General features: G+C 39.8%; 9 protein-coding genes and 1 long non-coding RNA gene across 14 annotated transcripts in view; 6 read left to right on the top strand and 4 right to left on the bottom strand.

Moving 5' to 3' along the window:
* Nucleotides 1–14,165, top strand: part of dennd1a (DENN/MADD domain containing 1A) — a 40,402-nt gene extending 26,237 nt beyond the window's left edge. The window contains exons 17-22 of the mRNA XM_082541109.1: nucleotides 2,141–2,212; nucleotides 2,563–2,619; nucleotides 2,820–2,972; nucleotides 5,819–5,883; nucleotides 10,288–10,537; nucleotides 10,947–14,165. Coding sequence (XP_082397235.1) covers nucleotides 2,141–2,212; nucleotides 2,563–2,619; nucleotides 2,820–2,972; nucleotides 5,819–5,883; nucleotides 10,288–10,537; nucleotides 10,947–11,978 — 1,629 coding nt within the window. The 3' untranslated portion in view covers nucleotides 11,979–14,165. The remainder of the gene's footprint in view (nucleotides 1–2,140; nucleotides 2,213–2,562; nucleotides 2,620–2,819; nucleotides 2,973–5,818; nucleotides 5,884–10,287; nucleotides 10,538–10,946) is intronic.
* Nucleotides 14,166–19,865: 5,700 nt separating this feature from the next.
* On the bottom strand, nucleotides 19,866–79,321 carry crb2a (crumbs cell polarity complex component 2a). Its single transcript, XM_082541108.1, has 13 exons — nucleotides 79,114–79,321; nucleotides 58,677–59,369; nucleotides 56,485–56,680; nucleotides 53,666–53,805; nucleotides 53,205–53,375; nucleotides 52,910–53,023; nucleotides 51,313–52,266; nucleotides 45,186–45,748; nucleotides 30,995–31,160; nucleotides 26,329–27,199; nucleotides 25,463–25,579; nucleotides 25,139–25,265; nucleotides 19,866–24,885 (listed from the first exon to the last, which is right to left on the bottom strand). Exons 1-13 carry the CDS (start codon nucleotides 79,178–79,180, stop codon nucleotides 24,664–24,666), a joined length of 4,401 nt encoding a protein of 1,466 aa, XP_082397234.1. The 5' UTR covers nucleotides 79,181–79,321; the 3' UTR covers nucleotides 19,866–24,663.
* Nucleotides 79,322–91,658: 12,337 nt separating this feature from the next.
* fbxw2 (F-box and WD repeat domain containing 2) lies at nucleotides 91,659–106,916 on the bottom strand. The gene is made up of 8 exons (XM_082541121.1): nucleotides 106,416–106,916; nucleotides 105,396–105,688; nucleotides 104,125–104,347; nucleotides 101,272–101,466; nucleotides 96,426–96,559; nucleotides 96,193–96,279; nucleotides 95,907–96,076; nucleotides 91,659–93,599 (listed from the first exon to the last, which is right to left on the bottom strand). Exons 2-8 carry the CDS (start codon nucleotides 105,660–105,662, stop codon nucleotides 93,311–93,313), a joined length of 1,365 nt encoding a protein of 454 aa, XP_082397247.1. The 5' UTR covers nucleotides 105,663–105,688; nucleotides 106,416–106,916; the 3' UTR covers nucleotides 91,659–93,310.
* Nucleotides 106,917–127,452: 20,536 nt separating this feature from the next.
* Nucleotides 127,453–222,569, bottom strand: LOC309711089 (ras-specific guanine nucleotide-releasing factor RalGPS1-like). Its single transcript, XM_082541118.1, has 21 exons — nucleotides 222,487–222,569; nucleotides 222,187–222,386; nucleotides 207,996–208,135; nucleotides 199,791–199,895; nucleotides 191,096–191,146; nucleotides 186,476–186,559; nucleotides 182,728–182,817; nucleotides 179,037–179,129; nucleotides 175,098–175,224; nucleotides 153,512–153,649; nucleotides 150,770–150,863; nucleotides 144,935–145,002; nucleotides 138,754–138,880; nucleotides 137,214–137,365; nucleotides 137,072–137,120; nucleotides 136,516–136,596; nucleotides 135,985–136,090; nucleotides 135,174–135,266; nucleotides 132,246–132,351; nucleotides 132,045–132,136; nucleotides 127,453–129,761 (listed from the first exon to the last, which is right to left on the bottom strand). The coding sequence occupies exons 3-21, from the start codon at nucleotides 208,050–208,052 to the stop codon at nucleotides 129,732–129,734; spliced, it is 1,743 nt and encodes a 580-aa protein (XP_082397244.1). The 5' UTR covers nucleotides 208,053–208,135; nucleotides 222,187–222,386; nucleotides 222,487–222,569; the 3' UTR covers nucleotides 127,453–129,731.
* On the top strand, nucleotides 157,632–174,682 carry LOC309711090 (angiopoietin-related protein 2-like). 2 transcript variants are annotated; one of them, XM_082541119.1, is made up of 5 exons: nucleotides 157,632–157,887; nucleotides 161,362–162,279; nucleotides 167,092–167,285; nucleotides 170,227–170,497; nucleotides 174,234–174,682. In XM_082541119.1, exons 2-5 carry the CDS (start codon nucleotides 161,397–161,399, stop codon nucleotides 174,431–174,433), a joined length of 1,548 nt encoding a protein of 515 aa, XP_082397245.1. In that variant the 5' UTR covers nucleotides 157,632–157,887; nucleotides 161,362–161,396; the 3' UTR covers nucleotides 174,434–174,682. The 2 variants fall into 2 exon arrangements, with proteins under 2 accessions (XP_082397245.1, XP_082397246.1); XM_082541120.1 differs by having other exon boundaries at nucleotides 157,632–158,004.
* Nucleotides 216,186–219,293, top strand: LOC309711519. 2 transcript variants are annotated; one of them, XR_014277993.1, is made up of 5 exons: nucleotides 216,187–216,221; nucleotides 216,343–216,959; nucleotides 217,336–217,488; nucleotides 217,850–217,939; nucleotides 218,516–219,293. It is a non-coding gene; the product is annotated as an uncharacterized lncRNA (long non-coding RNA). The 2 variants fall into 2 exon arrangements; XR_014277992.1 differs by having other exon boundaries at nucleotides 216,186–216,959.
* Nucleotides 222,570–225,970: 3,401 nt separating the features above from the next.
* Nucleotides 225,971–238,620, top strand: grk5 (G protein-coupled receptor kinase 5). The gene is made up of 16 exons (XM_082540739.1): nucleotides 225,971–226,191; nucleotides 226,796–226,876; nucleotides 226,971–227,083; nucleotides 228,193–228,270; nucleotides 228,415–228,512; nucleotides 229,280–229,372; nucleotides 229,521–229,584; nucleotides 229,931–230,071; nucleotides 232,492–232,682; nucleotides 232,760–232,797; nucleotides 233,290–233,379; nucleotides 235,409–235,617; nucleotides 235,900–236,037; nucleotides 236,367–236,504; nucleotides 236,584–236,715; nucleotides 236,798–238,620. The coding sequence occupies exons 1-16, from the start codon at nucleotides 226,137–226,139 to the stop codon at nucleotides 236,951–236,953; spliced, it is 1,815 nt and encodes a 604-aa protein (XP_082396865.1). The 5' UTR covers nucleotides 225,971–226,136; the 3' UTR covers nucleotides 236,954–238,620.
* Nucleotides 238,621–238,727: 107 nt separating this feature from the next.
* ash2l (ash2 like, histone lysine methyltransferase complex subunit) lies at nucleotides 238,728–258,742 on the bottom strand. Of its 2 annotated transcripts, XM_082540741.1 has the most exons (17): nucleotides 258,636–258,742; nucleotides 257,603–257,660; nucleotides 257,376–257,521; nucleotides 257,192–257,280; nucleotides 256,992–257,086; nucleotides 256,153–256,248; nucleotides 255,108–255,203; nucleotides 254,941–255,016; nucleotides 253,256–253,273; nucleotides 247,559–247,658; nucleotides 245,658–245,875; nucleotides 244,725–244,892; nucleotides 240,938–241,131; nucleotides 239,767–239,859; nucleotides 239,575–239,673; nucleotides 239,428–239,487; nucleotides 238,728–239,342 (listed from the first exon to the last, which is right to left on the bottom strand). In XM_082540741.1, exons 1-17 carry the CDS (start codon nucleotides 258,692–258,694, stop codon nucleotides 239,235–239,237), a joined length of 1,773 nt encoding a protein of 590 aa, XP_082396867.1. In that variant the 5' UTR covers nucleotides 258,695–258,742; the 3' UTR covers nucleotides 238,728–239,234. The 2 variants fall into 2 exon arrangements, with proteins under 2 accessions (XP_082396867.1, XP_082396868.1); XM_082540742.1 differs by lacking the exon at nucleotides 253,256–253,273.
* Nucleotides 258,743–267,853: 9,111 nt separating this feature from the next.
* On the top strand, nucleotides 267,854–269,386 carry pnx (posterior neuron-specific homeobox; the record flags this gene model as incomplete). The annotated part of the gene is made up of 2 exons (XM_082542215.1): nucleotides 267,854–268,840; nucleotides 268,932–269,386. Exons 1-2 carry the CDS (start codon nucleotides 268,720–268,722, stop codon nucleotides 269,384–269,386), a joined length of 576 nt encoding a protein of 191 aa, XP_082398341.1. The 5' UTR covers nucleotides 267,854–268,719.
* A 15,310-nt stretch (nucleotides 269,387–284,696) lies between these two features.
* Nucleotides 284,697–288,358, top strand: part of aebp1a (AE binding protein 1a) — a 25,305-nt gene continuing 21,643 nt past the window's right edge. Inside the window, exon 1 of one of the 2 annotated variants that reach the window (XM_082540733.1) lies at nucleotides 284,697–285,381. In XM_082540733.1, the coding sequence (XP_082396859.1) occupies nucleotides 285,135–285,381 (247 nt within the window). In that variant the 5' untranslated portion in view covers nucleotides 284,697–285,134. The remainder of the gene's footprint in view (nucleotides 285,382–288,358) is intronic. The other variant, XM_082540732.1, reaches the window with a different exon arrangement.

The following is a 288,358-nucleotide window of genomic DNA, read 5'->3' as shown; positions in this document are numbered from 1 at the left end:
ACGTGTGAAAAACACTATATATATCCCATGATTCAATAACTTGCATAGCCACTTTTAGCAGTAACTTGAAATAATTGTTTTCTGTATAAATTTTTCAGCCTCTCTCTTTTGGAATTTGTGCCCATTTCTTTGTGCAACATTCCAGGTTTTATTTACACAGAGTGCTTTAGTCAGGTTGAGGCCTGGACTTTGACTAGTGCAGCAACTTCATTCTTTCCTTTTACAGTCATGCCGTTGTAGATTTGGTGGTGTACTTGGGATCATTGTCATATTGGATAACCAAGTTTTCAAGTCAGTTCACTTTTATTTATATAGCATCAATTCACGACACCAGTGGCCTCAAGGTGTTTTATATTATAAGGCAAAGACCCTACAATAATACAGAGAAAACTGAGAGAAACTCAACAATTAGAACCCTCCCCCTCGAGCAAGCACTTTGGTGACAGTGGGAAAGAAAAACTCCCCTTTAACAGGAAGAGATCTTCAGCAGAACCAGGCTCAGGGAGGGGTGGCCATCTGCCAAGACCACTTGGGGGTGAGATGATGAAGACAGGACAGAGACATGCTGTGGAAGAGAGGTGGAGATTAATAATACTTAATGATTAAATGCGGATGTGTATAAACACATCGTGTTGTCTGATTCTGCAAATAGACAATGTTATGTTGCATTCACTCCTTTATTCGACTCACTTTGTTCTATGTGTTTCAGTGCTTTATATAATTGTAGGTGCTAATATATAAAAATAAAAATACAACAGGTATAATAAGTATTGAACACATCACCAATTTTCTAAATAAATATATTTCTAAAGATGCTGTTGGCATAAAATTCTCACCAGATGTTGGTAGCTATCCATTCAATCCACACATGCAAAGAAATCAAATCATAGATTATTACACAATGTCCATAAATTGTGTAATAATACGAAATAACGCAGGGAAAAAGAACCAAGCAGGTGACGAAAGGGAGGTGAAAACAAAATCATGACACCAGCTGAAATTCATCAGTAGTTAAAAACCTGCCACTTAGTGCAAAATAATATCAGCTGTTTTTGTCCTAACTGATGGGTTATAAAAAAAGATGTCTCATTACCAAGGTGTCACACAAGAAACATCTCATATGAGAACAAAATTGAATGTTTTTGCCATAATACACACCATATTTTGAAGTCAAAAGGTTGATGATGGATGTGGGAACATCATGGCATGGGACTGTTTTTCATTATGGCACACTTCATATAATTTAAGGAAGGATAAATTAAACAAATGACTGGTTCATTCTTGATTAAAAATCAGCTGCATATACCAAGATAACGAAATACCAATATACCAATACCATATACCAAGATGAAATTAAGGTGGACGTTTCAGCAAGACAATGGTCCCAAACACAGCCAAGGAAATTCTCAGTTGGTTTCAGAGAAAGAAAACAAGGCTGCTAGAATGGCCCAACCAATTACCTGACCAATTGAAAATCTATGGAAAGAACGAAAGAAAGAAAGAAAATTGGTGACGTTTCAATAGTTATTTCATATCACCAGTTATTTCCATGAGTAACATTTTTAAGAGGCTTTAACAGGTTTCTTGTATGTGGGGTATCACATAATGCAGAATGACACTGATAACACTCTGAATAAAAGATTAAAAATTGTTGCAAACTGGGAAAGACACCATTTCCCTTGTTTTTTCCATGTTGGTTAAATCACTGCTAACAAAATGGTAAATGGATTAGTACCTATATAGCACTTTTCTACTCTATTTGAGGAGTCAAAGTGCTTTCTTACCATAAGACTCATTCACCCGTACTTTCATATAAGCAAATTATTTTCTGTTCCTAAGTACTTTTAACCTAACATTCATACACTCAAGTGTGCATCAGGGGAATCTGATTTTTTGATATCTTGCCCAAGGATACTTCAACATGCAGACCACAGGTGCCTGGGATTGAACCATTGACCTTCAGATTAGTAGACACCCGCCTCTCCTTTTTGAGACAGAAACTTTGATGGGCTAATGTTAATTTAATGTTTCAACTGGTTTTAAGGATTTTGATTGGAGTTTGAGAACTTTGATGATACTGGTTCAACTAAAAATTAATCGTAATATATATAAATATATAACAATTTTGTTTGTTTTGCAGAAAGGTGGTGGAGCCATCTTCAACACAGTGAAGACCAAAGCAAACCCAGCTATGAAGACAGTTTATAAATTTGTGAGCACTTTAGTGACTTTTGAAATTTCTTCCATGTATCAGCTGTTAATATTAATCCCCTGTGTTACAATATGAGCTAACATGGTGATCAACCATATCAGCAACAAACCTTGTGTGTTACAAAGCTATATTGTTTCAAGGTTTAATTAACAGAGCTCCTCTGAAAAGTATAAAGGATCTGTGAGCATGAGGTGTCGACGTGGGTGATACTCTGCACCTTTATTCTTATTTACGTAGTTTCACTGTGTAGATGAGACTTGCCTCAACTTTCCTTTGAAATGTAAGAATCATAAGAAGATGTAAATACATTCACAATGGCAATGACCTATGTGTGCTTATGTGCTCAACAGGCCAAGGACCATGCAAAAATGAGGATCAGAGAAGTCAAGAGTCGGTTGAAGCAAAAGGTATTGATTTGTTTTCCTGCTCTGAATCATTTGGGAGTTTTAATCATGAATTATAATGATGGCTTCCCTAATCTGTCATTTTTGACCCTATGGCCTTCCAGCCACAGCATGCAGCCTCTGTCCTTCTTTTCCTTCTCTGCCATCACTACTTTCACCTTTGTTAACTTTTCTTTTTCCTGTGTCCCCCCCCACCACTGCAGGAGCAAGCAGAGAATGGACTCTCCACTGAGGGGTCAGCAGTGACTGATGATGACAGCACAGCAGGATTTTCCACCTCCACTGGTGCAGCTAGAAGCAACAGGTCACTGCAAAACTGGGAAGACAGTCGGCCAGTCACTATGCACTTGGGACAGGTGGGCAAAAAGGATGTGACAATGTAAAAACGCTAAAAACGTTTCATATGAAACACTTATGTCATAGCACACCTGAAATGCTATGTCAAAGGGGGATTTAAATGTGGTGTGTTAAAATAGCATTATTCTGTTTGTAGCATTATGTTTGATTGCATCTCCCAGTACAAAAATATGAGACTGATATTGTATATTGTAATTATTTAAATTTGGAAAAAAAAGATTAAAATGTGCTCGCAAAGCACTATCTATATATTTACGTTCCAGAGTAGATAAGCTGACGTGTGTAATTATTTTTTTAAACTATATACAATCATGGGCTGTATTATTAGGTACACCTGTACAGCTATTCATTGCAAATATCTAAGAAACAGCTTATGGGTGGGAAAGTGGTTCATTTACAAATTGGAAGGTTGTTTGAATGATGGAATCAGGGATCTACTAAGGATTGCCTCTGATGGATCCATTAGTCTGAGTCTGTATGTGAATGTTTGAAATCACTTGGGCACAGGAAAAAAAAAGTCCTGTGAAGTATGGAGTTGTATAGAAGAGAGGGCAATGGACTAACCAGATTGATTAACTCAAAGTGAAAGGAAGTCTGAAGAGCAGAGAAGAAGTGTACTGGTCCCAGTTTTCAAGAATTCAGTTCAGTTTCAGTTTTATTTATATAGGGCAAAATCACAACAGCAGTTGCCTTAAGGTGCTTTACATTGTACGTTAAAGACCCTACAATAATACAGAGAAAAAACAGAAAATCCCAATAATCAGATGACCCCCCTGTGAGCAAGAACTTTGGTCAGTGAGGAAAAAATGTAAAGGGAGAAAGGTAGGACAAGGACACATTGTGGAAGATAGCCAGAGATTAATAGTAACTAATATTAAATACAGAGTGGTATATAAATACACAGTGACTGGAAAACATGACATAAAACAGAACAAAGGTAATGGGCGGAGCTGTAGTAACTATAGAGTGGAAAAGATAATGAGCTATGAGCTAAAGCTATTGGAAAGAGTTGTTCCGCGAAACAGCGAGGCCGCGAAAGGTGAACCGCGTTATAGCGAGGGACCACTGTATATATGCACACACATACATACATATATATATATACACACATACACAGTGGCTTGCAAAAGTATTCGGCCCCCTTGAACTTTTCCACATTTTGTCACATTACAGCCACAAACATGAATCAATTTTAATTGGAATTCCACGTGAAAGACAAATACAAAGTGGTGTACACGTGAGAAGTGGAACGAAAATCATACATAATTCCAAACATTTTTTACAAATAAATAACTGAAAAGTGGGGTGTGCGTATTTACTCAGCCCCCTGAGTCAATACTTTGTAGAACCACCTTTTGCTGCAATTACAGCTGCCAGTCTTTTAGGGTCTGTCTCTACCAGCTTTGCACATCTAGCGACTGAAATTCTTGCCCATTCTTCTTTGCAAATCAGCTCCAGCTCAGTCAGATTAGATGGACAGCGTTTGTGAACAGCAGTTTTCAGATCTTGCCACAGATTCTCGATTGGATTTAGACACCAGACAGGTCAGGGATAAAGGTATTGAGAAATTTAAAGCAGGCTTAGGCTACAAAAAGATTTCCCAAGCCTTGAACATCCCACGGAGCACTGTTCAAGCGATCATTCAGAAATGGAAGGAGTATGGCACAACTGTAAACCTACCAAGACAAGGCCGTCCACCTAAACTCACAGGCCGAACAAGGAGAGCGCTGATCAGAAATGCAGCCAAGAGGCCCATGGTGACTCTGGACAAGCTGCAGAGATCTACAGCTCAGGTGGAGGAATCTGTCCATAGGACAACTATTAGTCGTGCACTGCACAAAGTTGGCCTTTATGGAAGAGTGGCAAGAAGAAAGCCATTGTTAACAGAAAACCATAAGAAGTCCCGTTTGCAGTTTGCCACAAGCCATGTGGGGGACACAGCAAACATGTGGATGAAGGTGCTCTGGTCAGATGAGACCAAAATGCAAAACGCTATGTGTGGCGGAAAACTAACACTGCACATCACTCTGAACACACCACTGTCAAATATGGTGTGGCAGCATCATGCTCTGGGGGTGCTTCTCTTCAGCAGGGACAGGGAAGCTGGTCAGAGTTGATGGGGAAAATAGATGGAGCCAAATACAGGGCAATCTTGGAAGAAAACCTCTTGGAGTCTGCAAAAGACTTGAGACTGGGGCGTAGGTTCACCTTCCAGCAGGACAACGACCCTAAACATAAAGCCAGGGCAACAATGGAATGGTTTAAAACAAAACATATCCATGTGTTAGAACGGCCCAGTCAAAGTCCAGATCTAAATCCAATCGAGAATCTGTGGCAAGATCTGAAAACTGCTGTTCACAAACGCTGTCCATCTAATCTGACTGAGCTGGAGCTGTTTTGCAAAGAAGAATGGGCAAAGATTTCAGTCTCTAGATGTGCAAAGCTGGTAGAGACAGACCCTAAAAGACTGGCAGCTGTAATTGCAGCAAAAGGTGGTTCTACAAAGTATTGACTCAGGGGGCTGAATAATTATGCACACCCCACTTTTCAGTTATTTATTTGTAAAAAATGTTTGGAATCATGTAGGATTTTCGTTACACTTCTCATGTACACTACTTTGTATTGGTCTTTCACGTGGAATTCCAATAAAATTGATTCATGTTTGTGGCTGTAATGTGACAAAATGTGGAAAAGTTCAAGGGGGCCAAATACTTTTGCAAGCCACTGTATATATACACAATATATGTATAACAATCTATATCTATCTTTCTTTAGATAGTGGTACATTATTTGTATTTCTGACATTAAAATTTCTCCTTTCTCTCCTATTTCGTCATGTCCACAGGCTCGGCCACCAGTGCTGTTGAAAAGACCAAGCAGCAATCTGAGTCTGGAAAGCAGCATTGACCAGTAAGCATACTTTATTTATAAACAGCAAATTCCACTGTTTTTGAGTTTGTTCAGTCAAGAGATAAGGTTAATGTTCCCTTGTTGGAAAAGGCAGTGGATAAATTGTGGGCCTAAAGGATTCAAAAAACATGGGGGTTTCTTTAACCTTGTTAATATCTACAATCAACATACCTGGACACTTCTAAGTTCATCATATTAAAATGGGTCTCCATATATAATCCACATATAAACTGATAATATAATCTCAGCATCCACCTGCCACGACCGGTGGGGGTAAATGGAGATAGACGAGACAAAAGACATGCTGTGAAAGAGAGCCAGACATTAATAATAACTCATAACTAAGGGTGGGTTCAAGGCCTCCTGATCCAACCCTAACTATAAGCTTTGTCAAAACAGAAAAGTCTTAAATCTAATGTTAAAAGTAGAGAGTGTCTGTGTCCCTAATCCAAGCTGGGAGCTGGTTCCACAGAAGAAGGACCTGCAACCGGAAGGCTCTCCCTCCAATTCTACTTTTAAATATCCTAAGAGCCACAGGTAAACCTTCAGCCTGAGAACGAAGTGCTCTATTGGGATAATAGGGTACCATGAGGACTTTAAGTTAACAGGATATTTCTAATTTTAGAGAGATTACACAAATTGAAGAAAGCAGTCCTACATATTTGTCTAACATGGCGCATTGAACAACATATCCTGGTCAAAAGTGACTCGACTAAGAGTATAATTGGAATGTTTGTTTGGTACCACTGAAAGATATTGATGATGGTGAAACAGTTGTTCTGTACTGCTGTACTGAGTTAGACACAAATCAGACTCCCTTCAATTGCCTCTTGGTGCATCACTCACAATTCAGACAAATCAATACATTTTGTGATGGGCGTTGGTGCAGCCCTTTAGCCCCTATGTCTGAAATAAACTGTTTTAAACCACCTTTCTTCTGATTGGCTACACTGTGTAAACAGATATTTTGAACATTAGGTGGAAGGGACTTCTGTGATGCCTATATAAGTACATCCCCCCTTTTTGACATCATAAAGATGGAGCAATAGGACAGAAGCTGTGTGCACCATTACAGGAACAAGATTTGCATCATTGGAAATGAGAAAAAATTAAGGATTTACTTGAAGGAGTGCCAAAAATTTGGATTATTTTCTTTTTCAACAAACTCTTTGCCCATTCAAATCAATAATCAACTAGAAAACTTCTAATTCTTCTAATTTCTCTTCTTAATGTGCCTCTTGCTTTCTGCCCCCTGTGTAATGAACTGTGTATTTTCTGTTGTCTTTCCTCTTGTCACTGTAGCCCTGTCCGTCCTACTCGTCACTACACAGTCTTTCTGTCTGAGGATTCGTCTGGAGATGAGCTCCAATACGACAATGAGTCCATCTCTGGGTTTCCTGACAGCTTTTTCTTCTCGGTCCCTTTTGAGTGGTCGCCTCTGTATGCATTTCCCTGATTGACTTTGCACTGTTTGGTTCATCAACAAGCCTTTCTTATTCCTTTTCTCTTTCAGTAATTGTGGGCATGTCTGTGCATAGCTACTTTTAAAGCTGTACATTTGGATAGGTTCTTGGATAGGGACATTTGTACAATTAGTACGATTAGGGAAACAAAACGATGTTATGTTGTTGGTACGGGCTTATGAAACCTGGGATCTAAAGTAAGTTCAACATACCCAGGATATCTTTCAATTATTGGGGTGGAAAATTGGTGACAAGGATAAGTGGTCATATGTTGTTGAGGGTTGTTATCAACTCAAGGGTGAAAGGGGTGGTGTGGGAAGCATCTGACCAATCACAAATGGGTGTTCCACAGATCATATGACTTCTCTTCCATAGAAAATTATCCCTGTGAGTGCAACCTACTCCAGAGATGTTATCTAATGGTGGTTAAATATCTCTAAAGAAATGAAATGTATACCAGTAAAATGCATTACGGTTGTAAAAAACAAACAAACAAAAAAACCTGTAAGTATACAGATCTTCAGACTTGGGAGAAAGTCAGGGTAACAATATGGAAACTTCACAAACAAATTTCCCAACCAACTAGGAAAATAAATCCAAGAGCTTCTTAATCTAAGGTGACGATGCTGTGCTTATCACTGTACAGTGATAAGCACAGCTCTTCTTTTACTTCTATGTTAACATGTCTTTTTAGTACTGTAGATGCTTTTTTTTAGTACTATTATACTCCGTTGATCCATCTATCCATCCATCCAATTTGTAATGATTACCTGGATCAGCTGTTTAACCAGAGATGGCCTGACCTTCCTCTCCCCAATCCTCTACTCCAGGCTTTTTAGAGACAGTGAAGTGTTCAAAGCCATGCAAGTTTAAGCATCCAGGGACCAAAACAGGTTAAAATGAAAAAGCAGAAACGAAAAAAACAGCAGACCCCTATTGTTCCAGCCACAGATCAGTTGGTGGGCCTATGGTAGGACTGGCCTATGTGACTCATTCAGGCTGAGCCTGGGCAGGCTCCATAGGTTAAGGCACCAGGTGCTCTCAAGTGAGCCCCTCCCCTATGCCTGACTCTAGGGTGGGGTCCCCATAATTATGGTCTGGGTCAGGGGTCTGCAACCTTTAACACCCAAAGAGCCATTTGGACCCGGTTTCCACGCAAAAGAAAACACTGGGAGCCGCAAATACTTTTTGACATCTAAAATGAAGATAACACTGTATATATTGTTTTTTACCTTTATGCTTTGTGTGAACAACTAAGGTGTGTTGCTTATGAAATCCATGAAGTGCTACAGAGAAAATTACATTTTATTAATGTAATTAACACATTTTGAACTCTTAAAGCAATATAACAAAAGGAAAGACACCCAGCTGAACTAAAAGAATCCAGCAAACAAAAACTGTGAGCCGCCACCCTTATATCGCCTTTGGGATTTTGGAGCCTTGACCTGACTTTTAAAAAATAATTGGAAAAAAAAGCACTATGCTGCTAAAAGATGAAAAATAGAGATTTGCAAAATTCTGCCTAAATATGTATTTTACCTGGTTAATGTGTGTGGAGGGCGTGGTCTGCAGCGCCGCTGCAGGGGAGGCGGACGCACCTGAGCGGGACCCGCAATCACGCCACGCCGCCTTTACGTCTGTGCTATCTATGCTGTTGTTGGTATGTGTCGGGCTGTGAGCTGCAAAGCTACAGCCGGCTGTATGCGTACAGCAACCGTGTGTGAAAAGTGGTCAATAAAGAGATGCTGAAAAGCGTGTTCATGGAGACATCGTCGGGTCTGCCGTGGTATGTTTACAATGGGACTTCTGCTCCTGAACCTCTGCGCACAGCGTCTGCAGATCTGGGCTGTACGAAGTCACTTTCATCTTTACGCAGGACTGTAAGCTGTCATCTGTGAGGCATGAGTGGTGTTTGTTTTTAACATAGTTCACGGTGGCGAATAGCTGCTGACATAATGTGGATCCGAAGATCCATAACTGGCCTACCTGGGGTTGAAAGTCTCGATAAATGCACGGCGTTTCGGCGAGCATACCGGCTTCCGCCAGTGTGACGCTTATTTTGAGCGATGAAAAAATAATAGAGTACAATTTTTTTTTATATTTCAATATCACAATAATCTTCCAATTTAGAACTACAAGTTAAAAATGAACTAACATAAAGAAAATACACTTCAGCTAAATACTTCTAATTTATTTTCCCAAACCACGCGGAGCCGCACTAAAAGGACTAAAGAGCCGCGGGTTGCCGACCCCTGGTCTGAGTAATATTTATGGATTTCGTTGTTATAGGGGTTTATTATAGGGTTTGTTTGTTTTTTAAATCACACTTAGTCTGGCCCCTTACCCAGTACTAATTTGCCTTGGGAGCCTTGACTAGGGGCAAATTGCCCCTGACAACATGGCTCCTGGGATCCCTCCAAAACAATGAGGTGGCCATTCATGGAGGGGCAATTTAAGAGTGGTGGCTGTGATAGAGGTAGAGCAGTGCATCTACTGAAATAAACAAAAAAAATTTGTATATGATTAATTTCTGTTAATATCTGATTTGTACCATGATTCTTTGAACCAGTATGATGAAGTTCTCCAACTCTGCCTGTCTAAGTCAAAAACATTGAAGGGCAAATGTTCCAAACTTAAATTATTTTAAAGTCATTGGCTGAAAAGGTAGAGCAGGTCATCTACTGATTTGGAGGTCTGTTGTTTTATCCCAGACTCCTGCTTGTATGCATGTCGAAGTATCCTTTGACAAGATATGTGTTCATCGGCGTGTGAATCTTGCATAGAAAGCACTTAGATATAGAAAAAATGCTTGTATGAATGTGTATGTGAATGGTGAATGAGAAATGCTGTCATAAGCGCTAGAAAAATAGAGTAGAAAAGTGCATATAACATCCATTGTGAGGAAGAATTTATAATAACAGGTTTATCTCTTTTCCTGCAGGCCACAGCCGTACCACACACTAAAAGAGGTTGAGTTGATAGAAAGTCATGATACTGGTTTTGGGCCACCAGAAAGTCATACTGCCCCCCCTAGCCCAGTCAATGAGAAGTTCTCCAATCTCAACTTGCTTGGTGACTTTTTTGGGTGCCTGGACGAACCTGAGAGCCAACCAGTTGCCTTGGCTAAGAGTCTCGAGGATCTGAGGACTTCTAAAGACTCCGATGAGTTGCAGCCCAAGTTTACCTACCAGGTGAGATTTCTGTTCCAGACACTACCTGAATAGTTTGTATTATAATTAATTTTATTATATAAGATTAGTTTTTTTCTAAATTAAATCCAGATATTCCAGACTGTATGTATGGCAGTGTATGTATGTATGTATGTATGTATATATATATGTGTGTGTGTGTGTGTGTGTGTGTGTGTGTGTGTGTGTGTGTGTGTGTGTGTGTGTGTGTGTGTGTGTGTGTGTGTGTGTGTGTGTGTATGTATGTAAGTAAATCTCATCTCAAAAACTCATAATGGCTCATGGCATAATATATGTATATATATTACACCATGTGAGTTAAGAAGCAGTAGTACTGTAGGATTTACTGAGCTAAATTGTGAAGAAAAACAACTCAAGTGGTTCTTTAAATTCTGATCTCTTGTGCTTGCAGCGGCTGGACGTAAACGTTGGTGACAATTCACGAACATTTCCAGGGCTCAAGCTCTCCAACTCTTACAACAAGCTGTGGAGTACAGGTCATGAAAAAATGCCTTTGCCTGGTCCCTCTACCTGTAATAGACCTCCATCTGTCCAACTTCCTGTGTACACAGGAACCCAATCCCCAGGGCTTGATAGCTCCAGCACGTGCCCTGAGCCTTTGGACCTTTCCTCTCTAGGTAATATCACTATTCCTCGTCCCCAGGGAAGGAAGACACCTGAGCTTGGTTCTGTCTTGACACCTCCCACAGCCCAGTCATGCTCCAAACCAGCAGGAACTGGTGAAGGAAGGACTATATCAGGGGGAGAAGAGTTTAGACAAGCTCTGAGCATGTCCACAGATGGAGATTTGCTGAAGACCCCTAAGAGTACTAAGGAAGGTATAGATCTCATAAGCCTTTTAGATCCTCTAAAGAACTCAGCACAGACCAGCTCCACTGCACCAACTGATGGGACAGATAGTAGTATCTCATCTTCCTACAAGCTAGTACTACAACCTGGATCCTACCCACAGGGCTTGCCCTCTTTCCCAAAATATCCAAACCTATCACTAAACCCTTTCACCCAGTCTTTGCAAAACCCTTCCCTTCAAATGCATTACTCACCAATTATAAGTGGAAACCCCTTTAATACAGTCTCCAGACCTCCGCCAGGCCCTTATATGCCTGCTCCAACGCAGCAGCAGTCATTTACAACACTACCGGGGCTTTACAGACAGCATTCGCCAGGCAGTTCCACTGCCCCACCCAGCTATTCACTGCTCCAATCAGCATTCCCGTCATCAGTCACCTCTCTGCCTCACTCCTCTGCCAGCAATCACACTTTTTCCACACCTATAAATGCACTGGGAAAGCCACTTAATGTTGAACAGGACAGTCAGAAGCCTCAGGATCCTTTTGGGGACCTGTTGTCCTTGGCCAGACCAGCTTCATCCCAAAAACAGAAGGTGGAGGACCTCCGGAGGAAATGGGAAACATTTGACTAAAATCTTTATATGTGCATAGAGATTATTTTATGTCACTTCTACCACTGCTCTATCCAGGACCTTGGGTTGCTTTTAATAGTGGAATAATCTGATTTAGTCTGTTATACTTGTCTAGCTCAAAAAAATACAGATTAAATGAAGATTAAAGACTGCTGAAAAATGCCATGTCAGAGTTCTAATAGAGTTGTCCTGATTGCCTAAGTGGAAAAACAAAGAGCAGGTACATTTTGTATGCTATCTGCAACCAGGCTGATGAGTGTGTAGGCGCTCCCAGTTTTTCCGTCGTAGAATATAGGTCAGAACTTATTTTTTTGAGGCAGGATTCTAAATTCCGAAGTAATAAATACAAGATACAATAAATAAAACGCACATTAATCAGCTGCACCATTAAAAACCACCTTCCTTGTGCTGGGTACATTAGTCATTCTGTTGTCATGTCATGAGTCTATCTGTGTAGATGCATTAGAAATGAAGTGATTTTCAAACCAGTTACTTTTTTTTGTAGTTCAAAGCCTCTAACACTGAACTACAGAAGTCAACATGACAACAGTTCTTACGCAGGTGTTCTAATTCTTTGAACATGCTGAGGTCCTCTTTATTCCAAGTATCCATGATTGTGTTCATAAGCAAGTATAATACAGACCGTTTTTTTGTTTTAATTCTTCTTTGGTGTAGTAGTCTTCAGGGCACAAGAGGAACTGTGAGTATACTGTTTTTGGTCAAATGCATGAATGTGAAATTGCAAAAGCGATTTTAAAAAAAATTAAAGGTCCCTAGAGTATTAGTTGTTTAGACAATAGCTCTGTGTTATCCTCAAAAAATAAACTAAAACAAGCAGGAAAATGGTTTGTTCAGAGGAAATGCAAATTGATGTTGGTTTGTAAATACCCAGCTGTAGCCATCATTTCAGAGTTGATGGAAGAAAAATAAAAGGTCTTTGTACCTATAAAGTCCTCTGTGGAGCTTCTCAGTAGGTTATTACCTTTTAGTGGGCTCCAGAGCAGTTTGCTCCAAAAGCACCGATTAACTGCAACAGAAGGTCCTGATATAGAAGGCAAAAATGGTCACATGATGACACCCTCACCCTCTGATTGATGACCAGTGACAAACTCTTTCTATTAAACAGATTGGGAAACGTGGATGCATTTCTACAAATTGTGTTACGTCATGTGTGATTTTCCTGGGGAAAATGCCTTTCTGTAAAGGCATTTACCAAAACATTTGCTTGTACATTTCATTGCGCAGCTCTCTTGTGGGTCATTTGTCTTCAGTGCCATCCCATTATCTGTGTATAAACTTTAAGAATAGCACCCATTATTTCCTGAAAGCGCATAAATGTCACAATAGCACACGTTTTCATGAAGTCAGCTTCTATGATTAGCTCACATTATTATTTTTAGCTAGTCTGCTATAGCAAAAGAACATCCTAATCGAATTAAGTGGCTGTCACTACAAAATATAGTGCACCTCACATGTGCATAGTTCTTCTATTGATGTTTTAGTAGCTTTGTACACAATGAATTTTTTGCTTGGGTGTGTTTTGTTTTGGGGGTTTTTTTGTTTTGTTTGTTGCTTTCATGATAAATTCTGTTTAATGCTTTTCTCTCTGACCTGAAAAAAATGTGTTGTCAATAATTTTTTTAAGACCGTCTACAAGCATAAGATTACATTACATTTCCTGGAATATTTTAAAGTTGTTTGTCTGCTAAATATATGAATACTTTAAAACCCCTTGTTGTATAGTATTGTTTTGCTGGATCTTTTGGACAAGCCTTTGCTGATATATTTTCCTTTTTTTGGTTTTTGCAACTGTGATTAGCTAATGAGGCTGCTTAAACATTGTGATGTAAGAGGAATAATAATAGCTTCTCACACTTTGGCCATCAGTTTCTAAATTATCTGCTCTGACCTCTCTACCATTACACAATTGTGTCAGTGTCTTTCTCAGCTTTTTACTGCGTTCCAGATATTTTTGATGCGTTCATGTGTGGTGAATACCAAAAAAAATTAACAGCTTGAAAGTGCTGTGCAGATCAGCTGTAGCTGCTGTCTTGTGTGCCTATTTGTAAAGACAACACTATATTTGTTCTAAGAATGACTAAAGACTGCTGAATAGTATCCTACTGCATTTGCATATAATTTAAATCTACAAATATCAGTTTCATTAAAATTACATATTTCACAATGTTTTGTGTCAACCACACTGTCTGTGTGTGTTTCTTTTTAACCTTATATATATATATATATATATATATATATATATATATATATATATATATATATATATATATATATATATATATATATATATATATATATATATATATATATATATATATATATAATATATATATATAAAAAACACCCAGCGCGCCCCTGCGGGCGGTTTATCCTTCAAGCTCGGGTCCTCTACCAGAGGCCTGGGAGCTTGAGGGTCCTGCGCAGTATCTTAGCTGTTCCCAGGACTGCGCTCTTCTGGACAGAGATCTCCGATGTTATTCCCGGGATCTGCTGGAGCCACTCGCCTAGCTTGGGAGTCACCGCACCTAGTGCTCCGATTACCACGGGGACCACCGTTACCTTCACCCTCCACATCCTCTCGAGCTCTTCTCTGAGCCCTTGGTATTTCTCCAGCTTCTCGTGTTCCTTCTTCCTGATATTGCTGTCATTCGGAACCGCTACATCGATCACTACGGCCGTCTTCTTCTGTCTGTCTACCACCACTATGTCCGGTTGGTTAGCCACCACCATTTTGTCCGTCTGTATCTGGAAGTCCCACAGGATCTTAGCTCGGTCATTCTCCACCACCCTTGGGGGCATCTCCCATTTTGACCTCGGGACTTCTAGGTTATACTCGGCACAGATGTTCCTGTACACTATGCCGGCCACTTGGTTATGGCGTTCCATGTATGCCTTGCCTGCTAGCATCTTGCACCCTGCTGTTATGTGTTGGATTGTCTCTGGGGCATCTTTACACAGCCTGCACCTGGGGTCTTGCCTGGTGTGATAGACCCCAGCCTCTATGGATCTTGTACTCAGAGCTTGTTCTTGTGCTGCCATGATTAGTGCCTCTGTGCTGTCTTTCAGTCCAGCTTTGTCCAGCCACTGGTAGGATTTCTGGATATCAGCCACCTCCTCTATCTGCCGGTGGTACATACCGTGCAGGGGCCTGTCCTTCCATGATGGTTCCTCGTCTCCCTCCTCTTTCTTGGGTTTCTGCTGCCTGAGGTATTCACTGAGCACTCGGTCAGTTGGGGCCATCTTCCCAATGTATTCTTGGATGTTCCTTGTCTCATCCTGGACTGTGGTGCTGACACTCACCAGTCCCCGGCCCCCTTCCTTCCGCTTAGCGTACAGCCTCAGGGTGCTGGACTTGGGGTGAAACCCTCCATGCATGGTAAGGAGCTTTCTTGTCTTTATGTCAGTGGCTTCTATCTCCTCCTTTGGCCAGCCTATTACCCCAGCAGGGTACCTGATCACGGGCAGGGCGTACGTGTTGATGGCCCGGATCTTGTTCTTACCATTCAGCTGACTCCTCAGGACTTGCCTGACCCTCTGCAGGTACTTGGTGGTTGCAGCCTTTCTAGCGGCCTCTTCATGGTTCCCATTTGCCTGTGGGATCCCCAGGTACTTGTAACTGTCCTCTATGTCTGCAATGTTGCCTTCTGGTAGTTCAATCCCCTCAGTTCTGACTACCTTCCCTCTCTTTGTTACCATCCGACTACACTTCTCCAGTCCGAACGACATTCCAATGTCATTGCTGTATAGCCTGGTAGTGTGGATCAGTGAATCGATGTCTCGTTCACTCTTGGCATACAGCTTGATGTCATCCATGTACAGGAGGTGGCTGACAACTGCTCCGTTCCGTAGTCGGTATCCGTAGCCAGTCTTGTTAATGATCTCACTGAGGGGGTTCAGGCCTATGCAGAACAGCAGTGGGGACAGAGCATCTCCTTGGTAGATCCCGCACTTGATGGTAACTTGTGCTATGGGCTTGGAGTTGGCCTCTAGTGTTGTACGCCACATCCCCATTGAGTTCCTGATGAAGGCTCTTAGGGTCCCATTGATCTTGTACAATTCTAGGCATTCCAGTATCCAGCTGTGGGGCATTGAGTCATAGGCCTTCTTGTAATCAATCCAGGCAGTGCACAGGTTGGTCAGTCTGGTCTTGCAGTCTCGGCTGATTGTTCTGTCTACCAGTAGCTGGTGTTTTGCACCTCTGGTATTCTTGCCAATTCCTTTCTGTGTCCCGCTCATGTATTGACCCATGTGCCTGTTCATCTTAGCCGATATGATGCCTGACAGGAGCTTCCATGTAGTACTGAGGCAGGTTATTGGTCGGTAGTTGGAGGGGACCGGTCCCTTCTTGGGGTCCTTGGGGATCAGGACCGTCCGGCCTTCAGTTAGCCATTCCGGGTGTCTCTCGTTAACTAGCAGCTGGTTCATTTGTGCTGCCAGACGCTCGTGGAGTGCAGTCAGCTTCTTCAGCCAGTAGGCGTGAACCATGTCGGGCCCTGGTGCTGTCCAACTCTTCATACTGGAGACCCTTTCTTGGATATCTGCCACTGTGATGGTTACTGGACCCTGTTCAGGGAGGTCGCTGTGGTCTGCCCTCAGATCCACTAGCCACTGAGCATTGCCGTTATGGGTTGCATCCTTCTCCCATATGCTCTTCCAGTATTGCTCCGTCTCTGTATGTGTATATATATATATATATATATATATATATATATATATATATATATATATACTTTAACTTAGGTTTTTTTTTTTTTCAATCTGATGTTGCCATTAGATGTTTCTATGTGGTTAAAGCTGGATTTTGTTAGCTTGAACTGGTGTGATGTGGTGACCTTTATTTCTTTTTTTGAACTGCTACTAAACATACAACATAAGTGAAAAATATTTGAAAAACACAGGTTTAACGACCATCAAAAAATGTAATGCTCCAAGAGACTGGGCCAAATTGAACCCCCTAAATGTATAACACCATTACACTGTGGTCTGGTTTATGCCATGGCTGTGTAAATTGAGGACAGCTGTGGCATTAACCACAGCTGTCCTAAAGCTACAGTACTTGTAATTACCAAAATCACTTTAGTCAAAATGATACTTTCATGCTTAGCAACAATTGTATATAAATTTTCAAAAAATGCTGAAATAATAGTAAAGCAACTTATTATTTTTGGATTAATATACTAAATTACAATTATTAATTAATGGATTAATGGTAGAATGGTATGCTTGATTAATATCTGTTTTCACAGACATGTCCAGTCTGCCTGCAAATCTAGGTATAAAATGTACATTTAGTTCAGTGAATTCAGTTAAAGTGTAACAAAGTAGTTGTGTTAACTAGGCCATGTGAAAATCACACAGTGGATGAGATGCTGAGATGCATGAAGGTTAATCTTATGCACAAAGATCACCAACCTTCTGCAGGGTCAATAGCAACATGCCTCCATGTTCAACATACCAGTATTAAGCAATTGAGCATAATTTAGCTGGTATAACCACATATTAAGTATGGAAACTGATACATATTTATGTTCAATATGTTAGGTTATATTTTGATCTCATGTTTACCACATATAAATCATGGTTCTGTGTTTAACAGTTATAACACATATCTTCCTACATTCCTCCAGATGGACACAAAACTGCCAAGATTGTAGCTGGCTCACGTGCACACACGCCACCAGAAAACTCAGACATTAGAGACATTCTACTACTCAAACTACATTTCCCATTTATATATTGATGAAATTTATATTTTGATTTCTCTTTGATTAAATATAAAAATACTTTATCACTAGGAAATAGAGAAAAACTCTTGTTTTCGTCCCCTGGCCCTTTCTATCAGCTTAATCAATTCTCCCGCGGCACTGACTGCCCACACATACAAATCCACTCCTGCAGCAGTCTCATTGGCCTATTTTCCAGCTGGTTATTTCAGTCCATTTAAAACATACCTCCCGTCCATCAGATGTGTGGAGGTCACGTGGTACCTTCCAGAGGACTCCGAGAGCTTGACAACTGTTGGACAAAAGGCTCAATCTATACCCTGTCAGGTGTCTGGCTTGGCAAAGGAGTTGAGGTAAGCTGAATTTCTGACTTCAGTGCAGCAGATCTGGCTTTTCTGGCTTGCATGCATGTCACAGTCCTGGGTTGGTGACCTAGTGTTTTGTGTTATTATTAAGCTTTGATTTCATCATGGTTTATCATTATTAGTCTTTTGTTTTATGGTTCTGTATTTCTAGCTTTCTAGTTCTTCTTTGTTTTGTGATTTCTAGTTCTTGTGTTTTGTTCCTGTGCCCCTCATTTTTAGTGTAGGTTCTGTCTTTATCTTTATTTTCTTGTTCAGTTGTCATTGTTCAGTAGACATGAGTCATTCAGTCTCATGTCGCAGTTTGTTATTCCTGTCCCTGTGCTCCGTGTTCCCTCTGTTCAGTGGCATGTCCGTGCCTCTGTACCTGTCGTGTATTTCCTGTTTTAATTTGTTAGTCCTTGTCCTGTGCATGTTTTTTTCTCCAGCAATAAAGCCACCCTTAGTTAATCATTCAGTCTCCAAGTCCTGCATTTGGGTCATACATCCTGCCTGCCACAGCGTGCCATGACATTGCACCAGCCACTTTATCTCTCCAATAATTCCATACCTGACCTGGAGATGCTCCTGTGTGAGACAATACCAGCTACTGCTTTCCTCTCGCTGTGCGAGTGATGATTGTTGGGTCCTGCTCATTCCCTTTAGTACTATGGAGGATTCAGGTGTCTCCTCAAAATCTTCTCTCTGTATTTCCTTCTTTTCATCAAGTTGAGCTGTTCTTAACCCCTAAGTCTTAACCCCTGATCCTATTAGTCTTACCCAGTAGATAATGCAGGGTTCTGGAGCTGATGCAGGCCAGGAGACTCGCCTTGTGCTAACTACGAAATCATCCAGATTAGAAAATCTCACCTATAATGTGCAAGTGGGGTGGTAAAATGCAGCTGAAGCGAGAGTACTGACAAGGAAAGAGAGAGCATATTTTGCCCATACTTGCTTTTCTTCATACACTACCTGTTAAATTCAGAATGGAATTTAAAATCCTCTCCTCTCGTACATGGTCTTGAATAATCAGGCCACATCTTATTTTAAACTGAACTAAATTAAATTGGGCAGCACTGTGGTACAATATAAAGTGGCCTTCTGAAATGACCTTAAGAGCCAGAAGGTTCTGTGTTCGACTCCACCATTTGGCTGGGCCCTTTCTGTGTGGAAGGTGCATATTTTCTCCGTGCCTGTGTGGGTTCTCTCCGGGTACTCCGACTTCCTCACAAAGACATGCAGTTATTGGTTAGGTTAACTGGTGATTGTAAATTGGCCATAGGTAAGTGTGAATGGTTGTCTGTCTCTCTGTGTTAGCCCTACAACAGACTGCTGTCTTGTTCAGGGTATACCCTGCTTCTCACCCTATAGCAGCTGTGGCCAACTTCCCCATAACCCTGAATTGGATAAGCAGAATAGAATGGAATTGAACTGAATTAAAATTAAAGTTTATAATTACACCAGTCATGCTTTTTTGTCATGTAAAAGCTGGCATCATCAATTTCTTAGCAGTCTTGTCAAGGCTTGCTGTGTGGCTGGCAGAATTTAACCCAACTGGACTCCGAAACAGTTTTACTGCAGAGCATACAAAGTAAACACAACATAAGCCAGTTACAGATCATCCTGGAAAGGATCCTCTGTAGCCATGTGAAGAGGGACACACAGCTTGAGGGAGAACACAACAAAGGGCAAGGGAAGACTACCCCCTGAGCATCTACCAAGGTGGTTGCTGGCTATAGCTCTACCCCCTGTGCTACAACTAACTACCCCAATAACCATCCTGCCCTGTCCATTCATGTCCATCCAGAATTTTTTATTTACCTTTACTCTGTAGCATGCAAGAATGGATGCAACACTCTTGGTTTGAAGCAACCATTGAAAGAACCTTCTGGTTCTTCATAAAGAACACCTTCTGTGTGATAAGTTTGCTTGTAGTGATGATGAGGATAATTTGCATGAAAATCTTCCAAAAAGACAAAAAACAAACTAAAAACCAGCAACAAACAACTTAAACATAAAAAATCACAAAGAAAGAACAATACAGTATCCACATCTGAACCAAAGAGTAAAACAGTGAAATGTGGATTATTAAATATTAGGTCTCTCTCCTCCAAGTCTCTGTTAGTACATGACTTAATAATTGATCAACAAATTGATTTATTCTGCCTTACAGAAAGCTGGTTGCAGCAGGATGATTATGTTAGTTTAAATGAATCAACACCCCCGAGTCATTCTAACTATCAGAAACCTCAAAGCACAGGCTGAGGGGGCGGTTTGGCAGCAATTTTTCACACCAGCCTATTAATCAACCAAAGACCAAGACAGACTTTTACTTTTTCGAAAAATTCAAAACCAGTGTTATTTGCTTTGATCTATTGTCCGTCGGGCCTTACACTGAGTTTCTGTCTGATTTCTCAGACTTCTTATATGATTTAGTGCTCAGTTTAGATAAAATAATTATTGTGGGTGATTTTAACATTCATGTAGATGCTAAAAATGACAGCCTCAACATGGCATTTAATCTGTTAGTAGACTCAATTGGCTTCTCTCAAAATCTAAAAGAACCCACCCACCACTTTAATCACACTTTAGATCTTGATCTAACATATGGTATAGAAACTGAACATTTAACAGTGTTTCCTGAAAACCTTCTCTTGTCTGATCATTTCCTGATAACACTTAAATTTACACTAATTGATTACACAGCAGTGGGGAGTAGATTTCATCACAGTAAATGTCTTTCTGAAAGCGCTGTAACTAAGTTTAAGAATATAATCCACCCACTGTTATCATCTTCAATGCCCTGTACCAACACAGAGCAGAGCAGCTATCTGAACGCTACTCCAACAGAAGTCGATTATCTTGTTAATAATTTTACCTCCTCACTACGTACGACTCTGGATACTGTAGCTCCAGTGAAAACTAAGGCCTCAAATAAGAAGTACCTGACTCCGCGGTATAATTCTCAAACACGTAGCCTAAAGCAGATAACTCGTAATCTGGAGAGGAAATGGTGTGTCATAAATTTAGAAGATCATCATTTAGCCTGGAGAAATAGTTTGCTGCTTTATAAGTAAGCCCTCCGCAAAACCAGAACATCTTACTATTCATCACTGATTGAAGAAAATAAGAATAACCCCCGGTTTCTCTTCAGCACTGTAGCCAGGCTGACAAAAAGTCAGTGCACTCTTGAGCCAACCATCCCTTTAACGTTAACTAGTAATGACTTCATGAACTTCTTCACAAATAAAATTTTAACCATTAGAGAAAAAATGACTCATAATTGTCTCACAGATGTAATATTATCCACAGCTACTTTCAGTACCATTGATATTTATTTAGTCTTTTTTTTTCCAATTGATCTTTCTGAGTTAACTTCAATAATTACTTCCTCCAAACTATGTCTTTTAGACACCATTCCTACAAGACTGTTCAAAGAAGTCCTGCCATTAATTAATGCTTCAGTCATGATCAACCTATCTCTAAAAATCGGCTATGTACCACAGGCCTTCAAGCTGGCTGTAGTTAAAACGTTACTTAAAAAGCCAGCTAATTATAGGCCAATCTCCTACCTTTTTTTATATCAAAAATCCTTGAAAGAGTAGTTGTCAAACAGCTCAGTGCTAGGACCAATTCTGTTTACATTATGCATGCTTCCCTTAGGCATTATCATTAGAAGGCATAGCATACACTTTTATTGCTATGCGGATGATACCGAAGGTTATCTATCCATGAAGACAGATAACACACAACAATTAGTTAAACTGCAGGACTGTCTTAAAGTCATAAAGACCTGGATCACCTCTAATTTTCTGCTTCTTAAATCTGATAAAATTGAGGTTATTTTACTCGGCCCTGAAAATCTTAGAAATATGGTATCTAACCAGATTGTCAAAGGAGCTTGCAAAGAAAAGCGTCTGGACTTCTTTAAGTTGCTTGAAGACGTTTCACCTCTCATCCGAGAAGCTTCTTCAGTTCTAAGGTCAAATGGTGGAGAGTCCAAGATATAAACCTAGTGGGAGTATCCCCCCACAGAGGGACAAAAGGACCCCCTGATGATCCTCTAATCGCCTGAGCCAAGGTGTGAAACTGGGTGTGGGTCCCAATCAGCCAGAGTTTCGGGTGTGTTCATTGTGAAACCTGGCCCCACCTTATCATGCGAATTCCTGAGGTCAGATGGCCCAGGATGTGAGTGGGCGTTAAGGCGTCTGGGAAGGGATCTCAAAACTGGATTATAGATGGCAGAGAGTTGGTGTCGTAAACCACCGCCTCTGTTCAAAGATGGTCGCTCACAGTGGACATAGATGGCTTCTTTCACTCCTCTTTCAAACCATCTGTCCTCTCTGTCCAAAATGTGAACATTGGCATCCTCGAAAGAGTGTCCTTTATCCTTAAGATGAAGATAGACTGCTGAGTCTTGTCCTGTGGAGGTGGCTCTTCTGTGTTGTGCCATGCGCTTGTGAAGTGGCTGTTTGGTCTCTCCAATGTAGAGGTCTGGGCATTCCTCGCTGCACTGTACAGCATACACCACATCGTCTTCTAGTAACACAAACGTCTTCAAGTAACTTAAAAAAGTCCAGACGCTTTTCTTTGCAAGCTCCTTTGACTACGATGACCTGGATGACTGAGAACCTTCACAGACCTATCTAACCAGATTCTTACTCTGGATGGCATTACCTTGGCCTCCAGTAACACTGTGAGGAACCTTGGAGTGATTTTTGACCAGGACATGTCCTTCAATGCACATATTAAACAAATATGTAGGACTGCTTTCTTCTATTTGTGCAATATCTTTAAAATTAGAAATATCCTGTCTCAGAGTGATGCTGGAAAACTAGTTCATGCATTTATTACTTTCAGGCTGGACTACTGTAATTCATTTTTATCAGGATGTCCTAAAAATTCCCAGAAAAGCCTTCAGTTAATCCAAAATGCTGCAGCAAGAGTACTGACAGGGACTAGAAAGAGAGAGCATATTTCTCCTGTTTTGGCTTCCCTTCATTGGCTTCCTGTTAAATCCAGAATAATCAGGCCCCATCATACCTTAATGACCTTGTAGTACCATATCACCCTATTAGAGCACTTCACTCTCGCTCTGCAGGCCTACTTGTTGATCCTAGAGTATTTAAAATAGAATGGGAGGGAGAGCCTTCAGTTTTCAGGCCCTCCCATATGGAAAAGAAATAGAAAAAACTTATAAAAGACTTGCATAAGATGTGGCCTGCTTCATATAGTGAATCATATAACATCATATACTTTCTCATTACTTTCATATATTGTTTTAGTAAGTATCCAAAACATACAAGTTTCATTTATATAATTTTTTATGGGATCTTATATCTGTTTTATTCTTGTATGCTTTTCATACAAGTTTCACATAAGACAGATACAAACTTTATAAGATTTATATATATCTTTTCCATATGGGCTTCTTCTATGGAACCAGCTTCTATCTTGGATTCGGAAGACAGACACTATCTTTACTTTTAAGATTAGGCTTAAAACTTTCCCTTTTTGCTAAAGCATACAGTTAGGGCTGGACCAGCTGATCCTGAATCCTGACTTAGTTATGATGCAATAGGTGTAGGCTGCTGGGGGATTCCCATGTTGCATTGAGTATTTCTTCTTCACTCACCTTCCTCACTCACTATGAGTTAATAGACCATAGCTTCATATATGAAATACTTTTTAAGATATACCAAATGATCACATTTTCTCAAATTTGTATGCAAATCAGAGACAGTTGAGCAGAACCCTTGGTTGATTTGAGACCGAATGACCCTAATATCAAAAATGGGATGTTGTTTTTGTTTGTTTGTTTGCTTTTTTGAAAAAAACAAACAAAAAAAAAGAAGAAAAAAACCTTGACAGAAAGAAAATCTGAGCACAAGAGACAATGAAAATCTAGACTAGAATTAAAAATAACAGCAAACAATTTAACTTTATCTCTACTGTCTAAATTCTTTATAACAAGCATTCTTCCTGGCCAAGCAGTAAAAACCTCTAATTGGCCTTTATTACATTTATAGATTTAATTAATGTGCATACAAGTGGACACAAATGTAAATAAATGTAATCTTTTACAAGAAAAAGCATTTCTAAAAATTGCTACAAAGTCCCATATTACCAGGAAAACTGAAAAATAAGTCATGTTGCCAAACATGTCTATCAGAAAAGAAAGAACAGTAAAGAGTTTTCTCAGAGCCATACTGTCTCCACTGGAGCAGCACCACTGGTGTGCCATGAACCTGTTGGACATTTTCCAAAGGTGACCATGTAGTGGAGAGCTTATTTGTCCTCTGTTTAGCAGTTTTGAGCATAAAAAACTGGCATGATTTCTGATAAGAGGGGGTCATCAGAGGATAAATTGATGGCTATGAGTTCCTGAAGTTCATAGGGCTTATTTCCTCAGATGATGAAATATGCACAATTTACATTGTCAATATATTTTTGTAGCACAGGTCTATAAGGAGGGGGCTATAACATCAGATGAGCCTGGACATTCAGAGGATCTAACAGTTTGACAGTGACAGCCCTGTGCACCTCCCCACAGCATCGGATCACCTCTAGCTCCCTTTATCGATTTGTGTTCCTGTCAGATCAGATAAGCCTCTCCTCCGGTGGTACTTTGAGCATGCTGTCCATCTCTAGCCGGGCTCCAGCTAGTTCCTGAGCACTGGGGCTATAAGCGCCCTCTGACTGGCGCTTCTTCCTTGCTGTGAGCACTACAAAGGTCAAGCCAATAATCATTAGGAGAATGCACAGGCAGAGCAACGGGATCACAATTAGCAGCCAGGGGATTCCCTGTATACGGGCTTCTTTCTGCAGAGACAAAAAGTGTAGAGGTTTGGTCTTACTGATGGATGTTTCCATTACATAGTTTGATTTTCAGTCATTTCAAAATTAGAAAGATGTGAATCTAAATCAAGTTTATACTGCTGTTGTGAAACTTCATGTAAAATATGAAAAGTAATTTAGTTTGGGAAACACATATAATATATCATTCGTTAAATGTTGCAACTAAGTTATTGATCTCGTCTATCTAGCTCTGAAGAAGAAATTGAAGCGAACATACGTTACTGTCACAGACTGGACCACTGTAACCGGGCGGGCATTCACATACAAACATGTTAAAGCGATCCAAACAGGAACCTCCATTTCTACAGGGGTTAGACCCACACTCATTGATCTCCATTTCACATCTGCAAGACAAAAATTACCTGAATTACCAGAAATTACCTGAAGTCAACATTAACTGTTACATTAACAACTCTGAAGCTAAGTCATATTTATGGTTATATATTTATATATATCCCCTCTACCATGATATACATACACACATGTGGTATTACTTAAATTTAGTAACAGTTAGAGTAAAATGACTCAGATGTGAGCTTACCTGGTGCCTGTGAAACCTGGCATGCATGTACAGTTAGCCCCCCACAGTCCATCATTGCAGACACCATCGTTTGCACACATAACATCTTTACCACACTGTATAGGAGGATAGACCCACCTGGAAGAAATAGTGTTTATCTTGGCAAGATGTGCAGGAATTCTTAAGTGCATGTGTAGTGTGTGCTAAATCTACAATGTTATTGTCTTTTCAAACTAATAAACAAAAAATTGTAAACAAAGACAGAAAAACAATAACGCTTCCTTGCATTTTTTTTCAATTGTGAAGACAAATATGGTTTAAAATAGGGCAGATTAGTTGTGCTCTTAACTCACTCAGCACAAGCTGCTGGCAGCATGCATATCTTACATACACCATAGGAACAAAAGTATTGGGCAAAACATTTGAATCTTTCAATTTGAATGTTTTCAGTATCATGGCCACATGTATAATATCAAGCACCTAGTCATACAATCTGCCTTTACAAATATTCGTGAAAGAATGGGTCATTCTAAAGAGCTCACTGAATTTGAGCATAGTATTGTAATAGGATGCCAGTGCTGCAACAACTCATTTCAGGAAATTTCTTCAAGATCAGTGATCCATAATCACTCATAACTACTAATATTGCAAAGTGGTTTTAATTCAGCCATAAAGTGGATGACCATATAAAACAGAGTAGGATTGGCATTAACATCAGCAAAAAACATCAGTCTGCAGGGAGTTTTATGGAATGAATTTCTATGGCCGAGCAATTCCTCTAGGGGTAATGCACAGGTGGCCCAATACTTTTGTGTAGTTTGGCTTCACTACAGCAGTTCACCTTTAACTACAGGGAATAAACAAATGATCAATTAGTGAGAACTCACTGGCAGTGTGGGCCCCTGTACTCCTTAGGGCATATGCAGGTGTACATGTTGGGTCCATCCTGACAGGTTCCTCCATGTTCACAATTATGATGCTCACACTCATCAATATCTTCATCACAGAGAGTGCCAGCATATCCCAGGTGGCAATTGCACTGAAAACCAGCCAAGTAGTCCTTACAGCTTCCATGAACACAGGGCTGAGATGCACAGTCATCAGTGTCCATCTCACACTGGTCTCCCTCCCAACCAGAGTTGCAGATACATCCAAATTTATTAAAGAGGTCTTCACACGTGCCTCCGTTTAGACATGGATCTGAATCACAAACAGGGGTACCAGTGCAGCCCAAATAAATCTTTGGTTTTCCAATTAAATGAAACTGAGAAGGTTGTGGGGCCTTATAATCATCCACAAAAGGAAGGTAAACTCCTCCGAGCCTCACTGCACCCATGCAACCATTGAAGCTCTCTGCAAGGGCTAGTAACGCCCCCTTCTGATTGAGAAAGCGAATACTACCTGTGCGCTCTGGCACACTGTTAGCATCTGTGATTCCATCCACAGTGATGATCCAGGGGGAGGCTTTGCGGTCCTTTTCAGTCATGGAAATGTTCACGCGGTGCCAGCTCCCGTCTGCAACCTGACGGACGCCTGTAAAGGTCAGAGGCTCAAAGCTGTTGCTTAGCTGGATCTCCACCCGGACTGATGAGTCCAACAGACCCACCATTAGGAGATCAGAGCCCCAGGAGGCCCTCAGGAGCACAGCATTTTCTGACCGGGTCCTCAACTCCATGTATATGTTAGTGACAGGCTCAACCAGGGAGCCTCCAGAACTGTACTGCACAGCGTTGTTCTCAAATGTGGCATTATAAACACCTAGGAGTCAAAATGAACAAAATGAACAATTTTTCCTTATTATTTCAAAATATGGATGTCATGTAGAAGATATTTAATGGGAAATTCCAAATTGCCTGTAGATTTGAAAGTGAGAGTGAATGGTTGTCTGTGTTTATGTGTTTGCCCTGCGACAGACTGGTGACCTGTCCAGGGTGAACCCTCCCTCTCGCCCTAAGACAGCTGGGATAGGCTACAGCCCCCCCACCCCCACCCCAATATATTGAAAAAAAAAAACAGTTTAGGAGTGATTTTTTGGATGTGCCACTGCTCTCTGTTGAGTGTGGGAGAAACGTGCTTGCACATAGACACATGGACTGAGATGGACCTTATATGTTTACCTCCCTAACTCACCTCCAGTAACATTACAGGTTGTGTGAACACTGTGCAAACTACCCAGAGAGTGTTCTTCCTGTATCTGAGCTAGTTACCCTGGACACTGATCTTCTTTTGCCCAGGCTTACTGCTGAAGATCTTCTCCCTGTGGCTGAATCAGTTAGCCCTGAGTCTGGTGATATACTGACCTCTGCAACACTTGATTCAGAGGGTAAGCTCCTCCTAAACCATTCCTCTTAGCTTTATTTTTTTAGCCAGTACCATTGATCCATATGTGCATTTGCTAATAGTAAATCATCTTTAATTCTTAATCAAAAAATATAATCAAAGTATAAGTCTAATCGATATGTTGAATTACAAATGTAGTTTGAGTAATGACAATGATTCTAATGTCTGAATTTTGTGTGTGTGGACATGATCCAGCTTTCATCGTGGCAGATTAATGCCTTTGTGTGTCTGAGACTGGCTGCAGGAATGTGAAAGATAGGAAATGTGTGTCTGACACATCATTATACATAATTCTGAACATAGAGTCATAATTAAATGTGATATTGCTGATAGTTAATCATACTTAACTACTTAATACTGATCAGAATATAATCAGGTATAAGATTAAGCAGTAAAATGAATACAAAAATATAATCTATGAAATTAATAACAGGCCTCTCACTTAGGTTTTGTGTAGAGTGGCCTTTTTATTCCGTCATAGCCTTCGAGGCTGCATGTGTATGTGTGCACAAGAAGGATTGGGAGACTTTAACATATATGATTTAAAAAATAAATTATGCTGAGCATATTGTAAATCACAAACACAAGTGTTTTCAAGATAAAAAGTGTGATTGAGCTAATGAAAAATCTAGTTGAAGTTAAATAGCATAAACTAAATGAAACATGAGGGAAAGTATATTGACATGTGATGGAATTAATGATAAATCTTGTTAAAATACAACACAGAAAATAAAAAAAAATGTAATGAAGGGATTTCAATTGTGTTTTAAATCATTTTGAAGTAAGAAAGAGAGAAGGAAAAAGGATGATAAGGTGTGGCAATAAATTGGCAACAACAGTGATAGGATGTCACAATGTGTGAAGCAAGAGGTAATCTCAGAAGACATGATATCCAAAAAAGATTTTTTCTTAGATGATTATATTTTCATAGGCAAGTATTAGTTAGCTTTTTATTCGCACTTTGAGAACTATAGTCATATAGGAAAACATATTGCAGTATTTGTGACTTATATGGCTTTTTCATATAAGTACTGAAAGTAATAGACAATTTTTATTGTCTTCTCACTGAAAGTGTTTCATAATCAGAAAACCTTGATTTTTATAACTGGGGGAAAAGTAATTGTGAAGAACTGTTTTTGTTTTACTGTTGTATTTTATCAAATGACTTCAGTTTAACGAGTTATTACACAAAGAAGACCTACAGGCAAGATCATTTTATTAAATCCACTTTGAAGCACTTTGGGCTGTTCCTTAACCGATTCAGTGTTAAGTGTGAAATGTCAAAAAATAATGAAATACAATGTATTGCCAAAAGTATCCACTCGCCGATCTAAATAATTGGAAAGTAAAGTGTCGGACACACACCACTACACAGTGTAGAACCACTCGACTCTGGAGTCTATCTGGCAATCCAATGGGCGAGGCTGGGTATGGTGGTTGCCAAGAGAACAGTACTTGTCTGACTGCACAGGGCTGAGTGTAAAGTTTGGTGGAGAGGGATTATGGTGTGGGGTTGTTTTTCAGGAGTTAGGCTCAGCCCCTTAGTATCAATGAAAAAACTCTTAATGATTCATGATACCAGGATATTTTGGACAATTTCATGCTCCCAACTTTGTGGGAACAGTTTGGGAACAGTCTGTTCCTGTTCCAACATGGCCGCACACCAATGCACAAAGCAAGGTCCATAAAGACATGAAGACCTTGACTGGCCTACACAGAGTACTGACCACAACTCGACAGAACCCCTTGGGATTAATTAGAGCAGAGACTACAAAGCCGGGCCTTCTCGTCCAACATGAGTGTCTGACCTCACAAATGTGCTTCTCAAAGAATGGTCAAAAATTCCTATAAACACACTCCTAAACATTAAGGAAAGCCTTCCCAAAAGAGTTGAAGCTGTTGTAACTGCAACAGGTGGGATAGCATTATATTTAATGTCACTTGAGATGTCACTCAAATTTCATATAGGTAGATAAACAAATACTTTTGGTAATATAGTGTATCTAAGAATCTGGTTTCGGATTTTGTGCTAAAACAGTTACTATTATTACTATTTATTATTTTGCAATAATATTTTATCTTTTTTGTTAATTATCTGTTGGACAAATAAACTAATTATATTTATTCTTTACTTTCAGCCCTTGGTTTTTGTGTGCCTAGGGAAACAAGAGAATCTGCCTGGGTGGTAGGCAGTGTTGGTCAAGTTACTTGAAAAAAGTAATCAGTAACTAATTACTGATTACTTCCCCCCAAAAGTAATCCCGTTACTTTACTGATTACTTATTTTCAAAAGTAATTAATTACTTAGTTACTTAGTTACTTTTTAAAAACACGATTTACAACCTGAATAGGTGATAAAGCGATAGATCTTTCAGCCCAATTCTACTTTTTCTGCATAATCCATCATACAAAATGTAATCAAATGGAAAAGTCTCTTTTTTTTAACTTGTTTTATCAGTTTTAATCTTTTAACTCTATGCATCAAGCAAAAATTTAATTATATGCAACATTCTCTGACTTGAATAAATTAGTTTAACATTTAAACCTATTTTCTACACATTCCAGCACATAAAATAAAATATTTTTTGTGTTTGCACTCACTCTTTCAAATAGATGCAAGTAAAACGCAGCAGAAAAAAAATAAAGTCAAAGACTCAGCGGTCTTGTTGCTCTATTTTCACCTGTAAAGCAGGACTAGGGGTAGGCGGAGGTTTACCTTGGTGCAGGTGTGCCGCGGTCAGTTGTGCATTACGTCGTTGCGCACTCGGTGCTTGCTTGGAAGTTTAGGGGTTTTTTTCGCTGTAAAAAGAAGTTTTCTTCCCACGCACGATGGACGCTAATGTTTTTGTCACTTTTTATGGAATCAAACTCAAAGTAAGGTCAGTACTTCCACGCTTTAAATGCTGCACGCTCATACTCTCTCCCACAATCGATATGTGATCCATTGTTGATCTGCACACAGCTGTTGTCACTGTCGTGAGACATTCTCGCAAAGAAATCACGGTTTTAGTAACGCAGTAACGCAGCGTTCCTACGGGAAGTAACGGTAATCTAATTACCGTTTTTGCAATAGTAATCCCTTACTTTACTCGTTACTTGAAAAAAGTAATCAGATTACAGTAACGCGTTACTGCCCATCTCTGGTGGTAGGCGAACAGAAATATATATTTTTTGCTCCATGGCATAATAGGAGTTGAAGTTTTATAAACTTACATTCATATCCATCAGGTAGATCCACACAATGGCCACCATTGACACATGGGTGGCTGACACACCACACACGTTCTTTGCAGGTCTTCCCAGTGTATTCCTCAGAACAAGAACATGTAAAATCGTTGAATGTGATGGTACACCATCCTCCATTTTGGCAAGGCTTCATCTATAAAAGGAAGCATGCAGATTACATTTTTGTAGAACAATGAACTGATATGGAAATAATCAATTACATTTTATTATTTGATTAAAATAATTTTATTTATATAGTGCAAAATCACACCAACATTTGGTTTGATTAATTACGGCCCTACAATAATACAGAGAAAAGACAGAAAATTTAAACAATAAGATGACCTCCTATAAACAAGGGCCTTGGTGACAGTGGGAAAGAAAAACTCCCTTTTAGCAGGAAAAACCTCTGGCAGAACCAGGCTTAGGGAGGGGCAGTGATCTGCTGTGACTGGTTGGGAGTAAAGGGAAGAAAACAGGACAAAGGCAGTGGAAGAGAGACAGAGATTAATAATAACTAATAATTAAATGCAGAGTTGTGTAAAAACACAAGGGGTGAGAGAAGGAGAAACACTTCAGCCCCAGCTAGGCCTATTGCAATGTAACTAAGGGAGGATTTGGGGTTACCTGATCCAGCCCTAACTATATGTTTTATCAAAAAAAAAAAAAGCCGAATTTTAAAAGCAGAGAGGGTATCTGTCTCCTGAATCCAAACTGGAAGCTGCCTCCACAGAAGAGTGGCCTGAAAGCTGGAGATCTGCCTCCCTCTACTTTTACATACCTCAGGAACCACAAGAAAACCAGCAGTCTAAGAGTGAAGTGGTCTTTTTGGGTGATATGTTACTTGGATGTCTTTAAGATAGGATATTTTATTATTATTGTAATACTCTGATAAATATCAGTGGTATTTATTTTGTTTTCATGAGAATAAGTCGAAGAGAAAATAACAGTTCATGGTGAGGTTAAGAGTGGTATAGATATGTGATATAAATGTTTGTATTAAAATGCATAAATAGTGTGTGAAAAAATCAGTTACGTTAAAAAAAACCATAATTTCATGGAATGTGAATGTCTGTTAAAAGAGAAGAAGTGTAACTTGTTTTGTATGCTACGTCACGAGAGGTCATGACTTGCAGATGACTTCCGGGGGAAAGAGACTCGCGAGGAAGAGAGGAGAAGAAAAGGAGAATTACTAAAATGGCATAGACGAAGCATGGACTTCGGGACTGCTTATGTCACCAAAGTTGTTCGGCAACAACATATCACCCGTCTGCGGACTTCCCGGTAATCATTCGGAGCGTTTGAGCCGGGCTTCCCGTATCTTTTGTGCTTGGCTAAGCACGAGGCACGTTTGGCTACGTTGGCTAGCTGGAGCTAGGCTAACGCCACGGTCCTGGCTAACGGAGATTCCGCCGGAGGAAGAGACGGAGTTTGAGAGTTGTCTCGGGAGAGAGTCGCTAACCGTGGATGATTTGCTGCTATCTAAGGAACCGGAGATTCGTTGCTCGCTGCCGCGAGTGGAGACGGTTGCTACCACAACGAGCGAGTTATTCATCGGAGGAGGTGGAGACATCACGGATACTCGGAGGTATTGTTGTTATTATTAAGAGCTCCAACTAAAGCGCGCCAACAACAAAAATAAACTAAGAGTGCACTCTGGGGAAAGAATAACATTGGACAGGTTAAGGGAAAAAATACTAAAATCTATCTCCCGGGGGGTTTATTGTATGTTTTGTATATGTGTTTTTTTCATGAAGAAAAAAAAGGGTTGGATGTGAATTTCCTGCAATTGTTTAATACATTTTCTAACCCTGAGATCCTGTGTTGGGTTTATTGCATGGTGTCTTATCATTTGAGTATTCACATGTATTAGCCTTAATCGGTTAAGTGTATTTCCTTAGCCTCCGCTTGTCTGTGTAGACACGAGAATCATATGAACCTTAGACTGATATTTATTTTTCGAGATGTATCTTTTATCACAGAATGTTTAAGTAGAGTCAAGACTGCACCCGAGGGCATAAGGGGGGAGTCTTGTCACACGAGCCGGTGGTAAAAGTGTTACATTTTTGGGGGCTCGTCCGGGATTGTATGTAATTTTGTTATGACTGACCTGGTTTTCCGTCATTCACCAAAGAGAGGGAACTAATTTTTTTTGAGATTGCTAAGGAAATTATTTTTATTGTCAAGTGTGGTTACATTTATTGTGAGATCTCTTACTGTTTGAGCTAAAAAAAAAGAAAAAAAAAAAGAAAAATGGAAGCAGTTGAAATTGAAGCTTGGTGCAAAAGGAAGCAGTTAGCTTATGGACATGCAGTTGTTTTGAGTGATGTGGACCCCGATGTCACAGATGCAGTTCTGCTATCGGCCTTGAGCCAGGTCAAAGTATTTGGAAAATCCGAGATAGTTGACCGTTGTCTTGATGTAGCTTCTAAGACACAGTTGGTACTGATCAAGACTTCAACTGACTTAAAAAATCAAACCGTACCGGATGTTGTTGGACTTCCTGGGGAGGCGGGTCCATGGCCAGCTCATGTGCTCACTGCTCCTGCAGAAAATGATGAGTTTCAATCTAAGCTAATGTCATTCCTGAATGCGGAAGGTAAAACTCTTACTGACGTTGGTGGCTTACTTCAGCCTTCACCCCTTGATGTGAACACGGCTTTGATACATGCTATCAGTTCCTTAGTGGATAAATGTAACACCACATCTGTTGATTCTCAGAGCTATCGTAAGCTGCGCATGTTCTCTGGTGTGAAACCTACGCCCAATGGGGAGGAAGAGTATGATGCCTGGGCAGAACAGACAACACATCTGCTAGATGAGTGGCAGTGCAGTGACAACATAAAGAAACAGCGAATAGTGGAAAGTCTGAAAGGTCCAGCTGCAGACATTGTAAGGTTCTTGAGAGTCCAGCAGCCCACTGCAACTTCATATGACTACATGCAGGTTTTGGAGACGGCTTTTGGAACAACTGAGAGTGCGTCCGATCTTCTGGTGAAGTTCAGACATACCTACCAAAATGTGGGCGAAAAGTTGTCTACTTACTTGTTGAGGTTGGATAAACTGCTGCACTGTATTTTCAGAAAAGGAGGCGTGGCACTGTCTGACATGAATCGATTACGGATGGAGCAGGTTGTGAGGGGAGCACTGCAACAAGACATGATTGCACTTCGTCTTCGTATGACTCACAAGCTGCGAGAACCCCCTTCTTTCAGTGAGTTGCTAAAAGAAGTAAGGGAGGAAGAGGACATGCTCCAAAGCAGAAACGATAGTAAGAACCCAGTAATGTCACAGTCTGTAACTCCTATTTCTAAGTCGGCACCTGAACAAGAAGTTGATCCTGAAGTGGCAAAGCTGAAAAAAGAGTTAAGTGTCATGAAAGCTGAGATGCTTAGTCTTAAAGCTGCTACGGTTGCATCACATCCAGACACCCAGATTTCACAACCAGAAGTCCCTGCCAAGCCACCTTATAAAAGAAATGCTACCCCACAAAGGTCTGGCTATCAAGAGGATAAACCTGGAATATTTTGCTACAGATGTGGGGAGGATGGACATTTTAAGAGAGAATGTGAAGGTGAAGAAAACCTACTCAAAGTCAACAAGCGCCTCATTAAACTGACAAAGAAATCGGGAAACTACCGCGGGGTCCAGTAGAGGAACGGCCTGGCATCCCGGTGGTTGTAAAACGTTCCACCAAGTGCAGCACCTTAGAGGGAAAAGTGAAAGACACTGTACCTGCAGGCTTAGTGGGCCCTAGCTCTGTAGTGTCGGTACAGATTGAAGGCATCTACTCTAAAGCCATACTCGATTCTGGTTCTCAGGTAACCCTGCTGTACAGATCCTTCTACGACAGATATTTGACACACCTGCCATTGACGTCTATCGACACGTTGGCGATATGGGGTCTCAGTTCCGCCGAGTACCCTTATGATGGCTATTTGTCACTTAGGCTGGAGTTTTTGGAAGCAGATGTAGGTGTGAGTGAGACCATTGATGCACTTGTGTTGGTATGTCCCGACCCAGTTGTGAGAGGTGAAGTTTCCCTGCTTGTTGGCACCAACACACCCACTGTGAGGCGATTGCTTAGCCACTGCAGGGAAAAGGGAGGAGAAAACTTTGTGAGATCCATGCACATTCACCCAGTCTTCAGAAAAGTTTTCAGTGAGATCTCAGTGTTACCACCTGATGCTGACAGTAACCAGAGGGGAACGGTGTGGTTCACCCAAGCCAAACCTGTCACCATACGGCCTGGGGGAGTCGCCCAAGTGGCTGGGGCACCAAAGTTTCATGGAGTGCTGGGCACTCAGACAATCCTTGTAGACTCACCTGATGACCCTGCGAATGAGTCACGGTTTCCCGATGGACTCCTGGTGAGACCAGAGTTGCAGACCTCCACTGGTGTGACGGCCAAAAGAATTACTGTTCTAGTTAGAAACATGTCAGCACGGGAAATTACCTTGACCAGAGGGACACCAATAGCTCATCTGTTTCCAGTCGACGTTGTGTCATCTCTACCTGGGAGAGAAGAGTCTGAAGTCGAGTTCGCTGGGAAGCTGAGCCCCTTTTCTTTCAACTTTGGAGACTCACCAGTTCCTAAGGAGTGGAAGGAAAGGTTGGTGACAGAAATGATGGAGCGGAGTGAAGTTTTCTCTCTGCATGAGTTTGATGTCGGATGCAGTAAGAGCACCCAGCACACTATCAAAACCACAGAGGACAAACCATTTCGGGAGAGGTCTCGTCGGTTGCCGCCTGCTGACGTGGAAGCATTGAGACAGCATCTAGCGCAGCTAAAAACTGCTGGTGTTATTACAGAGTCACGCAGTCCTTATGCCTCACCCATTGTGGTCGTGAGAAAGAAGAATGGGAAAATAAGGATGTGTGTGGATTTTCGGACCCTAAACCGCCGCACCACTCCCGACCAATACACAGTGCCAAGAATTGAAGATGCTTTGGCATGTCTCAGTGGAAGCAAGTGGTTCAGTGTGCTTGACCTTCGGAGTGGATACTATCAAGTGCCCATGGCAGACTCCGACAAGGAAAAGACAGCTTTCATTTGCCCGGCTGGATTCTTCCAATTTGAAAGAATGCCACAGGGAGTGACAGGGGCTCCCGCTACATTTCAGCGGGTAATGGAACAAACTGTTGGAGACATGAACTTGCTTGAGGTGTTGGTCTATCTCGACGATCTCATTGTGTTTGGAGCCACGCTTGAGGAGCATGAGATCCGGTTGCTGAAGGTGCTTGACCGTCTAAAGGACGAAGGACTGAAGCTGTCACTGGATAAATGTCAGTTTTGTCAGCCATCGGTGACTTACGTTGGGCACATCATATCTCAAGACGGGGTGTCTACTGATCCAAAGAAGACTGAAGCTGTAACCGCATGGCCAAGACCCAACACTGTGACTGCATTACGATCGTTTCTTGGATTCTGTGGGTACTACCGGCGTTTCGTGAAAGATTACTCCAAGGTAGCTCACCCATTGAACCAACTGTTGTCTGGTTACCCTTCAACTGCAAAGAAGAAAGTAAAGGACAGACAGGATGGTCCGTACCTTAACCCCGCAGAGCCCTTTGGTGGTCGCTGGAGCGGAGAATGTGAGGCAGCCTTTGAGGAGCTGAAGCGACGACTTACCCAAGCTCCTGTGTTGGCCTTTGCCGATCCTCAGCTACCTTATGTGCTACATGTAGACGCTAGCCGGGAGGGGCTAGGAGGAGTGCTGTACCAGGATCAAGGTGAAGGATTGAGACCTGTGGCTTTCGTCAGTCGGAGTTTGACTCCTTCAGAAAAGAATTATCCAGCCCATAAATTGGAATTTTTGGCGCTGAAGTGGGCGGTAGTGGACAGACTGCATGACTATCTGTACGGGACCAAGTTCGAGGTGAGGACAGACAACAACCCTCTGACATATGTGCTAACGTCTGCCAAGCTAGACGCGACGGGTCACCGTTGGCTTGCTGCCCTGTCTACATATGACTTTAGTCTCAAGTACAGAGCAGGAGTCCAAAACATTGACGCTGACGCTCTCTCTCGCCGGCCACAATCGGGGTCGATATCCAAATCAGAGTGGGACGACGTTCCTGCAGCAGGAGTGAGAGCCTTGTGTCAAATGTCTGGGGTGATGAAACATAAAAACCCACGATCCGGAAGAGCCATTGACTCTTTTGGCACTTCTCCACAAGCTATCCCACAAGCTTATTGCAATCTGGCTTCTTTGAGTGTTAAGAATATGCCTTTTGTGAGTCTTGCTGAGTTGTCGACCGCTCAACGGGAAGACCCCGGCATAGGACAAGTGTGGACAGCTCTGAGTAATGGGAATAGTAACCAAGTTGACAAGACCAAGCAACCAACTTGCTCTTTGCTGTTGAGAGAGTGGGACAGGTTAAAGATGCAGAAAGGAGTGATGTATCGCATTGTAACTCCTCCAGGAAAATCACGCTGTTCTCAGTTGGTACTACCAGAAAAGTATAGAGTCCCTGTACTGAAATCACTGCACGATGACTCAGGTCATTTGGGCCTCGACAAGACATACGGCTTGGTAAGAAACCGGTTCTACTGGCCTCGGATGAAGTCAGAGATTGAAGAGTATTGCAAGTCTTGTGAGAGGTGTATAAAAAGAAAGACTCTACCCAAGAGAGCTGCACCTTTGTCGCATTTGCAAAGTGAGGGACCGTTCGACCTTGTTTGTATGGACTTTTTGTCCATAGAGCCTGATTCGAGCAGCACAGAAAATGTTCTGGTCATTACCGATCACTACACTCGTTATGCTCAAGCTTTTCCAACAAGAGACCAGAGAGCCTCTACGGTTGCAAAGGTGTTGCTGGAGAAGTATTTCGTTCATTACGGACTGCCACGGAGGATGCACAGTGATCAGGGCAGAGATTTTGAAAGTCGTCTTGTTCATGAAGTGTTGAGTTCGCTTGGAGTTGAAAAGTCAAGAACGACGCCCTATCATCCTCAAGGAGACCCTCAACCCGAGAGATTTAATAGGACGTTGTTGGACATGTTGGGGACCCTGGAACCGAACAGAAAGAAAAAATGGAGTCAGCACGTCGTTCATTTGGTTCATGCTTATAATTGCACTCCAAATGAAGCTACAGGTTTCTCTCCTTATTTCCTTATGTTTGGGCGTGAAGCTAGGTTACCTGTGGATTTGTGTTTCGAGACTTCTAGTGATGGCACACCACAGAAAACTTACCTCAAGTACGTTTCTGACCTGAGGAAGGAGTTAAAGGCTGCCTATGAACTAGCAGAGTCCGTCGCGGCCAAACAGAATGAGAACAATAAGCAGCGGTATGACAAAAGAATCAGGTTCGCACAGTTGTTACCTGGAGACAGAGTCTTGCTACGAAACCTCGGGTTACAGGGGAAGCATAAACTGGCCGATCGCTGGGCGTCAAAACCATATGTTGTGGAAAGCAAGATGCCAAACCTACCAGTGTTCCGGTTGAAACCTGAAGATGGTGATGGACCAATCAAGATCCTCCATCGAAATCATTTACTGCCTCTTGGGGAGAGGATATGTCTAGACTCTGCATCCCATACGGATCTCACCCCTACAAGGAGAGTCTTGCGACGGAGGAAACAGAAAGAATGCACAGACAAGCCTGGAAAGGAAAAGACACTATCGCAGAGAACGGCAGATAAAGACTCTGAAAGGGAAGGAGTCACGCCCAGTGATAAAGATGAGAAAGAGTACACTGACTCCGAAGATGAGGATTTTGGACTTTGGTGTGATCTGACTGTTGAACCTCTCAGGTGCAACATGGATAGTGATACTCTGGAACCGTTCAGTCTGGATTTGGGTATTTCCTTAAGTGACGTAGCTGAACAACCAAAAACAGTTGGGCTGGGAGTAACACAGGAATGTGTAGAGGAACCTGAGACGGACAGTGTAAATGAATCTGAGTCTGTTGAGATCACCGAAGCCGAATCACCTGATACTTGCGAGAATCCTGAGGAGACAGGGAAAGACAAAGTACTGCCTGAAGACATTCTCTTGCAAGAAGAGGACACTGAATTTAACTCTGAGACTAATCTTGATGTTGACATTAAGGCCAGACCTCAGCGGTTGAAGAGGGCTCCTTTGAGGTTAACTTATGATGAACCAGGTCATCCCAGTGTGGTAGCCGCCACAACAGTGAAATATGTCTCTTGTTTTTATAAATGGATAGGCACACCCATCTTTGCTTAGTTGTGTGTTTTACTCACCTGTTGTGCCATAATGGTTTATGTTTTCAAGGTACAAAGTCATGAGGGCATGCTTTTCTTTGGTGGGGGGAGAGTGTAATACTCTGATAAATATCAGTGGTATTTATTTTGTTTTCATGAGAATAAGTCGAAGAGAAAATAACAGTTCATGGTGAGGTTAAGAGTGGTATAGATATGTGATATAAATGTTTGTATTAAAATGCATAAATAGTGTGTGAAAAAATCAGTTACGTTAAAAAAAACCATAATTTCATGGAATGTGAATGTCTGTTAAAAGAGAAGAAGTGTAACTTGTTTTGTATGCTACGTCACGAGAGGTCATGACTTGCAGATGACTTCCGGGGGAAAGAGACTCGCGAGGAAGAGAGGAGAAGAAAAGGAGAATTACTAAAATGGCATAGACGAAGCATGGACTTCGGGACTGCTTATGTCACCAAAGTTGTTCGGCAACAACATATCACCCGTCTGCGGACTTCCCGGTAATCATTCGGAGCGTTTGAGCCGGGCTTCCCGTATCTTTTGTGCTTGGCTAAGCACGAGGCACGTTTGGCTACGTTGGCTAGCTGGAGCTAGGCTAACGCCACGGTCCTGGCTAACGGAGATTCCGCCGGAGGAAGAGACGGAGTTTGAGAGTTGTCTCGGGAGAGAGTCGCTAACCGTGGATGATTTGCTGCTATCTAAGGAACCGGAGATTCGTTGCTCGCTGCCGCGAGTGGAGACGGTTGCTACCACAACGAGCGAGTTATTCATCGGAGGAGGTGGAGACATCACGGATACTCGGAGGTATTGTTGTTATTATTAAGAGCTCCAACTAAAGCGCGCCAACAACAAAAATAAACTAAGAGTGCACTCTGGGGAAAGAATAACATTGGACAGGTTAAGGGAAAAAATACTAAAATCTATCTCCCGGGGGGTTTATTGTATGTTTTGTATATGTGTTTTTTTCATGAAGAAAAAAAAGGGTTGGATGTGAATTTCCTGCAATTGTTTAATACATTTTCTAACCCTGAGATCCTGTGTTGGGTTTATTGCATGGTGTCTTATCATTTGAGTATTCACATGTATTAGCCTTAATCGGTTAAGTGTATTTCCTTAGCCTCCGCTTGTCTGTGTAGACACGAGAATCATATGAACCTTAGACTGATATTTATTTTTCGAGATGTATCTTTTATCACAGAATGTTTAAGTAGAGTCAAGACTGCACCCGAGGGCATAAGGGGGGAGTCTTGTCACACGAGCCGGTGGTAAAAGTGTTACATTATTATTATCTGATTATTCAAGACCTTGTAAGTGAGCAGAGTGTCACAGGCTGGGTGAGCTGCGGAAAAATTCCACTGGGTTCCTGATTCACCTGTGTCCACATTACTTAAGAACTGCGTTGACGTCTCTTCACCATCAGTTTGTCAACTAATCCATGTTGGTAACAGGCTCTCACACTCTCTCACTGCTATTGTTTCTAGTCCTTGCACTTCCCTTGTTATCTTGTGCTGCAGTTTTCTGGTCACATCTCAGCTCCGTTCTTCAGCTTCGCTCACTCCTCGGATTCCCAGTCATACTCATTGTTACTGGGAAAACTTCCTGCTCAACACCCGCCTGCCCTCCTGCCACCATTGCTCACAGGATTTCTTGGAACCCAGGGTAGTCATTTCTCTCTGTTCAGCTCACCTGGAATTTCACCTCCTCCTCTTAAAGTACCTCTGACTCCACCTGCAGCACAAGCTATTCCCTCTTTTAAGATCCACATTCACCTGGAGAAGTTCTCATTCACTCATTCATTCACTCTAACCTCCTTTTCCCTTTCCGTTCAGTGCAATAACTTGTATTACCTGCCACGACTCAGTCCTCCTCACTAGTCCTCCCAGGCCCAAACCCCTCATCCATCAAAGTTAAATGTTGTGTTCACTTTAAGTTTGCTACTTTTCTATGCCAAGTTATTATTCTGTTTGTTGCAAAGATAATAAAGTCTATTAAAACTACTTCAGCTGACTCCGCACTTGGTTCTGCACTTCGGTCCAGCTTCATGTTGCGGGAATTGCCGTCTTGTGTGTGACTGGGTGCAGTAAGGAGTGTATGTGATGTGTGTGTGAGCATGCGCATGAAGGAAACGCGGGGGAGCGAAAGAGAGAAAAATGGAGAGAGTGTGTCATGGGTAGAGAGGGCGACCGGGAGCAGCGTTCTAACGGGCTACAGGCTATGCAGTGTGTTTTCGAAGTGTGCAGTACTGTTATTAAAGCCTCATCTCTTCAGTACTCTCCGGGCCCTCGGCTGATTTCTGTCTGCCTCACTACTCCACAAAAGTGAAGGGAGTTAACCCCGAAGGAGGACAAACTTCGGCTCTGGAGGAAGCATCTCCCCTCGTGTCTCCCGACCACGGTCAGGGGACTGACGGCGAGGAATGGTTAACATTCAGTACAGGCCTTTGGCCCCCTTTGACACAGAGGGATTTAAAATTTGATTCTGGATTTAACAGGGAGCCAATGATGTGAAGCCAGTATGTGTGAAATATGCTCTTTCTTTCTAGTCCCTGTCAGTACTTTTGCTGCAGCAATTTTGGTTCAAATGGAGGCTTTTCATGGAGTTTTGGGGAAATCCTGAAAATAATGAATTACAGTAGTCCAGAAGTAATAAAGTAATATTACTAGTAGTAATAAATGCATGGAAAAGCTTTTCAACATCACTCGGAGAAATTTTAGGTCAATTTTAAGACTTTCCTGCAGTTTAAACTAATTGGTGTGTGTTATCTGTCTTCATGGTTAGATAAAGTTGGGTGTCATCGACATAGCAATGGAAACGTATGCTATCCCTTCTAATGATACTGCCGAAGGGAAGCATGTATAATGTAAGAACAACTGGTCCTAGCACAGAACCCTGTGGAACTCCATAATTGACCTTAGTGTGTGAAGAAGACTCTCTAAGCCTCTAAAAGGATTTACAAATGAACAAATTTGTCACGGTTCTGGGTCCGTCGGACCCAGTAGTTTGAGTTTTATTATGTTTTGGTTTTAGTTTGCATCAGGGATTGTTTTCTTGTTCTCTTGTAGTGTTGATTATGATGATGTTTATTATTTGAGTTTCATGTTTCTGTGGTGTTTAGGATTTGTTCTTCAGTTGTGTCTGCTTAGTATTTGTCTAGCTCCATGTGCCATTTTCTGTCTGTCTCTCTATGTCGAGTTTGTGTCTTAGTGTGATGGTTGCTTGTTCCTGTTTTATTGTGATGGTCTGCGTCTCATGTGAGTGTGTTCAGTTTTACCTTTGTCTCGTCTTGTTGATTATTCCCAGCTGTGTCCACCACCTGTGTGTAATTCCCCTGTGATTCTCTGTGTATTTAAGTCATGTCTGCCGTCATTGTAGTTGCTGGTCCGTCTGTGTATTCCACCCTGCGTCATCTGTGTGTTTCCCTGCTGTCAACCGCTAAGTGTTTCTGCTCATGTTCAGGTTCGTGTTCTGTAGTTAGTTTGTTCCCAGTCTAGTTAGTCATAGCTCCCTTTGCCGTTTGTATTTACTTTCATGCTCAATAAACCACCTTCACACCTTCACGACTGCCTGCGTTTGGATCCTCCTTCATTGCCTCCACACGGCTCACCTCACTCGCCGTGACAAAATTGGAATCTATTACATAGACATGATTCAAATCACTGCAGTGCAGTGCTTTAATACCTACAGCATGCTCTTATTGCTGTAATAAAATATTTTGGTCAACAGTATGGAACGCTGAGGTCTTGCAGGACAAGCACGGAGAAGGTTAAAAATGATCCTTCATTTTTAACCTTCACTAACACTATTTCAGGACAGTGATGAGCTCTAAAACATGACTAAAACTCTTTAAATAAAACATTTCTCTGTAGCTGTTTTGTAATTCTTTCAAGAATTTTAGAGATAAAAAGAAGTTAGATTGGCTTGCAGATATCCAGTTTATACATGTAAATGGATAGTCCTCTTCACACAGCTACTTTCTTCAGTCACTTTTTTTTCAATCTCTGTGTTTATACACCTCTCTGCATTTAATTATTAGTTATTATTCATTTCTCCCTCTCTTCCACAGTGTCAGTGTCCTGTCTTCCTCCCCTAACCCAGCTAGACGTTGCAAATTGCTGCCCCCCTCTGAGCATGGTTCTGCTCGAGGTTTCTTCCTGTTAAAAAGGAGTTTTTCCTTGCTTGCTCCAAGGGGGTCATATCATTGTTGTAATTTTCTGTTTTCTCTATATTATTGTAGTTTTTTTTTTTTTAAACTAAAGTGTAAAGTACCTTGAAACTTGTGATTTGGCGAAATATAAACAATTTAATTAAATTGAATGCTAAGCTTATTTATGGAGTTCCACAGAATTAGGCGCTATGACATTATACATGCTTCCGTTAGCAGTGTCATTAGAAGGCATAGCATGTATTTTCAATACTATGCGAATGATACCGAAGATTATCTATCCATGAAGCCAGATAACATACCATACAGTTTAACAAGTAGTTAAACTGCAGGAATGTCTTAAAGGTTTAAAGACCTAAATTCAGATAAAAATAACCTCAAATTTTCTGGTTCTAAACTCAGGTTATTGTATTCACCCCTAGAAATCTTAGGAATATGATGTCTAACTAGTTGTCTACTCTGTATGGCATTACCTTGACATCCAGTAACCCTGTGAAGAATCCTGAAGTCATTTTTGGCCAGGATATGTCCAATGCGTATATTAAACAAATATGCAGGACTGCTTTCCTTTTATTTGTGCAATATCTTGAAAATGAGAAACATCAACCAAGGCAGCCCTACAACATCCAGTGCCTTTGGGAACTCAGGGCGAACCTCATGCATCCCAGCCTGAAGGCCTGGCAGAGAGAGCCTTGTTCAGCTTGCAGGTCCTTCTTCTGGGAACCAGCTTCCAGCTTGGATTGGGGAGACAGACACCCTCTCTACTTTTAAGATTAGGCTTAAAACTTTCCTTTTTAATAAAGCAAATATTTAGGGCTGGATTAGATGACCCTGAATTTTCCCTTAGTTACACTGCAATTGGTCAAGGCTGCAGGAAGCTGTTTTCATGCCATATGTCAGAACAAAATCCAGTGTGATTAAAATAATGTGTGGTTTCTTTTACATTTTGAGAGAAGCCAGTTGAGTCTAATAATTGATAATTGACTTAATGCTGTGTTGAGTCTGTCATTTTCAGTATCTACACAGATCTTAAAATCAATAATTACATAACATAATAACAATAATTATTTCATATCACATGAGCACTAAATCAGGGGTGTTGATTCATATAAACTAACGTAATCATCTTACTGTAACCAGTTTTCTGTAAGGCAGAATAAATCAAAGAAAGGTTTGTTGGTCGATTAATAATTGATGTACTAAGAGAGACCTAATCTTTAATAATAATGGGGTTTCGGGGGGATAACAGGAAGTGATGAGCTACAGAGAGAATTGCAAGACTGCAACTCTGCTTTCTCGTCCTGATTCTGCATAGACACGTTTTTGAGGGTTTAATAAATTTGGCCAGATTTCTAGAAATGAAAGCTGCTCCATCCAAAGTGGAATAGTGGGATGGATGCTGTCTCTTCTAACAAGACCAGGTTTTCCCCAGACGTTTCCCAATCATCTACCAACATGAAGTGAGAGCCGCCCAGAACTGTTGGCTTCGGACTAGTATCAAAATGGTCTGTGTTTCATTTATAACACTTTCCCCTTTGGGTCATATTTTAACAAAGTGGGTACCATTTTGGCCTAAATATCACCTCATTAGTTTAGAGAATGGTTTAAGGAAAAGTGTAACCTGTCTTTTTATAATAGCAGTTTACTGATGTCCATTAAATACATCATAAGCAGACAGTTAAGTTACTTTTTCAAAAAGACAATAGTTACACACTCACTGAGAACTACACATCCAAACAACATGAAGGTGAACAACATACCTAAAGGTATTTTTCACAAGAACACAAAGACACAAAAGAATATAAAAAGATTTAGGAGGTTTGTCCTACCTTGCAGGTATTGTCACTGACACATCCCTTCTTTACATTCTCAGAATAGGTTAATGAATAAATGTCCACTTTATTCAAGGTGTTCCAACCATCCACATCCAAATGCACGGAGTCTAAACGAAGATCCTGAAGGCAACCTTTGAAACGTCCCCCCCAGGTATCAGAGGGCCATTCCTTTGGAAGTCCTCCCACATAGGCCTGATCTCCACTGTTAACACTAACTTCAGGGATCTCTCCCATTCTGTAGCGAATTCCCGCATGCTCAAAGATGACCTGTCTGTGTTGCACTTCCACCTGCAGAAGCTGCTTCTCACCATTAGTCACAAATATTGGAGCTGTAAGTGGAGCACTACTTGGCAGAGAGCTAACAAAAACCCTCCCCATGCCCAGGTAAACTGAGAAGTAGGCCTCCTCTGTGGGCCTCCTCAGCTGGAAAAGCAACCCATCTGGCTTTAAAGAGCGCAGGATGAAAGACACACTGAAGCTGCTCCCGTGGCTTTTAACAATATCATATCCACTGGAACTCACTGTGTCTTCATGGTTGTAGGTCCACCAAGAAAATTCTGTCAGGGAACAATAATTGAACTACATTAAAAACATCATGTACACCTCTGCAACAATGCCCCAGGGTGTTCCATTAATAACGTCCAGTTATATTTTATGTTTAGCACACATCTAAGTTAAAATGTTCTGTAAAAAACATGTACACCTGGATGTCTGTAGTAAAAGTAGTAAAGTAGTAATATGCTACTAAGAGGTCTTTAGGATAGGGTCTGATTGTTTACTTTGTATGTGAAGAGAAGGAATTTAAATTCAATTGTTTATTTAAGAGGAAGCCAATGAATAGCAGCCAGTATAGGAGAAATAGGACATCTTTCTAGTCCTTGTATTCTTATGGTGACATTTCAGGGAGAGTTGAGCTAAACCTAAACCTCCAAGTTGTTTGTTGGACTTCTGTACTAATCACAGTTTGTCCATAACAAACACCATGGGGAGCATGGTGGATAGGTCTGGTGTAACCAAACATAGAGTGAGGGTACATTGAGAGTGTCTGACAGAAGCCCCATGAGATTTTTGAATCACACCACCAACACAACTTTATGATGGAGAATAGAGAGATTGAGCCTGAATGGCTTGTGTTAAATGCCGAGACAGCAGTACAAAGCTGTGGCCTGTCGTGGCAGTAATCCCCTGAACAAATGATGGACACCAGAGGTGGGAGGGACCTATCAAGCGGAAGTAGGAATCAAGTGTGGTGAGTTTGTGGGTCTCCAGAGTTGGAGGCGAGTTCTGCAGATGATCAGATAACATTTACTCTTTCAAAAAATGTTGAGATAAAAGGAAGATTGGAGATTGGCCTATAATTAGCTGAGACAACTGGGTTAAGCAATGGCTTTTTAAGTAATGGTTTAATTACCTCCACTCGAAGGCTATAGTATGTTGCCCATTTATAAACAGATTAATCATGGCAAACATTTAATAGACACATTGATGACTTTGAAGAAGATATTACTGAAGTTAGCTCAGAAAGTTTAAACGGAAAGAAAAAGTCTAAATAAACATCAGTAGTATTGAAAGTAAATGTACGTAATGATACATCTAATTCAATTCAATCCAATTTTATTTATAGGGCACCAAATCACAACAACAGTCGCCTCAAGCCACTTTATATTCTAGAATAAAACATACAGAGAGAAACCTAACAATCATATGACCCCCTATTAGCAACCACTTTGGCGACAGTGGGAAGGAAAAACTCCCTTTTAACAGGAAGAAACCTCTAGCAGAACCAGACTCAGGGAGGGGCGGCCATCTGCTGCGACCGGTTGGGGTGAGAGAAGGAAGAAAAGACAAAATACATGCTGTGGAAGAGTGCCAGAGATTAATAACAAGTATAGTTCAATGCAGAGAGGTCTATTAACACATAGTGAGCGAAAAAGGTGACTGAAGAAGAAATACTCAATGCATCGTGGGAATCCCCGGCAGCCTATGCACATAACTAAGGGACGATTCAGGGTCATCTGATCCAGACCTAAGTATATGCTATAGCAAAAAGAAAAGTTTTAAGCCTAATCGTAAAAGTAGAGATAGTGTCTGTCTCCCGAATCCAAAGTGGAAGCTGGTTCCACAGAAGAGGGGCCTGAAAACTGAAGTCTCTCCCTCCCGTTCTACTTTTAAATATTCTAGGATCAACAAGTAAGCCCGCAGTTTGAGAGTGAAGTGCTCTAATGGGGTGATATAGTACTACAAGGTCATTAAGATATGTGAGGAGCAGGATTTTGACTTCAATTCTGGATTTAACAGGAAGCCAATGAAGGGAAGCCAAAACAGGAGAAATATGCTCTCTCTTTCTTAGAGTTCATTTAAAAATTCTCATGTTTGTGTTTAAATGTTTAAATGGTCTTGCCCCAACTTACCTCTCTGAGCTTCTGCATCCTTACTCACCCCCCAGGTCTCTCAGGTCAGCTGACAAGCTGCTCCTGGAGGTACCCAGGTCCAAGAGAAAGCTCAGAGGGGACAGGGCCTTCTCTATTGCTGCTCCTAATCTGTGGAACAATCTTTCCCAGCACATTAGAGAGGCCCCTTCACTGTCCACTTTTAAAACACGTCTTAAAACCCATTTTTACTCTTTGGTTTATGACACAGTCTGACCCTGATTTTATTGTTTTAATCTAATGTGCTGATTTTATTGTTTTAAATGTGTTGTTTTTTTTGTTTTTTTTATATATATGTTTTACTTATCTTATATTATTATTACTATTTTTCTCATTTTTTTAACATGCTCAATGTATCATGTTTGGCATGTCAAGTGTACAGCACTTTGTGTTCAGCTGGTGGCTGATCTGAAAGCGCTATATAAATAAATTGCTTGCTTGCTTGCTTGCTCTTTCTAGTCCCTATCAGTACTCTTGCTGCAGCATTTTGGATTACGTGAAAGCTTTTCATGGAGTTTTTAGGACATCCTGAATGAAATGAATTACAGTAGTCCAGCCTAGAAGTAATAAATGCATTAACTAGTTTTTTTAGTGTCACTCAGAGACAGGATGTTTCTAATTTTAGAGATATTGTGCAAATGGAAAAAAGCAGTCCTACATATTTGTTTAATTGAAGGACATATCTTGGTCAATAAAATGACTCCAAGGTTCCCCAAAGTGTTACTGGAGGCCAAGCTAATGCCATCCAGAGTAAGCATCTGGTTAGATACCATATTTCTGAGATTTTTAGCGCCGAATACAATAACCTCAGTTTTATTTGAATTAAGAGGCAGGAAATTAAAGCCTGTAGTTTAACTGATTGGTGTGTATTATCTGGCTCCATGGATCGATGTTGGGTATTATCTGCATAGTGGTGAAAATGTATGTTATGCGTAATAAATGGCCCTAGCACAGAACCCTGTGGAATTCCATAATTAACCTTAGTGTGTGAAGAGGACTCAATTTACATGAACAAATTGGAGCCTATTAGAAAGATATGATACAAACCAAAGACCTTATAATTTCTGATGAATTCATCTCGCTGTTGTTGGGATTACCCCCTCCTGAGCAGCTCCCCAGCTTGGTCCTACTATCCATCCCTGCTAGTCTTGATTCATTGCCAGGCAGCCTCCACAATTTTTTGGGATTCTAGTGCCCTTTTTTCTTTTGGGTGGTTCATGTTTTGGGGGTTTAATAAATTTGGCCAGATTTCTTGAAACAAGAAGGTGGGATATATGCCATCTTTTCTAACAAGACCAGAGTTTCCCCAGAAGGTTTCCCAATTATCAGTAAAGCCCACATCATATTTTGGACACCACTCCAAGAGCCAGGAATTCGATGAGAATGTCACTACTGGTCCGATTGGGGAGGGGACCAGAAAAGAAGAGTCTGACAATATATTGTATTATTTAATTTAGTTCAGTTAATTACTGTTCTTACTGTCTTGGAGCAACTGTAACCACGTAATTTCCTCAGGGATGAATAAAGTCTGATTCTAAATGTTTTGGCAAAGTTACACAACAAATAAAGATTCATTTTAAATGTCTCTGATTGATTTAACAGGATTTCATTATTATGGGAATTACTGTTTCATGAAATTTCCGTTTATCCTTAGCTAACAGTTTCAGCGTTTTTTCAGTGCCCCCTGCTCTGGCCCCTGGACAACAATTAGCAATGGTTGCTGGTGTCTCTAGTCTCTAGTACTTTCTTAAAACTGAATTGCCAATAACCAAAATTTTTTCCTTGGTGGGTGTGCACGAGTTCTGTTTAGGGCTGCAGCTCCAGAGAAAGAGAAATGCTGTCTATGACCCACAGAACAACATCCACAGTCAAGCACAGAGTTACATTATGCTTCAGGGCTATTTTTCTGGTAAGGGTAAGGATCTGATGAGGATGATTTTACCACAGTGAGAGGACAATAGTTGGGGCCATGTATCATGAAATCTTGCATAAGAAACTCCTTTCCTCAGCCAGAACACGGAATGGATTGTGAATTGGTCTTCCAGCATGATAATGATCACTTACCATTAAGGCAATAATGCAGTGGCTAAATAAGAAGCATATTAACCTCTTAAGCCCCAACGTCCCCTGATACGGGGGCAAAAGGCAGGAGATCAGTTAGGCTTGGGGCTTAAGAGGTTAAGGAATGGAGTGACCTAGAAATTCTTTAAACCTTAAACCTATAGAAAATCTGTGATGGGAGCAAAAGCTTCAAGTTGCCTTCAAGTAGAGTTTCTGTAAAGGGGAGTAGACCAAAAAGGTTTTCTCCACCAAGTACTTGGTCATGCTTTGCTTGTGATTCAAATACGTATTTCACTCAATAATGTCTGCTGAATGTGTTTTTTCTTGATATTTTCTTTCTTGATATTGGTTGATATTTTGACTCTCTCCGTGAAAATAAAAGGCCCATAAAAATTTGAGACTGTTCTTTATAAGTGAGGAAACTTAAAAATTCAGTAGGGAATCAAATAATTATTATTCATTAACATTTTGATGGATGCCAATTGGAATGTTATTATTATTTAAATGTAATATAGAAATAAAGTGCCCAACAATAATTATTTTGTCTATTTTGGTCAAAAGATGATAAGTGTCTATACATGTCGCCACTGGTTACATTTCAGCATTACATTTATAGATCTGTCATTGATTCGACTGGATATCACTTGAATATCACTCCAGTAATTCTTCCCCAGCTGTTTTAAATTGGTTTCAACATCTCCTGCTGGAGCCCATGCAGCTGGAAGAGCTAGAGTGTACTTTAGCTTCGTATTTTTGAGTATGGCGTACATAGATATGCTTAAATTAAGTATTTTAAGGAGAAATGACACAGGGAAAAAGTATTGAACACACAAAGAAAGTTGGGTACAAAAAGGCATGGAAAGTCATGACATCAGCTGAAATCTATTGCTATTAAATCTATTACTAATCTAATTACTATCAGTAAGTAGAACCTCTCACCAACAAAAGCTTTTGTACCAAGTGTTTCAGTAATTTTAAAAATTTCAGTTAGCATGTTTAATATTTTTCCCTGTGTTGTTTCTCTCACATACACTATGTATATATACCTTTTACATTCATATCTCTTTGAAACTGAAATCAAATGTGAATCTCAGGCCAGCAAAATTAGCATTTAAAAAATAAAATGGAGACTGATACTTTTCAAAGGAAAACCATATAATCAATATAAAGTGATGTCTGTCTGTGTGTGGTTTACAAAGAGCTGGTCTACTTGTCAGCTGGTCTAATTTCCTTTGAATTCACATTCCTTCTTCAGTAATATGAATTTGAGTTCCTTTAAACTGACTTTTATTTGCTTATTATTTTAGCTGGACTATCTCAGGTTTTAGTTTTAGTTTTAATCATTATTGTCTGTGAAGGTTCTCAGTCATCCAGATCATCGTAGTCTAAGGAAATTTAATCATTATTCTTTACATAATCATTATTATTCTTTATAAAATCAATGAATTTGATTTCTTTTTTTTTTAGAAGGTAAAGCAAAGTAATAGGTAAGAGGAATGTATAAATCCCTTCAATTACCCCCCCAGTGGTTCCCCATATATATTATTACAGGCTTTAGTTTCTGGGAAATTGGGATTACAACATATAACAAGCTTGACAAGGAAAGATTTGCCTGTGGTAAACATTTTTACCTTCAGAACAGTTTTCACCGTGGAAGGGACGGTAGCAGTCACACTGGTAACTGGTCCACAGGTCCACACACCGTCCATGGCCATTGCAGGGTTCAGTATTACACCATTCAGTCTTAGTACATCCCAGTTCATAGCCTTGGTCCTCTGGAAGTGTTTGTGGTAGAATAGGCTTAGAGTCAATCATCAGGTCTTCCATACACCCAATGAATCCTGCACCACTTTTAGAGTACTCTAAAAGGTCCTCTGGTGCTCCGCCTATATAAATATGAGTAAAGGCTTCAGAGAGCTCGAAAGGTGGTTCACCTGCACCACTATCTATAACTGTGCATCCATCATTGTCACAGTCAGGACCTTTCAGATTTAAGACTAGACCTTCCTGAGCCATAAACACGTGAGCGTCCCTCCATTTTCCATCACTAACCAAGCCAGGAAATATTACATCCAACTCCGATTCCTCAGAAGAGGCTTTTGCATGAAGACTACCATTCACAATCTCTAGAAAGAGGTGGTTGTCCACATCCCCTCTGAAGAAGACCAACATATTAGATATAGTTGTCCGGAAGCGAAGCTGTATCCCGAGACCTTTGTGAACATGGTGGTCAACTTCCCGGCGAATTCTTTCTTCTACAACAACTTGAATGTGAATAAATCCAGGAGTGGAGAAGGAGAAAGTTGTTCTGGTGGAGCATTTCTCATCTAGGAATCCATGAGGGCACAAGCATGTGTGACCATGTTCTCCATCCTCTAGCCATGGATGGCAGGTGGCTCCATTCTGACATTTATGGTCAACGCAACCAAGGAGTTTCAAATTACAGTGATGACCTCCCCAAGGAAGGTCACCTGCAGCTGCCTCAGGACAGTGACAGGTGTAGGTGGCCCTGCCATCTTCACACCAGCCACCGTTCTGGCAGGGCTGGCTCTCACATTCATCAATGTTCACTTCACACAACTCACCTGGAAGGAGAAAATTGGTGGTTAGATATGGTGGAGGTAGATGACCACCTGATACTGTGCTGTATTAGAAAAAACAGAGATGGTAAATGGACTGGTATATAGCGCTTTTCTGTTTTATCTGAAGACCCAAAACGCATTACACAACTTGTACATTCACCCATTCACACCAGCACTTTCTTTCTAAGTGCTTCCTATCTAACATTCACACACATTCATACATGCATTGGAGAGCAGCATGGGTTCAGTATCTTGACCAAGGGTACTTCTGGTAACCCACAAAGTGACCTAGATGAGTAGTTTTGCTGTCCAGACTTATATAAACAGGTTTAAAAAAAATGAATAATAAAGATTAATTGTAAAAATAGAAAGTTGTGTAAAGGTCACACACAGGAGTATATTCCTCATCTTCAAGGTGAAAATCCCAGGAGACAAAGACTTTTTTTCATTTGTTTGTTTTTAACAGAATTGAAATCCAATGTTGCTTAATTGTGTGCATGTATTACTAATTTATTTTTATAAGAGAGAATGGTCACCTTTTGTTTAATTCACTATAAACTAGGAAACACAGACACACTAATACAGAATTTAAATTTTGAGTGTGACAGGGAATTCTGTCTCTGTATTACAAGATTATAAGACCCACCTAAAAATCCAGCAGGACATGTGCAGGTATATCCATTGATCTTGTCTTTACAAATGCCTCCATTTTGACAGGGTTCAGATTCACACTCATCAATGTTGACAGAGCAGTTCTCTCCTGTTATACCAAACAAAATATAACATTATCAGTAGTTTTAATATCTATCTATCTATCTATCTATCTATCTATCTATCTATCTATCTATCTATCTATCTATCTATCTATCTATCTATCTATCTATCTATCTATACGATAGATAGATAATTCTTTGTTCACTGATTCCTTTACTTTTATTGACCTGCAAATCCCGACCGACACTGGCAAATATATCCAGCTGCATCTGCAAAGCTCAGCTCCCAGTCTAGCTCCCAGTGAGATGCATCAGAGCGTTCAAAACACTCCCCATTGTTCTCACAGGGCTGATCAGCACACTCATCTATATCAGCTTCACAGTTTGGTCCTTCATAACCTAGAGAGAAAAAAAGGTGTGCGTCACACACTGAAAATATTTAAAAAACAAACACACACAAAAAAAACATGACTCTGATTTAGTGAAGTGCAACTCTGATTTCTTCTGTAGGCAATTCCAGTATCTCATTGTGGTTTGGTTAAAAAACACACAAAAACAACAACAACAACAACAACAACAACAACAGATGGGGGTGTTATTAGAGAGAATCGTGAACATCAGAGGCATTCACAGTTTGTACTCTTGTGTCTGGGACAGAAATGTTTGGATTGGAGCTTGTAGATCAGTACCTTGCCAGCAAAGACAGGTGTATTCTTTGACTCCTTCTTGACAAGTACCACCATGCTGGCAGGGATCAGACATACATTCAGGAATATCTATCTCACAGTGATTGCCCTCATATCCTGTATCAGAGCAGTCACATGCATAGCTGTAAAAGACACAAGGATATCAACATTTAGAGAGCGTGGAACAAAGAAACAAAAAAAAAAGTTGTTATGTATAAACACATATTTGATAGTGAATTATATAGGCAGATTGACGGCATTTTTGTCTTAAGAGAATAACAATATTATTGAGCTTATAGAGCTAAGTGGAAGTTAATGACATAAAAAAGTAATTTGAGGTCATGGAAATTCATTATCTGATCTGAAGCAACTTAAGCAGAAATTATTAAAGTTTTAACTGTGTTACATTTAAGATGCATTACATTTAGTTACATCACATAAGTATTGTAATGTTTATAGCTAACTTGCAATAGATGAATGCTGAATATCTTTGACAGCTATAATGTAACAATTTCTATCGTGAGGTAGCCCAGCATTTAAAATAAATATATAAAATAAGCATATGAGCATGGTGAATGTGGTTAAAAGGGTATTCTATACATTAGTGCAGTAGCTATGATAATAGAAACAATGATAATGACATTACTAACATGACAAAATTAAATGAGCCTTACAAGGACTAAAATGATAAATACTGCACATTGGAAGCCCAGAGTTTTACATCATTTTATAATGTAAGCCCGCAATCTGAGGCAAAATGCTCTCATGGGGTGATACGGTAGTATAAACTCATAAAGATAAGAGGGGTCTGATTATTGAAGACCTTATATTTGAGGATCAGGATTGTAAGTTTGATTCTGGATTTGACAGGGAGCCAATGAAGAGTAGCCAATATAGGAGGAATATACTCTCTCTTTCTAGTCCCTGATATACACACTGAAGGACATATCCTGGTCAAAAACAACTCCAAGATTCCTCACAGTGTTACTGGAGGCCAAGCAAATACCATCCACAGTAAGCATCTGGTTAGATACCATATTCTAAGATTTTAGCGCTGAATACAATAACCTCAATTTTATTTGAATTAAGAGGCAGGAAATTAGAGCCTGTAGTTTAACTGATTGGTGTGTATTATCTGGCTTCATGGATCGATAAAGTTGGGTATTATCTGCATAGCAGTGAAAATGTATGTTATGCATTTTAAATGATACTGCCTAAGGGAAGCATGTATAAATGGTCCACAGAACCCTGTGGAATTCCATAATTAACCTTAGTGTGTAAAGAGGACTCTCCATTTACATGAACAAATTGGAGTCTATTAGAGAGATATGATTCAAACCACTGCAGCACAGCAGCTTACAAGACCTACTGTATACTCAAATAGCTGCCATAAAATATTACAGCCAACAGTATCGAACTGAGCACTGACGCTTAGCAGGAGAAGCCTGAGATTCAATTCAATTCAATTTTATTTTATTTTATTTTATTCATATAGCACCAAATTACAACAACAGCTGTCTCAAGGCGCTTTATATTGTAAGGTAGACCCTACAATAATACATACAGGGAAAACCCCAACAATCATATGACCCCCTATGAGCAAGCACTTTGGTGACAGTGGGAAGGAAAAACTCCCTTTTAACAGGAAGAAACCTCTGGCAGAACCAGGCTCAGGGAGGGGCGGCCATCTGCTGCGACCGGTTAGGGTGAGAGAAGGAAGACAGGATAAAAGACATGCTGTGGAAGAGAGCCACACAGATGAGTCCACTGTCAGAGGCAACTAGTACTGTTTCTGTACTGTGATGAGCTCTGAAACCTGAATGAAACTCTTCAGCTCTTCTTAGATGTGTTCACTATGTTCATTATCCATTTTGGATAATCCATAACACTGGATAGAGATCATACAAAGCCAGGCTGCATCAGGCTATCCACAGACCACCCATTCCCAGTTTACTCCTCATTAGTTTGTGTGGCTTTCACCACACAAACCTGAAGTCTGTTTTACCAAAACAAAAAACAACACAAAAACATCCACATGGGAACATGGAATGGAAAAACACTGGACCAGGTCTACACTGAAGTCTACCCAGCCCCCATCTCAGAGAGTCATGGACTAGGTTTTTTTTTTGATTCCCTCCCCTCTAGCAGGCTCGGGGTCAATAAAGCACACACAGAAAGACTGAAAAAGAGCTTCTTTCCAAGGGCTGTGAAAGCTCTGATTGAAGATTGAGCTGGACTGGCAAATTGCACCTTACACCCAACACGTCAAATTCATTGGACATTCACATGAGCCATAATTTGTCTGATATTTATTATTATTTTTCTTTTCATAATTGCACTATTGAACTCAAACTACTTAGTAATAGTCAATTTAGTACCTCCTATTTCTTGTTTTCTTTTTATATCATTTATTCTATATGCTGCTTTGAAAAAGACTGCCATCAAAGAGTTTTGCTGAACAAAATTGCACAATGGCAATAAAGAGCCTATCTAAAATAAGGTACAAGGATTTTTTTTAAATATGTTAAGTTATTATGATTATTATGTCTATTTTTCATGTTCAAAAAAGCACACATTATAGTATATGATATTACTGCTTTCCACATGTTTAAACTGTATGTTGTGTATTAACAGCCTCCTGCACAAATCAAACTCTTGCACAAATCATTAGTGTTGACTGAGAGAATTAGTGTGACTACTCGACTACTGCCTTTAGTGGGTGTGATCAGCTCCTTAAAACAGTAACCTGGTAGCTTTCTAGTATCTGTCTTTAGTATTTCATGGTCTATGCTATTGTGACAGCTACAGATGGACTGGCCTACCTGTTAATCATATCATGACAGACTGCACTGTTCTGACAGGGCATACTGGCACACTCATCAACATCAACTTCACAGTGGATGCCACCAAATCCAGGTAGACACTCACAAGAGTACATTCCTATGAGGTCATGACAATCGGCTCCGTTGCGACAGGGATTTGACTCACATTCATCTATTTCAGTCTCACAGTTGACTCCTGGAAGAGAAGGGGGGAGTCAAGCAAAGGAGATAAATCAAAGCGATGAAAGAATAATAAGTTGTCATGTCAAGAAAACAAAGCACAATCAACTACCCATTGAGATCAGCGACCATCAACATTAGTGTGCCTATTCTCGTCTTCAGATACCCTTGATGATTAAAAGCTTCTGGTAAAATCCTTAAACAAACTAATTGAATGAGAGATGAATCTAACCTAAATGCTTAAAATACTCTCTGTGCGGCTGTGCCCAGTTTATCAACGACAAACAAAACAATAGAATTAGCAGAAGCAGAAATGCTTCTATGATGTGAGCGAGCACCGGTCTTCCTACTGATGCATTCTTAGTGAAAATGAGTGTGTGATATGAAACAAAAATTTATGTGTGGACTAAGCAAATAATCAAATCAACCAGTTTCTGTTCAGACCAAAATTAGTGGTAACATATACTGTTGAAATACATATTTTGGAAGTTTATTTGTCAGCGCATTAACAATGTGGAGGTTCTTTCATTTTTCCACTTTTTCACAATACATTTTGTAATTAAAAAGGCAATCCCCGTGGTCCATTGATTTAAGGTAGCACCTTGCTGCAGTTATGTACAAAACATAAAGACTCTTTAGCTTCTGCACAACTGAAGAGTTAATATATTTATAAAGACCCTGAAAACTTTCTGTGAAATTGGGAGCAAATATACAATGAACCAGTGCAAAAATCTCAGAAGAAATTTGGAAAGCAGGTTAACTTCCTACTTCTAAATTCAAATAACCCTGAGATTTTTGTACTCAGTCCTAAAAATCTTGGTTAAACATACCGGTAGTATTTAACCAGATACTTACTCTGGATGACATTACCTTGGCCTCCAGTAACACTCTTGGAGTTGTATTGGACCAGGATATGTCTTTTAATGCACATATTAAACAAATATGTAGGACTGCTTTCTTCCACTTGCACAATATCTCTAAAATTAGAAATGTTGTGACTCAGAGTGATACTGAAAAAGTAGTTCATGCATTTATCACTTCATGTCTGGAATGAAGCCTTGAGTTGCCTTGAGTTGATTAGACTCGATGGAGAGCATATTCCTCCCAAACTGGCTTTGCTTCATTGGATCCCAGTTAAATCCAGAATCAAATTCAAAATCCTCCTCATCACATACAAGGTCTTAAATAATCAGGCCCCATCATCTCAGACTGCTGGCTGTTGGCTTTTTACTTCCACCTGTCACCAACTGCTTGTTCATCTGTTTTTTGTTTGTTTGTTTTTATTTATTTATTTTTTACTGTTGTTGCTTTCTCTGTATTATTACTACTATGGAAGTCTTGCCTATGTGAGACTTTGGTTCACATTGCCTAAAAGTGGTAGGAATACAAAGTAAATGACATCCCTACCTGTAGCTGGAAGCACATAATACATTTCAGTTTGATGAATAATTTCTAAAAATGAACATCTGTTTTATGTGAGAGAGCACTCCTTGGGAACTCCTACCGTAGATGTTGCCTCTGCCTATACTTGGATTAACTTTGGTTAAGGTGGGCTCATGAATTTAAGTCTGTTTGGTGATTATATTTTAACAATTCCATATCTCAGTTTGCTGAGTGCATTTTCAGATATTCTGGTCATATTCTTTGTTACAAATTGCCTGCTCATTTGAGAGCCATTACAACTCTGTGTACGTTCAAAAACATGCTCAAAACCTTTCATGCATACACTTAATTGCTACTGTTTTGTTTTGTGGTGCTTTGTTGTTTTGCTGTTTTCATTGCATCAAGGCACTGTAAACCTTTGCAGGTTCTTATGTCTTTATTTTCTCTGTTAACCACATTGAGTTTTCATATCATGAAATGAAAATAAATTGCCATTTAAATAAATTGTAATTGGCCTTAGCCACTTTAGTATTAGTATAGTTTTAGGCCTTTTTAGAAATATATGCCTATAACGTAATATGGACACAGTTTTCCTCTTTGATGTGTGTGTATGCAACTTTTGAATGTACCTTTAAAGCCCATCAGGCACTCACACTTATAGTGGTCCTTCTCATTAATGCAAGTGGCGTTGTTCTCACAGGGTCTTGAAGCACACTCATTGATATCAATTTCACAGTTATAGCCCTGAAAACCTGGGACACAGAAGCAGTGAAATTCTCCCACTCCATCTATACAGATGGCACCATTCTGACAGGGCTCTGATGAACACTCATTTATATCTTCCTCACAGGTCTTTCCCTCAAACCCAGGTGCACAATGGCATTCGAACCCTTCAGGTTGTAATAAACACGTTCCATTGTTCTTGCAGGGTTCATCAATGCAGTCGGTTACAGGTGTCCTGCAGTCTCGTCCTCCATACCCAGATGGACACCTGCAGAAGTAGCCATTCAGTTGGTCTACACACAGAGAACGAGGCTCGAAACAAGGATTGCTCTGACACTCATCCACCTCCTCTGTGCAGTTATCTCCTGTCAGTCCATCTGGACAGATGCAGTGGTACTCTGTGGTGCCAGGAACACTACTGCAGTCCTCGCACGGAGCAAAAGAGCAGGCGTCATAGAGTTCATCACAGTTTTTGCCCATGTACCTCACCCCATCTCTGGCACAAATACAGGCATAATCATCCATTGTGTCCACACAGGTAGCACCATTTTGGCAGGGTGCAGACAAGCATCTGTCTGCTGTGGCTGTGCAGAATGTTCCTGTGAGAAAAAAAGGAAATACATTGAGTTAATGTCTCTGTTTAAACATTTAATATGTCTTCTATGTTCTATTGCAGCGGTCCCCAACCTTTTTTGCGCCACGGACCAGTTTATGCCCGACAATATTTTCATGGACCGGCCTTTAAGGTGTCGCGGATAAATACAACAAAATAAAACTAGTACCGGTACCGAAAAAAAGAAAATTTATTCATAACACACGTGAAAAGACCAAGGAAAACCGAGTAAACGATAAAAACGATAACAAAATAACGCTGAAAACCGATAAAAACCCTGAAAACTATACATTTCACACCTGAGCCTCAACTCTCGCAGCCCGGTACCAAACGACTCACGGACCGGTACCGGTCCGAGGCCCGGGGGTTGGAGACCTCTGTTCTATTGGGTATAAAACATGGATTTATGAGATTTGAAAGTCATTGTATTCTCTTTTACATTTTACATAGCTTCCCAACTTCATTGGGATTGGGTTTATTTCCAGGCTGGCTGTGTAGAGCAGATCATTTTCTAGGTTTCTGTGTTAAAGGTTGGTGGGTCGATCCCTCGCTGCTCCAGTCTACATGTGAAAGGACTGAACAAAATACTGAACCCCAAGTTGCTCCGGATGTGTTCATTGGAGCATGAATATTAGTAAAGAAGAAGTGAGTGAAAAAGAAGAGGAAGAATATGCTGTATCTAATTGCTAAAAAGACTCTCAATATCTTTTACTTCATTCCAGGCTAATATATCCGATTTTATTATCCTATTAGAATACTGATGCATTAGTATTTAGTATTTTAGTACTTATTTGTGTTTTTTCATCCATCATAATAGATAGAAACTTGGACAGCCTTTATAAAATCTGTCAGATTGTCTCTTTTCAGTTTAAACCTTTCCGAGCATACATATAGCTCCGTGGTCAAATCACTCCCTTACCTAGTCCCTTTCATTCAGCATATTACTGCCACCTCCTCTGTATTCTCAAAGTCTTGTTACAAAGATGACCTATACAAAGATGAGTAACTGGAGTGTGTGGCAGACATGACAGCTCTCGATCAGAGCGTAGGAGAAAAACTATATGTTTGTCCACTGTACAGATTTCCTGCAATGTACAGTGTTACGTTTTGTTAAGTCTTGGTTTTTTTGATAAACTCCTCATAATTTACTGGTGTTTTTGTTTTTGTTTTTTTGTTTTTTTGTTTAAATTTTATGATGACAAAGTTGTTCTTGAGCTGGTCTTTAAATGTGTAAATCTTGATTAAAATTCCTTTTTGCTTTTAAGTTCAAATACCCCCTACCACTCCACATCAGTCAAGACCTTGTGTTTCTCTGCATGTTTAGTCTCAAAATGGCAATTTTAATTGTAATCTAGACAGACTTGACAATTTTTACAAAGTCACAAGCAAAGGAAGATCAAAAAATGGCCCATGTCTAAACAAGGATGGTTTATTCATCAAAATTATTAAATTAAATAACTTTTTTTGTTTTTTTTGTAAAAAAAAAACATGTTCACAGGAGCAGAACGGTAGCCCAATATCACAAAGAATCGTCACATGATATCAAACAGAAGCTGTCAAATCAGTTCTCTTGAGCAGGCAATCATGATGAAGCAGTTCGTTTTGATTCAGGCTGGTCTTAATATTTCTGGCCACCAGATGCCACCAAAGAGGGCTGTGTTGAAAAGCTTCAAGTAGCACCTCTACTAGTAGATCCTTCTTCAATACAATCTTCAGTAAGTTTCATTTGGCCATTGACCATAACTAATGGGAACTAAAACCTACACTGGAAAAACAGTGTAACTGCCAATTTAAGGCAGATATGCAGTATCTAAATATCAGTCCATATTTCACATTTGTGGGTATCTAGGGAAAATGGCTGGGCAAGTACAGTGAATTCTTTCAATACATATTAATGTGTGCCCTCATCAGCCAGTGCTACTAGGTCTCAGTAGAATCAGTTCACATTCCTTTTAAATAGGCCACTCTCAACACACTATCCAAAATACCCCAGTCTACCTCCCGGTCCCCAGTTCTTTGATCAGTGTTATGGCTCCAAATTCTCACTGGAGTGGAAGATATTAAAAGTGACTGAGTTGCAGAGGAGAGGAATGTGGGAGCAGAGTGACAGTGTAAAAGAAAAGAGAGATAAATAATAAAAGTAAAGAAACATGGTTATGATTACAAATTGTCTGCATTTTTTCTGTTACAAAATTCTGTTACAAAATAGAAAGCAATCAAGCCAAAAGATTATACGTGTTATTCTTTCTTTTTGCTCTTATATGCAGTTTATGTTCCCAGTTTTCATCATAGTGAAAAGTGGCATACACAAGTTGCAATTGCGTATAAATTTATTAGACCACCACCCAATGTAATGTTTATGCCACAGGTACCCTAAGCTAACAATACTGGTAATTAACAAAATCATTTTTGGTTATTCAACATTAATTTGTGATTTATCAAACATTTAAAATTTGTTTTATGTCTAAAACATGGAAGTGTGACAAATGTGCAAAAATATAAGAAATAAGGATCAATGACTGTAAATATACTATGCCACAAATCTTAACTTCCATCATTATAAAATCATAGACCACAAAACCTCAACCTGGGATTACATCACCTACAGTGCTGTTTTGTTTTCTTCTTTACACCAAGTCAAATCATACTGTGAACTTTTTAGAACTAGAGCATTTAGTCTGCACATCTTTATTTTTTAAAAGCCTACTGAGTTCTCTATTCTATATCTGTGTCTGACTTCTTGTCTTCCATAACTGCTCTGTGCAAAGCTTGAGATTTAGAATCTCAAATGCTGTTATCTTCAGTGACAGCAGGTGTAGCAAAGTTAGAAAGTGATGCAGTCAGATCAGGTAAATTTTTAAAGTCCAAGGAACAGATTAAACATGTACAAAGGAGAATTGTAGATTTATACAAGTTGGAGAGGTCTCTTGGAGGCATTCCTGAACAACCACAAATTCCAAGTTCAAACATCACATAAATCAGTTCAAATAGTTTTTCTGGATGTATGACTTTGAGATAGGTCTGGGGAAGGATGAGGAGAAAATGGTTTGGAAATTCAAGAATAACCTAGGAACCACCAAGCTCAAGCCTACCGTGAATTGGAAACCGCCAGAACACCAGTATCACTGACACTGTGCCCAGTGAAGCAAGTTTTACATCACTGTGGACTAACTGAAATCATAGTAGAACAGTGATATCAAATGATTGCTCACAGCCAGAGACACTACCTTTAAATAAGAAGACATCTCAGCTTATGGGACTACCAGAGCAGACTTGAGAAAAGCTAAAAGAAATTAAATAAAAATAAAAATAACTACATGCTAGGATTGGAGAGGACTTTTGTAGTACTGGCAGCAGACAGCAGATGTGGCAGGGCACTCAGTCCATCACAGATCATACCAATAAAATGTAACATGTACAAACCAACAACTTTGTCAGCATCCTAGATTACCTTAACTTACCTTAATTGTACAATTTGATAGCTGCAATAGCCCAATATTTCGGGTCCTCTTTTCTATTGACTCATCAGGAATGATGGTTTCTCCATTGAATCAACAGAAGGAGTAGCTTCTCCTAATGGTGTACATGGATACCCACTACAGTCCTGTGCTGACCAACTGGCAGAGGTACTCACACATCTTTATCTGGAAATCTTGAGAGATGAAGACAAAACTGCCCACCATTCCTCGTCTCGTGTATGTAAAAAAAACAACAACCCCCCCCAAAAAAAGTTCTTACCCCAACCTTTTCAAAATGCGTTAAATGACTGATACCCACTCTCATCAAGGAATCCATCCCAGCTGATCTAGATCAAAACCAGATTGTCTACTGAGCAAAAAGATCAACTAAAGAGTCTGTGTGGCTCTTACACACAGCCCTTACTCATAGAGACAAACACAACATTTAAGTCAAACTTAAGACAAACTTCTCAAACTAGTGCCCCCTCAATATGTAACTGTATATTATATTTTCTCATCAACCACCCTCAAAATGTTAAGATAGGGACAAGCACACCATCTTCACTTTGAGCACTGAAGTTCCCCAAAGCTGTGTGCTGAGCCCCTTCCTGTATTGTCTGTATGCACATGACTGTATAACCATCTGTGTATGTTGTTACGTTTCGGTGTTGTCAGTGTTTTGTTTTTTGCGTGACTGTCATGTATTTCCTGCTTTACTTTGAAAGTCTGTGTCATCTTAGTGTGTTCAGTTTACGTTTCCTTGTCTCGTCAGGTCTAATTTGCCCCAGCTGTGTTTCCCTCCTGTGGTCCATTCCCTGATTGCTCCTTCTATGTATTTAAGCCTTGTGTTTCAGTATGTCATGGTCGCGATCTCCCCCCGTGTTGTAAATAAATAGTTTGTTGTAAATAGCTGTAAATGGGTTTTGTCAATACTTTCGTTTTGAGACACTTCCGTTTTGGGAATTTGGTGGAGAGCCTTAGTGGGGGTTTTTTTTGTCGTGTGTTTTTTCCTTATTTTTATTTTCCTGCGTTGCACGCCGGTTGCCTAGGCTGGGGTGTAACAATGTGTACCAATCTAAAGACAGTTTTAACATGCAATATCCTTATATCTGATCTTATTGTTTATGTATGTATATACAGTGGGGTAAAAAAGTATTTAGTCAGCCACCGATTGTGCAAGTTCCCCCACTTAAAATGATGACAGAGGTCAGTAATTTGCACCAGAGGTACACTTCAACTGTGAGAGACAGAATGTGAAAAAAAATCCATGAATTCACATGGTAGGATTTGTAAAGAATTTATTCGTAAATTAGGGTGGAAAATAAGTATTTGGTCACCTCAAGCAAGGAAAATCTCTGGCTCTCACAGACCTGTAACGTCTTCTGTAAGAAGCTTTTCTGTCCCCCACTCGTTACCTGTATGAATGGCACCTGTTTGAACTCATCATCTGTATAAAAGACACCTGTCCACAGCCTCAAACAGTCAGACTCCAAACTCCGCCATGGCCAAGACCAAAGAGCTTTCGAAGGACACCAGGAAAAGTATTGTAGACCTGCACCAGACTGGGAAGAGTGAATCTACAATAGGCAAGCAGCTTGGTGTGAAAAAATCAACTGTGGGAGCAATCATCAGAAAATGGAAGACATACAAGACCACTGATAATCTCCCTCGATCTGGGGCTCCACGCAAGATCTCATCCCGTGGGGTCAAAATGATCATGAGAACGGTGAGCAAAGATCCCAGAACCACACGGGGGGACCTGGTGAATGACCTGCAGAGAGCTGGGACCAAAGTAACAAAGGTCACCATCAGTAACACACTACAACGGCAGGGAATCAAATCCCGCAGTGCCAGACGTGTTCCGCTGCTGAAGCCAGTGCATGTCCAGGCCCGTCTGAAGTTTGCCAGAGAGCACATGGATGATACAGCAGAGGATTGGGAGAATGTCATGTGGTCAGATGAAACCAAAGTAGAACTTTTTGGTATAAACTCAACTCGTCGTGTTTGGAGGAAGACGAATACTGAGTTGCATCCCAAGAACACCATACCTACTGTGAAGCATGGGGGTGGAAACATCATGCTATGGGGCTGTTTTTCTGCCAAGGGGACAGGACGACTGATCCGTGTTAAGGACAGAATGAATGGGGCCATGTATCGTGAGATTTTGAGCCAAAACCTCCTTCCATCAGTGAGAACTTTGAAGATGAAACGAGGCTGGGTCTTCCAACATGACAATGATCCAAAACACACCGCCCGGGCAACAAAGGAGTGGCTCCGTAAGAAGCATTTGAAAGTCCTGGAGTGGCCTAGCCAGTCTCCAGACCTCAACCCTATAGAAAATCTGTGGCGGGAGTTGAAAGTCCGTGTTGCTCGGCGACAGCCCCAAAACATCACTGCTCTCGAGAAGATCTGCATGGAGGAATGGGCCAAAATACCAGCTACTGTGTGTGCAAACCTGGTAAAGACCTATGGTAAACGTTTGACCTCTGTTATTGCCAACAAAGGTTATGTTACAAAGTATTGAGTTGTATTTTTGTTATTGACCAAATACTTATTTTCCACCCTAATTTACGAATAAATTCTTTACAAATCCTACCATGTGGATTCATGGATTTTTTTTTCACATTCTGTCTCTCACAGTTGAAGTGTACCTCTGGTGCAAATTACTGACCTCTGTCATCATTTTAGGTGGGGGAACTTGCGCAATCGGTGGCTGACTAAATACTTTTTTGCCCCACTGTATAGATGGGCCAGATATTAATAATAACTAACGATTAAGATATAATAACTTCCATCATTAGCTGAAGGCTCTGCCTCCCATTCTACGTTTTAAATACTCTATGAGATTGCTTATTTAGCTAACTTCATCTTATTAGCAAATGTTCTCCAGGCTATGTTGATGATACTCTTTAGCTTTAATCTGTATGCTATTGTTGATTTCAGAATTATGTTGTTTATATTTTGTAAGTTCAGTTAATTGATGGCCTAACAGAGATTTAGAAGAGAGACACCTAATGTTTAAAAATCCACATTTCACTGTTTGACTCTTTGGTGCAGTTTTAGATACTACATTGTTCTTTTTTAAAATTGGTTTTGCTGAATTTCGAATGTTTTTTTGGTGGTCTGGGGGCAGACAGTCTCTTACAGGATGGAGTTTTGGGGAGATAAGGGGAGGAAAGGAGCTGCAAAGGGGTGTGTAAGATTAAAACTCTTACACTCAGCCAGCCAGCAATGTATAGAGTCTGACATTGTTTTGGAAAAGTTATACAGCAGTAATTTTAGTGTCCTCCAATTCATGTTACCTGTTGTCAGTACTGTTGACATGAATTACAGTTTTAAGGTATTTACATTAATCCTTAGCCAGCAGTTTCAGGTTTCACTCAATGTTGGACAGTTCACTAGACAAATAATGGACACTATGGTTGCTGTTGTTTTACATGTCTCAAAAAAGTTTATCCAATAACTGCAGCATGTTCCTTGGCAGGTGTGTCGCTGAGTGGGGAAAAACAATTATAGACATGAATGGGTTGGTGGTCCCAAGAAATTTCTAGAAATAGTAGATCAAATGGAAGATTAAAGTAACTAAATATATTAATAATATCTTAATTAAGTATAACACAATTCGTGACACCGTTAAGACAAAAATCAGATGCTTTGGCACTCAAATCGACATTAAAGTGAACATACTACCACAACTGCTCTATCTTTTTCAGTCTATTCACCATACAATCTCTGACACACAATTTAAATTCTGCAATAAAGGTATTTTGAGATTTTTATGTGCAAAAGACAGAGGGTCCATTATATCCAGGCAGAAGGGAGGATTAGGCTTTCCTAATTCAACGTGGTATATTTATGCAATATTAAAATATTGACATAGCCCTTGATCATAATTCAAACCAAGATCTAATGATAGTGGATTCAGATAGTAGTGGGACAAGGGCATTACAGCAGTCTGCACGTTAAGTCATAGAGGATACTTTTAAAGGTTTGCAGAGCTACAGGAATGTGGACTGGAGTACAAGGTTTTCTTCAGATACTTACAAATGAGTAAATACTATGCTAAAAAGATCAAACTACCGATATCCAGGCAGGTTAATGTATTAACTGACATTTTGACTTACAAGAAGAAGATTATAAAAATAATATTTATCAGAATTTGAGGAAACAAGATGGAGCCATGTTGGAGGTAGTGTGGAAGTTTGGACACCAATCACTCGCACATATTTTCGTCATGCCCCCCCAAAAATCTAATATCAATCTGATACTGTGGAAAAAAACTGCAATACGAGCTCCCCAATACTATTGAGGTCTTTTATTTGTGTCTTGAGAATGGACTTTAGACACATCCATCCATCCATTCAGCCATATCATGGGGATGATGATCTAAGAAGAGAGATCGTAACTCCCAAACCCAGACAGAGCTAAAAAATTCATATTTTTAAATTGATTTTTTAGAATTAAATTATAATTTTAATAATTAAAATGATTTTGAACTCTGACTAATTATTCCTATTATTTAATGCATTATTACCCTTCTTCTACAATTAATTAGTATGTTGTAATTTGTCTTATTTACAGAATAACCATGCAAAAAAAGTAACTCCTCAAGTGTGGCCTCAAGGCTGGCATTATCCACAGTCACTCTGTTAAAGTAGAAGGGTGTTACCATTTCCAGTTCTGGTTAAGGTGCCTTCTGCCCTCAATCCAAACATTAGACACTAACTGCATTTGATCTTTCCAGATTACAGTGACTCCAGAGGAGTGTTAGCCACCTGTAGGCTGGATGTGCTCCAGGATGCTGTAAGGATTCAAGATTAGCTTCAAGTCTTCTTGATGTAAGATGGAGTATAGGATAAACATAGTAATTAAGTGACATAGACATGTTGCAATAAATCTTATCAAATTACACATCGTAGGGGGACATCGCCCTTTCACTGACTCCCCCAACCCACTTGCACACAAACTCTTGCCCACAAACACTCGGATTGTGTTGGACATTGCTGTTTATATAAGATTGTATTGTGTTGTATATAAGACTTTTATTTTATTTTTATCTTTTTATCTTTATGTTGTTTAGTGTACCCTGCGGGTCGTGGGACCATTGCACTTTCAAATTCCTGTGTATGATCTGTAAATATGGTTTTTAATAATAAAGCTGACTTTGACTTTGACATGAACAGTAAGTATTTTAAAAAATGTATTGCATTATCTTTTCTCTGTACCACTACATCAAGGAGAGGTGAAATAGCCAATAATACTAAATGTCTGTCTTTTTTAAAAATTTGTATCTCATACAGTGCATATGTATTTTGGTATATTTGAATATAATATAGCAACGCTTCTATATCCTTTTGTTTCTTATGCAGAAAAATTGCTGTGATGTAGTCCCTACTAACAAATAAAGAAGCAGTTGGATAAATATAGAAATAAATAAGTAGCTACATTAAAAGCTACTTTTAGCTGCTCCTATCACAGATTGTCACAGCTGGTAGCTCTACTTATTTGATTTGGGAGATTTATTACGCCTGGATATCCATTCTGAAAGAAAGTCCAAAGGATTTGCATCTCTTCCCAGGCTCATGGCTATATTAAGCAGCATAGCTATTTGACGCTTAATATAAGGACTTTGCTAAGTCCTTAGTTAACGGGTAATAAAATTTATAAATATTTACAATATGGTTTATTTTTAAATAAGTGAACAGAGAGTGTTGAATTTTAGAATTAGAAACAGATTTAGAATTCATTTGTAGGATATTCTTGAAGGGAAACTTCTAATTTAACAATATTAATAAGTTCAACTAATTTACTTAGTATTTCATTATTAAACATTTACTTATCCATTGTGTGTTGCTTTATAGGATAACATATAAACACACAAAACATTTAACATATGTTTATTTTTTCAGTTCTTATTAACATATTAATTTTTATTAAGCACCTTATAAAGACTTAAAAGGGCTTTTTAATTTAACACGTATTATAGTGTTATTACATGTTGCGCCTGAAAAGGTTGAACAATTGGAAGGTTGGTCATTTGAATCTTTGGCTATTCCATAACTAAAATAACCTTGGGGAAGACTGAAAACAGAGTAATCAAAGTCTGAATGTGTGTGTGTGACCATTAGATAGAAAGCACTTAGATACGCGAAGCTTGTATGAATTTATGTGTGAATGGGACATGTTGTACAAAGTACTTTGAGTGCTTAAGTACAGTAGAAAAATTACTGTATAAGAAAGCACCCATTTACCTTTCCCTGGCCTTTTCAGTTTATTTTTTATTCGTTTTTATTAGTTGACTCTGTGTTGTTTTATGTTGTTTTTTAATATGGGGCTGTTTTAATTGTCATTTTATGTATTATGTGTTTTATTTTTTGCTGTTTTGTTTTATTCTATTGTTCTTAACTAATTTACTGTACAGCACTCTGATCCTGTGCTGGCTATTTTAAAGTGCTTTATAAATAAAGTTGGATTGGATTACTAACCTTTTCATATTTTACACATTTTCTCACTCATTTGATGTATACCTGAGATTAATTAGACAGCGTTACTGTCCCTCTCTTTCACCAGAAGGCCTCCAGAGCCTTTCCATGTTGTAATCCCTCTGGCCTCTTTGGGTCAATCCCCTTGCTCTTGTAATCTCCAGGTGGCGAAGAGCTTATAGCTTACAGCTTCAACCTCTAGCTTGTTTCCACTCAAGTAACCTACCAAAGTTGAGATTTGCCACCATAGGTTGTGTTACAATTGCAGTAAAACAAAGAAACGATCCATAATGTTTCATACTAATTTAGAAAACCAGTAGCACTTTACAATACAGCTCATTAGTAATATGGTAATAGTTGGAGCGGACCTTTCTACTCTCCCAGAGTACTCAAAGCACTCCATACAACATTCACTTTCCTCTAAACTAAACTGAGTGCTTCCTAGCTACATTCACGCTGAAATGGATGTATTGGAGAGCAACTTGGGGTCAGTATCTTGCCCAAGGATACTTGGCATACTGACTGGAGGAGCTAGGGATCGAACACCAACCTTTTGATCAGTAGGTGACCTGCTCTACCTGCTGAGCTAGTCACCCTTTTGGTCTGACGTGTCACAGATGCATGAGTGCGGGCTTAGTGGTTGCTAGGAGAACGACACGTCTGACTGCATTGTGCCAAGAGAAGTTTTTTTTTAATTTTTTCTAACCGGTTCTGTTCGGCAGTTTTAGTCAGCAGAATCATGGTCTGAATGCTTTTTTGCCCCAAACAGATTTTCTTTTGCCAAGATGAGCTCTGTAGAGGCTCCTCTTGTCACTCTTTTTATTTTATTTTATTATCTGAGTGGAGCCGCTGCTGAAAAGAGGTGAGGGCCATTTTGATGAAAGAGAAGAGATAATAACATAAAGATAAAAGGACGTGGAACAGAAAAAGAAAATGAGACAGAAAGAGAGAAAAAGGGCGTGGAGAAGTGAAAAGTTGCTGCATCTTTAACAAAACAGAGGTGGTTACACAAACAGACATACATATCGTTAGCTTCATAGCATAAGTGCCTAAGTCATTGACTTAGTCAAATGACTTAGGCAATTATGCTATGAAGCTAACGATATGTGTATGTGTGTGTGAGTGTGTGTGTGAGTGAGAGAAAAAGAATATGAGTGTCTCTGTATGAGCGCTTGTCATAAAAAGTACTTGATAATGAGAGTGAGAGACTCCAACAATGCCCCCCGGGAGCCAGAGGTGGACAGAGAAATACCAAGGAGACCCAGGCTGTCGCAGCACGGTGGCACGGTGGTTAGCACTGTTGCCACACAGCAAGAAGGTCCTGAGTTCAATTCCAACATCACGCTGGGGTCTTTCTGTGTGGAGTTTGCATGTTCTCCCCGTGTTTGCGTGGGTTCTCTCCAGGTACTCTGGCTTCCTCCCACCGTCCAAAGACATGCAACTTGTGGGGATAGGTTAATTGGATAATCCAAATTGTCACTAGGTGTGAATGGTTGTCTGTCCCTATGTGTTGGCTCTGCGACAGACTGGCAACCTGTCCAGGGTGTACCCTGCCTTTCGCCCTATGACAGCTGGGATAGGCTCCAGCGACCCTAAAAGGATAAGCGAATGGATGGATGGATGGACCCAGGCTGTCCACAATGACCAGTGGCGAGCAGCAGGGAGAAGAACACACCAAAACTAGCAATGACCTTGATACGCAGTGAGCCTAGCACCAAACCACTAGCCAACTGAGGCCCCAGATATAGTACAGGAAATGGGTGCAGGAAGTCTTGCCTCCTCCCCATCTGGCTTGTCAGTAGAGATAGGAATTGCAATTTGGATTCCATTACTGATATTTGATTCCTTATCAATTCTCCCATTGGTTCTTATTGAATTCCCATTGGCTCCGCTTTGAAAGTCACCACCATGGGCAAGCAGCATATCAAGGATATCACATTAATTGCATTAAAGCAAATTAATTGTATAGTGTGTGGTCAAATGTTTATGTATATTGTCATCAATGTTGAGGTTGTTACTCAAACAAAGCATTGTATTACACATATTACACAGAAAACGTTTTCTAAAAGTAATGCAGGGGATTGCACTCCTTGCTGTCACCACTGGTCGCCACTGCCCCTCTCCTCCCCTTGGGATTTGACAGGGCATTTTGGCATGGTTGCTGGCCTGCACCCTTAGGGTTTGTATTTTGAAGTGCCTTGGGATTCTTCGTTGTTTGGTGGGGACTCCACGAGGTTCTGGGGTCTGTGGCCATGTCCTCGACTTTTGCTTGGGGAGCTGGCCTCAACTGCATGCTGCCTCTGATCCCAGCTTTTGGAGCTGTGTCCAGTGCCCATTTCTCTGCTTTCTTCTTATCTTTCACGAATCTGGCCTTTAAGTGCTCTAGCATGTTATCCACTAGACATATGAATAATAAAATAATGTAAATAAATAAAACAAAAACATTAGCAAAAGGAACTTAGAGAGAGGTCCTTCTCTTGGCAAAGCAAATATGTCTGTCACTAGAAAGCATTCAGATCCTAATTCTGCTTGTTACAACTGCTGGACACATTTAAAAAAAAGAAAAAGTAATGCAGTGCGTTACTTAATTATTCCCAGGCGAAGGTCATTCGTTACAGTGCTTACTACAAACGTTTCTCTGTAAAATGGACTGTCTCATAATTACCATTTAACTACATAAACCTATAGGCCACAGTCCCACACACCAGCACAATCCCTATTCTAATATGATCACACCTATGATCTTTCTCTTTGATTTATGTATCAACACAAAGCTGATAGCAAAAACCAAAGTCTGTCCTGGACACAGTTTAATCTTTACCATTGTCCTGTTAAGGTTCTCAGTCATCCAGGTCATCGTAGTCTAAGGAGCTTGGAAAGAAAAGCGTCTGGACTTCTTACTTAAAGAAGTCCAGACGCTTTTCTTTCCAAGCGCCTTGGTCTTTACCATTGTTCTCTTGTCCTTTTGTACAATAAAAATAAAAGTAATGTCCATGCTGTGGATGCTACTATTTTTCTCTTTACGGACATGCACTATAATCAACTGACTGTAGCACAAAGCGGAATTAATAAGCAGAATTGGCAGCCAAGCAGGCTAATAATTCCAAGGAATTGAACCAGTTTTCTACTAAATTTCCATCCCTACTTGTCAGACTTAAAGGTGACCCTTTGGGTGCATACAAGACATTTTGGAAAATTTCATATTTCCAGTTTTTTGGGAATAGCTTGACACATCCTATTCAAACAGGACTGTGCACCAGCGTGCAAAGTAAGGTCCATAAGGACATGGATGAGCGAGTTTGGTGTGAAAGCACTTGGCTGGCCTGGACAGAGTCTTGATCTCAACCGATAGAACATGTTTGGGATGAATTCGAGCAGAGGCTTTTATCCAGTATTGGTGTCTGACCTCTTAATTGTGTTTTTGGAATAATGGTTGAAAATTCCAATTAATAAACTCCTAAATTTGTGGAAAGCCTTTCCAAAAGAGTTGACGCAATAATAGCTGCAAATGCATTCAGACAGACAAGTGAATACTGACTCTTTAACATGTCCACTTTTTATGATAACCCACAGAACACACACACACACACACACACACACACACACACACACACACACACACACACACACACACACACACACACACACATAAGGTTGATGCTTATTGTGCAGATAGCTGGACCTGTCGGACGTGATGCAGAGGAAAAGGTCAAAAATTCAACAAAGCTGAAAATGCCCAGTGTACATTAAAGAAAAGTTGCTGGGTCGCTCCTCCTTTGCATACAGAGCTCTTTAGCTGTCAAACTCCCTATGGCACAAATATAAGCAATCACAAACAATTTTCTCTTCCTGGACACACACACTATTTTGTCTCCATTTTCTGTGAGACAACTCTGATTATTAATTAACTACTAATGACAAAATAAAAATGACAACTTAACCTACAGCAACTTTAGTAACTGCTCATATTTATTTAGACTTCCTCTCTCCTATTGAGTTCTCTGAGCTAGCTTCTATATTTGTTTAGTTAAAAACATCAATATGTCAGTTTTATCCAATCTTGACTAAAGGCATTTGACTACATTTCTGCCTGATGACGCGAGAGCAAACAGGTTAATATATAGGTCCAAATCACAACAACAGTTGCCTTGAGGTACTTTAAATTGTAAGGTAAAGACCCTACAATAATACAAAGAAACAGAGAAAAACCCAACAATCATATGATCCCATATGAGCAACAGTGGGATAGGAAAAATCCTCTGTTCACAAGAAGAAACCTCCAGCATAACCAGGTTTAGGGAGGGGCAACCACCTGCACCAACTGACTGGGGTTAGGGGAGTAACACAGGACAAGATTTGCTGTGCTAGAGGGCCAGAGATGAATAATAATTAATAACTGAATGCATCGTTACTATGGTAGGATTTAAGGTCACCTGATCCAGCCCTAACTTTAAGCTTGATTATAACAGAAAGTTTTAAGCCTAATTTTTTAAAAGTAGAGAGGGTGTTTGTCTGGAAGCTGGTTCCACAGAAGAGGGGTCTGAAGGCTAAAGGCTCTGCCTCCCACTCTTATTTTGTCTGAGAGCAATGTGTTCTTATGGAGTGATATGGGTCTCATGGGTCTCATTATTGAAGACCTTTTATGTGAGAAGCAGGATTTTAAGTGATTTTAAGTGATACTGGATTTGACAGGGAACCAATGAAGGCAAGGCAATATAGGAGAAATATGTTCTCTCTTTTTTAGTTCCTATCAATACTCTTGCTGCAGTATTTTAGGTCAACTGAATGCTTTTCATGGAGTTTTTAGGACAATAACGGAAAATAACGAATTACAGAAGTCCAGGATAGAGGTAATACACACATGAACCAGTTTTTCAGCATCATGCTGACAAAGTGTGTTTCAGTTTGTCACAGTGTTACTGCATGCCAAAGTAATGCCATTCAGAGTCAGCATCTGGTTAGATACCATATTTCTTAGATTTTAAGGAGTACAGTAACCTCAGTTTTATATGAGTCACTTGCCTGTCCTGGTTTCATGGATAGGCAAAGTTGCGTGTCATCTGCATAGCAGTGAAAATGTATGCAATGCCTTCAAATGCTACTGCTTAAGGGAAGCATGTGTGGAAGTATGAGGAACTCAATAATTAATCTGGCAGTAGCTCAGGTGGTACAGCGGGTCACCTACTCACTGGAAGGTTGGTGGTTTGATCCCAGGCTCCTCCAGTCTACACGCCAAATATCCTTGGGCAAGATACTAACCCCATGTTGCCCTCCGATGCATCCATCGGAGTGTGAATGCGAGTGAATGTTAGATAGAAGCACTAAAAACCTTAGATAATGCAGATGAATGCACGAGTTGTATAAGGACTTTGAGTGCTCAGTGAGAGTAGAAAAGCTCTACATAACAACCAGTCCATTTACCATTTAATCTTAGTGTGTGAAAAGGATTCTCCATTTAATTGGAGTATATTAGATAGATATAATTCAAACCACTGGAAGCAGTACCTTTAATACACTAAAAAAAGAGCATGTTGGATTTATTTAATTCAACAGTGGACATTGGTTGCACACAATTGTTTTGCTTTGGCAGAAACTTAAATCTGTAATCAACACAACTTATTCATATGCAATAAACCTTTTTTGTTTTGATAAAACGTGATTGAAACATGTTTAGATGAAGTATGTTGAGCTCTTGGAATATTTTAATCCTTCACATTTTTTTTCATTTTATTCCAATACTATTCTATAACTTTTACCTCAGTACTACTTGGTCACTTAAATACTACTTGTTGTCTTCATATTACATAATGTTCAACAAAGTCTAGAGTCTGGTTAACATAAAAATTGAATGGATTTACAATGACCACCATCCTCCTATCTTTATCCGGGTTGCAGAGGGGCTGGGGCATAACCCCAAAATGATAGGTTAAGAGGCAGGGTATACCCTGGACAGCTCACCAGTCTATCACATAGAGACAAACAACCATTTGCATTCATGGGTAATTTAGAATCACCAATTAACTTAACTGTAATTGCATGACTTTTAACTGTGGGAGGAAACCAGAATAACCAGAAAGAACCCACTGCAAACTAGCCAAGTTGTGGATTTGAAAACTAGGACCTAGGACCACCTTGCCAGAAAGCAACAGCACTATCCACCATGCCACCAATCTAAATAGCGATAGCGTACATGTAGTATGTGTGTAGTTGTCTGCCTCTTATGACTCCAGTGATTTTCCTGCAGTTTGAAATCTCATGTGATCTTGTGAATTTCATGAATCCCGCAACTAACCACTCTTACTAGATTGTATCATGTCAAATCAACAAGAACAAATTAAGTTGTTGAATTTCTTACAGATCCTACATGATTTAATTACATTCACCATAGAAACATGAAATTATTTTTTTTTCAAATTACAAGTTAGAATTTTGTAAATGTAACAACCACCTAATGTCCTTTTCTCGGTATACTGAAAAAAGTAAAGGTGGCTTCTCGACTTGACTGAGATTGAAGCCTTCCTCAAACCACGATCCAAAGTGCGCAATGAAATCATGTGCAGTGTAGCAAGATTTAACATTGCTATATTACTGACTTACTTCACTCAAACATGATATGAACAATTTAATATACCCTCTCTGCATATCATGTAGTTTCTGCACTATATAATTACACTTAACTTTAAAGCATGAGGCAATTGTGTTGAATACACGCAAGATGCTTACATAAATCCAAGAGATGACCAATCCCTTTTTTTCAGTGTACATACAGCATGCTTTAATCGCTGTAATAAATTATAATGGGCAATAGTATCAAACTGAGCACTGAAGTCTAGCAGGACAAGCAAAGAAAGGAGTCCACTACCAGAGCTACTGCCATCTTGAAGGCCTGTGGTACATAGCCAATTAATAGACATAGGTTGATCATATTTGAGACCGAAACAAATATGATTAATGGTAGGACTTCTTTGAGCAGTCTTGTAGGAATGGAGTCCAAAAAAAACATTGATGGTTTGGAGGAAGTAATTATTGAAGATCAATTTGAGAAAAAATAGTGATTTGCATGTGCATAATGATATATCTGTGAGGTGGTTCTGAGTAATTTTTCTCTAATGGTTAAATTTTTATTTGCGAAGATGTTCATGAAGCCATTACTAGTTAACGTTAAATATTTGCTTTGCTCTGACTTTTTGTCAGCCTGGCTGCAGTGCTGAAGAGAAACCTAGGGTTGCTTTTAATTCCTTCAATCAGTGATAGTCAGATGTTCTAGCTTTATGGAGGAATTTTTACAGAGTAATAAAACTGCTTTTCCAGGCTAAATGATGAGCTTCTAAATTAGTGAGATACCATTTCCTCTCCAACTTACAAGTTATCTGCTTTAAGGTGCATATTTGAGAGTTATACCAGGGAGTCAGGTACTTCTTATTGGAAGCTTTCTTTTTCCGTACAGTATCCAGAGTCGTACAGAGTAAAAATGTAAAATTATTAACAAAATAATCAACCTCTATGGGAGTACCAATCAGGTATCTGCTCTGCACTGTGTTGGCACAAGACAATGAAGATGACAGTGGATGAATTATATCGTTCAATTCAGTTGCAGCACTTTCAGAAAGACATACTGTGATGAAATGTAATCCATTATTGTAAATTTAAATGTTAGGTTTTTGTTCTTTCTTTTTTTTTTGGGGGGGGGGGGGGGGGGGGGGGGGGGTTGTTCGTTTGTTTGTTTTCTTTTAGCAAATACTGTTAAATGTTCAGTTTCTATGTCAGAACATATCTAGAGTGTGATTAAAGTAGTTTCATTCACATTTTGAAAGAAGCCAACTGAGTCTAGTAACAGATTAAATGCCATGTCGAGGCTGTAATTTTTAGCATATACATGGATGTTAAAATCACCCACTATACTTATTTTTGTCTGAGCTGAGCATTTAAACAGATAAACTGACCAAGACCCAGGTGGATGGTAAATGACAACAAATAAAACTCTTTTTTGAGTTTTCCAGCTGGGGAGGACAAGGCTAAGTGTCAGGCTTTCAAAGTAATAAAAATTATACCTGTGTCTGTGGTTGATTAACAAGTTGGAATCAAAGCTTGTTACCACACCTGCTCCTCAGGTTGTGCTTCGAGGATTGTGACAATTTGTACAACTCAGGTGTGTTGATTCATTTAAACTAACAAAATAATCGGGTTTCTGTGAGGCAGAGTAAATTGATTGGTGATCAATTATTAATTCATGTAATATAAGGGCTTAGAAATGACAGACACCTAATGTCTAAAAATCCACATTTTCTCTTTTGTGCAGTTGTGGATACTACTAATACTGTTTTCTTTGCGATTATTGCAATATAGGGAGAACATGCGGCTGAAGACGTCACTCCTGGTGCGATTGGAGAGGAGACCAGAGAAAACTAGAGAGTCCGACATTGTTTTGGCAACGTTAGATACTAATTTAGTGACCTCTGATTTCATATTTCCCTCAAATTTCCTTCTGGTCCTTGGAAGGTTGCTGGTGTTTCCAGCTTCACATCTCAAAACAGAATCTTTAATTATCAGAGTTTGTTTCCCAGCAGGTGTTTTGCCGAGTGGGGAAAAACAATTAGACACATGAATGAGTTGATGCAGTGTACTGGGGGGCTTCTGTTTAGGACTACACTCTGGACAATCTGCTAACTGGCTACAGGGGTTTTTCGAGGGTGCAAAGCTGGGACTCTAATTTAGAGATCTGGACCTCCAGAGCTGCAAACAGGCTACGTTTATTACAAGTATCATTACTAAAGAAGGCCAAGGAGGAGCTAAACACCTGATACAATGAGCATGAGCAGTGTGAAGTGGATGGGATACTTTACAACAGCAAAGGCTATATGTGGAAACAATGGCTGGAAGATGTCATGGATGGGTGGAAGAATGCCCTGTTTAAGATTTTATAGCATTGCACTTCTGTGGTTTGCCATTCCTGAATCCCATAGTAATATATCTGTTCAGGATACTCTCTAGAGTTTTCCTATTTTCTGTGAAATTGGTGACGATCGGTAGTGGGACTCTGGCTCTCTTCGGTGTTCAGGAAGTGCCTGCATTTGCTGGGCCTTTGTTTTTGTTAAAAGGGAGATTTTAAAAAGCTGAAAACATGGTTTATGCTTTAAATCTTTGTGACCAAGATGTGACCTTGTTTTTGCCCTCCTTTCATGCACATATAGGTGTGAATGAGCTTCTCTCCAGTCAACTGGTTGCACTGATTAGGAATGCATGACTAAGGAGCACAATCTCTCATTCAGATCCAATCATGTGTAAAATCTGACAGATAGAGCTTACAAAAACTAGAAGCAAATGAGGAATTCTGTCTCTAACAAATCAACTTCTCTATTGAATGATCTAGCCACATATTAACTACTAATATTTAAAAATCTGCTAAATATATTTGTCTGACAACAGCCTAGTAATTAAAGTAATGGTTATGGACATGTCTATGTTTTCTCAATATTCTCACTTATTGTTTTCAGTCCTGTCACTGTTGAGAACACAATATAGCACCTCCCTGAAACTTCTTTTCACTCATGGCATTTCTAGGACCTGCTCCTCTTATTGGTTTGTAAAAGTGAGAATCCTCAGGACTCCTCAGGACCATCAAACAAATAAACAAATAAATGTTGAGAAAAAGAAATATCTTAAAGAATATTTTAAATATATGTATTTTTAAAATAGTTCTCCATTTTTTTTTTTATATCCCTGTGATTACTCTTGCAATGTAATCTGTTACCTTCTCTAAAACAAAAGTGTTAAGTGTGTTTGTACTCACCCCATTTGAACATCATCATTGTCAGCAGCACCGTCTTTAAATTCACATGAACTTTCCCCAACTCCATAGCACAATCACAGACCGGGGTATGTAAAACCACAAGGAAATATCAATTTGTTTTTCAGTAGAAAAAAAAAAACAAGTGAAGAAGTCCTACAGTAATGGCATGTTGCTGTGCAATGTAAAGGCTCCTCGCTGTGTTGCGGTTGCCCCAATACTCATGCTTGGATACAGACCGAAAGCCCTCCCTGCTTTAGACTGGAGCATAATCAGCCACGTGAAAGAAAACAGGAAAACATGAACTGGATTAGCACCTGCTAATACTGTTTTTCATTCAGAGGCCCTCAAACCGTTTAACTGTCCCACCTAGAAACAGAAAAAAGTAAGAAAATATTATCATCTGTAAATAATTTTTCCTTCAACAAAAGCAAATGGTAAATGGAATGGTTCTTAGAAGCGCTTTAGGGCAAATCTTTGAATTCTGCAACTTTTTGTGAAAAATGTGTAAAACCTGTTCAATTCACTTCAGATAAAGATAAAGAACTTCAAATACTAAAGTGGAAAAGCCAACCATTCCCATTCAGCAGAACTTGGAAACAGTTTGAAGAAAAATAAGGAAGGCTGGCCATCAGCTTCAACCATTTGAGGTGAGGTGACAGTCCACCCAACTGACAGACAGAAGAAATATATGAGAGAAATCCACCACAGCAAAGATAATTCGGAAAGTTCTTAAACATTTATCTATTTTTCTTAAATTTTGTAGTCCCATTTGACTAATGATTCTAGTTTATGCAGCTTTTATCCTTGGTGACTATTGAAATAAAAGCCCTTTTTCTGCATGAGACACCACAATACCCGGGGTTTTTTCAATACATTTGTATCTACACTCAACTCTAAACTAAAGGCAAAAATGCACCCACAATAAATAAAAAAGAGATATATATATACTTGTTTGGTTTTGACAGTGGGTGCATTATATGGATGGATTTTCTAATTTACATCAGTTCCAACATCTACCAGTTACATTTACACCTTAAAGAAATAAACTAACTGTGTATTATGTAAAACTTGTAAAAATAAATAAATAAATGTGGGGTTTTTTTTTTCAAAAAAACAAAACAAAAGAAATAAACCACTGCCTGAGCCTTGGTTGCAAAAACACATTGACAAATTAGCACTCAATGACTTTCAGGCGAGGTCATGTTGGTCTGTATGTGTAGCCTGAATGATGTAAACCATTCAGCCTGCTGCATTGTGTTAACTTGTACAGTCCAGTGAATCCAGGCCAGGGTTTAGTCCCTGGTCAATTAATGTCGTTATCAGCTTTAGTGGCTCCTTTGTAGTGTGGAGCTTAGCAGTCAGACGTCCACCAATTAGCCAGTTAGAGACTTGTCACTTCACTTGTTACAGCCTTAATGCCACACTCCACCTTAAACATTGGCTGCCCCCAATACCTTACCCTCTAATGGACAGATTTGGATCAGTGAACTTTATGTCACTAGCACGTGATCTAGATATTGTGTACTGTAACAATGAGTGCACTGGAGGAATGAATAAGATCAGGATTTAAACAACAGACTTGCCTGAAAACAAAACTTTGTTTAAAAAAAAATAATTAAAAATTCAAGCGTGTGCGTTGTTTACATGCACTGCTGAGAAGATTCGTACAGATTTTTAAAGCAATATTTGTAATACTGTAAATGAAGACTCCTTGGTTTCAAGGATACTCAGCAGACTTCATGTTTTTGTTGTAATACCAGGGCTGTTCGATATAACGATATATATCGGATGACGATATAAAAACGTCTATCGTTTCATTTTACGCTATCGTTTGTTTCGTGCTGTCGCAAAATAAACTGTTTACGGCAATATTTTTTCATCGTTTTGATGGTCACTTTAGTGGCTATATCAATTTCTTAAAGTTCTCTCTTTCTCTTATATTTTATATAACCACACTACAGACGGACAAGCGCCTGTTTTTATGCGTTGTGGTTAGCAACAACGACGGTAACAGCATCACGTGTCCGCTTGTTTATGTTCCACATAAACCTTTCACAATAAAGCTCAAGATCCTGTTGAGACTTTTCAAAATCAAATATGGTGTGGCAGCATCATGCTCTGGGGGTGCTTCTCTTCAGCAGGGACAGGGAAGCTGGTCAGAGTTGATGGGAAGATGGATGGAGCCAAATACAGGGCAATCTTGGAAGAAAACCTCTTGGAGTCTGCAAAAGACTTGAGACTGGGGTGGAGGTTCACCTTCCAGCAGGACAACGACCCTAAACATAAAGCCAGGGCAACAATGGAATGGTTTAAAACAAAACATATCCATGTGTTAGAATGGCCCAGTCAAAGTCCAGAACTAAATCCAATCGAGAATCTGTGGCAAGATCTGAAAACTGCTGTTCACAAACGCTGTCCATCTAATCTGACTGAGCTGGAGCTGTTTTGCAAAGAAGAATGGGCAAAGATTTCAGTCTCTAGATGTGCAAAGTTGGTAGAGACATACCCTAAAAGACTGGCAGCTGTAATTGCAGCAAAAGGTGATTCTACAAAGTATTGACTGAGGGGTCTGAATAATTACGGACACCCCACTTTTCAGTTATTTATTTGTAAAAAATGTTTGGAATCATGTATGATTTTCGTTCCACTTCTCACGTGTACACCACTTTGTGTTGGTCTTTCACATGGAATTCCAATTAAAATTGATTCATGTTTGTGGCTGTAATGTGGAAATGTGGAAAAGTTAAAGGGGGCCAAATACTTTTGCAAGCCACTGTATAAAAGCTGAATGGTAATCTTTCTACAATAGAAATCAAATATTCTCCAGAAAGTTCTTCCCATATCTGTTGCAGAAGTTCCTATATATGTGTGGTACTTGCAGGTTGCTTTGCTTTCACTCTTCTGTCTAGTTCATCCCAAACCAGCTCAATGGGGTTTAGAGACTGTGCTGGCCACTGTTTTCAAGCTTTTTTCCTGAGGTAGTTCTGGTATAGCTTGGACTTGTGTTTTGGGTCATAATCTTGCTGTAGGATGAACCATTGACCAACTAGGGACATGTCAGAGGGTATTGCATGGTGCTGCAGAATGCTGCGGTAGCCGTTCAGGGGACCTCTCAACTCTGTACAAGTCACCGACCCTGGATCCAGCAAAACAGCCCTAGACCATCACAATTCCCCCACCAGTAAGGAATATACTTTTTTCTCACATGTCCATCACTCCTACTCTCGTCTGGATTATTTTTTGGTCAGCAGCTCACTGCTGAACGACATTTCAGACACTGAGATTCACCCTATAGCTGTCAGCGATCATGGTCCTGTATCTTTAACACTAATGCACAAGAATAATACTACGCCAAGAAAAAACTGGAGATTTAATATATCACTACTTAAAGATGAAGACTTTATTAAATATTTTAAAAAAGAGTGGACTTCATATTTGGACTATAATGACACTCCCGAAACATCAGCTTCTGTTCTATGGGAAGCAGGGAAAGCTGTGATGAGAGGTAAAATAATTTCTTTCTCATCACATAAAAAGAAAAAAGAAAAAAATATTCAGGAATTAGAAAAAAACATCAAATCACTAGAAGAAGCCTACGCGTCCCACCAAGATCAGGAAACATTGAACAAAATACGCAAAACAAAACTAGAATTAAATGAGATAATTGATAAAAAAAAACAAAATTCTTAGTACAAAGACTACGCCTACAAAATTACGAACATGGTAATAAATCTGGTCAATTTCTAGCAAACCAGCTAAAAATAAATAAAGAAAAAACAACTATATGTGCTGTTCAAGATTCATCTGGGAACACATTATATGAACCGATACAAATAAACAACATTTTCAGGGATTTCTATAAAACGTTGTATTCACCACAAATAAACCCATCTAAAAAAGAAATTGATCAGTTTTTGGACAATATAACTCTTCCAAAATTATTGGACACTCAAGCAATGGCACTGGATTCACCACTGACACCAGGTGAACTCCAGGAAGCCCTGATAAGTATGCACAATAATAAGGCTCCAGGTCCAGATGGCTTTCCTGCAGAATTCTACAAAGAATTCTGGTCGATTCTAGCACCAGTTTTCTACAGAACGTTGTTGGAAATTAAAGAAAAGGGCAGACTTCCATCAAATATGAATTCTGCAAACATTAATCTCCTGCTAAAACCAGGCAAAGACCCTGTATATCCCTCAAGCTATCGTCCAATATCCCTTATAAATGTAGACCTTAAAATAATCTGCAAAGCTCTCTCAAAGAGACTGGAGAAAATAACCCCCCTCTTAATTCATCCTGACCAAACTGGTTTCATAAAAGGTAGGCACTCATCAACAAATACACGTAGATTACTTAATTTGATAGACTACTCATACAGTAAAAACCTAGAAACTACAATATTCTCTTTAGACGCAGAAAAAGCATTTGACAGAGTTAACTGGAAATTTCTATTTGCAACTTTACACAAATTTGGTTTTGGATCCTCTTTCATAAACTGGTTAAAAATATTATATAATTCCCCAACAGCTTGTGTTAGAACAAATGACCAGACATCCTCCAGCTTCTGTCTCTTGAGGGGCACCAGGCAGGGATGCCCACTCTCCCCTTCACTATTTGCAATTTTTATTGAACCACTAGCAGCAGCAATTAGACAGAATTCAGTAATTAAGGGCATAAAATGCAAGAACGTGGAACATAAAATCAGCCTTTATGCGGATGATGTGTTACTCTTTCTCCAAAATTCACAAACCAATATCTCTGGGGTGATTGAATTGATAAACTCTTTTGCAAGAATATCAGATTACTCAATTAACTGGTCAAAATCTACAGTCCTACCGATTAATTGCTCCTTCCATAATTCCTCTTCTACACCACTGCAATCGGGAAATATAAAATATTTAGGTATTAATGTTTCTCCCAAGCTTGCAGATCTAACTAAATTAAACCATATCCCACTTTTAAAGAAGGTAGAAGATGATCTGGCTAGATGGAAATGTCTACCCATATCACTCATGGGAAGGGTTGCCGCTATAAAAATGATGGTCTTACCAAAAATAAATTATTTATTCTCAATGATCCCAACTAAACCGCCACAAGATTGGTTCAGATCTCTAGATTCATGTATGTCCAAATTCCTTTGGAAAAATAAACCCCCACGTATAAGCTTAAAAACACTACAAAAGACCAAGGATAAAGGAGGACTAGAACTGCCTAACTTTCAGCACTACTTCTTAGCCAACAGGCTTCAGTTTATCTCAGGATGGCTAAAACACACCCTCTTAGATGAACCTTGGCTAGATGTAGAACAAGCACTCTGCAATAATCTAGAGATCTCAGACCTACCATTTATCAGCTCAAACATCCAACGACATGAATGCTTTAAAAGCATCAACATCAGCTCTTCTCTGACAGCATGGTGGGAGTTTCTAAAATTGACGGTGTCTTCATTAATCCCATGCAAACGTACACCTATCTGGAACAACCCTGACATATTACAAAACAATAATATGATAAACTTTTCAGATTGGAGTGATAAAGGAATCAAATATTTAGAACATATACTAGAAGGAACAGAATTTATTTCATTTGACGGACTAGTTACACAATATGGGATCAACAAGAAAAGATTTTTAGAATATCAACAAATTAAATCCATAGTAAAAAAGAAATTTAAACCGGGTCAAGTTGAACTACAAACACCACCAAGTGTGGTTCAATTTCTTACTCTTAAACCCCCCAAATTACTATCCAAAATATACAGAATGCTTTCTAAAACAGATGAATCAATATCACTTCCTATTGCAAAATGGGAAGCGGATTTATCAGTTAACTTAGACCTAAACTTCTGGTCTCAGATTTGCTTAAAAACCTTTCATCTAATTAGAAATCCCAGTCTTCAATTAATTCAATACAAAATATTACATAGAGTGCACTATACAGGTCATCGGATGTTCAAGATGGGCTTTACGTCTACCAACAACTGCTCACACTGCCAAACCAATTCACCGGACAATTATATCCACGCTCTTTGGTTCTGTCCACCAGTTCAGAAGTTTTGGCGCGAGATATGTGAAGACTTATCGAAGTGTCTGAAATGTAACATTCCAACTTCCCCCTTAGTGTGTTTGTTGGGCAGCTTAGATAATGTCACTTCAGAAAAGAATATAGCCCATATGGTTTTCACTGCCCTATGCATAGCCAAGAAAACAGTCCTCATGAACTGGAAAAATAAAAATAATCTTAATTCTAACCAATATAGAAATTATCTATTAGACTACATTAGTCTTGATACAGCCTCTGCCACCACATCAGATCAATTGCTCTGGGCTCCTTTGATCAGCTCCATCACCTAGTGGGGGTGGGGGGTCATAGTTTGGTCCCGCCTTCACTGTTGTGATTGGTGTGGGGGTAGGGACAGGCTTAGGGCGTCGGGGGGTTCCCCGGAGGCATCTTCCTTGGGGGGCTAAACCCGGGGTAGCGGTCATGTCCGGTTAGGGGCTCTGTTGGCTCTCAGGTGACTGTTTCCTCGCGGCTGCGTGCAGCGGGGCTAGGGGAGGGTCTGTGCTGACGGACGTGGGTTACTGACCTGGTAGCCTGGCTGCCCCTGGGTGGGTCCGGGATGGGCGTGAGGTTCTGGGGGCGCTCCGTCTCTGGGCTGGGACCCGGACCGGGCCTCGGGGGCTTGGGTCCTGGTTGGTGTGTTGCCGGGGTTGTGGGCGGGTGGGTGCATGGGGGCCCGGCCCTGGAGCAGGGTGCCGCCGGTGCATCGAGCCACCTGGGGGGCTCTTCAACTGGTGGGGGAGATTGTCACATCTTGCAGGAGCTTTCCTCTCCTCAGGAGCTCCCTCTGCAGGAGGGGGAGATACAGGAGAGGTGGAGGAAGATCTCAGCCTGGGTGTTTATTGTCTTATGTAGTCTGGAAGATGAGTGGATGGTGGGGTGGGTGCAGTTTTCTCTGTGGTGGGGTTGGGTGGACTGTCCCGGGCTCTGTGGGGCCGGGCGGCGCTGCTGCACTGGGCCCCGGTCTGGATGGGCCTGGGCCCCCTTTCCCTGGCGGGTCGCGGAGTGTGGGGCTGCCTACTGGGGTCAGCGGGGGAGCTGGCCCCAGGGAGGGGTCACTTGCCCCTCCCTTCCTTCCCTCCCCATCTCCAGCTGCCTCCCTCTTCCCGCTCCACCACAACCACCCACACATGCAGGGCCTTGGAGTAGGGGTATGTCACCAGGGTGCAGAGGAGGCTACCCCCCCCTCTGTCCCCTTCTGGCTGCCTCTGCCTCAATTTTATCCCACAACTTAGACATTCACATTACTCACACTCTCATTACACATACATATAGGATCTTGGGGGTGGGCACGATACACGGAGTCCAAAGTACCATCAGGGTGTACACCCCACCCCTGGCATCGTTGCCCACCTCTCAATTTTAAATACACATAGACATTGAGGGCTAGCAGGAGGGACCATGCGCTTACCTGCTGCTCTCTGGCAGGTAGCTCCAAGCCCTCCTGGGTTTTAAATGCACCTTAAAACACACATGCATCAACACTACAATGAGCGGGTGGAGGGAGGTTTAGAGTCTTCTCTCACCCCCATTCTCTGCGACCTGCTGGAGCAGGGGGGCTAGGAGGAGGAGTTGGCCGTCCGACTGCGGTCTGGAGTGTGGAGCCTTCCTGCTGCTGTGGAGTCGGGGCGGTCTGCCTCCCCCCACCGCAGGGAAAAGGGAAACACCACCTGGGTCTGGGTGCAGTTCCCCCCTCCAGGGGCGGGGGCACCTAGACCCGGTTTGTAGAGTACGCTTGGGGAGTGTGATCGTGTGTACAACGTCTTTTTATGTCTGTCTCCACGTTGGTTGAGTGTGGAGTAAGTGCATATGAGAGCATGAAGGTGGGAATGGATGTTTGCATCTGTGTGTGCCTGTATGTCTGTGTCTATATGTGAGGTTGGGTGTCAGGCGCCACCTCTCTGGGGACATCTCAGGCCCTCCAAGGTTTGGAGGCCTATCTCCCCCTACCACCACTTCCCCTGCCAGTGGCGGACTCCCTCAGACATCGGTGCGTTGGTGGTTCTTTGTGTCCGGGGGTGGGCGTCCAGGTACACACCGGCTCACTCCTTGGCGGCCGCTTATCGGGGCCTGGGGCCTGGGGCTCGCTCGGGCCACTTCGGAGGTGGGGTGCCCCCGGCCTCTCGGCCTGGGGCTCGGTCACTCAGGTGCAGCTGGCTGCCGGCGGAGCTCACGGGCGCGTCACTGCAACTCCCCCTGGCTTCTGCTCCGCGGCTGCTGAGTGAGCCCTCATCTGGGACTCTCCTCAGCTCTTTCCGGGACAGTGGCGCAGCTGCCCCTCTGTTGGTCTTCCTTGGTCTCTTGTGTTCTGGGGGCCTCTGGATGTCTGGAGTTTTGATCTCCTCCACACCTGCTTCATGCCCTGGAGGACGGGGCTGTGGCTCCCCCACACCCTCTAGCAGATTATTACATGAAGGAACCTTTTAAAAAACAAAAAACAAGCGCGTCCATGCTCACAGGTGTACACACGGGTGATCACACCCACAAACTACACCCTTTTTGGCTCCTACCTCAAAGCACACTGTGTTCTGTTGATCTTATGTGCTGCACAATAATGTTTAACATTTAGTATTTACTGTCATATTCCCATATATCATTGTGATGTTGTTTATTCTATTACTCTTGTTCTCTTCTGCTTGCTTTCTTTTTTCTTTCTCAGCAGGTGATCCAGGTGATTGATATATGCATTTTTTTTCTCTGCCCGTTCTGTTGGTTTTTGTCTTTTGCCCTTCTCCCCCGTCCCTCTTCTCAGCTGTTTCTCTTTCCCTCTTTCTTTCTCCCCTTCTTTCCCCCAGTCAAGTCTGTCCCGTATTCAGTAAGTGAAAATAAAATAAACAATAAAAGGTGAATCAAATGGACCATTACGGCAAGGCTGGGATGGTCAGTTTGGTAAAGTAAATCCGTTGGGCATCTTTCTTTGCCTTTAGACAACAATTCTGAGGGCAAAAGAGCCAAACGGGACAGGCCAAAAAAAAAAAAAAAAAAAAAAAAAAAAGACCATCACAATTCCTCCATGTTTGGCAGTTGATGCCACACAGTGTGGAACCATCCTTTCGTCTACTTGACGGCATACAAAGATCCTATGTGATGAACCGAAGATCTGAAATTTTGATTCATCAGTCCATAATACCTTCTTCAAGTCTTCAGTAGTCCAATTGTGGTTTTACATGGCCCAGGCAAGCCTCTTTGTCTTATTCAGACATCTGACTTTCTTGCTGCAACTCGTCCTGTCAAACCTGCAGCTCGAAGTCTTCTCTTCATAGTTGAAACTCAGACTTGCTTACTACAACCACTATTAAGCTGTGCTTGAAGCTGTTGTTCTGTGAGCTGCCTATCACACAAGCTGATAACTTTCAGAAACTTGTCTTCTGATTCAGTTGTGGCTTTGGGTCTTCCAGACCTCTTCCTGAGTTTGCTCCAGTTTCTGAGTGCCTTTTGATGGTGAAGGAAACTGTACTCGCTGACACCTTGACTTTCTTTCCAATTTTTCTGTAGGAAAGACCTACACTTTCAAGTGTTATGATGATCTGTCTCTTCCATTTTTAATTGCCTTTTTCTTGCCATTTTTGTAGCAACAAACTACTTTCTGCAGTACAATACTGTTCAACTGATGCTCATGAGGGTATGGTACTAGCAGTGTGTTCCAGTACTGCTTTTATGCACACAGAGGGGGTTGTAAGTAATCCAGAAAAGTTAGAACACCTGTAGGGATTAGTAGCACCAGCTTTCAGGACTCGACCAACCTCCATTGCTGCAGAATAGCTTTAAATTGTTAACCTATTTTGTGTTGCTGTCATGGTCCTGGGTCTGGTAACCCAGTGCTTATGTTTTGATTAATGATATTCTGTGATTTAGTGGTTTTTCTAGTGGTTTATTCTTTTGTATTTCTAGCTCCCTTAGTTATTCTTTCGTATTTTGTGATTTCTAGTCTTTAGGTTTTGTTACTACCTCCCCTGTGTTCCTTCGTCATTCCTTACTCTATGTTCCTGTAGTTCCTGTTTTACTTTGACAGTCCCGTGTCCTGTGTTAGAGTATTCTGTTTTGCTTCCTCCCTGTCTCATGTGCGTGATTAGTCCCAGCTGTTTCCCTCCTGGTCCTCATTCCCTCGTTATCCTTTTGTGTATTTAGTAGGGGTGCAATGATACACAAAATTCATGGTTCGGTTCAATACTTTGGTGTCACGGTTCGATATTTTTTCGATACAAAAAAATGTTCATGCCTTTTTAATTTGTCATTTATTAAAATTATAAATATATATTTTAACTCAGAAGTACAGTTTTTAAATTTAATGTTGCTGAAACAACAAAATAATGGAAAAAAAAATCTGATTGAGAAATCACTCATCTTTGGAGAAGAGAGTTTATTACAGAGAAATGGCTCTTTCCAAAATAAAAGCTATACTATACGCTTCTTCTGGGGTATACTCTCAGCAGCATATTAAACATATCAGGTCCCCATAAGGAGAATCATGTGCTAACGGCTGTCTAAATGACTCGGGTAAAGTTTGTAGCATGCATGCTTGTTGTTTTTGTCTGCTTCCACTTGTCTTTGCACTAGGGTGATGTCGGCGTAAATGTGCAGTCATATTCGTTTTGTTCCCACTGGTAGTGTAAGTGAGGATGATGCATCATGTCTATGAGGAGAGCTAAACAGTAGTGAGGTGTGCAGTTGAAGAGACAGATGGGTACAAAGTGGGGCTAGGATTACATCATTGATTGGTGCCAAGCCCGATCATGTTTGACATGGTGATAGTTTGACAGATGAGATCAGGAAGGTGTCCATGTTAACAAACATTGTGATCTGTTATGAGTGTAAGGAGCAAGTGCAAAGACAGAATCGAGAGTCTGTAGAAGCAAGATGGAATACACATTTGTGAATGAGAAAGAGGCAGGTAAAACAGTGAAGTTGCAAGGAACAGCAGTAGAGAAGGTAGACAAGTTTAAACAGATGGGGTCAATAATACAAAGCAATGGACAGTGCACAAGAGAGGTGAAGAAGAGAGTACGGACAGGGTCAAGCAGGCAGAGATGAGTTTCAGGAGTGATTTGTGACAGGTGGATAGCAGCAAGAGTGAAAGGAAGACATTAAGACCTGCTATGATGCATAATTTGGAGGTGGGGACATCAGCAAAATGACAGGAGGTGGAGCTGGAGATACCAGAGCTGAGAGCCAGATATTAATAATAACTAATGATTAAATACAGTGGTATATAAATACAATGAGTAAAAAAGGCGAGTGAAGACTCAAAGGAAGTCTCCAACAGCCTAAGCGAGGATTCAGGGTCAACTTATCCAGCCCCAACGATATGTTTTTTTCTTTATTTTTTAGTTTTAAAACTAATATTAAAAGTAGAGAGGGTTTCTGTCACCCAAATTAAAACTGGGAGCTGGTTCCACAGAAGAAATCTGAAGGCTCTGCCTCCCATTCTATGTTTAAATACCCTAGGAACCACAAACCTGCAATCTGAGAGCTTAGTGCTCTATTGGGGTAATACCGTACTATGAGGTCTTTGAGGTAAGATAAGGGCCTGGATATTCAGGACCTCATATTTAATGAGAAGGCTTTAAAATTCAGTTCTGGATTTAACAAGGAGCCAACGAAGAAAAGCCAGTATATGAGAAATATGTTTTTTCTTTCTAGTTCTAGAAAGCAGGTTTAGCAACCATGATGATGATGTTGATTGAACCAACTTGCATCTGCCTTTTTGGGACAGAAAACCTGAAAAAAAAAAAACTTCACAATGTTATGTTGATGTCAGTAAAGCTAATTTAACATTTAAACTGGCAAACAGTGAAAAAACAAATTTATCTAAAAGTTGGAACTGAATCTAAATGTTGCAGTTTGCAATCAGTTTTATTTTAATATTTCCAGGGAACCCTTTCGCCCAGTGTTAGGAAGATGTAACCTATAGATTTTATAGATCTCCTGTGCCTTTAAAAAAAATCCATGTCCACTGAGTGATGTCAGCCTTTCAATTCAATAACTAATTATAAATTACCTCATGGTAAACACATAACGCAACTCTAATATCTAAATAGGACTACAAGTTTACAAAGTTGTAAACTTTGGCAAATTAATTGTAAACCGCCATTTCCTTTGATATCTGTATGAACGCAAAAGTTAAACCCAGAGTCAATTAGTTCAGGTGCAGAAGAAGGGGAGGAGTCAGAGCTTGCTGAAGAAAACTTGCCTGCAAGCAGGTTAGATGTGCAGAATTAGTGAGTCAAATACAGGTTAGGTTAGCGCTCTTTCTGGGTTAACAAACTCAGCTTTCAGGAAAAAAGCCTGGATACACCATTTTTGGCATGATAAAACACAAACAGATGCATCTGCTACATTATTTATTTGAAGGACTGCAGAACTGAAGCAGATTATAGATAGGTGCAAGTAACCAAAGAATGATTACAGATGAGCAAAATAATTTGTGATCTAAGTGCTTAAATGCAATGAAACCAACTCTGAAAGGTACATGAACATAGAAATTTTCTTATTTCACATTTTTCACTTTATTTACAAGTCATGTTACTGGGTTTTAAATGTGTTGTAACGGTCAAGACAACAGTCAGAATACAGTATAGCGGTATTGTTTTAATTGGACTGGAAGTGTTAATCTAAAAGCAGTCTGTAAGTGTGCTGTGTACATTCATCCATGTGAGGATACAAGAAAAAGATCATTAATAATGAATTAAATCTCATAAATCAAGTCTGGTGAATGCACTCTGATCCATGGTCATATAAGGCCTGCCAGTGCCAAAAAAAGACAATGAAAAGTGGGGGATAATAAAAAGGTGACATAGAATGAGGCACGTTTAACAGAATTTACATTATGGAAAAACTGGTCAAAACTCCTTTTGAAATTTAAAATAGTCAGTTTGGCAGAAGTCACTATCTCAGCTGTGTGAAATATTGAGACCTTTCACAAAAATAAAATTGATGTTGAATAGTCAATTTCTCATTTGTTCCCCAAGAAATTTATGCCAGGCAGTAGCAATAAAAATCCAGACATCTGAGACTGAGAGTATATCAAGTACAAAAATATCAAAAGAAAAGAACAATGTAACAACACTGCAATGTGCCAAAGTTACCAGGACTTCTAGTTTTTAACATCAAATGAACTGAAAAGGCACCCCAACTCACTCAAGCTGACACTGAAACCTCTTATCATATAATCTTCAGTGGAATTTAGTGAAAACGCCCAATATTGTACATTGTATACATATACACCAATTCAGCAAAAATGTCACTTAAACACGCAGTTAAGTGGTGTTAATCTTTATATTCCCATCTTATTTCAAAACAGTTGCTGTGTTTACTGCAGTGGCTCTCGTAATTCGAGGTGTGGACAACCAGCGGAAAATATGGTGTCAAACCAAGTTAAATGACAAAATTTATGCAAAGAAAATAAACTAAAGTCTGACACATATATACACATATATACATATATATACACATATATACATATATATATATGTGTCAGACTTTAGTTTATTTTCTTGCAGGGTGAGACAGACTTGAGTGTCAACTTTCTGCAAATTCTGAAAGGAGGGATACCAGAGGAAGTTCAAAAACCACTGGTTTAAGGCAACCCTGCTTTTCCTGATGGAGACCAATATTTAAGCAGGTCAGTGTGGAGACTGGCTTGACAATGGATGTGCTCTTGGTGCATGCAACATGACCTAATAGTGTTTATAAAAGTTCACCCAGAAATAACACCCAATCACACACTGCAAAACTGCCTAACACATTTCCTCTTTCACAGCTGAGGCCATCACAGGAGAATTTCTATGATGGTATTTATTCTGGGGGCCAACTATTAGCAATTACTGGTCTTCACACTAAGTCTGTTTTTCTTCTTTGTCCAAGATAAGAAAACCAGTGAAAGGTTTTCAGGCTTCTTTAGAAATCAGGAACGATTGTACAAGGTCAGAAAAATGATTTCTTCATCTTCCATTTCCAACTGTGAGTGCTCATGTGGGTTTCTAGAGGATGACTGTATGCTGAAGAAAAAATGGCTAAAAAGAAAATGCTTTGGTCCATGTATGATCTATCTTGGCAGTTAGGGTTGATATATTCCAGAGCATGCATGACGCAGCTCATATTCTAGCAGTCTCAGGTACACTGACCCTGTCTGTGTTTATCCGTTCTCCTTCCACAGTACTAAGTGAATGCTATGGTCTGGCATGCTGGTGGCAAACACCAGTCCAGAGTCATTGCCCCCATCCAAACCGTTAAGCCAAGAGGTCACGCCGGCCAGAAAGCTGGATCCTCGCTTGGATTTTCTATACGCTGGTAGAGGCCAACGGCCTGAGATAGCCTCTGTCCTCAGGTCCATCACATACAAGAAGTGGTTGTCAAAAAGAAGCGCAAACACTTCACCAAAGCTGAGCAGGGACAGGTTGGCTGGATCTTGCATTTTTATCACCCTGGGAAAATAAAGATAAGCTGCATTTAAAGTTGCCAAAATATAATCGGTTACTCATGAGTTTGCTCTGATTGTACATGCAAAGAGTTTAAAAAACAACAACAACAACAACAACTAAATGGCTAGATGCTCTATAGCATAATGGTCTACACATTTGTTTTAAGTATAATCATAAAATTAGAGAGGCCGTCTGTCACCCAAATCCAAATTGGAACTGAATCCACAGAAAAGGGGCCTGAAAGCTAAAGGCTCTACCTCCCATGCTACTTTTAAATACTCTTGGAACTACAACTAAGTCAGGAATCTAAGATTAAAGGGGTGGTGATATGAGGTGTTTAAGATGGGACCTTATTACTGTACATTTGTGAGTCACACCAGGGAGTCGAGCACTTCTGATTTAAGGCTTTTTCAGAAGAGCCACAGTATCCATCGTCGTACACAGTGAGGATGTAACACTATTGGCAAGATAATCAACCTCTGTGCGAGTACAGTTTAGGTAGCTGTTCTGCATTGTGTTGGCACACAGCATTGAAAATGTTAACAGTGGAGGAATTACATTTGAACTTAGTTACACCACTTTCAGAAACACATCTACTGTAATGAAACATATTCCCCACTGTTGTGCAATCAATTATAGTAAATCGAAATTTTATTAAAAAGGGATTTCTTGAGTATGATTTAAGTGGTGGGTGGTCTCATATGCATTTTGATGGAAGTCACCTGAGTCTAATAACAGATTAAATATAGTGTTGTGTAGTGTGCTCAGCATCTACAACAGGGGTGTCCAACTCCAGGCTTCAAGGGCTGGTGTCCTGCAGGTTTTAGACATCACCCTGGGTCAACACAACTGAATCAAATGATTAGTTCATTACCAGGCCTCTGGAGAACTTCAAGACATGCTGAGGAGGTCATTTAGCCATTTAAATCAGCAGTGTTGGATCAAGGACACATCCAAAACCTGCAGGACACTGGCCCTTGAGGCCTGGAGTTGGACACCCCTGATATACATGAATATTAAAATCACCCATATTAATCACTTTACCTGACCTGAGTACTAAATAAGATAAAAGTCTGAGAATTCAGATGGAAACTGAGTAAAGGCCAGGAGAATGATATACAACAAATAACGTTGTGAGTTTTCCAGTTACAATGTACAAGGCTAAGATTTAGCCTTTCAAGTTAATTACAACTCTGCTTGGGTCTTTGGTTGATTATTTAACTGGAGTCAAAGACTGCTGCCACTCTTCGGCTTATGCTTCGAGGATTCTAACAGTATGACTTGGGGATGCTGATTCATCCTACTCTAATCAGGCTACTTTTCAATCAAACAGGATTTTTTAGAGGTTCAGGAATTTCAGAGGGGTGCCAACAAAACAAATATCAATAACAAATTTGGAACTAGAATTCGGTATGTTATCAAATTTCCCCTTACACGCCATAATTGCTGATAGAGAACTGGCAGTTAAATCTAGAACAAAAGCAAACTGATGGATAAACCACACTAAAATATGTCAGTGGTCAATTTGGGTTGGTTTTACATGTTGCATTTTTTCTGATGTTGTGCTTATGACACAAAGCTTTTCCTAACCAGTCTCTATGTGTTAGCCCTGTGACAAACTAGCGACCTTTCCAGAGTGTACCCTGCCTCTCGCCATAAGACAGCAGGGATGGACTCCAGTCCCCCCGCGACCCTGAAAATGTTAAACTGAAGAGAATGGATGAATGGAATTATAATCTGAATTTCAGGGTTACAGCCTTGTCATCAATACAAATTGAACAGGTGATCAAATAATTATTTCCTCCACTTTAGTACAACCCTCATGATCTTACAACTTTAAAATCCCAAAAGAATGTCATATGGACATCTTGGGAAGGAAATGTGAACAAGGTGATCGACGGACACTTTCCTTGGTTACTTCAGTTTTTAACTAGCTTTTTGTATGCTGTAGTTTTATTTGATTTTCTCTATCCATCCATCCTCTTGTGCTTATCCTTATGAGGGTTGCAGAAGAGCTGGAGCCTATCCCAGCTATCACAGGGCGAGATGCAAGGTACACCCTGGACAGATTGCCAGTTTGTCACAGGGCTAACACAGAGAGATAGACAACCACTCACGGAGGAACTGCAGGAGGAAACCGGATTACCTGGAGAAAACAAAACGCAAACAGAGGGAGAACATGCAAACTCCACACAAAAAGGGCCCGGTCTGATGGGGGAGTGAAACTCAACAGTACTAACCACTGCATTTTCTGTTCCTACTTCATACTAGGCACCTGCATGTTTTCTAAAATTATGCAACCTATTTTACCTGAGAATCTCAAAACTGGCAAAATCCCACTGATAGACTCCGAGGTCAGAGCTGCATATGATGTAGCGTCCATCAAACTGCAGGCGAGGTTGGAGGCTGATGCTGCGGTCCTCTGACACCGACAGTGTCTTTAAACACTTGCAGTTGATCTCTCGGCCTAAAGGCCATACCTGTACACAAAACACAGGACTGGCTCCATCTTATGGACTCTTTAGATATAGCAGGTCATGTATGATGAACAAGTCGTTTTCCTTTAAAACACATTAACTATGAAAGGGAACATTACCTTAATCTCATACTTGTCAGCACTGAGGAGAATGTAATCACCAGGACTGTGCACCATTGATTCCACTTCACTCTTCTGTAGTATCACCTGATAACAGAAAATCAACAAAAGTTTCACATCTTTAAAACAACAACAAACAAAAAACATTAAGATTGGTTATTTCCTGCCAGTAATTGAAGTAATGGAAATAAGTTTCACACAAACTCAGACAAAAAAACCCATAAAATTCTGACCTTTGTTACCCACTCAGTGTGTCCAGTCAGCGTGTTGAGACAGGCACCAGCAGATAAAGCCCAGACCTTCACTGAGAAGTCTGCAGAGCCGCTGACAAGTACATCCAGCTCATCATTGTAGTCGACACTGAAAACTGCACACGTGCACATACACATGCGCGCGCACACACACACACAGTTAGGAGCTGTCGCACACATTAAACATGTAGCTATTCTTGTTGGCAGATAATACCAAGCTTTGCCTAGGAGAAGTTCCACTAGTATAACAAAAATGGAACTGTCCCATTCTTGATAACCCTCATCTTTACAAAAGCTCTTGAATCCACCAGTGACTGTTTCAGTGTACTCCATCTCTCTACTCTGGCATATGGCATAGAAACTGAACATTTAACAGTGTTTCCTGAAAACCCTCTCCTGTCTGATCATTTCCTGATAACATTTACATTTACAATAATTGATTACACAGCAGTGGAGAGTAGACTTTATCAAAGTAGATGTCTTTCTGAAAGCGCTGTAACCAAGTTTAAGAATATAATCCACCCACTGTTATCATCTTCAATGCCCTGTACCAACACAGAGCAGAGCAGCTATCTGAACGCTACCCCATCAGAGGTCGATTATCTTGTTAATAATTTCACCTCCTCACTACGTACGACTCTGGATACTGTAGCTCCAGTGAAAACTAAGGTCTCTAATAGAGCTGGGCGATATGAGATTTTTTCATATCACGATATGTTTTTTTCATTTCAGTCGATAACGATATCTATCACGATATAAGCCAAATAACTATATTTGTAAGATTTAAATGTGCCGTTGCTCACAAGTAAAATGTGAAATAATCAGCAGCTTGTTTTGATTTAAATATTTATTTCTCATAATAAGTTCAACAGGGTAGATGTACTTAAGGAACATGAGACTTTTTCAGATAAATAAAGGCAAATATTGCAAACTACACAAAAGGCAGCCGCTAAAGCGTTTAAGTTTCAAAATAGAACAAACGAAACAGACTAAATTGTCAATTCCACTTAGAAACAAAATATTAATTCTAAAAATAAATCTTTGTTTGTTTTACAGAAGAACAGACAAAACTGACTAACTTTTGTCAATATCAAATAAACTGAGAACTAAAAGGAAATTCTCAATCTCTCCTTGTTGTATAGCTGAGCTTTTCAAACAGTTTTAACAGTTACTTTAGTCTGACAAAAGCCGAATGACGAATTAGCGCTTCCAGTCAGAGACTGAGGCTACGTCCACACGTACATGGGTATTTTTGAAAACGGAGATTTTCCGTTTTCGTTTTAAAAAATAATCCCGTCCACACATAAAGGCAGAAATGAAGGAAAACGCTGCTATGAACATGCCAAAGCAGCAGGTGGCGCTAGATTCCTAACCGTGCAGAAATGTTGGCCAATCAGAAGTCTAGAAGCCTCGGTGGGAAAAAGTAAACAAAGCTGGGGCATAGAAGCAGAACCGAGTCGTATGTGTGGACGGACAGTAACTGTGTGTATATGTAAGCATTTAAACACTGCAGAGAGTAGAATTAACAGTATTGTAGAAATTCATTTCACCGAAACAATAACGTGGCGCACAGTGTGATGCATGCACCAGTTTATTGTATTTCCAGACTTGCTTTCGGCACAATTTGCAGTGCACGCTACTCTGTTTTTTGTCAGACTTGAAATAGCCGAAATACCTTCACACTACGGAACTTCTATGGCTCTTCCGTTCGACAATCTCTCCGGCATTGGAACCATCATCTGTTTTCTCTTCGGTTACGCTCGGTTGATTTTTCTAGTCGGCACACTCATTTCCTCCATTACACACTGGCTCCATTACCCGCTGGCTGCTTCCCAAACAAACACACGTGCAGCTTGGCACTTGTGCTGTATGTAACAAGTCACGCGACGTGACGCTGCGGCTGTGATTGGTTCGGCTCTGGGCTACTTAATTTGGATTGGCTGACTTTTTTTTTTTTAAGAGGACAAGAGCGGCGAGGTCTATCGCGATAGCTTAATTTCTCTATCGAGTAAAAGTTATATCGCGATACATATCGTTATCGTTCTATCGCCCAGCTCTAGTCTCTAATCAGAAGTACCTGACTCCGTGGTATAATTCTCAAACACGTAGCCTAAAGCAGATGACTCATAATCTGGAGAGGAAATGGCGTGTCACAAATGTAGAAGATCATCATTTAGCCTGGAGAAATAGTTTTCTGCTTTATAAGAAAGCCCTCCGCAAAGCCAGAACATCTTACTATTCATCACTGATTGAAGAAAATAAGAACAACCCCAGGTTTCTCTTCAGCACTGTAGCCAGGCTGACAAAAAGTCAGAGCTCTGTTGAGCCAACCATCCCTTTAACGGTAACTAGTAATGACTTCATGAACTTCTTCACAAATAAAATTTTTATCATTAGAGAAAAAATTACCAATAATCATCCCACAGATGTAATATTATCTACAGCTACTCTTAGTACCATTGATGTTAAGTTAGACTCTTTTTCTCCAATTGATCTTTCTGAGTTAACTTCAATAATTACTTCCTCCAAACCATCAACGTGTCTTTTAGACCCCATTCCTACAAAACTGCTCAAAGAAGTCCTGCCATTAATTAATTCTTCAATCTTAAATATGATCAACCTATCTCTAATAATCGGCTATGTACCACAGGCCTTCAAACTGGCTGTAGTTAAACCTTTACTCAAAAAGCCATCTCTAGACCCAGCAGTCTTAGCTAATTATAGGCCAACCTTCCTTTCATATCAAAAATCCTTGAAAGAGTAGTTGTCAAACAGCTAACAGATCATCTGCAGAGGGATGGCTTATTTGAAGAGTTTCAGTCAGGTTTCAGAGCTCATCACAGCACAGAAACAGCTTTAGTGAAGGTTACAAATGATCTTCTTATGGCCTCTGACAGTGGACTCATCTCTGTGCTTGTCCTGCTAGACCTTAGTGCAGCATTCGATACTGTTGACCATAATATCCTATTAGAGCGATTAGAACATGCTGTAGGTATTACAGGTACTGCGCTGCAGTGGTTTGTATCATATCTATCTAATAGACTCCAATTTGTGCATGTAAATGGAGAGTCCTCTTCACACACTGAGGTTAATTATGGAGTTCCACAGGGTTCAGTGCTAGGACCAATTCTGTTTACATTATACATGCTTCCCTTAGGCAGCATCATTAGAAGACATAGCATACATTTTCACTGCTATGCAGATGACACCCAGCTCTATCTGTCCATGAAGCCAGATAGCACACACCAATTAGTTAGACTGCAGGAATGTCTTAAAGACATAAAAATCTGGATGGCCGCTAACTTTCTGCTTCTTAATTCAGATAAAACTGAGGTTATTGTACTCGGCCCTGAAAATCTTAGAAATATGGTGTCTAACCAGATTCTTACTCTGGATGGCATTACCTTGGCCTCCAGTAACGCTGTGAGGAACCTTGGAGTGATTTTTGACCAGGATATGTCCTTCAACGCACATATTAAACAAATATGTAAGACTGTGTTCTTCCATTTGCGCAACATCTCTAAAATTAGAAATATCCTGTCTCAGAGTGACGCTGAAAAACTAGTTCATGCATTTATTACTTCCAGGCTGGACTACTGTAATTCATTATTATCAGGATGTCCAAAAAACTCGCTGAAAAGCCTTCAGCTAATCCAAAATGCTGCAGCAAGAGTTCTGACAGGGACTAGAAAGAGAGAGCATATTTCTCCTGTTTTGGCTTCCCTTCATTGGCTTCCTGTTAAATCCAGAATTGAATTCAAAATCCCGCTCCTCACATACAAGGTCTTAAATAATCAGGCCCCATCTTATCTTAATGACCTTGTAGTACCATATCACCCTATTAGAGCACTTCACTCTCGCTCTGCAGGCCTACTTGTTGTTTCTAGAGTATTTAAAAGTAGAATGGGAGGGAGAGCCTTCAGTTTTCAGGCCCCTCTTCTGTGGAACCAGCTTCCAGTTTGGATTCGGGAGACAGACACTATCTCTACTTTTAAGATTAGGCTTCAAACTTTCCTTTTTGCTAAAGCATATAGTTAGGGCTGGACCAGGTGACCCTGAATCCTCCCTTAATTATGCTGCAATAGACGTAGGCTGCCAGGGGATCCCCATGATGCATTGAGTTTTTCCTTTCCAGTCACCTTTCTCACTCACTATGTGTTAACAGACCTCTCTGCATTGAATCATATCTGTTATTAACCTCTGTCTCTCTTCCACAGCATGTCTTTTATCCTGTCTTCCTTCTCTCACCCCAACCGGTCGCAGCAGATGGCCGCCCCTCCCTGAGCCTGGTTCTGCCGGAGGTTTCTTCCTGTTAAAAGGGAGTTTTTCCTTCCCACTGTCGCCAAAGTGCTGGCTCATAGGGGGTCATATGATTGTTGGGTTTTTCTCTGTATCTATGAAGCGCCTTGAGGCGACTTTTGTTGTGATTTGGCGCTATATAAATAAAATTGAATTGAACTGAATTACTCTTTTTAATCCCCAAACTTGGTGGCAGATGACTGCTAAATATTCCACAGTGTACAGAAATGTGCACAGACAGTTGGGTTATATTTTTTGCCATTTCCTTTTAGGTTTGTTTCAAAACTGTCTGTGGACTTGTGTTTCTTGCCTAATCAGACTTTTTTAATGCCTTTGTTTTGACAGATTTTAAAGTTCCCTTGCCATATAAAGCACTGTCACAAAGAGATAACATAAAATACTAAAAATAACGCTTCTTCCATGCAAAGTTGACCGTTTCGCTATTGACCACATGTTATCTGCCTCTCCTCTAGCATTAATATGCTTCCTATTCTAGATAAGGACATAATTGCTCAACACTGAAACCAACCTGCTCCTGTGTGGCCACGGAATTGCTGGATTTTAGCCCCTGTACTCCACTCCCAGCATGCAATAGTGTTGTCAAAGGACCCAGTCACCAGCTTCTGTTCATCAAATTTTACTGTGGCACAGGTGTGTGTCTGAATTCCATAAATGCACTGTCCAGTACGCACATCCCATAATTTGGCAGAGAGATCATCAGATCCTGAAAAACAAGTAAAAACCATCAGTGTTACTGCTGTAGTGACAGGTTCAACCTACATGAGTGTATATAGAAGGCTCAACATGTACAAGCCCTCACACACTGAGAATGAAACAAACATTACAAACAATGCTTCCACACCTATTCCAGACATGGTCTGCATGAAAGAAGACAAAACTGGGTATACTCAAAACAACCCTTATGAGTGTGCTACTGGTAGAAACTACTGTGCCATAATGTGATACAGATGAAAAAACAACAACAACAGCAACCTATACAGTACCATTAACAAGTATATGTCTTAGTTTTTATTTTTTGCATGTTTGTCATACTTTGGGCCCTGAAGCAAGGGCACTCAAGTTATGCGGCAGGACAATGATCTGAAACGCACGAGCAAGTCCACTACCAATTGTGTGGGTTTTTTTTTTGTTTTTTTTAAATACAACAAGACAAAAAACAGTTATCCCAAATACTTTAGTGCAGTTCTTGCTGGCAACAACGGCACAAACAGTTGTTAGGGTTAAGGTGCAATTTCTGTTTCACACACGGCCAGGTAGGTTTGGATTAGGGCTGCCCTAGTTATCATTTATATATCACTTTAAGCAAGACAAATGTAGATACAAGACAAGAGAGGATAACTCACACGCCTATCTTTTTTCCTAGTAACTCTCTCGTCTCTATTTTATCTATCAAACTTCCAAAGAAGAACCAACAGTAGCTAAAACAGACTCAAAGAAAAAGTGTTTTTATGATAACTATGAACCTGAGTGAAAGTCAGCCTCTTCCTACAAGGGTGCAGAGAATGGAAAAACTGTGTTGGAATATGAAATGTAAAATAAAAAGCATATGAAACCATCAATGCGGTGTGTGTGTGTGTTGTTTGGGGTGTAAGAAGTTGGCAAAGTATTTCAGGTAGCAGCTTCCTAAGTTGTAAAGTTTCCATTAACTACCATTTCCTATTGGAAATGGTAGTTAATGGAAACAGTAGAGGACAAATTAAGGTGTGGTTTTAAGATCTTAAGGCCAGGAACCCGTCAGAGAAACTTGCTGATGATAGAAAAGAGATATCATGTTGTATGCTTAATATTCCTAGTAATGAAATCCCAGAAAGTTAATTCTGTTTATCTGCACTACGAATTTCCAGTAGGTGAAACCTCTGATCACTCATTCAAGTGACTTCTGTTTTCTGTATAAGGTTTCCTCAAGATTATATAGATTGTACAGGTGCATAACAAATATCAACCATGAACTAGCATCATTACCTAACATTGAGCCACAAGTGCAGTTTCATGATCATTAATATGCAAATTGATCAAACTGATCAAAGTCCAATTTGAGTACTATTAAAAATTCTGCAATAAAAGCATAGTCCAGACATCCTCTCATATGCATATATTTAAATTATAGATTTTGAATAAATCTATAATCATTAAAAGCAAACTTTTTTTTCATTTACCCATTATTGGGTATGGTGTATAGAGTTTAAATATAAATCCATTTCGGAACAAGAGAAGTACTGTGAATACTTTCTGGACGCATTGCATGTGAATGACTCCTGGGTGAAAATCAAATTTCAAGACGTACAACAATTTACTGATTACATTAACACATCAGGTTCACCACAGAAGGAAAGACAAAATCACGTGGTAGTGTTCTTGAACTTAAATTACCGTGAACAACAGGGAACATTTGAAAGTTGTAAACTGAAACATACCAATCAGTTTTTAAGGTTTTGACTATCATCATCCACTCAAACACAAATTGTGTGACATCAGGACTCTACAACACAAAGTGAACACCATCCCCATAGACAATGGATATCATATCAAAGAGGCCCTGAGTAAATGTGGTTATCGCAACTGTGCATTTGTCAAAGCTCAGAAGACAGCTAAAGAATGTTCCAGGCGAGAGAGAGATCAACTACTTCCTAAATGAAAACCAATGGTAAGATCTTATGTGTCCGGAGTATAAGAAATGTGCTTTGTCTATGCCAAAAGCACTATGCCAAAAGCTGGACCTTATACTACGTAATTTATGAATTCAGCAGGGGATCAAACAATTAATTCCCCTGCTGTACGTGAAAAGTGAACTGTCACCTCTGAACTAAGGAGTGTGCTAAGATTGAAGACATTTCCCAACTCTTGTTAATAGTACTCATGGACGTTAATCCATGGTCATGACAATTTCCAAATCAAATTCCTTTTTAAATAGAAACAAAAAACAAAAAACAAAAAAAAACCATAGGCCCGGTGACAGATCTATTTTATAAGCACTCTTTAAATGACTATAACTCTTACCATTGCGCTTAAGAGAAAATTGAAATGGTTTTAACCCTTTGAAACACATCATATATCAGTATTTTTAGTGTATTCAGTGAATAGTTTTATATTTACTTTTTGTCTATACAGATGTCAGATGATAGACTTGTTTAAATGCTATTTTCAAACTGCAGTTTTTCATGTGTGTATGGGTACATTTCTCAGGACATGATGTGAAGTTAAACTAAAAGGAGTGTTAGTATTATGAGGTTGACAGAAATATCTCTGGATAAAACTGATGAGCTATACAGCACTGTGTCATGACTCTATCGTAGACGTTTGAGAGCTACCAATTTGATATTTTGCTACTCTAATAAAGACAGAACACACAGTCATGGGGTACCTGTGCAGAGGAGGCCGTCCTTGTAATAAAGAGCATATACTCGAGCACTGTGACCAATAAGTGATGACGTCTCAAAGGCTTCTTGATCCTTTAACTGCATCATACGCAGCTTAGCCTTCAGGTAGACCCCCTTCCAATGTGATGCATCCTGAATGGTCTCATCAGTCTTCCAGCCTAGCTCCCGACACACACCCTGCCACACCTCAGTGCAAGAGTTTATCACCTACCAAAAAAAAAAAAGAAAAAAAAGAAAGAAAGTAAGAATAGTTGATATGTGAAACAAGTGTTGTCAGGCTCTGTGGATCAATAATAAACATCCTTAAAAACTTGATTATCCATCTGTGTCACAAAAATTAAGCTGTATGACGGATTTAATCAATTAAATTTCCACCTGTAATTCACTTTGCTCATGCTTCATATAATCATTATCTATACATTTCAACAAACATATCAGAAAGTCCATGCAAACAACAATATATATAACGTATATGCCACTTGGTGGAGAGGTTCATATTCATCTAACTATGAGAATGTATACAGTCTTGGTAATCTAAATATGTGTTCACTTTTTATGCAAGGAAACAAAAGTCATCCCAAAACACAGATGTCACAAGCATTTTACATCACTGGCCCCACATACAGCCCACTTTGATGTTAAGTGGGCTGGACCAGTAACACTACATGATAAATGTGTAAAATTAGTGCATAAAACGCAGTCTTGTATGCTTTTGCTCCCACATGTTATACTTTTAATGTGACAGTATTACAGATTCATCAACAGATCAATCCAGAGTGCTGACATGATGTCCATCTCAAGAGTATTCCACAAGAGCACTGAACAAACACTATTCTTTTTCACAGATACAGTAAACCAAGAAAAACAATGTTGAAAATACAACATGAATATATCACAATTGGAACTGTCAGTGAAGCTCATATGTGGGCATACATCAGTGCAACAACATCACTGTCTGTATATGTCTGTCAGTTTAGCTATTGACTGTATCTTTGGGCCTGGACAACCGTCATATCTGCATTTTTGGATTTAGGTTGTTATTGAGGATTAAATGGATACCTATAGACAGCATAATAACAGATAAGTACCTTCTACAAACCAAACAATTCTTTCAGAAGCTAATAGCTGCACTTTTATCAAAAACTGAAAGAAGGCATTAGATTTCACTGTGAATGTTTGTAATCATTATTTTCTTTTACAGTTCATTCCTTGAGGAAAGTCAGATAAACAAGGAGTCTGGAAATTTTAGAATTACCTTGTTCCATTGTTTGCAGACTAGGCAGCAGGTGAGCAAGGTCTGAGGATCCAGCCAGCGCAGCAAGTAGAAGGCCAACTCCAAGGGAAGAAGGCGCAAAAAGTCACGTTTCAGCAGTGTCTCTAGTCCATTCGAGAGATGGCGGAGCTGAGCAGCACCACTTAAAGATATGAGGTGGTCCAAAGACTGGTTGCGCTGCTGGTCATTTAGAGTAAGGAAAGTAGCAGAGACTGACTCCAGCCACCCCTCAAATGCTGCCTTCTCCATGGGCACATGAGAGCGACCTGCAAGAGCTATAAGAATAATGCAGGGTCCGACCTCATCAATTTGGTCAGGAGAAAACTACCAAACTCATCATACACAGAGACAGATTCAACATGCCCTCCAGTCATTGCAATATATATATATATATATATATATATATATATATATATATATATATATTTTTTTTTTTTTTTTTTTTTTTTTTTAAAGAGTACGTTTGAGCCCCTCCAACCCCTTAACATTTAAATCTCTTGAAGAATGAATGACGCCAATTCTGAATCCCTGAAAGGTCATGAACAATAACAGTACAAAATGTATGATTTAAGAAGTGTCCCTGGTTCAGACATTTAACCTGGATCAACCAGCATCATCTCCTCACTCATACAGCGTTTAAGATCCGGCCATAGCAGGGTAGCTAATAACCAAAGCTGCAGAAGGCTTTCCGTCAGGCTTCATAAAGCCTTCCGAGCCTGAAAACGACACATGAATGTAAAATAAAGTACATTCGGGTATATGTTTCACTTATTTAAAATTGAAATTTAAAGGAAGCCACTTTTATGGGCTCCCGTGTCTGCTTGTGCATTCGTTGTAAGTTAGCCTGACTAGCTAGCAACTTTTGTAGCTAACGTTAGCTCTGTAGCAGTGTTATTGTTTAGAGCAAACTAGCTACAAGTGGAAACACTCAAATACTTAGAGAACAGTATATGCTATTAAATGATTTATAACTGTAATTGGAAATTCAAATTGCCCACCAACCAGAGTTGCAGGGAGTTTCCGGATCAACACTTTCCCGGTTTAGGTCACATCGCTAAGTTAGCTGTCGAAAGCTAATCTGGCAACCACCAAGTTAAACGGATTCCAAAGAAAGCTAGTTTTGTAGTTGAGGTTAGCTAACAACCACGATAGTGCTTGTTTTTGTTAATTTTGAATTACACGTAAAACACGTAACGGTAGTCTTCGTTACAGCTCTATGGTGTAGATATTTCATGCAGCAGGGGAAAACGATAGCACCTTCTGACAGCATGAAACTATAATATAATGGAAACGCTACCCCTTCATAGGAGGTCGTTGTCACCCTCAGTATAATCTTACAGGAGGCAAAGTAAGAGTTTTTATCTCAAAACAACGGGCAACATTTAAAAATATACAACCGCATATTTAGTAGCTTTGCCAGCATATTCAGTATACTTATACTTTATAACATTTTTGCATTTTTATTTTCAGCGTTCCCTCTTTTGACGCAACTTGCCTGCAAGACAATGCTGCTGGCACGAAAACAAATAGATTAACTAACTTCCGGTTTTCGCGCGAGTAGGTGTGTCCAGAGTCAGAACCCTTTTTTTAAAAGAAAAAAGGAGTATCAGTACGACGGAGTAATAGCGCCACGTTAAGAAAACAAAATATTATTGATCATTTTGAGAATAAAGTCGAAATTTCGAGATTAAAGCTCTATTTCGAGAAAAATAGTACAAATACTATTTTGAGAAGAAAGTCGAATAAAAAAAGTGAAAAAGTTAAATTTTGCTGCAGGCTTTGAATGGTAAAAAGTAGCACCACTTGGTGGACAAATATAAAATTAAAAATTGAACCGAGTAGTCCAAAAGAAAATCTTAGCATAAAGGAATGCATTAGTTATGTATGGAAGCTTCATTCCGTCACTAAAAAAACGCTATCCATAACTCGAAATAAGTAAAAATTTCGAGTTATTATAGATAGCATTTATTTATTTTTAGTGGTGGAAACAAGCTTCCATAGGATAGCAAGGAATGGTATAAGGTCTACCCCAGTACTCCTCACCTCTAATGAAGGATATGCTACTAAGGAAAATAATGTGGGATGAATTAGTTACACTTTGATGGGGTAGAGCCCTCCAGTGAGATGTTTCAAGTGTCCGAGTTATGGATATGTGGCAGCTAGGCTGCTAGGATTCAAGGAAATTAATTTGGAAGAAATATGTCAAATTACCTATCCTCAGGACAGTGAAGCACAAAGAACAAAACAAAGTCAGCACTTAGGATGGGATGACACAGACACAGAGGACTTGTTCTAAAGAGGTTATGATCATGGCAACTAGTAGCATTTGCATACTGCTGTTTTTTATGCAGTGGAATGCTAGGAGCCTCATGGCAAATGAATAGGAATTCAAACATTTTCTAAGTGGTCATAATTAAAAGCCTAATATTACTTGCATTGTTAATATTACAAGAAAGTTGGTTTAAACCAAGGCTAGGTTTTGTGATTCCAAGATCCAAATTTGAGAGGAAAAATAAGGAGATAACCTTTTGGTGCTGGAACCTGTAAAACCTTTATTAGAAAAGGACTAGAAATGAATGCAATAATTGAGTGCATAATAACAGAAGTGTGGACAGACAGGGGAAAATTTACTGTTGTAAGTACATATAATTTCTGCATTACATTAGAGGAAGACTATTTCGTAGAAATTACAGATAAAATCGGTGTCCCTCTAATGTGGGTTGAAGACCTAAATGCACATAATGAGCTGTTGGGAAGCAAGAAGAAGGATAGAAATGGTATAGTAGTGGAGGAATTTATAGACAAATACAACTTGGTTGTTTCAAGTGACGGATAACCAACATGGTTTAGGACAAATCAATCAATATCATCATCTATTGACATTACATTTGTATCAGCTGATTGGTATTAGTTAGCAAATGTGGATTGTGGATTGCAAAATGTTTACTGGAGCGAAGTACAATGGGAAGTGGCCATACCCCCAAAATCAGTAGCAAATAATCAGTTGCTTAGTTGGAATGAGGAGTCAACAATACCCTCCCATAAGATTCAGTCTACAGCATTATATAATATTTTATTAGTGTCCTGTTAGACCCATTTATTAAAAAAAAAAAGAAAAAGAAAAAAGAAGACGAAACAAACAAATAAAAAACAGTCTCTTTACAGCTCCGAGATAGTCGTCATTTACTTCCGATATTTATGATATGGCATTATTTTTGTCAGTTAATAAAGACATATTTTAATATACCAGTTTAACCTTTGTTTTTGTTTTGTTTTTCTTGCTAACATTAGGGGGTATTGCCCTAAATATGAGTAACTAAAATGTTTTAAACAAATGTTGTGGTTGCAATATATTAAAGGGAAAAGTGTTTAAAATCTCACGAGGGGACATCAGTAGATCGCACTATTTTCTTATCCCTCCCAAGTCAAGTGAATGGTCTTAGCTAAGGGGACTGATGTAGGACAAACAACTTTGGCTGCTGTTTATTTGTTGCTTGCTGATGTTACATGTTCTGAATAAGAAACATTTTATTGTCATTAAATATCAGATGTTAAATTAAATGATAAGTTTTTACATTAACTTACATATTCCACTCTCCGTGTTCCTTTCATGCACCTTTGAAATGCAGCTGGTACATTTGATAATGCAAATGGCATCCTGCCCATCTAATATAGCTCCCAAGGAGTTGTGAAAGCTGTCAGGTACATTGATCCTTCTGCTATGAAACATTGGTGGTAGGCTTTTCCCTGGTCCAGTATGGAAAACCAGCTGGATCCCTCCAGTGAGTCAGTGAGAGCCTGGTTCTGGGTGGCTGTAGCTCAGGTGGCAGAGCAGGTCAGCCACTAATCAGAAGGTCGGTGGTTCGATCCCAGGCTGCCTCCTGGCTGCATGCCAAATATCCTTGGGCAAGATACTAACCCCATGTTTGCCTGGTGGTGGTCAGAGGGCCCGGTGGCGCCAGTGTCCGGCAGCCTTGCCTCTGTCAGTGCGCCCCAGGGCAGCTGTGGCTACAATGTAGCTTGCCATCACCAGTGTGTGAATGACTGAATGTAGTGTAAAGCGCTTTGGGGTCCTTAAGGACTAGAAAAGCGCTATACAAATACAGGCCATTTACCATTTATTACGCATAACATAAATTTTCACTGCTATGCAGATAATACCCAACATCGATCCATGGAGCCAGATAATACACACCAATCAGTTAAACTACAGGCTTTAATTTCCTGCCTCTTAATTCAAATAAAACTGAGGTTATTGTATTCGGCGCTCAGAGACTGGGGTTGGTCTGGCACTGTTTTGTTATTCAAGAGCTTATAATAAAGCTCTTGGCGTATGGAGCCATCCTTTTTCCTCACACACGACTGGAGCACCATAGGGTGACTAAGATTTAACAAACCATCTTTTTACCAATAACTCTGGAATTTGTTCTTTTACCTCTCTATCGACCGGCACATCATCCTTAAGTCTGATTTCTATTTACAGGGCTGAAACACGGCCTCTTCACAGAACATTTCTTCCACCACTTGTTGCTTTTCGGGGATCAGATGGCTAATGTCAGCTGGTGGAAAAGCAAGAGTTCTGTTTGGGGTTTACTGGAAAAAAGCTAATCTAAAAAGATTAACTGTTCTCTCATGCCAGAGACACAGAAAACTGTGTCTCTGGCATGTCCAATCTCAGTCACCTTGGTGACCTGCTAAACTGTACCAAAAAATTTTCTCTTTGGTAGCATGATCTCATGTTTTAAGTGCTTAGAGATTAGTACCATGATATAGGGGTGGTGAGGGTTATTGAACTCCAGAAGGCCTTCCCTCAAACTCAGCTGTCCTTGGACATCGTCCTGCTCCACAGGTTCACACAAAAACAGTAGTCTGTACCAAACCTGGAATGACAGCACTCCCACTCTTACTGTAGCTGTGTCACAGTATTTTCTTGGTGGTACCTGGATGAAACTGACCATGGGAATCACTTGTTCACCATTCCAAAGACATCGCATCGGAGGCTAACAGCTGTGGGAATGGCATCACCTGAGAGTTCTTGTCTCTTGATAATCGCTTCAAGCACATTAGCTGCTAGTAGGTGCTGTTGCAGTGACAGCTGACTGACCAGGAAGGGGGCTTGAATGGTGAAACTGGAATTGTGATTCCCTCCTAAGATGAAGGTGATCTCTACCCAGCCATCTTAGGGGATGGTTTGGCAATTAACTGCATAAAGATCAAGGCTTAAATACCTGATCAGCGGCTACCCAGTGAAAGTTCAATTCTATTCATCTCATAGGTGAACATCATCAAAAATGGGCTGACACCCACATTCCCAATTATACAGTCAGATCCCTGCAGGAGCTTTTCAGTGAAGGAAAGGCAAGTTTATTTGTATAGCACAATTCAACAACAAGGTGATTCAAAGTGCTTTACAGAGACATTAGAAACAAAAACAAATAAAAAGCATGATTTAAAATTGATTAAAACAAGCAAACAAACAAACCAACTAATTAACAAACAAACAAACAAAACAGTCTATAAAATCAAAACAGATTAAATCAGTAGTTAAATGTAAGTTTTGAAATTTAAGCTTAAAAGTGTGGATTTGGTGCTTTATTCAAATGCAGCTGAGAATAGGTGTCTTCAACCTGGATTTAAATAAACTGAGTGTTTCAGCTGATCTGAGGCTTTCTGGGAGTTTGTTCCAGATATAAGGAGCATAAAAGCTGAATGCAGCTTCTCCGTGTCTGGTTCTGACTCTGGGAACTGATAAAAGACCGGATCCAGATGACCTGAGGGATCTGAAAGGTTCATACTGGGTCAGGAGGACTCGAGCAGCAGAGTTCTGAATGAGCTGTAGTTGTCTGACTGATTTTTTAGGTAGACCTGTAAAGATGCTGTTACAGTAGTCAAGCCTACTAAAGATGAATGCATGGACTAGTTTTTCCAGGTCCTGTTGAGACATCAGATCTTTTATCCTTGAAATATTCTTGAGGTGATAGTAAGCCGATTTTGTTATTGTCTTAATGTGTTTTTCTAAGTTTAGGTCTGCATCCATCACTACACCCAAATTTCTCGCCTGGTTTGTGGTTTTTAGGTGTATAGATTGAAGTTCTCTGGTGACCTGTAATCGTTTTTCTTTGGCGCCAAAGACTATTACCTCAGTTTTGTTTTTGTTTAGCTGGAGAAAATTGTGGCACAACCAGTCATTAATTTCCTCGATGCATTTACCAAGAGCTTGTACAGGGCCTTGGTCTCCTGGTGACATTGTGATATATATTTGTGTGTCATCTGCATAGCTATGATAGTTTATTTTGTTGTTTTTTATAATCTGTGCCAGTGGGAGCATGTAAATGTTAAACAGAAGGGGTCCCAAGATGGAACCTTGGGGAACTCCACATGTGATACTTGTGTGCTCAGATGTGAAGTTACCTATTGATACAAAGTATTTCCTGTTTTCTAAGTATGTTTTGAACCAGTTTAGTACAGTTCCTGAAAGACCTGCCCAGTTCTCCAGTCGTTTGAGTAATATGTTGTGGTCAACTGTATCAAATGCTGCACTGAGATCCAGTAAAACGAAGACTGACATTTTTCCACTGTCTGTATTCAGACATATGTCATTGAACACTTTGGTCAAAGCGGTTTCAGTGCTGTGGTTCTGTCTAAAACCTGACTGGAAGGCATCATAGCAGTTATTCTGTTTTAAGAAGTAATTGAGCTGTTGAGAAACTGCTTTTTCAATGATCTTACTTAAAAATGGGAGATTTGAGATCGGCCTGTAGTTGTTCATTTGTGTCTTGTCAAGATTGTCCTTTTTCAGTATAGGTTTTATTACAGCAATTTTTAGTGATTCTGGAAACACACCTGACATTAAAGAAAAGTTGACAATCTGTAACAAGTCTGACTCCAAAGTCTTTGAGACCTTTTTAAAAAAATGTGGGAACAGCTGTGTGAAGGACCAAAAAGCTCTCCAGAGAGTGATCCGTACAGCAGAACGCTGCTGCAGGATTGCTCTCCCCCCGCTTCAGGACACCTACACCAGGAGATGCCGGACTAGAGCAGCGCAGATACTGAAGGACCCGTCCCATCCTGGCAACAAACTGTTCCAACTTCTGCAATCTGGTAGAAGGTTCCGCATCTTCCGGGCAAGGACAGAGAGACTCAAGAGGAGCTTCTATCCCCAAGCCATCCGTGCCCTAAACACACACACCTGCCCTCTCACATCATCTATAATTGACTGAGACAGGACTCTTCCAGACACTAAACCAAGGCACAATGTACATTTCAATTCCTTTAATTTTAAATGTTTATATTGTCTATCCTGTAAAATAGTCAGATGTCTATTCATATTCATATTAATGTACAGAATTCACCTGCCTGCTGCTACTACTGCACATTCACCCAATGTATATACTACATACACACATATATATATATATATATATATATATATATATATATCATGTTCTTCCTCTACACCCCCCCCAATTTTTGCATATGTCGAGGAGCGTGTCAGGCTACATTTCACTGTGTATTATACTTGTATAACTATGCATGTGACAAATAAAGAACCTTGAACTTGAACTTGAACTTGTTGGCAGGACATCTAAACAGCAGGAAGAGGAGTTCAGTTGACTGAAGACTGTCTTCACTTTTTAGGTAGGGGTACCTTGCATTCATGGTGCTCTGACAAGCGACTTTGTGTGACTGTTGCTTGTTTTTCTGTGCACAGAGGTCCACAGACAGATCAGTATGGTGATAGACATTAAATTAACATAAATATTAACAATACTTTTAGGCAATTTTATTATCACCATGGTAAATCACCAGGGCCTGATGGCTTGAGCTGTTAATTCAATTTTTTAATAAGGGTTCCAGCATCATGTGGTATGATCATTTCATTAGACGCAGAAAAGGCCTTTGATCGTGTCACCTGGCTGTATTATGTTTTGCATACATTTTGTCTGGGAGACATATATATAAAAACTCTTGTACACTACCCTTTCATCATCACTAATGGCCTAAGATCAAGCAGCTTTCAACTTCTCTGCTCAACACGAAGATGTCCTTTTATACATTTCAGAAATTCTAATCACTAGATTTAAGAAATATCAATAACTAAGATGAGTGACATGCTAAGATTGCTATACCCCCTCCAAATAATTCTTTCACTTATATCAAACAAGGCTCAAAAATTACTTAATAGTTTGTTAAGTGACTTTATATGGAACAAAAGAAAAGCAAGGTTAAAGATATCAAAACTTCAACTTCGTAGTTCAAATGGAGGTCTGGCAACCATCTCAGTTTTATAACAGAATGGATCAAAAATGACCCTCCTTTTGTATAACTGGGCCTGGAGGAGTCTGAAAACGTCAAAAAGGTCTCAAAAAGCCAGGTCTGGGAAAAAGAAGTTGATTTAAACATCAGTGAAGAGGAATGTAATGTACTTTGGCACCATACAAACAAAAAAAAAAATCTATGTGTGTATCTATGTCTTTCTTAAGATCGTTGCTATTTAAAATCCTGCATCATGTGCAAATCTCCCCAATGAAAGGCACCAGAGGAACCACCAACTTTTACCTTTATGTCTGAAGTTTGAGACTTCAGTAGGAACCTACACACACTCTGTTTGCCAGAAAAGCCAGTCCTATTAGATACACATCTTGCAGAATATAGAAAAAAAAACTTGGCGTGTCTTTGAAAACGGATGCTGTATCTCTGCTTTTGGGACATCTGAGTGTGAAAAATCTTGCTAATGCGAGGTTGAATAGACTTTATGATATCCTTGCACATACTGCAAGAAAAAAAACATTGTTATCTCTTGGATAAATGGCAAACCTCCCACTAAAACAACCTGGCACATAATTCTTGTGGAATGCTTTCCTTTGGAATGTCTGACCTGATTGCTCCATTTGTCAAAGGAAGAGTTTATAGGAATTTGGACTATGTTTCTTTTTTTCACCAACTCTTCAGTCACATCAGTGCTCTCAAATCTCATCACTAACTGATCGTGTCGGCTGCTTGTTTACAATAAAGTCACCACTGGCCATATCTGTAACTGCTTGATTGCTTGATCTTTGTTTTGACCTTGCTAAAAGTCTGAGCTATGAACTATCTGCTCTTTATTCACAGCCAAGGTTGCGTTGTGTGTTGTGTTACTGTGCTATCATTCAGACATACATCAGCTGTGTCCAAATTCAGAGGCTGCATCCTCCTAAAACTGCATCTGTAGGCCGATTACGTCACAGCGGCACGACGAAGGCTATCAAAAAATGGGAAGACTCCTCCAATTGCGGCAGACAAATGCGTCCTCCTTTTCCCCAGATTTAAAGGATGTGTTGGGTGTATCCTTAGTGGCCCAACCTATCCCAGATTTCATAGTGTGGCCCAGCCAATTCCAGTTTCCAACAATGGTGGCAGTTACTTAGTTTTAAGATTACTCTTATTACTCTTTCTGGGTCACAAAATAAACTTTTAAGATATTTTCAGGCGAGAATGTAGCTGTGTAAAATTCAAATATCTGCTCGATTTATCGAGATATCATATATCTGAATATGAAGCTGAAACACATAAATACTTGGGAATAATTCTAACTAAGAATACTTCTAATCTATCACAAGTAAATTATGGTCCCTTGTGACAGGCCATGAAATCTGATTTAGATAGGTGGAATCTGGTGCCTTTCTTAAATTTAAATTCAAGGATAACAGCAGTGAAAATGAACATACTCCCAAGACTCCTCAATTTATTTAGAACTTTGCCTGTTGAAGTAAGTCAAACACAGTTTGGGGAATGGGACAAATGGATTTCACTCTTTATTTGGCAGGGAAAAAAAAACAAGAATTAAATTTAGTATTTTACAGTTAAGCAAGGCAAAAGGTGGGGCAATGCTCCCATGTTTACAATATTACTATTATGCATCTCAGGTCATCCCCCTGCTGCAATGGTGTAACCTTAATTTGAAAGCTAAGTGGAAATTCATAGAATTCAATACAATCCCTAAATTTCAACTACAAGTCTCAATACTGAAATCTGTCTGTTTTAGTATGACTCCGCTAAGCTATGAACCCGCACCGCTTGATGGATTGTCAAGAGCATTACGGCTATCGTAGGCAGGAGCCTGGCGGAGTGATACATGCTGTGCTTCAACATAATATTATCGTATTGTGTGTGTATAACCTCTTTTTAAGTTTTGTGGATATTATACATGGTTATGCTAAGGATCAGAGATGGGCAGTAACGCGTTACTTGTAACGCGTTACTGTAATCTGATTACTTTTTCAAGTAACGAGTAAAGTAAGGGATTACCTTTGCAAAAACGGTAATTAGATTACATTACTTTCCCGTATGAACGCTGCGTTACTGCATTACTAAAACCGTGATTTTTTTGCAAGAATGTCTCATGACAGTGACGTAAGCAAGTGCCACGTTTGTGACAACAGCTGTGTGCAGATCAACAACGGATAATATATCGAGTGCAGAGAGAGTATGAGTGTGCAGCGTTTAAAGCGTGGAAGTACTGACCTTACTTTAAGTTTGATTCCATAAAAAGTGAAAAAAACATTAGTGTCCGTTGTGCGTGGGAAGAAAACTTCTTTTTACAGCGAGAAAAACCCCCTAAACTTCCAAGCAAGCACGAGTGCGCTACAACGTAATGGGAAATTCACAGAAACCCGCAGATTCTTCAACTGACCGCAGCACACCTGCACCAGGGTAAACCTCCGCCTACCACACTCCTGCTTTACAGGTGAAAATAGAGCCAAAGGACCGCTAGTCTTTGATGTTATTTATTTTCTGCTGTGTTTTACTTGCATCTATTTGAAAGAGTGAGTGTAAACACAAATTTTTTTTTTATTTTATGTTCTGGAATGTGCAGAAAATAGGTTTAAATATTAAACAAATTTCTTCCAGTCAGAGAATGTTGCACATAATTACATTTTTGCTTGATGCATAAAGTTAAAAGATTAAAACTAATAAAACAAGTTTTAAAAAGAGACTTTTCCATTTGATTACATTTTGTATGATGGATTATGCAAAAAACAGTATATATATATATATATATATTAGAGATGGCACGATACCACTTTTCTATGTCCGATACCGATATCATAAATTTGGATATCTGCCGATACCGATATGAATCCGATATAGTGTTTTTTAATCAACAAAACTGTTTTTTAAATATCTTGCTGCATTTTGTATAAGTTCATACTCAAGTTTAAAACAACAACTACACTAAAGCTATTCTGTTATACCTGTATGCAAAAAAAAATATTTCATAGTTCAGCAATACTGATCAATCTAATAAACTTAAACCTACACCATCCTCCCTATTCTGGTATTTTAAAGAGTACTTAGCATAAATATTAAGCAACCTAACTAATAGGGTTCCAACTCCCAGCAACAACAAAAAGAAAGAAATAAAAAATAGGGAACCACCCCTCACGCTCCACCTCATGATGCTTAATCGACGTAATCAACCTTAATTTGATGCAGTGTGAAAAAAATGCACAGAAATCAATTATTTTTCAAGAAATATTAAATAGATTCAACATCTTTCTTCAACAAAATTGCAGACTGCACAGATGGTACCTTCCCAAAGGAAAAAGTACTATAGCTTACTAGGGTATATACACTCAACAAAAATATAAACGCAACACCTTTGTTACTGCTCCCATTCCCCATGGGATGGACGTAGAGACCTAAAATTCATTCCAGATACACAATATAACCATCCCTCCCAAACAGTGGTCACAAATCAGTCCAAATGTGTGGTAGTGGGCACATCTGCTATATTGAGATAATCCATCCCACCTCACAGGTGTGCCACATCAGGATGCTGATCTGACATCATGAGTAGTGCACAGGTGTACCTCAGACTGTCCACAACAAAAGGCCACCCTGGAATGTGCAGTTTTTTGCGCTATTGGGGGTCTGGGGACCCAGAACCGGTCAGTATCTGGTGTGACCACCATTTGCCTCATGCAGTGCAACACATCGTCACATGGAGTCTATCAGATTGTCAATTGTGGCCTGTGGAATGTTGGTCCACTCCACTTCAATGGCTGTGCGAGGTTGTTGGATATTCGTGGGAACTGGTACACGCTGTCGTATACGCCGGTCAAGCACATCCCGAACATGCTCAATGGGTGACATGTCCGGTGAGTATGCTGGCCATGCAAGAACTGGGACATTCTCAGCTGCCATCTGCCCTGAACAATGTGAACCATGATTCATCCGTGAAGCGCACACCTCTCCAACGTGCCAGACGCCATCGAATGTGAGCATTTGCCCACACAAGTCTGTTACGGCGACGAGCTGGAGTCAGGTCAAGACCCCGATGAGGATGACGGGCATGCAGTCAAGCGTCCCTGAGACGGTTTCTGACAGTTTGTGCAGAAATTGTTTGGTTGTGCAAACCAATTGTTCCAGCAGCTGTCTGGGTGGCTGGTCTCAGACGATCTTGGAGGTGAACCTGCTGGATGTGGAGGTCCTGGGCTGGTGTGGTTACACGAGGTCTGCGGTTGTGAGGCCGGTTGGATGTGCTGCCATATTCTCTGAAACGCCTGTGGAGACGGCTTATGGTTGAGAAATGAACATTCAATGCACGGGCGACAGATCTGGTTGACATTCCTGCTGTCAGCATGCCAATTGCACGCTCCCTCATTGCTTGTGGCATCTGTGGCATTTTGCTGTGAGACAAAACTGCACATTCCAGGGTGGCCTTTTGTTGTGGGCAGTCTGAGGTACACCTGTGCACTACTCATGATGTCAGATCAGCATCCTGATGTGGCACACCTGTGAGGTGGGATGGATTATCTCAATATAGCAGATGTGCCCACTACCACACATTTGGACTGATTTGTGACTACTGTTTGGGAAGGATGGTTATATTGTGTATCTGGAATGAATTTTAGGTCTCTATGTCCATCCCATGGGGAATGGGAGCAGTAACAAAGGTGTTGCGTTTATATTTTTGTTGAGTGTATATTAGACTTAATAGTTACTATATACAGTAATTGACTTCTATTCATTTTACATCAAATTAAAACTTTGGGTGTCAGATAATTATTTATTAAAAGCTAGACATTTTAAATGAGAATAAGAAAGAAAAGTATGTCTTTGTGCCCCCTTTTCCCTGTTAATGCCCTATTGGCCCCCCTGGCTAAACTTTGCTAGATGCGCCCCTGCACAGTTACCAGCGTCAGCTACGTAGAAAAAGATCCTCGAGTAGAAAGTAATATTAAATACATTCTAACAATAGCTGATCAAGCTTAAACGTGCTGCTGTTGTTCAGCCGCTGGTTTCCTCTTTCTGGTGCAAAGTGGGCCAAAAGCAAACTAGAGACACGGACTCGCGACAGAAAAGCCGATCAGCTGATCGTTAAGCAGTTTCATGATTGAAGTAGCAGCAGGAGAGGCAGTCGCTTGTTAAGCTTAACGCAGGAATGCTTTACAAACATTCAGAGATGGACTTACACACTTGCTTTACTTCTCTCGCGATAACTTTGTCGGAGATGAAATGCCGGGTTGCTAGCGAAGCTCCACATGCTATCCAGACCACCGACAGGTCCCGCATGCCACAGCCGCTCTATCACGTGATGCATACTGCTCCGATGTGCTAACGTTCTGAGGTGAGTTACGGCGTGTTGCAAGTTTTGTGAGGTGCTTTCGTGATATTTAATGGATCGGATTACATTTTTTTTTTTCTCCGATATCCGATCCAGTAATTTAGGTCAGTATCGGACCGATACGTAATATCGGATCGGTCCATCTCTAATATATATATATATATATATATATCTATATATATATATATATATATATATATATATATATATATATATATATATAGCTTCAATTATCTATGAAGCCTATGATGTGGGCTTCATAGATAATTGGCAAACCTTCTGGAGGAAACCTGGTGTTGTTAGGAGAGACGGCATCCATCCCACTTTGGATGGAGCAGCTCTCATTTCTAGAAATATGGACAAATTTATTAAACCCCCCAAAATATGACTATCCAGAGTTGGGACCAGGAAGCAGAGTTGCAGTCTTACACGCTTCTCTGCAGCTTCTCTCCTCCTGCTACCCCCCCAAAAACCCATCTCCATAGAGACTGTGTCAGCTTCCAAAAAGACAAAAAACAAACTAAAAACCAGCAACAAACAACTTAAACATAAACAATCACAAAGAAAGAACAATACAGTATCCACATCTGAACCAAAGAGTAAAACAGTGAAATGTGGATTATTAAATATTAGGTCTCTCTCCTCCAAGTCTCTGTTAGTACATGACTTAATAATTGATCAACAAATTGATTTACTCTGCCTTACAGAAACCTGGTTGCAGCAGGATGATTATGTTAGTTTAAATGAATCAACACCCCCGAGCCATTCTAACTACCAGAAATCTCGAAGCACAGGCCGAGGGGGCGGTGTGGCAGCAATTTTTCACACCAGCCTATTAATTAATGAAAGACCAAGACAGACTTTTAATTCATTTGAAAGCCTGATGCTTAACATTGTCCACCCCAGCTGTGAAACTCAGAAACCAGTCTTACTTGTTATCATCTATCGTCCACCTGGGCCTTACACAGAGTTTCTGTCTGATTTCTCAGACTTTATATCTAATTTAGTTCTGAGCTCAGATAAAATAATTATTGTGGGTGATTTTAACATCCATGTAGATGCTAAAAATGACAGCCTCAACATGGCATTTAATCTGTTATTAGACTCAATTGGTTTCTCTCAAAATGTAAAAGAACCCACCCACCACTTTAATCACACCCTAGATCTTGTTTTAACATATGGCATCGAACCTGAACATTTAACAGTGTTTCCTGAAAACCCTCTCCTGTCTGATCATTTCCTGATAACATTTACTTTTACAATAATTGATTACACAGCGGTGAAGAGTAGACTTTATCAAAGTAGATGTCTTTCTGAAAGCACTGTAACTAAGTTTAAGAATATAATCCACCCACTGTTATCATCTCCAATGCCCTGTACCAACACAGAGCAAAGCAGCTATCTGAACGCTACCCCAACAGAGGTCGATTATCTTGTTAATAATTTCACCTCCTCACTACGTACGACTCTGGATACTGTAGCTCCTGTGAAAACTAAGGCCTCAAATCAGAAGTACCTGACTCCGTGGTATAATTCTGAAACACGTACCCTAAAGCAGATGACTCGTAATCTGGAGAGGAAATGGCGTGTCACAAATCTAGAGGATCATCATTTAGCCTGGAGAAATAGTTTGCTGCTTTATAAGAAAGCCCTCCGCAAAGCCAGAACATCTTACTATTCATCACTGATTGAAGAAAATAAGAACAACCCTAGGTTTCTCTTCAGCACTGTAGCCAGGCTGACAAAAAGTCAGAGCTCTTTTGAGCCAACCATCCCTTTAACGTTAACTAGTAATGACTTCATGAACTTCTTCACAAATAAAATTTTTATCATTAGAGAAAAAATTACCAATAATCATCCCACAGATGTAATATTATCTACAGCTACTCTTAGTACCATTGATATTAAGTTAGACTCTTTTTCTCCAATTGATCTTTCTGAGTTAACTTCAATAATTACTTCCTCCAAACCATCAACGTGTCTTCTAGACCCCATTCCTACAAAACTGCTCAAAGAAGTCCTGCCATTAATTAATTCTTCGATCTTAAATATGATCAACCTATCTCTAATAATCGGCTATGTACCACAGGCCTTCAAGCTGGCTGTAGTTAAACCTTTACTCAAAAAGCCATCTCTAGACCCAGCAGTCTTAGCTAATTATAGGCCAATCTCCAACCTTCCTTTCATATCAAAAATCCTTGAAAGAGTAGTTGTCAAACAGCTAACAGATCATCTGCAGAGGAATGGTTTATTTGAAGAGTTTCAGTCAGGTTTCAGAGCTCAGCACAGCACAGAAACAGCTTTAGTGAAGTTTACAAATGATCTTCTTATGGCCTCTGACAGTGGACTCATCTCTGTGCTTGTCCTGCTAGACCTCAGTGCAGCGTTCGATACTGTTGATCATAATATCCTATTAGAGCGATTAGAACATGCTGTAGGTATTACAAGTACTGCGCTGCAGTGGTTTGTATCATATCTATCTAATAGACTCCAATTCGTGCATGTAAATGGAGAGTCCTCTTCACACACTGAGGTTAATTATGGAGTTCCACAGGGTTCAGTGCTAGGACCAATTCTGTTTACATTATACATGCTTCCCTTAGGCAGTATCATTAGAAGACATAGCATACATTTTCACTGCTATGCAGATGACACCCAGCTCTATCTGTCCATGAAGCCAGATAACACACACCAATTAGTTAAACTGCAGGAATGTCTTAAAGACATAAAGACCTGGATGGCCGCTAACTTTCTGCTTCTTAATTCAGATAAAACTGAGGTTATTGTACTCGGCCCTGAAAATCTTAGAAATATGGTATCTAATCAGATTCTTACTCTGGATGGCATTACCTTGGCCTCCAGTAACGCGGTGAGGAACCTTGGAGTCATTTTTGACCAGGACATGTCCTTCAACGCACATATTAAACAAATATGTAAGACTGCTTTCTTCCATTTGCGCAACATCTCTAAAATTAGAAATATCCTGTCTCAGAGTGACGCTGAAAAACTAGTTCATGCATTTATTACTTCCAGGCTGGACTACTGTAATTCATTATTATCAGGATGTCCAAAAAACTCACTGAAAAGCCTTCAGCTAATCCAAAATGCTGCAGCAAGAGTCCTGACAGGGACTAGAAAGAGAGAGCATATTTCTCCTGTTTTGGCTTCCCTTCATTGGCTTCCTGTTAAATCCAGAATTGAATTCAAAATCCTGCTCCTCACATACAAGGTCTTAAATAATCAGGCCCCATCTTATCTTAATGACCTTGTAGTACCATATCACCCTATTAGAGCGCTCCGCTCTCGCTCTGCAGGCCTACTTGTTGTTCCTAGAGTATTTAAAAGTAGAATGGGAGGGAGAGCCTTCAGTTTTCAGGCCCCTCTTCTGTGGAACCAGCTTCCAGTTTGGATTCGGGAGACAGACACTATCTCTACTTTTAAGATTAGGCTTAAAACTTTCCTTTTTTCTAAAGCATATAGTTAGGGCTGGACCAGGTGACCCTGAATCCTCCCTTTGTTATGCTGCAATAGATGTAGGCTGCCGGGGGATTCCCATGATGCATTGAGTTTTTCCTTTCCAGTCACCTTTCTCACTCACTATGTATTAATAGACCTCTCTGCATTGAATCATATCTGTTATTAACCTCTGTCTCTCTTCCACAGCATGTCTTTATCCTGTCTTCCTTCTCTCACCCCAACCGGTCGCAGCAGATGGCCGCCCCTCCCTGAGCCTGGCTCTGCCGGAGGTTTCTTCCTGTTAAAAGGGAGTTTTTCCTTCCCACTGTCGCCAAAGTGCTTGCTCATAGGGGGTCATATGATTGTTGGGTTTTTCTCTGTATCTATGAAGCGCCTTGAGGCGACTTTTGTTGTGATTTGGCGCTATATAAATAAAATTGAATTGAATTGAATAGATGTGAAAGGGCCTGGAGAAGCCATGGAGAACTTTATACTGCCTGTAATATTACTCAACCTAACTGGTTTTGGTTGTGGGTCAGTGATGGTCTGGGAAGGCATATTTATGGTGTAACGCGTAGACCTCCACAGGCTATACAATGGCATTCTGACTGCTATTGGGTATCGGGATGAAATCCTTGGACCTATTGTCAGGCGCTACACAGGTGCAGTGAGTCCCGGCTTCCTCCTGGTTCACAGCACGTCTGGCGAGAATATGCCGGCAGTTCCTGAAGGATGAAGGAACTGATACCACTGACTTGCCCCATGTTTGGCTGACCTAAAGTTAATAGAACACCTCTGGGACCTTATGTTTCAATCCATCCAACGCTGTTAGGTTGCATCTGAGACTGCCCAGGAGCTCAGTGATGCCCTGGTCCAGATCTGGAATGAGATCTTCCAGGACACTTTGTGCTATCTCATGAGGAGCATGACATTATGTTTTCAGGCATGCATAGAAGCAGATAGGCCATGCAAAGTACTGACTGCCATTTTGAGTTGCTGCAATGAAATTTTGGTGAAATAGACTAGCCTGCCGGATCATTTTATTTCATTCCTAACAATTACCCAGTCCATCTCAGTATAGATATCCATCATCATGTTTTTCTCATTACGTTCTGAAGTGCTTTCTTGGTACACCTTTAAATGAGTGTTTCTTTAAAAAAGAAGAAGAAATATATAAATATATAAAGTTTACATAAGTATAGCAAATATCAGGATATAACTAGCAATGGACTGTATATACAAAGATGGACATAACCACCTTGGCATTACCCATTGGTTAAGACATGCTTTGAAGCTCCAGGTGTTTTCACCTTTACCAGTATAGCTTTTGGAAACTGGTATGTCATGCTTGTGGGGGTAGATCTGATTGTGAAACAGGGGTACAGTACAAACTGTAATTTATAATAGTTAGTCAATGAGCATACTCTGGTTTATATTAATTCCTAACACTCACTGGAACACAATTTCAAAATAAACATGCTGAAGCCAAGGGCTGTTTTCCCATGGTCTTCTATACAATTGCAGGGCTTTTTGCAAAATGAGTCACTGCCCACTTCTGACCATTAGAAAAATGCATGTTTAAGGCACGTCTGCACTGACTGCCTTTATCAGATCAAGAAGCTACATCCACCTTACAATAAATGTAACCAGCATATAAGGTCTTTGGTTTTAGTGGAAAGGTTGTATATTGAAATGGGCAGGGAGACTATTCTTCATGTGCCAAAAAATGCTACAATTCATTCTGATGTCTACACAATGTACTGCCTATTCATGGGCCAATCAAAATGGACTAACAAAACTATAGAACTAACATGGATTTTAAGCTTCATAGTGTTTCCAAATTGCCGCAAACCATATTAATGACATTTTTGTATTATTTCCTTCTTTTATTTTTTGCATACAGTTACTCAAATACAGAAGTATCTCCAATGAGCTGAAGTTGTGAATATGTCAATGTCAACCGAAACAAATGCCAAATTATTCACTATAAAATTAGGAGTTAAAGATTTGGCAGGTGGGGGATAGCTATGCCCACAAAGGAAGTGGCAATTAGGTGCAACAAAAAATTCAACAACATTCAGCAACTTCAAATGGCTAAAAATGACTCTAATGACTGATGATGATACAAACAGGGTGTGTATAATTCATGGAAAGTATGTTTTGCCTATGTCTATTCACTGTCACTCTCCAGCAACTGATTGTACTAAACTGTATTCGTCTAACATTTCCCTTTGATCCTGCCAATGGCAATGCCAAGGGAAGGACCTTGAAGTCAAGGCAGCTCAAGGTCTCCATATATCTCACTCAGGCTCATAGTGCCCTGGAGAGCACACTGTTGTCTTGCGACAATGGTAAAACAAGGGGGAAGTGGCAGTTATCAGTAAAAAGCTTAGTCTGATTGGCATAGGAAAGGAGTGCATGGGACCATTTCCGATGGTGGGAGAGACCATTGTTTCTCACTGGACAGCTGCCACCTGCCACAAGCTAGGTATCGTCTCGCCACAGCTTGCCTGCTCCCCTGGGTGCGTTAGGCTTAGAGGTCATTGACCATGACAAGGAAGCTGTAATGTTGCACTAGGAAAAAACAATAGAATTAAGAATGTGAAAACTTCAGCTCTTCACAAGCAGGAAAGTGCGGACCATGTGGCCTGGACTCACCAACAATCTCCAGCAGATCAATAATGCTTGCAAAACTATAATCATTGACAAGCATCTGCAAGACTAAATGCTTACATGGCTTGCTTACAGGAGACATGCTTAGCTGACATCAGAGAGTCCAATTAGACCTTCTTCTGCCAGGGTCTGTCACAGGATGTCCCCAGACAGCATGGTTTCAACTTTGCTGTGAAAATCTAGCTTACTGCAGCCATTGAAACACAAACCGGTGGAACAGAGCAAATCCTCATTCTCTGTGTTCCAGTATCATCAGGCACCATTAACCTTCTGTCTATGCCCCAAGACTTTGCTCAGTGGCGAGCTGACTGAGAACACCGGGCACGATATCAGATCATCTATCAAGCTTGTGTACTTGACACACTACTCTCCGGCAGTGAGTACTGGACCATTAATGCCAACTAGAAGAGAAGGCTGAACACCTTCCACCTTCTTTGTCTTAGATGTGTTCTGTGCATCGAGTGGCAGGACACAGTACCAAACACCAAAGTAGTACAGCAAGTCAGTAGTAAGCCTTCCTGCACTGCTCAATTAGAGACAACTTAGATGGTTGGGCCATGTTCTCCACACACGCGGGTCGCATCTCCAAGGACAATCTGTACGGTGAATGTACGTTGACACTGAATGTACGGTGCGAAGACTCACACCCTGTCGGCCAATCCAAACTCCGCTTCAAAGGTGTCTGCAAATGTGACATGAAGCTCACAGATATCAACCTACACCTACCTGGGAAAGCTAGCAGATTATCGAGAGGCCTGAAGAGCTATAGTACTATCAAGGCGGGAGTTGAGAGGGTAGAGAACACCAGAAATACCAAGCTGGCTGACAGGAGACCCAAGAGGACAGCAAGCTCATACACTGCTACAGCGCCATCTTTCACCTTCACCTTTGTTTGCAGCCAGTGTACAAGAGACTGTCCCTCCAGAGTGGGACTCCACAGCCACTCTAGGATGTCCACATCCAACTCATAGCACTACACCATCGTCTCACGAGACAAACGGATGCCAATAGGATGATTCCAGCGTTCAGATTTCCTACCATATGGATTTTTTGTTACTAAATTACTTCTGTTCTTATTTATGTATTATTCATTTTTTCTAGAAGAGATGGCTTAAAAAGGTGTTATCCCTTTTTAAAAATATATCATGGCTGATCTCTCTCTCTCTCTCTATGATTACTTTTCACTCTGTTTTGTAGTGTTGTCATTCTAGTCATACCAATAATTTCACCTTCTAATGTAGTTGCACATGCAAATGGTAAATGGACTGATTCTTATATAGCGCTTTTTTTTTACTGTCCTGGAGTACTCAAAGCGCTGTATACAACATGCCACATTCACCCAGTACCACCCATTCTCACAAGCATTCACACACATTCATACTCCCATGGACATGGATGCACTGGAGAGCAACTTGTGGTTAGCATCTAGCCCAAGGATACTTGAAATGCAGACTGGAGGAGGGTTGGTGGATCGAACCACCAACCTTCTGATCAGTAGGTGACCTGCTCTATCATGTGCTCTACCTGCACATGATACAATCTAGTTTAGCCAAATCCTAATGATGCTTTATTGTTAGGATTAGGATGTTGTTGCTTCAATAAGGTCAAGGACATTTCCAAGCAAACTTACTTGGAGTCTTTTACCTGCCATATCACTTTATGGGCTATAATGCTGAACTTATAATCACAGGAGACTTTAATAAACTGATAATGAAGAAGCTTGACATAACTTCATTTGGCTCACTGGTTAAGCAGACTTAAAGAAAGGTAAACTCTTTTAACTCTGTCATTCCCATATTACTAACAGAAGTGAAAGAATTGCACTAAAGAATAATTTTCAGGTATCTGCACTCTACTTGAGTATTTTTCTGACAACTTTTTACTTATACTCTCTACAAATATTTAACACAAATATACTTTGTTACTTTTGAGGTAACGCATTTGAGGTAAGATATTATTTTACATCACTACACACCTTCGCACATCAAGCAATCAATCAATCAACAATTCTATTGGGATATCAACATCGTTGCTTATCACATACAAAGGGAGGAAAGAGGGAAAAAAAAGTATGCTAAATGTATATATTAAAAAAACAACAACAGGCAGGTGATTTAAAATGCGATGTTTCTAACGTGTCATATCACGTTAACAATATCACCAACCACACAAACTGTTTGTGTGCAGTTTGTTACACAGTGAGTCTGTGTGCAAATGGCTCAGTAGCTGTATTTAGCAGGGAGAACAAAAACTTCACTCAAAGATGAACACAAATGTAAGACAGACAGGATTTAAACAGGATTTATTTATTTAAAGAAGAGGACTACTCAGTGACATTTGATAAGCTGGGAATTTAAAGCAAACGTATGTCCTCATTTTAATTTAAATTGTACCTGTATATGATATGAAGTTATGTTTTTCATATTGTGAAATGTCCTGCAAAACAAACTAAGTATACTAATTTTGTGTTATTGAAATACTTGGCAGTTTAATGCAGGATAAACAGGTTAGCTTGTTGTACTGTGATGAAACACTGCTTTTCACAGGGGAACACTGGCTGTGGTGTTCATGGTCAGTGTTAGGTTACAGCAAGTGTAGCAGAGATGAATTTGCATTTAAGCTGACAATGCTTAAACTCACTCAGTAAAGACAATATAAACAGTGTACTGTATGTGTAAGGGACGGAAAGCCAAGATAACTCATGAAAACTTGGGTTACATGTTGTTGAATTCAGTTGTGCAAATCCACAAACAGCAATAAACCTCGAAGCAGCTCAACACAGGTTAGCTGATAACAGCATGTACACAAAGAAAATCTACTATAGCTTACAATAGAAATTATTGAGTTGTAATTCTTTTCCCCATGTTGAGTCACTGCAACTGATCTTATCGTTCCCCCACCTGCTAAATTTCAAGTTAACTCCTGACTGTACTAATTTTTCTGTTTAGGTGTGGATGCAAAGTCAAAAAAGTTGGTATTCCCATATACCACTATTATATCACTGTAGAAAGAGGTTCATTTAGCTTTGCACAACACAGTCGTGCTTGGAAAGGTCCTTCAAAGACCTACTTTTCTTACTTTGGATATATATTTAGGAGCTTGTACTTTTTCACTCGAGTAAAGAAGTTGAATCAGTACTTTAACTTTTACTGGAGTATTTTTTACTAAAAAGTATTTGTACATCTACCTAAGTAAAGTAAATGGTTCTTCTCACTTGAAAACCCATTTAAGCCAGCCAGCTAGCTGGCTAGCTTCGCTGACTCACACGGCTGTACTTTTGCCACCTCTGACCACTGATTCAGTTATTGGTAAAATTTACAAAAAAACAAGTCCCATCCAATAAAACAGAATTAGTATTTAAAATCAACATAATATTTTGATTTTGATGCAGATCATTAATTAATGCCATTGCTAATGGAGTTTTATCCTGATGTCCTTCAGTTGGAGAACAGGAGTCCATCCAAGTTTTACGGTGGGCTTACCAACAGTGTCTCTGAAGAGCAGAATCCCACAGCAGCTGGTGAATCAACAACAATCCATCATATCCTTTTCCCTTCTACAGCCAATTGTCAAAAATAAACTCTTTTTTTACATAAATACAGTATTTACACACATTTGATTAATGAAAAATTGGTATTTCATTGGAATTCACTTTAATTTTACTCAACTAGCTGCCTCAGCATACTGGTGTAGACAACAGCTGGCTGTCTTCTGCTTATTAACTGGAATCACCTCTTTGTTCAGTATTGTTTCCATGGTATCTTACTATTTTTCATTTGTTCTGTAGAAAATATTAATTGTTTGTAAATCTTGTTACATACATTTGCAAGCACATTTTACACAAGGACTACCAACTGAGGTAGCAGGGGTAAACACAGATCCAGGGCTTCATCCCCACAAGAGCATCGCATCTTAATCATAAAACAACCTTTAAGGTTAATTCCTGCGTTTGTATGTACAAATCTTCTATTCTGGATTAGATTCAGTCAAACTGTAAGTCACAGGGCTGAAGGTAATGAAGACTCAGCTTCTGTCATTTTTGCTACAGTACTGATCCTTCATTAAAATAACGAGGCCTTGAGATGATGTCACATTTTTTCTGGTGAATAAAAGTTTATGAGTGGGGATGTGCACTTCCCACCTTCCACTTCCTTATGACGATGACACTCAGACTAAACTAAATCTAACAGTCATCTAACACTGTCATCCACATTTATACACTGATGCATCTTTTCACCCAATTATAAGCCCAACATGGGCCAAAAACCAACGTGTTCATGCACACATTATAGCAGCGTAACAAATAACAGAGAACATGGAAACTTAGGGAACGAATCCAACCCCACAAAAGTCTTCCATTGATTGGATTTTTATAGACATCATATAAGACTTGTTCTGGTGAAGATCAAAGCAGGTGCACTGGCACGACAGTCACACATCCAGCATCACAGAGCTTCTTCGACAGTGTCATATTCTTCTTGACTCTAATGCTGATGTCAGCATTATCAAATTCCTTATTCAGTCTGTAATTCTCAAACAACAGTTTGGCACGATAATATCCTGCTCAATAAAGGCTGCTCTCATTCAAATGACATAAGGTTTGCAGGTATCTGTTGAGAGAACAGAGCAGATATTTAGCACAAGTAATGGAAAAAATTACAACAAGCAACTAGTAGGTTGAATAAGAGGGAATGTGGTATATGATGAAGAATTTCTAGACTGTGTACCCAGACAGTCCTTTAATGTTTAGTGTCTTCTCCTGTGATTGGTCACTTTCAACTGTCAACAGTAAGGAAGATCCATCTCTACAATGCGGTTCACAAAATAGCCAAAATGTCTCATATGATGCTATTTTCTGAGTCCTTGATAATCCTAATGGCCGACAACTAACTTGTGAAAGTTGCTAGCACTGACGTTAACTAACTTGAATTGAAGCATTGAATTTACATTCTTTTCATAGCAACTCTAAATAACTGTATGCATCACATATACCACTCTGTAATACAAGTTAGTTTAGAGAAACAGCACTGCAAATATGTAGATGCTCCTCAGTTTACCTTGACTCACTAAAATAATTTTTTTTAAATAATTTGGCAAAACTAGGAATGCACAGTAAGTGACAGGCTGGAGACCAGAAGTGCTGAAGGTGACCAGCTAAAGGACTGAATACAAACATTTCTGTGCATCTATATGTGCAAACGTGTGTTTTTTGCTTACACTTTGAAACTAACAAACACCACATTCCTATTTGTATAGCTGTTTCAGTTCCTTTTTTTTGATTCACTAAACACAAAACAACATCATCTGTCTGATGATTCTATAAAAGATTAAGAATGAGGAACGAGGCCATGGTCCTCAGCTGGAAAAGGGCGGAGTGCACAGTACTCATTAGGGACAAGCTGCTGCCCCAAGTGGAGGAGTCTTTGAGATGTTGTTCATGAGTGAGGGAAGCAGAATATTGACACACAGATTGGGACTGTGACTTCAGTGAGGCAGATCCTGTACCAGTCTGTTGTGGCGAGGAGAATGATGACTAGGGATTGATAAGAATTTAGCAATTCCAATTACATTATTGATATCACTCTTGGCTCCACTTTGATTCATGAAAATTAATTACATGCTGCATGGTCAAATGTTTGTGCATGTTGGAGGCATTTCTTCTCTTTGTTGTGATGAGTGTTGGGGTCATTACTCAAAATTAATCATTGCACATATTACACAGAACAATTTTTCTTAAAATTAATACAGTAAGTTACTTAATTAATCCAGAAGACAGACTTTGGTTATACTACTTGTTATGTTACTTTCATTTTACTCTGTAAAATGATCTGAAACACACAGTCTCATAATTACTATTTAACAATATAAACCTACAAGCTACAGCCCCCACACACCAGGACAAATCAGAGATGGAAACCAGCACAAAGAGACTTTAAAGCACAGGTGTTGAACTCCAGACCTCGAGGGCTGCTGTGCTGCTTGTTTTCCAACTAACCTGCCCTTGTAGCTTCTTATTGGCAAAGCACACCTGATCCAGGTAATCAGCAGCAGGTAGGGCAGGGATATCTCAAAAGCAAGCAGGATGCTGGCCATCGAGGACTGGAGTTTGACACTCCTGCTTTAAAGCAACTGCCACAGTGATTCTACTTTAGAAACTTGAACCGGTAGAAACAGAGCCTGCAGCCTGACTGCTCATCAGTTTGTTACCTGTTGAAGTTCAGCAGCAGCTCACTTTATCATGGTGCTGGGCTGGAGTGAGCATTTACTCAGCTTTAATATCACTCTAGATTTTTGGCTAGCTTAATGTTAGCATGCTTCCTTTGCAGGTGCTTGCAAAGTTCCAAAATTGTGTTAACAGTATAATGCAGTTGTTTCTGTCCTTGAAAAGTCTCCACTTTACCATCGCGCTTTCATCCTTTTGTGCAATAAAAATAAAAGTAATGTCCATATCCACGATGGAGACTGCGCCACTATTTTTCTCCTCTGACACACGAACTGAAATCAGCTGATTGATCCCTAGCAAAGCTGTAGTTTTGTTTATTTATTATGTCCCTACCTTCACTTATGGTCATGAGCTTTAGGTAGTGACTGAAAGAATAAGCTAGCAGATGCTAGTGGTTTAAGCAAACCTTCTCTAAAGGTTGACTGGCCTCTCAGAGACAGGATGAGGAGTTCAGTCATTTAAGAGTGGTTCAGAGTAGAGCTGCTACTCCTCAAAAATAAACAGGACCTAGTTGAGCTCAACCAGTGCTGCAAATACAACACAAGAAGGAATACTGCTTTAATAAAATAAAATGAAATTTGTTTAAATCACGTTTTAATGAAAAAGGACCGTTTAATCTGACCAAACCAGACGAGCGAGCCAAACGATATGTTGTGTGTGCTTAGCTTACCTGAGGTCTACTTTTTCTACAAGCCTCCTCTAGGTTTTTGTGCCAGATGATTGCTGAAAACCTGGACCCCGTCTGGAACTTGTAAACATTGCCTGTAAAGTGACATAAATGGTCTTCATGTGAGTATCTAAAATAGTCACATGAATAAAGACAAAAAAGACAAATAAAATAGGCAAGTTTTGCTGATGGTGGGAGGCTGACCTTTTTCTGGGTCACTGAGCTGGAAGATGTTGGGTCGGGCTGGGTCATCTGGCAGTACCACCATCCAGCCAGTCACACAAACTTTTTTACAAGGCCTTGACTTGTACTGTGGCAAACACAGAGCATAAAATGAATTTATCCACTTGCCCTCACTGTACAATTCTGCACTTATCAGGGGAAAACCTTCACCTTAAATACAACTTTATGTGGCTGTGCAATACACACTTAAAGCCAAAATGTGGACATAGTTTCTCTGAAAGTGTCAAGACATTAGCAGCAGATCTTTATGTGTAGTAGTGTAGTGTGTAGTTTCCAAATGCCCCGCCATATCTTGGACAATTGTCCAATTGTCATCACTGTTCACTAAAGCTTGCCACAAGAAATTTTGACCAGTTGTCCAGTACTAACCATTTGGGTTAGATCAAAGTTCCTTACAACTTTACAGCAGAGCACAAGCTTAGTGTGTTCTAGACTAGAAAAAGACAAAAATGTGATGTGGAGAGATGAGTTCTAACTTTGAGAGTTTTGCGACACGGATTCAACACGTTCCTTTCCATCATTTTTCAAATGTGTTGTTCAAAATGAGGAGAGGCTTTAGGAAAAATAAACTTCTCATTTTCAGCATTTGATGCATGACGACCAATTCATTCATTTCTTCTATGAACAGGAAAGAAAACATAATAGAATAAAGAGGCACCACTGTGCAAATTTGTAACGGAAAGCCTTATCTGTTTTCATAGGAATTAAGTAACCTGTGACTACCTCTATAAAAGAATAGGAAAGACATCAGCAATTAATCTAGGAAGTGTAATAAGAACATTTCCAAACAATTTAAAGCCCATAATTCTAAAGCAATAAGGTGGAAAACACCTCAGACATTTGTTAATCTTTCCAGGAATGGACATTGCAGCAAAATTGCCTCAAGGTCCTGCTGTACAATGGAGTATATCTAAGAATATAACCAAGCTGTTATCAAGTTTTTTTTATTAACTCTATATTCTTGTTCAAGCTATCTTCAAGTGGAGCTATGAAGATTTTCAAGGTTTATGGTGGGAGCATTTAAAATTTTTAGCTTTTTACATCACTATATTATCCCATTCTCTCCTGCATGAGCAGATATAAAAAAAATATATAATAATTGGAACACAAATATTTTTCTGCAAACATCACATAAAATAAAATATGTCCTCAGGTACATCTGTGATCATTTTCACATCATATGACTGTAGAAATCTGAAATTATTACATCCAGTAGTCACAAAAATTTCCCTATTCACTGCTGCAGATATTGAAAATTAATAAAAAATTACAATAAACTTGGTTTGCGCAAACTCTTTATAACATTATTTTCTAATTTTAAATATTTGATATGTTTCCTATGCTCTGTTCTGAATAAAAGATGGGTTAATTAGTTAGTTTGGAAAATAATCACATTCTGTTTCTGATGACATTTTACACAGCACCCCGGGGAGTCAGACTTCCTTGTATTTTTTTAAAAGTGGTCTTGAGCAACAGTTCTCCAGGTTTTCTGAAGGCATTTCAAGATTGTTCGTTAGGCATTGGCTGCTTTTTTACTCATTTAAAGACCAGTCCTTACTACCTGACCATTTTCAGTGGAATGATTTTTTTGTTTAATAACCCACTTACACAATCATTCGAACATAAAAACTTTGTTATTTTGTTACTAGATGGCTGTCACAAAAACACATCATTTGATCACATTGTGTTAGCTGAATCTACTAAAGTGCCACAAATAACACAGTTTGACAGGCATAGAAGCATACTTTTTCTTCAACAAGTTGCTTTTCAAAGAGCTGTTACTGAAAACTTGGCATTTGTCAGCTCAATGCAGTGTGTATTTCCAGACATGTGAAGCACAAATGAAGAAGTGACAGTTATAAAAAAATAAATAAAAAAAAACCCTACACCACATGAACAGTGTCTGAAAGTCAAGTTCTTAAGAAATAAAAATAGTGCATCTAATTGTGAAGATCATGACAATGATACCAAACACACTGCCAATGCACTGAAAGCATACCCAGAAAGAAAAACACACAATAGAACACTAACAGAGAGCCAAACAAAAGGGCCGCCATCGTCTAGTAGTCACACTAATAATTATAATAACAATAATAATATATTTTCAGTAATAAGATCAAATTTGGAGCCTCTGTTCTAAAGAGTTTCATGTTTGTTTCACTTGCCATGATCTAGTACAACCAAATTAAGGACAAGGTTAATGTCAAATAATTCCTAATGCTTTTATTATTATTTTATCATTGTCACACTACCTGCTTTTGTCCCAAAAGCCAACTAAAATGACAAAATGATATATTGGGGCCCTAAGAAAGCATTCCATAAAAGCAGAGTATAGGCAGTTTTATTTTATGCATTTTTTTTATTTTACTTTGAGCTTTGACTGTACTTGAGATTATTTAGTTAGTTATGCATTTAAGAAACTGTTTTCTTTAAAAACATAAAATTTTATATGGGTTAAATACAATCAAAACATTTTTTGACAGATGTTGTATGCAGTTAAACTTAAAACCTTGCAATTTCTGAAATGCAAACCAATGAGCAGTTCAGACCTGTGTTTTTTCTATTTTGAATATTTATTAGTCTTCATTAATAAGACAAAAGCATTTCTTATCCAATTACTTGATTAATCAACATAATACTCAATAACTAGGAATTGCTAATTGCAGCCCTAATTAGGTGTATTTAGTTTTTCACACACTCCTTCATTTTTCAGTTGTCTCGTTTTGTTTTTCATTTGAGCTTTTATTTAAATAAAGTTTAAACACAGTAAAGAACAGACTTTTTTGTAATTATGTGCTCATACATAAAACCTTACAACTGGAAGAGGGGGTATTTTCTTTTTCACATGACTTTAGGTGTAGACTCATGTTTCCAAGGCATCACACTTACATGCTTCCTCTCAGAGTCCCTCAGTGCTTTCGCTCCATAGAACGTCAGTGTTGATCCAGACAAAATGATCCAAAATCTGGTCCACGAGGACAACTGTTAGAGAGAAATATATAGAGAGGCTGAAAACAGCTCACTGTCAGCTCACAGTTTTTTTTTAAGTTGCTGATATTCAGTACTAGACTGAATGCAAAATAACTCACTTAAACAACAATGAAAGTTCATGTCAATGGAAAATTGTACTTAGTAGTCAGTATAATCTTTTAATGATATAAGTTTGCATATGGTAGAATACTGCATGTAATCATTTGTGTTTAGAAGTATATAGTTGGTGGCATATTGAAAGAATGTCTCATCCTAGGAGGTCTGTAACATTCCAGGGTGTTCTGGCGTTCACCCCCACATCCTAGGAGCATGGGAGAGGTCGTACCTTGTCTTATTCTTTTACGGTAGGATTAACGTAGCTATGTCAGTTTTAGTCTAAGTGTTTTTTTACATATAGATGAACTGTTGGATTTTCCAGACCAGCAGGTTAAGGGAAGTCGTTTATGGGGCCACACTCTGACCCCACACACACACACACACACACACACACACACACACACACACACACACACACACACACGTATACCTCCACATTCCAATGTAAGGAACAAACGCTCACTGAAGCATATAAATAAAGACCAGGGCAGTCCTCAGTGCCAGTCTCAGTTCTGGAGGCTGCCCTTGCTAGCAAGAAGTTCTGTGTGTTTCTCTTCTCTGAGTCTCTACTGAAGAAGTGTTTTAGAGTATATCTCTTAACAGTTCACCATACCTTGGGCTTTCGTCCCTCCTTCAGCAGTGTTTTCCTTCGCAGTGGTCCTTCAATGGTCACTCTACCAGCTTCACTGCATCCATAGCAGGAGTTGGTAGCAGAGTAGCTAAGGATGTTGGGTAGTAAAGAACATTTAACACTGTAAGCAACTAAAACAGTATTCAGAGCTCAGTGAGTGCAGTTAAAGCTACCTTTAAGAGACTCTTTAAACAAAAGGAACATCCATAATTGTTTCTAAAAATAGCTGCTGGCAAACCATGAACGTCACTGTGTGGTGTTTTCCTACTTAATTTGGTAAACGGACACTTTAGAGACTTAAACAATGACCATATCACAAAATACAGTCAGTGTTTCTATAACTAGAAAATCTCTTTTTAATTAAGTGGAAAGCAAAGCAACATAATTCTAACATCCAAGCAGTCAGGAAATGAAGGGAGTTAAAACATCAAACATGTGTGTCAAATACAAATAATGACTTCATTCTCTTTTAAGACTGTAATACTAATTTCTTACTTTGTTGATTCACTGTACCTGTAAACATAGCTTCGGCTCCGGGGAGAGTTGCGAAGAGGGACCCTCCAGTTCGGGCCCAGTGTTGCATACATGCGGCCCCTGTTTGTCATAAATTATCATAGTCAGCCTTCGTGGTTGGATAGGTCAGTGCTCAACATCATCGAGTGTAAACCAAAGTCAACACTTTACAGTAATATATGACTAAACATGTCATATTGTCCACTCCCAGCCTCTACACAGAAAATAATCTACCTCATTTGCAAAATTGCATTTCCTCTTTTTGGAATATCTGTTAACTACAGAGAACTGCTGTTCTAATAACTTTAAGCCTCATTGAAAATTTTAAAATGAATTTATCATAGCTTCAGTATAAGGACAGCGGGGTGATAAATTCTAAAGGGACTGACCAAAATACTGTTGATAATAGTCTTTTCATCTCATTGTACTACAACCTATTAGTGGTTCTAAAACAAAGTTCTTTTTCCCCGTTAATGTGAAAATTTGTGGGGGGAAAAAACTGTCATTTAAAAAAAATTCCTATTTCAAAATTGTTACAATTATAATTGTCTCTCACCTCTCCACTGCAGGTGATAGCTCCTCCCAAAAGGAACTTTCACTACTGCCTATCATAGGAAAAAAGAAAAACAAATGTAAAAGTCTAAAGATTTGGTTTTGCTAATAAATTGAATACTTGGGAATATTTTCATCACACATACCTAATGACAGGCCATTGGACACAGATGTACTGTGCGGATCATTTCTGACTGGGCTCTGAGATTCTAAGAAGCTGTCATCTAGCAGGTGTCGTGTTTTCTCTATAGGAAATGTGGCACTCCTGCTTTCTGACATGCCATACTGACACATCACACTGTGGACAGAGATCAACCATCAGACAATCAATGAAACAGAGATGCTGGTTGTACATTTTATGTGTCATGTCATGGCTCAGGTAAAGAAATCCTGAACACTGATTGTAGGTAACAGAAGCATTTCATGGCCTTGAAGTTCACTTTGAATCTATCATCCTTTTTTCTGCTTGTTCTATTCTTGTTCTATAACTGTGAACAAGCATAAAAGACAATATTATTTTCTGGACAAGAATTCATTCATTTAACACGGGGGTGTCGAACTCCAGGCCTCAATGGCTGGTGTCCTGCAGGTTTTAGATCTCACCCTGGGTCGACACACCTGAATCAAATGATTAGTTCATTACCAGGCCTCTGGAGAACTTCAAGAAATCTTGATGAGGTAATTTAACCATTTAAATCAGCTGTGTTGAATCAAGGACACATCTAAAACCTGCAGGACACCGGTCCTCAAGGCCTGGAGTTCGACAAGTGTGCCTAACATGTTGCATGTGTTTTCTTTCTTTTGTTCCCATCTTTCTACCATTTTATCGCGCTCTGTTGGAAACGGCCAACATTACATTAGTCCTCTATTTTTAAATAATATTTTGAATGCATGTAAAGTCTATGATATTTGTCAAATATAAACCAATATTCCATAACCAACACACCATACTACTAATTACAAATAACATGAATGCATCTCAAATGGTTTAAACAGTTTATAGAAAGACAGTAAGTCTTCATTTAAGGCAGGTTATTTAATGTCCTTAATGGCTTCCTGTTGGGTAACTCTCATTTGTTTGTCACCCCTTCATATGGAAAGAGCAGCATGGGAATTCCAAACACCAGTTAGGCAATGACAACCTTACAGAGTTATTATATTACACAGATTTTTTTTTCCAAGTCAGATTCGTTTATAACTCATTACTCTGCTTTTGTTGAGGACAATACTGATGTGTACAAAACGATCAAACAGCTGGAGAATACAGATACAGAAACAATGGGCAACCATGGATCAGTCATTGTACACTGCAGACCATGAATTGGACTATGGGACTACCTACACACCCATAACAGTGCACTGTCCATATTACAACCATTCCTTTCCATACCAGTCAATGAAAGCTTTTTGGAAACATTTTGGATTTATACATTATAGGCCAAGAATGACTTGGATTTTACTGCTTTTAAAAAAGCATTAGTTTGTCCTTCTATGAGCACTCATATTATTTGTATTCAGTACACTGTATTTTTCTGTGTTGCTTTCAGTGAAGTCTGTTTAATTCCCTAATAAAGGCTTGTGCTCCAAAATGTTAAACAAGAACATGCCATGAGGATGAATTATTTTAATAATATTGTTTTAATATTATTACTACTATTAAAATTGGTAATAGCTTGTTCTGCTTACTTGTTTCCTAGACTGTGACTCTTCCTGTGGTGAGAGGGAGGGGGGGTGGGAATATGAACCCCCACAGACGCATCAGGGCAAGTAGGTCGTCGGTTATACCTCACAGAGGCTGATACCTCACACAGACCTGAAACATAAAAGGTCATTAATAGTACTTATGTGCAATTTACTTATGTGCAACTCTTTTAAATTGACTTGTAGTAGGCTACTTTGGTTACTTGAAACTCATGTGTCTTATTTAATCCCATTCACATTTATTATTTCACAATGATTTTCTTCTGACAGCGCAAAAAAAGGGTTCATGATAAATTGGTTACTGTATATCTGAATTTCTTTCTTTCACATCTTCAAAGTAGCAAACAAAAGCAGCAGTGGAACAAGTGCGAGTCCTTTATTTGCCTGGTATTGAGACTTTCAGGTTATGTGCCGCTTATTGGTTACTAGTCTGTGTGAGACCTTAAATAATATATTAAGGCACAAAGAACACTTCTGATATTAGAAACTAGATCAATTATTAACAATGCAGAGAATTAAGGCTTATGGAGCATTAAAGCAGGATTTTGTGAAATCACTGGCCAAAAATCAACAAAACCCATAATCATATTGTAATTCAATTAGTGTGTGAAACAAATTCACTAAAATAAAATATAGTTTATGACAGAGGACCTCTGGCCGATCACAAATCTTTTCAGACTTGAATTTAAACAGGGTTTACATTTAATGGGATGCTACAAATGAAACACATACATGCATATGCTTATTCTCATTTCAAAGGGCTTAGAAGTAAGAGTGCATTCCTTATAAATGCACATAAAAAGGTACCAAGGGCTTTCACTGGCCTGCTGGCCACACTCTGAGACCTCAGGGTGTATTAAAAAAACAACTCAACACCACAGCCACTAGAGGGCACTGGTAAGGTGCAAACTGACCACATAAAAGCCTTTGTTAACATAATTAATCAGTGCAGTCATCCCGTGTAAGTGCCTACATAAATTTATCATCAGTCCAGTCACAGTTTCTGGCAGCACTGCTGATGGACTAGTAAATTGATCCACTGTTCCTATGTGCTTTCTGCGCCAGTGGAACCTCTGACTCACTGTGCCTTCCCTCTCACTGGAAACCCACTGGGGGCCAGTCATTTTGACCATTTGGGACCCATAAGGCCAGTCTGTGTTCAGCATGTTCAGCTTTGAACACTTTAGATTTGCATGAAGTTATTTTTTTTAAAAGATTTTTTAGTATAGCAGGATCTTTTGATCTCATATGGAGCATACAGAGCTGAACAAAAGACATACAAGCAGCTGTATATGATTGTGTCTATTGGTGGGGTTGTTGGGAAAGCAGATGCATTCCCAGTCATGATGTAATGTGGAATTTGTTGAAATCAGAATCGTTCTACCAGCAGGAGGAATAGATTTAGAGCTCTATTAGCAATCAGTATTGCAGTGCAGTAAAGGTAAATTGAAGGAATATAACACACATTAAGGCAGTTTCTTTTCCCAAAACTGGGAATAAAGTGATTTTTCTAGGAAAGAACGTTCTTAATATGGCTTAATTATCAGCTGACAAAAGCTCCTGCTGGTTTGGATTATTGTTGCTTGCTCTGGAAACATTCACACTCAGCAGAATAAGTCTAATGAAAACTCTAATTTTCATTTCTTTAATTGCCAAAAGTATTTTCTTTAATTTACCACATGATTGTAACTATTCTAAGTGAGAGTGGTTTTATTGGCGGTTAGTTTCATCAGCAAGAGGTGGGAATCATTGTGTGTTTTTCAGCCTTTTTTAAGAAATAAAACATTATCCATTGCCTCCCATATCTCACCAAAGAACAACAGTTAAGCCAAAATGATATGCTGACAAGAGTCCTTAATATATGACTGCAGCATTTCTTCATAATAAGAGTAGAATGATGTGGAGGAAAAAAAGAAAAACTGAGACACACTGTGCTGAAAAGTGCATTTTCAGAATGCGCTAGAAAATGTTGGATCTGTTTTTAGGTTATTATGAGACAGGTTAACTGGTTTAGCTCACTTTTAGATCAAATTAGATTGAGAGTGACTCAAACTAAAATGACTTTTACAATATTGAGAAGCACAAAAACACACAAAAATCAAATCTACTCTTGTTTGCTGCTTTTGTCTTTAAATAGCATTGTTTCTTGATATAAGCAGTTTTGAAGGTACTTAGCAAACATATTGTTTTAGTGCTTTTTGCCTGTTTTCGTAATCTCAGAGTAACTCCATGATGTTGAGATAAGGGTTCTGCTGCTGGAGGACTGCCTCTTCTTGTTGTTACTGAAGTTAATACATGCTGCTTATACTCTGTCTGTATGCTGTAAAGATTAAAAGATATTAGTTTTGTGTGATGAAAAGATTATAATTTAAATTAAAACCAGTCCTTTAGTTTTTCTCAGACAGCCAACGGGAGAAGCAATTCATACAAAGCAGGCCTGGCAGGTTGGCCGCAGCAGTAAAATTCTGCTGTTACCTTACAACAGTTCTTTGAACAGTCATTCCCAGTGATTGTGTGGCAAGCACACATACAGGCTTGTTTAGCTTTTTGATCTGCTGCTCAGACATTACAAAACAGATTGGATGAAATCAACCACAGTGAGGAGTCTCTGCCACGAAGAATTCAGTCACAGGCTTACAAGGACAATTATTAAAATGAGAATGGAAAATTGTAAGGGTGCTAACGTCACACAGAGCAGCAACATTTAGACGGTTTCACCTTGTCAGACACAGTGATGGTGAAACTGATCAGTTCAGTCCACCACATTTTCTCAGTCTTACACAAAGAGAGTGAGCAAACCAAATTCTTCTGTTTGGCATTGTGTGAAGTGCATGAGACTTGTTTATACTGACTGAGCCAACAAGACAGTGGACACAGCCAGAACACCCCTTTTCTGCCATGTTATGTAACTGAAAATCTTCATCAAAGCAACAAGAGGAGAGTACCATTAGCTGCTATCATGCACTTACAGTATGAGACAGCCTGCTGACAGAAAATCAGGTAATCCCTTAGTTAGCCAAAACATTGTGTTCACCCCTATATTAGTTTTCTGTTGTTGTTTTTTTAAACTGAAACCACGCCTCCAAAATCTGGATGTCTACAACATCTTTTCCACTGGTGCCTAATCTAAAACTGCTTTAACAAAAAGGTTGCTGCTATGTTACTCTAGCACTGCACAATTAAATTGCAGGTTCTAGTTGCTCTTATCTACTTAGCCAGCTGGATGAGAGCAGAGCATTGTAATTCAGGAGAATGCCCAGATGCCTCAGTCCCCAGCTCCTCCAGTCTACATGTCAAAGTATCTTTGGGAAAGATACTGAGCCCTGAGATGCCCCATATATTAATTGGAGAGGGAGTGTTTCTGCGAATGTTGTCGTCAGAATGAAGCGCTTACGCTTCAATGAAGTCTCAACTAGAGTAAAAAAAGCACTAAAGAAGTACCAGTGAGTCTTGGATATCACATGAGCTTTACACCATTTCTCTTACATCCAACATGCTTACTTGGAGATTTATTTTCATTATATTCACCTGCCCAGAATTTGCAAATTAAAATGAACTAGTAGTTAAATCTGATACAAAATACGTTTTTGCATATGAGATAAGTGCCACTGTGCATGGTTCCTGATAAATAAAAACTAAATAAAAAGCAAAAGATCTGAGTTTCTCATGCTTCTGACTCCGTCACAATATAATTAGTGCTATTCACTTTATATGAGGTTGATTAGAATGTTTTGCCTCATCAAAGCATTTTTTAAAATTAAAATTAAAACACATTACTCCAAAGCAGAGAACTTTGCATCTTTAAGTTGGCAGATTGTCTACATTAGATACTGACGCAACTCCAAAACTATATGTGTCTTTGCTAGGGATCAAACAAAGATCTTTTACTTGTTAAGTAGACATGTAAACTACTACACTATGGAGCCGCCTTGAAAGAAAAACACCTATACACACAAATTTGTCCAAAGAGAGATGTCAGGTTTATTGGTGATTCTAAACAGACTGTGGATATACTTAAAGTATATAAAATACCTGTTTCCCATTCAATGAAAACAATAAGGGGGGTCATTTACATTTTGAGAAAAAAACATGCGGTCACACGAGGTCTCCATGCAGGTGAAACAAGCCATCCTTGAGCTGCAAATGTTTTTTGTTGAGGGTTGGGGGTGGGGAGAACATCCAAGAAATTGCTACATTAGGAATAGCAGACAGAAGAAAATAGTGGTGGATGATCACAGAATCATTACCATGGTGAAGAGAAACCCTTCACAACAGCCAATTAAGGGAACAACACTCTCCAGGAGGTAGGCGTATCTGTCCGGCAATTTGACTGATGAGTTTTGTTTTAGTGGTTACCAGGAGTCTTTCCTTTAATCTGATATAACACCTTTGGGATGATATAAATCCAGGCCTTCTCATTCAACAGCATTGTCTGACCTGCACTTCCAGAAGAATCCTAAAAAAAGTCTATAAAGACATTCCTAAACCTTGTGAAAAGCATTCCCACAAGAGTTGAAGCTGTTGTTATTGCTGCAAACAGTGGGACGACACCATATTAAAGGCTATGTATGCTTTAATATGGTGTCGGCCACATACCATATGGGATGCCACTCAAATTCATATGTGTGTTTGGCAATTTAGTTTATGTTTAATAACTGAATTTCATTACATTTGTGTGTGTTTTATTGTTTGTTTGTTTGTTTCTATTTCAATCAAGCTAGCTAGCTAAACAGATTAGACTCTTAGAAAGCACTTAGAACAATGTGCTTGTGCGAATTGGTGTGAATGGGTGAATGCACAAGTTGTGTAAAACACTTTGAGTGCTCAGAAGAGTAGAAAAGTGCTATATAAGAACCAGTATCATATAGTATTTACAAGGCAACGGGTGGGAAATAACATACAATTTTTTAGGTATCTGTAGTTCAATTGAGTCTGGCTGTATGATGCTGACATTACTTCCTGGTAGAGATGGGTAGAAAATAACCCTGAATGTAGTCTTCATCATGCTACACTAATAAATGAACACCATCACTTAAATGGTAAATGTTTCTATCAGTGCAGTGCACCAAAGCACAGCATGTGACATTATGAAGTAAATGTTGGTTACACCCGCATGTAATGACTATAAACTAATACACCATTAGAGTCTAAACCACCAGGTACACGATACTGTAAAAAATGAAGGTTTAATTTACAACGGAAACAGAAAGAGGATGGCTTCTTTGTTCATGTTGTTAGCTACTGATAGCTTTCACTTGGTTACTGAAATGGTGAAAATATGAACAGTAGGAGTACCTGTGGGAACTACAGTGCTACAGAAAAGCATATGTGTGTGCCTGTGTGTGTGCGTGATCTGTTTCACCACAGGAACAGTTGTGTTTATCTCTGATTATTCTTTTTAACACACCCAATTTTTTTTTCTGTTTTTAGTGTAAAGTAAATGTTCATACTGACGCTAAATGCTAGTGTTCATTTCAATTCAGTTCAATTCAGAATTGAATTATCAGGGCCCAGGTAAATTTACATAGCACCAAAGCAAAACAACTGTCATCAGGGCACTTCACATAGTGTACTTTACATATACTTTTTATGAAAACTCAACGGTCATGAACATGCAGCAGAGTTATTATAGTTTTGTATTTTCTAATTAGGTTTTATTTTTATTTCCTTTTTCCATTTCAGGTTTTTGGATTTTCTTATTTCAGTTTAGTTTTTATTGTTCTAAAATGTTTAGTTTTACTTTAGTTTTCATTCGTTTCACAGTTATATCTTTTAAATTTATTACTGCATGGAGGGCTTGGAAAATTAGCACAGGTATTACAATAAACACACAATAAACGTGTCTATCAATGAGTCATCAGGCAAGTTGCAATTCTTTTTTTAACCAAACTAATAGATACTAAAAACAAAGCAAATTTCCTCCACAAAAATCAGTTCAGTTACTTTAAAAAAAAATGTAAGTCTAGTTTTTATTTTTATTTCAGTTAACTAAAATGTTTTTTCACATTTAGTTGAACTTTTTAGTTCATTTTCAGGTAACTATAATAACCTCGCCTTGCAGACTTGACAGAAAAAGCTAATAATTTTTGTTTTGAGTACAACTTGGTGGAAGTGGTGGATATCTGCAGGGCTTTTTATCAGTGCAGTTCAACCATGTGTGACTTACCTGCCAGGTCTTCTTTAGAAGAAGCAATGCGAGGGGAACTGTTGCCAGGTTCAATCTTTAGAGAAAGCCTGTAACACAAATGTTTCCATTAGATAAAAGAGCTCAGTGCTGTTGTGTTTGTCAGTTAAAAGGTAGTTTCAGATTTTACTAAACACACTAAACATTACGCAACTGAGTAAGGCGATGTCACATCATCTGCTGATGAAGAAAATTCTTTTAATTAGCATTGTGTTACTTCTACATAGAAGCCGTCTCACTCACACTTTCTTTTATATCTCAAGTCTTAGGTCAAGCAGTTACGTCGCCCATAATACTCGCAAAATATCAATCACTTTCTTTGGTCTCTGTTTGCCACATCACCACAAATTTCTTACAGCATATGCAGTTTTACTGGGGCTGAGACAGACAGCATTAAGCAACATTTTTTTAAATGTAAAAATTAGGAAAGATAGATTTACTGCTGCCACTCCTCATTTTTTAACATAGTCTAAACACATACTTAGTCTGGATAGGATTACCTTGGCCAGCAGTAATATTGTTAGGAGTCTTGGACTAGTTTTTGACCTGGATATGTCCTGTGCATATTAAACAAATATGTAGGACTGTCTTTTTTGATAAAGTATATAGTTAAGATTGGATCTGGTGACCCTGAATCCTCCTGAATCCTTATTTATGCTGCTATAGGCCTAGACTGCTGGGGGCGTCCCATGATGCACTGTTTCTTGTTCACTCAGCTTTTTCACTCACTATGTGCTTATAAACAACTCAGTATTTAATCATTAGTTATTATTCATGTCTTTTTAATGAAAAACACAAGCCTTGTAATTAGAGATGGACCGATCCGATATTACGTATCGTATCGGTCCGATACTGACGTAAATTACTGGATCGGATATCGGAGAGAAATAAAAAATGTAATCTGATCCATTAAATATCAAAAAAAGCACCTCACAAAACTTGCAACACGGCGTAACTCAGCTCATAACCGTAGCACTCTGAGCAGTATGCATCACGTGATAGAGCGGCTGTGCGTATTTGTGGCCTCGCTACCAAACTGGTGGCATTTCATCTCCGAGGAAGTTATCCCAGAGAGAAGTAAAGCAAGTGTGTAAGTTCATCTCTGAATGTTTGTAAAGCATTCCCACGTTAAGCTTAACAACCGATATATGGAGCAACTGCCTCTCTCTCCCTCCCTCTCCTGCTGGTACTTCAGTCGTGAAACTGATTAATGATCAGCTGATCGGCTTTTCTGTCGAGTCCGTCTCTCTTCTTTGTTTTTGGCCCACTTTGCACCAGAAAGAGGAAACCAGCGGCTGAACAACAGCAGCACGTTTAACCTTGATAAGCTTTTGTTAGAATTTATTTAATATTACTTTCTAGACCAGGATCCTTTTCTACGTAGCTGACGGCTGGTAACTGTGCAGGGGCGGATCTAGCAAAGTTTAGCCAGGGGGGCCGATAGGGCATTAACAGGGAAAAGGGGGCACAAAGACATACTTTTCTTTCTTATTCTCATTTAAAATGTCTAGCTTTTAATAAATAATTATCTGAATCTTACACCCAAAGTTTTAATCTGATGTAAAATGTATAGAAGTCCATGATTGTATATAGTAACTGTTAAGTTTAATATACCCTAGTAAGCTATACTACTTTTTCCTTTGGAAAGATACCATCTGTGCAGTCTGCAGTTCTGTTGAAGAAAGATGTGGAATCTATTTAATTATTCTTGAAAAATAATTTATTTCTGTGCATTTTTTTTCCCCACACTGCATCAAATTAAAGTTGATTACGTTGATTAAGCATCATGAGGTGGGGGGTGGTTCCCTATTTTTTTTTGCTGGGAGTTTGCAACCCTATTAGTTAGGTTGCTTAATATTTCTGCTAAGTACTCTTTAAAATACCAGAATAGGAAGGATGGAGTAGGTTTAAGATTATTAGATTGATCAGTATTGCTGAACTATGAAATATTTTGGGTGCAGTGTATTTTTTACATACAGGTATAACAGAATAGCTTTAGTGTTGTTGTTTATTTAAACTTGAGTATGAACTTATACAAAATGCAACAAGATATTAAAAAAAACAGTTTTATTAATTGAAAAACACATTATATTGGATTCATATCGGTATCGGCCGATATCCAAATTTATGATATCGGTATCGGACATAAAAAAGTGGTATCGTGCCATCTCTACTTGTAATGCCCCAAAAGGTTGAAGTCTTGTCTTTGTCTGCCAGTAACTGAAAGTTTCTTTTTAGACCAGTCTCATTTTGATCTGCCTTTTGCTGCTGGATTTAATATGCAGTATACAATACTATGCAGTATTGTAATTTCTTTGGAAATACGGATTAAAACTTTAATATTAAATTCATGCCATAAAATGCCTTGATAAGATGTAGGGAAGAGGACACAATCAGCCTTAGATTAGCCTCCTCAGAGATTGGACCTTAGTATTATTGAAACAGTTCCATTCAGCCAACATCCAAAGAAGAGGTTTGGAATGTTCTTTAAAAGCCCGGAAAACTATTCCTGAAGACTACTTAAAGAAATTACAAAAAAGATTGCCTTAAAGAGTTAAAGCTGTTTTGAACAATAAAGATGGCAATACCAAATACTGACTTTAAAGTTCATGAGAAATATACAAACTGTTTTTGCGTTATATGCTGCATTTGCATGCATGTTCACATGTTTCCATTAATCAGTGCGCCTACTGAACACTTTCCTAGCATAACAAAGACTGGTAGATCACTGTATCTTTCACTGTGTCTCGCTACAACTACTAGCAGCAAACCTTTACAACACAACGATTACCAATTATATTATGGAGGCTTTACATTTATTAACTTTTTTGAGAGCCAAGAAAAGACATGTCACGTGTTCCTGCCCAGTTTGCCACTAAATAACCGTCTATGACCTATGAGTCAACTTTATTGAATAAGATGCATCTTCTGTACATGCAAGCTCATCCTACACAGGGTGGTTTTTGGGTGTCTTAGTACTTGTTCAGGAAATCTCACCCAGGTGAATTTGTTTCCATCATGAACATCTTGAGAGTTTAAAAAGCAAGTTACTGGACTTTAAAAAATTTTTGTACATTTTTCACCTTACATTCAAGAGCCTTCTTCAGGTATTTATTTCTGAGTTGTCTCTTAGGTAGTCACTGACCCACTATTAATCACATGCCTCATCAAATGAGCCAAGCTGGAGAAGGCAAGAGATGGGGTACACACAAGGCTAACACAGAGAGACAGAAAACCATTCACATTCAACACGGACAACTATGGGCAATTTATAATCATCAATTAATATAACCACACAAACTGCATGTATTTGGACTATAGGAGGAAGCCAAGAGAACATGCACACCCCAGACAGAAAGGCTCTGGCCAGATGGTGGATTCAAAACCAGGGCTTTCTTGTTTGATGCGTCAGTGCTAACCACTGCCCCACTGTGCTGCACCAGCCCAATCTTGTTAGAAACAAAATTATTATACAAAACCAAAAACTATCATGGTCAAAATAGACCTCCTGATACTAATAGCGGATTTGTCTATTTTGTTTTGCTGAAGTCATTTGTTATAGTTTTCAAGAAACCTCACGTCTCCCAAGCAATCCCAGCTTGTTCTTCTTTGGTGAATCTGTGGCTCTTGGTCTTCTGTTCACCCTACAGATTTCCAATGGGACTGAAGTCAAGTTTTTGTGCACACCAGTCAATAACATTCACTTTGGTGATGGAGTTATTTCTTTAGCAGAAGCGACACATGTTTTGGGTTGTCAACCCAGACCCAGTTTTGCTGCAAATACTTGAGAGTTTCTTTCAGAATTGTCACATAGCCTTCTTTCTTCAAGATTCCTTCCACCTTGACACACTCACCTCTCTATAGTTCTCTCACACATGCACAGTCTGCTAAAACTCAGAACAAAGAGTTGTAGCCATATTCATTAAGAAAAAGATAAACTTCACCATTCAATTTTATTTATATAGCGTTGTTGCTGTCACAACAACAGCCGTCTCAAGGTACTAAGGTACTCATAATAGGGGGAGACTTCACCAGCCATTTAATCCAAAAAACATTATAGGCTCAGTACAGGACTAGCTCAAAGGAACTGCAGGCTACAGACATTCTTAAACAATGAATTATTCTGGTCTTTGAAATGCTCTGCATTCATATGTCCCTACAGGGACTGTCTATCTTTTCAATAGAACACCACTCACATTCTCACTTAGGCTACTTTTATATTAAAGCAAAAATTTCTGGCACAACTTAACCTACTCCCAAGGTGCGTGAAGAGGATGAAAAAGTCACAATCCAGCAACACTTGAAGGGAAGAGGAGCAACTTTATTGCCTGATGAAGGCCACAAGCCGAAACCCGTCGGTCAGGCAATAAAGTTGTTCCTCTTCCCTACTTTTATATTAAAGACACTCAGATTCATCCTATCACTATCAGTGATCATTCACCAGTGTCTGTCTCTGTGACAAAGAAAAGAGTCACACATATTAAGATGGTCCTTGTTGTCCTAAGACATTTACTGCTTTTTCTCTAATTACACTTAATAGCTTAACTACATTAATAGGCTAGATGCTCCTTAGAGATATTACCTCCATCAGTGCTATCTGGACTCTCACCAGGATTGGTCCATCATTGCTATTATTAACAGCTAACTGAGGCAAGGCTGCATTCAATCTACTTTAAACATACCAAGGTAACATCTTTACTAGAGCAAATCTAATCTTGATGCCAGCTCTATATGGCATTTTTTTGCCTATTTCAAAATTGCCATTTTTCGAATAATTTGCTAACAAAATTGCAGAAGTCAGTTAGCATGTAAAATCTGTCACGTTCCTGTTTCTTTCCTTTAAGGAATATTTCCTAATTGTGACATATAGTCTCCTCAGCTGAACTCAAGCAAATATTCAAAGAATTTGTGACATCACACTTATATTACTGTAATGGCCTGTTTACTGGCTTGAACAAATCATGTCTTTCACATCTCCAAACTATACAAAATGAAATGGCCCGACTATTAACACAAGTTCACATCACTCATTTTATGCTTTTTACATTGGCTCCCCATACATTTTAGGATTAGTTTAAAAATACTAAACGACCAGACTCCTGATTATTTATCAGAGTTTCTAACAAAATAAACAGATACTTGCCATCTTCATTCCCAAGCTCTGAGTTTTTGTTAGTTGTTCCTCATCCACAACTAAAGACTATAAGGGAAAGAGCCTTTCAGTCTGTGGTACCAGGACAGTGGTACAGTCTACCACTACAGCTACATTTAGCTGATTCTGTGGACTCATTTTTAAAATTAGTTAAAATATTTTTTGCTTAAAAAACTTTTTTGTTGATGATTTCATTTTGTACTTACCTGTTTATTTTATTGAATATTTTTATTGCTAATAATTGGCTTCTCATTTTCTTTTTTCTTTTACTGTTTTCTGTTGCACAGTGCTTTGTGACAGTGCTTGAAAAATTTACTGTGTTGGCTCTATCGTCCCAAATGATATCATATTTCATTTCATATTTAAAGCTTATATGACATATCATTTATGTCCAACTTGAAAAATTATGATGACAAAAGTGACCCTAAGAAACCAAGAAACAAGCAGAGCAACCTAGACTCTGTCAGATAAAGCCATCAATGTCTGCTGAATGAAAGGACACACTATTGAAAAAGATCCTTTCCATTTTGCTTCCTGTGTATTGACCGTCCTCAATTTTACACTTACACCCATGCTTCTATGTGCCTGCCATAATCGACTGAAATCAAACAATTGTCAAATAATTAATTTCACAATCCCATGCCATTCACATTGAAAACACTTACTTGAAGTTATCGTCCTCTACAAACTTCTGGAGTTCCTCTATGTAGCGAACTGACAACAGATACTTCTGAACATGCGGCAGGGTCACCAAGTGATCTAATGGAAAAAAGAAAAAGCAAATTACCTTCAACACAACTCTTGGTAGAGAATTAACTTTAAATAAAGTTACTTCTCTTGTCTATGTTCTCCTTCAGTACATCCATGAATTTTCTCAGTGGTCTTTCTCTTTTCCTCTTGACTGGTAGTTCCAGCTTTAGCATCCTTTATCCAATATATCCACTATTCCTCTTCTGCACCACCCAAACAATTTTAAGCCTTAGCTCTCTAACTTTTGGAACGGTCCCGAGTAAGCTGTAGGTCAGAAATTCAGAGTTCCCAGTCAGAAAATGGAAAGCCTCCTTTCCCACTCAGAAACTCAGAGCAGAGTTAACAATCCAACATGGCAGTACTGAACATAAACAGTAGTAAAACTATAAACTATATAACTTTTTCAGTCATACTATTACCTGTATACCTCTCATCCACCCACGTGTAATCTGTCTTTCATTTCTCTTCTCTTATACTTTCACCTCTCTAGGCTCTCTACCATCCATCTGCTCCCTATTCTCACTTTAGATAATAATGTCGTCTGTAAATATCATAGTCAATAGAGACTCCTGCCTGACCTTATCTGCCAACCCGTTCACCACTACTGCAAACAAGAAGGGGCTTAGAGTTGATCCTTAATGCAGTCCACCTTGTTTCCATCAATGACTCCTACTACACACCTTATCACTGTCTGGCAGTCCTCATACATGTACTGCACCAGCCTTTCTCTAGATCCACAAAGACACAGTGCAACTTCTTTTGATCTTCACTATACTTCTCAACAGTATCAAAACAAACATCACAGTATGAAGCCATACTGCTGCTCACACCTCACACTTCCACCTTCTCAACATAAGCTACAAGTGTCAGAACATTTACATTTCTATCTTTCATCACACTAATCTGCGCACACTCTTTTGAGCTCAATCTGTCTTTCTAACCAACTGTCTGCATTCCATGTAGGTTATCCTTCCCTAGTGTCTAGCTATGCGTGCAACTAATTATAAGCCTTTTCCTTTGCTTTTGCCACCGCTATCTTGGCCTTGCACCTCGACTCCTGGTAGTCCTGTATACTTTCTTCATCACCTTGACAGCAATTTTATCTTGGACTTGCATTTATGCCTGTGTAAATGCACAGCAAAACATAGAAGTAAATTTTTTATCTGGACAACAATATTTTATATAACGCTAGCACTCAATAATGCACAAGGATGACAGCAAAGCAATTACAGAATCAACCCACTGATTTACCATCTATAGAAGACTAGGAACTTATTTTGTCAGTTTAAAATTATCTGAATTATATGTATTAATATAATATTTTTTAAAAATAATTTTTCATCATGTTTATTAAATTTCACCGGTTTAGCACAGTGTGTGAGCAGGTGACCACATGCCACATGGCCAAAGAGCAGGAGTCGGGGTTTGAGTCTGACCCGTGGCCCTTTGCTGCATGTCTTCGCCTCTCACCTCCCTGCTTCCTGTCCTCTTCACTGTTATTATCCAATAAAGGCAAATTTATAAAATTTGAGTCTCTGTTCTTATACTTAAAATTAATTACTCTGCTTAAAATTGCTTACAGTACAATGCCTGTCTTCTTTCCTGTAAAAATACTCATGATTTCAAATCAATTACTTGTAATTACATTTTATTACACAGTAGTTACTTACCCCTAGTAGCTGAGCGTATTATAGTGTTGCCCATTTTTTTGCAGTGACATTTTAAAAATAACATTAAAATGTAGGTACAGCAAGCCAAGCTTATATTTGGGAACAGAAATGATAAAACACAAAAGTGACTTCCCTGAAACAAAAGCTTTACAATGACTCACTCATTTATTCAATGATTCCCCCGCTTAGAGTTACAATTTGAGTAATTCTAACTTTTAGTCACTTGCAGATAGTGAAAGGTAAACATATTTAAACTAATTAAGATCTCCAGATTTTTTTCAATAAAGCATTTAAAAGGCTTCAGAATAGTAATAGAGGATTTATATTTATTGCAGAAATTCACCCCTACTCGCCCCTCCGTCTGGGGCAACATTTCATGCAGGTATCTTGAACATTTTTATTACTCAGCAGCTCCCCACACAAAGCACACTGGAAACACCACATGCTAGCCAAAACAATTAAGGACTTGAATAAACTTAGTTCGACTGGCAGACACTTGAAAATTTTCCTGAACTCGTCAGTGAAAGTAACTTAAGCAAAGCAGAGCAATAAAGGCTCGGGTAACTAAAGCAGAGCCAAGCCATTAGAACTTTATACAAAAACCCAAACTTACATATAAAAGCTAAAAAGACCATATTTCTTTAGCATCCTGCAGTGGTGATCTACTTGGGTTATTATGAACACATACATATTTTGGCTTCATCCATATTAAAGATTTATGACATACAGGGCTGTGAAAAATGTTTAGGTTTTTTCATATTTGTCACATGTTTCAGATCAAACAATTTAAATATTAAACAAAATTAAGCTTTGTAAATACAAAGTGCTGTTTTAAAACTAAATGCTTTTTTTTTTTTATTAAGGAATTACATTTTCACAGTACTGTACAACCATAACTCTGATGTCAGAAGATCATCAATATATACATGATTAGGAAACAGACACTATACTGTTCCTACTGCAACTACTGATGTAATTGTGTCTTACCATAGTTACATGACATCTGCAGGTCTGAAATAACTCTCAGAAGATTGTTCATCTGATTTGTCCTCTGCTCTGTCTCTATGATGCTGTCTGATGCAGGATAAGCCGAGTCAATGTAGATAATGTCCAACAGGTAGATCCCTGTAGAAGGCACAAAAAAGCTAGTTAAACTCTTCTAACAACAGGAATAATGATGGGTTTGAAAGCATACCCAGTGATTTCAACAGAAGAATTTATTACTTCAATGAAAGCTTTAATGTGTGGAAGCATCAGTGTTTTCTGTATTTGGTTCTTTTTAGTCTTTCTCACAATGTCTCATAATGTCAGCGAGAGATATTGTGAGAGCTAGAGGAGCTGCCAGAAGATTTCCCCTGGAAGTCATTAACACAAATGTGTTATATGGAAACACTGATAAACACTGTTAATCTTGTTCACTACAGATTCTAGTGAAAATGGGCATTAGGCTTTTATTGGTCATTGCAATGTTTTTACTCATTTATAAAGGATGTGGACATATTATTTACAACTGGAATACATGAATTATTTTGTGGATTTTGGTTATGAATAGTGGACTTTGGTAGTTGCAAACCTCAGGAGAATAATATAATTACTAAAATTTAAGAAAAACTGTAGTAAAAGCAATTTAAATAATCACATCAGCTCTGTCACAAGTGATCTGGAAAACAGCTGCTGAGTCACCAACTTTCCAACAATTTATTTTAACTTCTCAAGTGTTACAAAATAGTGGGGTGGAAACATACCCTGAGCATGAACAGAAACTCCCTTATCCTGCAGTGTACTTTAGAAAAATAACTACGCATACAATAATGTAGAACATTTTCTGCACTTTATATTTAACTTTATATCCACATAATATGATCAAAAAGGTGCCTGATCTAAATTCATTCTGCAATGTCTCCAGACATCCAGAGAAAGTCACAAAAAACTATCTTCAATTAAAGAAGAAGAACAATAACTGCTGGTACAACCTTCATCCGAGAAAAACTGTGTACAAGTGTACACAGAAGTACTGGTGTTGTGTTAAAGTGCCTGCAATATTTGTGCAGCTTTGTGTTTGTATAATGTACAATATGTAATCTGCAGACCAGGGACTAATAGATGGAAACTGTATAAAGATATTGTTCTATAAACAGTGAGATGCTTTTGGTCAAGCGATTATGGTGAAAATATCAAACAAACACATTACCTTTTCAAAGAGGTATATGTTCAGTTATTTAGCTAATACTTCCTTCTGTAGCTGATAAAACCTGAGTTCAAAGACTGTATTAAGGTTACATCCATAGAGCATGCTAAACCACCACGGTAAACAGCAAAAAAACCATGTTTTTATTAAGTAAAAGCAACAGCACAGTGGCATAGTGGTTGGAAATTTACCCCATGTAGATACCTTTCTGTTTCCCTCTCAATTATTATTCAGTGTACACAAAAAAATTTATAAATAGCCATGGCCACATTCCATTCCACTGTAGTGTCCTATACTCATGACCCAAGTGTTCCATACACAGTTACATAAATCAGTGTCAGCTGTTAGGCCACAAATATGGTTTTGTTTTTCCAAACATGCAAGCCATGTACTTTAATTCAGTACAGAAGGAAGTGATAATGTGCTAAACTTGTATGCTAACTGCCAACCATACTAAATACAACAGTACTAAAGAAAGTTCACAGTAACATTTTATTATATGATCCTAATAAATGGTAAACTGGTTGTTGAATAAATTTTAGTGAGTATAGAAATCAGAGGCAAAGTCATCGTCTAGCCCGTCAAATATTAGGAAGATTTGGGGGTTTAAATAGCTTCCTTCAAGTCTTGTATAATTAGGCAACAAACTTAGCACTGGTTTAAAAGACATAAACAAAGAAAACCTTCCTCTACTTATTCAGAAAATTGAGAGCGCCTTACAAAGTTGGGCCAATTTAGGGCTCTCTCTGTTGGGTAAAATGACATATAGGATCATTCATAGGAGGTACTGGACTCCCCATAAGATTGCAAAATTAAAACTGAGGGAATCAGATATGTGCTGGGGTGTGACAAGAGTAGAGACACACTAATACACATGCTATACGAATACCAAAAGAAATAGAATCTATGGAAAAATAATTATTGTTTCTCACTGAAATACTCGGAATACAGCCATTACAGATCCCAGTACTCTAGATATTAGGTATAGTAACAGACGACCTGAAGTTACTATTCCTTCCACCCCTGAAGTTATCGTAACTGATAGTCACATAATATCCCATAAAGTGATACAGGATATGATGTGATGCTGCTGAAAGAAAGGGGCGTTGCTGGCATGTGATGCCATGAAATGTTGATGCCTACTTTGTATATGAAAATATATAAATATACATAAATGTACCTTTTTTTTCCTTCTGTTATCAGCTCGTTGTTAGTTGAGTGGTTTGTAGTTTTTTTCCTTTTTTTGTGTGCATCTATGTAAATATTGTTGCTATTACATGTCACCATCTTCTCAACTCCACATTTGCTCAACTAGTCTACATGTGGTTACGGGACTTGGAGAAGGTATTCAGCTGCATCCCTTTGTCCTGTAGGGGTACTTTCAGAGTGTAGGGTAGTGGGCCTGTTGTTGCAGGCTACTAAAATGGATGAGGAAGAACTATTACTAACAATTACACACCAAGTTGACAAGATGTGTGCACATGGAAGAGGATCATGGAATCTACTGGAAATACTGAGTAACACCTCAGGCAGTGTTTTAGCATTTTATCTCCTCATGTAATGACGAAAGAAATTAATAGAATGAAGCCTCAGTACTGGCTCTGAATCCTTTGCAGCTCATATCAGTGTTGGATGGAACAATCAAAAGTAGTAACTTCTTCAAGGACACGAAGAAGACAAATACAAGTCCAAACAAGAATATAATGGGTTAAAAACAATTCTCTGGGTTTCTATTTTTCTTAGTGCTACAGCCTAACCCCACTGAGATGCACTGGCTCTACATGATATCAGCTGTTCTGACAGTTCAACTGTTAATATTACAGCTGCACAAAACAACCAAAACGATTAACAAATATTTGCCTATGATGTCATACTGATAGTAGAGTTTAATGCGTTTCAGCTGTGCTCAGTCTAAAAAAGCTGTGCAGCCTTGTTTCCTGTCTCACAGCAAAGCCTAGTCAAAGCATCCAGCACTCATTGGCGAATTCAAACACATTGAGTCAGTAGTTGGGCAGCTGCCACTCAGGATATAATGCTACTGTTCATAACAGATGAAGCCAATTTAAATTCAGGAAGTTGTTTTTAATGATTACATTATTTTACTACATTTCTTTGTCATGTCCATATTTGTTACCTTTCTTCAAGATAAATGTAGTGTTAAAAGCAAAAAAATGTAAAATAATAATAGGAATAATATTGCTGTTGTACCATAATGCCTCTTAGGATCTTTGCTGTCATTCTCAAACAGGACTCCACCTCCACAATGAGAAATGTTACAGCTGAAGATGCAATTCTGATACAAAGCCACTGAGAATGTCCCTGTAAAGATTTGGAAATAAACAAAAAGCACAATCAAAAGCTTCTAGAGTTTCACCAAATTAAATAAAAAACATCTCAATCAGATGTCTCTGAGGGAAAGATAAAAGTATGTCTTACAGCACAAGTTTGTGAGCATGTTGTGCAATTTAAAAAATCACTGAGTCACTGACTATTTGTTGAAAGTTTCTCACATGTTATGCAACCAGTAATTACTATGACAACATAACAAACTGTATCCAGACGCTTCCACCTCTCCTCCAGGCAAATTGTTTGAATGGACAGTCACTGCTTGGTTTTACAGATATCCCCCATTTAAAGACAGAAGGACAGAATACACTATTTTTGAAGGAGCTCTTGAAGGTTTACTATCATCTCACTCTGTGTTCTCCCTGTGCCTGCGAGGGCTTCTGCCCACAGTCCAAAGACATGCATGTTAAGTTGAATTGTTATTTGTGAATGATCTCCCAGTCAGATGGAATTCCACAATCACTGGAGAACAGTGGAAAAAGGGATGACAGCGGAGCTTGCTGAGGATAAGGAATTAAAGGGTTTTTGGAGCCTGTCTCGTGTCCTGATGATGTTTTTGCTGCAAAGGGGAGGGGAAGAAGGAGTCGCTATGCCTCACAGCTTAATTACTCCAAGCAACACTGTCTTCCTTCCATTACATATGAGACACGAAGTAGGAAGAGAAACAGATTTTGTCTGCAGAGCAGGCACGAACTTTGAGTTTGAGACTCATCCCTTCAATGCAACACATGAAATTAGAAAGGAAGGCTTTGTTGCCGCTGTACAGATCATCACATCACCACAAGTGGACCACTGTCTTTGTGAACTTTAAATCTGATTCTGACAGAAGGTAAGAAATGATATGAAGAACTTCTACTGAATAACAGAGGAAACGTGAATGACTTCTGAGGAGCTGGAGTCAAATCTTAAACAAAAGCAAGAGAGAAAGAGACATAAACAAGTGGAAGTAAGTCAGGAAATTCTCTCAATTTTCATTTTATATGCAACACACACTGAATAAGTGGCTCAACCTTATTTTACACTTAACACAGAGTTTACTTTCCCTTCTGCCTTTTTATTAACTATATGTATGTTAAAGTTATTTCCTGCTTTATTTAAAAATAATGCATTACTTCAACTCTAATACATCTCTAAAAAGTAGAGAGGTTACACAGTTCATGACATTACTTTGCATTACTCTATAATGTTTGTTTGAAATGCTTTGTCACATAACTGCTAGTTCACATTCCATATACTCCTGAGAACTGAAGACAAAAATCTTTCAGTTTAACTGTTTTGTGATTTGTGCATCCACTACAGAGGACATAAAAGAATATGCTGGGTCTCAGGCGCATATGATCACATGTGGAAAAATATTTAATAAAGGCTTGCTTTGCAGAAAGTGTGTGCAATCACTTCACATTGTGGTTCAGGGAGCCTGGAAGTCATTCAGCTTTTATACTAAAGAATTATCTTGAACCTCAAGCATTTAACTCAGACTTTCAATCCATGAACTGCCTTTAAAAATGTTTGTGTTAAATATTATAAGAAGCACTCCAAGAGCCAAGACAATTCATTCTCTGTGCAGGTTTTTACTTATAATAGTATTAAATTATTTATTACTATTAAATTATTGTTAATATTTGGTTTATTTTATTTCTTCTTTTTAACACAATTTGAGGCGTTTAAGATGTTGCATTAAATACACGTTCAAAATGCAGACTTTTGCTATTTGTCCTGTTTAAACCGACTTTAATATACTTGACATCATTTTGAGTACTTTTTTTCATTTTTATGTGAACAAAGTACAGGTGCAGAATTCATTTCATTGTTCAGTAAAATTTGCTTAGTGTTAAATTTCAAGTGAAAAAGTTTTTTCCTCATGAGTGCCTTAAACAATACTGATAATATGTGACAAGCTGTGCAAGCTATAGGCTGTAGCTTCACACTGGATGGCTGAATCCCCAAGGTTTTGAATGCCTTTAACTATCCTGATAATGTCTATTTGTGACGTCTATAAGGGTATAATGTTTATGACGATGACTTTAATTACACAAAGATTATGTAGAAGAAGATAATGAATAATAAATATTGACTTGTAAATAACTGGAAACAAATAACTTTAGCTTATTATATATACTACAGTATAATTAATGAATTTATATAAAACTAACTGGGCAGCTCATTTTCTTGCTCCTGACAATACTTGCTTTAAAGATATAACATACTTTGAGGTCAAAAAGAAAGGCACATGTGAAATACAAAGCTCAAACGTAAAGCTTCATTGGAATGCAAACTTTAATGTGATATTTAAGATCCTATTTTAACAAATTTATTTCTAAACACATATAATACAGCCGAATGATTCTGATGTCTAACACACTTAAGTGTGTTTAAACATGTCACCATTTGTGGATTTGCATGACAGACTCGGATAAGTGTCTGCTTCTGTATACATCAGCTTCTCAGTCACAATAAGTTACAATTTAAGAACTAGTTCTTTTATAAGTTGTGTGTTTTGTGCAGACAACATTGATCCAACTCTGGTTAGGTGTTTTCCACGATTAAACGACTCACAGGTCAGTGTTAAGTGGCCTAACAAACACAATAAAACAAAACAAAATAACCCCATCTCTTAAAATGGTCAGGTACAAGTACTGGGTTGAATGACAGAGGAAGCTGCCTCGCAAAACCTAATAACTCCAAAAGAGTTTTTATATTATGCTTGTAGCCAGACAGAGTGCAAAAACTATACAGCAATAAATTTATGACCACTCACATGTTGAACTTACTTGAGGTCAACTTGGCCAAGTAATAGTACTTATGGCCTCTGTTGTATGGGGGAAAAACAGCTCACCAATGTCAGAACTGACCTGGCTGAGGCGACATTTAAAAAAAGAAAAATGAAAAAGATAGATGATGTAGTAACTACCATATCCTAAAGCCCAAGATAACATTGTCTTGTGTAACTGTCAGGGGAGGCTCCACTTTTCATGTTGTGTTATTGAACATTCCAAAGCTGTGACAGTATTTTTCATCACAAAAAGCAAGAGAAACAAGAAAACACAATATTCTATTATATGAGGTTGGAGCCTAGACTGGATACAGGGAACATCTTTCACTAAACTACTAAAGTGTAACTGGTCAAATATTGTTAAAATGAGCAGCAATGTTTTCACTATTTCATAATAAGCCAAAAAGGCAACTTTGAGCCTTAATATTTAGAGATACTTAAGAGATACTTAATATTTAGTGAATATCTTTTGTTCATAATGTAGACCATGAAATATGTACATGCAAAAACAGCAGGCAATGACTGAAGCTGGTTGTTGTTCTGGCGAACTTAACATATAAATACTGACTCTTATACTGATTCATCCTTATAAACCTGCTCTTTCCTCTCTGATTTTACCCTAGCATAGACTGGCTGCAAGACTTGCTGTGTAATTAAGTAGATATTAGTTGATTTGCAAGTTACCAGCCATAATTATTATTTTATTATTTTGAAAATTTTTCAAAGAGTAGTTGTATAACAGCTACCTCATCATCTTCAGAGAAAAGGTTTATTTGAAGATTTTAAGACAGGTTTCAGAACCCATCACAGTACAGAAATGGTGGTAGTGAAGGCTACAAATGATCTTCTTTTGGCCTCTGACAGTGGACTCATCTCTGTGCTTGTCCTGCTAGACTATAATGCTGACTATATATTTTATTACACGGATAAGAGCATGCTGTAGGTATTAAAAGTATTGCGTTGTAATGGGTTGAACTACATGTATCTAACAGACTTCAGTGTGGCTATGTAAATGGGAAGTCTTCTTCACACATAAAGGTTAACTATGGAGTTCCACAGGGTTCTGTGCTAGGGTCAGTTGTGTTTATATTACATACACTTCCCCTAAGCACTACAAATAGAAGGCATAATATACATTTCACTACTATGCAGATGATTACCAGATTTTTCTATCCATGAAGCCAAATAAAATACACCAATTTTGCAGGAATGTCTTAACAGCATAACGACCTGGATGACCTCTAATTTTATGCTTAAAATAACAGATAAAACTCATGTTATTGAACTCAGCCATAAAGATCTTAGAAATATGGTATCTAACTCTGGATGGCATTACCTTGCTACATTATAGGCAGCAACTTTCTGGGACAGAGCTGTGAAAATACATACACTGCCTGTATGTATATACATATGAGCTTCTGAGCACACAGAGGTGGTGATAAAGTAATTGCCTTCAACGACTAACACCAGGTCAATAACTGATGAGAGAAAACAGACCCTTGCTAAGCATCTCTGCTTCATCTCTTTCAGAAATTGTCGTAGTCTGGGAGCAGCTGAACTGTGCTATGATTCTCCCTGTGGTGGTAATGGTGAGTCTCCTGTTGCTCTCTGGACCAGAGTCAGGTCTCCAAGAAGACACTCTAGAAATTGACAACAGCAATGACATCCTAGAGAGAGAATTTATCTACGTACCAAAACGTCAAAAAAGGGCTGTTGCTGACTACAGTGCCTACCAAACAGACAAATGTTCTTATACCTTCATTGTCCCTCAGCAGAAAAACAATGGGGCAATATGTGTGAACTCCAAGGAGCCAGAGACCTTGCTGCAAAACCGTATTAATAAGCAGGAACTGGAGCTGCTCAACAGTGAGTTGCAAAAGCAGCGAAAGCAGATTGAGGCACTGCAACTGCTGATAGAGCTTGATGGGGGTGTGATTAATGAAGTCAAGCTATTGCGTAAAGAGAGCCGCAACATGAACTCCAGAGTTACTCAGCTCTACATGCAGCTGCTGCATGAGATTATTCGCAAACGAGACAATGCTCTGGAGGTGTCACAGCTGGAGACCCGTGTGCTCAACCACACAAATGAGATGGGGAGGCTAGCTGGACGGTACCAAGACCTGGATCATAAGTACCAGCATCTATCAGCCCTCGCAAGCAGCCAGAGTGCTCTCCTGGAGCAGCTTGAAGAGCAGTGTAAGCACGGAGGATACTTTTACAGAAAGGTTCAAGAGCCCAGCCGTCGTCTCCAGCCACAATCTCCTGCAATCTCCCAGCCTCCTTTACAAACACCTGAATTGTCTCCTGGTGGCTACAGACCTTTCCATCCACCCACTTACACTCGTTACACCAACTACCCCATGAATAATGAGATCCAAAATGACCAGAAAGCCAGAGCACTGCCCACAATGCCAGCCGCAACATACAGCTTCACAAATGAGCCCTCTGGTAAGTACTGGTAAGAAATGTTTGTATCTTCCTTTGAAGTCTCTAACTGAACAAACATTTGCAGTCCTGCATTCACTGAGAATATACCAACAGAGACATATTTATTGAATAACTGAATGTTCTTTTAACAAAAATGTCAGATAGTTTAGGTTATATTCATCTTATATTAGCCAATTTGTAGAACATCTTCTGTTCGAATGATATGCATAAAGGTTTTATGGTAGCACATTTCAACATATATAATGGTTGCTATTAAATTTTAGCATCATATAACACAGATATATTTTTTTTTGAAAAATGGTCTGTCAAGCCCCACTTTTGAACTTTTTTTTGCAGTCTGGGGGAATGTTTGATAATAAATATCTCAAATTCTATTACAGGTGAAAGTCAGGTCATCAATATGAATTCAATGTAATTCAATACAATTTTATTTATATAATGCCAAACTGCAATAGCAGTTGTCTCAAGATGCTTTATATTGTAAGGCAAAAACCCTACAATATTACAATCTGTAACCCAAATCACAATCTGTAATTTAAGACATCAAAAAATGTTTGGATATTGGCTAGTTAAAATGTGGGGGGAAAAAGCTGAGCATGCCTGCAACTTTCATGCTGGGTTGAGCAAAAATATCATTAGATAGTATATTCCAAATAGAACTACATACTTGAGTTTATTCTTAGTCACAACAAGAAGGAAATGCAATTTTTATTCAAATCTCATGCTGGATTGTGCAAATATCTCAAACTGTACCAACATCATTACTAGCTCAGGTAGATCAGAGCAGATCAGCTACAAACTGGAAGGTTGGTGGTTTGATCCTAGTCTGCTCCAGGCTGCATGCCAAACATCCTTGGGCAAGATACAAGATACTAACCCCATGTTGCTCTCTGATGAGGGATGTGAATATTAGAAACAGCAAAGAGAAAAGTGCTTGTGTGAATGGGTGAACGAGGGAAGTTGTGTAAAAGGCTCTGAGTGCTCAGAGTAGAAAAGCGCTTTATAAGAACCAGTCCATTTTCAAATTTCAAATTCAAATTTTTATTTGTCACGTACACAGTCATACACAGTATGATATGCAGTGAAATGCTTAGACAACTGCTCATGACCTAAAGAAAAAAAAAGGAAAAGGCTATGAATAAGATAGGAAATAAATATGAAAAATTAAAAAGTGTAAATTTAACTAGGAAGGAATAAAATATAAAAAATTAAGGTTAAAAATGAAATAACTGTACAACACAAATTATAATGAAGGGTAAATTTAACTGGGAAAGAATAAGATAAAATATATAAATTAAAGCTGAAAATAAAATAACTGTACAACAAAATACACAATACACAGTATTACACAGTATAGAACTATATAAGAATGTATGAAGAAATATAAATAAATAAATGTATACATACACACAATAACAACAGCTGTACAAGTATTAACTGGAATCTTACCATCAAAAATATAATTGCCTATACAGCAATCACTTTATAAACTGTATAAACATACAAATGTATGTATTTGAAGATGGTGGAGCAGAAAACATTCTAAAAAAAATGATGATTTGACATTAGTGTTATAATCATTTCTAGCAAAATTATCAAACTCCAATGTTTTGTTCCATTTGGAAAGGACAACCTTTTATATTTTTGTGGTACAACTACTCATATTTTCTCAATCCAGCATTAAAGCTGAATCAAAATGGCATTTTTGTCATTTTGGGGACCACAAATTTAATGTTAAAAAGCATTCTACATGATTGTTTTACAGTATTGTGCAATTTAATTATTTATCATTCAGAAATCCTAAATAGAAATCTTCCTCACCCCCCCCCCCCCCTATATAAAAAAAACATCATTTCATGAACAGTGTGATAGTGACCCTTTGCTTTCTGTAATGTTAGAAGCACTCACATCATCCTAAGATAAAGCACAGAGACTCTGGACTTTTACATAATGATATTATATTGAACTTTCCACAGGACTGAATATTTAAAATATATATTATTCTTTCTGCTTACTCTGGTATGAATGACTGAATATATTTTAGTAAATAACACACTATTAGCAAAACACAGTGTGAAAGAATTCTAGATTAAAATTTTTAGTTCAACATACAAGTGAAGATGTTTGACCTTCATCAGGTTATAGTTAATGCTATCAGAGGAAAATATCATGTTCTCTTCGTGCACCTAACTACATTCAGTGTTAAAAGCAGAAGTTGTGCAGGTCTGAGATAAGCACCACCTTAAACACCAAAATGAATTACTGTTTATGCTCTTATATAGTGACACCAGTTACATAGATCGTGAATCCCTTTGACTTTTTGACTTTAACTTTATCAATAATACAGCTGCAGTTTTCACTGACAGTGTTTCATAAGGTACTTTAGCCTTTGTACTTTTTTCATCAGTTAATTTTGGAGTTACTATAAAGGACGGATATATAGGATGATTTGTCTGTTGTCACTGGGTGGTGCTGAGGTCTGAATCTGAGGGCAGCTCCTGTAATCACAAAGAACAGAATCATCACACACCGTGAAATTTGAAGTTTATCCCTCAAATATTAAATAAAACAAAGCCTTATATCCAGATTATCCAGTATCATTTTTATATTTAAGTTGTTTGTGCTTTTTAAAAGGAGACCTGCAAAGATGAGATGAGCAGGTTTCCAGTCCTGGTCACCTGCAAGAAAATAGAGAAACATATAGAGGTATGCAGTTTTTAAGCTGCTGCCTGAGCACTGGACAACATATATTAACGCTCTCTATATTATTTCTCTCAAAGGATGCAAGATGTACATTCAGGATTAATTCAGATAATTTTTTAACCTCAATATTTGAAACAAACTCTGTAAAAAAAAAAAAATCTATAAATAAATATATAGAGTTGTGCTGAAAAATTAGCTTTTTTAAAAATGTGGTATTCCTGTTCTGTTTCTCATATAAACTGTTTCAGTGCCTCATCTTCAGCTACTGGTCTGAACATCCTTCAATTAAGTGTGACCTTCAGGTTCAGAGGGTAAATTTATTCGTGTGCACAGATTTAGCTACTAAACATGGCTTTCCCCAACAGCTGATTGCTCATCTTAGCTGGCTAGCTAAGGACATTGATTACAGATTAGCTTACAAACACATTTAACTTACTGAAAAAGTGTGCCAGGGCCTTGGGTCCTTCTCTTAGTTAGTCCAGGTTATTCCAGAACACCTCACGACGTCAGTTTAAAATAGTCAATTGTGGTTATGGAAAATCAACACTGAATCTCCTCACAGCATTCCCGTCTATCTGCCATTCCCAAACAGAGATACGCAAGTTTCTCCAAGAAAGCAGCTACCATCAAAGCTATCATGATGATGTTACACCCCAAATTCACATCATGTAGTTGGTAATTAGAATAGAACTTATGAGAAAAAAATGCTTCAATACAAATCGGTGATGAAGACTACTAATAATGGCAGAACGCATCTTTGGGAAAAACTTTTTTTTTTTTTTTTTTTTAAGAATAGTCCCATCCACTAATATGGAGGCCAAGGGGATAACAGACAAATTTTGGCTTCATTGTTGGGGAGATGTTAGGTTGATCACATTTTCTATGGTCAATGGTTTATATACAAGTTACGATGCTGTGTAAAATGTAAAGAAAAAAAAATGTAATGTGTGTAATATGACTTCTTCTTTTAATACTCTCTAAAGTGTATGGGAACTAAAGAAACCAGTTGCTGTAATTTTAAAGAAGAATGTTTCCCATTCTCACTTAATGTAGGACTTCATTTCATAATATGCTAAATGTTTTAGTGGGTGACAGATCTAAACTGCATTTGACTGAGCAAATCTTACCTCTCATTGATTTTCAGATACAGCCACCCTACTCTACTCAGTGTTTATTCCCAACTGACAATTTTCTGCAGTTATTTTCCCCTCTCTTCTTTTGCCCCCAATGGATGACAGGAGTTGCCCTACCTAAAGTGAGTTCTGTTGGAGGGTGAATCCCGTGTAAAAGTAAGGGTTTTCCTCTGACCATTACCAGTAGGCGGTAGGTGAAGTGTCTTGCCCAAGGACACAACAACCAAGACAGACAGAGCTGGCAACCTTCCAGTTACAAGATGAGCTTCCCAATCCCATGAACCACGGTTGCCACGGGTTCTCCAGCTTCAGCCCACAGTTCAAAGACATGTAGTTAGTGGGGTTAGGTTAATTGATAATTGTAAATTGACCATAGTTGTAAATGTAAATACTTGTCTATGTGTTAGCTCTGCAACAGACTGGCGATCTGTTCAGGGTGTATCCTGCTTCTCGCCCTAAGACAGCTCAGATAGGTCCCAGCCACCCTGTGACCCTGAATTGGATAAGCAGAAGAGAATGGATGGATGGTTGACAAGTGGTTGCTCATAGATCACTGGCTCTTTTAGGTTCTGTCTTTAATAGAATAAAGAGAATTCCACTAATTTTGTGTAATACCTTCTATCATTCCACAGAGGGAAAAAAGTGAGATATAATTTAAGAATAGCTGTGTTCCCATGTGTGCGCTGTGACTACAAAGAAGGTTTTGCCCACAGTACTGTTTATTCTTGCCAGCAGCAAACAGACTGGAAAGTATTTGTCATATTTCGTAGAGACAACACGTGATCAGGAGTGACTCACTTTTCCAGGAACCCTCCATCTGTATATTTTTCTATTGCACTTCATGTCTCCATGTGTGTTGTGTGCACAGGTTGTTAAAACTATAATAATGATGAAGCCAGCATGTCACTAAAAATGAGCCTATGATGATCACACACCAGATGCAATTGTATTACCCTTCATTCTCTGCCTTCTACAGGACATTTCAGAGATTGTCTGGAGGCTCTGGAGAGTGGATATACCAGCAGTGGAATGTACCTCTTAAAACCAGACAAAAGCAATCAACTTATGCAGGTCTGGTGTGACCAGAGACAAGACCCTGGTGGCTGGATCGTTATTCAGAGACGTCAGGATGGCTCTGTCAACTTTTTTAGGAACTGGGACACTTACAAGGTAATAAGTTATAGTAGCACCCAAGATTGTACTTATGAGGTTGTATGTGCTGTCTAGATACACTGAAGATACTACGAATCAAAACTGTTAGCCGCAAATGCATTAAATATCGATGGAGCATTGCATTTTAGTAATTGAAACCTCAGTCTTTCTTAAAATGGGAAATAAATGCAGAACTTTAGTAGTGCTGTTGCTAATGTAAAGAATGTCTGCCCAACACCATATACAGGGAGTGCAGAATTATTAGGCAAGTTGTATTTTTGAGGAATAATTTTATTATTGAACAACAACCATGTTCTCAATGAACCCAAAAAACTCATTAATATCAAAGCTGAATGTTTTTGGAAGTAGTTTTTAGTTTTAGCTATTTTAGGGGGATATCTGTGTGTGTAGGTGACTATTACTGTGCATAATTATTAGGCAACTTAACAAAAAACAAATATATACCCATTTCAATTATTTATTTTTACCAGTGAAACCAATATAACACCTCCACATTCACAAATATACATTTCTGACGTTCAAAAACAAAACAAAAACAAATCAGCGACCAATATAGCCACCTTTCTTTGCAAGGACACTCAAAAGCCTGCCATCCATGGATTCTGTCAGTGTTTTGATCTGTTCACCATCAACATTGCGTGCAGCAGCAACCACAGCCTCCCAGACACTGTTCAGAGAGGTGTACTGTTTTCCCTCCTTGTAAATCTCACATTTGATGATGGACCACAGGTTCTCAATGGGGTTCAGATCAGGTGAACAAGGTGGCCATGTCATTAGTTTTTCTTCTTTTATACCCTTTCTTGCCAGCCACGCTGTGGAGTACTTGGACACGTGTGATGGAGCATTGTCCTGCATGAAAATCATGTTTTTCTTGAAGGATGCAGACTTCTTCCTGTACCACTGCTTGAAGAAGGTGTCTTCCAGAAACTGGCAGTAGGACTGGGAGTTGAACTTGACTCCATCCTCAACCCGAAAAGGCTCCACAAGCTCATCTTTGATGATACCAGCCCAAACCAGTACTCCACCTCCACCTTGCTGGCGTCTGAGTCGGACTGGAGCTCTCTGCCCTTTACAAATCCAGCCACGGGCCCATCCATCTGGCCCATCAAGACTCACTCTCATTTCATCAGTCCATAAAACCTTAGAAAAATCAGTCTTGAGATATTTCTTGGCCCAGTCTTGACGTTTCAGCTTGTGTGTCTTGTTCAGTGGTGGTCGTCTTTCAGCCTTTCTTACCTTGGCCATGTCTCTGAGTATTGCACACCTTGTGCTTTTGGGCACTCCAGTGATGTTGCAGCTCTGAAATATGGCCAAACTGGTGGCAAGTGGCATCTTGGCAGCTGCACGCTTGACTTTTCTCAGTTCATGGGCAGTTATTTGGCGCCTTGGTTTTTCCACACGCTTCTTGCGACCCTGTTGACTATTTTGAATGAAACGCTTGATTGTTCGATGATCACGCTTCAGAAGCTTTGCAATTTTGAGACTGCTGCATCCCTCTGCAAGATATCTCACTATTTTTGACTTTTCTGAGCCTGTCAAGTCCTTCTTTTGACCCATTTTGCCAAAGGAAAGGACGTTGCCTAACAATTATGCACACCTGATATAGGGTGTTGATGTCATTAGACCACACCCCTTCTCATTACAGAGATGCACATCACCTAATATGCTTAATTGGTAGTAGGCTTTCGAGCCTATACAGCTTGGAGTAAGACAACATGCATGAAGAGGATGATGTGGACAAAATACTCATTTGCCTAATAATTCTGCACTCCCTGTATGAGTCTGGGTATTCTTAGTGTATAATTAAAAATAAACATGTAGAGAAAAAAGTAGCTCTCAGCTGAACTCCACTTTATAAATCACTGTGTTCTGAGATTAAGGATAATCTGACTCTAACTGTTCATATAGTCAGCAGTCAGATACAAAACATTTTTCAGAGGAATCTCATTTTTGGCAGTGTAGCATGCAGCAACTAGCTTGAGAGGGAAGGGCAGGGGGTTTATAGCTTTTTGTAATAAATAAAAATTTTCAGTAATGTTATGCAACGCTTGCATTGTGTGACATTTGAGAGAACTCATAACATATTATTAAACTGAGATTCAAGGGTCACACCTAAAATTGGACTTTAAGAAAACAAGCTGTTAGGCAAACCCATCTCATTGTGTAACATGACTAATTGTAAGAAAAACTCAGTAAAATGAAATACAGTATATGAGATCACAACAGCAGAGAAGAAATCAGTTCCAGTGGTCTCAAAATTCTCAGTGTTGCTGCCAACACAGTGATCCAAAAATGTTATAAGCATGCTGTGTTTCCATGTAGTCATGAATGGTGCTCGATAATAGACAAATATAAATGCATAAGGTAGAAGCCCTTATTGCCAAACATCTTGTGACCTAAAGTCATCTTGTGACCTAAAGTCAGCCGAGTTCTCTTCTCAGTCTCAAGATAAAGGGCGATCGTGGCTCAAGAGTTGGGAGTTCGCCTTGTAATCGGAAGGTTGCCGGTTCGAGCCCCGGCTTGGACAGTCTCGGTCGTTGTGTCCTTGGGCAAGACACTTCACCCCCTGGTGGTGGTCAGAGGGCCCGGTGGCGCCAGTGTCCGGCAGCCTTGCCTCTGTCAGTGTGCCCCAGGGTGGCTGTGGCTACAATGTAGCTTGCCATCACCAGTTTGTGAATGTGTGTGTGAATGGGTGGATGACTGGATGTGTAAAGAGCTTTGGGGTCCTTAGGGACTAGAAAAGCGCTATATAAATACAGGCCATTTACCATTTACTATTTCCAAGCCAACAATTCCTCTAATGCAACATTGATGAGTCAACAAAGCACTTTTTTTAGATGCTCACAGTTGGAGAGAAGAGGCCTCTCTTCTGACTTAATCCATGTTCTCGTTCATGTACTTTATACCTGATCAATTCAGTGTCTCTCTCCTTCCACAGCAAGGTTTTGGAAACATTGATGGTGAATACTGGTTGGGCCTAGACAACATCTTTTGGCTGACAAACCAGGGCATCTACAAGCTTTTAGTGACGCTGGAAGACTGGACTGGACGGAAGACCTTTGCAGAATATGCTAGCTTTCGTGTAGAGTCAGAAGCTGATTTCTACAGGCTACGACTGGGCCGATACCACGGCAATGCTGGAGACTCTCTAACCTGGCACAATGGAAAGCACTTTACCACACTGGATAGGGACCATGATGTCTACGCAGGTAAGTGGGTTCCCGTAAAAGACAAGGTGATCACACCTTCTGGTAGATTTCTCTTTCACACACTCTACAGTTGTTATTAGTAGTTACTAACATCTCTTAATAGTTTCTACACTCTTGTAGATTGGTTTGCAGGGACATTCACTTATCCAAAAATACTGGATACAACAATTGCTTTTTGCTTATTGCTTTGTTATACACTTCAATTAGGATCTGATCTCTCTTTCCCCAAACCACAGGCTTGTCTTGTGTACACAATTTCTCTATGGTGGTATTTCTAGAACAGGAATTTCAGACCTGTACCTCTTTTTCCCATCTCCAGAGCCTCTCTGTGAGAAAAAAAGGAATATGAAAATTAATGAATATGAAAGATGTCATTTTATGGACTTCCAGTGTCATGTACAAAATTTTAAATGGGAAGCCCAACATGGCAGTCTTAAAGAAAGCGACACTCTACTTACAATTCAAGGAAAGTTGAAGGAAGCTGTGACTGTGTGGAAAGACCCTGTTGAATTCCTCATTAAGTTATGTGAAGATGTAAAAAAAAAGGAGGAACTCACAGCAGAGTTTAACCGGAAAGTACAAGAAAATGCGCATCATATGGAAGTAACTGAAAAACAAATTGGAGAAATAGAGGGGGACGTGGACGGAGCGGTGGAATGTTCTCTCACGGCTTCTCAGAAGCCAAATATAAAGATGAGCAAAATGTCTGACCTCGAAGATGGTTCCTGATGTAATATGATCACGATATTCCAGAGGTTGCAGATTGCACTGCCACTGTAACTTTTGTTGAAAATCTAATTAAGTCAGAGCTGGCTGAAAACAGCATGCTAAACTGAGAGTGAGACCTAGGAATAGAACGAGTACAAGGGGTCCTCGCACAGGGCCTCCAAGCACACCTCCTTGCTCTGTAGTGGTCCAGTTTATTCGATATTGTCAGGGTTCCTGGGTCGTTGACCCAGTGCTTTCAGTTTTGACACGTTCAGTTTATTCTTCACACTCATGGTTTTCACTTCCTGTTTTCTGTGCCAGCATGTTGCCTTTGTATTGTGTTCCACTGATTTCCATGTATCATTAGTAGGGCTGCCACAAACGATTATTTTGATAGTCGACTAGTCACCGATTATTTTTGCGATTAGTCGACTAATCAGATCATGCATCCATTGGACGTAAAACGTACAGCTTATTGCACCAGCATGCATCTGCTCTTATATAACTATCATTTAACAAGTGTTTAAGGTATGTGCTAACTAAAAATAAAGACAAGATGATAGTTTATTAAATTTTAATGAAATTTGCAGATTGTTTCGGTGAAGTTTAATAAACTCCTTGCTATCTAAAATATAACAGGACACTGGAGTATATTCTCGAGTATCTCACACTTCTGATAATCAGTTGTCTGCTTGACGTTTATTCAGCTGTGTAAAAACTATAACTTTAATCTCTACCAAACTGATTTACTCAGGAACAAATAAAATACTAAAAAAAGCCAAACAATAAAATTTTTAAGTTATCTAAGTGACTTATGTATGTTTAACCCGAGTAGCGAAAGACTGCGGTGGGTTTGAAAATGATTTGCCGGGAGTCTGGTGTTCTCACGGGCTCTAGTGAGCCTTGCCCCCAGCTAACTATCGAGCTAGTGGGTAACAGACGTCTCCGAAAACGTCGGAGCGCTTTTGAAAATATGTGGTGTCTTGATAAACTGAGCAGATATTTGAGGTTTACACAGCCACATTCTCACCTGAAAATATGTTAAACGTTTATTTTGTGACCCAGAAAGAATAATAAGAGTAATATTAAAACTAACTAGCTGCCGCCATTGTTGGAAACTGAGCTGGGCTGCGCTATGAATTCTGGGACAGAGCTGCTACTTCTTCTTCTTCGGGGTTTTAACAGCAGCTGGCATCCTTGTACATGCAGTGCTGCCATCTTCTGTTTCAGTCCGTTATTACACTCTTAAATCCTGCTACTTATTCCTGCGTCTTTTGTGATCTTACAAAGCTTCAAACGACGCGTTGACTATTAAATCAGTCGTCGACGATTTTGATAGTCGACGTAATCGTGACTAGTCGACTAATCGTGGCAGCCCTAATCATTAGTCAGACTAAGTTCAGCTATGTACTCACCAGTTTCTAATCACTCATCATCCAGCGTGTATTTAAGTCCTCAGTTTCCACCAGTTCATTGTTGTGTCATTGTAGATGTTATGTTGTCGTTCCCGCCTGTGTTCAGTTGTTCAGCCAGCCATTCAGTCTTTCAGTCAGTCAGTCCTTTTGTTCCTGCGCTGTTCGTTCATTCGCTCCAATAAAATATCATCATCCTGCATCGTGAGTCCTGCGTTTGGGTCATCTCTTCTTCGCCTCCACACACAACCTCTGACAGATATGTAGTCAAAGAATAGAATCCTCCATGCAGCTCAGACTAAGAAGATAATGGTCCAAAAGTGGTTGTATCTTGATCATGATACACACAAAAAGCCACCTACAACTTGGATGGTATCCAAAGAAGGTATCCTGCTCCCTTTGGACTTTGGCAGCCGAATTATATGACTTAAAATTAATATTCTCCCCAAATTATTCTTTTCTTTTCTCAGTATTACCCATAAACAGAAATAAACCTAAACACCAATGTAGAGCCTGGAATAAAAATATCTCACAATTCATTTGGAATAATAAGAAACCCAAAGTGAAATTCTCTACCCTGTTTCTGAGGAGATGGGGGTAAGGCTCTGCCTTTATTACTTACTTTCTCAGTTACTGTCACTTTATGTTTGTGTAATCCATATTATGTAGCCAATTAATGTAGCCAACCATTACAGTCAATGTCTGTTTGTGTTGATAAAGAAATTAAGGCATCCAAGCAATGGGTAAATATGGGAAGAAAAACCTGTTAACTTTAGGATGAGGCAAAATTGTTTAGGCGGCCAACATATAAATCTGACTTTGCACCAGCAGTACAAGACAGCAGGTTCTACCAGTGGTTTTCTTTAGAGATTACCTCCATATATGTAAGCTCCTTAAACACTGGGAACTGCGATTTTAAAACCTTATTTCAAACATACCGCTTGAAAATAACTGGAATTTTATAGATATTCAAAGAACGATGGGAAAAGGAACTGGATATTGGTAATCTGTCTGGAAAGTACAGCCATCATCTAGAAATTCCTGGACTTACAAAGACTTTTGTTGGAAAAACATAAATTGCTTCTTTATAATCTAATTTTATAATCTAAAAAAAACATCTAAACATATTCTGGTCTTGTATCTATTCAAACTTTTTTGAATGAAGTATCAGTAATCCAATGTCTTGGATTTTAACTTTTTGTGCAATAATCATTATTAAATTTTAATCTGTCGATAATTGTCCCATGATCACTTGTTTCTTCTTTTCCTGTGTATGTGTTCCTGTTTTTCTGTTCACAATTTGAAAAAAAGAAATATTTTAATTTTTACTTTAATTGTGGTGGAAGGAATTGAAATATACACACAAATGGCTCATCTTTAGATCTTCAAGCTATGGATTCCAAATGGAGGAAAACCAAGAACTTAATAGTGCAGGGAATCATCAGTTTTCTTTCAACGCTAATGCTGCAGTCTTTCTCGTATATCAGGTCTACTGATGGACAAAATTGAAACTGTCTTAATTGTCTTTATCATATTTAAAGCCGTTAGGCTACTAGCTGTTTTATTTAGTGTACATACCAATTGGTCTTATTTGCTTGTGTTATTTGTGTTTCCAGGGAATTGTGCCCACTATCAGAAGGGAGGATGGTGGTATAATGCCTGTGCTCATTCCAATCTGAACGGTGTGTGGTACAAAGGTGGGCATTACCGCAGCCGCTATCAGGATGGGGTCTACTGGGCTGAGTTCAGAGGAGGAGCTTATTCTCTGAAAAAAGTGACCATGATGATAAGACCCAATGGAAATACCTTCCAATAATTGCTCAGTATGTTGAAACTTATATTTAACAAGATGTTTCCACCAAAGGGATTCTGTATCACAAGACCAGGCACCATTGGTTGATTTTCAAAGCTTCTTTTGGTTGTTATACATTCACAATGCCAAGACGTGGCAGAACTTGTTCATTTCATTTGTCCTACATGTAATGCTTTTATTCATGTTCTTGTGCTCATAAAGTTATACTGCACACAAATAAAAAGATTACAACCTTGCATGTAATGAATGTAAGATGATGCCTGCATTCCTTTCTCAATGCAAGCTGTTAACGATGTAGTGTTTAAAGGCTTTTTTCCCCATCAGAACAAAATCCACAGTTACATATCAGTGAAAAAGAACCAAGAAATTGACATCCAGAAATGTTAATTTCTTGATTGCTGGCAAAAAAAACTTGTACTTCTCAATATTCATGGAATTTGTAATACTCGTTAAGTATAAAAAAATATGTGCTCTTTGACATAATGTTTTCTTTGATTCTTCCGATGTGCCTAGCGGAATTTGAACTGTTTTGAACAAAAAGAAAAAGTATACATATAAGTCTGGAATGGAGGCCGGGCTTGGAAATCTAAAACTTACTTAAAAGAAAATAAAAGAATCTAAAGCAGATTGTGTTAAACTAATGCTGAGACACAGATAGCAGACTCACCAAGGTAAGGAATACAGGGCACCATCTTCAGGGAGCGAATATATTCCCTCATGCGGGTGTAATTCTCTTCCTTGGATGTCAGATAGTTTAGCTTCTCAAACGTGGCCTTGTCTTTCCGACTGATCAGCTACAACAGACAGGAAACAATAACACATACATAATTTTCTATTTTCATGTAGAACCTTTTACTTAAGTGGGAACAGAAGCATTGACAGACTGGAGTGCTTTCTAAAGACCAACAGGTTTATTGATATTATGAACTCAGTTGTTTCTATTGGTCATCCTGACTGATCCAGACACATATGACAAAATCTGGCTTTTTTAATGTCAAAATGAGACCCAAACATTTTCCCAAGCACAAAGTCAATTTTTTGGCAGTAATACTCGATATCAACATTACAAAAAAAATTTTGGTGAAGAGAAAAATGACTAATTCTTTTGTAAGGCAATTGTCCAGCTGTTCTAATCAAGGTATGCAGAAGAGCTCTGAGCTCAGATGTAGTTCTTCTCCCTAAGCTAAGAAAATGAACCTGAGGCTGCAATAAAGGGACAGATGGGCATAGGCTCACCAAAAACTATACAATTAAAAAAGGTTCTCTGGTTCGACAAGTTTCCTGGTCTGTTATCACAATCAAATAGATAGATCATAAACATGTATTGCTCATTCATAAAGAAGAAAGCTTTGGAACTATCCCGACTAGTGAAGAGAGTGTAGTTTCAACAACACTGATTTCCTCCCGAGATCTTCAGAGCCATTGAAAGGAATGAATTAAAGGCTCTGGAGGTCCCTGTATATGCACGTAAACCTGTGTCAAAAAGTTCAATGAACTCAGATACACACGGAATGTTTTCCTTCATTGTGTGGTTTAACTTAATGCAGCTCTAGGCTTCGTTTCTATTGGTCACAGATTAATAATGAGATTAACCCATGGATTAATAATGGGATGTCACTCAAGTTCATATGTGTGTGAAGGCAGACAAGCAAATACTTTTGGCAAAAGAGTCACACATAGTTAGACATTCCCTGCTAAAGTTAAACAATCATGTGACTGACTGGTCAGCAGGTTGAGTAATTTCTTGGAGTAATTTATGCCTCTCTAATTGTATGCGATCAACCCTTCCACCCATTAAACCAGGTCCCCAGTCATCAGATCTGTCTACTGTTCCAAAAGACTATCATGATTTAGGACAGAGGTCAGCAACCTGTGGCTCATGAGCCATGGGCTAGAATTAGGGTTAACTGTAACCCTATGTATTAATAGGGCAGGTAGAAGAATTACCAAGGACTTCGGAAAAAGAGAAGAACCATGTGGAATTGGAATGACCTTACACTTGTCTCACCTTAATAAATGACCACCGTATTGAAACTGCAATGTGCAGAAGACAGACTACAAAATGCTCAAATCTTAATCTTAATTCATCTCAAAAGTGTTCTAACACCGTTGTTGTATGGAGGTCATTTAAATGAGAACAGCCTATGAAAAATATTACTTCATTATAAAGCTTGGAATTTTAAAGGAGGAGAAGGAACATTTAGGACCAGATTTACAAACATTAGCAGCAGCACAACCGCTGAATTTACAAAAGAAGCAGTGTCAATTCTATGACAAAGTTGTGAACAGGAGTATTTTTTGGCTGACCTTATGGCATATGTATTTATAAGTTTTATTTTCATGAGGAGAATATTTAAACAAATTATGCAAACGTGAATTACAAAGTCTGTGGAACACAATTTAATGCTATCCTACGCTAAAGAAAGCAATAAAGGAAGCACAGAAGCTCCTTTCCTTAGTGTTTGGAGAGCTGGAACAGCTCTTATTAAGGCTGCCATACAGCTACTTTCAGGTCACATCTCTCAGTTAGGAACCTTCCTAAGTAAAATGGACTGTTAGAATGCAACGTGAACTTGACACAAGGACAAGAGCTAAACATGGAAACATGACTGACTGGGGAGACAAGACTACTCAGACAGGGCACAGACGGGGCAGACAGACAAAGACACAAGACTATAGAAACAGTCAGGGATCCTAAAAGTGAACTACAACCTATAATCAAGAGAAACATCCATCCATCTTCTTTCGCTTATCTGGGGCCAGGTCACGGGGGCAGCAGCCTAAGCAGGGAAGCCCAGACAGTCCTCCCTTTCCCCGGTCACCATCTCCAGCTTGTCCAGGGGGACACTAAAGCGTTCCCAGGTCAGCCGAGAGATACAATCTCTCCAGCGTGTCCTGGGTCTGCCCCAGGGCCTCCTCCCGGTGGGACATGCCTGAAACACCTCAACTGGCTCCTTTTAATATGGACGAGCAGCCGCTCTACTCTGAGCTCCTCCCGGATGGCCGTACTTCTCACCCTATCTCAGAGAGGTTAGCCACCCTTTGGAGTAGGCTCATTTCCCTCGCTTGTATCCGCAATCTCATTCTTTCTTTCACTGCCCACAGCTAATGACCATAGGTAGGAACATAGATCAACCGGTAAATTGAGAACTTCGCTTTTACATTCAGCTCATCACTGCAGCTGCAGCACCAATCAATCTAAAGGGCAGCCCTGGCGGAGTCCATCACCCACCATAAATGAGTCTGACTTATTGCTGGCTATGGGACAAAGCTCTTGCAACGGTTGTATAAGGATCGAATGGCCTGTAGCACTGGGCCAGATGCTCCATATTCCTGAAGCACCTCCCACAGGACACTCCAAGGGACACGGTCAAATGCCTTCTCCAGGTCCACAAAACACATGTAGACTGGTTGGGCAAACTTCCATGTACCCTCAAGTATCCTCAAGAGGGTAAAGAGGTAGTCTAGTGGTCCACGACCAGGACAAAAACGACATTGTTCCTCCTGTATCCAAGGTTTGACTAACTGTCCAGCATCCTGCCCGGCCACCTGATCCAACTCACCACCAGGTGGTGCAGTTACTCTGAACCATCATTTGGCACATAAGTGCAGACAACAGTCAGGACCGTTTCCTCGCACCAAAGGCGCAGAGAACAAACCCCCTTGTCCACCGGGAGAAACCCCAACATACAAGCAGCAAGTTGAGGGGATACTAGGATACCCACCCCAGCCCGCAGCCTCTCAACCAAGGGCAACTCCAGACTGGGACAGAGTCCAGCCCCTCTCCAGGAGACTAGTTCCAGAGCCCAAGCCATGCGATGAGGTGAGCCAGACTATATCTAGCCGGTACCTTTCCACCTCACACACTAACTCAGGCTCCTTTCCCACCAGAGAGGTGACATTCCATATCCCAATTGCTAATCTTGGTAGCTGAGGCCCACCAGGGCCTCCCCTCCTGGCTAGCGCCAAACACACATTGCACACGACCCCTACGGCACCTCCTGCAGGCAGTGGGCCTACAGAAGGAAGGGCTCATGTCCCTTTTTTGGGTTGTGCCTGGCCTGGCCCAATGGACTAAAGCCCGGCCACCAGACGCTCACCCTAGGGCACTCTCCCCAGGCCTGGCTCCAGGGCGCAGCTCTGCTAACCCTATCCCAGGTATGGTGAACTGTTCCCTTGATTGTATACTCTTAGGGGTTGATTTGCTCTGGGTCTGTTCCCTCACCCAGGACCAATTTGCCACGGGTGACCCTATCAGGGGGCAAAAGCCCCCCAACAACATGGCCCCTGGGATCCCTAGGATACACAATAAAGCAGTGATTCATGGACGGGCAACAAATAACAAAATACAAGTCAAAACACTGGGTCAAAGTGTCGTATAAATACATTAACTGGTAATACCATATGTTAGTTAAGTTTAATACAAGTTCAAAAGAGAACGGCAATTGACCTACGATAAATAGATACCCATGACAGGTAAATGTCATCACTGGCACACAGTAGCATCTAATTTAAAGAACAAACAAAAAACAACATATTCATGACTTGTCAAAACTATGAATTACAGAAGTAAGACTTTAAGGCATGCACAAAGCTGAAATCTTACCGCCCAGGTTTTGCTGAGTCTGAAGATCGGCGCACTCTGCAGAGCAGAAACCACGGACACCAGAGAATGGAGATTGTTCAACTCCAACAGTTTCTGTAAACAAGAGCGATTATAAAAGACATGTTAGGAACAGGATAGGAATGCGTAAAGTAACTTAGTTTTCCTTTAATTTTAATTGGTTATTAGGCTTTATTAGGCATTATTAGTGATTACCAGTTATGGTACTAATTACTAATGAAGAAAAAAAAATACCACACCACAACAAAACAAATTCCAATTATTACTTGGATAAAGTACCAAGATGCGGAGTAAAAATACAATTTTTAAAAAAAAGTCTTATTTACAAATTACAAATTATTTAAAGGTTATATTCAACTAAGAATAGCAAAAAAGACAACTTCACTAAAATATGAACACTGAGAAATTTGCTTCTTGCAACATTTGCGCTCATTTTAAATTTAACAGCCACTGTGTTATATCACCTTGTCCTTTAAAAAAAACTGTACATGTTTAAAGGTCTGAGGGACTGAAGTCCCTCCAAGCTATCTCTGAGTGACAAACAGACAACTACACACTCTCACATAACTATAGCATTGTCCCCTCATCTTTCACTAGAAACATGAGGGGACAATGCTAATCACTGCACCACCGAGACACCCTGCTATATAAATCTTTTTCTCTCCCAAATAAATTTGTATTTTTTGGGAAATAAGATGTGCATACTGACTCACACACAAACTGAGGGACCTTGAAAGTAGCCCTGACCCCCTTAATATACCCTTTGCATATCTTCCACATCTCAACCTCAATGACCCAGACGGGTAGAGAGGGCCTGGGCGGAGGGCAATTTAAACCGGGCAGCAACAGGGTTAATCATAAAGTCTATCTCAATCTGGACAATTTCTTTGACTCCGTACGGAGAGGAATGCCTTTTGCCAATAGCCAAACCATCTGGCTGTCCTGGCAGGATGGAGTCAAGGTTCGATGGCCAAAAGGTTGTTTTCCTCCTCGGTCCTTAGCAGTGTGGAGCAAGTAGCTCTCCAAAGGTAGCAGCATCTGCAGATGGGAACGGAGGTCTCACCTTTGATGGCTGGGCAGACAGACAGCTGATAACTGAGCAATGCTTGAAAGGGTAATAGGCCTGTAGCAGCAGAGGTCATGGAGTTGTGGACGTACTTTACCCATTTTTAGATGGGACTTCCATGTGAACTGGGGGCCCCAGTCAGAAATGATGTCATAAGGAATGCAGATAAGTCTAAAAATGTGGTGGGTGAGTTTTTCTGCAATTTCCAGAGCTGATAGGAGTTTAGGAAGAGCAGCAAAATGGACAGCTTTGGAGAACCAGTCTATGCTGAATCTAGGGCTAGGTGAGACCACGGATGACCAGGTGTGGGTAGGGGTTTCAGGAGTCTTACAGGTAGGGAAGTGGAAATTTTGTTTTGAGCACATCTGGGTTGGAACATATTCCTAGACATCCTTGGACAAGGATGGCCAGGATGGCAGGTGAATCTTGAAGTCTGGGCCCAATGAATTACTTTTAAACTGAACTCTTGTGGGAACATAGAGACTATTTGGGGGTCCTGTAGTGGGGTATGGCTCCCTCTTCTGGGCACTGACGATCTCAGACTTAATCTCCCAGGTTACGGAACCAGCATGAGGACAGAATCGTCTCATCCTCAGGTGAGCTGTTGGAAGTGGCAAATTGTCTAGACAAGGCGTCTGACAGTGGGCCAGTAGGTTATAGAAATATTAAAGTGGGTAGAGAGCTGACCCACCTGCCTTGATGGGAGTTTAATCTTTTTGCAGTTTACACATAGGCAATATTCTTGTGATCTGTCTAAACAATAAATATATGCTCTGAGCCCACAAGCCAATGCTTCCATTCCCCCAATGCCAACTTCATGGCCAGTAGGGGTGGGGGAAAAAAATCGATACTGTGTAGTATCGTGATATTTTGTTTGCTAATAATGTATCGATACAGGGACAGCAGAAATCGATATTTTGTTACAAAAAAAGTTTTTGTGGAGTGGAACATGCTCTGACTTCAGAGCATGTTGATCAACTCCTTTTTCTGAGCAAGAATCCTGACATTCCTTCACTGTCCAAATGTGTTTAACTTTTTTTTTGGCAGCAATAAACACGACAGTTTACTTATTTTAATTTAAGACATGTTTTATTTTAATTAAGTTTAAAACTTTTTTATTTAATGTAAAATTATATTTTGTTTTAATTTACTTTCAAATTCTTCAGTTGCTGAATGGGCTGCATAGTTTTCATAAATTGCATAGTTCAGAATAGCTATAATTGTACCAGATGGTTGCATTCAGTTAAGTTGGACTAGACTGTAATACAAACCGTTCAGTTTGTCAACAATAAAACTGACATGAGAGAAAGACTGAGTGTGAGACTTTGATATTAGATAAAATGAATATTGATAAAGTTTACCTTTATGTACAGAATCTGAATATCGCAAAATATTTTAAAAAATTGCAATAATATCGTATCGTGCGTTAAGTATTGTGATAATATCGTATCGTGGGATGTATGGTGATTCCCACCTCTAATGGCCAGCAACTCCCGATCATAGTTTTTCCTTTGCTGGAGTCAGACGATGGGAGAAAAAGGCACACGCATGCATCTTACAAGAATGTTGCTGTGAGAGAACAGCACCCACTGCAGAATCGCGCTGCGTTGTCTGGAAGTCTGGACTCCCATGTGACCTTACAAAGTCCAGGCTATCGAAAACGCGAATACGGACTCCCGTACTTGAGTATTTAGAAATGGTCTAAAAGTCTGCAGTCTATTAACTGACCTCAGCTAACAATGTTAGCTCAGTGTCAGGAATCCTTTATTAATAGTAATTAAAAAAATAAATAAATAAAAAAAATCATACAGTAATAGTACATCAAAGATACTGAAGTTTTGCCCATCCCATTCTTCTTATGAAGCAGTGTTGGAATTTCCAAGTAAGAAATGCATTCCTGCCCGTGCAGTGCTGGCTCTGTTGTGCTGGCTCTGGGTCCATTGTGTAACTGACGCCACCAAAATTAACAGGACACTTACATTAGAGCCTCTTATTGTGTGTTTTGTTTGGGTTTCCAGCAGTCAGAATGAGAGAAACTGTATTAATCCCAGATGGAAATTGAGTAAAAAAAAAAAAAGTTAAAAAAAAAAAAAGAGCAGCGGGTCATACTCGAACTCAGGCTGGCCGCTCTCAGCCATGCGCCCAAGTGCGTTTAGCCTTTAGCCTAAATCGGAAAAGACTATTTATTCTATTTATTTCAATAAAGTAACTGTATTCTGATTACTGCCTATTTAAACGGTAACTGTAATGGAATACAGTTACTCATTTTGTACTTTAAATACATAACGCCAGTATATATATTCCTCCCCAACACTGTGTGGTAAGTCTATACAAGTACTAGTGGGAAATGGTGGTAATGATGAATATGGTAAATCAATAGTGTTTTGAGCAGGGGTAGGGATTAATAAGTGTGTATAAACTTCTTTCAACTCCATTTCAGACTTAATGATTGAGAGGTTATTACATGTCATTGACATATAGTGTATGTTGTTTGAGCACATATCTGTGTGAATGTGTATACATATGTGTGTGCACATGTGTATATGCAGCTGTGTATATGTTAAATAAAAGGTTGTCGTCATCATCTTCATCATCATCTGAACTCACCTTTGCTATCTTGACAAAGTGACTCAGTATCTCTGCTCGGATTTTCAGTGTCTGGGCAGTTAAGATTTCTCTCACCAGCCAAAAGCTCACCTAAAACACACAAATATAATTTGAAACACAGGCACATGCTCACACACACATACACACAAAACTTCTGAGGATTAAGTCTGTTTATTTAGGATTTTCATGATCCCACAGATTTTGAATGACTCATTAACACACACACACACACACACACTCCAAATTGAAGACAGAAGACAACTAGTGATGTATAGTGTAGTACTGTAAAATACAATGAAACAACATGAAATTTCTAATATCAAAATGAAGATAATTTTATTTTTAGTCAGTTCTCATGTTGGAGTGTATATTTTTTAGATGATACTCTAATAAAAACTAAGAAAATAATTTTGTTAAATATAGGCATACTTTTCATTTTCAAGACCTATTTGCCCTGTCTTCCTACAATTTTGAGGCCTACTCCCCTGGAAGAATTTGAAAATTAAGAGCCAAAATATGCATATATATAACAAACGTACTTAACTAGTTATAACCAGAATAGTTACAATAATGTTTGAAAAAAAGTGCAGTGAAAGTTAGCTGGCTGACATTTTTAAATATAATACATCTTGATTTTAAAGAACCTTTAAAAAAAACCTTTTAAAAAACAAAAAATAAGAGCTCCAAGGGGAAAGAAAGACTCTAGCTTGTGAAAAGTCCATTTCAATAGTAATTACACCAGATCTACCAAGATTAGCAAATGGGGAATATAGAAGGTAAAGTGCTTACTTGACTGTGAAATGTAGTTATAGGTTTTAAATAAGAGAAAAAACAGCATTTATCTTCACCAGTAATGCATCATAGATTGAATCCATCAGTATTTTTCATACAAAAACAATGATGAAGATGAAATTTGTCATAATTGATAGAGTGCATCTTCCTGGTTTTAACCCTTTAAGACCTACCATAGAACTAAGTCCGCCAGAGCTTACTTTATATTTTTACATGTTGTAGTGCCATTTTTGGGAGCATTTCAAGTTGCTATACAGTGGGGCAAAAAAGTATTTAGTCAGCCACCGATTGTGCAAGTTCCCCCACTTAAAATGATGACAGAGGTCAGTAATTTGCACCAGAAGTACACTTCAACTGTGAGAGACAGAATGTGAAAAAAAAATCCATGAATTCACATGATAGGATTTGTAAAGAATTTATTCGTAAATCAGGGTGGAAAATAAGTATTTGGTCACCTCAAACAAGGAAAATCTCTGGCTCTCACAGACCTGTAACGTCTTCTGTAAGAAGTTTTTCTGTCCCCCACTCGTTACCTGTATGAATGGCACCTGTTTGAACTCATCATCTGTATAAAAGACACCTGTCCACAGCCTCAAACAGTCAGACTCCAAACTCCGCCATGGCCAAGACCAAAGAGCTTTCGAAGGACACCAGGAAAAGTATTGTAGACCTGCACCAGACTGGGAAGAGTGAATCTACAATAGGCAAGCAGCTTGGTGTGAAAAAATCAACTGTGGGAGCAATCATCAGAAAATGGAAGACATACAAGACCACTGATAATCTCCCTCGATCTGGGGCTCCACGCAAGATCTCATCCTGTGGGGTCAAAATGATCATGAGAACGGTGAGCAAAGATCCCAGAACCACACGGGGGGACCTGGTGAATGACCTGCAGAGAGCTGGGACCAAAGTAACAAAGGTCACCATCAGTAACACACTACAACGGCAGGGAATCAAATCCCGCAGTGCCAGACGTGTTCCGCTGCTGAAGCCAGTGCATGTCCAGGCCCGTCTGAAGTTTGCCAGAGAGCACATGGATGATACAGCAGAGGATTGGGAGAATGTCATGTGGTCAGATGAAACCAAAGTAGAACTTTTTGGTATAAACTCAACTCGTCGTGTTTGGAGGAAGAAGAATACTGAGTTGCATCCCAAGAACACCATACCTACTGTGAAGCATGGGGGTGGAAACATCATGCTATGGGGCTGTTTTTCTGCCAAGGGGACAGGACGACTGATCCGTGTTAAGGACAGAATGAATGGGGCCATGTATCGTGAGATTTTGAGCCAAAACCTCCTTCCATCAGTGAGAACTTTGAAGATGAAACGAGGCTGGGTCTTCCAACATGACAATGATCCAAAACACACCGCCCGGGCAACAAAGGAGTGGCTCCGTAAGAAGCATTTGAAAGTCCTGGAGTGGCCTAGCCAGTCTCCAGACCTCAACCCCATAGAAAATCTGTGGCGGGAGTTGAAAGTCCGTGTTGCTCGGCGACAGCCCCAAAACATCACTGCTCTCGAGAAGATCTGCATGGAGGAATGGGCCAAAATACCAGCTACTGTGTGTGCAAACCTGGTAAAGACCTATAGTAAATGTTTGACCTCTGTTATTGCCAACAAAGGTTATGTTACAAAGTATTGAGTTGTATTTTTGTTATTGACCAAATACTTATTTTCCACCCTGATTTACGAATAAATTCTTTACAAATCCTACCATGTGGATTCATGGATTTTTTTTTCACATTCTGTCTCTCACAGTTGAAGTGTACCTCTGGTGCAAATTACTGACCTCTGTCATCATTTTAAGTGGGGGAACTTGCACAATCGGTGGCTGACTAAATACTTTTTTGCCCCACTGTACATCAATACAACTGTTATAGCCCAAATTTTAATAATATTTATGCATTAAATCCATAGTAACCACATAAATTGCAAAAAACTGCAATAAACTACAGAAAAATTTAAAATCGCTTTTGTTTTGTTTTTTACATATATTTCTAATTAGAGAAATTTAAGAAGTTTATCCCTCAAAACTTTAAATACAAAAAAGTTGCAAAAAATAGTTTACAACCACAGGAAATTTATTTTGAGTGTCTTCATAGTTTTATTTTATATACTGCAGAAAAAACGAAAAACAATCCTATAATGCAAATTTGCAAAGAAAATGTGCATCAAAATAAACTATTTAAAGCAGTGCAATTTGAGTTCTAAGCATCCCAGAAACTATTCAGAAAAGTCTAAAGTCAAACATGACTTTTAAAAACACCAGTATAGGCTTTTAAGGCCTACAAGTAAAAAACTACATTTTCTGCGAAAATGACATCACTTCCGGTTTCGGGCAGGAAATGGCGGACATGCGATCGTTTGCGTTGACGTCTATTTCAATGTAGGAAGTGTTACAAACAGCTGATTGGCTCGGCAAAGCGTGTTTCTGGAATATTATGTTTTTGTTCCTGCAAGCGCTTTTTATGCAATTTTTGCAAAGCTATATGTGGAAGGAAACTGTGACCTAGCACAAGCTGATGGCATGAGATGTAAGTACAACTCCTCCGGTTTCATATGCAAAAAAAATTATTGCGCTAGCTTACGTGGTTCCGGTTCTACAGGGATTTAAAAATAGATCAAAATGGAGCATGCCCGCTCCGACTGGCTTTAAAGGGTTAACTAATGACCTTTGAGCAGCATCAAGTTTTTTATTAACATCAAAGCCAAGAATGTTCACTATGAGCTTTATAGTTGAAAGAACTATAGTTTAAACTCCCTAGTTTCATTTTCATTTTTTAACTCCATATATTGAACTTAAAAATGCTCAAAAATATTGCGTTCAATGTAAAGCTAAAATAAAAGTGGGCCGTCAAGTCTGACACCTTAGTATTAATAGATTTGAACCTTGAATGTCCCTACCTGACCAGAAGACTAAAACAAATATGTGCTTTAGAAATCGTATGGGACAAACCTGGTTGAACCGACGTGTGAATGCAACCACATTGGGGGCTAAACTGTGTTTCTCCTTCCCACTCCATCCACAACTAGCCAGCTCCTGCAGAGTAGGAAAGAAGAAAAATTATTTCAGGAATCACCAATAGCACCTGGAGTGTGGTTGCTGACACTATATATATTTATGCATTTTACTAAACTGACAAGGAATGATCACACCACATTATTCATGGTCAGCAACACTTGTGAAACTAGGAATATATGGGATTCCCCTGCTGCAAAATAACAAACTGCCATTTAGGGTGTTTTCACACAGGTTTAACTGAATTTTTCCCCATCAAACTTTGTTCAGGTGGTTATTGCTTTTTTATTGCTAGTCAGCCTCATACATCCGGTCCAGTTGGAGGCTTTGCTGCTGTGTTTGAAAACAGATCCTCATGTCATTCTATGAAAGTTAGACATTTTTCATTGTCTCAAATACAGTTGATTGAAGCAGGGAATAAGAATAATCTTCCCATTTTGTGCATTTGTATCATCTGCTTTTTCAAGGAGTTCAAGTGACACTCTAATCTTCCACTATGACGCTGTCCAGATTAGTTATAGTTGATGCGATGACTCTGACCTCTTTACCAGGACCTTTATCAGTATCATGGATTGTTTTCATTTTACCCAATATGTGTCTGGCCCCACACATAGTAAAAGGACAGATACTGGACCTTGTTTTTACTTTGGGTTTCAGAGTGGCATTTGTTCTCAGGAAGTTTTTACTTCATCCTTTCTTTTTAAGTTCTCTCTCCTTGTGTCTTCGTCTCCCGTTTGCCATGTAGTTAGCTCTCACATCCTAAATCTGTTTTCTGCAGTTAAATTATTCTGATTCTTTTAATTTATTTTTATATCCTTTTAATGATGTTGATCTCTCAACAAATTCATTATCATTATGTTTGCAATGACCCATGATGTTAACAGGCTTGTTGTAGAAGTTTTTTTTCCTTTTCTTTTTTTGTTACTCTGCAAGTCAACCATCTCTTTTTCTTGCTTACATTCCGAAAGAGGTCATTTCTGCTGGACCTTTCCACAAAGCTCCTCACCTCACCCTGTATTCCAATTCCACTCCACCCTTTATACACCCAATCAGTGAAGTGTCAAAGAACTTCTGCAGGTGGCATGTTTTACTCCTATACTGGAAATCTGCAATCCACATCAGTAAACAGGAATGGAGATACGACTGTCCTCTATGGTGCGCCAACATTACTAACCACCACGTCAGACAGGGTGCCCCTAGCTGCACCAACTGAGGCCTATCTGACTTATATATACAGCAATCCAGGAAACATTAGAAGTGGTGAAATCCATTCTGAGCTTCTTCTCACTCATCTTCTCACTATTCAGGTGAGAATGAGTATTCTGTAATAGGTAAATAACAGCATCATTCACCCCCACAAGAGGATGATAAGCAAACTGAAGAGATTCAAGATCATGTAAGCTAAGCCAGCCAAGAACCAGTCTCTCCAACACCTGCATGACATGTGACATCGTGATAAAGATTTATAAAGAAGGAATCGCTTTCTTTGGTACCGGCACAAAACAGGATGTCTAGCACTGGTACCTTTTTCTGTAAAAGACTCAAGTTGAAGAGTTGCTGCAGGATGCCAGGCAGCTGGGTAGCACATAAATTTAGGAGCTTTGGAATGATGCGATCATTCCTGAGCCTTGGCTTGGTCTAACCTTTCCAGCTGTCTTCTTACCTGGCCAACTGTCACAGTCGTGTTGAGAACTGTATAATGGGCTGAGGGCGTGTTAAGGCTGTATTTAGTGTTTAGGGTAAACAGGGATTCAAAAACTAAACCTGTTGAAAAACAGATTCATTTCACTGACTCTGTACGGGATGCCCCCCTGCTGCTATTAATCTTTTGGGTTTAGGCCAGTAACATTCCAAGTCAGCAGTAGGACAACTTCAACACTTGGACATGGATTGATCTACCCAATAGGCAGCTCAAACCCAATAGGCAGATCAAACCATTCCAGGTGTTTGCATAGAAGGTCATATTTAAATAAACTTTAATAGATTTCTAGTAAGTCTAAAATTAACTCACTGAAAGTACAAAGGATAAGTTATAGTATACACTATCAGTGAAAAATGTAGCAATTTTATTGAAAAGGTTAAAAGACAAAGTGAAAGTTACAATATTTCCATGTGATTGTTTTTTGATATATATATTCTTATTCTCATCATTCTCTTCATTTTTGTACAATAGGAGGAGACAAATCATCCATCTTTTATACAGCCATAGAATAGAATAGAATAGAATAGAATGTCTTTATTGTCACTATACAGTTGTACAATGAGATACATTGTACAGGGCAGTTTGTTATGCTTTGCAACTAAGGAAGCTGCTGCAACGGGCTCCCACTCTCAACGTGCCACTCACCAAGTATTCAGATTCATGTTTAATTAGATCTGGATATGTGGACAGATGTAGAGATTAACTGCTGGAAAGTCCTAAATGCTTTGCTCAAAGTATTTAAAACACAGATGAATCAACAGTTGCAACCTGAAATTTTTGCTTCGCTTCTCTCATGGCAGAGGCATGTGTGGAGAGTTCTCTAAGTCTTGGATTTCATTAACCCCAGGCTTGTTTTTCAGGCTGTGTACTGCTCCGCTTGCACTGTGCCTCAATAGTTGTGCAGCCCATATACAAACAGTCAGCAATGGAGCCCAGTGATTTTAACATTCCAGCATTCCAAGGGAGCTTTTACTTTGACTTAACACTTTCTGTCACACATACACTCACTATGATGGATGCACTAGGGGCAATTTGGGGTCAGAGAATGTTTCTCCAAGCAAACTTTAGCATGTGAACTTGAGGAGCTCAGGACTAAACTAACATTTGATTGGTAGACTACCCACTGTACTACCTCAGCCACATGCAACTGAATAATTGAAAAATGAACAACGAATGACAACTACTTTGTTAAGAACCCCACCATATTCAGCTCAAGACCCAAATGCGTTATGGAAAAAGAAGGTGACCCAAGAGAAGCCTTTGTTGTCCAAAAATTACATCCATCCAAAACTACAGTTTACCAGAAAGCATAAAGACTGACCAGACTTTCTGTCAAAGATGGAATTGTCTGACCAATATAGTAGAGATAACTGGCACAAACCAAAGACAGATTTCAATGAAGAAGCAGATGCATGGTGGAGGAAGTGTTCTGCTTTTGCTGTGTTACAGATTGGGCAGTTTGTGGTTTCTAATTTCCATTTGAATTCTGTAACACTTCAAAAGCAGTGGTGCAAGATAATGTCGTCATCTGTCTGAAACTTGAAGTTGGAAGAGAAATAGATCCTAACCTAGCACTAGAAAATTTCTCCAAGGAATATATCAAAAAGAAGAATTTCAGGGTTATATAATAGCCTAATTAAAGCCCAGATTTGAAACAACAGATCTGAACCTGGAGGACTACAGTTCAACTAGTCAATACCAGAGACTGGTGATTAATTATGCAAAGAGCCTTCAAGAATGTATTTTTCCAAAGGGAGCAATACATTATGCAGCAATGACAAACTTATATATATTCAGTCCTTAATAACTTACTGCCATGTCAAAATCTATCAACAAATATCTTACAAATGCATAATATCTACAACAAAAAGCATATGCTTTGCTCCACACACTCATGGTAATCCTTTTGCATTTCAATCCGTCAACACAATATTAAAAAGCCAAGATAATGCAAATGTTATAAATTATTAAATTGAGGTAAATAAAACACAACAAAAACAACAGAAGTACATATGTGCTTTTGTTTGGTTAAAAAAGGAATGAATTGTTTGAACCTGATTCAAGTGACATTTGGGGGAAGCCTGAACACATGTTGGATGGGCTTTATTGTACACCTACCACTGACAGATGTGAAACCCATGGCTGCAAAGTCATAACTTTCTGACTGACATTTAGAGATAAAACTACTTGGGATGCCATTTTAGAAGAACAGATTTGTGTACAATTACGTAATTAGGGGATTTCATCCCGACCCAATTCCAAATCTCAATTTCTTTCCATTTCTCTCCCCGGTAATCCTCCTGGCACATAGCATCTGAAGACACTGATGCTTCGAGATTTTTCAGCCAGGAACAGTGAAAGGAAGTTTACTGACTAATGCAGGCTAAGCAGCATTTCCAAACATGGAGGACAATCCAGGTTCAGCTGACTGGAGCAGCTGTGAAGACCATCTTGAGCAGAAATACTTGTAATCAGTGAATGAGGAGGAGTAGCTCTCTGAGGGGAATCCTGCATTTTGGTTTTTCACCTTTTTTTTTTAATGGTAGAGAAAGATGGCTTTCAATGAAGCGCAGTAAAGGTTTGTCTGGCCAAGAGTCACACCACTGAGTGCACTGTTATTGCCACTGTATAGGTGATACCATTTAGCAATCATAATCATATTGCCTAAGAACAGTGTTCATATTCCATGGGACTGTTATACATCTAAGCTCATAGAAATTAATCAGAAACTGCTTGAAGAATTCAGTAATAATCAACTATTAGGCTTATGACACTCCACAGTTGGCATTGAGAATGAAACTGTGAAATGATTTTAGAAGACTACCCACCACTTTAACATCACAAGCATTTCTTACCTCTGGTTGTATGGCTTTAAACACTGGTGCATCCATCAGGGTGATTTGACTCTGAAAGAAAAAAAAAAGTTACATAGACATATACACACACACACACACACCAAGTCCGATTAAAATTATATAATGGACATGGACATAATGTTTAGACTCTTGGCTTTCATTTGAGGGTATCCACATTCAACTGGATAAAGGGTTTAGGAGTTTCACCTCCTTAACATGTGCCACCCTCTTTTTAAAGAGACCAAAAGTAATTGCAAATAATTGAACATTAAAGGCTATTTTATGGGCAGGTATGGGCAATTCCTTTATTATGTCATTGCCAATTAAGCAGATAAAAGCCCTGTAATTGTTTTGAGGTGTGGTGCTTGCAGTTGATAGATTTGGAAGATTGTGCTGTGAATGGACAACGCGCTGTCAAAGGAGTTCTCCCTGCAGGTAAAACAAGCCATCCTTAAGCAGCGAAAACAGAAAAGAAAAAAAAAACATCAGAGAAACTGCCACATCATTAGGAGTGGAAAAATCTACAGTTCTCAGTACATCCTGAGAAAGAAGGAAAGCACTGTTGAACTCAGCAATGCAAAAAGACGTCCTGGACGTCCACGGAAGACAGCAGCGGTGGATGATCGGAGAATCATTTCCATAATGAAGAGAGACCCCTTCAAAACAGCCAAGGAGGTAGACGAATCAATATACAAGTCTACCATAAAGAGAAGACTGCAGCTCATGATCCAAAGCATACCACATCAGAGGTAGTGTGACGGTTTGGACGTGCGTGGCTGCCAGTGGCACTGGGACACTACCATTTATTGATGATGTGACACAAAACAGAAGCAGCCGAACTAATTCTTAGTTTTTCAGGGAAATACTGTCTGCAGCAAAATGCAGTCAAATTGATTGGGTGGCATTTCCTGATACAGATGGATACTGACGCAAAACATACAGCCAAAGCAACCCAGGAGTTTATTAAAGCAAAGAAGTGGAATATTCTTAAATGGTCAAGTTAGTCACCTGATCTTAACACAACTGAGCATGCATTTTGAAGACTAAACTTCGGACAAAAAGGTCTACAAACAGGCGGAGCTTTAAAAAGGAGGAAACCCACCATCTGGTGATGTCCATGAGTTCAATACTTCATGCTGTCACTGGCAACAAATGGGTTTTCAACCAAGTATTAGAAATGAACATTTTATTTTCAGTTATCTAATTTGTCCAATTATTTTTGAGCACCTGAAATGAAGGAATTGTGTTAGAAAATGCTCTAGGTCATCACATTTTTATGCAGTCTTTTTGTTCAACCCACTGAATTAAAGCCGAAGGTCGGCAGTTTAACTGGAGTCGAAGATGTTTCATTTAAAATTCATTGTGGTAATTTAGAGAACCAAAATGAGGAAAAAAGTTGTCTCTGTCCAAATATTTATGGACCTAACTGTATAGCTAGTGCTACAGAAGAAGAATAGGCATAAAGAGAGTAACATTTCTACATGACAGTTTCTACAACATCTCTATCAGCTCAACAAATATCAGCAAAAACATGGACTGTTCGTGCGCAGTTTGTCACACAGTGTTTTGCTAACTAAAGGTCCAGCTGCTAAAGGTCCAGAGAGAGAAAAAAAAATGAGTTAACTTCAGTGAGAGATGGAGAAACATAAGAAAAGACAGGAGAGAAGGGGAAGAAGAGAGGGTACATTTAAAGGTAAGGACTCCTCAGTGACACTTAACACATAAACTGCAGATTGAAAGATTACATGTAATGTTGCATTAAAATTCTGGGTACTTTTTTGCAGGATTAGCTTAGCTTTAATGTAGTGAATTCACATTGAAAAACTGTGTTGGACTGATACACAGTGGCTGTGATGGTCAGTGTTAGGTAGCAGAGATTAATTTACATTTAAACTGATGACGCTTAGATTCTTTCACTGAATTCACTCATTATGTTGTTATGTATGTTGTTGTATGCTGTTGGTGTAGGAAATGGAACTCAGCAGAGATAGCTGTCACACAGCTTCTTAGATCTTGTTGAATTCAGTTGTGAAAATTCACAAACAGCAACAGGTCAGCTGATAACAGCTTCTCTACTAAGAAAACCTATTGGAGCTCACAATATAAATTATTGTAAGCTGTTCGTATTTTCTCCAAGCTGTGCCACTACAAAAGATCTTAGTCTTGCCCCACCTGCTAAATCTCACTGTAACCGTTCACTGTTTCTATTTCGTAGTGGAGGCAACAGAAGACATTTTTTTTGTTTTTATTCTTTTTTTTTAATTCTGCTTTGAATAACAGATTCAAACTGAGTACATTCATTAGAATTAGAATTTAGATTCAAAAAACATTTGAATTCTCATGTACTAATATCATACTTATATATATAAGTATATTAATAAAGCAGAATGTCCAGTTGTCTGTGCATAAAAACAGATTATACTTTTAACTTTCTTACTTTGAGTAGATTACAGAGACTGTACTTGTTCACTTTTACTTGAGGAAAGAGGTTAAATCAATGCTTCAACTTTAACTGGAGTATTTTTTTTAACACAGGTATTTCAGCTGCAGATGAGGGGTGATGCAGTGGGTTCAGGGCAGTGCTAGTTGGGGCTGATTGGTGCTGCTAGTAATAACTGTCTAGTCTTGCTTCTTTTATTTAATAGAATGCTGAGATAAGGCAAGCAAAGCTGCAGAGTGGAAGCAGTATCCTAGTCAAATGCCCAAACCAGCTCAAGTGGCACTTTTCGATGTGGAGGAGTAGTATCTCTACTTTGATCCTCTCTCTGATGGCTGAACCCCTCATCTCTAAAGGAGAAATAGGGTGAGGAGAAAGCTTACCGTTTCTATCCACAGCCCTGTTCGTTAGGTTACTACCAAAGCCTGTGACCACTGGTGAGAGTGTGAACATAGGTTGACCAATAACACGACAACTTCGCTTTTACGCTCCTGTCTCTCTTCTCCGTGGCGGACTAGGACTGGTGTAGCATGTGCATAACTGCAGCCTCAGCCCCAGTCCATCTCTCCCCTCACACATGAACAAGACTCCAAGCTACTTAAACTCCTCTACTTGGAACAGCAATGTCTCTGACCCAGAGTGGGCACTCCACTCCACCCTTTTCTGGCTGAAGACCATGGCCTCAGACTTTGAGTTTCTAATTCTCACACCAGCCACTTCACACTCTGCTGAGAACTGCTCCAGTGTAAGATAGAGACCACGACCTGATGAAACGAATAGGACTACATCATCTGCAAAAACAGAGATGAGATTCTGAGGTCACCAAGGCAGATGCTACACACCTAGATATTCTGTTTATAAAAATTATAAACAGAATTGATGAAAAAGGGCAACTCTGGTGGAGTTCAATACCCACTAGAAATGAGTTAGACTTATTGCCAGCAATGTGGACAAAGCTCTCACTGCAGCTGTACAGGGACCGAATGGCTCATAACAATCGGCCAAACACCGTATACTCCAGCACCACCCCCCACGGGATACCCTGAGGGATATGGTCGAATTCCTTTTACAAGTCTATAAAACACATGTAGGAACACACCATTCTTAAAGATTGGAACCACCACCTTAGTCTGCCAATCCTGAGACAATGGCCCAGATTGCCACAAGCGCTGCAGAGGTGTGTCCAGCAATACAGCCCTATAACATCCAGAGAATTCAGGAATTTAGGGTGAATTTCATTCACCACGGCCACCAAGGTGTTGTTTAACTACCAAGGTTATTATCGTTAACGAAAACTAACGAAATAACGAAAACTAGAAGTGAAAAAACATTTTCATTAACGGAAATAAAAATAAAAACAAAAAAAGGAAAACTAACTAAAATTAACTGAATTTATAGCAAAAATGTGTTTAGTTTTCATTGATGTGTGCGTGTCATACAATAGTCAAGGGTGAAAATGAAGTTTAGTTTCCAGATTTTTTTTCTTGCTGTCTAATTATGCCAGCAGGTGGCCAGTACGTTAGTAGAGTCGTCTGTGTTGCTGCTCCGTCCACGCGCAGAATCATGTCAGGAAAAGTCGGGAGAAAGCGCCAGAGTCCAATTTGGGATTACTTTGAATATGACTGTGTTTTGGATAAAGCAAGTGTCTTGTAGTGGAAAGAGACAAATTATGAGGGACATTTCTAAAGGGAAAAAAAATCCCACAAACCTTAAAGTGCACTTGAAAAGCTCACACAAGAAGGCTAACCTAGCTTACCTTGAGAATGTAAGGGAGCACACTCAACCCTCATCCCCAGAAACAGACGCTAACCCTAGGCAAGGCAGCGTGATGCATCCCGAGACAACAGGACTGGGATATCTACATAACCGTGTGAGTCAATTGCCTTCAAAAAGTTTATCAATTCACTTGAACCAAAATTATGAACACCCGGTGCTGCAAGAGTCAATAGTCTCATTGGGGCCAAGATATACAGTGGGGCAAAAAAGTATTTAGTCAGCCACCGATTGTGCAAGTTCCCCCACTTAAAATGATGACAGAGGTCAGTAATTTGCACCAGAGGTACACTTCAACTGTGAGAGACAGAATGTGAAAAAAAAAATCCATGAATCCACATGGTAGGATTTGTAAAGAATTTATTCGTAAATCAGGGTGGAAAATAAGTATTTGGTCACCTCAAACAAGGAAAATCTCTGGCTCTCACAGACCTGTAACGTCTTCTGTAAGAAGCTTTTCTGTCCCCCACTCGTTACCTGTATGAATGGCACCTGTTTGAACTCATCATCTGTATAAAAGACACCTGTCCACAGCCTCAAACAGTCAGACTCCAAACTCCGCCATGGCCAAGACCAAAGAGCTTTCGAAGGACACCAGGAAAAGTATTGTAGACCTGCACCAGACTGGGAAGAGTGAATCTACAATAGGCAAGCAGCTTGGTGTGAAAAAATCAACTGTGGGAGCAATCATCAGAAAATGGAAGACATACAAGACCACTGATAATCTCCCTCGATCTGGGGCTCCACGCAAGATCTCATCCCGTGGGGTCAAAATGATCATGAGAACGGTGAGCAAAGATCCCAGAACCACACGGGGGGACCTGGTGAATGACCTGCAGAGAGCTGGGACCAAAGTAACAAAGGTCACCATCAGTAACACACTACAACGGCAGGGAATCAAATCCCGCAGTGCCAGACGTGTTCCGCTGCTGAAGCCAGTGCATGTCCAGGCCCGTCTGAAGTTTGCCAGAGAGCACATGGATGATACAGCAGAGGATTGGGAGAATGTCATGTGGTCAGATGAAACCAAAGTAGAACTTTTTGGTATAAACTCAACTCGTCGTGTTTGGAGGAAGAAGAATACTGAGTTGCATCCCAAGAACACCATACCTACTGTGAAGCATGGGGGTGGAAACATCATGCTATGGGGCTGTTTTTCTGCCAAGGGGACAGGACGACTGATCCGTGTTAAGGACAGAATGAATGGGGCCATGTATCGTGAGATTTTGAGCCAAAACCTCCTTCCATCAGTGAGAACTTTGAAGATGAAACGAGGCTGGGTCTTCCAACATGACAATGATCCAAAACACACCGCCCGGGCAACAAAGGAGTGGCTCCGTAAGAAGCATTTGAAAGTCCTGGAGTGGCCTAGCCAGTCTCCAGACCTCAACCCCATAGAAAATCTGTGGCGGGAGTTGAAAGTCCGTGTTGCTCGGCGACAGCCCTAAAACATCACTGCTCTCGAGAAGATCTGCATGGAGGAATGGGCCAAAATACCAGCTACTGTGTGTGCAAACCTGGTAAAGACCTATAGTAAACGTTTGACCTCTGTTATTGCCAACAAAGGTTATGTTACAAAGTATTGAGTTGTATTTTTGTTATTGACCAAATACTTATTTTCCACCCTGATTTACGAATAAATTCTTTACAAATCCTACCATGTGGATTCATGGATTTTTTTTTCACATTCTGTCTCTCACAGTTGAAGTGTACCTCTGGTGCAAATTACTGACATCTGTCATCATTTTAGGTGGGGGAACTTGCACAATCGGTGGCTGACTAAATACTTTTTGCCCCACTGTACATTTTATAGTTGCCTGGTATCAATGGTTGTTCATCTGCCTTTATTTATTTATTTAAAGAACCCATAGGTGGGAATGTGAGTTGTCTGTCTCTGCGTGTTAGCCCTGCGACAGACAGGCGACCTGTCCAGGGTGCAGGGTATGGTAGCTGGAATAGCAACATACCCAAAGATAAGCAGAAGAGAATGACTGATATGATGAAACTGGGATTTTGTTACACTTAATTATTGCAAACACAACTAAAACTATAACTGAAACTAATCAAAACTAAACTGAAACTAAGGATTTTCAAAAAAATAAAAACTAAACTAAACTAGCAAACAATTGGTAAAAACTAATTAAAACTGATATAAAATTGAAAATCTGAAGTCAAAACTAAATAAAAATAAAAAAACTAATGAAAATTGCAAAACTATTAAAACCCTGTTAACTACCTGAGTGACTTTGCCATTCAGACTCAATGTCCTCAGCCTCCCTCAGAACACTATTAAAGTTCTGCCAGAGGTGAGAGTTGAACATCTTGTGGTCAGGGGCTTCTGCCAGGTGTTCCCAATGCACCTTCGCTATATGTTTTGGTGTGCCATGTCTGTCCAGCATCCTCCCTTGCCACCTGATCCAACTCACCACATGTGGTGATCAGCTGACGGTTCAGCTCCTCCTTCATCTAAGTGTCCAGAGATCTAGTGCCACGTACACTTATTGACATCTTTATGTTCAAATATTGTGTTCATTATTGACAAAGTCCAATAAGAGAAAACCACTGAGGTTCAAATCAGGAAGTCCATTCCTCCCAAATGGAATACAGTCAATAACCCCACCCAGCAACGCCAAGAAGGCTGAATACTCTGAACCATCATTCTGCACATAAGCACAAATGACAGTCAGGACTCATTCCTTGGCCTGAAGATACAGGGAAACAGCCTTCTCGGCCCACTGGAGAAAAACACCAAAAGTAGCGGCATCAAGGCGACGGGATACAAGGATACCCACCCCAGCTTGCCACCTCTTACGAAGGGGAAGTCCAGGCTGGAACAGAGTCCATCCAGTCTCCTGAAGACTTCCAGAGCCCTCACCATGCATTGAGGCAAGCCTGATTATATCAAGCTGGTATTGACCTCAGGCACTAGCTAAGGCTCCTTACCCACCAGAGAGGCGACGTTCCATGTCCCAATTACCAGCCTCAACAGCTGGGGGGATCAGTCTCCCAGGGCTTCCAACCTTGACCGCCGCCCAGCAGGTGGGTGGTGGGTGTACAGGAGGTATTCCTTATTCACAAATGGAAAAATCTTGGAACAGTTGTTGGCCTACTAAAATTATTCTAAGACCACATTAGTGATTCAAGAGGTTACCAAAGCACCTAGAATAACATTTAAAGAACCGCAGGCTTCAAATGCCTCAGTTAAGGTCAGTCTTCATGAATCAAACAGTAACAAAGAGACCAAGCAAAGATGTCATCCATGTCATCCAAAGTGAAAAACCACAAGTGACCACAAACACAAAAGTTTGTCTCACATTTTCTAAAAAACATCTTGACAAAACCCAAGACTTTTGGGAAAATATTCTGTAGACTAACAAGACAAAAGCTTAACTTTCTGGAAGGTTTGTGACCCATTACATTTGGCATGAAACTAAGAGCATGTCATGAAAAGATCATCATACCAACTGATGAAACCATGAATTCTGCTCTCTACCAGAACATTCTGAAAGACAATGTCCAGCTATCAGTTTATACCCTGAAGCATCATTTTCATCCAGAAAATGATTCGGAGCATATCACTAAATCTACCTCTGAATGGCTCCAAAAAAATGAATTACTTAATTTAAAAAAATAAAATAGAGGTTTATGAGTGACCTAGCCAAAGTCCTGAGTTTAATCCAGTTGAGATGCTTAGGCATGACCATAAACGGGCTGATAATGCTTGAAAACCTTCTAAAGTGGCTAAAGTATAACAATTCTGCTAAGATGAGTGAGCTAAAATTCCTTCACAGCAATGTGTAAGACTCCTTACCAGTTATTGTAAATACCTGACTGCAGTTGTTGCTCCAAAGGGTGCCACAAGGAGATTAAAAATCCAGTGTACCAAAAAAGTTTGGAAAATAAAATATATCACAATCATGTTTGATTTAGGGCTTGGATTTTAATTTCAACGACTTTTGCTTCCAGCAATTATGAAAATTAATTAACCAGGATAAAAGGGTTAGTCTTTACTGTTCATTCTGTATTCCTTTCCTTCAGATCCACCCACTTTTGACCAGGTCAAGACAAGATGACCAAAAGAGATGACTCTTTCTATTATATATATTTTTTTTCAATTAAATTACACTCAAAGTTGTAGAAGCTCTGCTGTAGTAAAAGAAAAAAAAAATCTGAAGTCCAACTTGAATTCCAAGTAACAGTAAATTATTTTTATTGTTAAGCTAAGCTAATTTTATTGTTGAGCTAATTACTCATGTTAACCAAGCATCATCTAAAATTATCATTATGTTTGGTATAATCAATTTAGCTTAGGCTGCCACCTAAAAATCTGAAAATAATGTTAAATGGCAAGGTTTTTAAAGAAAATGTACTTAAATTAAATTTATATGCCATTTACTATCATCTATTCCATAATATCTATTCTATGATATTCTCTTATAGAAGTTATTCATTAACCTCATAAACTAATTTAATCAACATACTTACAGCAAACTCCTCAGGCGTCACCTTAAGCACATCAAAGACGACCGCATCGTAGCTCTTGGCGTAGTTCACATAAGGTCCTTGCAGAGAGTCAGAGCTGCTGCTGGCCTGACAGAAACAAATTTCACCATCAATTTATCACAGAATAACTCAAGATACAATAGTGTCACAATTCATGCAAGACAATCCTCTGATTTGTAACTAAAATATTTTACGTTTTACTGTGCCAGATTAGGCAATTGTGATTTGCTGCCAGCCATACTTGTGTGGTAAGTTGTTTCTTCACTGTTTCACAGTAACAATGAAAAAAGTAGTGACTTTGGTTAGGAATGTCAAAAATTAATACATAATAATTGATACCAAAATTACCATCAGATTAAATACTCCTTTACAACAATACCAATAGTTCTCTTTACATTCTTCAGTAGACACAGATTGCAGTGGAAATGCCCCCCAAATTATCCTCAATTATCCACTATAAATATATACAGGTATAGGGATCAATAAAGTATTCTGATTCTGATACAGTACATGTGCAGTACATTTTTGCATATCAATATTATTAATTTTAATATTTTTTAAAGAAGTATTTACAAATGTATTATCAACACAAATCATATGATGAGTAAAACTTGATGCTCTGTCGAAGAAAGTACTTCTGATGCTTAAACAAATAAAATAATAAACTTTTCTCTGTGATTTATATAATTATTGAGCCACCCAAGAGCAGCATTGAAATTTTGAATCTGGCCATGTCCTCTGAGTTTAGAACTTTCTTCAAATGTAGAAAATAATTTGTTAATGAGCCCAGAAACACAAACCCACATTGTGACAAGAATAACAGTCTAGATTCACAGGGGGTATTAAAATATCAATGAAAAATTAAGGTGGAGTTTGGCACTTAAGCTTAGGCTTATTGCGTTTGGTCATTCTCAACCAGTGAGTAAAATAAGTACTGAAAATGCCACAAATTTCTTAACTAAATATTTTTTAGAGGTGCCACTTGAAATTGGCGTGTGTGTAGATTTAAATTTTTTATTGCAGTAGTTGTCATGAATTCTCAACAGCATGCATCACTCATAATGTACCGCACAATGAGGCACACTTTAAACACTGGATTTTTACTCTACTATAAAGAATCCAGCTGACAGGTATCAAAATGCATACTTCGTATACTGGAGAAAACGACTAGAGGACTATATTGAACACTACTACGGCAACTACGGAATTGTTTCAAACACAACCCAACAAGACACCACAAAGCTATTTCCATCTAATTAAATTTTATTTATACTGACAAGATAAAGATCCTACAAATATTGGGAGAAACAACCTCCTATGAGCAAGCATTTGGTAGTGGTGGGAAGAAAAATCTCCCTTGAAACAGTAAGAAATTTCCAGCAGAACCAGGCTGAACGTGGGGCAGATACACTGTAACAGAAGGACCCGATGCCCAAAGCTTTGCAAGTTAAGCAGAAGTTAATTTATGGTGTTTTCTTCCCAACAGTCTGCTTGTACAGCCTTCTGCCTGTGCACCTCCTTCAGCTCCTCACACCACACAACTCTAACCTCCAGCCCCCCGGCAGTTACTGAATTAGAGACATTGTGGTTGATTCTTGACTGGACCTTGGCTGGTCCTTGACGATAATGATATACACATATACATTGTTTTTTGCCACACAAAGGGAGAAAGTTAGATCACATAATTAAATAAAAAACAAACAAAAACATACTTAAACTAGATTAGATAGGACTTTATTAATCCCTCGGGTGGATTCCTCCAGGAAATTCAGTAAAGTATTATACTTGTGTATCTAGATGCATATTAGGAAGTGAGAAAACCTTTACAATGCCAATTTGACATAATTTTTGGGTCTCACGATACAGAAGACAAAAGAGGCACAAAATTCTTTAAATTTCTCTAAATGAGAAATTAGAAAAAAGTGACATGAATACAGAAATTGTCTGGGAATTAAGGTATCTTTACAGTTCTCAGTTACGAGATTATTTGGTTCCTCCTGTTGGCCTTATCAGCAATATTACACAGTATTGGTCAGTCTATGGGTACATCTTTACACTATTAAACATTTACAACAACATTTGTATGATACATCACCAAACTCAACAGATAAAGGCTTTAAAAACAAAACTAAAAGACACTGGTCATTAGAAGTGACATTGTTTTTAAAAAAAAAAAAAAAACTTTGACTATCACCAGTGGTTTATCATTATTGTTATATTTGTTATTAATTATATTGTATTATTTGCCTTAATACAAGTGAGCAAATAATGTGTCCAAGAGTGATTCTTCTTTTAGTTTAATCACATGATATTAACCAACAGAGTGTTTCTGATCCAAGCGCCCGAGGACTTGAAATATGCCATGAAAGAATATGGTAACACATTAAATTATAATACAGATATATCTATATGTTTAGTGTTTGTTTTAGTTATTTGTATTCATAAACAACACAAACATATGTTAAATCCATCTATCCATTTTCTTCCGCTTATCCAGGGCCGGGTCGCGGGGGCAGCAGCCCAAGCAAAGAAGCCCAGACCTCCCTCTCCCCAGCCACCTCCTCCAGCTTGTCCGGGGGAACGCCAGACACCCCATACTCCCGAGGTACCCCCCACAGGACCCCCTGAGGGACACAGTCGAATGCCTTCTCCAAGTCCACATGTATGTTAAATACTTAATTCAGTTTTATTTATAAAGTGTTCAAACAGCTGAGAGTACAGGGAGTGGGGTGGGAAAGCAGGTAGGTGCTTGGTCATAAAGCATGATAAATGTCTCACTGGTCAGTAGATGGCTGAGCAAGATGGGTGGAGAATCTGAGAAACAAAGAACCATAGTTAGTACAGTGCAGATGACATGGAACCAACAAGACCACAAGTTGGTCTCAAAGTGTCTAAAATAATGTGTTTTTCTACTTCCACAGAGCCAGTGATGGTTGAAGATGGCTGAATAGATAGTTTGATTTCTAGTGATCCAGAAAGGAACTTGGAAACATGCATACATTTGTTTAAGCTGTGGAAAATCTATCTATCTAGAAATAAAGGTGTAGAAGTGTGTACCATGTATAGTGTAGTAACAAAATTCAGTGCTTGATGTAACTGAGTCACATGAGACATAAGCCATCAATAAGCTATCAATAAGAATAGGTCAAATAATAGAAAATAGACAATAAGCCATAAAGCATAAAAGCAGTGTTTCTCTATCTGTTGTGGAAGACTCTGGTTTGAAGGAAACTTACCAGAGGGCAGCAAGGAAGAACACCTCTTGGTCTTCTGCTTCCTGACTGGCTGGCTGGCCTTCATGCCTGTTCCTACCACCCCCCAACCCTCCTTCACCCTCCTTTAGTTACAGTTATAGTTCTGCGACATGTTTCCGGAGAGAAGCGTTGCAAAAGCAAGTAAGCGGTTTGAGCAATTGAGCACTTGTATTCACTGATTCAAAAGGTTGTAATCAAATTAGAATTGCAGATTTCCAGCTGTCAGTATATTTGTATATAATATCATTGGGGGGGGGGTGTCATATGATTGTTTAGGTTTTCTCTGTATTGTTGTGGGTCTTTACCTTACAATAAACAGCGCCTCCAGGCAACTGTTGTTGTGATTTGGCGCTATATATTAAACGAACAGAATTTGATCAAAAACCAAAGAATTTGCATGAAAACAACAGAATTAGAATGTATAGAACAGAGTTTGAATTAAAGCCACAGAATTCTAAAACAAACAATAGAATTTGAATAACAAGAGTAGAATTAGAATGACAACAACGGAAGTTGAATGAAAACAACGGAAGTTGAATGAAAACAACGGAAGTTGAATGAAAACAACGGAAGTTGAATGAAAACAACGGAATAAGAATGAACAGACCAGAATTTGAATGAAAACAACGGAATTTGAATGAAAACAACGGAAGTTGAATGAAAACAACAGAATAAGAATGAACAGGGGTCCGTTCTTCGTACCTCGCTTACTACATCCAAGATCAAATGACACATCCAAGATCAAATCATTGCGCTAACTTTGAGCTCGCTATTCCAGTTCTCCGAACACACCTGTTGTTGACGATTAGTATAGCTGGATGAAGTAATGTGAGATCACTGGGTGGCTTAACAGGGGCTACGCATCGATAGTAGAAACATTGATCGGCAACCCTTTGATTGGTCGGCGAAAATGTCGAAGGAGCGCGCTCAGTATTTTTCGGCAGCAGAGCAAGAACTCTTGATTGAGGGATTTCAGGAGTTTCAGAGTTTAATTAAAACGCAAGGGAACACTGCAAAGGCTGCAAAAGCAAGGAGAGAGGGCTGGCAGAAAGTTGCTGACAAATTAAACTCGTAAGTAATTTAATAATAATAATAATAATAGATTGGATATATATAGCGCTTTTCAAGGCACCCAAAGCGCTTTACAATGCCACTATTCAGTCACTCTCACATTCACACACTGGTGGAAGCAGCTACGGTTGTAGCCACAGCTGCCCTGGGGCAGACTGACAGAAGCCAGACTGCCATATCGCGCCATCGGCCCCTCTGGCCAACACCAGTAGGCGGTAGGGTAAATTTATTATATTATATTACATTATATCATATCCTCTTTCACATTAGAGCCACAACAGGACCCACTAGAACATGGGAACAAGTAAAAGTGAAATATAAGAATATTCTACAGAATGGTAATATTTATCACTTATATTGCTTTTAGTCTCTTGAAAAGAGACCCTGAAATAATCTGTTTGTTTATAACAGCAACCAAGAAAAGGACAGAGCAAAAAAAAGACAGGTGGTGGTCCTGCACCCCCTCGTCAACAAGTTGGTTAAGTAAATAATACCCTCTCGGGAATATCGATATCTCTCAATGAGCACACTGTCGCGCTGAGCTAAAGGATCCTGTCTATCCCGCAATATACGCTGAGTTCTGAAAACTCTCCTTATCAATCTCGCTCCTTCCGCAATGGGTGGCTCGCGTATACGGACAGGACATGGCTGCGACAGGCTTCCCAAATCCACCTTTGCTTTTATAGCCGTGGTCTCTCATCTTGATTACACGAAGTAATTTACTATTACAACTCTAAAATATGAATTACATCTGAAATAATCAAATACATGAAATAGAATGTTAATAGTACATTTCACTTTTTTTAGGAAATGACCTGTATGTATCTGTATGAAATCAATGAAAGGATCAAGTACTGCATTATCTTTAGTTACATTGATAATATTTATTTATGGAAAAACAGTGGTAAAATATCGCTGTTGCTTTCGTATACATGAAGCGGACATACCTGAGTGGCCGCGATCTAATCCTGTTTACATAAAGTAAGCCTGCTCCCAAGCAGGTTTACGCTCACGGCTCTGTTGCTATGGCAGCAAGTCCCGGATGAGCTTCGGAGAACCGAACGATCCAAGATCACGCGAAATCGTCAACAATCAAATCCAGCTAACTTACTTAGCGAGGTACGAAGAACGGACCCCAGACCAGAATTTGAATGAAAACAACAGAAGTTCCATCCATCCATTCGCTTCCGCTTATCCTTTTCAGGGTCGCGGGGGAGGGGGCTGGAGCCTATCCCAGCTGTCATAGGGCGAAAGGCGGGGTACACCCTGGACAGGTCGCCAGTCTGTCGCAGGGCCAACACACAGGGACAGACAACCATTCACACTCACATTCACACCTAGTGGCAATTTGGATTATTCAATTAACCTATCCCCACAAGCTGGATGTCTTTGGACGGTGGGAGGAAGCCGGAGTACCCGGAGAGAACCCACGCAAACACGGGGAGAACATGCAAACTCCACACAGAAAGACCCCGGCCTGATGTTGGAATTGAACTCAGGACCTTCTTGCTGTGCCAAACAACGGAAGTTGAGAACAAAAAATGCAATTTGAATGAAAACAACGGAAGTTTAAAACAAACAACAGAATTAAAATGAAAACAACGGAATTTGAATGAAAACAACGGAATTTGAATGAAAACAACAGAATTTGAATGAAAACAACAGAATTTGATTGAAAACAACAGAATTTGATTGAAAACAACAGAATTTGAATTAAAAAAGGAAAAAAAAGAAAGAAAATTGAACTGAACTGAATTAGAGATTCAATAATACCTACTGCCTTTTAATATGCTGTGCAATGCATTATAATGCAATAGTAGTGACACGGCGTTATATCCAGTCACACCAAGCCAAATGCAGGCACGAAAATGTTTTCCAGGCAGTTTTCCCTGGAAAGCTTTTTAAATAAAAATCTCAAATAACTGCTTAACACTTTAACAATAACCAAGCAACTTTGCAGGAACTGCACAATAATGTCACATAATAAAACTGAAAAATATTTTCAACCTGGAACGTTCTTGGGTCGAGCTTTTTAACCAGCTGCTTAATGCCCCGTTTTTCTACCAGGTAACAATATCGGTAACTTCCATCCACTATTTATTCTTCCTGTCATACGGAGTACAACTGGCAAGTAGTTCAGTAATTTATTTAAAATATAAGTTGTTCATCACCAGCTGCTAACATCTCGTCCGTCATAGCCTGGTTGTACTTAACAGCCTCAAGTAGTGAAAAACATTTGTTTTCCACATTTATTTTTTTTTTCTCCAATGACTGTAGAAAACTGTTTTCTGACTGTTTTCTACAGTCATTGGTTTTCCCACATTCCACATTTAGCAGAAAGTTTTGTTTTGTTTTTTGTTTGTTATATTTTGCAAAATATTCTGCTTCTTTGGAGTTTTCTGAAGTAGATCCATTTTTAGGTATTCAAAAGTCATTGGCAGGGGGATGTGCACCTCTGACGACCTCTGACTCTCAGACATGCCCGGGCTTATTTTGTTGTTATTCATACACAGCAGCAAATGTATGGCATTGTTATAACAACAATTTCATAATATGACATTTTGATATAAATATCAAATAAAAAATACATACAAAATATAAACTGAATACTCACATTAAACACAAACAAACAAATAAACCCACCAGCTTTGTACTACAAAGTACAATGTTGGATACATTTTATATTTCAGAGACAGCACGCATAAGATAATGTTTAGGGCATCATGTTTTCTCCCATCCCGTGTATTAACCCCCGTATGAAAGTTTTTCTACACAAAACCAGGGATTTTCAACATATCAATTCTAAACATACTATTTTTCTTTAGAAAGCACCAATTATTTCTATTTGCACCTGTAGTAGAAATATTTCAGAAATCCAACTAAAATTACCAGTGTCATTATTATTAAGCCCTCTGAAAAACTGACCTTTTTTTTAAAAGAAATTGAGCCATTACACAAACCATTGCTGAGCAATGAGGTGCTTTAACTTGATGCTCAAAGCTTGTAAAAATGAAGTTAAATCTGAGGTATTTCTTCCATATTTATGGCCTGGTAAATGGTAAATGGCCTGCATTTGTATAGCGCTTTTCTAGTCCATAGGACCCCAAAGCGCTTTACACTACATCCAGTCATCCACCCATTCACACACACATTCACACACTGGCGATAGCAAGCTACATTGTAGCCACAGCTGCCCTGGGGCAGCTACAAGGCAGCTACAAGCTTTTGCAAGTTTGTATACTATATATACACAAACTTATATAGTGTGTGTGTGTGTGTGTGTGTGTGTGTGTGTGTGTGTGTGTGTGTATTAAATATATATATATATAAAGTTTTGCAAGGGTTTGAACTGTTACTTGAGAAGGTATCACAAAGCCTTGTGTTGCATGCAGAGAGGACAGAGTCAAATCCCTTGTTTGTGTGCACAAATAAAGATAATTCTGATTTAGCCCTGGACAAAGTCCTCACATAAATCCTACTAAAAATCTGTTGGGTGAATTAGAAGCCAAGGTCCATGCCAGAAGACCATCAAATCTAGAGGAGCTTAAGAGATTCCTCAAAGAAGAATGGGCTGGGATTTTCTTTTAGGAGACTGCAGGCTGTTATCTAGCAAAAAGGATACACAACTGGCTATTAGCATCATGGGACACTAATAATTTTGACCCTTGTAGCTTTTGGGGTTATTTTTAAATAATTTTGTTTCTGTGTGCTAAGCAAAATAATGGAAGCATCCGTTATAAAACTAGCATGTTTGGATTTGTTTAAAAAAAATGTTGCTCTCTTTAACAGTACTTGGGGATTATTAAAAAACAAAACAAAAATAAACAAACAAACAATAATCTCTGTAGAACCATGTCCTTACCTCTGAGGTGACTGAATTGATGCTAGTACCATCCGACAGCCCGTTCCTGCGATACATGCTCACAGAGGGATTGAATGGATGCACAGGTAATGGCAACTGAGGCCTTTAGCTGGGGGGCACACATAACCTGTCATCCATGCCTGCAAACAGAAGACATAAAGCAACTTTGAGTTTTTGTTTCCATCTTAACAGTATTCAAATGCCTGTATATCAGGTCGGCCAGGTCCACCACTGGCCTGCTCTACTACCCACACAAGACACAAGCAACAGTGGCTCACAGACCAGTGGTGGCACATACTTTGTACACTGCCTCAATCTGACAATAGAGTTCACTGCAGGCAAACGGGCAGGCCCTTGAGTAGAGCGAAAAGTGAACACACTCTCTGCTTGACCATAAAACCAATAAGACCCTGTGTCAGCATGACCGCTTTGCCAGTGGATAAGTGATGGTCTGGGAAGGCATAACCATGGAGGGACACAGACCACTACATATTAGACAAAAGCACACTGGCTGCCATTAGGAGCATGAAATACTCAGACTGACCACAAACACTTTGACTTTTGAACTTTAACTCTCATGGCATCTTTGAATTCACCCCTCTGTAGGTCGATCAAACAATGTGGCATCCTTTCATTCCTTACATGACCCGATCCATAGGAGTATAGATATCGAGCATAATTTCTTCCCCATTGAGATCTGGTGTTCTTTCAAAAGTTTTCCCCCACACCATGGCTTATTACTATGCATTTGTTTGGCGTTTAACAACATTTCTTTACCTCTACACCATAGCAACAGCTCAGAAGTCATTTGTGTTCTTTTTAGAAAATAAAATATTTGCCCCGCAAGAATTCTAAGAACCACACACACACATATACAATAAATGGACAACCCATTCTTCTACTCTGCTGACTGATGCATCCTACTCAGGTAACACCGCTCTGTGAAGAGGGCTAATCTATCTCTGTAGCTGCATGGTAATCAAAGTTTAAATCAAGGCTAGACTGAAACATTTGGACATTTAGACGTACAAGTTGTATGAAAGGGAACCTTTCCCTATTTCTGATACAATACTTTATGATGGTCCTAAAACCAAACTTCATTTTAGTTCATGAAGACATTTCACCGCTTACGGTATGAGTCTGTCCCTTGTGATGAGCCAGTTTTTGTCAAAGGGTGTTGATGAGTCTGAAGTGCACTGGGATGTTACGTTTGGAGAATATTATTCTGACAATGTTCTGTCATTCTGTTTCTCCTTGGCCAGCATCTGAAATTTTTGCCATAGATTTTTGCTGGATTAATAAAGGTCCAGTTAAGATAATCACGTTTTAAATGATTTCGCCATGTTTGCATATTCCTTTTCTTTCCTTTCTACATTAGAGGAAATATTCTCTGCCCCGTATGGTGCTGAGCTACCTGAAGGACATCACAGACCCAAGTCTGGATCTCCCGTAGTTTGCGTAATGGGCAAATAGTAAAGTAAAATGTTATTTATATAGCACCTTTCAAGATAAAAATCACAAAGTGCTTCACAGAAGCCAAAACATAAAAATCAAAATCAACCAAAAGAAAGTTTAAAAAGATGAGTTTTTAGCTGTTTTTTTTTTGTTTTTTGTTTTTTGTTTTTAAAAAGCGACCACTGAGTCCACAGATCTCATGTTCAAAGGGAGAGAGTTCCACAGTCTGAGGGCCACAGTTAAAAAAAGCTATGTCGCCTTTTGTTTTCAGCCTTGTGTGCTGGACAACCAGCAAACCCTGATCACATGACCTCAGGGACTTGCTGGGAATGTATGGATGTTAAATTTCACTGATATATGTTGGTGCTTGTCCATGCAGAGCCCTGAAAGTCAAGGTCAAAACCTTAAAGTGGATTCTGAATTTAATAGGGAGCCAGTGCAGCTGAATCAGGAGGGGTGTGACATGGGAGTACCTGGAAGACTTGGTCAGAAGCTTTGTAGCAGCATTCTGAACAACTTGCAGATGCTTCAAAGAGGCTTTACATAAACAAGTAAACAAAGAATTACAATAACCCAGACGAGATGAAACAAATGCACGAATGACAATTTCTAATTCGGAGCGCGATACAATGGGACTCAGCTTAACAATGTTTCTCAAGTGATAAAAACAGGAGCAGACCAGAGATTTAACATGAGCGTCCAAAGTCAGAGCTGAGTCAATAGTACCATCAAGGTTCCTGATAGAAGGTTTGGCAAATGTAGCAAGTGGACCCAAGTTTTCCATAATACTAGGTACAATTTTTTTAGGAGGACAAACAAGGGCAGATTCTTAATCATTAAATTATCTATACTTGATAAAAAAGCTATGTATTGTACGTATATATGGTCCAAATGTTGATGATCCCTCATTCTTTCACGGTTTTTTCAGTGCACTCTCTGAACACTTAGATGGCACACTTGTTCTTGGAGGCAACCTCAACCTTGGACTAAATGGAGAAATGGGTAGGCTCAATACAGCAGGAACTCGGCGTAATTGGCAGTCCACAAATATAATCAAACTGTATATGAGCAACTTTGGTCTTTGCGATGCATGGCGCTCCCTTCACCCCACCAGTAAGGAATATACTTTTTTCTCACATGTCCATCACTCCTACTCTCATCTGGATAATTTTTTGGTCAGCAGCTCACTGCTGAGTGACATTTCAGATACTGAGATTCACCCTATAGCTGTCAGCGATCATGCTCCTGTATCTTCAACACTAATGCACAAGAATAATACTACGCCAAGTAAAAACTGGAGATTTAATACATCACTGCTTAAAGATGAAGACTTTATTAAATATTTTAAAAAAGAATATTTAGACTATAATGATGCTCCCGGAACTTCAGCATCTGTTCTATGGGAAGCAGGGAAAGCTGTGATGAGAGGTAAAATAATTTCTTTCTCATCACATAAAAAGAAAGAAGAAAACAAAAACATTCAGGAATTAGAAAAAAAACATCAAATCCCTGTATGTCTGTGTCTATATGTCAGGTTGGGTATCAGACGCCACCTCTCTGGGGACATCTCAGGCCCTCTAAGGTATGGAGGCCGATCTCTCCCCACCACTTCACCTGCCAGTGGCAGACGCCCTCAGACATCGGTGCGTTGGTGGTTCTTTGTGTCCGGGGATGGGCGCCCAGGTACACACCGGCTCACTCCTTGGTGGCTGCTTATCGGGGCCTGGAGCCTGGGGCTCGCTCGGGCCACTTCAGGGGTGGGGTACTCTCAGCCTCTCGGCCTGGGGCTCGGTCACTCAGGCACAGCTGGCTGCCGGCGGAGCTCACGGGCATGTCACTGCAACCCCCCCTGGCTTCTGCTCCGCGGCTGCGGAGTGACCCCTCATCTGGGGCTCTCTTCAGCTCTTTCTGGGACAGTGGCGCGGCTGCCCCTCTGTTGGTCTTCCTTGGTCTCTTGTGTTCTGGGGGCCTCTGGATGTCTGGAGTTTTGATCTCCTCCATACCTGCTTCATGCCTTGGAGGACTGGGTTATGGCCCCCCCCCCCACACCCTCTAGCAGATCATTACATGAAGAAACGTTTTAAATACAAGCGCGTTCATGCTCACAGGTGTACACACAGGTGCTCACACACACAAACTACACCCTTTTTGGCTCCTACCTCAAAGCACACTGTGCACTGTCGATCTTACGTGCTGCACAATAATGTTTAATATTTAGTATTTACTGTTATATTCCCATAGATCATCGTGATGTTGTTTATTATATTGCTCTCTTTTTCTTCTGCTTGTTTTCTCTTTTTTCCTTTCTCAACAGGTGATCCAGGTGATTGATTGGTATTTTTTGTCTGCTTATGTTGTTGGTTTTTGTTTTTTTGCCCTTTATCCCCGTCCCTCTTGTCCGCTGTTTTTCTTTCCCTCTTTCTTTCTCCCCTTTCTTTTCCCAGTCAAGTCTGTCCCGTATTTAGCAAGTGAAAATAAAATAAAATAAACAATAAAAGGTGAATCAAATAGACCATTATGGCAAGGCTGGGATGGTCCATTTGGTAAAGTAAATCCATTGGGCATCTTTCTTCGCCTTTAGACAACAATTCTGATGGCAAGAGAGCCAAACGGGACAGGCAAGAAAAAAAAAAAAAAAGGAGCACAAACAAGGACTTCAGTCTTCTCCTCATTTAGTTGAAGAAAGTTTCCAGCCATCCAACTTCTAATGGAGTCTATGCACCTATGAAAAATCTGTAGCTTGGAAACATCTTGGGGCTCAAAGGAGATATATAACTGAATATCATCTGCATAGCAGTGATACGAAATGCCCTTAAAAGTGCTCAATATGTGCTGAAGAGGAAGGAAATACAACAAAAACAATAAAAGCCCCAAAACAGAACCTTGAGTTACACCATAGGCAAGAAAAATAGAAGATGAACTGTACTTAGAGGTAGCCACAGAAAAGGATCGTTCATGCAAATAAGATTCAAACCAGTCCAAAGCAGCCCCTGATATACCCACCCAGTGTCTCAGCCTATCTAGAAGAATATGATGTTCCACAGTATCAAAGGCGGAGGTCAGGTCCAACATCAACAAAACGGAGCATTCTCCTGCATCACATCTCATCAAAATGTCGTTGGAGACTCTAAGAAGTGCAGTTTCAGTAGAGTGAGCTCTACGAAAGCCAGATTGGAATTTATCCAGAATGCTGTATTCATCTAAAACAGCTATAAGGTGCTTATCCACAACCTTTTCTAAAATCTTAGCAATGAACGATAATTTTGAATTTGGTCTGTAGCTACAGAGAATAGAAGCGCCAAGCTTAGGTTTTTTTTTTAAACAGTCGGTGAATAACAGCATTCTTATATTAACAGGGACCTGACCAGAAATCAGTGAGGTATTGATAATTGTAAGCACACAGTGACCGATAGACTGAAAGACATTTTTAAACAAAGATCCAGGTAAAATATCAAGAGAGCAGGAGGATGCTCTCATCGAATCAACTAACTTGACCAGCTCTGGTAAGGACACAGGTAAAAATCTTTCTAAAATTACAGGCCTAGCTTGAGTTGGAGCTGACAACAGAGACACAGAAGGAGAGATTCCTCACATTACTGACTTTTTCAACGAAGAAAGAAAGAAATTTTTCAAAATCTTCATTTAATGAAATTGGGTCGGGGAACGGGTCCTGACTGTCATCTGCGCTTATGCGCCGAGTGGCAGTTCGGAGTACCCAGCCTTCTTAGAGTCCCTGGGGGGGGTGCTGGAAGGTGCTCCACCTGGAGACTCTGTTGTCCTGCTGGGAGACTTCAATGCTCACGTGGGTAACGACAGCGAGACCTGGAGGGGCGTGATTGGGAGGAACGGCCTCCCTGATCTGAACCCGAGCGGTGCTTTGTTATTGGACTTCTGTGCTAATCACAGTTTGGCCATAACGAACACCCTGTTCGAACATAAGAGTGTCCATAAGTGCACGTGGCACCAGGATGCTCTAGGCCGTAGGTCGATGATCGATTTTGTAATCGTATCACCAGACCTGCGACCATATGTTCTGGACACTCGGGTAAAGAGAGGGGCTGAGCTGTCAACTGATCACCACCTGGTGGTGAGTTGGATCAGGTGGCGGGGGAGGACGCTGGACAGACCTGGTGCACCTAAACGCGTAGTGAGGGTGTGCTGGGAACGTCTAGCAGAGGCCCCAGTCCGCGAGATCTTCAACGCACACCTCCGGCAGAGCTTCAACAGCATTCCGAGGGAGACTGGGGACATTGAGTCCGAATGGACCATGTTCAGCGTCTCCATTGCCGAAGCTGCTGCATTGAGCTGCGGCCGCAAGGTGGTTGGTGCCTGCCGTGGTGGTAATCCCCGAACCAAATGGTGGACACCAGAGGTGAAGGGAGCCACCAGGCTGAAGAAGGAGGCCTATCGGGCTTGGTTAGCCTGTGGGACTCCGGAGGCAGCCGACAGGTATCGACAGGCCAAGCGGAATGCGGCTCGGGCAGTGGCTGAAGCAAAAACTCGGGTGTGGGAGGAGTTCGGAGAGGCCATGGAAAAAGACTTTCGGACTGCCTCGAAGAGATTCTGGCAAACCGTCAGGCGTCTCAGGAGGGGAAAGCGGTGCTCTACCTGCACTGTGTATAGTGCTGGCGGAGCGCTGTTGACGTCGACTGAGAAAATTGTCGGGCGGTGGAAGGAATACTTCGAGGACCTCCTTAATCCCACTGACACGTCTTCCGGGGAGGAAGCAGAGTCTGGGGATGAGGGGTGTGACCCACCAATTTCCGGGGGCGAGGTCACTGAGGCAGTTAAACAACTCCTTGGTGGCAGAGCCCCTGGTGTCGATGAGGTCCGCCCCGAGTTCCTGAAGGCTCTGGACGTTGTAGGGCTGTCTTGGTTGACACGTCTCTGCAATGTTGCGTGGAGATCAGGGGCAGTACCTGTGGACTGGCAGACCGGGGTGGTGGTCCCCATCTTCAAGAAGGGGGACCGGAGGGTGTGTTCCAACTACAGGGGGATCACACTCCTCAGCCTCCCCGGGAAAGTCTATGCCAGGGTGCTGGAGAGGAGGGTTCGTCCGCTAGTCGAACCTCGGATACAGGAGGAACAATGCGGTTTTCGTCCTGGTCGCGGAACACTGGACCAGCTCTTTGTCCTCTCGAGGATACTTGAGGGTGCATGGGAGTTTGCCCAACCAGTCTACATGTGTTTTGTGGACCTGGAGAAGGCATTCGACCGTGTCCCTCGGGGCGTCCTGTGGGAGGTGTTGCGCGAGTATGGGGTGTCTGGCCCATTGCTACGGGCCATTCAATCCCTATACAACCGTTGCAAGAGCTTGGTTCGCATTGCCGGCAATAAGTCGGACTCGTTCCCGGTGGGTGATGGGCTCCGCCAGGGCTGCCCTTTGTCTCCGGTTCTGTTCATAATTTTTATGGACAGGATTTCTAGGCGCAGCCAAGTGGCGGAGGGCTTTCGCTTTGGTGGCCTCAGAATCTCATCTCTGATTTTTGCGGATGATGTGGTTCTGTTGGCTTCATCGGGTGAGGGCCTCCAGCTCGCACTGGAGCGGTTCGCAGCCGAGTGTAACGCAGCGGGAATGAGGATCAGCACCTCCAAATCTGAGGCCATGGTTCTCAGCCGGAAAAGGGTGGAGTGCCCACTCCGGGTCGGGGATGAGTTCCTGCCCCAAGTGGAGGAGTTCAAGTATCTCGGGGTCTTGTTCGCGAGTGATGGGAGAAGGGAGCTGGAGATCGACAGACGGATTGGGGCTGCGGCTGCAGTAATGCGGACGCTGCACCGGTCAGTCGTGGTGAAGAGGGAGCTGAGTGTAAAAGCGAAGCTCTCAATTTACCGGTCGATCTACGTCCCTACCCTCACCTATGGCCACGAGCTGTGGGTAGTGACCGAAAGAACGAGATCGCGGATACAAGCGGCGGAAATGAGCTTCCTCCGAAGGGTGGCTGGCCTCTCCCTTAGAGATAGGGTGAGAAGTTCGGCCATCCGGGAGGGGCTTAGAGTAGAGCAGCTGCTGCTCCACATCGAAAGGAGCCAGCTGAGGTGGTTCGGGCATCTGGCAAGGATGCCCCCTGGGCGCCTCCTGGGCGAGGTGTTCCAGGCATGTCCCACCGGGAGGAGGCCCCGGGGCAGACCCAGGACACGCTGGAGAGATTATATCTCTCGGCTGGCCTGGGAACGCCTTGGTATTCCCCCGGACAAGCTGGAGGAGGTGGCTGGGGAGAGGGAGGTCTGGACCTCTTTGCTTAGGCTGCTACCCCCGCGACCCGACCTCGGATAAGCGGATGAAGATGGATGGATGGATGGATGGGACAGCAGATGGAGCAGGAGCAACAATATCACTAATAGTGTCTAATAGTACCTTGGGGTTACCTCTGCTCTTAGACACAAAGTCTGAACTTAGTTCGCATCTCGAACTGAAGTGTTAAAAGAGACTAAAAGGTCCCTTAAATGAAGGAGATGGACATGCAAATGAGTTTTCCTCCATAAACGCTCAACCTTATGGCAGCAACACTTTAAGAAGCGAATGCTGTCATTTATCCAGGGGAACGACTTTGAAACTGGAGCTAGTCTAGTTTTGACAGGACAAACATTGTCTAAAATAGAAAGAGAATGATTATTTAAAAGATTTGTTAAAAGATGAACATCGTTATAAGGAGATAAAACTAAATTAAAAGCAACGGAAAATTTAACAGCAGTAGAGGAATTTAAGATGCGAGAGCTAACCACATGTTGAACAGCACTGAAAAAAAGGGACTGGCCATCTCTTGGATTTATGTAAGCATCTTGCATGTATTTAACACAATTGCCTCATGTTTTAAAGATAAATGTAACTATATAGTGTAAAAACTACATGATATGCAGAAAGGGTGTATTAAATTGTTCATATCATGTTCAGGTGAAGTAAGTCAATAAGATAGCAACGTTAAATCTCGTGAAACCACGCGTGATTTCATCTCGCGGGCTTTGGATCGTGGTTTAAAAAATGCATCCATCTCAGTCAAGTCGAGCAGCCAACTCTACGTTTTTTGGTATGTCTTGATTTTTTGAATTAATATTTACCATATTTCAGCCAAATGTAGTTAAACGTCTAAAGTGCCGCCATGTAACATGCTAAAAAAGAGCCGTTAGCTTATTTGCTGTTTTATCTGTTGTCAAAGAATTGGCGCTTTTTCATTTGAATTTGTCTTTGGCACAAGAGCCGTAATATCACATTAAACCTAATTGCGAGGCACTCATAACATAATTTGGTTTTCTGTGTGAATAGATTTGCCAACTGACTCTTCAGTTACATTGTGTATTTACTGCACCGTGGTGTTAGTGAGATTTTGGACATTGAACAGCTTTAGCTAATATCATCAGCGGTATTATGCTAGCTTACATCCCTACCCCTCCTGCCCTCACCTGCTGTCCTTTTGTTTTTGTTTTTGTTTTTGTTGATGCACATTGAGAGACCACATCTATTCTGCATTTCACCAGGAGTCAGCTGATGGATTGTGGGTTCAAGGTGTTATGGTAAGAAAGTATATTCTATTTTCGCTTAAGGTTTCTGTAACTTAATTATAATAGGTTTTTTATAATTATTAGGTGCATGCATACTCAAATAGACCACCCTATTAATACAACTGAGAAATCCAAAATCTGCCATAGGTTTAACTTATACCTGTATGTATTGTCAGAAAGGTGATTACTGGACTCACATTAATGCACACTTGAACTAAAATGAGGTTGTAACTTGTGGGTTCTTGGGTTGCAAATCAGAAATAAACATCTTTGGATTTTTTTAATCCCATAAGATCTGGAAGCACAGTTTTTATTCAACAAAACATTACTGATTATTAACCAAGCACAGTGCCTGCTGTTATTTCAAAATAATTTTATGTCATTTCAGATGAAATGCAGCATTCCAGTGCATCCCAACCATGCCTTTACAGTCAAGGTTTCTGACGGAGCTGAGTTTCTCTCTGACAGTCTGCTGAAAGTGTTTGCAAAGTGATCGGGGGAACAGGGCACAAAGCTAAAGGATGTAGCTGCCATAATGACAGTAAGAACTTTAAAATTCTTTAACTACAAAGTGTATATGTATTGCATTAGGTCAGTAAAAGATTTTTATGCTGCATCCATTGAAACAGTCAACTATTACCTGTGAGTACTGATTCCACCGAAAGGATGCCATAATTTTCGTCATGCATTTACTGGCCCACTGAGAAAAATTGATCTTTTTAAAAAAATAAATGTTCTGGAAACTATATATCCATAAAGTTGATGTCAAACAGGAACTTTTGATATTGCTTTGTAGATGCTGGTGTTGCATGTTGACTGGTTTAAGTTTTTGTCTGGGATCATTTTCTTCTGTGCTACTGAAAAGTTCACAAATCTCTGTTTTCTTTCTTATAATACTTTAGAATGACATTAATGCTCAAAGGGAGTCCCTCATCAAAGTGCTCCGCATCTGTGTGAAAGACAATTGCAACATCTTGGTGCAGGAGTTCATGGTGAGTGTTTTATGAGTAGATTGTGGCTTTGCAACATTTAAAAATGCATTTAGTTATCCACTTGATCCTCATTGGACTGGTTAGGACCAGTAGTCCTCTTTAATAATTTGAAGTTCACATGAGGCCTGGTAGTGAACTCGGCCGCCGGCCCTTGAGGCCCCACCCCTGTATTAGGGGTCACATCAGTGTGAAAAAACTTTAAATTTGTCATTCTAGTGAACAAAGGAAAATCCCACCAATATTTACATTAGCTTTTGTTTGGAAAAAAAAAAAAAAGACCAACAGCTAACCAAATTGTGGGGCTGAAAGTCTAAATTCTAACATCTTCTGAGTGACAAAACCTGGATTTCTGATGGGCCGGTGTCTTTCTAACAAAAACGAATGTAAAATTATGTTTTTCACCCTCTCTTAGAAACTCTGTTAGACCATGAATGGCAGCATGGCAGGCCACTCTTTGGCTATAGCTATTTACTATGTTGCTTGCATTGGTTTAAATTACTCTAACATTAGAACTGGTAGATTCAAAAGAGATGAGTTTAAAAGGGAATCTTAAAAAAATGTTTTGTGTTTAACCAGGACTTGACTGAGGCCACTGCACAGATTGAGAAAACCACAATGAACATCTGTCTCCAGAGGATGCACCAGGCAATGACTTTTCTGATGTTGGCATCATCATCGAGGGTATAGTAGTTCTTCAAGATCTGGATAACGTGACCTTTGCAGTAGCCATGCTGTTTGGACCTTTTTTATTCCTTCAATATGAGTTACCCATCACAACTCTGCTACACTTTTGAGGTGATTCAAAGGGTGGTAATGGAGTTGGAAGCAACTCAGCTCTCAAGAAAAGTTCACAACTAAGACAAAACTGCTCCTGCAATGAAAGCTCACTGTTATGCATGTGAGGTGACCAGCTCTAGGTGAGAAGACATTTAAATCTCACACTTGTTCTGCTGCATTTTTGAAGCTCAATTCCAGGAACAGATCGCAGGGTTCATTTTTATATACACTGCAACTGCCATGAGGACGAGCCGTTTTGTTGTTGTTGTTGTTGTTTGTTTTTCCTTTTACTCTGTACAAGTTCTCTGTTTGGCAGCATTTTTAAATTTCTCTTTGTATTTTTTCTTTCTTTTACTAGTGAAGAGATGTAGCATGAACAGTTATGCAGTCTAAATATCCCATATGGGCCGTGTGAAATGGTATTTTCAGTTTCATTCAGTTGAAGTAAGGAACGTTGAATATTTCTAAGTGTGCTGTTTTGAACCAAGATGTCACAGTATGATCAGTGCTGTAATTTTTGACAGTCACTGTATCAATGTTATTTTTGCATCTCTTGAATAAAGGTTTTGACCTGCAAGTGCTAATTTCTTTAGTTATTGGGGTAAAATGGGTAATGTTAATAGGAAGGTGTTTGCCAATTCAGTAACCTAATTTAATGTTAATGGAAACTAACATTACCTCAAATTGTTTAGTTATAATTGTTGTTTAACTGAATCTTGACGTCAGAGGCCTTAAATAGAATGTTTTGATTTGTTCTTTCCCAACATTTTTCAAAAGAAAGAGTCTAATTTCTTTGCTGTGATTGATTCCAGAGAACACGGAAGAACTGACATTATTTAACTGTTGGTTTATATAGATTCAGTAGTGGAGTAAGGTCAGTTTAATTCTTTACCTACTGTCAATGCAGTGAAATTAGACATTTTGTTTTGAAAGGTTACTGGTGGATGCCAGCAACCATCTTGGAAGAGGACAATATAATCTGTTATAAGGCCTCCATTTGAAAATTGTGTATTTGATACTAGAATATAATAGCAAAATGTAATTTGAAGATAACATGTAGTATTTAAGTGACCAAGTAGTATTGGGTAAAAGTTATTGAATGGTGTTGGGATAAAGTGAGAAAATTGTGAAGGATTAAAATATTTCAAGAGCTCAAATTACTTCATCAAAACATGTTTAAGTCACATTTTATCAACACAAATTGCACAGGTTTATTGAACATGAATAAATTGTGTTAATTTAACTCAATTGTTTAAGTTGCTGCCAAAGCAAAACATCTGTGTGCAACAAATGTCCACCATTGAATTAAGTAAATCCAACAACATATTTTTTTCAGTGAGGAGAGAGGGACAGATGAAAAGACAGGTTAAAAAGAATACAACAATGGTCCGAAATAAAAATGTCATCAGTACAAATAAACTCAATGTTTAAACCTAAAGTAAAAACAAGGTTCAGTGTGTGTCCTTTGGTGTGTGTGGGACCAGAGACATGCTGTGTAAAATGAATAGAATGCATGACGCTAAGGAAACCTCTGGCAAAGAGCTCAGGAGAACCATCTGTTAAACTCCTGAAGTTCACAGATAACGCCATCATCATCAGACCAATGTCTGATCCAGAACAATGACAAATCAGCGTATAGATGGGAGGTGGATCAGCTGGTCTACTGGTGCCGTCAGAACCATCTGGGGCTGAACCCGCTCAAGACAGTAGAAATGATGGCGGACTCTGAGAACCCCCTACCTACAGTGCTGTTTACCAAACCTAGCCGCTGCAGAGACAGTTTGTTCCTCTACTCTGATAAACACTGTGAAATAACCCACTATAATATCTTTCAAGGTCAGATCAGATATCCTGTCTTCCTTCTTATCCTGTCTTCCTTCTTATCCTGTCTTCCTTCTCTCACCCTAACCGGTCGCAGCAGATGGCCGCCCCTCCCTGAGCCTGGTTCTGCCGGAGGTTTCTTCCTGTTAAAAGCGAGTTTTTCCTTCCCACTGTCGCCAAAGTGCTTGCTCATAGGGGGTCATATGATTGTTGGGTTTTTCTCTGTATCTATGAAGCGCCTTGAGGTGACTTTTGTTGTGATTTGGCGCTATATAAATAAAATTCAATTCAATTGAATTGAAATAGATCAGACCAGGCCCCCTTCTTGCACTGCTCCATGGTTGAGGTCTGATGCCCGTTGTTACCACTTTAGGTAGTGGACAGGGGTCAGCATGGGTCTGTGCCTATGCAACCCCAGACACAATAAACTGCAATACACCATGTATTCTCACATTTTTCTGTCAGAACCAGTATAAACCTTTTCAGCAGTTTGATCTCCATGACTGTGTTCTTGGATCACCACTGTTCCTTTCTTGTACCACTTTTGATAACCACAGATACAGACTACTGCAGACTGGAAACACACACAGTGAGCTGCAGTTTTAGAGATGCTCTAACCCATTCCTCTAGCCATCATAATTTAGCCCTTGGCAAACTCCTTCAAAACCTTATGGTTGCCCATTTTTCCTGCTTCTGATACACCAATGTTGACGGCAAAACATTCACTTGTTTCCTAATATACCCCACCCACTAACAAGTGCCATAATGAATAGATTATTACACTGATAATGTTATTCAAGTATTTATTTATATAGATAGAATTCATGTGTTTATACTATGGGAAGACAGCAGATTATTTCACTAAATAGTCTGAAAACAGTTTTTTTTTTGAGAATGTGCCAAAATAAGACTTAAACAGCATACAGTGGACCTCATTACTACTATGCAGTCTCAAAACATGCCTAGGGTGTGAGCATGTCAGTATTATGGGACAGTTTAAGGTCACTGCAATAGAAGTGTTTGTTTCCACTAATTAAACCAAAATGGCATTCAATTGGTCACCTCACTCACCTCAGCTGGACTCCAACAGAAAGTCAGAGTAAAGAAGGAACGTCATTTAATATCAAAGCAAGTATCAGATTTTTTGTATTGCACTATACTACTGTAATAATAGCGCAGTTAGCCTGTGTGTGTGTGTGTGTGTGTGTGTGTGTGTGTGTGTGTGTGTGTGTGTGTGTGTGTCGACAATGTTGTCTCTATTGTATATGCTGCCACGTCCCTACATATGACCCTGCAGAGGCAGGGGTGGGGGTAGTGACGAGTTAGTTTCTTAGAGGGGGGGCATTTTGTGCTTTAGGCCAGTTCAACACTGAAGCGAGCACTTTACCACACAGACATCTTTTGGCAGCTGAAATACATGTAAAAAGCCTCAAAGAGACACACATCCACGCGCCTGTACAGAAAAGATGCGCATCGCAAGCATGTTTGCGGGTGTCCGCAGGCTGCGTCTTGTGACAGCGACGTCGTACGCCGCGGCTGTTCTAGTAGCCTTATTTATTAAGCGCGCACTGCCAGGCCTGCTGCCAAGTCTGTATCAACCTCTTCCCAACGATAAGAAAAAAGCATACAAACACATCTGTTGTGCCTACCTTTCCATGGCACAGTCCCTCCCTCCTCCTGCTGCTGTAAAAACAAAGACGACAATATGAGCCCACATTAAAACAACCCCCGAAGCTGCAGCTCATTAAAATCCAAACGGTGTTTTCCAAGCGGTGTCCAGGAGGGTTACTCCTCCTTTAAGCCGAACATGAAGCCAAGGTCGCAACGTGTGGTCCGCGCGATCCACAAGCTGCAAGGGATACATTAGACGAAATCATTCAAATATGGCAGTGACGTGCCAAATTATCCCCAGAATTTAAAAAAAAAAGTGAAAATGAATAAATACCGACAGCAGGAAGTGACAGGTAGGCGCATTCATCTTGATAGCCAGGTGTATTGCCTAATAGTGTGCTTGGCTTCACAGACAGCTCCCGCCTCTAAGAGCAACGGACCAATCAGGGAACGGATCAAAGACAGCGTCCTTAAGACGCAGGTGCATCTATGTTGCCTTCAACAGCAGTATATAAGCTCGTACATTATACTCCTTTTATACCCGATTCAGGGGTTTATAAGAAATACAATCATGGGAGTAATTTGTAGTGTTTTTGGTGGTGATTTTGTGCAAGACATAGCGAACCAGTCTGCACCATACTGAGAGTCATGGAGCCAGCGAGGAAGAGAAGACACTCTAATGTCTAATTATCTTCTCTATTATCTCTCTGGTTGTGTAACCCAAAGAAAGTTTGATAAAGCAGAATGAGAGCAGCTAGGCTCTTTTAAGCCTATAGAATAGAATAGAATAGAATTCAACTTTATTGTCATTGCACATGTCACAGGTACAAGGCAACGAAATGCAGTTTGCATCCATCCAGAAGTGCTTTAGCCATAATATAGATATATTACAAAATATATATTAGCAATAATATAGATTTGTAGATATATTACACAAATGGGTCTGTTATAGGTATAAGGGTACAAAATATGGGTCTATTATGTGTATGTTACAATGTACACGGTATGAAGGTATGTTATGAATATGCTATAACTATAAGTATGTACATGCTGTAGTGGGTGTACAAGCTATGTGCAGGCTATGAACATGATATAAATATGAAAACTATACAGAAATATAAAATATGAAACTATACAGAAATCTGAACTGTGCAATTTATAAATTCAATTCAATTCAATTTTATTTATATAGCGCCAAATCACAACAAAAGTCGCCTCAAGACGCTTCATAGATACAGAGAAAAACCCAACAATCATATGACCCCCTGTGAGCAAGCACTTTGGCGACAGTGGGAAGGAAAAACTCGCTTTTAACAGGAAGAAACCTCCGGCAGAACCAGGCTCAGGGAGGGGCGGCCATCTGCTGCGACCGGTTGGGGTGAGAGAAGGAAGACAGGATAAAGACATGCTGTGGAAGAGAGACAGAGGTTAATAACAGATATGATTCAATGCAGAGAGGTCTATTAACACGTAGTGAGTGAGAAAGGTGACTGGAAAGGAAAAACTCAATGCATCATGGGGATCCCCCGGCAGCCTATGTCTATTGCAGCATAACTAAGGGAGGATTCAGGGTCACCTGGTCCAGCCCTAACTATATGCTTTAGCAAAAAGGAAAGTTTGAAGCCTAATCTTAAAAGTAGAGATAGTGTCTGTCTCCCGAATCCAAACTGGAAGCTGGTTCCACAGAAGAGGGGCCTGAAAACTGAAGGCTCTCCCTCCCATTCTACTTTTAAATACTCTAGGAACAACAAGTAGGCCTGCAGAGCGAGAGCGAAGTGCTCTAATAGGGTGATATGGTACTACAAGGTCATTAAGATATGATGGGGCCTGATTATTTAAGACCTTGTATGTGAGGAGCAGGATTTTGAATTCAATTCTGGATTTAACAGGAAGCCAATGAAGGGAAGCCAAAACAGGAGAAATATGCTCTCTCATTCTAGTCCCTGTCAGCACTCTTGCTGCAGCATTTTGGATTAGCTGAAGGCTTTTCAGTGAGTTTTTTGGACATCCTGATAATAATGAATTACAGTAGTCCAGCCTGGAAGTAATAAATGCATGAACTAGTTTTTCAGCGTCACTCTGAGACAGGATATTTCTAATTTTAGAGATGTTGCGCAAATGGAAGAAAGCAGTCTTACATATTTGTTTAATATGTGCGTTGAAGGACATGTCCTGGTCAAAAATGACTCCAAGGTTCCTCACAGCGTGACTGGAGGCCAAGGTAATGCCATCCAGAGTAAGAATCTGGTTAGATACCATATTTCTAAGCTTTACAGGGTCGACTACAATAACCTCAGTTTTATCTGAATTAAGAAGCAGAAAGTTAGCGGCCATCCAGATTTTTATGTCTTTAAGACATTCCTGCAGTTTAACTAATTGGTGTGTGTTATCTGGCTTCATGGACAGATAGAGCTGGGTGTCATCTGCATAGCAGTGAAAATGTATGCTATGTCTTCTAATGATGCTGCCTAAAGGAAGCATGTATAATGTAAACAGAATTGGTCCTAGCACTGAACCCTGTGGAACTCCATAATTAACCTCAGTGTGTGAAGAGGACTCTCCATTTACATGCACAAATTGGAGTCTATTAGATAGATATGATACAAACCACTGCAGTATAAACAGTTGTAAACAGTTGTAGAATTATAATTATCGTATTGTACAGAATGATTGTCTATACAGCATATACAGTAGTGCAGTTAAGATAAGTGAAATATGTGGATAATTTCTACAGAGGCTATGTAAAGTGCTAGTGGTTGTGAGTGGTGGTTCAGTCCATGTTATTATTGTGTGTATGAGGGTACAGTTGTCCATTTGTTTGTTTTTGTTTTTGTCCATTGTGGTGTATGTGGTATGTGCTGTCCTTCTAAAAATGATAAATGTAAACTACATAGTAGATGCACTGGTCCTTATATAGCACTTCTTCTATTTAACATGACAATTCAAAAGATTTAATACAATACGCTTCATTCATCCAATGGATGCAAGTTGGGGTTAGTATCTTGTCCGAGACAATTTGGCATGCAGACTGAAGCAGCCAGGGATCAAACCACCAAACTTTCAATTAGTAGAGGACCTGCTGTACATGCTGAGGTACAGCCACCCCTGTGCCTCAGGAGGCCAGTATTAAGCCACTGGGTGTCACCTCTGTCATTGCGCCCCAGGGTGGCTGTGGCTACATGTAGCTTGCCATCACCAGTGTGTGAATGTGTGCATGAATGGGTGGATGACTGAATGTGTAAAGCGCTTTGGGGTCCTTAGGGACTAGTAAAGCGCTATACAAATACAGGCCATTTACCATTTACCACTTTGTGTATATGACCTGTTAGTTATATTCTAGTTAGTTATATACAAATGGAGATTGGGATGTCTTCAAGTGACTGAACATTAGCTTCATAGATGTGTGTTAAGTGAATCTTTCAGTTTCTAGTTTTACAATGTTATTGCATCATGCTCATACAGTTTATGTATGCGATTTGTTAACCAAGCTTGCAAGTGTTAGCTGATAAGTTCAACTTTGGTCAAAATAGGGTTTTGGACATGAAATGGGAGTAACTTCAGAACTGAAAAGTAGTCCAAAACCAATTAAATTCTGATTACCTGTTGATCAAGAATGGTCAATATTTAGAAACTCTTTTCTAATAACTCTTTCTTTCTGTCTGCTTTGCTTTTGTTGCAAATCCATCACCTCTCTACAGTTTTTGATTTATTTGTATGCTCTTTACACCTGTGTTTTGTCCCTCCTCTCTTACTTAGGGCGTGTCCTGTGCTTGGAGTGCACTGTCATATATTAAGTATCCCACATTCTTTAGTGACTCGCAGGTACTGCAGGTTAGACAACACGACTAGCTATTTCAGCAGCCTGTAATATAATAGTTGCCATTTACTGGGCCTGCTGAGAAGTTGTATTTTTACTTTTGTGCATGAAGGCTGGATACTGTGCGGTACTTAACTAAAGGTAACTTGTAGTGCAAAGGCACAGTGCTACATGGAAACCATAGAAAGCATTGCGGCAAATACTGCTCTTGTTAGAGCCAGAGAAGGTAAGAACTTTCTATATCCAGAAAGTTTATGTGAGAAGATGACATGCTAAAATGCTGACAATTTTTGACTTATTTCTCAATTTGGGACATGACCTCCATCAGAAGTAGTGCTTATATGGGTTATCTCAGGACAATGATTTTTCAGTCACAGTGTGGAAGAGTGATGTATGATAAACCTGATCAATGATGAGTTTTAAGTCTGGTTTTTTTTACTCACCAGTTCAGTTTCTGATAAATCAGTTTATCAATTTTAGCATTTCTGAATAAAGTGAAATTCTCTCTGAAGGCAACATAAATTTATTTGCTGTTACTTGAGACATGAAATAAATTTGGAGTGTGGAAATTGAGACGCAAACTATGAGTGATAGTGTGTAAAGTACGTTGCAGAGTAATGTGGTTCCACAGGCTTTGTTTAATTTGTTCCTGGAGCTATTTATAGTTCACTCACTGTAGTCGAACAAGCTATTGTCTGAAACCTGAAGGACTAGGCATGCTGATTGACATCTCAGTCTGAGTTATTCAATATGTCAGCACTTTGGTTATAGGCATGTATGCATATTCACAACACTAAAGAACTCCTTTTCTGTGTCCCGACTGTCTGTAGGTGGAGGAAGGAGCTGGAAATGGAAAGAAATGCTTCGCTTTCCCCACATTAGCCAGTGCAAAGACCTGGCCATGAACATAGGTGTGTATCTGCAAGTGTGTTTCAATAGTGTGAACAAGTTCTGGTTCTTTGTGAGATTTCACACCATATATTTTATTTTATATTTCTCCATTAGAACGAGACTACTATAGTCTATGTGTGAAGCAGCCTATTGGCAAGAAACTGTTTCAGCTCTTCTGTCGGAGTCGGCCTGATCTGCAGAACTACATTTCCCTCCAAGATGCTTTGGTACAAACTGTGAAAAATTATTTTACTGGAATTTGAGTCCTTAAAAATATTGAAAATAATGGCACTTAAATATCAGTAATTATTTCAGAAGCTAGAGTTGCATTGCTCTTGTGTGTTTTAAGTAATGACATTGCAGTGCAGTGCGCTTTTTAAAAATATTAAACGAGAGATAAGAGATTAAGAGCAAAACAAATGTGAAACTAACATGAAGAACATTAGAAAACTGAGAACTGAAAATATACTTGAAGAATTACACCATAACACATATAATATAACATCAAAATAATCTATAGCATGTTGGAATTTCCATCTGTTATTTTTTTCTTTCTTTCTTGATTACTGATGGATAATGATGCATGAGACACCGCGGCATTATTAAATGATAAGAAAAAAAACATCAGCCAAATTTAACTCTGGTATATTCATATTGAGTAAAAAAGAAATTTTGGACTTCAGTGCACAAGAGGGTGACTCTTGTAGATACAACAGCTCATATAACCTTGTATCCTGTGCAGAAACAAAGTGTTACTGGACAGGTAGTATCTAATGAGCCTGACCCTCAAAACACTCAAAGCACCAGCGTTAAGCGGCAGCTGATTGCCTTATCAAGTGGCTAACCACTGCAACACTGGCAAATGTTTCAAAACAAACAAACAAACAAAAAACCCTAATATTTTTACCGTTACTTCAACTGGCAAGTAATCACATCCAGGGTACAGTAGGTAGTCTCAAAGGCAATATTAAACCTGAGAAATTAGATGAGAAGTGTGCTTCTCTAAAACATTTTAACCGCCCGAGTTTACACAACATTTTGTAAACAATAAATTATTCATTGACACAAGATCTTTTTAAGTTTATTGCACGACTTACAGATTGTGAATGAACTAAATCATTTAATTTACTGGTGATTTGCTTCATGTGTGAGCATCTGTATGTCTGACCACTTAAACATTTTGCAGTAAATAGCTCAAATTACTTCAGAAAAACTGACATCAGACCTTCTGTCTGATACTAGATTTTACTGTCTAAACCCTTTGAAGAACTAACCTGTACATATAGACTCTGCATCCACATATGCAAACAATCTTAATACCTATTTTCTTCTTTAGGACAACTTTGACATTCAGTCAGATGACAAAAGGAAAGAGTCTGGGAACAGGATCATCCAGAGATTCCTCATGAAGCAGGTGTGACAACATTTGTAGAAAACATGGTTGATAGTTTACAACCGTGGATATTTTTCTTTCATTATTTTCTCCTCTGAAGTTTGAAACAAGAATTCTTATATCATGCTACACATCACTTTATCCAAGTGTATCATGTTCCCTCAGTCCAGTGAGTGTGTGTCCATCCTACTGAGGCATGAAAGAAGCTGCAATCAGAGTCTGGAGCTCAATCCCTGTGGTGATGTCTTTCATGGCTGCAGGGAGTAAGTTATATCTCTCTGGTCTGTTTATAGATGGTCATGTTAAAACAAGTTTGTAGGGGACTCAATGCAGTCTAGAATACTTTGGTATACACAGGAATTCATAGTCGACTCAATGACTGCAAAGTGCCCAGGTCCTGTGGTTGCATTGGTGAAAAAGGTTATTTTCACCAATCTGGCATTATACATTGTGGCCAAATGTATCCAGTTTGGTTTTGTCTGTCCAAAGGACATTGTTCCAGAAGGTTTAGGGGTTTCAGATTTATCTTCAGCTATGCCATATTTTACTTAGAGAGAAGCAAGTTTCTCCTGGGAAGCAACACTTATTAGATCTTTTTCTAATTGTACTGTTGTAAATCTTTAACATTTAGCATGCTAACAGAGGCCTATAGAGTCTGAGATGTATTTTTTGTGTGTTTTGTAATTTCTTTGAGTATTGCACAGTCAGATTTTGGTGTGAATTTTCTGGGACATCCATGCCCAAATCTTCCTCAAATCAAACACATCTGAATGCATCTAACCATAACACTGCACTATACTGACTGTATATAATTTTAACTACTGGCTTAACTGGAGTTTTGCTGGCCTGATGTGATGACTATTTTTCTAATTTTGCTAAATTACTGGGATATACACAGTAATATATACAGTATGTCCAGTAGCCAATAGAAGAACTGCTTTTCAGAATCAGTTCTCTCAAGTGTGGCACATGCTGTTGAAAACTGTTGACCAATGGAGCAGATGGAGTTCATCTTTCTTTTGTGGATTAGAGACCTACATAAATACCTCAGCAACGAGCCCTTCACCCAGTACCAGGACAGCATGTTCTTTGCCCGCTTTCTACAATGGAAACAGTTGGAGAGGTCAGTAAATGTGTATGCCCAACAAAGGTATGAGACGAATTGTTTCATGGATCAGTGGTTAGCCAAGTAGCTGCTGTTTACAGTTCTTCTTAAAAAATGTATTTACAAAAATATTTCAAATGAAAACAACATGTCTGTCTCTTTCAAGGCAGCCTATCATGAAGCAAACATTTCGACAGTACAGACTACTGGGGAAAGGAGGGTTTGGAGCGGTATGTATGTTTTGGGATTTACTCTAAGACACAGTGTTAGCATATCAGACACTTTATGGTATATGTTTTTGAGGTATGTCTTTACCCACGGTGTATCAAAATGAAGGTAGTTTTTTTATTTTTTATTTTACATATTCCCTTGGGGAAATTCATGGACTTAGACCTTCACAACACAGTTCTACATCTCTGTTACTCTTTAGTTCCCTTACATATATTAGTATACTTTCACTTTGCAGCAACCTATTCTTTTTTGACATATTGAACAGCTCTGATACTGGCAACAGCATTAGATACAAATTTATCACAAGGGTGTTATTGTCTTACAATCCTGTTATTCTGTCTTGAGGTGTGGGCCTGTCAGGTGAGAGCCACAGGCAAGATGTATGCCTGCAAAAAGCTGGAAAAAACCCATGTAAAGAAGAGGAAAAGAGAGGACATGGCTCTCAATGAGAAAGAGATACTACAGGAACTGGATAGTCGCTTTGTGGTGAGACTGCTGTGCTCTTCAAATATTTGCATCATTTTTTAATTTGTCAATTTTTTTTACATTTTCAAACTAGTTTTTGTTCATTGTGATGGTTTTCACATTGCCTTGTTCATTTTTTTTTAAATCAGTATGTTTGTTAACCAGTGTTATCTGTGTAAGCAAAGTTGGGTTATTCTTAAAAAGCAAATCCATGACCTGCACTGTTACAATGGTTGATATTTCTTTCTTCGTTAAAATAAACATATACACTGTTATTGAGTTACACTGTGACTACAATTCAGTTGAATTCAATTCAATTCAATTCAATTCAATTTTATTTATACAGCACCAAATCACAACAGCAGTTGCCTCAAGGCACTTTAATATTGTAAGGTAGACCCTACAATGATAGATACACAGAAAAAACCAACAATCATATGGCCCCCTATGAGCAAGCACTTTGGCGACACTGGGAAGGAAAAACTCCATTTTAACAGCAAGAAACCTCCAGCAGGCACAGGGAGGGGCGGCCGTCTGCCGCGACTGGTTGGGGAGAGAGAGAGAAGACGGTAAATGGTAAATGGCCTGTATTTGTATAGCACTTTACTAGTCCCTAAGGACCCCAAAGCGCTTTACACATCCAGTCACCCACCCATTCACACAGACATTCACACACTGTTGATTTGCCATCAACAGTGTGTTGATGGCACCCACCCTGGGGTGCCATGAACCCTACACCCACCCTGGGGTGCACTGATAGAGGCGAGGCTGCCGGGCCACCGGGCCCTCTGGCGCCACCGGGCCCTCTGACCACCACCAGTAGGTGGGCAAAGGGTCAAGTGTCTTGCCCAAGGACACAACGATCGAGACTGTCGGAGCCGGGGCTCAAACCGGCAACCTTCCGATTACAAGGCGAACTCCCAACTCTTGAGCCACGATCGCCCCAGCGGGATAAAAGACATGCTGTGGAAGAGAGACAGAGATTAATAAAGCTTAAGCTCACACCGAACGAGACATTAATAAGCAATTCAAAATAGTCTTTATAATTCCATCATAACTGACACTTGTTAAAAACTCCAGCTGCCAAATGTTTGAACAAATCATTTAACAAAAATGATCTTTACTGAATGTTTATACAAGGTATTTTTACAGTGAAGAGAAGTTTATCCTGTGACACCGATAGGAAACCTGTATAGGGTATACCCCATCTTTCACCTTATCACAGTTGGGATAGGGATAATGGACATGAACTCTTCTCTATGTTTTATAAAAGACATAGAAGAGGTGGCTGTGACTCAGGAGGTAGAGCAGGTCAATTATTAACTGGAAGGTTGGTCGCTCCCGTCTGCATACTCACCTATCCTTGAGTGCTCAAGTTAGGCAGAAAAGTACTTAATAAGAACCAGTCGATCTACTATTTATATATGCTTAATTAGAGACTCATCACATCATTCAACAGGTTTTATACATGTTCTGACACACATCCATCCATCAATTTTCTTCCATCCATCCATCCATCCATCCTCTTCTGCTTTTATCCACTACATCGAGGCTGTAGCCTATCGCATCCATCACAGGATGAGAGGCTGGACTAACAGGGCTAACATTGAAGCAGACAACTATTCAGACTCATCATCATCTTTGAGCTGTGGAAGGAAGTCTGAGAACTCTAAGAGAACTCATTCAGATGAAGAGAGAACATGCAAACTATACACAGAAAGGCCTCGGACTGGATTCAAACCAAGGACTTTCTTGGTGCCACTATACCTCGTCTCAGCAATATAGCTGAGTATAAAATAATCAGGGAGAGAACAAGTTCAAAAGCAACCTCGGTCAGACAGAATTCTGTTTATACTGATCTACTGATTCAGATGAATTTCGTGATCAAATAGTCTTATTTTTCTTAAGAATGATGTCCAGTTTTTATAATCAGTGAGCACAACTCAATTTTTCTAAAATGTGTATTTGCAGTTTCTTTTAACCTCCTAAGACCGGAACTCTTCCATGACATGCATTTTCAATTTCTCTTTGATATTTGGGCTGATTGGGACCCAATTAATGTAAAAACAAAGAATTACCAGATTTTTTTTTTTTACCTGATTTTTGTTTCTAAGAAAAATGAGAGCCACATATGAGGATATTCATTTAACATTTTGATAGCACAGTAGCAGTATAATGTCCTCGTAAGTGGATATAGAGCAAAATTGAGTATTTTGGTCTAAATAACCCAAAATGTGATGTCCACATATGTGGATGCCAGGTCCTAGGAGGTTAAGGATAATGTTTAATCCTTATGATTGGCTTTCTTTCATAGCGAGTGGTGTTCTGCACTGAATTATACTGAATTGTTTCAAGTATTTTGTAAAAGCTGAATTTATAGTATTGCTGATGCCTTAGTGAGTTTTGTTTTCTTATTTTTGTTTTATTTTTTTATTGTTCAGGTGAATCTGGCATATGCTTATGAGACCAAGCACAATCTCTGTATGGTTTTGACCATGATGAACGGCGGTGACCTAGGGTTTCACATACATCGCATGGGGTCACCTGGTCTGACCAAAGACAGGGTACGTTTCTACGCTGCAGAAGTCTGCTGTGGTTTAATTCACCTCCACCAAAAGTCAATATTATACAGGTAAGTGTATTTCTACATGCATTAAATCACATCTCTACTAGTCGGGAAGAAGTTTTTAAATGCTGTGTTTCTTCTAGAGATTTGAAGCCAGAGAACATTCTCTTGGATGACAATGGTATGTGCAACTACAAAACAGTGTTTTTTTAATCATTCATGTACAATAAATAGCCTCAACTGTACTACAGTAACATCCAAGCAGATAGCATTCCAACATCCACACATAGCAAAAGCTGGCAGTTACTTTCTTGCTATTTTTAACTCTGAAAATAATCTGACTGTTTGAAATGCCACACATTTGGCCATGCAGCCTATCAGAAGCATCCACCTGCTCTCAAGAAAAATCTGTGTTGATTGTATTTTGACAGGGGTAAAAAAAAAAAGAAAAAGAAAAGTAGTTTGAGGAAGTAAAAAAACCTGTTATCTATTTATAGAAACTTCCACACCTGTTCCTTCATTCTTGGAATAAAAGCAACAGTTGTAGTTTCCCATTGTGTCAGCTGGAGAAAAGTGAAGCCTAACTTGACAGGGCAAAAGTGAAAGTATGTGAGAAAAATAATCTCAACAATCATGCCATTTCAGTTAATCTTACTTTTTTTGTTCCATTAAGGACACATCCGCATCTCTGACCTGGGTTTGGCTGTGAAGATGTCTGAGGGGAGTCTAGTACGAGGCAGGGTGGGCACACTGGGCTATATGGGTATGTATGGAACTTCTACAGACCCACATAAATCACTAGATTATATGAGTGTGTTGGAAAACAAAGCAATTTATTTTTATGATTGTATGACTTTTATCCATACCTCTCAGTGGTGCTTACTGGCCTGCACACAGATGGATGGACTGCTTAAGTACTTACATAGAGTTTATCTATGTAAGTTTATCCATCACAAAGTCACTAATTGAAATTTAAGTTTATGATGCAGTTTGCATTGTGCTGGGAGTTGGTGATTTGTAGACCTGATTGTTTGTTTTAACACATCAGAAAAACAACAGAAACAAAAAATCAAACAACTGTCAATAAAATCAAAGCAAAGCAAATGGTGATTTTGCTATTTTCTAAGGAACTTTGAAAGAAAGGAATTGGAATTCTTTAAGTTTCTTGAAGATGTTTCACCTCTCATCCAGAAAACGTCTTCAGTTCTAAAACCAAATGAGTCCCAGGTATCTAAATCCTTGTGGGGCTTGTCACTAAAAGGGTTGTTGACCCACTATTAATTGTGTCACATGAGCCAAGGTGAGAAAAAGGCATGGATCATGACCAGCAGAGGTTTTGAGAGAAACTAATGTGATACCTTGGCTCACCCTATTAACCTGAGGTTAACAGAAACCTGAGGCACCTGGGAATAGATCTTAAAATTGCATTGTATGTGACTGACAGTTGGTGTCACAAGCCACCCCCTCTATTCAGTGATGGTCATTCACAGTGAAAATAGATGGCATCTTTTACTCCTCTTTCAAACAATCTGTCTTCTCAGTTCAGAATATGAAAATTGGCATCCTCAAAAGATTGACCTTTAACCTTTAGGCGCAGATCTTTAGCTGGTCTTGTCCTGCTATGTTGTGCCATGCATTGATAGGATGGCTGTTTGGTGTCTCCAATGTAGAATCTCTGAATTCTTGTATTGTAATAGTTTAAAACTTTCAAATTACCTGATGCTGTCAACTGGATGGGAAGAAAGAACCTATTATGACTTTATGTCTACAGTGCTTTCAGAAAATGTTCACAGTGGTTCACTTGTTCCACATTTGTTATGTTACAGCCTATTTCCAAAACTGATTAAATTCATTTGTTTCACCTCTACACACAATACCACATATTGACAAAGTGAAAAAATTAGCTTGAATTTTTTTTTTTTTTAGCAATTTTATTAAAAAAACAAAACAAAACTGTAACTTAACTACCCACAGACTTTGCCATAAGACTCCAAAGTGAGTTGAATCCTGGTGCACTGGTCAGATGTTTCTATGACTTGATTGGACTCCACCTGTGGTAAAGTTACTGGGACATGAAGACATAATGTCCAAGGAATTGTCTGTAGACCTCAGAGACAGGATTTTATTGAGGCACACATCTGGTGAAAGGTACAGAAAGATTTCAGCAGTATTTAAGTTCCCAATGAGCACAACAGTCTCCATCATACGTAAAAGGAAGAAGTGTGGAAGCACTCCAGCCAATCTGATCTAAATCGGGGTAGAAGGGTCTTAGTCAGTGAACTGACCAAGAAGCCAATGTTCACTCTGGCAGAGCTCCAGCATTGCACTGTGGAAAGAGGAGAACCTCCCAAAAGGATAATCATTTCTGCAGAACTCTACCAGTCAGGCCTGTATGGTAGAGTGGCCAGTTGGAAGCCAATTGTCATTAAAAGGCACATGACAGCCTTCCTGGAGTTTTGCAAAAAGGAACATGAAGTACTTTCAGACAATGAGAAATAAAACTCTGGTCTGATGAAACAAAGATTGAAATCCTTAAAGTGTCATGTTTGGAGGAAACTAGGCAGCAATGATCCCCTGATGAATGCAATTGCTACAGGGAAGCATGGTGGTGGCAGCATCATTCTCTGGGGTTGTTTTTCAGGAGCAGGAACTACGAGACTAGTTAGGGTTTGGTTTTTAGTAATTTTCACGACATGGAAATATAGACTTATAGAGTACACAAGAATATTGCCTTGGCAATAAGTAACAGCAGCAAAGCATAAAAAGATTATTCGTTTGCATTCCCATTTCAGCTCCTGAGGTGATCGGCTATGAGCGTTATGGAATGAGTGTGGACTGGTGGGGCCTCGGGTGTCTGATTTATGAAATGACTGCAGGTCGGCCCCCTTTCAGGGCCAAAGGAGAACAGCCTAAATCCTCAGAAATGGAGAGAAGGATTCAGAATGAACATGAAGAATATGGCAACCAGTTCAGCAAGGAGACAAAAGACATCTGCTCCTCAGTGAGTTCTTCAAAATGAAACTATTTTTATTTCAGCATGCACAGAAGATGTTCTTTCATCCACATCATACCTTTATCCCCTGATGTATGTCAGATTGTTAAGACAGTACAACAATTTCCAAAAGCCAAGTCATATTCTAATAGGATAGGTTCAGGGTTGCTTACACCTTAGAGATTTACTACGCATACATGTGCTTTTCAGCCTAAATCCTAACCCCAATTTCGGAAGAGGCTGTATTACATCCTTCAAGCAATGAGAACACCTTTTTTTCCACTATTGTAGCTGCTGACCAAGGACCCCACAAAGAGGCTGGGCTCCCAGAAGTCTGGGGGAAAAGATGTAAAATTTCATCCTTTCTTCCAAGAGATCAACTTTCGGATGCTGGAGGCAGGACGCGTTGACCCTCCATTTAAACCTGATGTAAGTACCCAAATGAGATATCTATATCTATAGATTGATAGAGACAGATATCTAGATATGTATGTATATGTGTGTGTATGAATTTGAATTTTGAATATGTATACATACATACATACATACATACAGGATTACATTTATGTATTTAAATTGGATTCCATTTAGCTGGATGTAGTGTTTTCGATGTAAGAAATATCTTGTCAAGTGACTTTGGTTTTTAAAGAGTATGTAAAGTACTTAAATAAAAACTGATCAAATGTAGAAGAAGAAGATTTTAACAATCTTAAAGCCATTTAAATTTGTACTCACTGCATGTGGTCTTTTATTTTTAGCCCAGTCAGGTGTACTGCACTGATGTACAGGACATAGAAGAATTTTCCACAGTGAAAGGAGTCCATTTTGACCAGACTGACAGCTTCTTCTACTCCCAGTTCAACACAGGAAGCAATTCCATAATTTGGCAAAATGAGGCAAGTTCTAGGTTACATTACCAGGGTTAATCCAGACAAGAGCTTCAAACCTCACCTTCCTTCTCTGTCTTCCATGTAGCTAATAGAAACGGGATGTTTTGAAGAACTGAATGTTTTTGGCCCTAAGGGATCTGCATCTCCAGATCTCGACTGGTCCCAGGCCCCAGAGAGCCCCAAACGCAGCCTGCTGCGCCGAATCTTTCGCAAAAACGTAAGGACATAAAATACATTCTGTCAAAATGTGTGCCCTTTGTGGAAAGCTGAAGATATCTTTCCTCTTTTCACTCAAACAGCATCATTCAGATTCTGACGGAAGCAGAGAGAACCTGTTGTCCAGTGAGGGCTACAGCTCATCAGGAATACATAACTCTGCCCTGAATCCCAGGAAAGTCTACAACAAAGACACCAAAAAGCAACAAGTCATTGTAGCAAAGGGTTCTTCCCTTTAAATCGCAGCACAGCAGGCATTTATTTTGTGTTTTCATTGTCTTCCTTACACCTAATCTGTATTAGCATTTTCTGCTTCTCTCAGGTAAAACAAATGAATAATTTTACACCATCCCAACTTTTTAAAAAGTACTTGAATTTTTAAACAAGTGTACTAGTATATATAGTATATAGTACTAGTTTTTTTTTTTAACAATTCCAATATAATAAATGTCATCTGAATAATAAATTATGTGGAATTATCTGGATTAAATGGGTCACCTGGACGTCCAGACGTGTTCAGACCTTTTGGGATTTCTTTACCTGGATGGAGCATGCATCAAGACATTAACTTGTAATAATTTTTCAATTAAAAAAGCAAGCTTGAACCAGATATTTGACATAAACATAAAAACTCAAAGCCAAGTCAGCAGTTAAGCAAGGTTCCTGGTAGAAGTAAAGAGGCAAGGGGGACCTAGTGTTATCTCAGGTATCTTTCAGGGACACAAATGAAGATTTAGGTTGGGGAAAATTGTCAGCCATCCAACTTTTAATAGAGTCTAAGCATCTATTTGGATGCCTTTAGAAAAATCTTGGAGCTTAAAAGAGATATTTAATTAGATGTCATGTTCAGCACAATTTGAGCACCTTTAAGGGCATGCCTTATCTCTGCTAAGAAGAGGGGAAGATATAACAGAAACAATAAAGGCTCCAAAATAGAAAGGCCAACTAACTAGGTAGCACCAGAAACGCTTGCTTGCTAACCAGGCCTCGCTTCCACAACAGGCTGAGCTTCACATGGACGCCTACTCTATTCTGTTCTACTCTACAGTGGGAGTGGGACGAACTGCAGCCGTCCGCATCAAAGCCAAATACTAGGGCTATCATTGTGGAAGTTTACTAGCTGCCACTTTGCTCTCTCTTGATGTTTTTTTCCTCCAAATCGCACAATTAGCTACAGGCAGCACTAAGTGTTTGGTTAGCTTAGACAACTATGCTCAGCTTAAACTAGTTTGGCAACGGATTATGGACACACAACCAGGCGAGTTACTGGTTGCATGAAGCAGCAGGGGAACTGTAGCTAAACTGAGCAGCACCCAGAGCTTGGAGAACCAATCTGAGCAAAGAATGAATGACATCTGTGGGAGCGCAGCAAAATCAAATGGGTTTTAGGCCTGAAGAGTAGAGGTGGTGAAAGCTGCACACTGAAACAGAGCAGTGTGGCCAGTGAATGAGAAAGAGGCTGCAGGCGACTGTGGACAACTTTAACTTTTTTTGCTTTTACAATAATTTTTAAAATGTTTATTTTGATGTGGCCAGTTTTAAAATGCAGGCAGTGACTTTTGATAAAGTACATTTGTAACTTTTCCACAAAGCTCTTCTTTTACAATAAATAAATTGTTCAGATGATAGGTATTATACTGGCTTTTTGTACCCTGTGTGTTAATAGGTTCTAAAATATATTTCACCTTCACTCTCTGTAATGCAATATTTTTTTTTGTAAAACTTTATAAAAGCTATAAATTAAATCTTAAATCTGACTTCTAATTTGGGAAAAATACCTTTTTCAAGATCTTCCCAGTGGTATTGAACATTTTCCTTGGTAGTGGGTGAATGATGGTGTTCATTACAGCTCATTCAGACACAGTATAGGAGAGAAACTGTGTATAAATTAGTCTTTCTACATCATAGATACAAATAATTTCAAAGTTCACCAGTAAAGCAGCTCCTTAGAAAAAGGCTAGGTGAACCAAAAAGACCATTCAACAAAAAACAGATTTAATTAATCAGATCAACTTGGATGTGGGATTTTTTAATTAAATTTAACCCAGTGTAAAAAAAACACAAACAAATAAAATTCACCCAAAAGAGACAATAACAAAGACTTTCATTTAGACAATAAGTGAAATGGTGAATTGGCTCTGTTTGGCTGCAACAACACACACAACTTCATGGTGCCAAAAATGTGTTGAACTAAAACCTTTCTAAAGCATAACAACTTTAAATTATACACATTTGAAACCGGAGCACCATAAGTAAACTAATTCAGAAAAGCCTGATATGGAACTTCGCCCTATGGTAACAATGATATGCAGCCCACAGTTCGGTGTCATTTTAAATGTTTTATGTCTAGGAAGAATTCATTCAGCCCATACTGCTGACGATATTTTAATATTGCAAGAGCTGAAATGCTGCTTATTTGACCTACAGTTTACTGCAGGCATGAAGTGTTTTCATTTTGGCTATCTAAAGGTTGAACAACGTTTTTGACTCAGGGGTGTGTGTATAGTCAGTTCAATGTTTTCATCCCTCCCATGGAGGACTACGTCGTCCATCCACATCAGTCTCCACATGGTACAGCATGTCAGCCAGAGTGTGTTCGATCACAGCTCCCCAGCCCATGTCACTCATCTGAAAGTAATCAAACAATGACTCAGAGGAAGTTTCAAGATCATTTGGAGAAAGTTGGGAATCTTAAAAGGTATGAAGCTCTCACCGGCTGGTACTTAACATCCTTTGGAGGGTATTTGAAGTGGGGTCCAAAATTGACAGAAACCTGAAGAGGTAAGGGTATACTTAAAAAAAACAAACCCCTTTCCAACCTTAAAATCAAATAAATCATCAAATGTGCATGTGTACTCACTGTGCAGCTCTTGTATAGTGAGATGGCAGGGAAGTAGATGCCCTCAAACAGGTTTTCAAAGGCAACACCTTGGTTCACTCCATTTTTGTAGAAAATCATCTGAAAAACAAGAGCCGGGCCAATAAGAGGTAGGTAGTGGAAAATGACAGTAGGTTTTCTCCACTGGAATTAATTTTGAAAAAATGTTCTAACCCTGCTGGGACTCATTGGCTTGAGGCTTTTCTCTGCTTTGTCCACATAGTCCTTCTCCTCAAAGTACAGGTAACTCTTAAACTTAATTAGTGCCTGAAAAGAGAAACTGGTTTTAGATCCAACTAGTCCAAGAAAGACATGAAAACACCACACCCACACCAACCCCTGAGTCCCCGTGTTTTAACACGGCGGGCGTGATTGCGGATGCCGTGCAGGTGCGTCCGCACGGCACCGCAAACCACGCCCCACCACATACCCCCATCGCCCGATTGAGGCCGGGGAGCAATCTGGCTCCTCCACCGCTCCCGGCAGGAGCAGCCCTTCACCCGGCTGCTCCTCCTCCTCCGGCAGGCTCGGACCCCCGCGTGACTCGTCCACCACCTCCGGCTGCCGAGGTGCCCCACACGGCTCCTCTACCGCTTCACTGTCCTCGGGACACACTTGTAGGGGTGGCGCCCAGGCCCAGAGCAGCGCCACCAGCTCCCCAATCCTTTCCAGGTGGCGCTCGGACCGGTCCTGCAGCTCTTCCTGCTGGCGACGCACCTCCGCCGCCTGCTCCCGCTGGGCGGCCGCCATTTCGGCCACCCTCCGGGCCAGCTCCTCCATTCCCTGGCTCCGATACGGACCCGCCGTGCCGCCTCCTGGGTTTCGGCACCAATGTGGCGTGAATAAGGCACGGCGGGACCCCGGAGCAACGTTCAGAGCCAACTTCATTTAATTCACGTCACACCACACCCACACCAACCCCTGAGTCCCCGTGTTTTAACACGGCGGGCGTGATTGCGGATGCCGTGCAGGTGTGTCCACACGGCACCGCAAACCACGCCCCACCACAAATATATATTTATATTATTTTATTTATTTATTTATTTTTATTTACTCCAGCCTAGTAATAATACTGTTAATTTGTGTTATTTCTACAACACAAATTCTGGCTCAGAGGAACACATCTATCATTCCAACAGTTGCTGTTCCTTTAAAAAATACTGGCAGTGGTATCCAGTGGTATAAATCTGATTGGCATTTATCTCTCTTGTATAAGTAACATGGGAGGTGGACAAATGAAACACAGCCAAGCTCTTGGGACCATTTTGATACAACTGCATGTGACAGAAATGCAATGCTGAACACAAGAAGAAATCAGAAGTGCAGCTGATGTAGCTGCGGTTACCTTGTCCTTGTATGTATCAGGCAGAGCCTTCGCTGTCTCTGTGTCTTCAGGCAGCTCTATGAAGAAGCCCAGTGTGTCTCCCTGACTGTAGCCTGAGGAATAATGTTTTCCTATTGACTGGTGAAACCGCGTCCCTTTCTTACTGCGCCAAGAGTAGCTGAACTTGTCATAACCCAGAGGCGCCTGCAGGTTACCTAAGTTATAAATAAGATCCAACATGTTAGATATTGTGGTATTAACATTTTGTCAAAGCAGCTGAGTATCTAACTCTATATTAGGGCTGCCAGATTATGCCAAAGAATGATATCCACTATCCACTCTGGTAAAGAGTGACAACACAATTTATTATTTAAATTGAAGGGAATACATATTAACTGAAAAATGAGTAAGGACAAACAAACCTTAAAGCTGAAAGGAAAAAGAGGACCTGTTCTGATGTATATATCAATACATAATAATGGCAGATACTCATTAAAGAAAAATTTTGAGGTTTGTGAATTTCTTAGCCTCCCATCTAGTTAGGAGCCACAGAGGTGGCTGAAGGCTGTCCCCGAAGTCACTACATAAGACGCAGTATACACTAGGGCTGGGTCATATCATACAGTTCATGGTAATACTGGTATAATGTTGGGCAACGATAAGAAAATGAAATATCGTGATAGAATATGGGTAAAACTTGCATGTGCAGTGCCTTTGTTTTCATAGGCACATGGCAGAAAAAGCATGGTGGACGAAAGCGGATCGTTGAATGAAACGGATGAACCAGAATTGGTTTGTAAAAATGTTGCAACTTCAGTGTGGAACTGGTTTAGCTTTCGTCCGTCAGATACACAACAAAGTACTATTTTTGGTAGAGCATGCTAGCGGGCCGTCGTTATTACCGTGTTTTTTGGAAAATACGGCACACTTAAAATTAATCCTTTGATTTTTCTGAAAATCGACAGTGCCCCTTATAATCCCGTGTGCTTTATGTATGAATTCTGGGTGTGTTTACTGACCTGGAAACGATTTTATGTACACATTTTTATATAACTTTAATGCACATAAAAACAAAAACAGGTGCTAATGATCAACTGACCACTTTTTTTCTATGCTTAAGTGCTTTCTATCCAACAGTCACACGCCGATGGAAACAATGGAGAGCAATTTGGGGTTAGTATCTTAATATCCCTGCCAGTCTTGTGACCTACTCTGCCTCCTGAGCCAAAGCCAACATTAAATGTACATGTTGTGCATTTTGAACATGTTAATGTATATACAACTAATCTTTATTGTCCAAAAACTGAAAATTGCTCTGTAGTAAAAGCGCTATACAAATACAGGCCATTTACCATTAGATCGGCAGTAACAGCAGGTAGCCCCAATATAATTACTATCTCAGGAGCACAGCTTTGAGAGCCCAAAGGCAAACTGAATTCTGATGTGCCAAACACATTTGCTTTGTCAAGGGTAGCTCTACAAATCTCTCCTGCTACTCAATTTCTTTTCCTTAAACATAAATAAATAAAATAAATAAATAAATACTATTCACATTAATATATTTATTACATAACAATCATGATAAGAGTGAGAAGCCAGAGATCCAGGAGATCTGAGCCCTGCATGGGTCCTCAAGAGTACAGAAGACCCAGACATCACCATGCACAGAGGACAAGACCCCAGGGCCTTAAACACCATAAAATCTTCCTGGCACCCTGCAAACCATCATTAGACGTCACCCTAGCCTCACTTTAAACAGCCTGAGCCTGATTTGGCAGTTCAGCTATAAGTCTAATGAACGGAGTGTCTACTACTGTAGACACTGTGATTACTACTGTGACAAAATGTCATCACTAAGGGAAATCTAAAGGTCTAATATAAGCCATTATTTTTTTCTTTCCATCATTTCATTTTTTTCTGTATTAAAATTTGATTTTCAATTTGTTAGTTTTTGTAACAAACAATTGTTTCTATAGTTTTAGTTTTTAAATCAGAATGAAGGCTCTGGTTATCACAATACACTTAAATGATATTGACCCACAGTGATGACATTCCTGCCTCAATGCACAAAATATACATTTCTTTTAGTTAATTTTTCAGATACACTATATAATTTTCTTTAAATTTGTTTTTATTCTTTTACAAGTTAAGAAAAATATCTTTCCACACCCAAGTTTGTATTTTTAGTTTAGCTTTACTGAACTATGATAACCTTGTAAACTCTTATTAATCTAATCTACAGTCAATTGATGAGACTTTATAATTATATATTATTTTAATGCCATTGTATATGTCTTTCTACTCTGTAGTAGAGCAGGGCGATATGGCCAAAAATATTTATCACGATATATATTTGAAAATTTGCGATAACGATATAACTGACGATATAATTGATGCGAGACAAAATACAACTCCACAACATTACTAGCGCAAAAAGACAACCTTCCATTTATTTTCACTTAAACAAGAAACTGGTTTTTATGTACATTAAAGCTTTATAAAAATTTAACAGTGCAAATGCAAATTCCTTGCTGAAAGTTTAACCAAAAGGCATTTCCAGTAGAAATGTGCTGACATATCCTGAGCATAACCATGTATAATATCCACTGAAGTTAAAAAGAGGTGCTTTCCAACATTAAACTGCAGCGTGCAGTACGTATTTTTCGGACCATAAGGTGCACGGGATTATAAGGCACATTAAGCGAAACAAAGCAGTCAGATAAATCAAACTTTATTAAACTCATTCTTCTTGCTTCCTCCACTTCTGTGCCATTGATTCATTAATGTTGAATTCTCTGGCAGCTGCTCTATTCCTATGTTGTTGCAGTATATTAATGACTAACCTCGTATTGTGGATGGATTATCTCAGTTGTTCTCCTGACTGAAGTTTGGTCCGTTTACAGCATCCTGCCATGCGATTGCATTTGTCTCTAACCATGAGGAACCTTCACGTTAACTTTTATAAGTGGAAAAGTGTTAAGTGTTCATCCTCCAGCTTCACTGTTTATGTTATGCTAACATAGCTGTGTCGCTAGCGAGCACGTAGCATATAATTATATACCAGCTAGCCCAACTTCAGTAACCCTACAAATGTCACTGCTGTTTAGTTTCCTGTCTTCATTTATGTTGGAAGTGATAGCAGAGCTGTACGTTTGATTTTTTTCAGAAAACTCTCAGTCAGAACATGCAATATCATGCTTAGGTAACTAGCGAAACTAGCGCGCTAACTTCCGCTAACTTCTAACTCCGTTAAATGTAATACATTTTGTTTTCATGGATGCCTGGAAGTTAAACTTCATAGTTACACCTGGTAAAGCAGCAATGCTGATCGTTTTATTAAAGATGAAAGAATTTAGACAGTTAACTCTTGGTGATGCTGCAGTGTTCGTTTGACCTGAGAATACGGAGTTTAGGACCCAGATTACTCCCAGATTTAAGAGCATCTTAGTCCGACAAATACGACAATAACGACAGCCCGCTTGCATGTTCTGCAAAAAAATGTGCTTTGTCGTGTATCTGACGGACAAACACCAAACCAGTTCCACATCACTGAAGTTGCACCATTTTTACAAGCCAATTCTGGTTCATCTGTTTCACTCAACAATCGGCCATGTGCGTATGAAAACAAAGGCACTGCGCATGCGCGTTTTACTCCCATTCTATCGCGATATTTCATTTTCCTATCGTTGCCTAACATTATACCGGTATTACCGTGAACGGTATAATATGGCCCAGCCCTACTCTGTACACAAACTATATTGTAGATGTAAATGTAATCATATTTGTATGAGTACAAAGCACTACTGACCAAGTGGTTGAGACCAGCCAAGTCTGGCTGCGGTCTCTGGAGGCATGTCATCAACAGACACCTCAAAGTACCAGGCGCCTTTCCGAACGCCATGGGAAGCTCGGACCATTGAATAACCCTTCTCCCCAGTCACTGTCAGGCGGTCATCAGAGATCTTCAACTGAGGCGCTGCAACATAAACATACTTATTCATACACAGCATAAAGTAAAGTGCCATGAAAAGTCTTGAGTCACCTATAACCTCACTCCATTTTGTGTTCAAGGAACTGGACTTTTTTGTAATTTGTTTTTTAAAAGTGGTTTTGAGCAACAGTTGTACTTTCTGAACATCAAGATATTAACTACTTTTGGATTCAGTTTCAGTCTTTGTACTAGAAAATTTTCAGAGGAAAATTTGTTAAGCAACTCACCTATGAATGATTCAAACATTCATTAGTTTCTAAGTTGAGGGATGATTCAGTGTTGTGCCCAAGCATAACAGAAAACTTAGCAAAGGACCAATTTTCAGTTATATCTTTAGGCACTTTTTGCCCCTAAAGATATTGTGATCCTTATTCCTTTAGCACAAACATCACATTGTCTTTCCAATATGATGTTTGTGGTTTCAACAGCATGTTTGGTTGGAAGGGGTCCAATTTCACTGTAGGTAACAATTTTGCATCAGATGCCTGATAAACTACTCCCGAGGACTGCGAAAATGAATAACAAAAAAAGCTGCCAAAGAGAGTTCAGGCTGTTTTGAAGGAAAAAGATATATATCGACTTTCAAACTTCTTGACATTATACACTCTGCCTCATATAATGAATTTACATTTTCGTTGTCCGTGTTTCAATAAACTGCCTCAAACAAAATACAATGAACTCAAGGGTGGCTCAAGCCTTGTGCGCAGTATTGTTCATACGAAGAAAACAGAACGTCCTTGAAACCCATACCTCTGTCATGTAAGGCCAGCAGCACTCTCTCATACAGACAGGCTCTGTACAGATCACCAGGTATGGGTTTGCCTGCCCAACAGTCCAACTCGAGCTTCTCTGGGTCTGGAGCATGCGGGTCTGGTTCTGCTAGGACATAACGGTAGCCATCTTTATTAAATGGGTGCTCCAGTGGGTAACCATGAGGAGGCAGCCGCTGAGCAGAGAACAGAGGGTCGCTGCAAAGAGATAGAATGACCAGTTGTAATTTAATGGTAGCATGCACGTGTTAAAGTTGCATGAGGAACAAAATAGATTTGCATTAGAAAAATGCATAGGGATAACTATGACATCTATATAACTATATATTTGTTATATATCCATAACTAAAATGCCCACAAGCTATGTTTTTTTTTTTTAAATAAATTCCCCAAAATCCAACAAGGACAGGGGGGTCCAGGCCCATCCAGCCCCTCCACCTCTGGCAGATCCTCCTGCCTGCAGAGTGGTCTCCTCAAAAGTAGTGGGCATCTTCAAAAAGATGATAAGACCTCCTGCCAGCTAATCTGAGAAGTTTATCATATTGAGAATCAACCAAATGAATGAAATGAAAAGGATTTATTGGTTTCCTCCAATTCTTGAATACTTGTTTTCTCTTTTCTTCTTTCTCTTTCGTCTTTAAGCAATGATTTATTAAATCTCCAGTTTTTACTTGGCAGAATGACCTTCTTAATTACTAGTATTAAAGACACAGGAGCATGATCGCTGACAGCTATTGGGTGTATCTAAGTGTCTGAAACAGTGTCTCAACAGTGAGCTGCTGACTAGGTAATAATCCAGACAAGAGTAAGAGTGATGAACATGTGAGAAGAAAGTATATTCCCTGCAGTCAGGGTGATGATATCGCCATCCATCACAAAGTCCGTAATCACTCATGTACTGTTTTCAGCCCAAGTGTTGCTTTTTATTATTATTATTTTTAAATGACTGTCACTTACACTTTGGAAAGCAGTTTCTTCCGGCTGTCTACGTGGACCTGCAAAACTACCATTCAATTTTCTGGGACAGATTTTTTTGCTTATATTTTGCCTTAGAGGTACAGGCTTCTCTTACAACAACATCACTCAAAAGTATGTACTTATATTGTGAAATGGAGGCAGGGCAACATGCAAATTGTATGGAGAGTGCACAAGGCTGTTGGTTCTGAATGATTCTGATTTACTATGATATGCATGTGGTGAGAACAAAATAGATGTATGATTAACTGCACCAAGTATGTGCAGTTAATCATTTCAACAGTAATTTTGTGTGGAATCCACTTTTTTGCACACGGTAAGAACATTTCCTCGGAAATTTTAATAAATGAGGCCCAGTGTCCGAATAGACTTACCTAAACCTTAAAACTTAAATAGACTCCGAAATCAAACTCCCTTGGTTGCCTTTAACTGCAAACATAAACTAAGCTGGTTGATCAATGCTCACCTATTGCCTGTGTATCAGGGGGAAAAAGAAGAAAAAAAGCCTATGTTGACTTTGTCCCAAAGTATTTCCCCTGGACATTATGCCTGTCACTTTGAGGAATTCTTCAACCAGAATGGAAATGCTAAGTGCCAGTTTGCCAAATTACCTCACCAACTAAATGGATTTTAGCCATCACCAAATCATATAATGTAAGCAAAGATGCATATTTTATATTTGTTTTAAACAGTAATGGCCATCATGCAGGCATATAGCCAGAAAGCTATAACTTAGCTATGCAATATGTATTTGACATTAGTTGATTCATCACATTTAAATAAACTTTGCTGATGTTATAGTGATAACTGAGTATATAATAAACACAAGCCTCCCAGTTGTTATACATGATACATAACAGACAGAACATACAACAGTGCAATATCATAATACAGGACCATTAGTACCTCCTAGTTCTCTTAGCTGCTCCTGCAGCCGTCCCCTCTTGTTGCTGCTGTTGTTTACGTTTGGCACCTCTTCCTTTTCCTGGGCCAGGGGCCAAAGCACCTTCAAGAACATAAGATAGATTATTCAAATGAACCCACACAGGCACACAAACAGCCAGACAGTAGCAAAGGCAATATACACTTAGATGCCAATTTCTCACACAGTCCTGCAAGAAATTTTCCTTATGTCAGCTTTTCTCCCCTCTCATCAATCTCAACCAATATTCATGAAAGGAGAATTTATTGCAGGGCCGGCGTCTTAAATTAGCTTTCCATTAGCTTAGCTCTACCTAGGTGTGGTGGACATATAAAGACTTGCAGTACTGCAGGCACTAGTCTTCAGGTCTGATTACACCAACTGGTATTTACTGAACCTGACCTTAACTACTAGGTTGGTCTTTTCTTTCACTAGTTTGGTGCAGAAATCTGCAGAAATGACAGTGCCCTCCTGCAGTCCTGAGGGAACAGTCGACTCTGGGCTGACATGTTGACTGACAGTGATGACTGACAGTTGTGGAAGTTTAACCACAAATGGACCTTGCCACTGTGGCACCACTGAATGAGGTACTGGAGATTATGAGGATCACTATGAGAACACCTCACAGCTCCTCATATCCAACTAGGAGGATGACGCATAAAATTTTCATTCCCCCTTGAGGTAAAGAGGACAGCGCACCAAACTCCCCCACTGCTAGGACAGATATGCAGAACGTCTGCAAATGTGCTACATTACAGGTTGAATATTACTTGGCTTGCTGTGGTAACAGAGAATACCAGCAAACCAGTTATTCCCAGCTGCTGGAAGAGGTATCAGTGTCACAGAAGGCATGTGTGGGAAAAGATCAAGGTGATTATAAAAATTTGGTGAACATAGGGCAGCATTTGCCCTGTTCTGCAGGGTCTGAACAGTTTACTCACAACATACAAATTTGGGATGGTCACTCATGTATCTCTGAGATGTCTAACGCACCAGGGAAACTGGTTTACATCTGTAGGACACATAATTTTACCCTGACAGCAGGTATCTGAGGCGCCTGTTACAAGTACACAGTGCTGCCATTTGGCCAATCCCTTAGTTCCATTGTTTTTGTACACTGCACTGAAGCAGCAACAAAAGTGTCCTGAGGCAGTAGGCAAGTTTTTTAGCTATACTTTTAGATGACTGGCTCCTTCTCACATGTCCAGAGCAGAAGGCTGCGTCACTGCTGTCACGATACATCTGACCTACCTGAGCATTTCTATAAACACAGAAAAAGTTGTCAACAACATAACTTTTCTGGGTTATCCGTGAACTCAATTAAATTATATTCCATTTATATATGACCAAATCATAACAACAACTGCCTCACTTTATATTGTAAGGTAAAGACCCTACAACAATAAAGAGAAAATCCCAAGAATCGAATGAACCCCTTTGAGCAAGCACTTGGTGTCAGTGAGAAGGAGAAACTTCTTTTTAAGAGGAAAAACCCTTCGGAGGAACCAGGCTCAGGGAGGGGCAGCCATCTTTGGCAACAGGTTTGGGGTAATGGGAAGTAGACAGTTTAAAAGACACTCAATTTCCTTTACTAAAGTGAAGGCATTCAGAGCGTGCCTCATTCTTTACCACCTGCACAAATGGGTACCTTCAGATTATGCATTTGTTACTGGGGCTTATAGCATCAGGTACCCTAGTAGTCTGATTCAGCTGGGTATAGAGGAGGGAGTTTTAAGTGCTGGGTGTCATATCTCAGACCTAGCCCAGTGCACAGCAGAAAAGAGTAATTGTAACAGTAGAATGCACAATAGCATTATGCCATTGGTGACATCCAGCTTTTCTGACGCAAGGAGTCCCAGTGGGCCTTCCACAGGGTTTAACACCATTTAAAATGCTTTGGGATCCACCAGATCTCTTTAAAATTGTAAACAGAGAATGAGGATTGGTGTCACATTCCCTTTCCATGTCTGGTTTGAGTAATTTTTTGTCATTCTTTTAAGACCTGATTGACAAGCACATTTAAAGTTTACTGGGCTGCTATTACTATTTGTCATGTAGGGTTTGGGGATAAAACAGCTGGCCAACCATCCTGCATGTCCTTTTCTGGGGGCCCCTTTAAAATGAAAACATTTTAAAGGGGCCCCCAGATGGCCTCTGGAGACTTAGCAGTGATTTGGGCCTCTGCAAGGGGAGAGCATTCATTTCCTAACGTGATTGGTTCATATGTGCCTTTTATCTCTCCATGTCTCCTTTGGTTTTGTCTAAAGAATAATATGTGCCCTGTTTGCATTTCGAATGCTTTTTTTGTGCAGGAAAAAGAGTTTTCGGCAAAGTTCTTCAGCTTTTCATTTACTGGGTTGGCTTATCAGTGTTTATACAAGTCAGGGGCTGCAGGTGCCAGTGGGTCTGCAAGCTCACTTTACTTGTTGTCTAGCAGCATCCTGAGCCCTGTTTAAAGGGCTGTGCCACAACATGCTGGCCCTCCCTCCTCACGTTTGTCCAGACTGTGCAATAGAGCAAGCTATTTAAGGGTGAGTGGTTCAGCCCAACAGTTGTTGTGATCATCAGCAGATCAGGACTGGTATCATGCTTCTGAAGAATACCCAGCAATGTGGATCTCCAAGTGAAACATCTAACATGTGCTGCTTTGAGAACCGGGGCTACACAAGAAGTTACAGTAAGTTATGACTGACTTAGCTCAAGTGCTGTTGGTGTAACTGAACCCAAAGGCCAGAGTACAGATAAAGCAGCAGTGAATTTGTGGACAGACAGCCATTGAAAACAAGTTGCAATAAATATGTGTAAATGACTTTAAAGACAAATGTTTGCTGCTCAATATTACTATTTGATATACAACTATTGTTTCTTTCTTTCTTTCTTTTTTTTTTAATAATAATATTGCCAAAACCACCACTAAGCATACACACACAAATGGAGAAAGCAGCTTATTCAGCATCTGGAGTACACAGGAAGGACAGCAGACACAAAAAGGCAGGAATTAGTCCATGAGTTATGTGGCATTTTCCAAATACTATGAGCCTCTAATGCCTCTTTGATGTGCCCTTGCCACATCTGTCTGGCAAAATGTAAATTAAATGGAACAAGACCTACTCATTTGATTCAACTCATTCCTCCAAACACAAATAGAAAGTCAGAATTAAGTGCTCTAAGGTAAACAAGAACTAACCAAACATGCCCACTTATCAATAAGTTTAGTGATCCAAGTGATGGCTTCTCAGTAGCTGCACATAACTCAGTTCTTATTTTTCTAATTTTTAAGTCAAATTTTTGTCTCCAATTCTAACGTGCTACTCAGTTGTTCAATATACATCTGGACATCTTTTACTTTACCTGACTTTACTTTTAACTAAATTATAGGTCTTTTCCACTAGTACCTAATCACATATCTGCAGTTTTGGTCATTTTCATTACAACTGAATACCACCAAATGTACATGGGGTCATTATAGCAACATAGTCGAAGGTCCCGTGACTCATTTGCATGCAACACAAACCCCACAACAAAGGAGGACGCTGAGTAGGGCTGCCACGATTAGTCGACTAGTCACGATTATGTCGACTATCAAAATCGTCGACGACTAATTTAATAGTCGACGCATCGTTTGAAGCTTTGTAAGATTACAAAGGACGCAGGAATGAGTAGTAGGATTTAAGGGTGTAATAACGGACTGAAACAGAAGATGGCAGCACTGCATGTACAAGGATGCCAGCTGCCGTTAAACCCCGAAGAAGAAGAAGCTGTGTCCCAGAATTCATAGCGCAGCCCAGCGCAGTTGTCAACAATGGCGGCAGCTAGTTAGTTTTAACTTTACTCCTATTATTCTTTCTGGGTCACAAAATAAACGTTTAACATATTTTCAGGCGAGAATGTAGCTGTGTAAACCTCAAATATCTGCTCAGTTTATCAAGACACCACATATTTTCAAAAGCTCTCCGACGTTTTCGGAGACGTCTGTTACCCACTAGCTCGTTAGCTAGGCGGGGGCAAGGCTAACTAGAGCCGTGAGAACACCGGACTCCCGGCAAATCGTTTTCAAACCCACCACTGTCTTTCGCTACTCAGGTTAAACATGATATATAAGTCACTTAGATAACTTAAAATGTTATTGTTTGGCTTTCTTTAGTATTTTATTTGTTCCTGAGTAAATCGGTTTGGCTAAGATTAAAGTTATAGTTTTTGCACAGCTAAATAAACTTCAAGCAGACAGCTGATCATCAGAAGTTTGAGACGCTGGATAATATACTCCGGTGTCCTGTTATATTTTAGAAAGCAAGGAGTTTATTAAACTTCACCGAAACAATCTGCAAATTTCATTAAAAATTAATAAACTACCATCTTGTCTTTATTTTTAGTTAGCACAAACACTTCAAGCTGTAAGCTAATGATAGTTATATAAGACCAGATGCTCCTGGTGCAATAAGCTGTACGTCCAATGGATGATGATCTGATTAGTCGACTAATCGCAAAAATAATCGGTGACTAGTCGACTATCAAAATAATCGTTTGTGGCAGCCCTAACGCTGAGTCAACGGTATACCTGCTGCTCAGTGTATGGCTTTTTGTCAGATTCTGGGACCACAGTGTTCTTATTTTTTTGCCCCCTCATTGCTGGGTTTCAAAATTGGTGTTGATTTTCACAAAGGAGAGACACTTTCATCATTGGCACGAAGTATGTTGACGTCAGATTTTTGCCTCAGATTGCTTGGAACCCCAGCAGAGGTGGTACTAAAGAAAATACCTGGTACCATTTATATTGGAAACCCTACAAACCGAGTTGAGCCATGTCAAGCCAACCCAAGTAGGTACTAATGGAAAAAGGCTATTTGTGAACTACAGGTTTAACCACTGAATGTAGGTGTGAGCTGAAGTAATAAATGCATATTATAAACATCCCATTGCAAGTACAGCTTAATGCCAACAACAACTAATTTTTAAAATTCATTGTGATGTTAAAATATTTGATCATCACAAACTACAAACATTAAAGATTCTAATCTAGACATTATTTTCACAATTTCCATTTTATTTATTGAACACAATTGTTCGGTAAATAAAATGCAAGAAAATAATAAATTTTTCACACTACTGTAGGATATTTTTGTATAGATTGTTTCTAGAAATGTCTAAAACCTGTCATTTTGAGTTTTTTTTCCCCTTTGCAGTCGAGCTTATCTTTTTAAAGTAATTTTATGGCTCCAGACCTGTGACACAAAACTTGAGATGGAGGCAATTGAAGAGGATGAGGCTAATAAGCATTGGGTAAAAGCCAATAGCAAATCAAAAATGAAAATCTATTCTTGCAGCCATTGCACTTTGGAAGGGCAGAGTGCCATTACAGTCGGGAGATTTTGAAGGATTTCAGAGCTCATTAGCAGCAAGCCAGAGACAAGAAAGATTCACAAATGAGGGTAAAAGCTTTTTAGAAGGTGGGTGGGAGACCAAACAGATACAGAGAGCAAACAGGGAGGTTACAACTGGATATGGATGAAGTTGCCCTCAAGATGCTTTTTGGGGATCAGTTTGGGTTGGTTTGTGCTACACAGGAAAGTCTGATTGGAACATTTGGGCCAACTTCTATCCAGAGAAGTTATGACACACACACACACACACACACAAACCCCACACTAATTACTCCAGATGCCAACACACCACATATTCACCTGAGAAAGAAGATCCACCTGGAACATAATGCACAGAATCACTATGGGAATCACATATCACACCATTTGATTGAGTTTGGGGAGTTTACAGCTCATTATTCATGTAAGGCTGATTTCACACCCAACCCATTTGGTTCAGTTTAGTCACACTCTTACGCCTTGATTATACTCTGTTGTGGACATGGAAAGGTAGAGACACAATGGCCAAGTAGTCATTCCTGTTACACTCAGATTGATGTTCACTTCTCTGTGGACAAGTCAGGTAGCAAAAGGGGGGAGAAGACAAACAAAAATCAATAGGCAGGCACATCAAGGTCTGCCCTGCCCTCACACTCACCATCTGATGGCAAAATTTATATCACTTGGACCCTAGCAAACCCTGGAGGACATGGAAATTGTAATCAAGGGTTTACTATGATAGATGCCAGCAGTTTGTGAAAGCTGTCAAACTCTGGTGCAAATGAAACCTAACCAACTCTGCCTGAAAAGGAGGGCCTTGGCATGTATCCAAGGAAATTTTATCCAGTTCTATGGTGAAAAAAAGCCCAATCAAAATAAAAACCATTTATGTTAGAGTGACTGCAGCAGAGAAAGTTTTAATCAACACAAGCTTGCTCTAACGCACTGTACATCACTCTCCTTCACTGAGACCTCAGTGCTTGTATGACCAAGGAGAGAGCACGGGAAAGCAAGAAGTCATTTCAAAAGCTAGGCTTTTTTGTCACTGATGTGACCAAGAGGGATGACAGTCAATCAAGATAAGGTGGTTAACTTGCTCAAAAAAAAAAAAAAAAATCTCTAGCCCCAAACCTGAAAACATTACACCTAACCAATAAATGAATCCACAAACAGTGGAATAACTGAGCAAAAGCTTCAATTTTTTAGCAAAAGAAAAGTTGCTATTATATGCTTCTGCACATTTTGCCCAGTTAGTATAACAGTGACCTCTTAACAATTTAATGAATATATCTTCTCTTTCAGCTGCTCCCTTGAGAGGTTGCCATAGCAAATCACCTGCCTCCATCTCACCCCATTCCTAACATCCTCCTCTGACACTTCAATGTTCAGCATGACCTCCTTCACAACATTAATGGACCACCTGTGTGATCATATCTTTTCCTTCTGATTCGTGAGTACTCCTGATTATGTTCTTTTCTCTTGAGTGTGACTTATATATGGATATAAATATACATCCAACCCTGTTGGACATACGCACTAAAAACACTGAACCTCTTCAGCCATAATGATCCACTTGGAAAAGGAAATCTGTTGGGCATTTCTCATGGCCTTCAGACAATAATTCTGATTGCTACAGAGTTATAAACATTATATGCTGGCTGAGCCAGAGCCAGATTATAATGCCTGCAATAAGTTTCTTGTTAATGATGATAAACATGTCAATGTCGATAAAGTGCACCATCATCTGCTGTGACATCTCCGAAATGTTATCTTTACATGTGCAACTGTGAGAGTTGTTGCTGCATGCAGGATGACAGCTGTTAAATCTATCCAAAATGTCTGTTTATTTTATAATAATGTCAAGTGAACCAAAAACGAATCAAACTGTGGGTGTGAAACCACCTGCAAATATTTTAGCCTCTTTTTCTTTAACACACAATGTTATATAACAGGACTAATCTGTGCTTATCGTTATTACAGTTTGGAATATTGTTTTGCACCCTTACCATTGAGCCCACCAGCCATGGGAGTACCAGTAGTCTGTTTCTGTGTGTCATATGAGGGTCCAATGTTTCCCAGGTCCTACACAAGAAATACATATTTTACATACTGTATTTTTTAAAAAATGCAACAAATGCCCCTCCAGTGTGCAACAAATAACAGAATAAAATACCTGGTCCAAAAGGCCAAATTTAGGGTACTCCTCTTCAGGGTCTTTACTGCCTGGATCAGGGTGTTCCTTCACCAGGAAAACATCGCGCTCTTTGCACTGGAAAATAAAAGTTCTACTCAATACTAATACTACAACATTTCAATAATCATTACATATTTATTTATATGAGGATACCTGGTCATGATATAGCAGTGCAGCAGGGTGGATAGTTACAAGAATGGTTAAACAACATTTCTATAAATACCTCAGAGTACACATAGATAATAAACTGGACTGGGTTAAAAACATCACTTCACTCTACACTATTTTCTGAGGCGGCTGAGGTCTTTCAACATCTGGTGGACAATGCTCAGGACTTTTTCGAGTCTGTTGTGACCAGTGCCATCCTCTATGACGTTGCATGCTGGGGCAGCAGGTTGAGGGTCGCAGATGCCAACAGACTCAATAAGGTCATCCACAAGGCCATTAATGTTGTGGGGATGGAGCTGGACTTCCTTAGGTTGGTGCCAGAGAGGCTGGCCAGTCACAGGAGCATGTTCAGTAAGACAGTGAGATTATCAAAATGCACCACTGAATGACACAGAAAATCATTCCTTCCATGTGGCTCTCTCTCTGTACAACTCCTCCATCTAATGTACAGTGCACACTGCAACAGTTACACCCTTTTGCACATGCTCTACAGTAAAATAACAAATGACAAAGTTTAACAGGTTAAAGGTAAATGTCAATCATATATATTTCACCTCTGTAATATTCTTAATATTTAAATTGAGCTATTTGTATATTTAAGTGATATTTCTTACATTTTTAAACTTTGTAATATATTGTACTATTTAATTAATTTAGTCTGTTACTGTTATTGTCTTGAAGCAACTGTAACCCACATCACTCCCTTACGGATTATTAAAGTATTCTGATTCTTTTCCTAACTGTGCTGTCTTCACATGGACATGTTTGTCTTTTGTTTTGTTTTTTAATAAAAAAAGAGAATTTAAAGCATAACTGCCTATATTTTCTGTGTAATGGACTGTAGCAGTCACTGTACCATCGTCTTCACTATATTGTTTGGCCAGGTGAGCTTCCCGGGTCTTTGTCGAGTTGTCATGCACTCCCAGTACTTGTCAATAAATGGGATGATATCCTGTAACAAAAGAAAATAAAAAGGAAAATTGAAAATTAATTAATCCTACAATTTAGGAGGGCTTCAACAAGTTAAAAAAAGGTAAACAATAATTCTTTCACATAAATGTCCATAAGCTTGAATTCTTCCCCCTGCTCCCTTTTAACAGGTTGTCACCACAGCGGATCATCTGCCTCCCACTTAATTTAGTCACTTAATTTATTTGTAAAGGATTTTACATTCAGCTCCCCTTCTGATGTAACTGGCCACATGTTTCCCAGCTTAAAACTGGTACAAAAGGTACACTACCGTCTGACCTCCCATGGCTCCTCTGAGATGACCATCCACCAGTGTGTGTTTATACATGTTTGTACTCATTTCCCATTATGATTTAGGAAATTAACTGGACTGGAATTTGTATAACACAAACCTCATTCACCCATTCACACCCACTTTAATACAGTTCTATAGTCTATCCTTTAACCCTTAGGAATATTGAAGGAGCTGGAGATGGCTCTTTTAGGTGGTAGATGACCTGCTTTACTGCCTGACCCTCAGTTTTCATATACTCAGTGCGCGTCAGGAAACGAACTCAACAACAGTAATTTAAGTAAAGATTAGCATTACTCAGAATTTAAAACTGTTCCATGAACATCTACTATGTCTGGGATAGGAAGGCAACAGTTTGATACACCTACTTATAAGACTAATGGCTATCCTATAAGTGTAATATCATTGGAAAAGCCAAAAACAGTTACACGCACCTTGTCTTTAGAGAACATGGTCTTTGGATGCTCGTCTTGTGTTCTGGATCTCCATGTCAGGTTAGCAAGAGCTGTGAGACACATCTCTTTCAGGTCTGAGAAACCAAAAGCGCTTTGTCAGTCATTCAAAACACAGAGTAAGTTATGATCTTAAAGCTTCAGAAAGGTTATTAGCTGGTTAAAGCACATGGCACACATACTTGCTTGTTTCCTGAGAAAATATGTGTTACCACTGTGATGGCACACGTTGCAGTGAAACACATAATTGGTCATAAAGGGCAGACAGGTCCTGTAGAGGAGGAGAAAGACTGGAGCATGAAAGCTGTCAGGACCGTTACACAGCTGCTGATATTGTACTGACCAGCTACCGAATAATAGCTTTACTCTGTGCCGATGCCAAATGTGTCAGCGGTGAACCACTTCATGCACAAAGCACATTGCAGCTCCACCTCTCCCAGCTGCCTGCCACTTTCCTCATCTCCTGATCCAGTGAGAGCGTCAGCAGCCTCTGAGCCTTCACCAGCTGCCTCCTGAAATAATCAAACTCAGATAATTAAAAGCAAGAATTTACAAAACAAAGCCTTAGCAGTTATATAACTCAGTACCATTACCTCTTTGCCATTAGATGACTCAGTCTCCATGGTCGGTAGCACTCCAAATGCAGTTTCCCTGAACATCAATGGACAAATCAGATGATCCAACAATTATTATACATGCAAAAGCAGCCATAAGAGAACTGCAATAACAACATTTCTATTAACTTTATAATATAAATGTCTATTTTTTTTTTTAAAGGAAAACCAAAGTTTACCCATCCATGAAGGGATCTTATTTCAGCTAGTACATGCTCACTTGTTTACCCTTTGTTAGTTTTTATTTTAATCAAAAGCATACTGCTAAAGAAAATTGCTATTTTCCACATAAAGGTCTTCAGTTATAATTTCCAGATTTTACGCGTTTGTCAGCAGACCACGCAGTGTAGGGTCTGTTGGTGTAAAGCTGCTTTCTCTTTCAAACTGGCTTTATGTGTCCGTCTGCGTACGCTTTTCGGTAGGTCAGGAATTTAAGCAGAATTTATGGCCGCTGAGTATTGAGCTATGCTGTCAGATGGAGGCGGTGTGCAATGTCTTACAACCGGTCTATGAGACACTCTCGCATGTGTTGTTGTTGGTCCGTTAGCTAGCGACGGAGAAAAGCGAAGTTAAACCTGAATAGAAATCGAATGCATAAAACAATTTAAAAAAAAAAAGTGTCACTGCAACCACACTCTGTGCTACTCGTACTATAATTTTTGATATTTGGGTTTTGGCACGGTTTAATGGTCCCCGGTAAGCTCTATTCCGGTGTTGTACACGCTTGTACTACAGTGGAAATTATGGACCTGCAGATGCAGATGTTGGGAAACGTGTACGCGGATGGACACATTTGCGGGACCATAAATCCAGCTTAAACTCTAACATTAGCGTTTAAGCTGTAAGTTTAAGAAAAGCTAACGCTAGTTAGCAAGTTTAGCCAGTTTGCTAACATTGTTTCTGATAAAAACAGAACGTTAATGCTAATTAATGCGGGTTATATGTACACATATAATCCGCAATATGACCTAAAAATTCTATACAATAAAACTGTTGCATCAGGCGCACATACCCTTCTCCGGACTCAGGTTCGGCTGCAGTAGCAATGCCCGCCTCTACCTCGGACGCCATGTTTCGAATCAATAACAACAAAAAACATCGCGAGAAGATGACAGCTTCCGGTTAGTGAATCAGCGCCACAGGAATTCAAATTTGTGAAGTTGTACTCAACTTGTATACACAAAATTACCAAAAAACAAACAAACAAAGGCAAACCATTCTCAATCAAAAGCACAAATTACATCCAGCTGTACATTTAAAGGGCAGCATAAACAATCATGTTAGGTTAAAGTTGGTTTTTTTTGTTTTTGTTTGTTTTGTTGTTCTCTATTCATTAGAAACAGTCGAATCGTGATTATATTCTCTCTATTTATTTTTATTTTTTTTACTTTCACAGTACAACCATTTGAATCAACTTCAAGTCTCAGCCTAATAAAATCATTAATTGGAAAATTTTCATTTAAAATTTTAAAATGTAAATTGTAAAATCCATGTTAGGAGGAGTTGAAATATTTTAGTTTTCTAATTGTGGGTATCTGATCTAATTCAACAAGTTTAAAAATAGTCTTTACGTCTTAAATGAAATTTACTACCAGTCAAAAGTTTGGACACACCTCATTGTTTTTCTTTACTTTCATGAGTATTTACATTGCAGATTCTCTTTTTCTTTTTTTCTTTTTTTTCTTTTTTTTCTTCTAAATGACATCAGAAACAGCAGTATGCGACATTACGTGATGGCAGAGCTTCAGTTCATCCTTTGTCATTTTTTTTTTTTTTTTTTTAATAAATAGGACAGGGGGAATGAATGAGAGAAAGAGGGGGAGAGAAAGAAAGAAAACCAAAGGGGAGAAGAGACGGTGAGAAGGGGGGGGAAGAGAGAGAAAAAAAAAAAGAACTCCTGGGTCACCTGTATGGAGAAAAAAAAAAAACAAACAAAAAAAACAAACAGAGGAGACAGCAAACAACAAAGAGCAACATAATAATAGAGAAAACAAAGCACCATCACAATAAACTAGCTAGTCATAGATATCAATATTTACTAAATAATAAACGATATTGTGCAGCACGCAAGATAGACAGCGCACAGTGTGCTTTGAGGCAGCAGCCAAGAAAGCTTTAGTCCGCGTCTGTGAATACCCATGTGTGCATACCTGTGTGGATCAGCATGTTTGCATTCCAAAGGTTTCTCCATGTAATGATCTGCTAGGGAGTGTGGGGGGGCCACAGCCCCGTCCTCCAGGGTGTGAAGCGGGTATGGAGGAGATCAAAACTCCAGACATCCAGAGGCCCCCAGAACACAAGAGACCATGGAAGACCAACAGAGGGGCAGCTGCGCCACTGTTCCAGTAAGAGCTGAGGAGAGTCCCAGATGAGGGCTCGCCCAGCAGCCGCGGAGCAGAAGTCAGGGGGAGTTGCAGTGACGCGCCCGTGAGCTCCGCCGGCCCCCAGCTGTGCCTGAGTGACCGAGCCCCAGGCCGAGAGGCCGGGGGCACCCCACCTCCAAAGGGGCCCGAGCGAGCCCCAGGCCCCAGGCCCCGACAAGCGGCCGCCAAGGAGTGAGCCGGTGTGTACCCGGACGCCCACCCCCAGACACAAAGAACCACCAACACACCGACACCTGAGGGAGTCCGCCACCGGCAGGGGAAGTGGTGGTGGGTGGAGATAGGCCTCCAAACCTTGGAGGGCCTGAGGTGTCCCCAGAGAGGTGGCGTCTGACACCCAACCTGACATATAGATACAGACATACAGGCACACACAGACACAAACATCCATTCCCACCCTCATGCTCTCATATGCACTCACTCCACACTCAACCAACGTGGAGACAGACATAAAGAGACGCTGTACACACAATCACACTCCCCAAGCGTACTCTACATTGCAGATTCTCACTGAAGGCATCAACACTATGAATGAATGCATATGGAATTATATAGTAAAGAAAAACGTTTGAAATAACTCAAAGCATGTTTTATATTTTAGATTCTTCAAAATAGATTGCTTGATTACTGCCCACACCTGGCATTCTCTCAATGAGCTGCATAAGGTAGATACTTGAAGGAGTTCCCAGAGATGCTCAGCCCTTGTTGGCCCTTTTGCCTTTACTCTGTGGTCCATCTCATCCCAAACCATCTTAATTGGGTTTAGATCAGTTGATTGTGGAGGCCAGGCCATCTAGCACAGCATTACTCTCCTTCTTGGTCAAACTGGTTCAACTAAACACAAACTGGATGGGATGGCATGTCAATGCAGGATGCTGTGGTAGCTATACTGGTTCAGTGTCCCTTCACAATGTCACCAGCAAAGCATCCACACATATGTTTCTTTGGATTTTGAGTGTTCCTTGTGCTCACAGACTTGTTTTTCTCAGCAAAATTAACCAAAAATTCGGAATTGGCTTATTCCCAATCGACTGGCAACAAAGATGACATTACCTAGGGTGACCATATTTAGACTTCCAAAAAAGAGGTCACTCGGCCCAGTCTTGAAGAACTTTAATAATACTGTTTGTTTAAAGAAAATTTTAACATACTTAAACGATGTTCTCTGTGCGGTTAACTCATTCACTGCCATTGACGTCTATAGCCGTCAATTGCAGTGAATGAGTCAATGGGTTTAACTCATTCACTGCCAATGGCTGGCAGTGAATGAGTTAATGAATGGTGAAATAAAAAATATCATATAAGCTTTTACAAGTCAACAAGTGCAAAAAAAGAGGATGGTTGGTCACCCTACATTACCCTGTGGAAGAACGAATGGAGGAAGCAAAAGTGACGAGATAGGGAATGAGGTCAACAGGTGAGGTGGAGCCCAGCTGATGGTTGGGGATGAGGCCCGCAATGGCATTGAAGGAGGAAACTATCTGGAGCCTGCCACTGGAACTGAAGGTGGAGACCCTCTGGTGGCCTGGCTGGGGACCAGTGACAGTGACTAGAACCCACCAGTGGTTTAACAGGAGAGTGGGGCTGACTGAGAAGACTCACAGGATATTCTGGGAAGGCAAAAAAACAAAAAAACAAACAAAAAAAAAAAAACATAACCCCAAACCCACACAACACAGGGTGGTCTGGAGATGCCAGAGGCTGGGGCTGCTTGTAGAGCATACAGCCAACCCTTCTGGAGGCAAGGACTGCAGCTGTTCTGGCTCAGGATTCACCGGTCTTGGTCTCGAGACCACTTTTACGTGGTCTTGGTCTTGTCTTGGTCTCGACGGACTTTGATCTCGGTCTTGTCTTGGAATTGCTGTCTCAGATCGACATAGTGGTCGGGAGATTTGGAGTAAACAGTATCCATGACACACAACGTAACGTTCGATAATGTGTCATGCACAAAAGCATCAGCTCTAAGAGCCGTGCTTAGAGAGTGCTTTGTAGTGAATCCGAAGAGTCGACTCCCACTGAGCGAGAGCCAGCTCCTCACTTAATTTCCTTTCGCTGCTCAACTCTCACACAGTGGCTCAGCTATGCTCCAATCACTCCATATTTTGGCCAATCACATGCAAGGATATTGGATAATATCATTATGTGAAAAACGGAGAGGATGAGAGATGCGACAGTCAAGTGGAGCGTGCGTCTGTCTCCTCGGTAAGTGAGTGAAACAGTAGACAGCGGTGAGGAGGGCTGTGAGAGTGCATCGCAAAAACACATAAATATGCCTGACACCCGTAAACGAAGCAGCATCTGGCTGTAGTTTAAAGACTTTTTTATCTCAGTCTCGTCTCGACTTTGTCTTGGTCTTGACTCGGTCTGTCTTGCTCTTGGTCTCGATACCCTCTGGTCTTGGTATTGTCTTGGGCTTGGTTTAGGCGGTCTTGACTACAAGTCTAATATACACAGGAGGGTGGTAGGGCAAGTAAAGACCGCTTGGGAGAACAAGACACAGCAGGAACAAATTAGGCATAATGAGACATTGGAAGAAAAACTGAACATAATATATGCAAGAAAAGGAACCATCAAAATAAAACAGGAAGCATAAACACTTAAACAGATACTGACACCTAGACAAAAAGTAAATAAACAAGGATGAAACACAGAGAGAGAACAGGAGTGGAACAAATGTAAGGTAATTTATGACTAAACTAGAAACAAAATAATACAATGGGGAATTAATAGGGAGCAGAGTAGAGCAAATGTATAAGAAATTTATAAGCACAACTGACAAACACAAGGAACCCAAAGCATAATTAATGCTGAGCTCAAAACCATTGCTGTTAGGGCTCTGTGTGCGGAGGGATGGAGAGGAGGATCCAAATGTAGGACTCGAACACTGAATTGAAACTCAAAAACCTCAGCTTTGGTGAGAAAGCAAAACACGAACTGACACTGAATCACTGGAAACTGAAACACACAAGCAAGTCTGAGGGTACAACGCAACACTGAGCAAAGGCAAACACAGGGCTTATATACACAGGGGAGTAATCAGAGAATGGAAAACAGGAGGGAGACACAACTGGGAGAGATTAGGGCTAACAAGACAGGGGGAGTGAAGTTAGACATACTGACATAAGATGTAAACCTTCAAAATAAAACAGGAAACAATACACAAAGATGCAGACTAAGAAACACGGACTTTACATGGGCAGAACTAAGCCTAAACCAGAATAAGCTGGAACATACTAAACATCATCGTCATCATCATCATCATCATCATCATCATCATCATCCTCATAGCCTGACAATAGATCAAGAAAATAAACAAAAATACAAAATCAAACCAAAACATGAAAACCCAAAATGCTGGGTCAGAACTGACCCAGAACCGTGACAATTGCATGCCAGGAGCTTGAACATAGCTCAGAACTAAAGGCATGAAAAAACACCAAAAGAAACCGGTTCAGGTATAATGAAATAAAGACCCATAAACCCAAAGAAATGGCACCACAAACATGCTATTTGCAAATTCCAACTGTCTTTCTAATTTTATTGTTAATGCATTTACAACAAGTGTCACAGAGGAGTCCACAATTAATCACTGGTTATAGAATGTTTTTGTATTTAATTTCAGAGATGCATTTTCAAGACAAATCTCAAAGGATCAAAAGGGGGGGGGGGGGGGAGATTTTCCAACAAGAGGTAGAGGTCAGCATTTCCCTGATAACAAAAAATGTGTTAATAATAATGGATTGGATTTATATAGCGCTTTTCAAGGCACCCAAAGCGCTTTACAATGCCACTATTCATTCACTCTCACATTCACACACTGGTGGAGGCAAGCTACGGTGGTAGCCACAGCTGCCCTGGGGCAGACTGACAGAAGCGAGGCTGCCATATCGCGCCATTGGCCCCTCTGGCCAACACCAGTAGGAAGTAGGGTAAAGTGTCTTGCCCAAGGACACAACGACCAGGACAGAGAGCCCGGGGATCGAACCGGTGACAGATGCGCTTCCCAACCCCCTGAGCCACGGTCGCCCCCAACTGTTAATGAACTGTCGTCTGTGGAGACAATGAGGTTCCATTGAGACAAAAACTGATATTCTCTGGGGAATGTCAATTAACGTACATGCTGTGGGCACAGCTCCCTCTAAGACATTTGGGCCCTCATGCAGACCTTGTGGAGAAATCATGCACATGAATAGCCAGCTGGAGGTCATTTTTGTGGCAGTGTATGTTCTGTACCTCTAGACACAAAAGAACAGATACTAGTGCTGCAGCTTAGCTGATACCATTTACAGCTCTGTTGAGCTCTCCTTGTTAGCCTGTCACTAGCAAATTCTTGAGACTGTGCTGAGAGACACAGCAAGCCTTCTTCCTATGGCATTGCATGAATGCGTCATCCTGGACTACCTGTGCAACCTAAAATGGGCTGTATGTACTGTAATCAAAACTAGAGAAAAATCAGAAGGAATAAAGAGAGAGAAATGGTCTTTGGCCACTTTTCTTTTGGTGTAGGCAACTGTTTCCTTCTATTTCGCTATGAATCTGAGCACTACCTGTTGTCAACTATATCTGGACTGAAACACAGTTTTTCTGTCTACAACTGGCCAACCTTCTTGAGGTGTCTGCAACAAAAAGTGGACCTGCCTTTCAGTGTGAGTTAAGGTTAAGGTACCAATTGGTTTAATTCATTCTGTTTTGTTTATAAAGATTCTTGGCACAGAACACTTTGATTTGTAAAACAAATTATTCAAAATTGCACATAATTTTTGTCATCAACATTTTTACAACAACTTTGTCACCAAGAATGTTGAAATAGGGGCAATTGTTCTCTTTTGTGGTCTAAATGTATTTTAATTGTTGAAAGTGGACATGAAACACCACATGTAAGGCTAATTTACAACACGAACACCTCCTCTAAAAAACTGCCATAGATTTAACACCATCCGTGAAGCTGGATTTAAGACATAACTGTTTACAGATTAAGTTTTTAGAACATGTTTGGCACCATTTTCTGTTTGTACAGAATGTGATATCACTGGGTTGGTTGGTTGGTTGGTTGCTGTAATCAACTTACATTAGTTAGTATTAGCTATAGTGACATATAACTTAGTGGGGGAAAAAGGAAAACTAGACTGTTTTCAACAGAATGTTAATATATACAGTAAGGAAAACAAATTGTGGGTAATCCTCAGAATAACAGAGGGCTTGTGCTGGTTGCCCATGAGAATTAACCATTCTACTTTGTTGCTGTTTGTCATAAATGTAAATGCTGAAAAAAGGGGCTGTTGCTGCAAAACTGACCTGACCCCATCCATTCATCTAAAGAACCCGAGGAGACATTACAGAGGTCACATATGTTGCTTCTTTTTATATTTCCAGCAGAAAACATACTTTTCATTTCATTGTAACACACCATTTGTGGGTTCATGAGAGGATGAATGCGTGAGTTGAGGGCTGCTAGTGATCAAAATTTCATAGAAAGGAAACATTTTTGTATATAAAAATGTAGCAAAGAATATAAAAAAACAAACAAATCAATTTAATTAATACTCGCTGATGTCTTGTTAGCTGCAGTTTTTTTAAAGTAGCTTTTCTATCAGCAGATGGACTGTTTCATTCAAAAAGCACACACATGTTGATAACAATTTCTCTCTACTTTTGTTTTTCTCTTCTTCATTTTTTGTTTATAAAGACAACACTAGAGGTTCACACAATGTTTCCTCTTGAATAGGGATGCAACGATACCAATTTTTTCAAACCGATACGATACCGATACTTGGATCTGAGTACTTGCCGATACAGAGTACAGAAAAACGATACTTCTACCACACACACACACACTCACGCACATAAATACAATTAATTGGAAGACAGGTTTTATTATATTCCCTGCCGATAAAAAAATAAAATCTTAATAAAAATGACCACAAAAAAATTTCAAGTGAAAAATAAGCACTTCTGTTAAATGATTGCAGAGTCTCCACATTGTAATTTTACAAAATATCACTGAACTATTGGCACTGTCTTGAGCTTTCAGAATAATAAATAAACACTTTTGTTTGGAATAAAATAAATACAAATTAGGTTTGAGAATAGAATAAACTTTTAAATTATTGCAGTGTCCATATTGTAAACAAACAAACAAAATAACAAAAGTATTTGGCATTGACGAACAAACTCCTCATCAGTCTACTGTGCCGTTAAACCAAAGACTGACACACTGCTTGTCTTTACCTCTTCAGAAAGTTTTGGCACCATTATCTCCCTGATGTATGGGCAGTTGGGAATTTCATATCGCAGCTCGAGTATGCTGAGAAGACAATGCAATTCTATATTTTCCACGACCGGCATTGGCTGGTCATCCAGAGCGATAAAACCTGAGTTAAATTTGGCTGTTCCGGTCCACACTGCTGACATTTTGTTTAGTCTAGCTACAGCAGCCTCCAGTTTCTCTTTTTTATCTGGAGTCGCCAGTCTCACTCGCCTAACCCTGTGCCTGTTTAGCGCGGAATGTTCCCCTAGTGGCCAATCTAAAAAACTACAACAGAAATGACAAGCCACCCTCTGATTAATGAAATAAGTTGGTATCGGTTCATGGTATCGGTTAACTTTTACGAGTATGAGTACACACACATTTTACAGTATCGGCCCCGATACCCGATACCAGTATCGGTATCGGTGCATCCCTACTCTTGAACACTGGGACAGAGTAGCAGCTCATGCTTGACATGGATAGCAAAACCTTTGCACGTCGCTTGTGAGTCACCAAGCCACAGTTTGAATACCTCCTTACAAAGCTGCAGGAGAAGAGCTTACAAAAAGAACCCAGTTAAGAGCTGTCGCAAGAGTTCCTGTGACAAAGAAGGTGTTGATGTTCCTGTGGTACATGGCCAACCAAAATAGCTTCTGGGAGATCTTAGACAAGTTTGATATGTCATAGTCATCAACACGCAGTAGCATATTAAAAGTACTGAGCACCATGTGTACACAGGGCCAGTACCTTTATCTCCTGGCCAAACAGCTGTGAGAAAGTCATATCCGCTGCTGCTGCTGTCCATCTCTTGGTGTCTCAGCTGTGTGACAGATGCAGTTGATGATTGCCAATAAGGGTGCAGAGGCCACACATATGTAGAAGAGACTACATAAACAGAAAGTCCATCTACTCCACTGTATATGAAAGAGGGTGGTTCATTGATTTCTTGTTTGGTCTTCCGCCAAGGAGACTCCTTGATGTATCCTTCAGTCGTGAGGTCCTCCAACTTCTATGCTATGTGACCAATCACACTCTCCTCTCTCCTTGTAGAAAATAAAAGCTTTGAAATGATAAACGCTGTCTGCCTTGGGTGTGCATATGAGTCTTAATCATGTATTGGCCTTAATGGCATGACATATCAGAAATAGTGTGAGTAACATTTGTTGGTTTTTTTTAAGGTAATTGTTTGCATTTGTTTGCATAAACAAGATTTCTGTTCAAGTAAACATAATTTAAGAAATTATATGTTGCAGGAACTTTCATTAGATGTTTAAAATAGTAAGTGATTAGTCTTTATTAAGTCAAGAGTACATCAAAGTTAATATTTTAAGTCTGATGGTACAGTTAAACATGAGTGCCTTGAGTATCTTAAACAACACCAAAAAAGTGCACTGGTAGTACAATATAAATTTTTTAAGGTGATCAATTACTGACATTTGCGTTTAAGGTTAACTTCTTTCTATTTGTACATACAATATATCTAGTTAATTTGAATAACTAAGTGTAGAAATATAGTTAGGAAAGGCACAAGAGCGTTTTGATAATGAAGATAAGCCATTTTTTACACTCAGCATCATGTGCATATATTGATATTTAGGGTTACCTGTTTAGTGAAGTCATCAACAGTTTAGTCAGTTCAGTTTAAAAAATGCTGAATTCTTTCTGTTTTGTGAGTAACTCACAAGATAGATAGATAGATAGATAGATAGATAGATAGATAGATAGATAGATAGATAGATAGATAGATAGATAGATAGATATAACATTAGATTTTTTTAAGATTTAATAAGCATTTTAACACCAAATACCGGTACATAAAATAATTAACAGAGAGAGTGATGGAAAACTTATCTATCTTCACATCTTAACAGTCTTTCTAACGAGAAGGGCTGCACACGATCAGTCTGCGATGATCCGATGGCTGTCATAAAGTTGTCTGTGCCTTCTAATTAAACCCACAAGCTAATAAAACATAAGCTCTAAAAGACAAATGGCACCCTGAAAAGTGGAATACAAGGAAGGAAAAGGCTGAAACTTTCCCTGTGATGACTCAATAAATTAGCATAACAACCACCATGTACGTGTCCTAACAGCGGAAAATCCCCTATTTGCAAACAATAACTTGCCAAGCAACGATAAGGAACACGAGCTGAAAGAAAGAAGGCACATTTTAACCGGATCCGGAGCAATAAATAACTGCCCCACCACACCACACCACACCACACCACACCCCCCCAACCCTGGGGCCTCACATTTACATTTTGAAGTACCCGAGGGTCCCACAGATCGTCCTCACATGGAGGGCGCTGGGTGCAATTGTTTCTGGAAGACGCATTGCTTCATTTGGGTATCTTTTTGAATGACATGTAAATTTCAAAGCGCCCCGGTGGTGTTCGAAGAGGTAGTACATATAAGCACAGACACCAACACTGATTACTTGTGCCCTTAGCGGACCACTGCAAGCTGAAATGCAGCCAGATGAAGCCAAATTGCCGCTCATCCACAAAACATCGTTTTCCGTGGAAGATATTTTGGACCCAACGAAGTTTACAGGGGAAAAAATACGTAATGGGGACACAGGAGCTCCGGGTGAGAATAAAACTCTCTGAGGCCTGAGAATTTAACTTTAAATGTAATAATGTATTCACAAGTGAAATAATAATTTATCATTCTCTTTCAGGAAGTCATACTTCCAGAAATAAATCCAGAAAGCTACACAATCGCACCTCAAGTGAAAACAACAGCCCTATGGCCAGAGCGCTGTGTGCTACGCAGCTTCAGAGCTCGGAAGAAAAAAGCTGTCGGGTCCGTACCGCATTCACCCTGGAGCAACTGCAGGTTCTGGAGCAAAGCTTTCAGAAGTGCCACTACCTGTCGGTGCTGGAGCGACACACCATCGCCTCAGCCATGCGCTTGTCCGAGACTCAGGTAAAGATCTGGTTTCAAAACAGGCGCACAAAGTGGAAGAAAGAGCGTCTGCAGGCGAAGGAGGGCGAAGATGAAAAATACGGTCTGTCCTCCCATCCTGCGCTCTGCTCTTCTCTGTACTACAGTTCTCTTTTCCGCCAGCAGCACCCTCCGCTCCAGCTGTTTGCATCACTGCCCCTGGTGCACATCTGTCATTATTACACATAAGGCGTAAAATACGCACGGAGTGACTGAATATTGGACCAGAATGTCGCCCACCGGCATCTTCAGAAAAAAATTACATTGCAAAAATATTGCAGTGTTATCAAATTGTTGTAAAAGTTATACAAATGGAATGTATTTAGAAATGAAAATGGGTTAAATGTTTAAAGTTCTCTAATGTAATTATAATTTATTCCGATAGACAAATTTGTAAAAGCTTATTTTTTTCAAATTACTTTTCATTTGTTACCCAGATAGTTTCGTTTTCTTCATTACACAGTGCTAGTAAAGGCGGTAGGTTTATATTTAGATTTGAATCAAAACAAACTATCAAAAAAATTAATCCTGAATTGTTGAATTTTGTTTGAATTCAGACTGTTGGATTCAAAACTGGTTAGCAGTTGCTTTTTAAAACAATTCTGTGCTACAATTTGGATGCATTGGGGGATTTTGAAGTTCTAAGATTTATCATGTTCAGGGTGCAACTGTGCAGGGACATTTATGGAACGTTGAAAATCAGTTGGCACAAGACCCAGTAAGAACTATACTGTAACTTTAACAAGTGACAGCACTCTTCTCAGAAGAAAGAGATGGGCCCATGTTTTCCAGCCATGTTATAGGTATGTTAACATGTTTTCTGGCTGGCTATCCAGCATTAAGCCACTGATTAATACAAGTAAAAGAGACCTATTAGTTTACCCCTGAGCCTTCACTCTGAACTGCTGGACGGTCACTTGCTTCTATCTAATTTCACTTTCACTCTGTGCCAGCTATATAAGGTATACAAATAAATAAGCACTATTTTTACTGTGCTCTACTGTTTATTGTGTCTTTTTTGCATTCTTATTTGTTCTTTGGTATTAATGTCTCATGTTACTCAATTATTTCAAACTAACAGTAAATTTACTATGCTACACATGGCAGATACTTCCAAAACATTTTTATTTCTCATGGACAGTTTAAAGAAACACTTTTTTACAGCTTAAACCACATTTCATAGAAAAACTTTATTTGCAAGTGTTTGCTATAGACTTACTAAGCGCTAATGTGCATGTAGATTTATTGTTTTTCGTCTTATCACACTCACTTCAAAATGACCTCAAATAGCTAAAACTTAAGAATACAATAAATCTCTGACTTTATTGTCCTCATGATTTGTATATTCCAACTTTTTGTTGCTCCTTGTCTACATTGTAAAACCACTTACAAAAACATACACCTGTGTCTCCTCTGTCTCAGAAGCATTTTAGGAAATGAGAAATGTCCATGAAATTAAATGTCCAATAAGATGGAAGATATTTTTGGGGTCTCAAGAAAGAGAAAGGAGGCACAAAACTGAAAAATGAGAGAAGCCCAGCCTCTGACATTAGATAAATGGACAAACAACTTGTCTTGGAATCAATATGCTTTTACAGTAGTTTTCTATTTCCTGAGATTATGGGAGATCTGATATCTCTTATTACAATTGTAATAAGAACAATCACACCATATTGGCCAGTCTGTAGGCAAACTATTACGTTATTAAAGATTCATACCAACACTGTATAACAAATCCCTGAACTCCATAGATAAAGAATAAAAACTAGCAGACATTAATTAGTCATTAGAAGTCAACATACTTTTATTTTTAAAATGTAAACCTTGAATGCTATATTGTATTATTTGTCTTAATGAAAGTAGACAAGTGATGTATGTCTAACAGTGATTTTATTTTGTTCAGTTACAGGACATTAGTGCAGAAACCAACATGGTGTCATCGGAGTCTGAGAACTTGAAAAAAGAATGTGGAGGGAGTGGAAACTGTAAATCTCCCATACAGTATATCCATTTATATTAGGGCAACAAGTGGACCCAAATAAAGCAAAAGTGATGCAGAAAATCTAGTTCATGCATTTATTACTATTTATTACTACTTGATGTTCGTGAGTGGGAGGGACAGAGGGACAAGTTCAAAGATGAACCAATGGACCTCCTTTACTACCAACAATGGGGAAAAAACTGAGTGAGAAGACATTAGGGTTGCCAACTATCCTGTTTTAGCCGGGGTATCTCGTATAATGAGCAAAATTGGTTCGTCCCTTATTCTACATTAAACCTCCCGTATATTGATGTTACCGCCAATGCCACTTTCTGACCAACAGATGACACTCTTCGAAATACCAAATCTGATTTGACAGGAATTGTATCAGATTAGTTTTTGTGTACAGGCACACAGATATGAAGAGTAATGCGTAATTCATCAAAATAAGGTGCCATTTGATCTGCGTAGCATATTAAACTGGGTAACTGAAGCCTGTATTTACAATATTTCATGTTTAAAAAAACAATATCTTTTGTTTTTTGGTTATTTTTCAAAGGAAAACCCCATGTAATTTATGTTATATTTATCTTTCTTTATTGTTTTAGATGAGGTATTGACATTTTTGTTATAAGAACATGAACTTACAGTGCATACACTATGCTCAGTTGACTGTGCATTGTGCTTCTGGCCCTTCAGAGTGTCCCTTAATTTATAGTTAAAAAGTTGGCAACCCTAGAAGACACTGCTGGAACCTGAACTGTCTGTCAAATATCTGAGCTAAAGCTAATGTCACAGCAGCACGCTAATCAATGTATTTATGCTGGATAGCTAGTTAGCTAACACCATTACTGATAGCCATAATGCTCATTCATTCTTTTTTATTTTTGCTGCTGCACAGGGGTGTAATTTCCAGGGGGGTTAGGGGGGTTATTACCCCCCAAATAATCAGACCCAACCAAAATAACCCCCCCAACAAAATTATGAATTATCTTGCATAAATAGGCTGTTGATTTTCTTTACTCATTTCAAGTATTACCAGCAAAATAGTTGCATGTTTAATCATCTGGGAATTTACCCAGATTTATTTATTTATTTAGACAGAGATCTTGACCTCCCCAGTGTTCAGCACAAAGTTACGCCGGTGCTGCTGCACCTACTGAGGAAGGAGCGATTTGTGGTGTCTTTCTGATCAAGTTATCAATCAAGGTGATCAAGTTAAACCCAGTTCCTAACTATGAACATATCCAACCAGGCCCAAATATGAATGAGAAGAATCCATCTGCTTTAATCTTTTTTCATTTTGCTTACACACACACACACACACACACACACACATACACACACACACACACACACACTTCAACACATCTGTATGCAATTTAACACATGCTCTTATACTCAATCGTCACGGACTCCTGAATTTGCCAATAAGTTAAACCATTATGGGAAAAGAAACCGTATTTAGTTTAAATAAATCGTATGGTTGACTTAGAAAAACTAAAATACATAAAGGGAGTAACTCAGTGAGAAAAAACGAATTTTGTTTGAAGCTACATATGCAACTTATACATAATTCTGACAGTTTTTAACAATATAACAACAGATTTTCCAATTTCAGAATATTAAATCAATACCTCTTAGTGCAACTTTTCAGGGAAAGACATTTGGAATCCAATTCATCAATGAGGCACTGGAATAATGGAAGCAAATAAAAGAGACAAAAGGAGAAAGAGGAAACATTTGTTCCACATGCATGCATGCACATGGTTCTGATTAGGGCAACGATTATGCAGTTTGTAGAAATCTAATCCATGTGGTGTGCATGATATAACACAACTTGACTGTCTGAAAGGTTTTGAAATAATAAAATGTAACCATGAGAATTGTCTCATTTTGCCTTCACACTAAAGGTATGTTTTGTAAATTAATGCATTTAAAAACTGTTTCTAGCCTTTCAAAATTAACTAACGCTATCAAAATAATATAACGAAACAACCGCTTTGACTTTAGTCAAAAACATCAGTTTGGTGTTAAAGAGATATCAAACAAAGTTGAACTAGGGCTGTACTTTAGTGTAATATACCAATTCATACCACAAAATGGTGTCGTGATGGTGTAATGTAATGGTGTAAATTTGTTTCAACCACACAATGCATTTAGAATAAATTCTTATTTAGACATGTGTGCTGCCAAGAGCCAAAGCTTGTTTAGGAAATTAAAATAAGGCTAAAAAGAAGTTGAAAAGGTTAAAAATAGCAGTAGTCTACACTGCTCTATAAATGTTTTTGATTTCCTTGAGAGCTGGAGGTGTGCAGGAGATTCTCCGCCACTCTGGGATGGAGCTGAAGCGTTTCGATTTCCTGATCGAACCACCTGTTATTCAGCAACCTAATCAGCCACAGTACAAAGGGACTAGCCATCCAGACCTTGCCAGATTATCAGCATACTGTGTCTTAAACAGACTAGCTTTTATACTCTTCTCTTGCAAACTTGTCCTGTGCATACTAACGAAATATTGCCTTGTCTTCAGTTTGTGCCCTGTCAGTCTCCAGAGCCGTTTCTTCACATGAACTCACCAATATACAAAGGAACATTTATGGTCTGGAAATTCTAAAGTACACAATTAGTTTTCTGTCAAAAGTGGTGCACGAGAAAAAACATAATTTGAGCAAATCATTTAATTTCAGAGGCGTGCACCGGTGCAGCAGGAATTACCTCCAAGCACAGATAGTTACCCATGAGAGTATGAAACTGCAGAAAAATCAGGAGCACAAGAATCCAAATCAAAGCACACGAGTCCAACACCTGCCACTCCACCTGTTTAGGGGGCCTGTTAGACAACAAGGCATGACTTAGGGGCTTAGGCAGCAGGGACAACGCTGATCTGGAGGTTGGCAGTAAAGCAAAGACAGAGCAGTTTGGAGGTCAACCGGGAGGCTGACGATGAAGACTGAGCAGTTCTGGAGGTCAACCAGGAGGTCAACAGTGAAAAGCAGATCTGAAGGCCGGCGACGGAGATCCTCAGGTGGCGTGGCAGGTGGCCAACGTCAGTGGCAACTGAGAGGGAGACCTTCATTAGGCTTGGAAGGAGGCAGGAGAAGGAGGCTCTCTGGCTCAAGCAGAGTAGGACCAGATAGAGGAGCGCAGATCTCTGGCTCAGGTGGTACAGGAAGAGACGGTAGAGCAGAGACCTCTAGCTCTGCCTAGCAGGACTAGGTTCAAGACCAGGGGGTGCATATGATGGTTGGACACCAACTATCTGAGGAACTGGTATGGATGCATGGACCAGAGGTGCCCTAGATGCTCCAGGAACTGTTGCAAGCTGTTGCATGAAATGACTTTAAATGTTTTAAAAAGAACAGTCATGGTTAATGAACACCACAAAGCATGCTTTGTGCATCTGTGTATCTGCCTTGAAAACTGTGATTTTTTTGTATTATTTATCTATTTATTTTTGGCTACATAAACACATATTTATCTGCAAATTGCTCTACTTGTTAGATTTGGATCTCTGAATTTTCTTCTAGTGAATAAAGTTCAAATTGAAGCACTGGAGGACATTCTGTGCATTTTACACACATGTACAAATACTGCAAATAGAGAACAGGACTTCCCAGCCTGTTCTCATCCCCAGAGTGTCAGTAAGTTCCATTTTGTCGAAACTGCTGCTGGCTTCAAGCATCACTCTGTGGTTTTTCCCAGTCATTCATGTCTCCATGATGCTTATCTTTTTGTCGGTATCAGGTTAGTGTGTCTTAGTCGCGACCTCAATATTAGTTATGTTTCCTGTTCTATTGTTATAGTCTCTTGTCTCATGTGCATTAGGTTCAATTTTACTTTCCTTGTCTCATTATTCCTGATTTGTTCCCAATTGTTTCCTCTCCCATCATTACCCACTGTGTATTTATTTTCCAAGTCTCTGTATGTTCTTTGTTATGTCCTCCCTCTTCCTGTGTGCTCCATATTTTTCATGTTACCTTAGTGGTTTCCTAATAAATAAGTTCCTGGTTCCTGTCTAGTCCAAGTTTGCTTATATTTTGTATTTTTTTTTTTCATGTGAGTTCACCAATAAAGCTGCTGTTTAGTTTGAATCCTGCTATCCATGTCTTGCTTTTGAGTCCAAAACCTGTCTGCCTCCACAAAGCACTTTATGACAGATTCGGAGACTAGCTAACTGAGTAAAGTATGGTATCATCTGTAAAGGTGCACTTTAGCTGTAAATATATTCTTTCCTATAGTAGTAATGAAAATGGAAAATAAACCAGAGGCTAAAATCAAGCCTTGGGGGGATCACTCTTAAAATCTTCAGGAAACTTGCCTTAACCCTCTCATGCATGAATTATGACAACCTCAGTCAATATTTCTTAAGTATTTTTATTCATCTCTGAAAAGATGAATAAAAAAATCCTGACATAAAAAATAATAATGTATATTTTATTGATCCCTGTGGGGAAATTACTCTCTCTGCATTTGACCCATTCACTCAGTGAAGCAATGGGCAGCCATTAAGCAGGCGCACCGGGAAGCAGTGTTTACGGACCGTACCTTGCTCAGGGGTACCTCAGGGTAACCTTTCAGTGGATTCGAACCCCCGATCTTCCGATCATGGGGCGACCACTCCACCTAAACGACCAGTGGGTGGCAGAGTATGGAGTGACATATGGATATGGAGTATGGTATGGAGTGTGGTTTATGTGCAAGTACACCATCAACACTGACACAAATACAAAAAAAACAGCCTTTGAATAGCTATCCACTGTAGTGACCACTATGCGTGAAAGAGTTAAATCCATCTGTACTGTGCAGAATCAAATGTCTTGGATAGATCAACAAACACAGGTTACAATGCTGCGTCCTGCCCAAGGCATTAATAATAGAATCTGTTACAGGCATAGCTGCTGTTATGGTATTATGACCTGACATGAAGCCAAACTGAGTTTAACTTAAGATATTGTTATCAACAAAGTGTTAATGCAGTTGTAAGTTCATTCTTTGGAAATTCTGATATATACACAGTGGCTTGCAAAAGTATTCGGCCCCCTTGAACTTTTCCACATTTTGTCACATTACAGCCACAAACATGAATCAATTTTATTGGAATTCCACGTGAAAGACCAACACAAAGTGGTGTACACGTGAGAAGTGGAACGAAAATCATACATGATTCCAAACATTTTTTACAAATAAATAACTGAAAAGTGGGGTGTGCGTAACTACTCAGCCCCCTGAGTAAATACTTTGTAGAACCACCTTTTGCTGCAATTACAGCTGCCAGTCTTTTAGGGTCTGTCTCTACCAGCTTTGCACATCTAGAGACTGAAATCTTTGCCCATTCTTCTTTGCAAAACAGCTCCAGCTCAGTCAGATTAGATGGACAGCGTTTGTGAACAGCAGCTTTCAGATCTTGCCACAGATTCTCGATTGGATTTAGATCTGGACTTTGACTGGGCCATTCTAACACATGGATATGTTTTGTTTTAAACCATTCCATTGTTGCCCTGGCTTTATGTTTAGGGTCGTTGTCCTGCTGGAAGGTGAACCTCCACCCCAGTCTCAAGTCTTTTGCAGACTCCAAGAGGTTTTCTTCCAAGATTGCCCTGTATTTGGCTCCATCCATCTTCCCATCAACTTTGACCAGCTTCCCTGTCCCTGCTGAAGAGAAGCACCCCCAGAGCATGATGCTGCCACACCATATTTGACAGTGGTGTGTTCAGCGTGATGTGCAGTGTTAGTTTTCCGCCACACATAGTGTTTTGCATTTTGGTCTCATCTGACCAGAGCACTTTCTTCCACATGTTTGCTGTGTCCCCCACATGGCTTGTGGCAAACTGCAAATGGGACTTCTTATGGTTTTCTGTTAACAATGGCCGTCTTCTTGCCACTCTTCCATAAAGGCCAACTTTGTGCAGTGCACGACTAATAGTTGTCCTATGGACAGATTCCTCCACCTGAGCTGTAGATCTCTGCAGCTTGTCCAGAGTCACCATGGGCCTCTTGGCTGCATTTCTGATCAGCGCTCTCCTTGTTCGGCCTGTGAGTTTAGGTGGACGGCCTTGTCTTGGTAGGTTTACAGTTGTGCCATACTCCTTCCATTTCTGAATGATCGCTTGAACAGTGCTCCGTGGGATGTTCAAGGCTTGGGAAATCTTTTTGTAGCCTAAGCCTGCTTTAAATTTCTCAATACCTTTATCCCTGACCTGTCTGGTGTGTTCTTTGGACTTCATGGTGTTGTTGCTCCCAATTTTCTCTTAGACAACCTCTGAGGCCGTCACAGAGCAGCTGTATTTGTACTGACATTAGATTACACACAGGTGCACTCTATTTAGTCATTAGCACTCATCAGGCAATGTCTATGGGCAACTGACTGCACTCTGACCAAAGGGGTCTGAATAATTACTCACACCCCACTTTGCAGTTATTTATTTGTAAAAGATGTTTGGAATCATGTATGATTTTCGTTCCACTTCTCACATGTACACCACTTTGTGTTGGTCTTTCACGTGGAATTCCAATAAAATTGATTCATGTTTGTGGCTGTAATGTGACAAAATGTGGAAAAGTTCAAGGGGGCCGAATACTTTTGCAAGTCACTGTATGTTCAGTTTTTGAGAGGCTTATGTTTCTAGTTCTTGGTTCATTTTTTGCTTTCATGTCTGTTCCCTTTCTCATGTCCAGTTTGCTTTGTCCTTTTATCTCCCCAGTTCCCTGTGTCTGTCACGGACCCGGGTCCAGGGACTCGGGGTCCGTGAACAGTGTGGACTATTATTATTATTATTTGAGGGTTGTGTCTTCTGCACTGCTGCTGTCCTGTGTTCCTTGTTTGTGTACTGGCAGGTGTGTATGGGTGTGTGCGTGTGTGTGAGAGTGCGGTCATGACAGACACTTTCAGGCCTGGTGGGTGTGGCCCTGCCAGCTGACCGGTCACACCCAAGAATCTCCACACACACCTGGTGCCGATCAAGCCTCGGCCACAAAACAGTGTGGCTGAGAGCTCCTCGACGCTGGATTGTTGAGTGACTTCCTGTCAGTCTCAGTAATATGTGCAAGGTTAGTGCCAGTTTGCCGGTATGCTAAGTACTCACGGCTGCCTTTGTATGCGTGTTTTCCCAGGAGGAATTGTGGGAAAGGAAGCAGCACACGTGTTATTCTGATAGGCTCCCATCTTGTGTGTATTATTTCAGTTTTGCTTCCCTTTCCTCATTAGTCAGGTTCTGTTCACCTGTGTTCTCCAGGGCCCTGTTTCAGGAAGCCGGTTTAGTGGAAAAACTGAGTAAGTATACCCTGAGTTAACGAAAACTCTGGGTTTTCGGTTTCACAAAGCGAGTTCAGCTGCAGCCTGAGTGAGTCACTATGACGACACACGCCGTGAAGCTAACCTGCCCCCTAGCAGGTTTACCACAACTAACCCTGACTGTCTCCGCCCCTTTGTCGGAAACCTGACAGTAGGAAGTCTCAGACATGGCGTGTCCCTTCCTTGAAGAGCCGGTAGATATCGAAGCCCAAATTCTCCGCAGAGCTCTCCACCGGGAGAGAGTGATTAGAGCGCGTTTGGACATTTTATCATTTCCTGATGATTTTCTGTGCGAACGTCACCGTTTCTCAGCACAATCTATAAGTTATTTGGATAACATCCTCAGGCCATATATTACGCATGTGACACATCGCGGACATGCTCTCAGTTCTGTACATATTATTTGTATTGCACTTCGGTTTTTTGCAAACGGGAGCTTTCTGTATAATATTGGTGAAGCTGAGCACGTTTCCAAGGCTACCGTCTGTCGGGCAGTCAGGAATGTTACAGTTGCACTGAAACGTCTCCTGTACTCATTTGTGGTGTTCCCCGGTCATAGACCCACAAGATTTATCAAAGAGGGATTCCACAAAATTGCAGGTATCAGGATGACCAAAACTTAATTCATGATGTGGTGATACTTGGACTACTACTTAAATTTTACATTTATTTTCACGGTTCCCAGGCGTGATTGGCTGTACAGATGGCACTCACATTCCAATCATTGCTCCTTCAGTAAATGAAGGAGACTATGTGAACAGGAAGTCTTTCCACAGCAGTAATGTACAGGTACATAGTTCCCTGTAGCATTTCAAACTAACAAATTATTTCATTATAGTAATGGATGCTAATTTGTGTTCTCTGCACTGTGAAGATCATATGTGATGCTGCCAACATTATCACAAATGTGGAAGCCAAGTGGCCAGGCTCTGTCCATGACTCACAAATATTCCGTGAATGTACACTGAGCACAAAATTTGGACATGGTGAGTTGAGAATACTTTAAAATATATAAAGACCAATTGCTTCAGGGACATTTGAACTGAAGTGTATCCTTCTGTCTTAGGAGAGTTCACTGGCTACTTGCTTGGTGATAGGGGGTATCCATGTTTACCCTATTTGCTTACCCCTTACCCTGACCCTGAACCGGGCCCACAGCAGCGATATAATCTGGCTAATTGCAGGACAAGAGCCAGAATTGAAATGACTATCGGAATGCTTAAGGCCCGGTTCCAGTGCCTGCAAAGACTCAGGGTCACCCCAGAAAGGGCATGTGACATTATTGTGGCATGTGTGATTCTTCACAACATTGCCACAATTAGAGGAGAACACTGTCCTTCTGAACCAAACATCAGCAGTGATCCAAACCATGAACATCCTGACCCTCCCACGGACATACAAGATGGAAGCGCAGTCAGAGACACCATATGTCACAATCATTTCTTTTGACCCATCACCTCAACATGTTGAAAGAAGAATAAACAGATTTTTTGTTCAACTGGCTTTATTGGTCGCCTGTATTTCCTGTACACAAAGTATTAAAAGATGTAAACCTCATAAAGTGTCTCTGTTGCTTCCTCCTCTGTAACAGCTGTCAATGTTTCTTCATTATTTTCCTGTAGTAAAGAAATAGACAACATTGCTGTTCTACTGTAAACTCATCTAATCTGTGGAGTATTACTCACAACTGCATGTTGGTCTGGCTCAACAGGAGGCTGCACCAGATGCAGTACACCACCACCATCAACTGATAGAATATGAGGTTTATACAGGTCACTTATAACTTACAAGGGACCAAATGGCAATTAACAAACATTTACCAATCACCTTACACTTCATTGTCATTATGCTCTCAAAGACAACCAAGACTGAGGGAAGGCAAAATCAGTAGGAAAATAACTTCACTACAAAATAATCCATTATGGTAAAGAGTTTATCAAATGAATGAGTAGCACTGCAAAGGTGACTGTGAAGAAAGGATGTATGCACATCATGTATTATTTTGAATTTACCCCCTATGTAGGCACTTGTGTCTTGCGGGGTTATTGACTCAGAGGATGTCCCCGCAGAGATGCCTTCGGCCACAGGGCGCCCACTGTTTTGGCTGAGGGCCAACTGCTCAGCCTCTGTGAGTGGTGGTGGAGGACCCCCACCTGTTTTTTGGGCCTCCGCTTTTTTTCTGTTGGCTATAACAGGCCACATTTGAGCATACAGAGTACGCAAATATGTACTTGTAATGTGCTCAGATAATTTCAATAAGTGCTTACAGAAAGAAAATTAATGTAGCCTCTAACTGCAATTGATTTACATCGGACAAACAGACCAAGCACTATGGCTCATAATACAATTACACCTTACCTGTTTGGACTATATTTTTATATTTCATTTTTACTTGCTGCCAGGCACGTTTGGGGCCTGTTGGGTTGCACCTGCGCTCACATCACATCACAACATAAAATGTATAAAATAACAAATAAAATAACATATGATAAAATAACGTGTTAAATGGGTGGAAATCCCTAGATCAATGTTTAAATTAACACTCACGCATTGACTCTGTCGGCTATGTTTTGCCATGCATGCTCCCTTTCTTTCGCAGCTGTGGCTGTGTTACTTTTTTCCTGCAAGATTTGCATGTTATCGGCATATGCTGCCATCAGAATTTCGGCCTCAAGCGCTGTAAAATACATTGACCGCGCCTTCTTTCCCTCCGTCTCCATGGTGACTCGCTTAATCTGTGCTCCACTAATCAGGGCTTTATGTATCCTCGTGCGCGTGCTTAACTTGGGGTTAGGGCAACTCCGCGTTGATTGAACTACTTGTTATCAGCCTTTCTGAAACCGAATATTCCGAGTTGGACAGTTCGGGGTTACTCAACCGTGAGTGTCGTTTTTCACTCTGAGTTTTCCAAACCGGCTTCCTGAAACAGGGCCCCGGTGTGTCCACTTTGCCCATATCTCCTCTCGTGTGTATATTGTCTTTTTTCCTCCTGTTCTTTGTTATGTTGTCCCCTCTTGCTGTGTGTTCCCGTGTCTCCCATGTTTCCCTTCTAGCTTCCAAATTTTCTAGTTCCCTATTTTTCAGTACCTAATTTCTAGTTCCTAGTTTTTCCCTTGTGTAAGTTTTGGTGTTTTGTATATCTTTGAGAGTATCTAAGTAACAGCAATAAAGCTGCCTCTCTTAGTTATTCTGAGTCCTACCATTGGGTCCTACACTGCCTATCACAGCCGTACACTACCCTTACACTACTCAGATTCCTTTTCTTCTTCTTTTTTAAACACGAGTAATAGACTTAGTAATAAAATTAGCTGCAAGCTTTAAAAGATAGAGGTTTAGATTATCAGGCCCAGCTGAGTTCTTTGGATCAATGACTTTCCAAGTTTTGCTGTAATAGAACTAGGCATGGTGATAAATGGGCTAGTTAAAGGAGCTGTACAAGATGTAAAACAAGATGTTTCCAAAATTCTGGAAAAGAATTGTTGTGGTTTTCTGAAATAGCTCTTAAGTACTATTATCACAGCCGCAGAGGCTGATCTGGGAAAGTGTGCCCAAAGCAGATGCAAGTGAGGAGACAACAGGTAGATTTTTAATGAAGCTTTATTTACTAAGCCAGCAGGTAGCAGTGTGAATTTGGGAAACAAGTTATGAATTGAAATGTGATGTGGGGAAAGCCGTGGCTCGCAAAATGAGAGTGGAGGTCACTGAAACAGAGGGAGAGAGACGTCAGAGGAATACTGTGAGAGGTGCCAGGGAACTAATACATTTTAACTTTCCAGGCTTACTTGCTCGCAGGTGGAGTGTGATGTGAGGGAGAGGCAGAGAGGTCCGGGTGAGTTTCCAGAAGGGCAGTGCCGAGTTACACAAGTCCACCCTGATTGATCCAGTGGTTCTAGGTAGTTGTGGCAGGAGGACAAAGAGATGGAGCAAAACAAATGTTTAAGCAGTGTGAACAGCATCCAGCCAGGTGAGTGAGTTTACTAATGACACAAGGAGATATGTGATAAGCATAAGCAAGAATTGGCTTTGAAATGCAACAACTTGGTGAAGCACTAATGTGGTTAGCAGACAATTTGGCAAAGACCGATTGTGAGTGCTGGGCTTAAATAGTGTCGGTGGATCATCATCAGATGTGAACTGCAGGTGCACTTGATAAGAACTCCACCTGGAAGTGGAGTCGTTGACACTGGAAAAACTGCACAACCACTTACCCAGACCATGGCAACAATTGTAATTTGTTTTTTTTTGTAAGTTAACATTGTATATTTATTTCTTAGAAGACTTTCTATAAGAAGTCTAATCAGCAGGGGAATTTGCAGACTGTAGAGAACATTATTTTGCCTGTAATATCAGTCAGCTTGAACAGGTAGGTGGTGGGCCAGTGATGGTCTGGGGAGGTACATCCATGGAGGGATGCACAGATATCTACAGACTAGCCAATAACATCCTGACTCCCATTAGGTATCAGAAGAAAATCCTTGGACCCATGATAATGCTTGGCCTCATGTGAGTATGCAGGCAGGTCCTGGTTGACAAAGGAATCATACCACTGGCTGGCTCCCATGCTCACCTGACCTAAATCCTGTAGAACATCTCTGGGACATTATGTTCTAGTCCAGCGGTCCCCAACCTTTTTTGCGCCACAGACCAGTTTATGCCTGACAATATTTTCACGGACCGGCCTTTAAGGTGTCGCAGATAAATACAACAAAATAAAACTAGTACCGGTACCAAAAAAAAAGAAGATTTATTCATAACACACGTAAAGACCCAGTTAACGATAAAAACGATAACAAAATAACGCTGAAAATCGATAAAAACCCTGAAAACCATTTCACACCTGAGCCTCAACTCTCGCGGCCCGACACCAAGCGACTCACGGACCAGTACCGGTCCGAAGCCCGGGGGTTGGGGACCGCTGTTCTAGTCCATTTGACACTACTAGGTTGCATCATACACTGGCCAAAAGCTCAGTGATGATCTGGGGGGGAGATCTCCCAGGACAGTGTAAGGAGGCTGGAAAGAAAGCGACTGGACTCCTTTCAAAGCTCCTTAGACTACCGTGACCAGGATGACTAAAAACCTACAGACATTTCAGAGGACACCATGCGTTGTCTCATTTTTGACCTTGGGGTCGAGCAATTCTTTCAGAAACCAAATCCGGTTAGCAGTAATTGGCACCGCATCCTATGCTTAAATTGGAAGAACTATATTAGCAAATATGTACATTAATATCAGGAGAAGTATATTTTGTCATTTATTGACAAATTTTGATTTTATATATTTACTAAAATAGTGTTTTTTGATATGTTGCCTCAGTAAAACATTGTGCAGTTAGTCTACTTTTCTTACTGTTAAAGCAGTGTTTCTAAACTTTGGTCCTTGTGGCTGTTTGTTTTAGCTTTTCATTGTGTTTCCCTGCTCCAAAACATTTGATTCAAATTAAGACCTTGTTATCAGATGGCTGTAACATTTGATACCCTTTTGATTATTCAAATAAGGTGTGTTGAAACAGAGATTAGGAGATTAGGGTTGCATCTTGATATAAGTAGGCAAAAAATAATAATTACACTAACTTTCAGGAAATGTGCAAAAGATCGTTTTATGGGAGGAAAGAATGTTATAGTCAGTTATAGTCATTCCTTCAGTAAGGACTGTGGACTCGATAAGAGTGACCCCAGAATCATGTTTGAACCAGGAGATCAGGGGTCACTTAAGGGTCACACATATGAGATGTATGTGGGCAAGCAAATTTGTGTGTATTGAAATGATGACATGTGTGCATTTCTTTGTGGGTGTGTCAGAGGAAAGAGCTTTATGAAGGAACATGTATGGTACCATGATGCAATTGTATTCCTAGTCAAAGTCAAATTTTGGAAATGTGATTTTCACCTCTGTTTCATAAAGTAAAACACATAATAGTAGCTTTCAGGCATCTTGTTGTTCGTAGAGGTGACAGATGAAAGTGAATTAGACTGAACTTAATTGCAAACTTGAAAAAATACTTTTTTCTAGAATTTTGAGCTGCAGTTTGTTTTGAATCACTTTGAGTTTATAAACTCCTGATATTTAATATCACTGGGTTTAGTATATTTTTATTCCCCTTGTCACTCTGAAAACAAATGCAAAGCACTTCTTTCTGACAATCCTCCTGCCTCCCCATAGGAATGTCACATGTGGCAGATGCTCCTCCCCTCTGCTCAGAAGTTGAGGGGAAAAAGGGGGTGAAGGGCCATGAAGGAGAAATGTGATTGAGTATGTGGGAGAGGAGTTAGAGGAGGAGAAAGCTGGGAGGTGTGTTGCTCTGCTGCTGCTGGTTAAATCTACTCCAAATAGATGCAGTTTCCTCAGTCCCGCACGGTCAGGAGACTGCTTTGAAACTTTCAGTATTCAAGTTTTCTTCCTGTGTCCATGCTGACTCTCCACCAGGGAGGAGGAGACGCTCTTGTCCTCCCTCAGCTCATCCATTTGTTCTCTGCAGAACCGTACCCTTTCATGTTTCCTTAAAGACCTCAAATTCTGGTGACCCAAGATAGACGACTCCCTGCATCTGCAAGTCAGATGTTTCTCACTGTGAGTTATTTCTACAGCTAAAAATTTGGGGCTGTTCCTGGAATACGTCTGGTGTGTTTCATCCGAGTTAGTACTGTGCCGTCATTGAAAAAATGAAGGCTGAGGTGCTGATATTGTGGGTCGGCTTGACTTTGTGCTGCACCCTGATCTGCGGTCGAGAAGATGTAAAGGAGAACAAATTCGCTGGAGTTCAGGTGAGAGAACCTCAAACACTGACCAAGAATAGGAGACAAGCAGAAGAAGTGGATGCTGAAATGTTAGACAAGCTGACTGAAGTGGTGGAAGACGAAAAGACAAAATCAAAGAAGAAAAAGAAAACACCTGAGGAGATTGAAGCAGGTATGTAAAAGCCCCTAAATACAGGCACTCAAAGAACAACATTCACTTTAAACTATGACTGAATGGATACAATATACAAGATTATTCTTGACCTTTCCTTGCCTCTATGTTTGAGTTTCCAATCAAAGCTTGCAGCCAAAACACTCAGGATAAACAGACAGGAAAGGCTGCAATCAGCCTTTGAGGAAGGAACATTTAGTTTGGTTTACCTATACTTTCTTTATAAGCTAGGGAATTTGGATGAAAATATCTCTGTGACTAAGGAATGATGGGGCAGAAACTTGCAGTGATTCAGTCGGTGGTCTGACATTTTCTTGGCAGTGTGACCGCAATGTTGCTTACATGACCTAATTTTTCTGCCAGGATTACATAGTTAAACATCAGTGTGTTTTGTTCAGCATAATTATCAGAAAATCAACCTTTAATGTGAGAATGGCATGTCTGTTTAAATGATATCTATAAGAAAGACACATCTGCGAAAAACACAAAGCATGACAAACTGCAGAAAAATTTCCACTATGATTTTCCACAAGTGAGCAGGCAGGATTTATGAGAGGACCCATTTTCAGTAGCATAGATACATGTTAACTTTCTGCTGCATGAAGCAAAACCACAAGCACAGCAGCAGAGTTGTTTTTTCATGTGTGGCTGATTTAGGTTAGATAAAAGGCCAACTAACCCAGAGATCCAAAGTGATTTTTCATTTCTCGAATTTTGTTTGACTTGAGACAGCTGTGCCGAGCATGCACATCTGTATCAGCTGTGATTGACAGTAAAACCTCAACATTCACTCCCAGTTTTTAAGTGAATTGCTCAAGAGAATTTCAGATGCAACTAAGAATGGAGACACTGCTACCATTTTTTTATTTGAGGTGGTGGGGGAGGGCTGACTTTATTTCACAGTTTAGCAGTGAAGAGTAGACAGGAAGGAGGAGGCGAGAGCAAAGGAAGAGACACAGCAAAAGCCTGCAGGTTGGACTCAAACCTGGGCTAACGCATTTCGGCATTAAGAACAAAAACCAAACGAAACACCCAAGCACAGGAATTAGGAAGACTAAAGAATTTAAATAGGCTTCACCAGGGTACAGAAACTATACACTACTAGGACATGAAGCTAAAACACATTGGGGGCTAGGAGACACTATGGCAAGGAGACCAGATGTTCTGACAAAGACAAAGGGGAAGACGGCAACTATAAGTACTCTAAGGGGTGATTGGGGCAGAGAGGATATGCTTGGGAACTGAACTTAATTAGAAAAACAAGACATGTGGGAAGTAAAGGTAAACACTAAGTGCAAGAGACTAATGACTAACAAGGTAAAACACAAAGTAAAGACATAGACAGCAGATTCTAACATGCAAACTTGAAAACAGGATAAAAGAAAAGTATGAGAGGTATCAAAACTGAAAACCCAATGATTTAAATCTCAGCTGTAACAAAAGAATTCAAAAGCTATACTAAAAGTAAGCAGACCTAAGAATAGACTGAATTGTGTAAAGTATTTGCTCACCTATTCAAATCCCTGAATTCAGGTGTTCAGATCACTTCTATAACCTCGGGTGTATATAATCAAGCACCTAGACAGGCAAGGCTGCTTTTACAAACATTTCTAAAAGAATCTCTCACAAGTTCTGAGGAGCTCAGTGAATTCCACAGTCAACTTTTAGTGGTATTATAACAAAAGTGAAGTGATTGGGAAAGACAGCAACTCAGCCACGAAATGGTTGGCCACATAAAATCACAGAACAGAGTCAAGAGATGCTGAGGCTTGTAGTACATGGAGAACACCAACTTTCTGTAATGTCAGTCACTACAAACCTCCAAATTCCATGTAGCCCTCAGATGTGCTCAGGAACAGTGCAAATAGAGCTTCATGGGATGGATTTTTATGGCTAAGTAGCTGTATCTGAGCTTTGCATTACCAAGCACAATACAAAGCATCAGATGTTTGGCCATCTGGCAATCTGACAGGGATGTTTGGGTATGATGGTTGGTACGAGAACTATACCTGTCTGACTGTATTATCCCACAGCACAGTGCACAGAGGTCACCAACTTTCTGTAGTGTCAATCACTATAGATCCCCAAACGCCATTTGGCCTTCAGATGAGCTCAAAAACAGTGTGTAGAGAGCTTCATGGAATAGCTTACCATAGCTGAGCAGCTGCATCCAACCCTTACATCACCAAGCCCAAAGAAAAGCATTGGATGTAGTAGTATAAAGCACACCACCACTGGAAACTAGAGTAGTGGACATGTGTTTTCCATCTGGCAAGCCGATGAATGAGTCTGGATTTGGTAGTTTCTGGGAGACAGTACTTGTCTGTCTGAAGTGTGCTAAATGTAAAGTTGGGTGAAGGGGGCATTCTGGTGTGGTGTTGTAATTGTGGTGTTGTATTATGTAATTGTGCAGTAATGATGTATAGTAATTATGTTTGGCCTCTTAGTTCCAGTGAAACACACTTAATGTTTCACCATACACTCAAGTCCATATGTGTGTGCAGACAGATGAGCAAATATGCTATATAGCATGTAAAGATAATTAAACAACTAAGGCCTAAAAGTGAAATAGTACAAAACTCAAAATACTACAACAAACGAATCCAAAATTCAAACAGTGAAATTAACAGCTGGTGCCCTAGAATGAGACAACTCCCAAAACACAAATGCTTTTACAAAAGCCCCCCCCCCCCCCCCCCTTTTTTTTTTTTTCACTGTTTCATTAGTTTTGCGTTTGCCTAGGATCAGAGTCACTACTGGTTGTATAAAACAACACCTTAGCCCTACAGAGGGGGCAGAGGAGCCCCATTTCTTCCAGGAGGTCCCATTAATAAATCCCATTGCTAGAACTGCCTCTGAGTACAGTCTTCAAGAACATGGAGGATATTGCAGGAGACAGGCATTTACTCTAGGAGAGCTGGACAGTGCAATATATGATCCTTAAGCCATTAGGAGGACCAGTAACTGGTCCTTTGTG

The sequence above is a fragment of the Aulonocara stuartgranti genome (assembly GCF_965226115.1).
Source record: "Aulonocara stuartgranti genome assembly, chromosome: 7".
In the NCBI taxonomy this organism is placed as follows: Eukaryota; Metazoa; Chordata; class Actinopteri; order Cichliformes; family Cichlidae; genus Aulonocara; species Aulonocara stuartgranti.
This window is presented reverse-complemented; position numbering and strand designations above follow the sequence as displayed.

Excerpts from the sequence above, each read along its gene's own strand:
- grk5 (XM_082540739.1), top strand. The coding sequence starts at position 226,137 with ATGGAAACCATAGAAAGCATTGCGGCAAATACTGCTCTTGTTAGAGCC. Across the intron at positions 228,513-229,279 it reads GTCTTTCATGGCTGCAGGGA|AGACCTACATAAATACCTCA; the intron begins GTAAGTTATATC and ends TTTGTGGATTAG. Across the intron at positions 236,505-236,583 it reads CCATAATTTGGCAAAATGAG|CTAATAGAAACGGGATGTTT; the intron begins GCAAGTTCTAGG and ends TCTTCCATGTAG.
- LOC309711089 (XM_082541118.1), bottom strand. The coding sequence starts at position 208,052 with ATGTATCGCAGGAACGGGCTGTCGGATGGTACTAGCATCAATTCAGTC. Across the intron at positions 153,650-175,097 it reads GCCCTGTATTCCTTACCTTG|GGATCTACCTGTTGGACATT; the intron begins GTGAGTCTGCTA and ends TGCCTTCTACAG. Across the intron at positions 136,597-137,071 it reads CTATCACCTGCAGTGGAGAG|GGGCCGCATGTATGCAACAC; the intron begins GTGAGAGACAAT and ends TATGACAAACAG.
- ash2l (XM_082540741.1), bottom strand. The coding sequence starts at position 258,694 with ATGGCGTCCGAGGTAGAGGCGGGCATTGCTACTGCAGCCGAACCTGAG. Across the intron at positions 244,893-245,657 it reads GCTGGCCTTACATGACAGAG|CGCCTCAGTTGAAGATCTCT; the intron begins GTATGGGTTTCA and ends TTTATGTTGCAG. Across the intron at positions 239,343-239,427 it reads AGGATGTTAAGTACCAGCCG|ATGAGTGACATGGGCTGGGG; the intron begins GTGAGAGCTTCA and ends GATTACTTTCAG.
- crb2a (XM_082541108.1), bottom strand. The coding sequence starts at position 79,180 with ATGGAGTTGGGGAAAGTTCATGTGAATTTAAAGACGGTGCTGCTGACA. Across the intron at positions 31,161-45,185 it reads TCAGTGACAATACCTGCAAG|ATGAAGCCTTGCCAAAATGG; the intron begins GTAGGACAAACC and ends TTCCTTTTATAG. Across the intron at positions 25,266-25,462 it reads CCAGGTTTCACAGGCACCAG|ATGTGAAATGGAGATCAATG; the intron begins GTAAGCTCACAT and ends TTTGTCTTGCAG.
- LOC309711090 (XM_082541119.1), top strand. The coding sequence starts at position 161,397 with ATGATTCTCCCTGTGGTGGTAATGGTGAGTCTCCTGTTGCTCTCTGGA. Across the intron at positions 162,280-167,091 it reads CTTCACAAATGAGCCCTCTG|GACATTTCAGAGATTGTCTG; the intron begins GTAAGTACTGGT and ends TGCCTTCTACAG. Across the intron at positions 167,286-170,226 it reads GGAACTGGGACACTTACAAG|CAAGGTTTTGGAAACATTGA; the intron begins GTAATAAGTTAT and ends CTCCTTCCACAG.
- fbxw2 (XM_082541121.1), bottom strand. The coding sequence starts at position 105,662 with ATGGAGAAGGCAGCATTTGAGGGGTGGCTGGAGTCAGTCTCTGCTACT. Across the intron at positions 101,467-104,124 it reads GGACGGCCTCCTCTGCACAG|GATCTGATGATCTCTCTGCC; the intron begins GTACCCCATGAC and ends CTTGTTTTTCAG. Across the intron at positions 96,280-96,425 it reads ACACTGAGTGGGTAACAAAG|GTGATACTACAGAAGAGTGA; the intron begins GTCAGAATTTTA and ends TTCTGTTATCAG.